The sequence below is a fragment of the Capra hircus genome, chromosome 4 (genome assembly GCF_001704415.2).
Source record: "Capra hircus breed San Clemente chromosome 4, ASM170441v1, whole genome shotgun sequence".
In the NCBI taxonomy this organism is placed as follows: domain Eukaryota; kingdom Metazoa; phylum Chordata; class Mammalia; order Artiodactyla; family Bovidae; genus Capra; species Capra hircus.
In genome coordinates this window covers 33,676,225-33,964,582 of record NC_030811.1, presented here as the reverse complement: position 1 = coordinate 33,964,582, position 288,358 = coordinate 33,676,225, and the positions used below count along the sequence as shown (strand labels likewise).

General features: G+C 38.7%; 1 protein-coding gene across 4 annotated transcripts; it reads left to right on the top strand.

The window, feature by feature from the left end:
* On the top strand, positions 83,723 to 284,931 carry PTPRZ1 (protein tyrosine phosphatase, receptor type Z1). 4 transcript variants are annotated; one of them, XM_005679396.3, is made up of 30 exons: positions 83,723 to 84,081; positions 142,776 to 142,841; positions 192,654 to 192,833; positions 195,019 to 195,170; positions 197,674 to 197,769; positions 198,557 to 198,623; positions 204,360 to 204,517; positions 204,662 to 204,812; positions 216,032 to 216,216; positions 218,251 to 218,377; positions 228,755 to 228,801; positions 233,477 to 234,473; positions 241,868 to 242,012; positions 249,651 to 249,742; positions 252,422 to 252,507; positions 258,667 to 258,687; positions 258,855 to 258,951; positions 262,369 to 262,451; positions 264,010 to 264,144; positions 264,962 to 265,096; positions 266,129 to 266,292; positions 267,839 to 267,974; positions 269,988 to 270,134; positions 274,756 to 274,849; positions 275,156 to 275,229; positions 277,942 to 278,070; positions 278,506 to 278,652; positions 281,355 to 281,497; positions 282,277 to 282,412; positions 283,961 to 284,931. In XM_005679396.3, the coding sequence occupies exons 1-30, from the start codon at positions 84,024 to 84,026 to the stop codon at positions 284,099 to 284,101; spliced, it is 4,389 nt and encodes a 1,462-aa protein (XP_005679453.2). In that variant the 5' UTR covers positions 83,723 to 84,023; the 3' UTR covers positions 284,102 to 284,931. The 4 variants fall into 4 exon arrangements, with proteins under 4 accessions (XP_005679453.2, XP_005679454.2, XP_013818869.2 ...); XM_005679395.3 differs by having other exon boundaries at positions 83,724 to 84,081; positions 233,477 to 237,056; positions 283,961 to 284,929; XM_005679397.3 differs by lacking the exon at positions 258,667 to 258,687.

The window sequence follows — 288,358 nt, the reverse complement described above, 5'->3', positions numbered from 1 at the left end:
TCTTGAATTCTCAGTGAGCTAAAAGTGGCAATTCTAGGCTACCATTGGGGATTATCTCCTAAGGATAATGAAAATAAATTTTCCTTTGATATTTTTATATCAGGCTTTAGGAATACTAACTGGGGCAAAGCTTCAGACAGGAAGTTTGGCCTCTGTGGGTTTGTTTCTAGTTCCTGGAAGTATCTTTGGCATTTCATTTTGGACAACTCTATTGAAGCTCATTAAGAAACTACTGGGTGTTTTTGTCATGGTTTATTCATATACATTTTCTTTTAAGAAAAATTTAGTTTGCCTCAATTTTAATAATTTTAAAGAGAATTTAAAACAATATCCAGCTGTCTTTGTTAGAAGTCAAGCTTTAGAACCTGCAGCTCTGTTAAGGAAATTGTTTAATGAATTAAAAAAAATTCTCTTATGCAAATATATTGCTAATTATTTAGCAGCTAAATGTGTTAGGAAAACTAGCCTCCCAAGAGAATAATGCTCACTTTGGCAGGTACATTCTGGTATATTTCCGAATGGATCAATCCCCTAATATCTGTTAGATAGTGAAAATCTATACATAATAACTGATAATACATTTGTCATTATTGTTTTCTTTGCACCACTTTTTGAATAAACCTCCTAAATATAAATCTGCCTGCAATGTGGGAAACCTGGATTCAGTCTCAGGGTTGGGAAGATACCCTGGAGGAGGGCATAACAACCCACTCCAATATTCTTGCCTGGACAATCCCCGTGGACAGAGGAGTCTGGCTGGCTGCAGTCCATGGTGTCACAGAGTTGGACATGACTGAATGACTAAACACAGCACAAATATAAAACCATGTCATTCTTAGTAGTACATATAGGATACAAATAACTAATACCTTCTAAACATATATCGTTATTAGACAACCTAGGACTTTTTTTTCCAAAGTGAGCATTTTGGAATTCTACTATATTAATCTATATATATGGAAATCATATTAATAAATCTGTTCTTTGAGAAAATATCACAGTGATTTTCCTTTTGGAAACCAATGCTTAGATCAGTGATATTCAAAGTGTGATCCAAGGACTACTGTGAAGGTCCTCTTCACTAAATAGAAACCTATTAAGTGAGCTATAAAGGTTCATTATTTGCCATTTATAAACCAAAGTTACTGTTAGAAGAATTTTCTAAGGGCTTTAAAGTAGCATTCTGTTATGAAGTCTGGCTGGCATGCTATGCTTTACAATGTTGTAAAGTTCTTTCTGCTGGGCACATCTCTTCAGATAGCTGAAATTCCTAAAGTTTTCTAGTAGAATTGCATACTATTATTGTGTACTTCATTATAGCTTTTTGTAAATTACAGGACTCACTTGCTATTATTTTTTTGCTTTTAATTCTATATTATTGTTGATTTTAATCACCGTTAAACTATTTGTTATAAATTGTTTAGACATTTATAATTGTATTGATTCAGGTTTTAATAAGTACATAAAAAGGATCTTAATATCAATAGTCATCAGAAAAGTGCAAATTAAAATCAAAATGGGATAACATTTAGCCCACTAATATGGTTAAGAAAAAAAATGTATAGATATAAATATAGATTTCCTATGGACACCATAAAGTTGACTGCATTCTTACCACAGTAAAGAAGAACACAATCTCAAGGGATTTTAATAACATCTCAGAAAGAAATGGCAAAATCATGGTATTTGTGAAGACTGGGAGTTTGATTCAAGGTGTATATTCAGTGCAGAGCTTAAGATTGGTAAGGGTCGTTACAATTTAGGACTGACAGACACAGCATGATGAAGATTTTAAACTGTGAGTTTCAGAGAGTTCAGGGAAGTAAACAGTTGTCATAAGCTCTGTATTGAACAGTTGAACAGTTTGGTGTTTATTTAATGGGTTTTTAAACATTTTTTAGATGTTTAAAAACTTTTTTAACTTTGGCCACACCATCTGGCATTTGGGATCTTAGTTCCCTGACCAGAGATCAAATTTGCATCTCCTGCATTGGAACCATGAAATCTTAACCACTGGACTACCAAGGAAATCCTGTCAGTTTTTTTTTTTAGGAAGTCCTGGGAATAAACAAAATTATTTTCATCTTCTCTTTTTCTAGACAAGAGTTTCCTGGAATATTAAACTCATGTTGATAAAGAGCAATAAAGTCATATTAATGAAGCTAGCCAAATAATAAAAGTCATCATTATAGAGACCATAAGCAGAATGCATGTGGAAGGTTTCAGTGCTCACTGTCTTGTCATGTAGTCATTCTTTAGCATGGGCTATAAGAAAGCATCCATTAACATGGTGATGTGGTCAATTCTGACTGTCATCCGATGACTTGTCATGATCATGTATCATGTATCCAGAAATGGTTGTTTAAACCTCCACAAGTGTCATGTTTTCCTATTCTTTTTGTTGGATGGTCATTTGTTGAATCATTCAGTGGCACAGTGGCTACACAGCAATGTTCAAATAATCTGGGGATCACATATCTGAACACTGCAACCAGACATACTAAGAGAAGAGTTATGACTAGAGTTTGTAATTCACTTGTCAATCAGGAATCAAGGCATCCAAACTAGAATAGATCACAGCCTCAACCCAAAGGGTTTCATACCAGTTTGGTTTATTAGCCATACTGATGGATTTTTACCTCTCAAATCTTTTTGGTGATGTTAAAGATACTAAAGAAGTCTGCAAGAAGGAAATCACAATTCTTCTCCTGAAACAACACATACTCCTCTTAAGTGGTCAGTATTATATCTAAAGAAGTTCTGCTCTGAACCAGCGCCTGTCCAATTTCATGAGTTTCTCAAGTGACACTTCTCTAGGTGGCACTTTCCAGCTTTTTTGTTACTTTGTAAACCGCGGCATGTAGGATTCTTCCTACTCCCCAAGCCTATTCTAAAGTACCAGGTGGACTTTTTCTAAAAGGAAAATTAGATGGGCCAAAATGGTCCCTGGGATGCAGACTACCCTGAAGATAGGAATCAGATTACCAATATAACAAGTTCCTGTCCAGTTGGCAAGTAGAAATCAGTGGTCCTTTGTACACAAATCCAATACCAGTCATTGGAATCCAGTAAGTAATGTTTTGGACAATCTACCCTTGTGGGTTGTTAAATAGCATTGTAAATTTTGACATCACTTGTCAAGAATGGTTCAGCACCAGGCAATGAAGTTTACAGTATCAAAATCCATAAGCAGATTTAAGTCAGAAGAAAAACAGCATTTCTTTCTCAAATCTTTCAAAGTTAGTTGGCCTTCAAATATATACCACTTGAACCATAATCCTCTTCTCAGTTCTATTTTTTGTATAAGCTCCATTTCAAAAGTGAGACTCAACAAAAGATCACTGAATGTTGTTTCAGTGGAGACAGGAACCTCCTTTTCTAAGTACAATATGATATGGGGTTTCAGATTTCTCACTGTCTGGTCTGCTGTAGGCTTTTTCAATCTACAGTGTTAGTTAACAGTCAAATACAGTTAGTTACCCAGGCAACCAATGGATTTATTATAAGTCATTGGTACCAAGAAAAGCTCAATGGCTCCCAAAGGAAGCTACGTTTTCTGCTTTATTTATATGCTTTAGTGTACTAATAAATTGTAGTCATGCATGGGAGCTATACAATGGAGTGACTAAGAAAGCAAACATTAAAATTATGAATAGGATTCTTAAAAAAAACATAGTTAAAGTCTTGGTATTTCTCCGGTAGCCCAGTGGTTAAGACTTTGCCTTCTAATGTGTGGGGAGGGTGCAGGTTCGATCCTTGGAAACTAAGATCCTACATGCCTTGTGGCCAAAAATCAAAAACATAGCACAGAAACAATATTGAATTCAATAAATAATTCAATAAATGAATTCAATAAATGAATTTAAAAGGGGTCCACATTAAAAAAAACTTTTAAAAAGATAGTCTTAATTCAGTAAAAGAAGAAATAAAATATCTAGAAAAATAAACAACAAAATTATGAGATTAAAGCATTACAATCCACAATCTTTTACTGTGGATCTTGGGTAGAAGCTATCTATAGATACAGAGATAGATGTATATATATCACCTAGTCATCTGCTCAGTCTGATGATTCTGAGATGAAACAATGTCCTTCAGAAGACTCTGTGTCTGGGCAGATCCAGAGAATCTTAATCTTGAGGTCTCAGCTAAAGACCATCTTCCAGAGATTCAAGGATATTTTGTATGTCAATGCTGCTCTCTCAATTCATCTCACCCTCTTCTTCCCCCACTGTGTCCACAAGTCTGTTATCTACATCCACATCCCTATTCTTGCCTTGCAAATAAGTTCATTGGTTCCATTTTTCTAGTTTCCATGTATATGGGTGAATATACATTATTTGTTTTTTTTTCTTTCTGACTTACTTCATTCTGTATAACAGGCTCTAGGTTGATCCACCTCTCTTCAGTTGACTCAAATTTGTTCCTTTTGTAGCTAAATGATATTCCACTGTATATAAGCACCACGTCTTCTTCATCCATTCATCTGTCAATTACATCTAATACAACAGCCTCGTAACTGGGCTCCCCCCTTTCACTCTTGTTCTATTCTAGGGTAGTCTCCATGCAAGTAGTCAAGGTGAGAATGAAAACGCAAATCAAAACACTTCCATGTCTTCCCATTTTTGTTCATTAGGAGCCAAATCTTTACCAAGATCTACAAAGCCTGCTGGTACTACTCTTAGAAGTCAGGCTGGAGCAAGTGCTTTTCAGGACCCAGTTTTCACCTCTCCCCAACTGCACTACACACCTGCCACCAGATTAGCAGTCTACAAGTAAGTCACTGGAATATGCACAACAGGAGTCGACAGCCTACTTATAGAACATGCCCTGGTTCTCCAGTATTCCCTGCCCAGATGTCTGCAGCCTGTTTCCAGGGCTGCAATCTATTCCATACAATCCGATTCTCTAAGGACAGGCCTTACTGCAGCTGTGCACACTCTAGACCCAAGAGGTAACCAATAGGCAGCTGCTGGAAGGGCTGAATCCACTTGGATCTTGGATAAAATGATCTGGGATATCCATATATACGTATAATCACTAACACTACAGAATGGGACTGAAGGTGGAAAGCGAAGGGGGCAGACCAGGGGGCAGACCAGGGATCAGGAACAATTTCCTATTCACCAGCCTAGAATCATGAGTCCGAGAATTTTACATTTACATCTGGCCCCCTGGGTGTTATAAAGGTTAAAGAAGGGAATGAGAACATATTTTATTTAAGAGTATATTGGCTCGATTTGTAACTTTTAATTATTTAAACATTGAGTCACAGAGGTCTCCATTGGCCTTTGCCCTTGGTCCCATGTATGTTAGGTGTGAGCTGCCTCCTAGCTCAGTTAATACATCTACCACTCCCTTTGTCCTCCCTCTACTCCTGTGGGCTGTATTTTGTATACTCAACCACAATTGGTGTGCTTTTGCCTCAGAGCCCTTACAGGTCCTTCTTTCTGGGATGCTCTTTCCCAAAGAGCTGAAATCTCTGGGGAAATCTTGGCTCCAGACTTAATTGAAGTCTGTTCTCAGTGTGGCCTCATCAGAGAGGCCATCTTTCTTCAGCACAGCAAACACTTTTTGTCCATGGTCCTCTCTGCCCTTACACTCCTTCGGTTTTCGTCACAGCACATTTCTGAAACAGCACAACCTAGCCTTTTATCACAGCTTTCCTTCCATTAGAATTAAATTCCACAAAGTCAGGCACCTCTGTCTGTTTCATTTACTGCTGTACACCCAGCTGGTAGCGCACATCTTGACAAGTACTAAATTCTCTCTCTCACACACACGTACAAACATATCACGCACATAAAATAGAAGGGAATGAATGAATGAATCTGCAGTTTACTCAAGATGTCAATTTTAGTTAAGCAGAATGAGTTGCTGCAATATTCAACATTTTAACAGCCTTTCCTCTTTCAGTAATTAAATGGTGTATTATTTGTTTGATTTCAAAGAATGTTTGTTGGCAATGATATAAAGATTTCATATTTTTATAGTCATGTTTATTTTTGATCCATTTAAAATCCTTCAAACAATTGACAGTATAGCTTGTGCAGAAATGTAAGGAGATTGGAAAGTAAGGGGGAAAAGTCATTTGTGCGGCATAAGTAATTGTTAACACTTGGTATACAGTAAGTGGGTGGAATAAAGTTGTAAAAGTTAAAGAAATAGTCTCTACTTGATATAATAATAATATAAAGTATACATCATTTTGATATATATATAGATAATGATTTTTCTTGTTATATATAAAAACAATTTTTTTAAAGTAACATATAAGAGTATTCTTTTTTTTGTTTTGTTTTTACAGATTTTTTTTTCAGTGTGGTAGAGTTTTATTTTATTTTTTTTTAATTTTATTTATTTTTTTTATTTTTTAAATTTTAAAATCTTTAATTCTTACATGCATTCCCAAACATGAACCCCCCTCCCACCTCCCTCCCCATAACATCTCTCGGGTCATCCCCATGCACCAGCTCCAAGCATGCTGTTTAAACATTTATCTTCAGTGCTAAGTAAGTGTGTTCAGTCACTCAGTCATGTCTGACTCTTTGTGACCCCATGAACTGGAGCCTGCCAGACTCCTTTGTCCATGGGATTTCCCAGGCAAAAATACTGGAAGCTGGTTGCCATTTCCTCCTCCAGGGAATCTTCCCAACCCAGGGATCAAATCCACATCTCTTGTTTCTTTTGCACTGTCAGGATTCTTTACCACTAGCCCCATGTGGGAAGCCCAAAAGGCAGCAGAGACAAACCTTAAAAGTTACAGTAGACATTATACAAATGACTAATTTATTACAATAGAAAAAGATGAAGCAACATACATTAAAGTACATTCACTCGGGAGTTACACTCTAAGACAATATATATTCAAGTTACATTCCGAATTGATTAATATAATTTCCTTGGCTCAAAGTTTATACTACTCAATTCAGTAATTTTTTCCCTATGTGGTGGCTACATTTAATTCATGTACATTATGACTTTTGTGGGGCTTCCCCAGTGGTTCAGCAGTAAAGAATCCGCCTGCAATGCAGGAGATGCAGGAGACCCGGCTTCAGTCCCTGAGTCAGGAAAATCCCCTGGAAAAGGACATGGCAACCCACTCCAGTATTCTCGCCTGGAGAGTCCCATGGGCAGAGGAGCCTGGCAGACGACAGTCCATAGGGTGGCAAAGTCACACATGACTAAAGCAACTTAGCATGCACTCATGACTTTTGCAAGTTTTATGACTTCTTAAAACCATTTTATCACAGCTTCTCTATCATGGTCTTGTTCCAGAATTCAGCCATTATCTTTCCCTTTTTCAAAACAAAAACACCATTTAACCAGGTCCCAACTTGCTTCAAGAGTGCAGAAAGATCCTTTATGAACTATAGTTTATCAAGCTCTAAGATATGTCCCTTGAGGACTTATTTTCCAACTTGAGATAAGTTTAGACTTGTTTCAGGGATTCCAAGGTAGAATTCAGCTTCATTTTTTTACAGTTGACACACTGATTATATTCTCCTCTGACTGTGACTCATGAGTCACAGAAAAACAGTAACAGTTGTTCAGGAGTGCTGGGCAGGTAATTCAGAAGGCCCATCCCCTCCATCTTGAACTTCTAACCCTAAATAGAGTCATGCTAAAAGCAAAGTGTTTGCAACAACACAGTGTAGGTCTGATGCCCATGAGATGACCCCTCTAAGTCAGGCAAGCTTCAGGATGAATCCACCAGGAGGCTTCCCTAGTGGGTTAGATGGCAAAGAATCTGTCTGCAATGCAGGAGACCTGGGTTCAATTCCTGGGTTGGGAAGAACCCCTGGAGAAGGGAATGGTAACCCACTCAAGTATTCTTCCTGGGAGAAGTCCATGGACAGAGGAGCCTATGGGCTACAGTCCGTGGAGTGGCAGCGTTGGACATGACTGAGAGACTAACCACGTTCTTTCAAAATATCAGTAATTTTTGCCCTACCCACATAGTTTTAAATGCACAGAAATCCTTTCTGGAAAATGAACAAAGCAAATCATCACATGACTAAAATTATAAAAAGTGGCATTTCTTTTTTTTAGCCAGTGTGCTCCAGAAAAACAAGGATTGTGTTTAATTTATCCTGTACCTGCTACAATAAGTAAGTATATAAGTACTGTACACTGTACCTATATAGTAAGCACTCCATAAATATTCCTCATTTGAAATAATTAAAAAGAAGAATTTAAAGTCTTTGTTAGCCATTCTCATATAATGACAAAAAAAATACAGCATGCTTTCATATGGTGATAATATGTTTTCTAGAATCTTTAATGGTAGCCATGACTTGAGAAGGAACAACATGGGACTTGCAAGGTTTCCATGTACTTACACAGCCCCAGCTTCTCTACTGCATTTCATTAAAGCTCTTTCTCTACAACCTAGAGCCAAGGAAGTCATACAACCAGTATATCTATAAACCAATAGACATCTCCTAAGACTCTGCCTGTGAAAAGATAGCATCTGGAAGGAAAAAAGGTCCAGTGCTCTCTTATTTCACACTGTAATTGATTTCTGAATAGCTAGTTTCAGATAACATCTGACTATAAATATTTGATATACTCAAATTAAAACAAATGCCTCAAACTCCTCTTGCAGACTTCATTGGGATAGACTAACCTTTGGAAACCTTTGGTTGTCAGTCATCCCATTGGATTTGGTCAGCGTTTATTCCCACCAAAGTGGGATCTTTGGCATATGTGCGTCTTTGCTCAGTCACTGAGTCACGTCTGACTCTTTGCGATCCCATGGTCTATAGCCTAGCAGGTTCCTCTGACCATGGGATTTCCCAGGCCATTTCCTCCTCCAGAGGATCTTCCCCACCTAGGGATCAAAGCCCAGTCTCCTGTGTCTCCTGCATTGGCAAGTGGATTCTTTACCAATGGACCATCTGGGAAGCCCTGAGATCTTTGGAGTACTATTATAAGCAGATATTCCCATGGGGATGAGGGTAGAGGAAAGGCGTTTTTCTTAGAAATGACAGTGTGTGTTAGTATATTTAATATGCTAAGACATCAGTAAAAAGTTTCATTTTGTTAAGACCAGCATTTCCCAAATTTTTTAAATCTGGAAATGTTCTTTGAAATCCAAATATGTATAAATTCATCCTTAGAACACTTTTAAGGAAGCAGCACTAACACAATTCCATATCTGCAAACTCTGTTAAACCTCATGACAAGTAGGATTATGTTGATGGTTTTGCAAAACCTTGATTCAGGAGTCTGAGACTATTATGTTTATTCTGAATTTTACCATATTCCTCGTGGGCCAACTGGAGATTTTAACAGTGCTCTAATTCTGCATGTGTCCTAAGTCACTTCAGCCATATCTGACTCTTTGCAACCCCATGAACTGCAGCCCACTGAGATCCTCTGTCCATGGGGTTCCCAGACAAGAATACTGGAGTGGGTTGCCATTTCCTTTTCCAGGGAATCTTCCCGACACAGGGATCTACGGTGTCTCTTGCACTGGCAGGCGGGTTCTTTACCACTGGTGCCACCTGGGAAGCCCAGCTCTAGCTCCAGGGGTAAACGAAAGTTCAATACCTGGAGACACACTGTGAGATTATAATCTAATGTGATGCCAAACACAAGAAAACACCATCGAAGGAAGGGCAAGAATTCCTGGGAATTCCCTGGGAAACCCAGGGAAATGCAAATGAGCTTCACTTCCTCCTCAAGACAAATGACCTGAATATCCCATCAAAGCATGTGTGGAGATAAAGGAAAATGTGGAGGAGGCCTTGGCCTGTACATGGGAATGCAACTAGTAAGCTGCCTTTATTTCGTGTCTCCCAGTGAATGCATCTGTATTTCAGGCTCCTTAGGAAAATCACTCTATAAACCAGTTTATGATTTTCTTTCTCCCATCCTTGCAGCTGGTCATTACGGAAAACGATGATCTCAGAGGCGGCGGTTCCTGCCAGAGCGCTTGCACACAGAGAGATGCCTTTGTGAAGTCAGCCATAGAAACCTGCAGAAAATTGGCCTTCTTTCCTTAATAGAACCACGCGAACAAAGATGAGTTTGTTGCTGACTCAGAGCTGAAAGCTTTGTTTTGTAAAGCTCTCTGAATATATTGCACTCTGCCAAAGCAGAAGGGCTCCTTCTTAAAAAAAAAAAAAAAAACGAGGAAGAACTGTCAGCGGAAACCAGACAACAAATCAAAGTGCACACCCTTGGGGTGGATATTTGTGAGCAAAGTGGTCTGAAACTTTTTTTTTTTTTTTGGTGAATACTGGTCACATTTCACAAGCTGAATAAAAATGAAAGGGAAAGGAACTTTAATTGATGGGTTGCCTTTTGATTTGCAGAGCAAAACTGCCAGAGCAGATGTACCAGCAAAGAGGATTAGATTGTCCCTGCTATGATGCACTGAAATTTTCTTTTTTTCCCCTGTAGTAACCCCATTGAAGAGAGGCTGTCTTTAGTGTCTAAGATTCAGCACTGCAAAGAAACTGTTGTCCTTGAGTACAATGGGCCACTCTCCCAAGGCCAGACAGAATATGTGAGGAGAAAGCTAATATCTCTTTAAATCCAAGCAAGACAGTTTCAGTTTTACTGTTTTCAAAAGGCAAAAATAAAACAGAAATTCGTGGATGCATTCCGAGTTATTAAAATATGCATTTGTGTGAAGCTTAAAACATTCATGACTACCGTTCATTATTTTCAAAACTCAAATTGAATCAAGAAGGGCTCACAGCTTGTTTTCTTGTTTAATTTCATCTGTCCAGGATGTTTAGTGTTTGTTTGTTTTGATTTGTTTTTCTGTTCTTGTTGAGATTCTCATCAGAAAAAGATAGTGCTCACTCTCATTAAAAGGGAATAATTACCAGAATGTTCATTTGAATTGCCATCTGAGAAACCAAAATGATCTGCAAATCACACTGATGGTAAATGGTATGCTTCAGTGAGTCTCAAGTGAAGGAAGGAGGAGCGGGTTGTTCTTGTTATCACCCTTGGTATGCTTGGGGGAGGAAATAAAGAATTAGAGAAGAGCATTTGTTCCTAGGGTCTAGTGCCAGATCGTTTTGTATTTTTCAGTTCTGGGAAAAAAAGTAAAAGGGCAGAATGCTACTCAGCTGGGGTCTGAGTCCACTGAAAATAGCTGTGGTTCTCTGTACAGCTTAGGTTGTGGAAAAGCATGAATGCTGGCAATACCACAGACTCACTTATTCAAGGGAAAAGTGAGGTCAACCTACTGCAGAAGTGAAAGAAATAGTCCTCTCTCCCTCTCCTCATCCTCCCCACTACAGCTCCGTAGTGATGAGCTGCAGGTCTGCCCCAGGGGAGAGAAAACTATTTATGCAAATGATTTTCTTCTGCACTGGCTAGCCCTAGGGTCAGGCCATCTCTTTTCAGCTGTGAAGCTTTGCCTGCAGACAATAACAAGTAAACCCACAGTTCACACACAAATAAGCAACTGCACAAATAAGCTTGCATCCTCCTCTGTTTTGATAACAGTTATCACTTCTTAAAATATAATTAATTCTCACATGAAAAATAACTTTCACCTTATGGTCTCAGTGATTCTTCAAGGAATGTCCAGTTCTGTGGGTACCAGTGTAGGCTGCTGAAAGAGCTAACCATAGATGATGGCCCCACCTGCTTCCCCACTCTTCTGAGGGAAAATCATCAGCCTTCTCATTCTGAAAACCGGAGAAAGCTCTCACGTTTCTTTTATCACATCCTGGATAACTGTGCAGTACTCCATGAGATTTCCCTTTTCCTCATTTAAACCAGTGCCAACATAAAGTGTCATCAGGATAGAGTGCCTCCACCCTGGGGCCCAGTCTCCTCATGGCCATTAGACATGTCTACACATGCAACACACATCCATGAAGGATTGGTGGGGTCCTGCGTGCACACTCTGGGAGACCTTTGACAAAGTGGAATCAACGCATCAGTTCAGTTTAGTTCAGTTCAGTCACTCAGTCGTGTCCGACTCTTTGCAACCCCATGAATCGCAGCATGCCAGGCCTCCCTGTCCATCACCATCTCCCAGAGTTCACTCAAACTCACATCCACCGAGTTGGTGATGCCATCCAGCCATCTCATCCTCGGTCGTCCCCTTCTGCTCCTGCCCCCAATCCCTCCCAGCATCAGGGTCTTTTCCAATGAGTCAACTCTTCACATGAGGTGACCATACTATTGTTTAAATGAATTTCAGACAAACGGACAGAGGCCCACACACTGACCAACCTAGTATGTTCACATACAGCACAATAAAGTAATATTGCTTACTTTGTTTCTACAGAATTACACAGTAACATTGTGGACAAAGGAAAGACTCTGAGGTTAAGAAATATGTGGAAGAAAATTAGACAAATTATATTGTGTTCCTCTTGGTTTTTATCCTCAGCAGAGCCAAAAGACAGCTGGGAATCTTCCTTTGCTTAGCTATTTAATATATATAATTAAAGCCTCTGATTGCTCCCCTAAATTTTCTTATTTCCATGCTAATCCACCCTAGTTCCTCTGAACTTTTCTCAAAGATCCTATTTCTCCAGACCACTAATCTGCTTGTACCTGAGCACTAGACCTCTCCCAAATTCTTTACTCTTCCCAACTCTTGCCATCATTTACTTCTAGGGGCATATTCCGTAAATACAACTGTACTTCTTTTCCAGGCTATCAAGACCTCTCATTCATATCATCATTTCTTCAGGTGAGCAAGTAAGTACTTACTGCGAACGTACTGACTACATTGTAGAAGGTGCTGTTGGGGACAATAGAATCTTGAAAGTAAAGATTCAGTTCCAGGAAGTTCACAATTTCCTAACAGTGACAGATACCCATGCAACAGACCCTGGCTCAAAGCAGGATGAAGTAAGCTCTCTGCTGCTGCTGCTGCTGCTAAGTCGCTTCAGTCGTGTCCAACCCTGTGCAACCCCATAGACAGCAACTCTCTAACAGAGGTTTAAGAAGCATGCATGGAGGGCAAAGGGATGAGTAATGTTATCAGACTAAGAGGCAGTGGGACAGTGTTCAGGAAACACTGTCCACGAATAGGTGGCATTTGAGTAGATACTAGAAAAGGAGTAAGATTTGCATTAGGTAATGAGTGATCCCTAAAGGAAGGTTTAGTGGGTAAAGGTCAACCTCCTAATGTTACAAGGTGTTTTGGAACACCTTCTTTTGGGAACCCACTCCAGTACTCTCGTCTGGAGAATCCCATGGAGGGAGGAGCCTTGTAGGCTACAGTCCATGGGGTCACAAAGAGTCGGACACGACTAAGCAACTTCACTTCTTTGTAATCACAATTACTCAGCGGGGGGAACTGGTGGAAGCTTGCACTTTCCCTGGGTACAAATGAGTCTTTGATCCTCTCAGTCCACCAGTGATGAAGTCTCCCTGGGGGTCCTACAGGCCAGGACAGTGCCCATATTAATGTTCTTCTTGACCTCCCTTCTTTCCCATCAACAGGAGGATGTTTAGTGGATGAACTTGTTCAGAAACTTTAGCAAGGTTACATGAAAAGGACCTGAATGTTCAGAGAGCTTAGATGTTCCAGGATGAATATTGTGAACTCATTGAAAAATTGAACATAGCAATTAAAATCATATCTTTCTGTTCACTTCGTTTCTGGTACCCCATTCTTTGGCTGCATTTCCCAAATGGGCACTAGAAAAATGTGGCTGAACATATTTCCATGGTTTTTCCCTCTCTGGTTTCCACAAGCTCTTTCCTCACTGTGAAAGCCCTCCTGCCTTTTGTCAACTCCTCAACTGAGTTTTTTCTTTAATCTGTTGGACTCATTTAAGATCTGGATGCAAATAACATGTTCTCTGTGATGTCCATCTCAGATGAAATCCAAGCAGAGGTAGCTCTTCTCTGCTCTCCTAGCACTTTGCACTGATACATAGGCTAAAGGCGTTTTAACCAATCTTCACTGAACAAACGCCACAGGTACTGAATTCATGAACACCCTTTCCACTCCCCGTAAAAGCACATAGACTGTTGGCCACACCTGCTCCTGACAGGCAGTCTATCTCCAGGGCAGTGCATCATTTTCCGCTGCCCTGTGAGTTCTATGCTCACCAAGGGACAGTTGCCATTTGTATTTAATACTTTCATTATTTTTTTAATACGTAAGCCAACACAATATAAATGAAATGAAAACCAAGATACGTGTGGGCAAACTTCTAAGGAAAATTCTATTGAGCGAGATATTGGTTAGATGATAATAAAAGACTAGGGGAAAAATCATTAAAAATATAAACAGGATTCTATAAATGTCTTTACTAGTTTGTTTTCCAAGTGACTTCAAGCTCTCATCCTGCTTTAAGCAAATTATAATTAACTGGGTATTATACAGAATGTCTTACAGGTATGGTTTCTGGAAGAAAGGGAAATTAGAACTTCAATCAGTAAACCCATATTCAAAAGAATTATGTGGAATATTAAAAGATTGACCAATAAATTTATATTTATATGGGCACATTAAAGTTCTATGTGTATCACTCATATCATGCTTGGTTCCTTCAGTCATGTCCAACTCTTTGCGACTCTGTGGACTGTAGCTGGCCAGGCTCTTCAGTTGATGGGATTTTCCAGATAGTCCATTTAAATTCTTTTTTTTTTTTTTTTTGTTTTGACAACGAGTCTTCTATCAATTTGAACTTCATGGGTAAACGGGTTTCTGTTGTATCTTCATATCATACTTATTATGATGAGCATTCATTATTCATTTGTTTGACCCCCAGCTGACGGAGGGGACTATGCTATTATATACGTACTGTTATACTTGCAGGGTCCCAGAGATTATCTGCCACACCTTGCTCCATGACGTTTCCTGAATGAAAATTCATATATTGTCTTAGTTGATTTTCTTAACAATGGTAAAGCAACTAATGTAGACAGAATGTTCATTTTACTGAGGGAACCAAGTGTCAGAGGTTGAGTGATTGGCCAGGGGCAAGAGCTTGAGATGAAAAGAACCTAGCTTCCTAACTCCCTGTAAGAACTCTAAAGAGCATGTGGCATCAGTAGATTTGATGGAGGAAGTTTGCTTTGGTGATTTTCCAGAGGAAACTAGATCTTGCCTTTCATAGGAAATGAGACTATTTTTCCTTCTCTAATTAGAGTCTTATGAATAGCATACATTTGTTAACCCTTTTGATCACAAAGTCTACATAAGGGGAGCCCGCTGGGCATCAACATCATAGTTCCAGAAAGGCTAGAACCTGTGGATCAATGTTGTTACCCCAAGTCTGCAAAAGCCAAAAGAACAATCAAATCCCCTATTGATACCCATGAAATCATTTGTTCAAGCATTTGGTTTACTTATTCTACTGTGTCTTCACTTAAGAAAATAGGTAGCCTGGGGAGAAATGATCATAGTAATGAAGAAACTGAGGCATCTTCTGAACATAAGAAGTAAGCTGGAGTCTTCAGGTGGCCAGCATCTGAAAAAATGTTAGCATTCAGGAAATTCAGAGTTTACCAAGACAGTGTGCAGGGCCCCCAGTGACTGAAAAACATGAGGCTGAGTTGAAAAGAGAATAAGGGTCGTCTGAGACTAAAGTAAGAAGAAATCAGTACTGTACTTATCGATGCACACCTGTCTCTTGTAAGTTACCTGACATTTTGATGTTCTCTTTTCCATATTGAGGATTAATTTGATATTAATCATTTATATTGCAGTGTGAATAGCTCAGAAGTGGAAACGATCAAGAGAAAACAAGCTGGGCTTCTTTGTCAGAGATGTTGGGTCTGCAGGAGCACATGTGGAAGCAATGTTTCTAATTCTCCTGACAATTACATAGAATCTGAGGAACAATATCATAGAGATGTTATTAGTAGGTTTATAGGAATCATTTATGCAACCTGTTTTTCCTCTGTAATGAGAGCTATTATTTTTTCAGCACCGTCTAAGTGTTGAGTGTCTTACATACAATATCTTAATTCTCATAATCAACTGCCACACTTCATTTGCCTGTCAGGTGCTTGAGCCCCCTGACTGAAGAAAGATATGATGAAATATTGATCAGGTGACTAACCCCTGCTGATGCGTCAAGTAGTTCATTTGTAACTCTAGAGGAAAAAAAAAAATCTTCATTTATTTAGGAGATGGGTATCTCTAGAAGATGACTACGCTAGGAATTTCAGATCAAGTAAATATGCATAAAATTTGTATTCAGGCTAGCCTTTTGAGGGCCCTCAAATTAAAAAAAGAGAAAAATGACTGCCTTGTCTGTTTCTTTGTAGAACCAGCCCTGTTGAAAATGTGTTCGGAGAGTAGAGCGCTGCAGTTACCTTGGTAATGACATGGAGCATCCTGCCCGTAGACTCTATGACTCATCAGAAAGTGCCACTTGGGCAATTTTAGTTGAAGAAGGCGGCCAGCTCCCAGCCCAACACTCATACACCCTTTTCTCTGTCAACAGCTCTAGAAGTGGATTTAGAAGACACGTGCTTCCAAATATTATGTAACTGGATAGAACAGGTTTTTATAAAAGGTGGTAGGAAACTGAATCACTAGTAGTTGTGGTGCTTGACCCAGAAACTCACGCAGTCTCCTTTCCAAGCCTCCTCTGACCTTATTTATAGTAAGACATCTGTTACAAGAAGGTAGTAGAGGAAGTCATAGACACATATCTGAGGAAGGGACACAGTTCACAGAAGAAACACATTTAAAGAAAAAACAGGAGATTTAAAAGCCCTGGATCTTGAAGTCATAAACCTTTATGTTGTAGAATTGGTACTTTTTAAGAGCTGACTTGAGTTGTTTGGATAGACAAGAAATAACATAGGATACTGACATTTTAGGATGAAACAGAAAGTTGGAAAAGGATTTAGAGTGAGCAAGAAGGTAGGGTGTCATTAAAGAGGGTGGCCAGAGAGGTTCTCAACAATGTGACATGCAGGCAGAGTCTAGAATAAAACGAGAGAGTGAATTTCCTGAGAGTACACTCTCTCAAAGCAATGCCTTTAATATAAAAATTTATTTGGTTGCGCTGGGTATTTGTTGCAGCACACAGGATCTCTGTTACGGCACATGAGGTCTAGTTCCCTGACCAGGGATTGAACTCCGGCCCCCTGAATTAGGAACATAGAGTCCAGTTTCAACTACTGGACCACTAGGGAAGTCCCAAAGTGGTGCCTTTTTAACAACATAGCAAGACCACAGTGAAACGTTATCAGAGTTAGCGGTATAAAATACATAATTGAAGGCATGATGGTTACAAGGTAAGTCACAATGAAAAGGTAGTGAGGAAGAGATGGTGTTATGTGATGATACCCTCTCCCATTGATAGCAGCCTGCCCCTCCCAGTAGCACATGGCTAGGTTTTGCATCCTAAGTGAGATATCTGTATCATTCTGATGCTGCTGACACTTTGTACTTTCCCCAAGAGCTGACCTCTTTGAGCACTACCCCTTCACCAGAGCCAGACTTGGGAGCCCCCGAATGGTGGGAAGAAGCACCATATTTCTCTTTGTGGTTGTAGGTGTGGCAGTCTAGACCTTAGTGCACCTGTGAATCTGCCTAAGGCTGGTTCCAATTAGAATCCTCCCAAAAGAACCAAGCAAAAGCTCATGTTGCTGGTATTTTCCTCTTTGCTGTTCAGCAATTATTCATTGCATGCTAAGCCCTTGAATGAGTATTCTTCCAGAGCACCAGGAATGGCTCTGATGTCATGGGATTTATGTTTAAGGATACTTTTTCCCTGGTACAACCTCTTGACTTGAATGACATTATATACTCTTTGTCTCTTTCAGTGAGTGCTGTTTTACTAGCATCTAAAGTAAGAGTCTCCTCCAATACAGTAGAAATTATTGTGAATATATAGACTGTTTTCCTGAAAGTTTCATCTTTAGAAAAGCATCCAGGTGTGGATTTGGTTGAATGTCCTGTAAGTGATTTTTACCAGGTGACTCCTGCACAGTCAAGTAGAAAATTTCAAAGGAAGACCTAATATATGTTTCTGGAAATCTTCAGGATTCACTGAGTCTGAAACATATTGGTTTGCAACTCTGCTGTTTGCAGCTGACCAAAGCTATGTACAGAATTTTATCACCTTTAATAAATGTATATCCTCTCGTGATATAACCTTTGAAACTTGGTGTGATCCTTTCCCCCACAACATACATTTTCTTCCTACCTATTTAATAACACTTCATAATATCTATGATTTATTTTAGTGTTTGGTCAAATACTATATAAGGTACTTTAGTTTGATACAACAATTATAAGAGCTAACACGTATTGAGCATGGTATATGCTGAGTCCTCTATGTAAATATTTTATTTAATCCTCACTTCAACTCTATAGGGGTCTTCCCTGGTGGCTCAATGGTAAAGAATCCACATGTCAAAGCAGGAGACATGGGTTCAATTTCTGGCTCAAGAAGATTCCCTGGAGAAGGAAATAGCAACTCATTCCAGTATTCATGCCTGGAAAATCCAATGAACGAGGAGCCTGGCAGGCTGCAGTCCATGGGGTCACAAAAGAGTCAGACAAGACTTCGCACCTAAAACAACTCTGTGGGGTAGGTATGATTACCATTGCTCCTGTTTTATATATAATGAAACTGAAGCTTAGTGAGGTTATCTTACTCTTGTGAATGTTCACAGCTGGGAAATGTGGTCACTAGCTTTCTAACCTAGGCAGGGCAGCAATATACTCACACACATAACTGTCATACCATGCAGTCTCCCTTTCCATAGCCCCCTAATTACATTCGGAATCTCTAAGACTTTAATACAGATACAGTGTGCGTGCTCCAGCACTTTAACCTCTTCAGGTCATCACACTTTCTCCTATGCTAGAAGGTACCTGACAGTTAAGTATGCTCTGATTCATACCAGGCATGGTTCTACCCATTATACATTACCTCTACCATTGTAACCTGATCTTTTTTCTAACGCGTCTACCTTCATAGCATTGATGGAGAAGAAACTCCTCCCTCTTCAATACTGCTGATAAGGTCATTGTTAAAGTCTTAATATCCAGATTTGTGCATACCATGCAGAGTCAAGAGTCAGAGATAATTTCCCATAGAATTTTTCACACGAATGCTCCTCAAAGTGCAGTAGATCAGTTTTTTGTCTGTGAACTGTTTTGTTAGCTGTATGTAATGCAATAAGCAACTTGTGTCATAATGTAAACCATTGATGTCACTGTTTTAGTCTGTTTGGGGACTAAGGGGAGGAAAAGTTTGCCACCCCAAAATGTCTGTTTGACCTGCAAATTATTCTGCGCTGAAAACAATCAAGGCCCAAAAGATTCAGGAAGAAACTTTGATTTTCCTCTTAACTGCCTGATGAACACAGAGGCCCTGTTCCAGGATGGGAGCGATTAATGATTTTAGCCTTATGTAAGGTCCTAGGTTGAGTTTTAAGCACTTTGTAAGACATGGCCATAAGTAACTTCTATCACAATTCCGGATTGCCACGTTGGGTTAATACCCATTGGGTTTATTCCTTTACTTCACACAATCTCAGTAACTGTGGTGGTATTTAGAGGTAAAATGGGCAAGAGAAATGAATACCTCTATTGTGAACATTTTAGGAAAAGAAATGTAACTAAAAGCAAATTACAATGTTGAGTATGGGTATCAGCTTTATTCTACACTTTGATTCTTAACATTTAGTCAGCTTCCACATTATGAAAATTGACCACAGTCAACTTCCTGTGTAGACTAGATGAAGCCTAGCAAAGCCTCTTTGTTAAAATTTCTTTCTGTATCTCCTTGTCTTTGCATAGCCTAGCATACATCTGCTTATCAAACATTTGCTTTTCTTTCTCCATTTGACTCCCTCCCTTTGAGGTCCCAAACCATTATCTTCAACATATTTTGTCTATTGCAGAAGACAGTATTTCAAGATGATTTCAGCCATTTTGGTGAGTTACTCAGTTTTTCTGGGTCCCTCTCACATATATATGTTATTAAACATTTGTTTGATTTTCCCCCTATAAATCTGTTTCATGCCAATTTAATTTTTAGGCCATCTAGAAGGGTAGAAGAAAATTTCTTCCTCCCTGACAGCTGTTATAGCAAAATATCATAGACTGGGTAGATTATGAACAATATAAATTTATTTCTCACAATTTTAGAGGCTGGAAATCCAAGAACAAGATTTGGGAGACTTTGTGTCTGGTGAAAGTTCACTTATAGAGTTGTCTTTTTGCTACAACCTCACATAAACTAAAGGGACAAAGGAGTTTTCTCTTTTGTAAGGGCACCAATTCTGTTTATGAGGGCTCTTCCCTTGTAATTTCATCACCCCAAAGACCCCACTTCCTAATAGCATCACCTTCGGGGTTAGGATTTCAATATATCAATTTGGGGGAAAATAAGCATTCAGTCTGTTGCCATTACTAAGCACACTCTCTAGCTCCATTGACTGTTTTTTTCCATATTAAGGCTTTCTCAGGACTTCTCTGATGGCTCAGTTGTTAAGACTTCACCTTCCATAGCAAGGGGTGCAGGTTCAATCCCCAGTCAGGGAGCCAATATCCCACATGCCTCCTGGCCAAGAAACCAAAACATAAAACAGAAGCAAATTTGCAACAAATTCAATAAAGGCTTAAAAAAACTTTCCCAATAAAGGATCTAGTGAGTTTATTTGCATTCCCATGCAAGGTTTTTATCATGAACTGGCACTTATAAGGAATATGGCCCTATACTATGGTCTATGATTGTATAACTCTGCTTTGCACCTATCTCATTTTAACAGACCTCAAATGAGATTATATCAGGCATATGGCATTTTCTTTAGATTTAATCTCTTTCCTTTTGTCATCAATATATTCCCAAACACAATCTGGTGCTTCAAGTAGGCCAGAAATGTTCAAGCTGTTCCTACAACTTTTTATATGAGCAACTGGAAAATGACCAAATCTAAAACTCAATACAATGATCTTTGCTTTAACAATCAATACTAATAAAAAAAGCTACCCAGAAGAAGCTGGGAGTGAAGAGAAAATAAACTTGTAAGAAAATAGTATAAAATGACCAAAACCTTTAGGATAATCCATGCTGGACTTTCTCCTAAATAGTTGAAAAATGATACAAGCATCCTCTTTAGGTGAGAGTTACCATATGCATAATATGAGTTATTTATTGGAATGCAAGATAATTTGGAACTGTAAAGCTTTGCTAAAATAGCCTAACATGTTTTTGATATCTCAAAAGATATTTCAGCTTATTTTAAGTATCAAAAGTTCTCATTATAAACAATTCTTATTGCTCAAAACAGTGAAAGTTATCTTAGCTTCCTCATTTTTTTCTAATTCTGAAAGAACTGATTATATAGCCAATACCTAACTTAAAAACAGTTGATGCTTCCAAATTTATCCCTATTCAGTTGTTCTAAATTGTTGATATATTTTCCCTTTATAAAAAAGTTACAGACATCAGCCCACACCCAAATGGAGAAACAGGAACAAGTTCCATCCTTCCACTCAAAGCAACAAAAAAGTGAAAACATATGAAACCATGACTTGCAAGGCACTGACATCAGGTAACAAAAGACAATGATCCCTGAGAGATGGGAAATAATGAGATGAGCCCTATGACATTCTTGAGAGTTTCCAAACCATAGTGCAGGAAGGAAGAAAGCAGGTGGAGACTGGAAACTCCTTGAGTTGAGGAGATGAAACTGACCATCTGGAAAGAACAAAGCATCTGGAGTTCTCAGGAAAGAGCAGCAAAGGGAGAAACTTCAAACAGAGCGAGGATCATAAGTGATATGTAAGCTCTCCCCTGTAAGTATTCACCTGTGTGCTGAACTGTGATTTCAATGAGGAAATTACATGAGTCACAAAAGAACCACCCAAAATAACTAACAGTAACAATGCCCTATGGGGCTTTCCTGGTGGCTCAGTTCTAAAGAATATGCCAGCCAAACAAGAAACACAGGCTCGTTCCCTAGGTTAGGAAGATCCCCTGGAGAAGGAAATGGCAGCCCACTCCAGTATTCTTGCCTGGGAAATCCCATGGACAGAGAAGCCTGGCGGGCTACAGTCCATGGAGTCTCAAGAGTTGAACATAACTTAGTGACTAAACAAGAACGAAACAATGTCCAGTGCTCACACAAGGCAGGGCATAGGGCCTGTTGCCACCTCCCAAACTGAATAACTGTAAAAAATAGAGGGACAGTAAGTAGAGTACACACAAGATTTTTACCTTGAAGATGGAAAATGATCAGTCTAAAAATGAGTGCTGCTCTGGTCCATAAAAAAATCCTAAAAGTGACACCTGAAATAATCAATTTCTCAAGACATGTAACTACATCACAGAAAAATCTCAACAGTAGTTATACAAATACAAACATAAACTACATCCAACAATGTAAAGTTCACAATGCCCAGTGAAATTCCCAATGCCAATCAAAAATTCTCAGACATCCAAAGAAGCAAGAAGATATGACTCATAAAGAGGAAATCATTCCATTGGGTAGGACCAACCCAGAATTGACATCTATGTTAGAATTATCAAAGAGGAACACTAAAACAATTAAACTGTATTCCATGTATTCAAAAGGTATGTAGACATGGAAGATATTTAAAAATTTTAAAGACCCTCATAAATTTATAGAGATTAAAATTAAAAAGCTAGATAGAATAAATTGCAAAAAAATAATATACTGAGGACATGGCAATAGAAGCTATCAGAAATGAAGTATCTAGAGCAAAGGGACCCAGAAAAGAAGTGAAAAAGCATCAGTGAGCTGCGGAGCAATTTTAAGCAGCCTCAGTTCAGTTCAGTTCAGTTCAGTCGCTCAGTCATGTCCGACTCTTTGCGACCCCATGAATCGCAGCACACCAGGCCTCCCTGTCCATCACCAACTCCTGGAGTTCACTCAGACTCACGGCCATCGAGTCAGTGATGCCATCCAGCCATCTCATCCTCGGTCGTCCCCCTCTTCTCCTGCCCCCAATCCCTTCCAGCATCAAAGTCTTTTCCAATGAGTCAACTCTTCGCATGAGGTGCCCAAAAGTACTAGAGTTTCAGCTTTAGCATCATTCCTTCCAAAGAAATCCCAGGGTTGATCTCCTTCAGAATGGACTGGTTGGATCTCCTTGCAGTCCAAGGGACTCTCAAGAGTCTTCTCCAACACCACAATTCAAAAGCATTAATTCTTCGGCGCTCAGCCTTAAGCAGCCTAATATACACTTAATTGGAATCACAGAAGAAGAGGAGCTGGAGGGTGGAACTGATTAATTTTTCAAGAAATAATGCCTAAAAATAGTCAAAATTCGATGAAAATTATAACTGTATAAATTGAAGAATTCATAAGTCTGAGGTATGATATGCATGAAGAAAACTACCTCAGTCCATATTATAATTAAACTGCTTAAAACCTGTGAGAAACAAACAAAAAACAAAAAAAACTTAAAAGCAGTCAGGGAAAAAGATGACACTATGTAAGTGGAATAAAGATAAGGATTATAGCAAATTTGTCACCAGAAACAATGTAAGTGAAAAAGACAGTAGAGAAATATCTTTATTAGGCTGAAAGAAAAAAATGCAGGACATATCTTTAAAGAACAAAGGCTAAATAAAGACTTTCAATTATACAAAGGTTGAGAGAATTTATCACAAACACACATGCATAATAAGACATGTTAAGAAAGACCTTCAGGCAGAAAAGAATGATGCCAGAAGGAAATCTGATCTACACAAGGAATGAAGAGCACCAGAAAATACATAACCTCATATGTATTTGGGTAAAAGATGAGGAAGCTTTGTGTGATTATGTAAAGCTCTTTAGAAGATATTGTTTAAACAAAAGTAGAAACCAGGTATCATGGACTTTATAACAAATATAAAAGTAAAATGTAGGTCAGTGTTAGTTCAAAGGCTGGTGCAGAAGAAATGGAAGTACATTATAAGATTCGTATAGGTGTACGCCTGCTCAGTCATGTCCAGCTCTGCGACCCCATGGCCTGTAGCCCATCAGGCTCCTCTCTATGAAAATTTCCCAGGCAAGAATACTGGAGTGGGTTGCCATTCTACTCCAGAGGATCTTCCTGACCCAGGGATTGAACCCCCATCTCTTGAGTCTCCTGTATTGGCAGATGGATTCTTCACCACGGTACCACCTGGAAATCCCATAAGGTTCTTATACTATTGATTAAGTGCTATAGTATCATTTGAAGGTAGACCGTAATGAGCTAAACTTGTATACTATAACCTTTAAAGCTGCCACTAAAATTAACAAAGATTTACAGCCATTCAGCCAAGGGAATAATTAAAATTAAATCATGAAAAGTATTCAGTTAATCCCTAAGAAGGCAGAAAATGTTGGAAAAGGGAATAAAAAACTGGTGGAAGAAACAGAAATCAAGTAGCAAAATGATAAATGTAAACAAAAGCATATGAACAAACACAAAATATGTAAATGGTCTAAACACCCAATTAACAGGCAGAGATTTTTCCAACAGGATAAATAAACAAGACATAATACTATGCTGCTTATAAGAAATGCACTTCAAATAAAAAAAAAAACACAAATTACAGGTATAAGGATGTTAAAAGATTTACTGTGTTAACACTAATCAAAAGAAAGCTGAAATCAATATATTTATATCAGAAAAAGTAAATTTCAGAACAAAGAATACTACCAGATACAGAAAAAGGTCATTTCCTATTGGTAAATAGGTCAATTCATGAAGCAGATATAATAATCCCAGACATTTATACAAATAGTAAGAGAACTTCAAACTGCATGGAATGAAAAACAAAACTTCAATGAGAAATACACAAAGACACAACAGTAGATTTCCATTTAAAAATTAAGTTTTTTGTTACAAACCTTTCCACAGAGAAAACTCTGGGCACAGATAGTTTCACTGGTGAATTTTCCCAAACATTGAAGGAAGAGTTAACATTATACACAAACTCTTCCAGAAAATTGATAATGAGTGAATACTTCCCAATTATTCAAAATAAGGCCAGTATTACTCTGATACCAAAACCAGACATAAATATAACAGAAATCACAGAAGGTAGCCCTCATGAGCATAGCTGAAAAAATCCTCAGCAAAATAATAATAATTAAAAAAAGATACCACAAAAATAAGGATAATACTTGTTAATCAAGTAGAGTTTATTCCAGAAATACAAGGTTGATTTAACATTCAAAAATCCATCAGTGTTATTGCCCATATCACCAAACAAAAGAGAAAATAACAGGATAATCTCAGTAAGACTCAGGAAAAGTATTTGAAAAAAGGCACCATCCATTCCTGATTTTTTTAAATTTATTTATTTTAATTGCAGGCTAACTACTTTACAATATTCTAGTGATTTTTGCTATACATTTTTAAAATTTAAATTTATTTATTTTAATTAGAGGCTAATTACTTTACAATATTGTATTGGTTCTGCCACATATCAACATGAATCTGCCACGGGCGTACACATGTACCCCATCCTGAACCCCCCTCCCACATCCCTCCCCATACCATCCCTCCGGGTCATCCCAGTGCACCAGCCCCAAGGATCCTGTATCGAACCTGGACTGGCGATTCATTTCTCATATGATATTATACATATTTCCATGACATTCCCCCAAATCATCCCACTCTCTCCCTCTCCCACGGAGTCCAAAAGACTGTTCTATACATCTGTGTCTCTTTTGCTGTCTCACATACAGGGTTATCGTTTGCCATACATTGACATGAATCAGCCATGGGTGTACATGTGTTCCCCATCCTGAACCCCCTCCCACCTCCCTCCCCATCCCATCCCTCAGGGTCATCCCAGTGCACCAGCCCTGAGTGCCCTGTCTCATGCATTGAACCTGGACTGGAGATTATTTCACATATGGCAATATACATCTTTCAATGCTATTCTCTCAAATCATCCCACCCTCACTTTCTCCTACAGAGTCCAAAAGTCTGTTCTTTACATCTGTGTCTCTTTTGCTCTCTCTCATACAGGGTCATCGTTACCATCTTTCTAAATTCTATATATATGCGTTAATATACTGCATTGGTGTTTTTCTTTCTGATTTACTTCACTCTGTATAATAGGCTCCAGTTTCATCCACTTCATTAGAACTGATTCAAATGCATTCTTTTTAATAGCTGAGTAATATTCCATTGGTATACGTACCACAGCTTTCTTATCCATTCGTCTGCTGATGGACATCTAGGTTGTTTCCATGTCCTGGCTATTATAAACAGTGCTGCAATGAACATTGGGGTACACGTGTCTCTTTCAATTCTGGTTTCCTCGGTGTGTATGCCCAGCAGTGGGATTGCTGGGTCATATGGCAGTTCTATTTCCAGTTTTTTAAGGAATCTCCACACTGTTCTCCATAGTGGCTGTACTAGTTTGCATTCCCACCAACAGTGTAAGAGGGTTCCCTTTTCTCCACACCCTCTCCAGCATTTATTGTTTGTAGACTTTTTGATAGCCATTCTGACTGGCGTGAGATAGTTACTAATTTTTAAAGAAATCTCTTAGCAAAGAAGGAATAGAAGGAAACTTCTATAACATGTTACACATGGCAGTTAAGTTTCCAGGGTAACCCATAAATCTATTTCATTCTTGTATAAATTGTTATATCTATGTAACTGTAAAGAATTGGAAGCAACACTTTTGAAATCTATAGCCTGGGATTTTAGTTACACACACTCCATGGAACCAGGATGCCTTGGGAGTAAGCTGGCTGCTAGCCCAGCAAGCCTGGGCTTGGGTATAGAACTCAATCACACTAAAATGTAAATAATCAGTCTTGACTCTGTTAAGGGGCTGATGAAAGAAGACCATGAAGCATTTTAAAAAGATGGAAGAGGCAGTTGGAATTACCTACCTTTTTTAATCCTGTAGGGCTTTTATTGTCCATCTGTGTCCGAGAATAAAGGCATGATGTTAACAGCGTTGATAAACCCATGGGAGAAGAGAACATAGCGGAGGAGTTTTCCAGGCTATGCCTGAACTTGAATGGACTAACAGAGACATCTCGATCTGAATGAGGGGAGAGGGTTCTATCACAGGATTTTCAGACCATTAACCAAACCAATTTATGTACTCACTGTAGCCCGAGGCCAAAGCTGATTGTTCAAGGCCTGTGCTTTCCTGCAGAATCAATCTTGTCTCAAAGTTCAGAAACCTAAATAGAAGGAATCATACTATTTAGCTCTCAATAAAGGCAATCCAGATCCTTCAGACTCCACAGATTTAGCCCAAAATGACAGCAGAAGAAACTACGAAAGTATATTTTCTGTTCCTTTCTCTCGAGTAGTACCTATATGGGAGTATGTCATCCACACCCTTACCCCACACACATGTAAGACCATTTCTGCTTCAGCCCTGGAATCTCATGCTGTCTAACCTTATCACTCCTCCCCAGGAATCCCCTCTCCACTCCTCCTCTCTCCCCTGCTGGCCTGGGTGGTGAGAAATTGCGGGTACATCCTCCATGTACAACAGACAGGTAGATTTCTGGATTCTACAGAGGAGATCGGGGAAAGGAAGGACAAGGCAAGTGCAAGATGATAGCTTGCTTGTAAAAGAGGAAGAAAGTCATCTGCTTCATCTCCTGATGGAGCCAGTCCTGTTGACAGGCTTCAGTTCTGAACAGATCATTAAACACTGTCCACAGAACTACTTAAGAAATTTCATTGCTAGAGAAGCAAAGAGCTCTCAGGGGATGGATGCTAGGTGCCATCCCACACCTCCCTCCTTTCCTTCCTTCCCTAATTACCGAGTATCTTCTCTATGTCAAGTGCTGTGACACGTTCTAGGGATGCAATGACAAGTGCAACATACTTTGAAGAACTTGAAGTCGAAATAGAGGCAAATAGATATGCTCGCATGTACAGGCAATGAACAGTTTGTAATATGACAACTGAATATGTTATAAGAAGCAATTATGTCAAGAGAAAGAGATTGGACCAAAAACAAGCAAATTCATACTAAAATGATTCTTAAGATATAAATAATTCTTAAAAGAATGAACGAATTTTTAATAGCCAAAAGTGGTTCAGTGACTGCTTGGGGATGGAGTCAAACGGGAGAGGGAAAGCAGTAAAGAAAGAGACCAAGCTAAAAAATAAATAAATACACAAGAAAAGTTTCAGGTGTGATGAATGTACTCATTACCCTGATTCTGATGTTGATTTCATGGGTACACATATATATCAAAGCTCATTGAAATGTTTACTTTAAACATGTGCAATTTAGTGTATGCCAAACTTCAATAAAGCTGTGAAAAACATATTACAGGGTACAGTGTGGACATAAAGGAAAGAATGGTCATTTTTTTCTCCTGCAGAGGATGAGACCTTCTGCAGAAGCCTCTTAAAAAGATATTGCTACAAGCACAATCTCGTTCTCTGTATTAGACAGGGTCCCTACCTCATGTGTTTCTCACAAGGAACAGGGCGCAATCAAATTTTGTAACATAGGAAGAGAGCAATAAAAGGACTGGATACAAAGGTACAAGAAAGATATGGAGAAAAACCTTAGAGATAGTGCAGCTCCCCCTGGGTAGTAGCGCAGGAGACAAGAACTCCTCCTAGACTGGAAGTAGAGAGGAGGAGAGTGGTTTCTAGAACCTGGGGAGAAGGTGTACCACAAAGAGAGATGCTTGAAACGGAGCTGAGACCTTAGAGCCAACATCCAAACTGCATGGACTGTTAGGGAGGGAGTAGATGAATGAAGATCCTAACGACTCTCCTCCTTCCCTTTCATTCCCTACCAGGGCTTCCTGTTGGCCAACACTAAGCAAAAGCCAGAGAATAAGGAGGCATCCATACAGACAAGACTCCTCCATCTCAGAGCAGTGGGGAGAAAGGAATCTGAAAAGCAAATAGATGACAGCCAACATAGTCTCCATTACAGTCTGCTTTTTCTTTTTTTGATCCAGGCTCAAAAGATGGCAAATGATACAGAACTAACAAAATCATGTTTTTCCTCCAAAAAAACCCAATGATTATTTCAGAAAGTTACTTATCACTATTAACCTTAGTTTTTGCTCTGATTGGATAATCTCAGATCCTGCGTTTGGAAGAATGATGTGGAGAGCATGCATCTGATAGCCAGAGCCTTATGTCAGGAGCTGATAAGCCCACGGACCAAATATGGCCCACCATCTGGGTTTGTACCACCCACAAGGTTAAGATGGTTTCAACATTTTTAAATGGTTGAAAAAACATGAAGAGAAGAAAAATATTTTGTTATATATGGAAATTACATGAATACTTCCTTTCTGACATTTTTAGTCTCTTTCCTGGACTCTTTACTTCTATCAATATCCTTTACTTTAAAAAAAAAAAAAATAGAGCATCTATTGTCCTAACAGCCTTTCTGGCTACCTTTTCATCTCCCTTATTTTTTAACATCAAAATCACCACTTGCACAGTTATGTAATATATCTAGAGCTATTTGGGGAACTTGTGTTATTTCTATATCTGTAAATTCCTATAAATTTCAGTATCCACAAATAAAGCTTTTCTTAAACCAGGTATGCCCACAATTTACTTTATTATCTGCAGCAGGTTTTGCAGTCAGTACCAGTGTTGAGTAACTGTCTACAAAACATAAAACCTTTACTCCCTGGCCTTTTACAGAAAATGTCTGATGACCCTTACCTTATACTAAAGAAGTTGGAGATTTGGAGACAGATTTGCCTGATTTACTTGAAACCAGACCCCAATTCTACTAGTACTTGAACGTGTCATCCTGACATATTTCTCAATTTCTGTGAATCTTAGTTTCTTTTCAAGACAAAGGAGAAAATAATGTCAACTCCATAGAGACAGTTGAGTATTAAGGCATAGAACAGACGTACCAAGCTAGAGAAGGAAATGGCATCCCACCGCAGTATTCTTGAATGGAGAATCCCATTGAGAGAGAAGCCTGGTGGACTACTGTCCATGGGGTTGCAAAGAATCAAACATGACTGAGTGCCTAACACAAAGTGGTACACAAAGTACCAAGCACAGAGACTAATGGACTGTCTCAGGTGGCTCACTGGGTAAAGAACCTGCCTGCCAATGCAGGATTCACAGGAGATGCTAGTCTGAGCCCTGGGTGGGGAAGATCCCCTGGAGGAGGAAATGGCAACCCAACCCAATATTCTTGCCTAGAGAATTCCATGGACAGACAAGCCTGGAGGGCTACAGTCCATAGGGTTACAAAGAGTTGACACGACTGAGAACATATGCACAAGGACTAATACACAGAGGAAATTATTCCTCTCCGTAAAAGAATAATAAAAGCAAAAAACCATGCAACATTAAGTAACACAGGTCTTCTTGTACCTTTTTGTATATATATATATTTTTTTACTTCACCATATACTAAACGTATTTCTATCTTGTCATCATTCCATCTAGAGTCAGAGGGTTCAGTTCAGTTCAGTTCAGTCGCTCAGTCATGTCCGACTCTTTGCGACCCCATGAATCGCAGCACGCCAGGCTTTCCTGTCCATCACCAACTCCCGGAGTTCACTCAGACTCAAGTCCATCGAGTCCGTGATGCCATCCAGCCATCTCATCCTCTGTCGTCCCCTTCTCCTCCTGCCCCCAATCCCTCCCAGCATCAGAGTCTTTTCCAATGAGTCAACTCTTCTCATGAGGTGGCCAAAGTACTGGAGTTTCAGCTTCACCATCATTCCTTCCAAAGAAATCCCAGGGCTGATCTCCTTCAGAATGGACGGGTTGGATCTCCTTGCAGTCCAAGGGACTCTCAAGAGTCTTCTCCAACATCACAGTTCAAAAGCATCAATTCTTCAGTGCTCAGCTTTCTTCACAGTCCAACTCTCACATCCATACATGACCACAGGAAAAACCATAGCCTTGACTAGACGGACCTTAGTCAGCAAATGTCTCTGCTTTTGAATACACTGTCTAGGTTGGTCATAACTTTTCTCCCAAGGAGTAAGCGTCTTTTAATTTCATGGCTGCAGTCACCATCTGCAGTGATTTTGGAGCCCCCCAAAATTAAGCCTGACACTATTTCCACTGTTTCCCCATCTATTTCCCATGAAGTGATGGGACCGGATGCCATGATCTTCGTTTTCTGAATGTTGAGCTTTAAGCCAACTTTTTCACTCTCCTCTTTTACTTTCATCAAGAGGCTTTTTAGTTCCTCTTCACTTTCTGCCATAAGGGTGGTATCATCTGCATATCTGAGGTTATTGATATTTCTCCTGGCAATCTTGATTCCAGCTTGTGCTTCTTCCAGTTCAGCGTTTCTCATGATGTACTCTGCATAGAAGTTAAATAAGCAGGGTGACAATATACAGCCTTGACGTACTCCTTTTCCTATTTGGAACCAGTCTGTTGTTCCATGTCCAGTTCTAACTGTTGCTTCCTGACCTGCATACAGATTTTTCAAGAGGCAGGTCAGGTGGTCTGGTATTCCCATCTCTTTCAGAATTTTCCAGTTTATTGTGATCCACACAGTCAAAGGCTTTGGCATAGACAATAAAGCAGAAATAGATGTTTTTCTGGAACTCTCCTGCTTTTTCCATGATCCAGCGGATGTTGGCAATTTGATCTCTGGTTCCTCTGCCTTTTCTAAAACCAGCTTGATCATCTGGAAGTTCACGGTTCACGTATTGCTGAAGCCTGGCTTAGAGAATTTTGAGGGCCTTTACTTCTTATCTAAAGCTAATCTCTTGCCAGTAAACCAAAATTACATCCCATTCCAAGACACTTATATGATAGTTACTAATCTCTAGTGTGTTTAGCAGGTATTAAGATACAGATCCCTGAGCTTTTTGAAGAATCTGAATTTTAAAATTACCTTAAGAAACATTGATGTAAGATTCTATCCTTTCTCTCTCTCCCTCCCTCTCCCTCCCCCTCATACAACAAGATACACACAAATACTTCCTTTCTAGCATTTTCAGTCTTTTTCATGGACTCTTTCCTTCTATCAATATCCTTTATTTATCTTAAAAAAGAAAAAAAAGATTAGAGCATCTATTGTCCTAATAGCCTTTCTGGCTACCTTTTCATCTTTCTTATTTTTTTACCATCAAAATCACCACATGTGATTACGATATATAACACATCTGAAGCTATTTGGAGAAACTGCATGCTTTGTGTATCTGTAAATTCCTGTGCCATCGCTCACTTTCCATCTATTCCTTCCTTTCCTGCTTCCTTTGCTAGCTCCTTTTCGTCTTCTCTCCATCAGCAGAGCTTTCCTCATTTCACGCCCACACAGCCCCTCAGAGCAATCTTTAAGGAACATGAAAGCAGCAGGCTAACAAGCTTTCACCAGAGGCATTGGAGTTGTATTCAGTGTTTCAGGACATGGTTCTTAGGTGTTGGGTTTGATGGAACTCAAGTGTTAATGTCCATTGTCCCCTGGCTGAGCTAACAGAGAGAAGAGCTAGACAGAGAACACAAATAGAAAAGGAAAAGATATAAAGATATACCATCTTTATTACCAATAAAGCTGATTGTGGAGAATGTGGGTTATGTCAGCATCCAAGGGGAAGGTTTGCAGTACTGAACTGTACACTTAGACAGATTTACACACCCCGTCACAGGCATTGCTGGGAAACATCAGAAATGGGAAAGAACCCTCCAGACAGGGGTAATTGATTAACAATGTTCTGTTAGTTTCAGGTGTACAGCAAAGTGATCCAGTTATAGACATACATGGATCTATTGTTTTTCAAATTCTTTTCCCATTTAGGTTATTACACAATCCTGAGCAGCATTCCCGGTGCTATACAGTAGGTCCCTGTTGGTTATCTGTATTAAATACAGCAGTGTGCACACGTCAGTCCCCAAATCCCAATCTATCATCACCTCTACCTAATTTTAGTCATCACTGAAGAACAAATTGACAATGTGGAAATGGCAACATTGGGGAGAGGCTACAGTGCTACACAAGACTTGGTAACAACAATTATTACCAAGTAACAGTAAGGTGTGGGAAGGGAAAGTTCTACTTTTATTTTAGAAAATATATTTTAAAAATTTAGGGCAAAAACAGGCTGTTATAAAAAGATTGGCTCTGTGATAACAGGAATAATCTGGAATGGGCTGGAGGGAAAGAATTTTAACAAAGTAATCACTTTAAAATGCCCTACAATCGTCAGGAGGGAAGCAAGTAAAGACACCTTCTAAAAGGAACTAGAACAAGCCATGGAATGTGGGCAAATGACCAAGACTAATCCAAAGATTAGTGTGAACTTGTATGAATAGTATCAGGAAGACTGAAGCCCTCACTGAACAGGATGAGGCTCATGGCTTGTTCCAAGTAAAAAGAAAGAGGAATAGTCTCAGGGCTTAAGATGTAATGTTAGCAAATAAGAAAGAAAAGGCAATTGACTCAATATCACTCTTGGGCAAGCCATTTTATTTCTCGGTGACACAATTTTCTGCTTCCTCAAGTGAAAAGGTGCTGGACACCGAGATCCCATCAAATTAATTTTGTTTCTAGTTGTTCATAACAGAGAATGATCTTCAAGCTAGGAAGGGGAGTGTACATACTTTCCTTAGGACAGTGAGAAAATGCAGGCTGAATTAATAAATGGCACACTAAAGTAAGGCATGCCATTTTGACTTCATTTCTGCTGATATGTTGAGAGGAAAATGTCATTGACATAAAGTTTCTTTTTCTCACTTTTTAATTATTTTAAACTTTTAATTTTGTATTGGAGTACAGCAGATTAACAAACAATGCTGTGACTGTCTCAAGTGAACAGAGAAAAGACTCAGCCATACAGACACATATATGAATTCTTCCCCAAACTCCCCTCCCATCCAGGTTGCCACACAACATTGAGCAGAGTTCATTTGCTATACAGTAGACCCTTGTTCGTTACCCATTTTAAGTATGGCAGTGTGTACACGTCCGTCCCAAACTCCCTAACTATCCCTCCAGCAATCATAAATTTGTTCTCTAAGTCTTTGAGTCTCTTTTTGTTTTCTAAGTTTCAGTAAGTTCATTTCAGTCATACCTGACTGTTTGCGACCCCATGGACTGCAGCACACCAGGCTTCCCTGTCTATCACCAACTGCCAGAACTTGCTCAAACTCATGTCCATTGAGTTGGTGATGCCATCCAACCACCTCATCCTCTGTTATCCCTTTCTCTTTCTGCCTTCAATCTTTTCCCAGCATCAGGGTCTTTCCAATGAGTTAGTTCTTTGCAACAGGTGGCCAAAGTATTGGAGTTTCAGCTTCAGCATCACTCCTTCCAGTGAATATTCAGGACTAATTTCCTTTAGGATGGACTGGTTTGATCTCCTTGCAGTTCAAGGGACTTTCAAGAGTCTTCTCCAACACCACAGTTCAAAAGCATCAATTCTTTGGTGCTCAGTTTTCTTTATAGTCCAACTCTCACATCCATATAAGACCACTGGAAAAACCATAGCTTTGACTAGATGGACTTTTGTCAGCAAAGTAATGTCTCTTTGTAAGTTTATTTGCATTTCTTTTTGGATTCCAACAAAAGGGATGTCATATGATATTTCTCATTCTCTGACTTACTTCACTCAATATGACAATCTCTTGGTCCATTCACGTTGTTGCAAATGGCATTATATCATCCTTTTTAAAGGCTGAGTAATATTCTATTGTATATATAATGGACACATCTTCTTTTTCCATTCCTCTGTTTATGGACATTTAGGTTGCTTCCATGTGTTAGCTATCATAAACAGTGTTGCAATGAACATTGGGGTGCATGTATTTTTTCAGATTGTGGTTTTTTTCCTGGATATCTGCCCAGGAGTGGGATTGCAGGGTCATATGGTAGTTCTACTTTTAGTTTTTTAAGGAAACTCATAGTGACTGTACCAATTTACATTCCAACCAATAGTGTAAGGAGGGTTTCCTTATCTCCACAGTCTCTCCAGCATTTACTGCTTGTGGATTTTTGATGATAGCCATTCTTGTTGGTGTGAAGAGATATCTCATTATGATTTTGATTTGCATTTCTGTGATCACTCACCTAGAGCCAGACATCCTGGAATGTGAAGCCAAGTGGGCCTTACAAAGCATCACTACGAACAAAGCTAGTGGAGGTGATGGAATTCCAGTGGAGCTATTTCAAATCCTGAAAGAGGATGCTGTGAAAGTGCTGCACTCAATATGTCAGAAAATTTGAAAAACTCAGCAGTGGCCACAGGACTGGAAAGGTCAGTTTTCATTCCAATCCCAAAGAAAGGCAATGCCAAAGAATGCTCAAACTACCACACAATTGCACTAATCTCACACACTAGTAAAGTAATGCTCAAAATTCTCCAAGCCAGGCTTCAGCAATACATGAACAGTGAACTTCCAGATGTTCAAGCTGGTTTTAGAAAAGGCAGAGGAACCAGAGATCAAATTGCCAACATCCGCTGGATCATGGAAAAAGCAAGAGAGTTCCAGAAAAACATCTATTTCTGCTTTATTGACTATGCCAAAGCCTTTGACTGTGTGGATCACAATAAACTGGGGAAAATTCTGAAAGAGATGGGAATACCAGACCACCTGACCTGCCTCTTGAGAAACCTATATGCAGGTCAGGAAGCAACAGTTAGAACTGAACATGGAACAAGAGACTGGTTCCAGACAGGAAAAGGAGTATGTCAAGGCTGTATATTGTTACCCTGCTTATCTAACCTCTATGCAGAGTACATAATGAGAAACACTGGGCTGGAAGAAGCACAAGCTGGAATCAAGATTAACTGGGAGAAATGTCAATAACCTCAGATATGCAGATGACACCACCCTTATGGCAGAAAGTGAAGAGGAACTAAAAAGCCTCTTGATCAAAGTAAAAGAGGAGAGTGAAAAAGTTGGCTTAAAGCTCAACATTCAGAAAATGAAGATCATGGCATCTGGTCCCATCACTTCATGGGAAATAGATGGGGAAACAGTGGAAACAGTGTCAGACTTTATTTTTGGGGGCTCCAAAATCACTGCAGATGGTGACTGCAGCCATGAAATTAAAAGATGCTTACTCCTTGGAAGAAAAGTTATGACCAACCTAGATAGCATGTTGAAAAGCAGAGACACTACTTTGCCAACAAAGGTCCGTCTAGTCAAGGCTATGGTTTTTCCAGTGGTCATGTATGGATGAGAGAGTTGGACTGTGAAGGAAGCTGAGTGCCGAAGAATTGGTGCTTTTGAACTGTGGTGTTGGAGAAGACTCTTGAGAGTCCCTTGGACTGCAAGGAGATCCAACCAGTCCATTCTGAAGGAGATCAGCCCTGGGATTTCTTTAGAAGGAATGATGCTAAAGCTGAAACTGCAGTAGTTTGGCCACCTCATGCGAAGAGTTGACTCATTGGAAAAGACTCTGGTGCTGGGAGGGATTGGGGACAGGAGGAGAAGGGGACGACAGAAGATGAGATGGTTGGATGGCCTCACTGACTCAACAGACGTGAGTCTGAGTGAACTCCAGGAGTTGGTAATGGACAGGGAGGCCTGGCGTGCTGTGATTCATGGGGTCGCAAAGAGTCGGACACGACTGAGCGACTGAACTGAACTGAGTAATTAGCTGATATAAAGTTCTTGATTTCAATGATGTGTGTAGTGAATCTTCCAATGATATGATTTTGGATAAAAACAATTTGCAGGTAGAGAGGAAAATAAGAATGAAATTAAATATGTAGAACAGCAACAGTGTGTATCTTTACCATCCTAACTATGTGACCTTGAAAACATTAGTAAATTTCTTTGGGTCTGTTTCTTAATTGGTTAAAAAATTAAGCACAGGAGATGATTTATTCTGAGCTGATTGCCTACTCTAAAATTCAAAGATTCTAAAGTTCAACTAATTTGATGTCTGTATATAAGGAGACTAGCAAACTACAAGAAGACCTGGGTTTTGCACAGTTCAGAATTTTTACCATAGACAGATGAAGATATTGAAGGTTTGCTTACGTAATTTACAGATGACAGTAACCTGGATTGGATGTAGTGCAGAAACAGGATTCAAAATAGAGTCTTAAGAGATTGAGTCTTATAGATTGCTTTTGTATTCAAATGAGAAAATCTAATTTAGTAGCAGTTTATATGTGTGAAAAAGAAAGGCTGTTTATTCGCTTAGTCATGTCTGACATTTTTGGGACTCTATGGACTGTAGCCCACCAGGCTCCTCTGACAATGGGATTCTGCAGGGAAGAATACCAGAGGAGTTGCCACTTTCTTCTCCAGGGATCTTCTCAACCCCAGAGATCGAACCTATGTCTCCTGCATTGACAGGTACATTCTTTACCTCTGAGCCACCAGGAAGAAATAGTACCTAGTGCCTCAAATTTAGTATGAACCAACCGTGTAACATGAATATGTATATGCATGTGTGGGGGGTGGTGAGAGAGAGACAATAGCACCATATTGTCAATATATAGCAAGAGCCTTTAAAAATCGCATTGCTGTTGTTGTTCAGTCATTCAGTCATTCTGATTCTTTGCAACCCCATGGACTACAGTACACCAGGCTTCCCTGTCTCACTGTCTCCCTGAGTTTGCTCAAATTCATGTCCGTTGAGTCGATGATGCCATCCAACCATCTCATCCTCTGTCATCCCCTTCTCCTCCTGGCTTCAATCTTTTCCCAGTATCAGGGTCTTTTCCAGTGAGTCAGTTCTTTGCATCATGTGGCCAAAGTATTGGAGCTTCAGCTTCAGCATCAGTCCTTCCAATGAATATTCAGGGTTGATTTTTCCTTGCTGTCCAAGGGACTCTCAAGAGTCTTTGGTGCATCAGTTCTTCGGTGCTCAGCCTTCTTTATGGTCCAACTCTCACAGGTGTACATGACTACTGGAAAAACCATAGCCTTGACTATACAGACCTTTGTCAGCAAAGTGGTATCTCTGCTTTTTAATATGCTGTCAAGGTTTGTCATAGCTTTTCTTCCAAGGAGCAAGCATCTTTTAATTTCATGCCTTCAGTCACTGTCTGCAGTGATTCTGGAGCCCAAGAAAGTAAAGTCTGTCATAGTTCATTCTAAGGAGGCAATAAGGAACATATTCTTCATTGCCTCCTTAGAAGTAAATCATCTCTTCCCATTCATCCTTTACCCCTAGATTACTCAGCACTAATGAACCTCACCCTCTTAGCTCTGATAACCCAAAGACCTTCATCTCCAATCCACTTAATCCATCAACTGCTCCTCATGTTGGTGTTTCCCACTATCCTGCACTGCTCTACCATGAAGCTTTTAAACTCTGAAATTCCAATTGCATTGTCAAATTTCTAAACATGGTCTATCAGTGCCTCTAATCTAACATGATTAGTACGAAAGTCCTCTTATCCAAACTTGTTCGTTGCTTGGTTTTTCATATTTCTGTTAACAGTACCATGACTGGCTTATTAGCTGATGTTGATAAGCTTTAAGTCATCACTCTCCAAAGTTTAAATGCTCCTTCTTCACCATACTTCATTATCCACTTTCTGAACAATAACGATAGCACTTTAATTCAATTCTTTCTTTCTTCTTCACATTGTAACAAATCGTTCCCAGTGCTCTCAGATTAGTCTTCCCAATGCCTCCCTCTGATCCTGAAAAGCCTTGACTTACTGAAAAGCCTTGCTGACTCTTTTTCTGACTAAGTAGAAACTAAATCTTACAGTTTGTTACACAAAACTTTTGGTAAAGTGCCCCTCATCTGTCTTTTCCAGCATGATTTCCAACAACTTCATAAATCAGCCCTTTGCTTCAATCTGTTCTACCCAAATAATTTGATGCTTCTCAGTTCAGTTCAGTTCAGTTCAGTCGCTCAGTCGTGTCCAACTCTTTGCGACCCCGTGAATCGCAGCACGCCAGGTCTTCCTGTCCATCACCAACTCCTGGAGTTCACTCAGACTCACGTCCATTGAGTCAGTGATGCCATCCAGCCATCTCATCCTGTGTCAACCCCTTCTCCTCCTGCCCCCAATCCCACCCAGCATCAGAGTCTTTTCCAATGAGTCAACTCTTTGCATGAGGTGGCCAAAGTACTGGAGTTTCAGCTTCAGCATCATTCCCTCCAAAGAAATCCCAGGGCTGGTCTCCTTCAGAATGGACTGGTTGGATCTCCTTGCAGTCCAAGGGACTCTCAAGAGTCTTCTCCAACACCACAGTTCAAAAGCATCAATTCTTCAGCGCTCAGCTTTGCCCCTCAATTTTTCTATTGCTCTTCTGTTTTCAAGCCCTGCTTCACTGTTCCTGCCTTGTAACCTGCTCTAATCTTTCCTCCTGGGTTAAAAAAGTAAATGTATCCTCCCCCAAACTTCTATATCACTCCCTATCTTGTTACTTTTACCTCTCGCTCATATTTTCATATAAATGCATACAATTGGCTGATTTTTATAACAAAGTGCATAATATAGTGAGACCTTATGTTATACATCCTTGTATTAGTCTTTCATCCAATGATTTGAAATGTGTATCAAGCATCTCAGATGTGCTAGGTAATGCGGATAAGCAATGACCAAGAGGAATTTGTCTCCACTCTTTTGGGGCTTAGTTTACAAATGCTAAACTTATTGGTAAATAAGTGATGAATGAATAATTGATAAATTGGATTATGATAAATACTAAAAATAAAAAATGTACAATGCAGTATCAAGATATAGAAAGTGAACATATGATACTGTTTTTATAATCCAAAACACCCTTTCAATGGAGGCATATTCAGTCTAGCCTAAAAGTATGTGCTAGTCTGTGTGTGTGTGTGTGTGTGAAGTTGCTCAGTCATATCCGACTCTTTGCGACCCCATGGACTGCAGCCTACCAGGCTCCTCCATCCATGGGATTTTCCAGGCAAGAGTACTGGAGTGGGGTGCCATTTCCTTCTCCATGTGCTAGTCTAGAAGACATTATTTTTCTTGATTTACAGCATGATCCAGTTATGAGTAAAGACCATAAAATCTGAGCGACAAAATAAGAAACTAAATTCCCATTCTTGGGCAAGCATAGAGGCTAGTTTAGTAAAAGGTAGGCATACAGTATGGCCTTTTTCTTCCTGTTGTTTTATGCTAGAGCAGCTATTTTCTGCTTTTACTAATTGCATGGAGCCATCAATTATGGCCAGTATTCTTCAAAAAATACGAACAGCAAAAGTATAAAGAAGCAAGTGATTCATCACTAAGCCTGAGGCCAGCTGTAAGGGGAAAAGCCCTTTCTGGCTTGGAGCTAGCAGGCACAATAGCACATTATTCCTGAAGGAGCTATGGTTTGAAATTTCTGAATGGGCTTACCACCAGTCTCAGCTGGCAGCCTACTCAGCATGCACAGGCAGGTAAACTCTTCAAATACACTTTTTTTTTCTTTTTTTTCAGTATGGAGACTGTTCCTGGTATTTCTATATTCATCAAAAAACAAGGTAAGGCTTTATTTTTGTTTTCGTCCACTGAATTCACGCATCTAACTGTGAGAGTATAAAATTCCCTCCAACTCTCTTAAGCAAGAGCTTTCTCTTTTTCAGACATAAGGTGTCTTATCTCTTTTGGCACCTCTGATTGTCAGTACATGAGTTCTGAGAATAACAAATTACAGGCTGATAGACATCTAAATGGAAGCAAGAAGACCACCGTCACAGCTACTTTCATAATGTGGCATGTCGGTGAAAGAAGGAACACTAGGACAGAAGGCCACATTCTAGGTAGAGACTGACCTATTGGGAATGAGATGGACTGAAAGAATTAACCATACAGAAGGTTACCAGGGAGGACTAGTTATTGTACGGCCCTGAATTGAAATGAAACTGCAGCGAACTAATGAAAGCCATTGTTGTTGTGTTCTCTAACTAACTGACTTTCAAACATCCTTAAGGACAATGAAGGACACACAAGGCATAGAGGAATTTTTTCACGATGAATCCTGAACGTTGCCTCTGTAGCAAGAGGTGAGTGAGGATAGAAGAATGAAATATGCTTCTTCATGAATTTCCTCCTTTTTGTTCATGAAAAAAATTTTTGTGGCAAGCAAATTGGAGACATTGTCGAAGAACAGTTCCTTTTCACATAAAAGTTACCTTTATAAAGCTGGCAGTCAGTGCGCTCGTGGTTCATCTGCCAAGTAAGTGCCAGGCGTGGAATCTATACTGTGGCAGGCGTGGAGGCAGGCAGGCCTGGCTCTCCCACCCTCCTTATGAATCACCGTTCTTTGCTCCTTTGTACCCGAGTTGCCACTTTTCCCACTCTCTGCCTCCCTTCTCATTGGAGGGGTCTCTTCCCTCGCACATGAGCTGAATGTTCCGTTGTTGCCAGGAAGCCAGGCTTACTGAATGCTGATTTCATGGAAGTCGCACAAGAGAAGCGAACAGTAACCTTCCGAGTAATCTGCATGAAAAGTGACTTTACAAGACATAAAGTGTCCAGTTTGGCTGATGATGCCTCATTTGTGCTACTTTGAAGGAGAGGAGGTATATACATATATATAATATATATGCTATATATACAAGATTTTCCCTTTAATATATACACATGTACACATAAGGTTTTGTTTCTATTTTGGGTTGAGTGTTTTAAATGGATCTGTCTTTTTTATCCAATGACTTTTCTTTTTTTTAAAAGATCTCCAGAAAAGTGCAACTTTAAATTAGTTGTTGTATTTTTAAAATTCCTAGTATATTCTAGAGGGTGTTGCATATGTTGTATACATATATATGACACTTAATATTCAATTTCTGGGGTCTGATATGGTAGAAAGGTATACTTAATTTCCTTTAACATCCAAGATGAGAGGGGCTATTCAAAAGAAGCAAATAAGTGCTCAATAAAAGATATTCTAATATAAAAGATATCTCCATAATCATTACTTTCTGTAGTTCTCAAAAATAAAAATTTTTACAATACGTCATCTCAAATTATGCCCCATTGCCATTTACTCAAGCTACTTTTATGCCTAGACTTTACAGGAATTAAAAAGAGATTAGGTAATCACTTATAGTCAACTGTATCTTTATTTACTCTAAACAGCTTTATATGGTGAACTATCACTTACCTTGTGAATTGATAAACTCACAGGGAAAACACTGCTTGACAGTATGATTTGTTTTTATAAAGCAGAGGGGAGGATTTCAGGTTATATTCTGAATAGTAAATGGTCATAAATATAATTCTTCAAAGGCCTGGAAAACACAGAGATTGCTTATAATAAAAACCATCCCCTATTTATCTTAAATAGCAATTATTTATCTATATTGTGCTGACACACACTTTACATTCAATTTTTTCTCCCTGGTGTCATACATCTTCATAATGATGAAGAAATAAAATTACCAAATGTTTTATGCTTCCCGATTTATGACAATTACAAAAAAGAAGAAGCAGAGTAAGCTAATTTTGCAAAAGAGAGAAATCTATTTATTGAAAAATTCAGTACCTAGCTGACAGTGATCTGCAAACTGTGACCAGGAGAGCTCCTAAGAAATGAAATATCCATGTTAGTAACGTGATTCCACTGAAGATATTTTTCATATGCTATTTTCCATTTTTCCATTGTTTTCACTAGTAAAACCAATAGAAATCATCGAAATTAAATCTAATAGGAAATCTGATCACTCAGAATCAGTAATGGTAAATAGAGATTCACTGTAAATTCTCCTGCTCAGTTCAGCCCAGATCTACAAGCATCTAAGAGCTGTTTGGCCCTCTGTTAGCAATCTTGGCAGAAATTCAGAAGATTGAATGGAGATGAATTCTTAATGACTTCCTAACATATAGGTGGGGGGCTCTTTCCAGAAGGAGATTGAGACACAAGATCTGTAATTACAGAATGAGGGAATTGGGTACATTGAGGCTTCTCCTCAGGATGGAAATATAGGAACTCAGTTCTCAGCAGAAATGCAATTCTGCCATTAGATACAAATAGCAACAGAGGAGTTCTCAATATGCATTTAAAATATTAGTTTCCTTTGAACAAAAAGCATTTATTCATGTTGGTTGTCTACTGAGACTCTTTCAGATATTGAAAGGCAGCTATGCAGCTTTCTCGAGTCTTCTCAGGTCTAGGATATGAATTTTCTTTTGCGATCAGTTTCATATTTGACATTTGGTCCTAATGCTATGGATCTCTAGGTGGTCATACTTTGCATCTTGAAGATGTGAAATATTGTGTGCTAGATTACTCACTCCTTGCCTAGTTTGTGTATCTTGAAAAGTTGTTTCAAATAACCAAATTGCCTTGCTGTACATCTGAAACATTCTAAATCAATGATATTTCAATAAAAAATAAAATATAATAATAAATTCTAGAATGAGAGTATCTTTCCTTGTGTTACCATGTTTTTCCTCAAGTCGGATTAAACATATGCCTCTTTACTGTCCAATATGGAAGGCACAAGCCACAAGAGACCAGTCAGTACCCAAACTCGGGCTGTTCTGATTGACTTGCAATATGAATATAATGTACACACCAGATTTTGAAGCTGTCATATGAAAAAAGAATGAAAATATCTCAATAAGGTATTTGTATCAGCTACATGATGAAATGATATTTTAGATATGCTGTATTAAATAAAATACACTATTAAAATGAATTTTGCTTGTTAAGATATGTAGCTACTAGAAAATTTGAAATTCTACATGTGCCTTATATTGTGTATCTATTGAATAGTTCTGGTATGCATAGCTATATAGTCAATATATTATAGCTGTAAATTCTGAGCAAATCACTTTAATTTCTTTCCCCTGTCCCAGTTTGTATGTTTTATGCAGCCTACAAGACATTTGTTGTAGGAGAATACACGAGGATTATATGAGGCAGAGTCATCGGTCACCCAGAAGATGACCCTCAACAGCAGCAGTACTGCTGTGATCAGCAGGAAAGAAGGGTCCTTAATAACTGAGGTGATGGACATAATCACTGACTTTCCCAGACCTCCAAATCTGGGATTTGGGAGCCTGCAATCACAAGCACATCTCAAAGCAGGGATAGAATTCACTGTATGGAAACACTTCCTTTAACCACATGGTTATTATAAAGACAATCTAAGCTGAAGAAATACTTGAGATTCAACAGATGCAGGGGAAAATACTTCTTGGAACTCCCTTTATCTGAGGTGCACGCATGCTCAGTCGTGATAGACTCACCGCGGTCCCATGGACTACAGTCCGCCAGTCTCCTCTGTCAATCGGATTTTCCAGGCAAGAATACTAGAGTGGATTGCCTTTTCCTTCTCCAGAGGATCTCCTCGACCCAGGGATCAAACCCACATCTACTGTGTCTCCCGCATTAGTAGGTAGATTCTTTACCCCTGAGCCACCTGGAAGCCCCTCGTTTATCTGAATAAAGGCAGAGACTTCTGAAAAATGATCACAGCTATCAATTCCCTCTTCAGGGTGGCTTTTATTCTCAGGAAACTAACCCTATCAGGGAGTTCCCTGGCAGTCCAGTGGTTAGGACTTAAGGCTTTCACTGCCAGTCCAGGTTTGACCCCTGGTTAGGGAACCCCACAAAATGCAAGGCCAAAAAAAATCACAACACACAAAACTATGAAATTATCTGAACATTGAACTCATGCTTTCTTAATCTCATTAGAGAGCTTTTTGGATTCTACAGTTTAAATGGAAGAGAGGTAGAGATGGTGGTGGATGAGGGCTGACAGGATTTTGCGAATTCCAAGAGACTACATGGAACCTCGAGGACTGGGAGAACTCTAACTTGAGCCCCAAAGCCGGAGCAGGGCTGAAAATTTTAGACAGATAGATAGACAAAATGGAGGATCACACAAACTTTGTATTGATTTGGTGTCCATACCCTGATAGCTCAGTTGGTAAAGAATCCGCCTGCAGTGCAGGAGACCCTGGTATGATTCCTGATTCAGGAAGATCTCCTGAAGAAGGGATAGGCTACCCACTCCAGTATTCCGGCCTGGAGAATTCCATGGACTGTATAGTCATGAGGTCTCAAAGAGTCAGACAGAACTGAGAAACTTTCACTTTTCACCATCAAACATTTGGTATATTAAATAAATTTTTCAAATTATTTTTCTTTTTTTAGTTGAAACATCTTTATGTTTCCTTAGGCCTCTTATTGTCTCCAAAATCAAATTGATACCCCCTTCTTCATGTCCTGCAACACTTGCTTCTCTGATCATCATTGTAGGAACTGTCACCAGTTCATAAAAGATATTAGACTAGGTTGAATGGTTACATTTTCTTTATACTTAGGTAAAAATTAATAGTCAACTACTAGTGAATGTTCTGGAGAAGGAAATGGCAACCCACTCCAGTGTTCTTGCCTGGAGAATCCCAGGGACGGTGGAGCCTGGTGGGCTGCCGTCTATGGGGTCGCACAGAGTTGGACACGACTGAAGCGACTTAGCAGCAGTGAATGTTCAGTTCTAAAAGACATGTGCTGTGTTTCTAAACCAACACCTTTCTGTACTTAAATCACTTCATCTATATCACAACTCCATAGGTAAGTATGTTGTCCTCAATTTACAGATAAGGAAACTGCAGACCAGAGGTAGTAAATAATTAATTCATATTCATACAGCCTATGACAAAGGAAGATAGGTCTCCCTAGATTCAAATCCGTTCCTTTTAGTCATGTAACTAAACTACACTGTCTTTGACTGTGTGAATTATGTACCAAAGCCAGATGGTGCATAAGCTATAAATTTGCAAAACATTTCATCTGACTAGTGAAAAGTGTGAACAAGAGAAGGAGGGCATAATTAGTCATCCTTTAATACAAAAGTGTTAGATCGCACTAGGGGGGACCTTTTCCTCAAACATAGAATAAGAATCTTGAGAAAAATATGTTGCTCACCAACTATGTTTTTTTTTAACAGAATATCAAACCTAAGAACAAAAAGGATATGATATAGTTAAAAAGCATGGAACTATAGGTAAGGTATAAATTTAAAAACTGTCTTTCCCTACTATTATCAAATGGATAGTATTCACAAGTGTTCTCCATTTTTCATAAGTTCATTTTACCCCACTTCATGTTCATGAAGGACCTACATTAGTGCTTTTTTTAACTAACAAAAAGAAATCTCAGGAGAATTTTCATTTTTATGGAAAAAGGAGAAAATTAAAATATCGTTCAGCTATTTGTTTTGCAGCAAGCTGTTACAGAGGCAGTGCACCCCGTGCAGTAAGAGTGGTCTCGCCAAGCTTCTTCCCCAGGACCTACCTCAGCAGCATCTCAACATCAAGGTACCTAAGCTTTGAACTGTGTCTGTAAGCATTGGTGCTTTCACCTCCATTTGTTCTGTGCTTCCATTAGCAAGGAGTGTCCTAAGGTAATTGCTTCTTCCCTTTATACTTTTTTGGCTTATGAAAGCTTTCATAGGAAAGCTCTACTTCCAGATAGCAAGGGAAACTTGTATTTCTACCTGTACACTTTAAAAGCAATTATGTCTGGCCCATAATCACATAAATGTCGTATGATTTTGTCTTCCCCATGCCCCCCTTTTTTTTTCCTTTGAGAATTGCTACTAAAATTTCCTTTGGAATGCATGAATTTTTCCTTTCAGCCATGGAGTCCATCTGTTGTCCTATACAAAGCCAGGGGCAATTAACAGTGCTCGGATGGAATTTTATTGGAAGGAGTAGGACATATTTCTGATCGTTTTAAAAAATAATTTGCTCTATTTATCCATACCTGGCTTAATATAAATTAACAGTTGGTCAGTGCATAATACGACAAAAGAACAACAAGTTCCGCCCACAGACTAACAGATTGCATTTTAGGTGCTGAAAAAAGGCAGTTAAATTTACTAATTAACTTTTCAATCTTAAAAAATTTTAGCCTATTTTATAAAGATTATTTTTAATGTGCTTTAAAAGTAAATAAACATGACTCAAACTCTAATGCATGTACATATTAATCTAAATGGAAGCATAAGTTCCTTCTGGATTCTAAACTGTCAAAAATTTCATGTTTCTCTAACTATCCCATCCTTTGTCATTAATTTATATGTCCTTTAATATACAAGGCATACCTTCTTTTATGTTTTTTTAACCATTTGTGATATAGTAAGAAATATGTATTTGATCTCTGCCCCTTGTTTCTGGACCAGAACTCCCTAAAGCCCTTGGAATTTCCTTAGTGATAAAGGTGAGAGAGGCATCTTTTGTTATTCATAACAAACCTCTCTTGATCTAACCCCAATTTATATGAATGTGGTGACTCCTGGAGAAGGGAGACTGGTTGCCAGAGGAACCCACCACGTGATTAGAGAATTAGAACTTTCAGCCCCAACTCCTTGTTGGTGATTTAGTTGCTAAGTCGTGTCTGATTCCTGTGACCCCATGGGCTGTAACCTGCCAGGCTCCACTGTCCATGGGATTCTCCAGGCAAGAATACTGGAGTGGGTTGCCATTCCCTTCTCCAGGGGATCTTCCCAACCCAGGGTCTCCTGCATTGCAGACAGATTCTTTACCAACTGAGCTACAAGGGAAGAACCCCTCAACTCCTTACCTCTAGGGAAAGAAAAGGGTCTGGAGATTGACTTAATCACCCATGGCCAATGTTTTCAACAAATCATTCTTTCATCATGGAAATTTCATTTAAAAATCCTAAATATGAAGGGGTGCCCAGAGCTTCTGGACTGGTGAACACATGAACCCAGAAGCTCCTGCTCCTTCCCCATACCTTGTGCTATGCTCACCTTCCACGTCTTGCTCCTGAGTTGCACCCTTTTATAAATGGGTAATAAGCGCAGCACTTTCCAGAGTTCTGTGAACTCTTCCAGCAAAGTATCGAACCCAAAGAGGGGGTTGTGGGAACCCCTTGTTTATAGCCAGAAGATTTAGAAGTACTGGAGGCATGGACTTTTCATTGTCATCTTAAGCGGGGGCCAATTTGTGAGATTGAGCCCTTAGCCTGTGTGTGTGCTAGTTGCTTAGTCGTGACTGACTTTTTGCAGTCCCATGGACTGTACCCTGCCAGGCCCCTCTGTCCATAGAATTTCCCAGGCAATAATACTGGAGTGGATTGCCATTTCCTTCTCCAGGGGATCTTCCCAACCCAGAGATCAAACCTGAGTCTCCTGCATTGCAGGTAGATGCTTCACCATATGAGCCACCAGGGAATCCCTGTGTGTCTACACTAACTCCAGGTAGTCAGTTTTTTAAGTGTTGTGAGGAGAGAAATAGTTTTTTTGTTTTCCTTTACTATCCCTTTTCTACAAAGGAGGCAAGAATATACAAAGGAGAAAAGACAATCTCTTTAACAAGTGGTGCTGGGAAAACTGGTCAACCACTTATAAAAGAATGAAACTAAAACACTTTCTAACACCATACACAAAAATAAACTCAAAATGGATTAACAATCTAAATTTAAGACCAGAAACTATAAAACTCCTAGAAGAGAACATAGGCAAAATACTCTCTGACATAAATCACAGCTGGATCCTCTATGACTCACCTCTCAGAATACTGGAAATAAAAGCAAAAATAAACAAATAGGACCTTTTTTTCTTTATGTAAGAATCGAATCGCCAGTCTATGTCCGACGCAGGATACAGCATGCTTGGGGCTGGTGCACGGTGATGACCCAGAGAGATGTTATGGGGAGGGAGGTGGGAGGGGGGGTTCATGTTTGGGAAGGCATGTACACCCGTGGCGGATTCATGTCAATGTATGGCAAAACCAATACAGTATTGTAAAGTAAAATAAAGTAAAAATAAAAATTAAAAAAAAAAAACAAATAGGACCTAATTAAAATTAAAAGCTTCTGCACAACAAAGGAAACTATAAGCAAAGTGAAAAGACAGCCTTCTGAATGGGAGAAAATAATAGCAAATGAAGCAACTGACAAACAACTAATCTCAAAAATATACAAGCAATTCCTGTAGCTCAATTCCAGAAAAATAAATGACCCAATCAAAAAATGGGCCAAAGAACTAAATAGACATTTCTCCAAAGAAGACATACAGATGGCTAACAAACACATGAAAAGATGCTCAATATCACTCATTATCAGAGAAATGCAAATCAAAACCACAATGAGGTACCATTTCACGCCAGTCAGAATGGCTGCGATCCAAAAGTCTGAAAGCAATAAATGCTGGAGAGGGTGTGGAGAAAAGGGAACCCTCCTACACTGTTGGTGGGAATGCAAACTAGTACAGCCACTATGGAGAACAGTGTGAAGATTTCTTAAAAAACTGGAAATAGAACTGCCATATGACCCAGCAATCCCACTGCTGGGCATACACACCGAGGAAATCAGAACTGAAAGAGACACATGTACCCCAATGTTCATCGCAGCACTGTTTATAATAGCCAGGACATGGAAACAACCTAGATGTCCATCAGCAGACGAATGGATAGGAAAGCTGTGGTGCATATACACAATGGAGTATTACTCCGCCGTTAAAAAGAATTCATTTGAATCGGTTCTAATGAGGTGGATGAAACTGGAGCTGATTATACAGAGTGAAGTAAGCCAGAAAGAAAAACACCAATACAGTATACTAATGCATATATATGGAATTTAGAAAGATGGCAATGATGACCCTGTATGCGAGAGAGCAAAAGAGACACAGATTTAAAGAACAGTCTTTTAGAATCTGTGGGAGAGGAAGAGTGTGGGATGATTTGGGAGAATGGCATTGAAACATGTATAATATCATATAAGAAATGAATTGCCAGGCCAGGTTTGATGCAGGATACAGGATGCTTGGGGCTGGTGCACTGGGATGACCCAGAGGGAGGGTACGGGGAGAGAGGTGGGAGTGGGGTTCAGGATGGGGAACACGTATACACCCGTGGCGGATTCATGTTGATGTACGGCAAAACCAATACAATATTGTAAAGTAATTAGCTTCCAATTAAAATAAATAAATTTAAATTTAAAAATAAATCAATAAAAGAATACAAATACTCCCTGCAAATGTTCAAATAAATGTATACACAAATAAATGTCTAAAATAGACATCATAATACAGAAAAACCAGTGTAAACCCAACAGATAAAAAAAATTAAAACTATGCTTAACATTTTTGGATAAAAATCAACCCAAAGAATACAGTATATAAAATTAAACATTACAATCATTTTCTTTAATTTTTTTCCTTCAGTCCTTCGATAGAGAAGTCTATTGATTCATAAAGCCTCACACAAATATAATTTTTATCTTCTAGCACATAAAATAATATTTAGCTATTAATACACTAAATGTTTACCTACTTTTAAAAATTATGAATTATCTTAGTAATTTTACTTATTTTTTAGAAACCTGACCCAACTTCAGTAAAAGTAGCATAAAATATCCTAGCCTTCTTACTCTATGAGCTGGAGGTAAACAACCAAACTCTCTCTATATACATATACCTACACACATACACATGCGTATATAATAGAACTGGGACTTTCTATGTGATCAAAAGAACAATTATTTTTACTTTAATAGGTGAATTAAAACAATTCACATTTACATTATGACAGATGTGGATGTCATAGTCATTAAATTGTTTCATATCTTCTAAAGATATCTTAAAAAGTTATTTTCTCTGTTTTGTTTGTTTTTGATGTATGCATCTCCTGAAAATAGAGAAATACTATATTCTGTACTACTGGCTCCCCTTATAATTATAACTCATATGTTAAATTTGTCTTTTTCATTTTTGGTCAATATATTTCTAAATTTCCTTAAAAAAAGAAGAAATCTATTTTATCTCAGCTCATTTCTTCCTCTATCTAATCTTAGTTAACTCTAATATCTTTCTTAGTTTTTCCATTTGTGCTGAAAAATGTAATTATACTTCTATTCATTGCTTTTACAGGCTTATATTTATCTTCAGCTAGTAAAAAAGGCAATGGCACCCCACTCCAGTACTCTTCCCTGGAAAAACCCATGGAAGGAGGAGCCTGGTAGGCTGCAGTCCATAGGGTTACTAAGAGTCGGACATGACTGAGCAACTTCACTTTCACTTTTCACTTTGATGCATTGGAGAAGGAAATGGCAACCCACTCCAGTGTTCTTGCCTGGAGAATCCCAGGGACCGGGGAGCCTGGTGGGCTGCCGTCTATGGGGTTGCACAGAGTCGGACACGACTGAAGTGACTTAGCTGTAGCAGTAGCAGTAAAAATAAGGAAATTCGTGCACCATCTCCCATCCTGCTAATTTTTTTGTTAAATTATCTCCCTACCTTCTAATTTTTCCTTTGGTTGTGTGGAGTTATTAATGCTGGCTGCCCATTAGTCATCTGTGGGCTTCCCAGGTGGCACTAGTAGTAAAGAATCTGCCTGTCAATTCAGGAGACACAAGAGACGTGGATTCAGTCCCTGGGTTGGGAAGATGCCCTGGAGAAGGGAAAAGCAACTCACTCCAATATTCTCGCCTGGAGAATCTCATGGACAAAGGAGCCTGGAGGGCTACAGTCCATCGGCTGCAAAGAGTCGGACACAACTGACGCAGCTTAGCAGGCACATACATGGAGATGCTGAAACATACCAGTGTGCAGGCTCCAGCCCAGAACTATTAAAGAAAAATCTACGCGCCCAGATTTGGGGCACTGACATGACTTAAGAGTTCCATAGGTGGTTCTGATATGCAGCCAGGCTTGAGAACCGCTGGTTCACACTATGTTTTACTGTTTTCAGGCATTCAGCCAATTCAGTTCTCATCATCTGATGTCTCATTTCTTTCAGTACTCTTCCACAAAGAGGAACATGCTTCATTAAGTTCTCTCTCTCCCCCACCCGCTTTTTTTTTCCATGTTTTCTTTTTTTCATGGTTAAAATTTGACAGTTTCTCAGCATTTCATGGCAACATTTTCTGGTGAAGCTTTTGCTTTTATGAATTTGTTTTCCTCTTCCCTTGCTTCCATTTTCTTGTAGTATCTCCAATTAAACCCTCTTCTGGTTCTTCCTTATTTCATATTTTAAGGAGGTAAGTTTTTTTTTTTTTTTTTTTTTTTTTCTGGGAAAGAGAATTCCTTTGAAAAAAACTTTGTGGACACACAGCCTGTGCAGTTGCAGAAGGTTCTTTGCACAGAGGACTCTGTGCTCTTCTGTCACCATCTTAAAATTTTTAATAATTTCTAAACAAAAGATCTCACATTTTCGAGGGAAGGGAGGGGAAGTGCTTCAGGTTAGCAAGACCTTTCTTTATGACCCCCAGTGGAAATGGACAATATTTTATAATACCCGACTTCCTACTGCAGCTAGAGAGGCCACCCTGCTTGCTAGAGAAGAGGCTTCTTTGTTGTGTGGTTGCTGGTTTAAACGAGACTCCTTCAACTTGGAAGAAAAACAAATCGAAGAAAGGTCATAAAAGATTTCATGTAGCATCTTTCAATTGCTGAAGATGAGGGATTTAGGACAGGATGTGTTCTTTACCACTCTCTGAGCTTGGATGACGTGAGGTCCTCCTTCCTACTCTTGTTCTGGCTACTGGTTTCCCAGCTCTCTCACCACTTGAGGGTTTAAGGTTTTCTTTACTGCCTCATTTTACCAGAAAAGTTCAGCCTTTGTATTTTTAGCTTTTATTCCCTTTATTGCTTTTAAATGATTTATAGGAGAAAAGAAAAAGGAAAATATCTGAATTTACTTGGTAATCCTGAAAAGTATATTCAACGCTCTGTGTCTTTATGCTTTATAGATATCTTCTGAACGCAACCTATAACCCAACAGTCTCTATCTTTCAGCTGTGTGTAGGAGTGAGAAGGTTAATCCATTTACATGTATTTGTACTGATATATTTAACCCTCATTTCTTTTGTTTTCTTGCTTTTTAGTGGCATTTTAAAATTGTATATATATATATTACATACACTACTAATTTGAATGTTATATACTCTACTTTTATTGCGAATTGGTATCCTAAAAAAATAACATGCACGTTTAATTTATAAAATAAAAAACAATCAATGCCTACCTTCTTCTTCAGGCTTCCCAGGTGGCTCAGTGGTGATGAATAGCTTATGCGGGAGACACAGGTTTGTTCCCCGGGGTTGAAAAGTTCCCCTGCAAAAGGAAATGACAAGACACTTCAATATTCTTGTCTGGGAAATCCCAGGGACAGAGGAGCCTGGTAGGCTACAGTTCATGGCGTCACAAAAGAGTCAGATACAACTCAGTGACTAAACAATAATCTTCTTCTTCACATACACTTAACATATACATCTTCAACACCTATATACAACTCCTATCTAAATGTAAAACTTTGTCCAGACATAAGTTTTATCTAGTTTACTAACCCTACAAGGCAGATATTTATGGTTCATGCTGCTGCTGCTGCTGCTGCTCAGTCACTTCAGTCATGCCCGACTCTGTGTGACCCCACAGATGGCAGCCTACCAGGCTCCCCCATCCCTGGGATTCTGCAGGGAAGAACACTGGAGTGGGTTGCCATTTCCTTCTCCAATGCATGAAAGTGAAAAGGGAAAGTGAAGTCGCTCAGTCATGTCTGACTCTTAGCGATCCTATGGACTGCAGCCTACCAGGCTCCTCCATCAATGGGATTTTCCAGGCAAGAGTACTGGAGTGGGGTGCCATCGCCTTCTCCATTTACAGTTCATAACTTGTGATTAACCCACATGCTTTTAAATTTCTAATTTTTCAATTCCTATTTGTATGTCTGAATTAGTTTGAGATAGATTTCCTTTTTGCCTTCTTTCTGTAACATTTCCTTTTAAGTATGTGTACTTGCATAAAATCTGTTTTTGTTTGAAGTTATCTTTCTCAATCGTGAGAGATAATTTGCCAATATACAATTCTAAGTTGATAGTTCTTTCTCCAAGACTTGCTAAGATTTTAATTTATTTTCTTCTGGTTTTTATTGTTGCTTCTGAGAGACCTGTGGTAAATCTAACTGGCGTTACATTATAGGTAAGTTACCTTTACTCTCCAGTTTTTTTTAATGTCTCTATCTTTGGAGTTTCAAAGTCAGTTAAATATGTCTTGAATTGGAATTTTTATTGGATTTATTTTTATTCACTGTTCTGGGATCTGGAATGCTTTCTGAATCTGAGAATTCATGTCTCTCCTCAACTAGGGGAATTCTCAACCACTACCTCATCAAATATTACTTCTTCCCATTCTTGCCTTTTTATCCTTTCAGAACTCTGATAAGGCGTATGCTACTCTTTCTCATTCTAGCCTTCCTATGTCCTAATTTGTCTTTTATTTTTTCCTTCTCTTAGCTGAATTCTCAATAATCTCTTAGATCTATTTTATAGTTTCAGTGATTTTTGTTTTGAATTTCTGGTTTGTTCTTCAGATTTACCTTGTTATTTAGATCTTACGGTTTGCTTATTTTGGTGGCTTTATGTTTTAATTTCCTTAAACTTTTATTCATGTTATTACAATCTATTTCTAATAATTACTATGCCTGTAACTCTGAGGGTCTAGTGCTGTTGTTTGTTTTCTTTCCTGATCCTTGTTCATAGCAGCTTATGCCCTCTTCTGTTTATTTTCCAGTTTTATTGAGATATAATTGACACACATCACTGAATGAGTTTCAGGTATACAACATGAAGATTTGACTCATTGTAAAATGATTGCACCAGTAAATTAACTTCTTGTTTTAAAATTTTGCTTCATTTCATTTTTCTTCTGATCTGCATCTGAAAAATTGTGTTATACTCTAGATGAGGATGCATTATTTCCAAGAAAATCTATAATCTATCTTTATCTTAACCTATTAAGAAAAGCTATGACAAACCTAGGGAGAAGGCAATGGCAACCCACTCCAGTACTCTTGCTTGGGAAATCCCATGGGCAGAGGAGCCTGGTAGGCTACAGTCCATGGGGTCGCGAAAAGTTGGACATGACTTCACTTTCACTTTTTACTTTCGTGCACTGGAGAAGGAAATGGCAACCCACTCCAGTATTCTTGCCTGGAGAATCCCAGAGACGGGAGCCTGGTGGGCTGCTATCTGTGGGCTCACACAGAGTCGGACATGACTGATGTGACTTAGCAGCAGCAGCAGCAGCATGACAAACCTAGACAGCATATTACAAATCAGAAGCATTAGTTTGCCACAAAGGTACATCTAGTCAAAGCTATGTTTTTTTCAGTAGTCATGTATGGATGTGAGAGTTGGACCATAAAGAAAGCTGAGTGCCAAAGAATTGATGTTTTTGAACTGTGGTGTTGGAGAAGACTCCTGAGAGTCACTTGGACTGACAGGAAGTCAAACCCGTCAATCCTAAAACAAATCAATTCTGAATATTCACTGGAAGGGCTGATGCTGAAGCTGAAGCTTCAGTACTTTGCCACCTGATGTGAAGAACTGACTCTTTAGAAAAGACCCTGATGCTGGGAAAGATTGAAGGCAGGAGGAGAATAAGCTGGACAACGGAGGACAACGGAGGATGAGCTGGTTGGATGGTATTACTGACTCCATGGACATGAGTTTTAGCAAGCTCCAGGAGCTGGTGATGGACAAGGAAGCCTGGTGTGCTGCAGACCATGGGGTTGCAAAGAGTCGGACACTACTGAGCAACTGAACTGAACTGATCGTTCATATTTTCCCATCCTTTTATGTCTGTGTTAATTTCTCAGAAATTTCCTCAAATATATTTTTCCAGTAGAAATTCATTGCTAGGTTTCAAATATTTCTGTTCTATTTTCACACTGCTTAGGTCCTTCTCTTTGTTTCTATTATTGTTTTTCCCTCTATTTCACTTTTATAAAAATATTATTATATATTTATTTTACATATAAATCTATACATTACAACATACTCCTGAAATGTTGCTGTCTTTGTTGGTGTGGTGAATTCTATCCTTTAATTATTTAAGAAATCCTGGGGAAGAAGAGTTAAATAATAACTAAGGAAATGCCTCTTCTATGCTTATACTTCTATCATTTAGCATTTTGACAGGAGTTATAGCAGAAAACTGAATTACTTTATTATAATGCCTCATTCTTTCACCAGCCAGATTACATCCAAATTTTTTCATCTGGATTTCTTGGCCAGTTTCTACTTGTAGGATAGTGGGATATTTTCTCAAAACTGACTGGGCAGGATAGTGAAGGAATATAGCAATCATGCATGGATACAGCTTTATGAGTACTCCAGAGTCTTCAGTGTCAATTACTGCATTAGTGTAAACTTCTTCAGATAACTGTAGTCCCTAATTATCTTTAAAGATGTTAGGAATGAAGCCTCTTAATTCATCCAAATAAAGAAAACATTTCTGCATTAAACTGATGAATTATACTCCTTTATTTTTACTGGAGGTTTTAAAAATTACATTTTTTTTTCCAGTCCAAGGAAGTAAGATCATTTTTTATAATGGAATCTGGACAGTTTCTACAACAGGTCTGTTTTATTTTCTAGACGCTCAAGGGCTTAAATTTGTTTTTTCATTATCTTCTATATCTGCTTTACTACTGAGGTTGGTGAATGACTTCCTTTAAAATTTTACTGCTGTCCCCGGAAATTTAATACCGGATGCATTACAGCTATACCTTTATTGAAATCAGTAAAGTCATTTTTGTTGCTCAGTCACTAAGTCGTGTCCAGCTCTTTGCGACGCCATGGACTGCAGCACGCCAGGCTTCCCTGCCCTTTACTATCTCCTGGACTTTGCTCAGACTCATGTCCATTGAGTCCGTGATACTATCCAACCATCTCATGCCCTGTTGCCTGCTTCTCCTTCTGCCCTCAATCTTTTCTAGCATCAGGGTCTTTTAAAATGAGTCACTCCTTCACATCTGAGCGACTAACTTTTGGGGGCTTTCCTGGTGGCTCAGATGGTAAAGAATCTGCCTGCAATGAAGGAAACTTGGGTTTGATCCCTTGGTCAGGAAGATCCCTTGGAGAAGGGAATGGCTACCTGCTCCGGTATTATTGCCTAGTGAATTTTATGAACAGAGGAGTCTGGCGGGCTACAAAGAGTTGGACACGACTAAGTGACTAACTTAAAATTCATATAATCATTTTAATATTCAACTCTCATTAATTATATCAACAAACGATAATCTCCTGTTTTACCCTCTTCAACATTGTTTCATGATTAATTAATCACACCGTCATACCTGCAAGCGCGGATGAGGTCGGAACTCCTGCATTCACTTTCATGTCCAATACAGGTCAATGCCGTGGACTTGCACTGTTCTAAAAATGTAACCGTCAGTCACATGTGGCTATTGAAATTCAGACTTAAACAAAGATAAATTAAAGTCAGTTTCTCGGATATGCTAGCCACATTCAAGAGCTCAGGAACCACATATGGCTGGTAGCTACCATATTGGACAATGCAGATATAGAACATTTTAATCATCACAGAGTTCTATTAGAGAGTGCTTCTATAGAGAATAACCCATTTGATTCAGGAACTCAAACGTGATTCTTATTGAAAACAGTATCTCTGTGAGTAACCGTATGAAGTTTTATCTATCAGAGCATCGCATCCAAGTTCTCCTCTATTTATATGAATGATTTAGTCAATTTCATTAGTTGTGTTAGAACCTCATAGTGCAACATAATACTTGTACATTTTAATCACCATTTATAACTACTGTAATAAAATCAGACTTCACAGAGAATTCTAATGAATCAAATGTGACCATCCAAGTGCCAGAAACTGTCATCTTAAAATAGAACTGATCTGTGAACACTTTTAAACATATCAACCTTACAATTTATATACCTACATGCAGTCATATCTCAACCATCATGTCTTTAGTAGTCATTCAAGATAATACACTGAAAACTTCCTGTTATATGGTATTGAAGGATTCTATTCATATGGAATGACATCTAGAAATTTTTCTTTTCATTATCTTCAGTAGCTAATATTATCTTACCAATAGCTTTATCTCTGGAAATTTTAAAGTATTCAAAATTGAAATGAAGTTATCTTTCCCAGGAGATTGTATGACTGTATTTCACTTCCCTGGTGGCTCAGATGGTAAAAGCATCCGCCTACCATGCGGGAGACCTGGGTTCGATCCCTGGGTCAGGAAGATCCTTTGGAGAAGGAAATGGCAACCCACTGCAGTACTCTTTGCCTGGAAAATCCATGGATGTAGGAGCCTGATGGGCTACAGTCCACGGGGTTGCAAAGAGTCGGACACGACTCTGCAACTTCACTTTCACTTTCATTTCACAATCAGAAAGCAGTAAACTACGTCTGGCTTATCTGACACGATTTCCTTTACTCATTGTATGGCCTGGACTATTCGTTGGGTGGACTTCATTACCACTTTGATGTGATAGAAGGAATTCTGATGTACTACATTGTTTCCAGACACTTCCAACTTAGCAGTCAACTTTTTGGTGCTTCAGCAAATTTAAAGTATGAGACAATATCTGGGAGGTATAGATATTATATTAATGCATTCTCCATCAATTTCTAATTATATCATTTCAAACCATACTCATTCCAAGAAACATCACATAACAAGCTCCGCTGTTGGCTACAACACTGGGTTGCTACATCATATACTGCAAAATAATACAAAGGAATTGGGTTTTGCAAACTAGTCAGCTAGAAACAGGTGTTTAATTGACCAATCTATTATTGACTTGTCACCGTTTCTTTTTTCCTTGTAGTAGTGTTCTTGCCTGGAGAATCCCAGGGATGGGGGAGCCTGGTGGGCTGCCGTCTGTGGGGTCTCACAGAGTCGGACACAACTGAAGTGACATAGCAGCAGCAGCAGCAGCAGCAGGATATTATTGTACATATCAATAATACAGTGATACAATAATATAATCAGCATAATATCCATATCATTGTACTGATCTTTATGGTTTATTTGCTAATTGTTACAAGTTTGTGCCCTTAAACACCATCCCTCTTGACCCTCTATCTCCTTTCTCTAGTCACCATCATTTTACTCTGCTTTTTACAGCTGTCACTTCTTTCAGGTTCCACATATAAGTGATATGATACAGTACTTGTCTTTATCTAACTTATCTCACTCAGCATAATGCATTCAGAGTCCATCCTTCTTGTCACAAATGGAAAAGCCTCTTCTCTTCTCATTGCTAAATAATATCCCAGTGTGTATATGTAGCACACTTCTTATCTATTCATCCATACATGAGCATTTGTGTAGCTTACATATCTTGTCCATTATGAATCATGCTCCCATAAACATAACCATGTATATATTTCATTGAAATCCCGTTTTTATTTCCCTAAGGTATTAATATATACTCAGAGTGGAAATTCTGGATCATAAGGTAGATCAGTTTTTAGTGTTTTGAGGCCCTTCCCTATTATGTTCTATCATGGCTGAACTAATTTACATTCCCACCAACAGTGTATAAATATTGCCTTTTCAGGAAAAAAAGCTTTTATAAGAATTAGTGTTTAAGGGACTAAATCTTAGAATGCTTTCCTCTGGAGAAAAGTAAAAATTAGATAATTTTAAAAATAAAATTTAAGAAAAAGAAGATTCTCTTTTGACTACATCCTCGCCAGCAGCTATTGCCTCTTGTCTTCCGGACGGTAGCTGTTCTAACAGATGTGAGGTGATATATCCTGGTTTTGTTTTGAATTTCCCTGATGATAAGTGTGCAACCATTTCTTTATCAGAGAAACCAGCATCTTTTCTAAGAGAGTATGTGAGAATTTCACCTGCTGCGGCAGTTGTTTGTCCACTGTCAGCCACCAAAGGCATGAACAGAGAGTGTGAAGATCTTCACTGATCACTGTGACCATTACTGCAGAGTCATCTGACTGTACCACAACAGAACCAACCACAGAGCTAGCCAATCTTCCAGAAAATACTCCTGCTTTTCTCCAGCCTTTGTTTATAGCTATATTTCTAGTCCTTCCCCCTATCAACCCCACCCGTCCACTCTGCAGCATTTAAGCCTCATAAGCAGGTATATGGGATCCTACTCTGCCAGGCAGACGGAGGGGTTTCTTACTCAGTGGAGTCACAGAAACCTCCCTATAATTTATAGCACTATAATCTATAACAGTTTTCTTCTGTTATGTGTAGTTTTAAACTGTGAGAATAACAAATGTGTTTGTGTATGAGAGACACAGAGACAGAGAGACAGAGAATCTCATAGAACTTTAGTTGCAGAAATGTCAGTATAGCAGGGTTTTTATAAGTGCATTTTCAGGCTTTCCACTTTTTTTTTCATTATTTCTCATTTCTTTACCATGTTGCCTTTTGTTAGCCTCTTATGACTATAAATTCACTTTTAAGTGAACCTAATAGTTCTTATTCAGACCTCTCAGTCGGCTCAGTGGTAAAGAATCCAACTGTCAAGCAGGAGACGCAGGTTTGATCCCTGGGTCGGGAAGATCCCCTGGAGAAGGAAATGGCAACTCACTTCAGTATTCTTGCCTGGAGAATTCCGTGAACAGAGGAGCCTGGCAGGCTACAGTCCTGGGGTCACAAAGAGTCAGACGTGACTTAGTGACCAAAGAACAGCAATAGTAGTTTTTATAATGGTACCTTTGCTAATTCTATATTTTCACATTGATCAACTGTCTTACATCAAAAATTCAGAAAGCAAAGGGATAGTGTAAGACATGTGGCAGCAAAAGATAATCAAACCTGTCCTCTGGATGCATACACACACCCACGTGTGCGTACATGTACACCCACTGACAAATAGCATAACACAAGAGGCCTGCTCAGCTCAACTCCAATTCTCCATCCATTTCATTCCAAGACAAGGAAAAAAACAATAAAATCAATAAAAAGTTCAAATAAATTTGCCACCACAAGTAACTGTCATGAAGAATTCACCTCTCATGTATCTCTTGGGCTTATTTTTTCATCAGAAAAATAAGCTATACAACTGCAGTATTAATGGGAGGCGTAAGATTTCTTTAAACTGATTTCAGAGTTATGAAATCACATCTGGAGAGCTGTAGCAATTATCTTTATAAGACTTCTGCTGAAGAAGGGGAGGAAACCTCTCACTGGGATAGAGGGGAATGGGTTTAATAATTTGGAAAATGTTTCCTGAGGCACCAAACATTTGAATTCAATAGCTTTCTGCAGTTGAAGGCTTTATCATCAGTAATTGTTAATACACTGTTCAACTTATTTCCTTGTTTTCTCACTTACTAATATTTCTCCCTTATTTAACTGTTAGGTTATAGGGAGGAGGAGTGATGGGATTGTCTTTTAGAATTTTTTTTTTTATCTTACATACTTTCTATTTTCCCTGTCATTTTGGTTGACTCCTCCCAGATCCTTTGAAATTTTGTGTTATTTATAAAACTTGGTCTGAGCTGGCAAACTCGAAGCACTTGAGCCATGCTGAAGAGTCTCATCCATTTCTCAAACATCAGGCCCTCCTCTGAATAGGTGACGCAGGGAAGGGAAGGGGTAGCTGGGGAGACAGGCTTGTAAACAGTTACAGAGATAAAGGAGAAAGAGGAGAATCCATGGGGAGGGGATTCTGTGGGAACACAGCAGGAGCACTTATTTAGTTATATCTCTTCAGGTTAAAGCATGCATTTGCTAGACTTATTTAAAATAGGAGCTTTAAAGTTAAAGCACCTTAATCTTTATCAAAAATTCAGAAGGTTTTTCTATTCTTCTCCTCCAGATTCTTGCTTCATTAATTATCCATTCTTTTAGAAATTTCTCTAGGGATTCCTTTTGTTCAATCTGCAAAAATGCTTAATTTAATTATTCCTGTCCTTAAAAAGGTGGGGAGGGGGGGCTTCCCTTGTGGCTCAGCTGGTAAAGAATCTGCCTGCAATGCAGGAGACCTGGGTTCCATCCCTGGGTTGGAAAGATCCCCTGGAGAAGGGAACGGCTATCCATGCCAGTATTCTGGCCTGGAGAATTCCATGGACTCTATAGTCCATGGGGTTGCAAACAGTGAGACACGACTGAGAGACTTTCACTTTAAAAAAAAAAAAAAAAAAAAAAGGCTTCTTTTTGGTCAAAGGTCAACAATAACATCCTAAAGGAATGCCCAGGGGCCTCACCTCAAGCCTCCCTAGGATCTCTCTCAGGCAGAATGTGATTCTTCCCTGGGCTTCTGGCTCACAACTTCAGTCTACTGGGAGCCACTTGGGCTTTAGAGCTTGGATTAAACCTGTTTATATCCTTTGCCCAATACTCTATCAAGTTCTTAGTGTTTTTCTTATTGATTTGAATAAGGTCTGTATAGATTTTTAAAACAACTCTTAAAATCTTACATGAGCTGTATTTCTCCTATCTTGTTTCTCCTGATACTTATTAATCATAACAATTAGCTAACAGTATTAATATTACTTAGCTTCATTGGGTAGATTCTGGGTTTTGGGATCTTCATTCTAAAGATAATTATCATTATCATTAATAATTATACAACCATTTATAATAGGATGATAATTATAGTATCATTTCCTCTAATACTTTAATGATGTAATTTTTTGCTTGTAAACATTAGTTGACCAAAAACTAAATTTCTTCATTTGTTGGTTGGTTGGTTATAAAGAAACTGTTTATCTCCTGTCAACCTTACTTCAATTTTGTGTTTGAGTCTGTGAGAGAACAGCTTAAGACCACTCTGTGGTTATTCCTACCCATTCAGTGGCCAGCGCAGTGGGGACTGCAGACCAGTCCTTCACAGCTGGGCTAAGGCTCCTTCTTCGGAAGGGAACTGCGCCTTCTCAGGTGACCTTGGGAGGAGCAGCAGTACATTTGGGAGCTGGAGCACTCCATTCACCCAAAATTCCTCTCTGGTCTCAGACTTTCCAGTAATGGCTGCTCTTCTTTTTCTGCCTCTTCTGCGTCGCAGCAGAAGTAGAGATCATGCTGATCTCAAGCTAGGGATGCTGCTGCACATGCGCAGAACTTCTGCAGCCAGCATCCACTACTGCAGACTTGGAAGTGGTCTCCTGTGTTGTTCCCGCGATGATGGCGATGTCCCCATGGTTCAGAGGAGAGTGTGTGTCACACAGAGCAGTGGTGGGTGGGTTCATATTAAGACGCATCTGTGAGAGGCTACTGATCAGTTCTGGGATCGGGAGGCTCCGGCAGCGGTGTCTCTGGGAAGCCTGCCTGGATCTGGTCACTGAAGTTTCCAGGAGTAAAGCAGCCAGCGATAGGAGTGGCCCCAGTGGTAGCAGCAAACTTCAGCACAACTCGCTGGCAAGTATTCCTGGAAGATAGGAGGCTGGCATCACCCACGTGGTACAAGTAGCAAAACTCTCCTCTGTTCTCTTTAGATTTATGACATACATGCCATCACTTTTCCTTTTGTAGACGATTGTTCCAGTTGGAAATCAAGGTTGGTGCCATCTAAGGCAGTTCCCACTGTTAGAAATTTGAGAACACCTTGCTCCTTGCAGGAAATCAAAGACTCTTACATTGTGAAAGAAACCAAAAAGATATCAGAGAAATGATGTGTGTAATCTTTGATGTGGCTGCCTCTAGACTGAAGCAGAGAAGGCAATGGCAACCCCTTCCAGTACTCTTGCCTGGAAAATCCCATGAAAGGAGGAGCCTGGTAGGCTGCAGTCCATAGGGTTGCAAGAGTCAGACACGACTGAGCGACTTCACCTTCACTTTACACTTGCATGCATTGGAGAAGGAAATGGCAACCCACTCCAGTGTTCTTGCCTGGAGAATCCCAGGGACGGGGGAGCCTGATGGCTGCCATCTGTAGGGTCGCACAAAGTCAGACACGACTGAAGCAACTTAGCAGCAGCAGCTAGACTGAAGGTGTGATCCATGTGCACCCAGAACGGATGGGAACAGAGCAGTGCATTTCCTTCAGTAAGTGAAAAGAGATGGAAGACAAAACAGATGCAAAATTATGTTTGGAAATACAGTGAAAGGAGATTGGGGAAATTCCAGATGGTGATTTCTATTTCCTCTTTGGAAGTTTTCTGTTGAGAGTTGAAGGCATTAAAGTGGAGATGGGTCAGGTACTTAAGGAGAGTGAAAAAGAAATGGAATCACTGTGGTGTATAGTGGAAAACAAGCTGATTTGGAAAATGAGATCAGGTTTCTGGCATTCTTGGGATACCTATGCATTTGACAATTATAAATTTATAGTGAAACATATTCACCTTGTTTTAAATTTTCTTGCAGTGCTCTAGCTGTCACTTAAAGGCATTAAAAAAATCAGATAATTGGGTTCTTCCTAGTTTGAAGTTTTGTAAAATAAGGGGAAGTGAAATTGGAATATTGGAAGAGGAAACTAAAAATGATGGATTGTAGAGACTAAGAGGATAAAAAGCAGAGAGGAGACAGGAGAAAGCTAACAGATGTGAATAAAGTATGGATAAGTGAACTAGAAATCATAAGAGTGTTGAAGCACAATCCTACTACAATTAGTTTTATAAGGAAGTTGGGACTATCAATTGTGCTCAACAGATTATTTATGTATTTATGTATTTGTGGCTGCACTGGGTCTTCATTTGCTCTGTGCGGGCTTTTTCTAACTGTGATGAGTGGGGGCCACTCTTTGTTGTAGCATGCAGCTTTCTCACTGCAGTGTCTTCTTTTGTTGCAGAGCACAGACTCCAGGCACACAGGTTTCAGCAGTTGCAGCTTGCAGGCTCAGTAGGTATGATGCATGGGCTCAATTGCTCTGTGGAATGTGGGATCTTCTCGGAGCAGGGATTGAACCCATGTGCTCGGGGTTGGCAGGCAGATTCTTATCCACTATAACACGAGGGAAGTCCTGGATTATTTAAATAAGTGTTTTTGGAGGTGAAAGGCTTTAGATGAAGAAAAGTTCCATGGTCTGCATAGAGTGTGTAGTAAGGTGGAATGGAAATGAAGATTATCTGAGAAGAAGTGTATCATTTGTTGGTGTGGGAATGTTCCCTTTATCCATGGAGTCAAACAAGCACCAGAAATATGCTAAAGAAATACACAATATTATGAGAGCCTGTGAGACAGCCTATGGAATTGTTTAATATGACTGCTGATACTGTTGTCCTTTCAGTCATGCTTGACTCTTTGCGACCCTGTGGACTGTAGCCCACCAGGCTCCTTTGTCCGTGAGGATTCTCCAGGCAAGAATACTGGAGCGGATTTCCATGCCCTCTTCCAGGAGATCTTCCTGACCCTGGGATCAAATCCACATCTCTAAAGTATCCTGCATTGGCAGGCATGTTCTTTATCACTAGTGCCCCCTAGGAAGCCCAATATAGCTTTAACCGCTGTAAACGTCTGATACTTTGTCTCCATGAGTAGAAACTGTGTCTATTTTGGTTATTTTATCTCTAGGATCTAACACAGTTTCTGGCACATAAAGGGGACTTGGTGGATGTTTACAAATGAATGAATGCGTAAACAACTGAATGAAGGATGGTGTGGTAACCACTTTCCAAAGCTCATGACTCCCACTGAGCTTTGACTCCTAGTACTCACATCCGTGTATAGTCAGCCCACATTACATCACAGCTGGTCTATGTGACCAGTAGACCACAGTGGAGGTCAAGGTGTGCTGCTCTGAAGGTAGTTTATAAAAGCCTGCAGCCTGCATTCTGGATCACTTGCGCTGGAGGAAGCCATGTCATGAGCAGCACATGGTGAAAAACTGAAGGAGTACATGTGTGAATGATTTTGGAAACAGACCCTCAGGCCACATGCAAGGCATCAAAGACTGAAATGCCAAGCAACAGCTCAACTGCAGTCTCTTGAGAGACCCTGAGCCAGAACCATCCAGTAAAGCTGTACCTGGATTCTTCTTTAAAAATATATTTATTTATTTATTTATTTATTTTTGACTGCTCTGGGTCTTCATTGCTGCAAGTGGACTTTCTCTAGTTGCACGAGTGGGGCAAACTATGGTGTGCAAGCTTCAGTAGTTTTGGTTGGAGGCTCTAGAGTGTGGGTTCAGTAATTGCAGCACATGGATCTAATTGTCCTGAGGTATGTGGAATCTTCCCAGATCAGGGATCGAACTCATGTCCCCTGCATTGGCAGGTGGATTCTTGACCACTAGACCACCAGGGAAGTCCTAAGCCTGGATCATTAATCCTTAAAAATGATGTGAGAGAATGTTATTTGCCTTAAGCTGTTAAGCTTTGGGGTGGTTTGTTATGCAGCAATAGATAACTAATACAGATAGTAAGCTATTTTTAAAGTACATTTCAAAGCTTATCTTTTTTTTTTTAACAAATAATTTCAGAAAATTTTCTCTACTTTGACTCCATTCAGAAGGAGGGTTCCCCAAACTTCTACCATTCTTCCTGCCCCTAATTTCAATTATCATTTCATGAAGAGGAATTTTCAGCCTGTAGGTCTATGAAGAAACCAGGACAAAACAATTGCTTCCTGGTCTCAGGAGATAATTTATATTTCCTTTGATCTGTTCATAAAATCATAAACAATGTCTCCACTCTTTACATTATAGTAATTTTAAGAGTTCCATATTTCTACATTAATAATAAAAATACCATAAAACTTCAGTGTTTAAAGGCATAAAATACCACTAGATTATGGCATAGGAACTTATTTTCTCATTTCATGAGATATTGTGCAGGCTGATATAGAAAGTATAAAGACTTTTGAAATTGCAATGATTGGCCAATCCACACTGATTTATTGCCGTATTTGTCATGTTCTTCAGTTTTTCTCAAAAGTGAAAACAAGCCAGTATAATAAATCATAACTGACACAAGCCACAAAATGCAGTTTCAGCACAGGATAATTCCACCAACACTTAGTTTTGTTCATTTCATTCTAAATGATTAAAACCTCAATAATAAAAATACAGAAATAAATTGGAAACTTTAAGGATAATTAATTTTGGATGCACTGCAATTTCTGTTCAAGTTAACTATTGTTTTTAATTCATCTCATTGCTGAAAAAATGAATCATTACATGGTAAAACTATTGTATGAGGATAGTTTAAAAGCTCTTTATATTTGTCAGAAAAAAAGCAGTTCAATGAATTAAAAGGAATACTGAATGTTATTTACCAGATGGGCCTATTTTCAGAAAATATTTTAAACAATTCTAAAATTAATTTTAACAAATAGCAAATCAACACAGTTAATTGATAGTTTCCCATATAAATTTTGTTTAAAAAAGTAAATTATTTTATAAAAATATAATCTTAGCATATGAGGTTTGTTGCCTTATGTGTAAAAATTATTTGATATATATAACAGCCAAATTTTAAGGAATGTCAATTTCCTCTGCATAATGATGAAAGCGCATAACATTTTATATCTTGCTTTAGGATAATATATTTTAAAAACATGGACTTATCTTCACATATGAGATTAAATGAATACTGCAATATTATTATATATTTTGCCCAATTTCTCATATTTATGAAAAAAGAAAGAAAAAGAAAGAAAGAAAGTGAAGTTACTCAGTCATGTCCAACTCTTTGGGACCCCATGGACTGTAGCCTACCAGGCACCTCCGTCCATGGGATTTTCAAAGCAAGAATACTGGAGTGGGTTGCCATTTCCTTCTCCAGTAGATTTTCCTGACCCAAGGACTGAACCTGGGTCTCCGCATTGTAGGCAGACACTTTACTGTCTGAGCTACCAGGGAAGTCTATATTTATGAAAGATATGATAAATATAATCACTTATGCTTTATATAACATAGTTTAACATATATATATATATATTATATTACATAGTCTAATTTATCCAAAAGATGTGTTTACTTATTTTATGTAGTATTGCCCTATGTTAGAGTACTATACTGGGATCTAGTTTACATTTGTTTTATATAATAACTGGATGACATTTAATTCTTTGGTTAGATTTGACTCAAAAGAGAGATTGCTTTGAAGTGCAATTAGCTTTGTGAAATTTGCCCTAAAATCATTTCAACACATTTAAGCTTGTTCTTGCTCACCCACAGTGAATTGCTTCATTGTACTTTGCAACTCACCCGTCCTGAATGCCAGCTTGAGAAATCAACACATCAGACAGGACAGTAGAGGTTCTATAGTTCTTAATCAAAAAATCCATTTCCATGATAAAATTAGAGTACATTCTTAGGTATATCCAACAATCAGTTCTAAAAATACACTAAACATGAGCATTATAAGAATGGTAGCCTAAGAGGAGACTCACAGGCTCACATACATATGCTTGTATGTGTGCGTGTTTGTACTGAAGACTTCATTTTTATACTCTATTTACAAAGAACGAAATGTAACATATGTATGCATGTACATGTCTCACCTCACCTAATGTCCAACTGTCGAGCTATCTAGGATTGATCAGTTTTCATTAAATTAAAGCCTAATAGTTCCTCAAGGACAGGAAAAGATATTTCTCATGCTTCTTGGTAACTTCCTACTATCCCCATCCCCATGGCATCTAGTACAATGTCCAAAGCAGGTGGTAAATAAATATTTTAATTGAGTTGACAATGGAATCATTTTTTTTTCTCAGTCTGGTAGGTTTTTATCCATTGATTTGCTAGGCCTTCTTATGTGTTAACTGGGTTAGAGATATACATTATGATTGCATTTATTTACATACTAAATATTATTACAGACAGTTTTGTTCTGCCAAGAACAAAATGAAGACAGACATAAAATAACTGTTAAGAGCACTAGTGTGAACAAAGAAAGAAAATATTGCTGGCTGATTTTGGTCCTATCAAATATACCACTTAGACACCATTGTGGTCTTTGGCTATTTGTATAAGAGCACTTTCCACCTCCAGGCACATTTTGACTGAGGCACTAGAACCAGGCTCATGCATGGGAGGGGACCAGCCAGCTCGCCTCACAGAGCAGCCCACAATACATAGTGCTACTCCAGTGGGATTCCAAAGAATAATATAGTCCCTTGCTTCCTTCCTCTCTTGGTGCTCCCAATCATAAGCACATCCTTATTCATTTTAATTATTTCACTGAAAATTACCAAGCAAATGACAGTTTAAAACAAGAGGAAGTTTCTAATTCTCTACAGTTCTATAAAGATTGTGCCATCTATAAATTGTTGGAAAGTAACTATGTCTAATTTTATAAAGGTTATCCAGTAAATATTTTTGTAGATTCTAGCTTCCTTCCTGGGGGCTGAGTAGAAGCCAGACTGAAGTTCTATTTTTCACTTTTACTCCATCCAAAGAGTGGGTTCTCCAAACTTCCACCATCCTTCCTGCGCCTTCTTTGATTGGCATCATTCCATCAAGAGGAATCTTCCTAGCTGTGGTCTGCAGAGGAAGTCAAGACAAAACAGTCACTCGCTAGTCTCAGTGACTGAGGCTAGTCTAAATGCCTTGCAATTTTGCAATTTGTACGTATATCCATTTCTCTTCCCTCTGTCCAGAAAAAGCCCCTTTTCGGGCATATCTTCATAATAAGATCCTATAAAAGTGAGTATGCCTTTCAGCTCACAACCTCAATTCTGTTTATCCTCAGGAGAAAAAAAAAAAATGAAGGCTATAACGTATGCATTCAGACTATAATATAATTTATAATAGTACAAATTGAAAGCCATCAATAAAAAAAAATCCATAATAGAAAAACATTCAATAAAAGTATGATTTGGTCATTAAGTAGAATAGCATGCAAACACTATATGATAATTATGGCAACTAGATTGTGAAGTACAGAAAGCTGCTACCTCTCATTCAATACAAAATCTGTACATTGAGGAATTTCCAAAATTCTGACAGTCCCAGAATTAGGCCTCCACCACCACTATTTGAACCAGTGGGAAAAGGGGCCCCTATGACTGACCACAGTTACTTCCAAATGGGTCTTCCCTATGTCATCTGATGGGTGAAATTCTTTTGCTTTGACTGCATCTGAGAAACGTAGTGTTTTTAGCTTTCCAGCCTCTGTATCACAAAAGAGGATTGGAATACATGTTGAGGGAGATAATCCATAGGGATTATTACTACTTTTAAGAAATTAATAGTTTATTTTATCTACATAATTTTAACAATTGGATAGGTGGGGAGAAGCCAAGGAGACACGGTATACAATCAGTGAATATTTTTAGGAAGCATAATTTCTAGAAAAGGCATGTTCGGGAGAAAACATTTATTGTTTTTTTAATAAGAGAATGTTTAATAATCGAATATTTGCCAATGACCACTATATTCTAAAATCCTATCAAAGAAACAAAAGTGTAAATGATATTGGATTGGCAGCCTGGTGTTGTAGAAAGAGGACTACATGAAGGCTAAATATATTTGTATTTTAGTTCTGGTTTTCTTACTAATTAGATAGATTATTTAGTAACTTAGTCATTTACGTAAATAACTATTGTACTTCAACTAGATCTCTGAGTAATCTTGTTTCATTGAAATGTAAAAGAGAGGATTTCTAATTTCTTTTCTAGTCCGAAAAAAGTGTTTAACTTCACCATTATTATTATCATGATCACCTAAGCTGTTGATTTGTCATGTAAATTTTAACTTATTTAGTCTCATTTTTGGGAAAAGGAGAAACCACTTGTGCTATATATATATATATCCCCTGTAAGTATAGTTGCTGCTCTTTCTACAACACTGATAATCTTCAAAAAATTAGATTATATGGATTTTAGAACAGTCCATGTCATTATCCTTCCCCCCAAAAATGTTAATGTAACACTCAAATCTCTAGGCTGTCTTATAATTGTTTATTACCGAGAGGGCATTTATTTTTCTTCCTTGGATTAAGGAAGATGCTCTTTATGGAGCATCTGCTACATCAGGCAGTGCCCTGCAACGCAGTCCTCCTACAGCTATAGGACGCATTAAACAATCATACCAGTTGGATCTTCGTGGCATTTTAAAATTTACAAAGGGCACTCACAAACTTTATCTCATTTAATCCTCAGAAGAATCCTGTCCTTGCTTTACCAAGGAGACAACTGAGGTTTAGAGACCAGAGACAAGGCATGTTCCCTGTGCTTCAAAACTCACATTGAGCTTTACCTGTAACGTCTCAGCTACTGCATGTGAAAAAAACCAACCCTTCATGAATTGACACCCCTCTGCTAGACTTGATTCTTCCCTTTTGCTCTAGGCAAACTGGTTCAATTCTAGGCAAAGCCAGCACTTACTCTTGTTTTATTACTTTCCTGCTTGGCTGCCTACAAAATGTAGTCCTCATCACTGCAAAGACTGAAGCTTCACTTTGCTAAGTAAGCACCCTAATATGAATGATTGATTCATGACAGCACAATTTTCCTGTTGTTTTTTTTTTCACTGTGGTTGAATTAGCTACCAGAAATTACAGCTCTAACCTATTGAAGTTTTTGTAGAAAGTGATATCATAAAATATCATATTATTTCAAAGTGGTATCATAAAATGAGTATATGCAGGATATATAGGATGAGGGAAACTCTTCTCTCGACATCATACCTATAGTAAGTTCATTAGATGAACATGATGATGAAAATGAACTCTGGACACTAGGCGTGGAACCCATGGAGTTGTCTTGTGGATAAGCTAACTGTTGAGGAAAATCTAGCAGTGTCATACTGCCAGAAGAAGTGAGAAAACTGAAAAAAATTAGGAGACTTTGATGTGTAAACATATATAGAGCCATAATTCTATTTTTTGTCATATAGAAAAACAAACTCATATTTGAATTTGCAGAAGCTAGGGTCCTAGATCCTCTCACTTACTTCACACCCTCAGATACTTTCCCCTCCTGGTGGAGACTGGGGGTTTTAGTCTCTGAAGAGAGTAAAATAGATGGTAAAATTCAACATTCACGGAACAAAAACAATATACTACTCTTAAAGGACATTTAGAGACCAAAAGAGCTTTTAAAAATTAAAACTGTGATAAGAGAAACAATAAACTTGACAGATGTGTTGGAAAAGACTTAAGAAAAATTTTCTGGCAAGGAAAAAAAAAACAAAAACAGAAAGGTAGGAGAGAAAATAAAAATTAGAAAGTGTTTAGTCTGTTCAAATGGCTATAGGAGAAATACCATAGACTAGGTGGCTTATGACCAACGAAATTTATCTCACTCAATTCTGCAAGCTGACTGTATGTGTGTGTGCGTGTGCACTCAAGCATGTCCAACTCTTTGTGGCCCCACAGACTGTAGCCCACCAGTCTCCTCTGTCCATAGGATTTCACAGGCAAGAATACTGGGTGGGTTACCATTTCCTACTCCAGGGGATCTTTCCCAACCAGGGATCAAACTTGAATCTCTCTGTCTCCTTCACTGACGGACGGATTCCAGCCTGACCTGGGAAACCTAGAGGCTGAATAGCAAACTTCATTTTATCTGTAGTCTTAATTCCCCTTTGCCATGTAACATGGCATATTCCAGGACAAAATCATGCACATCAGAAAAATTCGTAGTGGAGAAGCTCCACGACATCCATACATTTGCCCAACAATCAAGAGTTCCACTTTGAATCCTCTCTCAAGGGCATCGAGAGTCAATCAATGACAGTCAGAGAAGTGGCAAAAAAAAAAAAAGTAATAAGAGAATTGTGTCTTCATACCAGTAAGTGAGCAGATACTTTCACTTTTCTGAGTCAGAACCCTTAGAAATTTGGGGGTAAAAATCCTTTAAGAAGAATGCACCATCACCAAATTGCTTAAATCTGTCTACCCCTGAAGACAAGGAAGAATATTTGAATCCATACAGTATTCATGGTGTAGACTTGAGTGTAGTTTTAATAAACAAAAGTGCCTGAAAAATGAATAGACTCTAACCAAGATGCAACAAGGGATAGGAAAAGCAGTTTATAGCATACTAACTCATAAGGACAGTTAATGAAAAATATGTAAACTCATATTTTTACCTCTATGAGTCTACATTCTTCAATCACCTGTTGCAAGTAAGTGAAAATCTGGAAAGCCCATTCAATTTGTATGTAACAGATTATAAGAGCCAAAGATGGAGAAGCTCTATATAGTCAGCAAAAACAAGACCAGGAGCTGACTGTGGCTCAGCTCATGAACTCCTTATTGCCAAATTCAGACTTAAATTGAAGAAAGTGGGGGAAACCACTAGACCATTCAGGTATGACCTAAATTAAATCCCTGGCTTAAAGCTCAACATTCAGAAAACTAAGATCATGGCATCCGGTCCCACCACTTCATGGGAAATAGATGAGGAAACAGTGGAAACAGTGTCAGACTTTATTTGTGGGGGCTCCAAGATCACTGCGGATGGTAACTGCAGCCATGAAATTAAAAGACGCTTACTCCTTGGAAGGAAAGTTATGACCAACCTAGATAGCATATTCAAAAGCAGACAAATTGCTTTGCCAACAAAGGTCCATCTAGTCAAGGCTATGGTTTTTCCAGTGGTCATGTATGGATGTGAGAGTTGGACTGTGAAGAAAGCTGAGCACCGAAGAATTGATGCTTTTGAACTGTGGTGTTGGAGAAGACTTTTGAAAGTCCCTTGGACTGCAAGGAGATCCAACCAGTCCATCCTAAAGGAGATCAGTCCTGTGTGTTCATTGGAAGGACTGATGTTGAAGCTGAAACTCCAGTAGTTTGGCCACCTTATGCGAAGAGCTGACTCATTTGGAAAAACCCTGATGCTGGGAAAGATTGAGGGCAGGAGGAGAAAGGGGTGACAGAGTATGAGATGGTTCGATGGCATCACTGACTTAATGGACATGAGTTTGGGTAAATTCCAGGAGTTGGTGATGGACAGGGAGGCCTTGTGTGCTGTGATTCATGGAGTCACAAAGAGTTGGACATGACTGAGCAACTGAACTGAACTGAACTGAACTGAACTGATTACACGAGCTTTGAAGAGATGACAGAGAGAGGCACAATGTCCATCATTTGAGCTGAAGGGCCATGTTCTTTCCTCAGGCTCTTTACTTATTTCCAGCAGTAGGGTTTTGGTTTTTGCTTTTTTTTTTTTTTTTTCCAAACCATTTTCTTACTGTAAACCGAAGGAAATACAGCTCAAGTCAAAGTGGTAAAATCATTTTTCATTTTCTAAGCAGTGATAGAATGACTAGTGTTATTATAAACGAAAGAAATGAGTTCATGCTTTCTTGATCTTAAAGTATATAAATGTAATCAACGTTTTTCTTTTTAAAGGTGAAGAAAGTAGGAAAGATTCAGAGAAGTGATTTGCTTTTGTCATACAAAGCTATTTGTCTTACTGTCATAGTCAGCCCCTTCATTCCTATACATCCATCCTCTTCAGCCTCCTACAGGAGACTTCAGGGGATGAAGCAACATGTCAAAGATTGATGGAGGGTATGGGTTAACTGTTGCTGAAGCTTCAATATTTTGGCCACTTGATACAAAGAGCTGACTCATTGGAAAACATCCTGATGCTAGGGAAGATTGAAGGCAAAAGGAGAATGGGATAGCAGAGGATGAGATGGTTAGATAGCCTCACTGACTCAATGCACATGAATCTGAACAAACTCCAGGAGGTAGTGGAGGACAGAGGAACCTGGTGTGCTGCAATCTATGGGGTTTCAAAGAGGTAGGCATGGCTTAGCAACTGAACAACAATGGGTGAACATTTTGTGAGCTGTTCTAACTCTGACAATGGAGATTTCCATAGACCTTTTTCTCTGAAAGTCTTTAAGATAATTTTTAATATTCAGAATCAAAGAAAAAATAGCAAAACAATTATCAGACTATTATGAAATCATGAAACAGTGATTCTGAGTTTCTTTATATCCTTTTATTTCATACTTTCCTCCCTCTGTTTCTCTCTCTCTTGTTTTCACTGCGTAGAAGACATATCTATTATTTACCTATATTCATTTCTCCTTTCCTTCTAGGCACTTTGGAAAAGTAATGGGCTGGAAGGGAAGTGATAGATGTCATAGCTGTGTGGAAATATCTCAGCTGACATGAAACACCCACCAATACTTTCTTACCCTGAAATTGTGAAAATGCATGTTGAGAAGGAAATACAAAAAGCTCAAAGCAGCCTAGATTCCCCAACAGCCCTATTCAAGGCAGCTAAACTGGCTTCTGGTGATTGAGAAATTAACTTTTTTTATCCAGTCAAGTCCCAAATATTTTAATTTTCTTTGCCAACTTCACTTTTCATTATGTATTTTCCCCATGTAGGCTTTTATTATTTTATCAATTTATCCATATCCTTAGACATTTCTTCACTAAATATGCTTGATTGGGCTTCAAATTTTAATTTTCCAAATTTACATATACAAAGATAGACAGGCATAAATGCTATGAAGAACTAGTTTCATTGGAATATAAAGCACACAGGAATCTTGTCAATTCAGTTTGAACTATGGTGCTCACTAGGGGATTTGGTATGTATTGAGCTACTGCTGTTTCAGAAAAATGCCTTCCACTGGGTGACTAAATTTAAGGTTTGTTTATGGGAAAGGCATACACATTGGAATCTCTTGAAACTTGGTTTTTAATTCCAATTCTATCATCACAAGTTCTTTGACTCTGATTTACTCTAAGCTCTTTCAGCCTTGGAAAATGTCTAAGAAATGGAGAAATGATATATCCAATTTTAAGTTTTGGAATAATTAAAGATCACAGATGCAAAAATATTTGGCATAGCGTTGGTAGCAATAAGAACAGAGTGAAAAAGTTGGCTTAAAGCTCAACATTCAGAAAATGAACATCATGGCATCCGGTCCCATCACTTCATGGGAAATAGATGGGGAAACAGTGGACGCAGTGTCAAACTTTATTTTGGGGGGCTCCAAAATCACTGCAGATGGTGACTTCAGCCATGAAATTAAAAGATGCTTACTCCTTGGAAGAAAAGTTATGACCAACCTAGAGAGCATATTCAAAAGCAGAGACATTACTTTGCTGACTAAGGTCCATCTAGTTAAGGCTATGATTTTTCCTGTGGTCATGTATGGATGTGAGAGTTGGACTGTGAAGAAAGCTGAGCACCGAAGAATTGATGCTTTTGAACTGTGGTGTTGGAGAAGACTCTTGAGAGTCCCTTGGACTGCAAGGAGATCCAGTCAGTCCATTCTAAAGGAGATCAGCCCTGGGATTTCTTTGGAAGGAATGATGCTAAAGCTGAAACTCCAGTACTTTGGCCACCTCATGTGAAGAGTTGACTCATTGGAAAAGACTCTGATTCTGGGAGGGATTGGGGGCAGGAGAAGAAGGGGACGATAGAGGATGAGATGGCTGGATGGTATCACTGACTCAATGGACGTGAGTCTGAGTGAACTCCGGGAGTTGGTGATGGACAGGGAGGCCTGGTGTGCTGCGATTCATGGGGTTGCAAAGAGTCAGACATGACTGAGCAACTGAACTGAACTGAAAAGTTAAGAGTTATGTTTTATGCAGTGGGAATTTTCAGTAATTCCAGCCTGGGAGACAGCATCTCAAGTAACCCTGAGAGGACTGCTCTGAGGAGGCCAGTGGAAGACGCAGATTATACACAAGTTTTGTATTCAAGGCAGGTAGTCTGAACATCAAAAGATTATTGTTAATTAAAGAAAACCAGATAGCCCAAGCTAAGCAATGTAGTGCTTTTCTTTGTATGGGAAGATGCAAGAATCTGGGCTCACTGAAATTCCTTCCATATACATCTCAGCTACCCTATCCAGCCCAGTATCTTGTGTTTTTTCACATCCTGAGCTTCCTTGGGTCTCACCATAGACAGTAGCTGCAGTCTGATGGCTGCCTGATCGCAGGCATTCTTCTCTTTCCTGAGTGCCTTTAGAGCTCAGGGGCTTACATTAGAGGGCTGGAATCACTATGCTTGTGACATCTTTGCTTTACTAATATGGCAGGAAATAATTTATTTCATATACATATGTGTCTATTGCGTATACATATATATATATATAAATATATAAAGTATCAATAGAAAAAAAATTGTACATTAACTGAAGGCCAAACACTTCTGCTGGAAGCAATAGGGAAAGATTGAAGTTTTCAGATCCAGCCTGTTCTCTGCTTCTACATAATCAGCAGAGGAGAAGTTAATTGTGCAGGAAGAGGACAGAAGATCACAGTAGGCTGGGAGTACACTGGAGATGTTCTAGGCCCGCCTGCCGTGCCATCACCTGATGAACAGCAACCACCAGGTAAGTTCTAAGTCAAGGCAAATATGTCATGAGCTATCTAAGTCTGTTACCGAAAAGCCAACAGGTAAGACAAGGGACAGGGGCTACCTCCTGAGTCTGGGGATCTGAATTAGTCTCTAGGAACTGACAGGGAAATGTCACAGAGCTCCCTGAAACCTCATTAGAAGCAGGCAAGAGAAGGAGCCAGTGGTACTGTTGTGATAGTGCCTCTTTTCCAATAAATTAGTTCATGTTCTCAAACATTAATTAAGTACAGAATATGTGTCAGGCCCATTGATACGTACAGAAATAATGATACAGACAGAAAGGAATTTAAGAGTAATTTGTAGGACTTGGTGACTGATTAGATGGGGGTGTTGAGGAAGAGGGGATCAATAAAACTTCTGAGGTTTTGAGGACTCTAGAAAGTGCTCGTTTAGGAAGAATGGTGAGTTTTTAGTTTCAGGTGCTATGCACTTGCAAGATCATTAGGATATGACTTTATACTCTTTGAAGAACTCTATAAATGGAATAAGGAAGGCAGAAACTTAGTGGTTTGAGACAAATGGAGGTAAGGAAGTAGAGAAAATGACTACAGTCTATTCTTAACAAGAAAAATATGAAGGAAGACACACCTAATGCTATAATTATAATGAGCCATGTGGTCAAGAAGAGATTTTTAACAGAAAAATATTTTAATAGTTTAGTGAGAAGAATGTATCAGGAAGGAGAGGTTCAAGGAAATGATGAACCATTGGCTCCAGAAAAGTCAGAGGGTTCAGACCAAGCTTGGAAGGATGAGCATTTAGCCAGGGAAGGGAAACCTCATTATCTGAGATTGGAGGAAAGCAATCTAGAAGTATCTCTTTTCTAGAAGTAAAGGGAAGAGATTTGTTCTGGTCCTAAAATCTGATGGATGGCAGTTATAGAGAGATAATATTTTGGCTAAGAAGAAAAAATGAACATAATGATTTTTAACATTGTCAAAAGTATAATGAATCATCTAGAGTGGCTATATGTTATTTTTGATGAAAGACAGGCAATAAACAGAATAGCTCATTCCAATGACCCAGTCCAACGCTGATTCTCTGGTCTTCAGAATTTGTTTTACATACTTGCTTTCTAATCTAATACTATTGTAGACATTTTTCAAAGGCTTAGAGAACAGGCAAATATTGATTTTAAATTAAGCTTGTAAGAAGGCGTTATATCCTATGCTTGTCTCTGACAGAACAAGGAAAAGTGCGTTTTCACATTTAAATGGCAAGGAAATGAAAGTAGCAATAAACCTAGATTTTCTCTTTAAGGCCATAGAATTTTGAGAATACACCCTTGGGAACTTACTTGAACCGTTCAGATCACGGTTGTTAGGGGAAAAGAAAAAAATAGTTATTTTACTATGTTTTATAATCTTGATGGTGGTGGGTAGAGATAACGGAGGGGCACATGTAGATGTTGAAATATCAGTCATTAGCTTATAACCAGCAAAGGTAGAAGAGGAATCGCTCTCCCATTCTACGGAATAGATTTGTCTTAGTACAACTAACAATTATCTTAATCTACTAAGAAGTGTCTTACTTACAAAAAATTATTTTTTCAGAGGGTGAACATTTAATCGATCCAACCTGATGACTTCTGCTCAAATATATTTGTCTGTGACAATAGATAAAAATAAGTAATAATGTATGTGAGCTATGGGACTTCCTTTGTGGCACAGTGGGATAACCCAGAGGGATGGAATGGGGAGGGAGGTGGGAGGGGGGTTCAGGAGTGGGAACTTATGTACACCCGTGGTGGATTCATGTTGATGTATGGCAAAACCAATACAGTATTGTAAAGTAAAAAATAAAAAATAAATAAATAAATAAAATTAAAAAAAAAAAAAAAGAATTCACCTGCCAATGCAGGAGATACAAGAGATTCAGGTTTGATATCTGGGTCAGGAAGATCCCCTGGAGTAGGAAATGGCAACCCACTCCAGTATTCTTGCCTAGAAATTCCATGGACAGAGGAGCTTGGTGGGCTACAGTCCATGGGAATCACAAGAGCTGGATTCCACTGAGTAACTGAGCACATACCCATATGAGCTATATGGGACCAATGTATTACTGTCAACTATAAAAAGTACAGATACTTTACTTCCCCTTTAATTCCATATTTTATTCACTGACTCTACAGTATTCTTCAGTTTCTTAGCACTTCCACTGAATTTACGAGTCAAACAGATTCTGCAGATAAAACACCCCCCTTCTACCATCTGCCTCTATCTTTATTTATGTTAGGAACACTTTGGAAATAATTTGCCGAGTAAGGATGCTTATGGGAAACCATGGACATTTCACAACCACAAATGACTAACCCTGACATCAGACAATTCCCAGATATATAAATGTGAGATGGTAAGATTTAGCAAATAAAAATATACGCCATCTGGTTAAATTTGAGTTTTAAATAAACAATAAACTTTTAAAAATAGAAATATGTCCAAATATTGCATGGGGTACATTAAAAATTACTTTGCACTAAAAAATTTATTTACTGTATTTGAAATTACTCTTTAAATTTATCCATTAAATTTAGTGCATTATAATGTACTAAATTATCCTGTACTAAACAATTATTCACTGTTTATCTGAAACTCAAATTTAATTTGGCATTCTGTATTTTATCTGGAAATCTTGTGCAACGATACTTTGTAGTAACTATGTCTTCCTCTTCTGTCTGAGTTCCTTTATGGTAGAGCTGGAGTAATCCACACTTGAATGGTTAGCACCTAAAGCAATGCATGATACATAGTGGATGCACAATAGAAATGTGTTGAATGAATGAGTGACTGTAAAGGATGGATTTTAAACCAATAGAAATAGAGACAGAGAGATGGTGGTATATATATAGATGTAGATATTTATTCTCTATCTTATTTTGTTGGCATAGCTCAACAAAGTAATTATTATTGGTACCAGCTAATGAGAGAAATTTTCACATATTCAAGTATGGGGAAGTCATTCTGGCTCACATATGATTTGGCTTGAACTTTATGCTATGTAGAAAAGTCTCTTATGGATTGTACATCTGTTTTAGAGACGCAGATGTATAGAACAGACTTTTGGACTCTGTGGGAGAGGGAGAGGGTGGGATGATTTAGGAGAATGGCATTGAAACATGTATACTGTCATGTAAGAAACGAATCGCTAGTCTAGGTTCGATACAGGATACAGGATGCTTGGGGCTGGTGCACGGGGATGACCCAGAGAGATGATATGGGAAGGGTGGTGGGAGGGGGTTCAGGATTGGGAACTCATGTACACCCATGGCGGATTCATGTCAATGTATTGCAAAACCAATACAGTATTGTAAAATTTAAAAAAAAAATTTTTTTAAAGATTAAAAAAAATTTTTTTAATTGCATTAAAGAATGCATTTAAAAATCAAAATGAAGTAATTGTGGTTCAGGTATTCAAAACAGAGCCATGTGGCTATCGTGGATATGGTTTCAGACAGGTTCCTGCATCACTGAGAACTTGAATATTCTGGACTCTGTCAAACTCAGGACACCACCAACCATATTCAAAACAATATCTGCTAGCAGCTAGCAGTTGCCAGATGTAAGCCTGTGGTTTCAGGTCTCCCCTGTAACTATGCAATCATCTCAGTCCCCAATCAATCCTTGCTTAACAAGCACCTTGACTTCTTGCCAGCCTCAATCCCAATTCTGGACCAATAACTTTTATACTATTGCAGGTCTTAGCAATAAATGCTTCCCCCATTTTGTAATCCAGTGGAACACAATTCAAGTGCTTCTTGAACTTGTGTCTTCCGGGCTCTAGTCCTCATTGTAGCTCAAATAAAACTCTCTTCTATTTCTTGATATAAGTTGTTAATTGATTGCACTGACCTTAAAAAGAAAGAAGCCAGAGTTCCAGTCCCACCAGAGTCACCCTTTGGCAATTCATACGCGCAACAACCCAGCTGTTACTCTCTTTCTGGGTATAGCTGTGGCTATGCAATGGATGGAAATGAACACAGCATTCTTCTGCCCAAGAAAACTCTGGATGCCTGCCTGAAATTTTGGTTATATTTGAGGAAACCACAGCTCTGGGGCTTCCCTGGTGACCAAGATGGTAAAGAATCTGCCTGCAATGTAGGAGTCCTGAGTTTGATCTCTGGGTTGGGAAGATCCTGTGGAGGAGGGCATGGCAACCCACTCCAGTATTCTTGCCTGGAAAACTCCTATGGACAAAGGAGCCTGGCGGGCTACAGTTCATGGGGTGGTAAATAGTTGGACATGACTGAGACTAAGCACACACCACAGCTCCGGCCGAGAACTAAAATGAAGACCCACTAGAAGATCCAAATCTTCATCTGAACGCTGAGAAATTAAACAAAGAGTTTATGGTGAAAAGTGAAGAAATCTATGACTCTCATGAGTGGCTACTGGCAGCCTCTGGCTAGAGTTCACCATAAAATCCCAGGTAAGATCCTCCAAGAAGCAAGAGGTTCATTAAGTTACCCAACTATCATATGAATTGTATCCTGTTTTTTTTTTTTTTTTTTTGAGAAAAAGTATTCTTCCAGGAATGTACTGAACTCTGTATGTAAATAAATACAAACTTCCAGGACCTAAATGTGATTGACATGAAACAGCATACTGCAACTAAACTTTACCAGAACATGTACATACACAAACTATACCTTGATTATATATTAAAGAAAATAAATATAAAATATGTAAGTATATTTATATAGAAAGAGAATATATATTTATATGTGAATAAGTAAGTAGATTGGTAGATAGATAAACGGATGATAGATTGAGCCTGTGAACAGAGGCTCCTGATTTTAAGGCTTTCTAACTTTAACCCACAATGGCTAATGCACACTGTTCAGGTAACACATCTCAGAAATGGCTGTGACTGCTATAAAATTGTGAAATGTGAGTTACACTGTGTTTGATGTTCCCGCCCTTCTGATGGCTTCTCTTCCACACCTGAGCTGTTGAAATGACTGCAAAGACCTATTTTCCAGGGACTGGAACCTCTGAAGCCTGTCATTCCATTGCCCTCCCTGGGATGATCAGATCCGTGGTGGCTGGTCCTGTAAATCAGTAACATAAAATTGGTTTCCATCCTGTTACCCATACAAACCGCAACAGCAACTTGACTACTCTCAAAGTGGTTTTTGTACTTCTTGGGTAAATGACAATTCTTTTAACTGTGAGAATAAAACTAGCAGAGACCACAAGATTCACCTATCCTTTTTTACAGGATAATTTTGATTTCAACAGTGCTTAGTGATCTAACTCAAAAAAGTGACTAGTGATGCGACTTTGTGGCCACATAAGAGGAGAGTTAAGAGTAAATTTTGCTACTCTTGGGTTATTCTGGCAGTCTAGTCTAGATTTGATAATTGAGATCACATAGAACACCATACAGGCCCCTGAGCAAGCCTTGTTTCAAAACAGATGTTCTCAGAACTTTCTTCTGTAGTTAACTCTTGTTTAGTATTTCAGGTATAAGCTCCTCCACTAGGCAATCAACATTCCCTGTGATCACACCCCACTCAATCTGCTCAAATTTTATTCATGTTGTTTTTATAGCACATAACATCTGCTTCTTTCATTCTTGTCTCCACCCTCTTTGACATCAGTTTTTTTCCAGCCAGTCATTCTGGATTAACTACACATCTCTAGGAAACCTTCTCTACTTACTCTAGTCCATGTCGAAACACTTTCTCTGAACTTTCCTTGTATTTCTAGTTTATATACACACTTCTTGCTACTCAAGCCAAAGTTTTCTTCTTAAGTGCAAACTCACCTGAGCAATCATCCATCTCCATCACAATTCTTACAAAAATTGCAGCATTGCTATTTTTATTCAGGCAAAAAACAAGATCAAGGGTCTCTTTCTTACCATTTATATGTGTTCCTGAATAAACACATATAATAAACACAGAGATCTGAAATGTACTACATGACTGTAATCAATCTCAGAAGCAACAGTAAATTTCATTATATTAACTCTGTGTATTTAACTTACTGTTTAAAGACTGTGGATATTAGTAAGAAGCAGCAGTGACAGCCAAAATACATTCAGAACCCAATTTTGTGTGTGGCAAGCTTTCTTGAAAAATTTAAAGGTGAAATGCTATTTTTGAGACAAGAACAAGACACGGGAGTACACACTGCACAGATAACCTACATCAAATGATTACTAAGAATACAAGTATAATTCCAGAACTTGACTTTCTGTGCCTTAGACCGGACTCCTGAAAGGCTACAAATGGAGTCTTATATAAGCAGAAACATAGAAGGTACATACAATGTGACATTCCAGTTCAAGGCATGTGTTACTTTTTTTTTTTTTTTTGGTATATCCTGCAATAGAGCAATTAAAAAAGTAAAAAATCCTCCCTTTCGACTCTGCAAGGAGACACTTGGGGAGTTCCGTGCGCCCGGGAGGACCATGGCTGAGCTTAAAGTTACTCCAGGCAGCTGTGCACAGCAGGAGAGTTCGACTGGAGTCCGGGGCAGAGGCAGGGGCAGGGGCAGGGGCAGGGGCAGCGGCAGGGTCTAACAGTTTACAGTCACGGCCGGAGATTATTTGCAGCCAACCGCCCCGGAGGAAATGTGGTCTGGAACTACTTTGGAGATTTGAAAAATGAAAAGAAATGGGAACCCAAGTAACCCAGCCCGCCTCCCCCACCTCTTTCTGAGTGTACCAACTTAGCATACGCTGAGAGGACAACAATCAAATGAAAAACATTTGCAGGGGTGAACCCCAAAGGTCAGTCTCTGGCTGCGCCGGACAATGGGGGTTGGGCTTCCTCTTCTCCTCCAAACGGATGAAGGAGTCTTAATGAAGAGGCGTTTTCTCCGGCGAAGATTCTAAACCCCAGCGGGTTCCACAAACTCCGGGGCAGCGAAGCTTCTGGCGCGGGGCGGAGGGAGGGGGGTCGCTCTGCGAATCGCCACTCTGGGACCGGGCCCCAGAGCCGCAGCCACGCCCCTCCGCCCCCTGCGCGCGACCCCGCTCGACCGCACGCTCCCAGCGGCGCGGCGCCCCCGCCCGTGCCCGCGCCCCCGCCCCCGCCGCGCGCACAGCCCGGCCGGAGCGCGCACCCGGCACACAGGCGCCGCCGCGCTCCGAGCGCTCAGACCGCGGCCGCCGCCGGCCAGCGAGACCGAGTCTTGCAAGCCCGACAAGCGCCTCGGCTAGCGACTCCCCCGCCCGCGAGCACCGTGCGTCCTCCCCTCGGTTATTTCTCTCCTTCTCTCTCTCTTACACACGCGCGCGCGCTCACACGCACAACCTCGCACCAGTCCATCCCCCGGAGGAGAAAACATTTCCTTGGCGCCCCCTCCCTCTCCATTCAGACCCGCAGAGGAGCCGCGCGGTGGGAACCCCCAGATCGTCTGGAAATGCTAATCCTAAAGCGCTTCCTCGCCTGCATTCAGCTCCTCTGTGTTTGCCGCCTGGGTGAGTGATAACATTTACATTTCCCCTCCGGGGACACGGGTCGGGGGTTTTCAGAGCCTTCGTTACTTGCTGCCGCGCCGCCATCTAGCAGGGAGGACAGAGGGACGGCGGACTGGGGCGCCCGCCGCGGTGGTCGCGGAGGCACGGCGGGTGTCAGTGGCGCGGGAGGATGCGCCCGCTCTCCACCTCGCACCTCCGCCGCGGTCCACCTGCGGGCAGGAATGATGTTCCTGTCGCCGAGAGAGGGGGCTTGCCCATCGCGCCCCCTGTCCTCGCAGCTCGTTTCTCTCCTCTTTGCAAAGTATGAAAAGAGTCTCTTCGATACACATTTTAAAAAAAAAGATAAATACAGTCGTGCGGCGGGGCTACGTACTGTATGGCATTCTTGCTAAGTTCACGCTATGGATATTTGGGGCTTGAATGAGAAACACACGTGTCTGTTGCGAATTAAACACACGCACGCACGCACACACACCCGAAAGGTAGTAATAGGAGCAGGCACCAACCTGACTTTTCCGTGGTTTTCTGTACTTTTAATTTAGTCACATTCAAGTCTGGGCATTACTTAAAAAAAAAAAGTTTTAATCAAAATTTCCATCAACGTTCTGCCACTGCTGCCAGCGTCAGAGGAAAGGTGCAGGTTGATAGTTATTGGGATTCAACGTACACCCACCACTTTCCAGGTTACACTTTTAATATTGAAACTGCCTTCTGAAAAAGCCAGGTAGAATATTTACCTGGGATGCAGATCCAAGTGTTCCTAGCATTTTCTGGAAGAATTATAAAACTAGATTTTTGTATTCTGTTAATGAAATGTCTTTTTTCCTTCGTGAAGATGGTCTATTATGATGGAAGGTAATAGGTTTGGAGGCATTAATCTGAAAGGTAGAAGATGTACCTCTGTGAGTACTCATACTTGACTTTTTTTTCAGTTAGAGAATCCTAATTTGTTTTCTAGATTGTTCACAATAAAATAGATATTAACCTATATTTTTCATCCAAGAGATGGTGCTGCTCTTGGCATGGTAATCTTTACAAAAAGAAATAATTTCCATGTTCTAACTAATGGGAATTGCATTGTAAATATGGTGAGAGTTGCCAATAGCATGCCAGATACATGGACATGATTTAAATTCTAAAAGATTTAGGAAAGTACTCAGGGATGATGTGATGCACATGGTTGACATTTCAAGACCTGCAGGGAATCTGGTCCTGGTTTTCTCTAAAACCATACAATTGATTCTGGTGAGAGGAAGACATTTTTTGAAAGCGCTGCGGTCATCGAATACACACCTGTTGAATTTACGTTTCTGTTATAGATCTGTGTTAACAATAAAGCCAGATTCTCTTGGTACTTAAAATCTCAGTGTAATATAAAAATAAACCAGAGAATATTTATTTGTATGCCACCTAAACCACATGACCTGAGTATATTGTGAAGTTTTAAAATTGAGATATAATTTGCATGGCATAATTCATCTTTTTAAATTGTTGAGTTCAATGGGTATTAGCATATTCACAAAGTTGTGCAGCCTTCCTCATTTACTTATAGAACATTGTAATCAGCCCCCAAAGAAACTTCCATGAACAGTCATTCCTCATTCTCTCTGACCCTAGCCCTGCCAATCACTAATCTACTTTCTTTTTCTATGGATGTTTTTATTCTGAGCATTTATATAAATAGGACCATATGATATGTGGCCTCTGGTGCCTGGCTTCATTCACATAGCATAGTGTTTTCAAGATTCATTCATGTTGTAGCATGTATCAGTACTTCATTCCCTTTTGTGGCTGAATCCTATTCCATTTCAATACACCATGTTTTGCAAAGGCTTTTCTCAGTAAAGCATTGTTAGTAGCCTGCTGATTGGTGTTTACAGATTTCAGCTTATTGTACATTTTCTTTAATGCTTTGATGATATAAAATTTAACTGGAAAGAATTAAATGAATTATTTAAGAATATCACAAATTTATGTGATGGCATTGAATGTGAGCTTGCATTAGAACTCAGAATGAGTTTTTTGAGAGTGGCAGATAAATACTTTCATATCCCTTCCCACTTTAACAAAGTTGGCCTTTTACATTGTTGCTTACATGGCCTTGGGGCCATGGCTACCTCAGGTGGAATGAATATTTGATCTCAGGATAGCACATTTTGAAAAATGAGAGCACATTATCTACAAATAAGTTTGGTCTCCACTTCAATTATTTTCCTCTCAGCATCCACTGGCGAATTTGTGGATGTGTTTACTACTCATCTTCAGGGGCTTTGGAACCAATGAGAGGACTGGCATGTGTAATATATGCTCAGGAAAGGTCCACCCACTGAGACTTGCTGTGCAGGTTGACGGCTCCAATCCTTACCATTATCCAGAACAAGATGTAGAATTCATAAGGCGTTCATTGTTAGCAATTTAGAATGTCATAATGACCTTATCACTTTTTGTCTCCAAAATGTCCTGATATTTTGAATTGGACATATGGACCAATTGCTTATTTTAAATAACTCTCCAAACAGAAAAATCTTCATCAGATTATTTGGAATAAAACGAATTCTTTCTTTCGAAATTACTACTAGAGATCATTTTAAGTTCAGATGGTAAAGAATCTGCCTGCAATGTAGGAGACCCAGGTTCAATCCCTGGGTCGAGAAGATCCGCTGGAGAAGGGAATGGCTACCATCTCCACTATTCTTGCCTGGAGAATCCTACGGACAGAGGAACCTGGCGGGCTACAGTCAGTCCATGGGATTGCAGAGTTGGACACGACGGAGCAACACTTTCACTTTTCATAGGTTTCTGGGGAGGGGGAGTAAGTGAGGGGTTTAAACTATCTGTGAGTTCATCTATTTGTATAATCATATCAAGATTGGCCTGAGGCCTCAAATGTTTTTGCCAAAACTAGTTAGATCACAGTTCTTAAACTTTAGGGTACATCAGAGTCACCAGGAGAGCTTGTTAGATCACACATTGTGGGGGCCCGCCCCGAAGAGTTTCTGATTCAGTAGGTCTGGAGTGGGGCCGAGTATCGCAATGTCTAACAAATCCCCATGATATACAGATACTACTGGTCCAGGTCCACACTTTGACAACTGCAGAGCTAGTTTGACATTTAAATGTCCATAAAGTTTCTGGACTATTAATAGTTTTTCACTGTGGACTTGATTTCTGATACCTGACAATATTATTTTTTTAAAAATCACATGAGGAACACAATATGTAGTGTTATTCAACTGAAGATGATTCTTTATCCAAGAGGCAGAAAATAAAGATGACTCCAAGTTAATTCCCTAAGTGAATTTGGACCTTCTCTAAAATAACTGAGAGGTTTTCTATGAGGTGGAGAACTAATATAGTGATTGTATAACTCTATTATTTAATTGTGACCCAACAAACAGGTAGTGGGAAAATCTACAGTGGCTTCCTGTAAGGAGGCTTAACTGTGAGTCATGGAGGAGAAGTAGGTATGTAAGAAGCGTTTTAAGGAGGAATAGTTTCTTTCAACTAATGAGAATTCAGGATCTTTGAATTAAATGAGTTATAGTCATGCAAGGTACACTGAACTAAAATGTTTAAATAGTACTGTTAAATTTGAATCAAATTCTGAACTTTTACGTCATGTATTACTGCTTTAAGGGCCACATTAACTACAAATTATACCCAGTTCCTCTGCAAGAATTAATTGCTTAATTTATCTTGAGTGTGGAATCAGTACAGTCCAGTATGTTGTGGCTCTCAGCTTGGTCTATTTATCTTTGGAAGACAAATTGTAACCAGGGACAGAAAATATTCATGCCTTTTCTCTCCCAATAATAACTAGTCTCCATTCAAAAAATTAATTACTTTTGATTTGCAGAGTAGCAATTTTCTTCATGTCATTTCTCTCTCCTTTTTATGTAGACGATAGCTGCTTCCACTCGAAAGTTTGCCAGAATAAATCATTTCATTGATGAATTCACTTATGTTCACATGTCTGCACTAGACATTTGGGAACTTGCTGATAATTTTATGTTGTGGGAATTTTGCTTCTGGCAAAAATTCAGATTTTTCGGGAAGCATGAACTGCATTTCTTCATTCTGCTGACTGAGGAGATTTGAGTTTTGTCTTACCTGGTAGCATTGCTTGACCACTGACTTGCCAACTGTTTAGACTGTTGTATGGAAATGAACCTCCCTCCTTCAGGACCAGAGGACCTTAGAGGAAGAGTTTGATTGAGAAGATGAGCTTGTGTTTTAGTTCTGTTTACCATGTAGTCAGAGCTTGCCAGGTGCAAACCCAGTGCTGAACAAGTTACATATATTTGCTCATTTCATTCTTCCCCAAACTTTTTCAGATAGGTTTTTCATTCTACATATCTTTCAACTGAGGGAACTGAAGCACAGAGAAGTCAGATGACTTACCAAATGTCACATAGCCTGTCTCAGTCTGTGTGTTCTGACTCTCAAATGTGAGACCCCTTTCATTCCTGGGAGATCAGTTTGCTGTTTGGAATTTACTAATTCATTCCATATAAGAGGTGATGCTACATTTCACGTTCCCGTTTGCTTTCTTTCAGATCTCCATTCATGACTTTTTCCATGTGCTCCCATATTACTTTCTCTCTCTCTTTTTTTTTTTTAAAGAAGGCATAATTTATCATTTCTAATGTACCATTGGAAAGTTTTGACAAATGTATGTAGTCAGATAACAACCACCATGATCCAAATATGGAAATTCCCATCCATACTGTTTTATTATTTTAATATTTATTTATTTTTGCTTGCTTCGGGTCTTAGTTACAGCAAGTGGCTTCTCCCTAGCTGCAGTCACTTAGTTGCCCTGCAGCATGTGGTATCTTAGTTCCCTAACCAGGGGCTGAACCTGCGTCCCTTGCATTGGACAGTGGATTCTTAATCACTGGACCACCAGGGAACTCCCCATACTATTTTAACTACTCCTCCATTGCAAGTTTCCTAAGTGCCTGGCATCTGATGCTGCTGCTGCTGCTAAGTCACTTCAGCCGTGTCCGACTCTGTGCGACCCCATAGACGGCAGCCCACCAGGCTCCGCCGTCCTGGGATTCTCCAGGCAAGAACACTGGAGTGGGTTGCCACCGGCATCTGATAGGCACTGATAATTAAGCAGTACATCAGCGTCCAGAGTCCTAATACTCATTACCTTCAGTCCAGCTAATCTGAATCAGTCCTCACATTGAACACCTCCTTTAAGTCTCACTTTGAAGATATTTTCTTCTTATAGAACTAGTTGAGAATAAGTCTTCCAAAAATCTCTCTTAATGTGTTAAATATCTTAACTTTAAAATGTTTTTAAAAGTTGTCCACTTCACGACGTGAGAATGATAAAAGTCAGAACCAGTTTTAACGAGACATAGGTACTTCCAATTGTGCTTTAACTTTTAATGTCTTGTTGGGAGTAATTCCTGGCAGCAGCCACAAGTTACAAAAGGAAATCAGTTTTTATCTGAGTTTGTAATTCTTTGAAGGCGTGTATAACATCCATACAGGCATTAAGGGAAAAATTATTTGATCGTATGGCACAATCCTAAAACACTTCTGTTTTAGAACTGTGCTGTGCAGTGCTGTGGCCACTAGGCATATGTGGCTATTTAATTAGAAATTTATTGAAATGCATTGATTCAGTCCTTCATTCACGCCAGCCCCATTTCAAGTGCTTAGTCGGCATATGTAACTAGCGACTGCTGCATGGGGCAGTGCACACAGACGGTATTTCTATCTCTGCAGAAAGTCTATTAAACAGTGCTGCTTTAGAATCAAAAGTTGATAAAGTATTTGCTGCTTTAGAATCAAAAGTTGATAAAATATTGATTGATAGTACTGATGAAAAGTCAACTCAGCTAAAAGGACTCCTAGAGTCATTAAAATTATTTGAAATGTAGACATGTTGGTTATTTTTGTCCTGTGCTGTGTCAGCCATGCAGAAATCACAGAGACATTCTGGTGGCTGGAAATAGAGCAGCCAAAGATGAAGAAAGTTAAAGGGCCACTATGTGGCTTTTATGGACTGGGGTTACTGGGAGAGAAAGAGATGAGCTGATGGCCCAGGAATGAGAGCTCCCACAACTCCTTTTCTAAAATTTGTTCTAACATTCACTGTGTTGCTTTGCATGCCTCTGCCTGTCTCCCCTAGACAAGCTAGACAAGCTTCTTGAGAGTAAAGACTGTATTTCATTTGCCCTTTGACTTAGCTTTCTTGGACTTAGCACCTGTAATAGGTGCTTAATAAATCTTTAATGCATAAGGTCATAGAGAGACAGTACTGTGAGGCTTCTTAGTAGTAGCTTTTTGCTGTTGAGATCAGCCAGTTTCCTCTGGCATTTCCTTCTTTTTGATTCTGATTTCAATTTGAAGTGAGGTCAGCTTTGATCTTTAGCCATCCATCTTTAACGCCACTCCTAGCACCAGACCTTCCCTTTCTTTGATTCGCCCAGAAATGCACCTAAGCATCACCTAGATCCTGACACTATCTGTGAATGAGAAATAGAGCCCCCATGATAGATGCTTCAGGTGTAGTGGCAGAAGCAATTTTGAGTGAGCATTTAATTCTAGGTGAGTTGGCAGCAATGACGCTTGGATATGTCCTGGGAGCAGGGCATCAAGCCAGTGTGTGTGTGTGTGTGTGTGTGTGTGTGTGTGTGTGTGCGTGTGTGCATGCGCACACATGCTTACCTGTTAGGGAGACGGGGCAGTGGGGGTGAGGGATGGTCAGTAGTCAGCAATGGAAAATGCAGTATCTTGATCCCGTGAAGGCAGTATTCTTAGTTAATCAGAAACCATCATGTTGGATGAAGTCCTCTGGTCAAGCTGGCCCCAGTCAGTGGCCTAGGTAGTGGCCCAAGTCAGTTCTGGAATGCAGATCAGTGACAGGAAGTGCAGTTACCTTGTGTTGCTATTCGTGCTTTAACAATCTGTTTTGTCGTTAATCCCAGAGGTGATGTATTGCACATAGTTCAGCCCTGCACAGAGCCGATATTCCACGAATATTTGAATTTAAATTTTCACAAGAGTCAAACACAGAAAAAGAGATTTGCTCTTTGATTAGGATCTTTGCTGTATTTTCTTCTCACTCACCTTTTTTTTTTTTTATTGGCTTCTATTTCCTTTATACCCTACTTCCTTATAGCAAGAATTTAAGGTGAAAAGAAATTCAACATGGTTCAGCACTGTGATAAAGAGTTTGATAGGAAGGAAATTGATACTATTTGATATCCTTATTTAAAAATATTTTTGATGTGTTAATATAATTTGGGGAATTTGGTAGTTAACATAATTTTTAAATTATGTATTAATATTTCTTTCTGCCAAAAAATTCTAATATGGTTAACATGGGAAGAGTGTCTTTTCTTTTTTATTGTTTCTGATACTTCCACACAGATATTAGAATAAATATGATTAATCAGAGTCCTGGTTAATGTGAACTTTCTGGTTTCATTCAGTAAGCAAGTATTAATTTATGTACACATTGACAAAAGTAAATTTTTTACAAGTTTCCTTGGAAATATTGTCTTTACATATTTGAAAAAAATGATTTATTAATTAGCAAGAAAGAAGGATTTTCTGTTAAAATATTCATAAACAGTGTCCGCTAGTACCTTTCCATTCTTGGAGAATTGTTCTAGCCTTCTCTTTCTCTGCCTTCCCCACTTAAGTTCACAGTTTTTCTGTTCTTTCACTGTCACTGACCAAACTGCTTGTTTTTGATGCTGAGAGCACTAAACATATTTATTTAAAGATGGGTCTTCATACTAGACCTTTTGTTTGAGCTGATTAACTTAGTACCTTGAGTAGGAATAAAAGAAAATGTTGCTGTTTAGAATGCCTTCTTTTTGCAGAGATCCTGGTTACCACTGGAGTCCCAGTTATGTGTTTGGAATAGCAAAATGCTGGCCAGATGTAAGGAACTTTCTGGATTATCTCATGGTTTTCAGTCACCTGGTCAGCAAATTAAAAATCCTTTCTGTAATAACATTTTTACCTTTGCTTTCTGACACTGCATCTTCTTGAACAGGATTCCTAAGTGTGGCAGCTCACCTGAAACACAGAATTGTGCAGGATCTTGGTCTGCCCATTGGAGTGTACTGCACACATGATCTCTCATCCTGATTGTTTTGGTGTGATAGAAGGTTGATAACCCGTGGTCTAGGTCAGTGGCTCTCAGTCATGGCTGCACTTTGAAATTTTCTGGTGTTAACGGGTCAAATGTTTATTTTCCCCCAACATTCTTCTTATGTTGAAGATCTAACCCCTCAGTATGATGGGATTTGGAGGTGGGACCTTGGAGAGATCATTTGTTTTAGATAACATCATGAAAGTGGAATCCCCTTGATGAGATTAAGGCCCTCATGAGAAAAGAGAGGCCAGAATGCTTGCTTTCTACCTAGGGAGAACACGGAGAGAAGGCAGCTGTCTGTAAGCCAGGAAAAGCACTTTCTCCAGGAAACAAATCTTCTAGCCCCTGGCTCTTGGATTGCTCAGTCTCCAAAACTGTGAGAAATAAATGTTTAAACCATCCAGTCTGTGGTATTTTTATAGCAGCCTGAACTGACTGTATACCAGGGGAACTTTGAAAACATACTGATGTCTGGGCCCTACCCTGGATCAAGTACATATGTGAGTGTGGGCCCAGACATGAGTATTTTCTTAAAACTCCCAAGGTAGATTACAGAGTACGGCCAGTGTTTAAAATGCCAGATCTGGGTTAACCTCGTGATGCTACTAAATCTTAGTTCATTTTTCTTAAGGTAGATATGTGGGCAAGTTTCATGCCATCCTAGAGCAAAGCTAGTGCCACAGGACAAAGGCCCTGGAAACCTTCCCATCCTTACCCCCTCTTCTTAAGGCAGTTTCAGTTTCAGAGTAACCCTAGGAGGAGGAGTATAGACTATAGTGGTTAACCTCATAGTCTTTGAAGTCCAGAGGAACTTCAGGAGGCCAGACAGTCTTGGAGTTGGTCCAGAGATTCAAGTCTGTTAGCAGATGGGAGGATTACTGAACCACTCGGAGATGGGCGACTCGGGTGCATGTATCAGGACATGGACACATAATATTGTTTGTTTTGTCAGTAATACGTATTCTTACTGTTTAATTGAGTTGTTTATTTTCTTTCTCCATGCATAATTTGTTAGAGTTATTGTTTTCTCTTATCTAGTAGATACAAGGTCTAGCTGTATCTTTTCGTTTCAGCAATTTATTTTATGGGTGTGTTTTTTATATTACATTTTCATTATTGGTCAGGTCTGGGCTGTTTGTTTTTACCATATTTGAAAAGCATTAATAATCCCATTTAAAAGTTTACAAAGAACATTTTTAGATGGTCCAAATAACTGTTTTAGTATTTTTAATCATTAAATGACTAAATGGTGAGAACACAAGCACATATCAATTCATTGAATCTTTATTGAGCACCCTGTTTGTGATAAATATTCTCCTAGAGAGAATATTCCTCTAGCGTCTGTTAAACCTTTGGAAGAGAGAAAAATCCGTACATAAGTAGCTCTCATACTTGGCAGAGTTTGCAGAATATGAAAGTGTAAGCTGTGTGGGAGTGTAGGCTAAACTCACCTCTGGGAACATTTCTAAGAGGAGATGGGGTCGGATGGAGATCCTGAAGGGTGAAAGGACAGGTCTTCAAGGGTCACTGTTTGGGAGGGTATTAGTGGTAAAAAGATGGCATGCACAGAAGCATGGAATGAAAATGATAATGTGGTGTTTTGAGGGAGGAACAAATTGGGACGGGCGTGTATTAGTGGAATAGTTTCAAATAGTAGGTAGGATTTTGGAATTTATCCCGTAGATGAAGGGGAGCTCTTGAAGCGTTTTGAGCAGTGGAATGACTTGCACAGATCTCTTTTCTCTAAGAAGATGACTTCAGTATATCGGCGTAGGGTGGATTGATGCAGAGTGAGACTGGGAATCAGGAAGCTCAGGTAAAAGACTGGTACCCTGCGTAATAGTGGAAATGTGATAGATCATTTAGAGGTAGAATAATACCCTCCTCTTTGTATAGTAATTAAATGTTGAAAAGTATTTCAAATACATTGCCTCCTATGATATGTGTCATTGGTGTGATGGCTCGGACTTGATGTCATTCTTACTTACTCTGGAGAGCAAATCCTTGGTGGTCCTCGGTGGAATGTCCTCCCTGGAAAGGTAAAGATGTAGCTAGGACCGTTTAAAGTCAGAGAAATATCAGGGAAGGAAAAATGGAGGCAGCAAATACATACAGTTCTACAGAGTTTAATAATTAGAAGAAAGAGACATAGGGGAAGATAGTGTGAAGACTGCTTATTTATTGACCAGTAGAACAACAAATTTGTTACCTCAAGTCGGAGGAATTGATGGTAAATGTTTCCTCAGAACTGATTAACTCGGTGCCTTGAGAAGTAATAATAAGAAGTAGTGCTGCTAAAAATGATCTATTTTTATTGATTTTAGTCACAACTCTTAAAAAAGCTTCTTTTTTTTTTTTTTAAGGATAGGAGGGACTTGAGTATATTCATAGTGTCAGGTTAACTTTAGTGTCTTATCAAAACTCTCTACTTCATTCACCTTTAAAATCCTTGTGTTTGTCCTTTTTAAAATGAGCTGTACAGGTACATTGTGACATTTCAATCAGCTGTCTGCCAGTAAGTAGGCTTTCTTAATATCCATGATTTCAGATTACTTGAAGGCTATCATATTCCTATCACATAAGCTAATACCTTTGTATATTGCTGGCAGGTTGTGTTTTACATAAAAACAGTGCAGTGGAAAAATGATCCAGAAAATAGCGTTCCTAGAATTTGTTTTAAAGTTGATTTTAGCAATTTTTTTCTTTCAAATCGTGAAAGATGCAATAGGATTTTATCTATTGTATATCTCTTAAGATGTATTAAGAATGCATGAAGTGGTAAATTAATGAATCATGAAGTTTCAGAAAAGGATAAAATGGCAGCTATCAAGGGTAGAAATGTAAGCATATTTTCCTTGGGTAATGAAAAAACGCAGCTATATTATGTTGTATGAGTTGAATGCAAGCCTTTTGTATTTAAGATGTATGGCTAAATGAATTCATGAGTAATATTTGGGTATGGTCAAGTTTCCTTGGCTTTCAGAGTGGGGAAATGCCATTTAGTATATATATTTATATAAGTAAGTATATATGCATATATTATGTATTGTGTGTGTGTGCACGCTCGGTTGCTCAGTCATGCCTGACTCTTTGTGATTCATGGACTGTAGCCCACCAGGCTCCTCTGTCCATGGAGTTTGCTGGGCAGGAATGCTGGAGTAAGTCGCCGCTTCCTACTCCAGGGGATCTTCCCTACCCAGGGGTCAAACCCAGGTCTCTTGTGTCTCTGGCATTGGCAGGTGGATTCTTTGCCACTGCACCACCTGGGAAGCCATATATTGTGTAGATATGCATATATACATGATAAATAAATATGGATATATACTATACACACACACACACATGCATGCTTTCTTGCTTCTCAAAACTGATACTGACTTATTAAGCATTCAAAGATAACATCTTTGGGAAAAATCATTAAGTACAATGAAAGGAATTATCCAGGATATTTTAAGCCTGACTTTTCCTTCCTCCTGTGTAAAGAAAGGAGAGGAAGAAGGTCTGTCTTTTCCTGTGGCCTGAATACAGTGCTGTTCTCCAAAGGGGTTGAGTCCGGTTTGATCAGTGGAACTCATTTCACCAACCTCGCTGAACAACCACTGTGTGCTTGTCGCTATGCTTGACTTAGTAGTTTTTCTCTTTGGGGAGTTAATCTGATTACAGATATAAAACGTAACCTAGTGGGAGCATATTAGAATAGAGAATAATGAAATACATGTTAGATTGTATGAATCAGATTTTAAGTCTGTGAAAGTCATTTCAAAATACAAAATAAAGATGTGAATTCATTTTAAAAAAGTCTCTGTGAGCATATAAGCAGCAGTTCCTCTTTTTTGAACATGGAGCATTTACTGTTTCATTCAGTAATTTTAAGCTTTTTTTGTGTCCCCTTCAATATTCTACCCTAGCACATTTGAAATAAGTAGCAAAATATATAGGCAAAATGTGCGGGTTAAAACACTCTTGTATGTTCTCTTCAATATTACTTACTGTTAAGAAAATGTCACATAATTTACATAGTTAAGTCTGTCCCGATATGAGGTTAACTTTTTGGTGGTGGCAGCTGCTATTCTGTGACAAAGGTAAACACTTGGTGCTACAATTCAAAGAATGAATTGATATGCATATGATTCTTAGTTAAAAGTCTATCAGAATGGGACAAGAATTTTGGATATAGCAGTGCTGTCTGCTAAATGAATTTCTGGAAAAAAGCACAAAGAATGAAGTCATTTTTAATTAGCCAGTATGGCTAGTGCATGTTGTCCTGAAATCCTTTATGAAACAGTACAACCTGGGCATCATCCATCCTGCAAGAGAATATCCCATAATGCTTCTCTCTTGCCTGTGATTCCAACTTATTTTCTTCCTAACTTTTCATTACATTTTAGTCATTTAGTATTCTTGGAGGAAGAGATCAAGAACACACAAGATGCTTCTTTGTTCCTCAATAGTTTATTCAGAATTTAACGCCAACCCCCTCCATCCCCCTCCAAAACGACTAAACATCCGTATGAAAGTACTCCGGTTCTATACTTCGCGGGAACTTTTCAAGGTGGCTGTTTTCTCCTCTTCTCCCCCTTTCCTCCCCCTTCTCCTCCACATTTTAAAATTAGAATTTTACAACATCTATTTGAAAAAATAAAACAACTGTTAGTTTTTACAAACATAATGAGAGATTAAGTTATATTCAACACAGTGGCTTTCAAGCAGTGAAGATAAGAAAATGTTTAGCCAAATAATCTCACTACTAATGATAATGGCATATAAACCCTTTTACTGGGAGAGGGGTTGGGTCTTTTCTGAATACTGGCAGAGAATGTGTACTTCCACATAGTGAGTTTTCCCTTTTCAATACATGGGGAGTGCTGACTTTTTAAAACATGAGGCTTTGAGACTGTCATACACAGTCTACTGGAGATTTGATTTGTTTGGGTGATTGCATTGCTGGAGAAAACTCAGTGAAAGTAGGTCATCAAGAAAAGATTGATATAGACTTTTTGTGTGAAAGTAATTATGCTTGTTTATTGCATTCTGCTACATTCTAGTATACCAGACTATGCAGTGCCAGTGAGAAAATATGTTCTCATCATCCCACTTAGGATTTGTAGTCTGCCGTTTAAGTTGCCGCTGATTGAACTTCTTAAGATTCTTATACCATACTCAATAACAAAGAATGAAAAGTTTTTGCATATTGCCTATGTTCTTGCAGCACCACCTATAAATTCCAGACACACATATTGGTTGATCAAAACATATCTGGAAAGTTGCACCATATTAAATCTCTCTCTCTCTCAGGCATGCATGCTTACACACACATAAACGCACACATACATGGGCCATGAAAATAGCAACAAACACATCTCTTATTAATTTAGTAAATCCTCACCAAAATGCATACAGTTCAATAAACACACTATAGTCATTACTTACATGACATAAATCATTGCTTGTCGAAGGCCAGTGTTAACAAGGCCTTTTGCAAGTTAGAAACTTGCATCACAGGAGAAAGAGTTCCTCTTACTACTGTGTTTCTGTAATTCTCAGGAAGAAATTCTCCTGCATCTAACCTCAGTAATGAAACACAATATAGGAATGAGGGTTTCCATCCCTGGAAACCATTGAGAAAATAATAGAACAGATTTTGTGTTGTTTGTATTGTTCCTACTCATTTTGGGGAAATGAGGTAGGTTCATGTAACTCTTGATGTCGTATGGTGTCCTTAGGAAGACAAGCTGCTTCAAGACCTGAACTCAGGCTACCTGTCCAGATTGTCCTGAACTTTCTCACCTGTAAGCCTTCGTTTTGGCTCAGGGTTAATCAGTACTACTACACATTACTCCCATTGTATTTCAGTTGTTTTTAAAGCTCTCTCACTTGAAGGAGCCTTATATCAAGACTCTAGAGACCCCTGGCCCATACAGTAGGTGCTCAGTTAATACTTGTGGCATAAGTCAGTGAGTGAAATTCTTTCCAAAGCAGTCACTCTAAAAACAGAAAATGTAACCGAATCTCTCTAGTCAAATGAAAGTATCGCCACCACCTCAATTCATTCAGCGCACTCCTCGGCAGGGTAAGAAACTTGGGATTACATTCCTAGCATTAGGAATTAGAATTCAGTTCACCCTCAAATTCACTCAGTCCCTCTTATTTAAAAACAAAAACAAACCAAAAATAGGTCAATCGAATCACATTCTCACTTTAATAGGTCCAAGAGTCTATATAGATTTTGGACTGAATTGGCAAACCATCGTGGACGACTTCCTAAGGGCCTTTTCCTCTTGGCATTCAGACTTTTAAGAAGGGAAATTAAGTGATTGGGATAAAGTGCAATAGTGAATGCAGAAGAAGGGAAGAGAGGTGACTGGCCAGAAACAGGAGAGAAAGAGAACTGTAAGTTTCTTTATTCTAAGCAGCGGTGGGAGAATCTACTTTTTGGCCTGTACAGCGGATGCACCATTTCTGTGGCTAAGTTTTCCCTGTATTTCCTGTCAAGCCAGGGTTTTCACGAAACAAAAAGATACCGGATCCCTCTTGTTAACACCTCCTCGTCCCTCCAACACCCCAGCCAGTGCCAACCAAAAGCATTCCTCTCAGTTCTTTTTATCCTTTTTTTTTTTTTTTTTTTTTAAACCAAGAGTAAGATCTGAGATATGTGAGATCCTGTTTGATTCAGCCATGGAGAAAACACTGTATTTTACAGTCCCTGGTTACGTGTTGCTATCAATAGCTGTATTGTCAGCCTTTTATCTTGGACCCAAAGCTTTAAAATATCTTTTGAGCAGCCTAAGTTTTTGATTTGTAGACTTAAAGCTGTTTTTCTTGGAAAAGAAAAAGCCGGTGTTCTTCATACCTGAAAGTCTCTAAAAATTTGAAAATAGCAGAATTATGCCTTGCCACGCCTGAGGGACGTTGTAAAACTATGTTTTGTGACAAGAATCAGAGTATCTTTTCGTTGGGCTCCTGACCTTGTTTGCAACATAGCTGGAGAAGAAGACATGCAAAACACAAAAGAGATTATGGAAACAAATAGATTGCTGTCTATTGAGATGGGGTAGTTTAGTGAAATACTATAGAAGTTAGTGTTCTGTTCAATAAAAATGGTTTAAGCACTTATGAGACCAACAGACACGTAGAAACTATTCGCGCATAGAAATTCTTTAACTTCCCAATTCTGCAAACAACAAGGATAAAATCTAATTCAGGAAAACTTGGCCTGGTTAGAGTAAGACAGAGGATCCACTGAAATATATAATCACTTATACTGAAAAATAGTCATTAGTTTTAACTTAGGGTGAATTGAATATTGAATTGAATAACAGGTAATTTAAGAAGTTATTTTAAAGTTTATGTTGTACTATGTCCAGGACAAAATGTAATCATTAAAAATGAAGAAATATAAAATAAGAGAAAACAGAATGTCTGAGGAAAATAATTACAATATTCAGATGTTTAATTAAAAGACATTAAAAAGAGTGCTTATTTAAATAAATAGTGATGCTTGATAGAATATCAACTAGGTTATTAAAAGTTTTAAAAGGTATTATTATATAATAGCTGGAAAGAGCAATATTTGATCTGATGAAGAACTGACAAATAGCTATAAGTAATGACTAAGGCTCCTGTGAGATTCCTTTGGGAAAGGTTTTAAAGCACAATTACATAAGGAGTGAATTAATTTATTAAAGTTTTAAAATTCTGAGCACAGAGAGGAATTGTGGATTTAACATGAATTTTGATATTTCCATCCTGTTGTTTAAAGATGTTTTAATTATTTTGGTTATTTAAAATGAGGCCTGAGTTAAAAGTTCTGTATGAGAATTCTCACACAAAATTCAGCCAATAATGCTATGGTTCACTGGAGGTAATGCTAGTCTTAAGGTTATGAGTGGTCTATGTTTTTGGAAAAGCTTACTGTGACTTTGGAAGCTTTTGATGAGAAATTATCTTCTGTGCAAAAGCAGAAGGGGCAACATGATATTATAAAATGTAGATGAGAGTTCTCTGAGTGTTCTGCAAGAACTTCCATCCGGATATAAGTCTCTGTACAAATGCTTACAGCTAACGGTCACATTTTTAGCAGCAGAATTTGTGGGGGGTGGGGGGCATTATATACATTCATAATTAAATCATTTATTTTTTCTTTCACATTGTTAGCTTAACATATGATAATACAAATTAATCGGTAAATGTGTTTAAAATAATGGGTGTTTCTTAGCATGCTATTAGCTCTAACATCAAAAAAAGACCAGTGCTCCATTTCTTCCTCCAGTTAAACTTTGTAAAGTATTTCCTTCTCCCTTTGTTCCCCTCCCATTTACTGCTGAACCATTCTAAACAGGATTCCTTATCCATGACTCAGAAAACTGTCCTCGTCAATTACATCAGTGTCCTCAACATGGCTACCCCCAGTAGTCAAGGTCCCTGGTCTTCGTTTTGTTGATCTTCAGGCATCTATTGACAGGTATCACTTTGTTTTTCTGGGGACGCTTTGGTCACTTGACTTCTAGAGCCCCACACCTCGATAGCTCATTGATTACCTACTTCTCTGGCAACCTCAAACACTTTTGATGGTTTCTTTTCCTGTTTCGAACCTTTAAGTATTGGAGTCTTCAAGACTCATTTCTTTGGATGCTCCTTTTTTCTGGCTGCACTATTTGCCTAGTGTGTGCAGCCGTATCCAGCTCTTTGCGACCCCATGGCCTGTAGCCCACCGGGCTCCTCTGTCCATGGGATTTTCCAGCAAGAACACTGGAGTGAGTCTCCATTTCGTACTCCAGGGAATCTTCCCAACCCAGGGATCAAACCCAAGTCTCTTGCATCTCCTGCACTGGCAGGCGGCTTCTTTACCTTTGCATGTCCCTGCCTGTGTCCTCAGTTGCTTCCATCATGTCTGACTCTTTGCTATGGATTGTAGCCGGCCAGGTCCTTTGTCCATGGGATTCTCCAGGCAAGAATACTGGAGTGGGTTGCCATGCCCTCCTCAAGGGGATCTTCCTCCCTCAGGGATCGAACCCACATTGCCTGTGTCTCCTGCATTGCAGGCAGATTCTTTACCCACTGAGCCACCTGGGAAGCATATTCTCTACCTGGGTGACTCCCAGATTTTACCTGTTGAGACATCTGTGGTACCAAACACTTTGTGTTCTCATGTAACCATTATAGTGCTATGATAGACATTACTGTTGTGCCCCTTCTTATTCATCTTTTATTTTCCTTGAAGTCACACCTGGAAAGTGGCAGAGTGAAGATCGAAACCCAGGTCTGTTGCTTCCAAAACCTCTGCTTTTAACCCCTGTGCCATTCAGTGAAAATAGCTTTATTTGTAATCGTGGTTGGAGTTAAGGTTTAACGTAATTTCATCTTAGCACATACATTTCAAAGAACTGATCTCTTTAGGGAAAAAATTAACATGATTTGGCAACCTGAATCTTGAGATTTTTACTTGATACTGTTGGTTCCAGGCTTACTACCACCAATGGTGCTTTCCGAAGCATGGATACTTGTCACTGTTCTATCCGCCTTTGTGCCTGCCTCTCTCCCCAGAGCTGGGGCACAGGGCTGTCTGTCTGCCCCCTCTGCCACCTGTCTTAATGCCCATATTTCACCAAGATCCCTCCTTTTCACCAGCTGGAAAGTCATCTTCACTTTCCCTACTAAGAAGGAAACCTGGGCAAATGATCTTTCTGAGCAGAGCAACTTTCTCTGCCTCTTTCCCAAAGCAGCTTGCAGTGGATACATTTACTCTTCATGGGCAAAAAGTGCAAGTGATCAAGAGACCCTCAGGGACTGTGGTAGCCAGAAATAGCAAGGAGTGTGATGGTGTATGATGCCATTATCCACTTTCTGAATTCATTCTCATTCAGTCTTTTAACTCAGGTTTTTGAGCAATGGTTATTTTCCCTAAAAAATTGCGATATCATAGTAGTCTATTGGTTGTCCTAGTTAAGTAAAGAGGATGACAAAGAGGAGGAATAAGTGGAGGTGGAAGGAGATGAAGAATTTTTTTCCAGTGAAGAAGGGATGTCACTTCCATTGGTGGTATAGTTCAGTCTGTCATAGCAGAAAGTGATAACCTGAAAATGTATAGAGAGAAGTATGACCCATTCTGGTGTTGAAACAATTAAACATACAAGCATTTGAAGACATCCAAGAATATGTGCAGACTTCATAAATCTCACCACACTCACTGAATTCTCTTCAGAGAAGATCTCTTCTAATCATGCAAGGATTGGATGGTCTTTCTCATGTTCTAGGTAAGGTGTAAGTATAAAAACATCCAAAAGAAGTAGGAAATAGATGTTTCCCCAGTCCAAAAATACTGTCATAGCATGCAGTTCAGGAGGTGTCTCTGTATTAAAGGAATTTCTTGGAAGTCTTTCATCTGCTGTTTTGGGTTGCTATAGTGTAAATGTAATAGGTTTTCATACTAAATTGCTTCAGTCATGTCTGACTCTTTGGTGTCATCTCTGTTATATTCAAACAGTGTTTTGTAAAGGATGAGACACTGGAGTTTGTTGTCAACCCATACTGATTTAGAAAAAGCAGTGTTATTTTTTTTTTCCTGCAAAGATAGTGGCAAATTCATTTGTATTCCTACACTTCCTTTGAGTAGATGAAGAAATAATCGTGAGTGTGTTTGAGTAAGCTGAGAATTCTGCCTGAAAAGTGCTGCTGACTGCATTGCTGATTTAGACATCAGACCAGGGTGGATGCTGCTCCAACAATAAGTACATCTTGCTGCATGGCGAGGTTTTTCATACATTTATAGTCTACCGAAGTGCAGAGTGAATTACTTAACATTGTAGTAATTCAGATTGATTAGCTTGAAGGGAAAAATGAATGCAGAGTGTATTTGTGAGAAGTAGAAGAAGGCATAAAACAGAATAGTTAATGATGGGCGAGCATGAGGAACTAATATAAGGTGACACTGCTAGAGAACCCAGAAAATTCTAATGCTCCTGTGTATCACCATAAAGTCTCAAATTATTGCTGTGTGTAAAACTTTCCTAAATTAAAAACCTACCATTGTTTTTCTTCCCTCTTTCTCACTCTTGCTCTAAGTTTTTCTTAACATTGAAGTCCCAGGACATTAAAATTTTCTTAGCTCCAAAAGTACTGACAGCTCTCATTGGATTGAAACAAAACTTATGGGGTCCTGACTCTGTTTTCTTTCTCTTCTTTGCCAGTACTATGTGGCATTGCCATTCATGACCCAATTCAAATCAATTAATTTATTTTCAGCCATGACTCAAAATATCTCCAACTTCTAATCCTTGGAGATAATATTCATACAGGATTTCCAGATCTCTCAAATTCATTTTCTGCATCTTTCTTCCTTCATTTTATTCTTAATATTTTTATGTGTAACACTGAATATATGAAAGATAATTCTACCATCTGTGCAAGTTCATATCATGATTTTTGTGTCATTGGAAGACACAAAAAGATTTTTAAAATCTTTTAAGTTTTTTAGTTTAAATCTTTTAAAGCTTTTTAATGTTTTAAAGTTACTGAAAGCTCAGGTTTCATATGAACAGAATGAGCATTTAGGAACTTTTTCTATTTCTTTCAGACTGTCTCTCCCTCCTGGAGCTCTTGGGAGTCAGAGCTGAAGCTCCGTGGAGGGGTGGCAGGGGGTGGTTGGGTGGCTGGACTGAGGCCGCAGGAGACCAGACCTCAGGCCTGTTCCAGAATCAGATCTGACTGGAAGGTTCTACATCCTGTGCAGGCCAGGTTGGCACTTTAAGGCGCTTTCTTTTTCTTTTTTTAGGTATAACATCTCTGTTTTTTAAAATTACTTCTTACTGGAGTAGGGTTGCTTTACAATGTTGTGTTAGTTTCTGCTGTGCAGCAAAATGAATCAGCCATACATACATATATGTCCCCTCCCTTTTGGACTTCCTTGCCACTCAGGTCACCGCAACGCATTAAGTAGAGTTCCCTGTGTTATAGAGTATATTCTCATTGTTTAACAGTTTTATGTGTGTGAAGTTGCTTCAGTCGCGTCCGAGTTTTTTGTGACCCTATGGACAGTAACCCACCAGGCTCCATTATGGTATCAATAGTGTATACATGTCAATCCCAAACCACCCATTGTAGAATCTAGAAAAATTATGTAGATGGAGGAGCTTTCAGCTGGAGCTTCACAGATCCCTGGAGGCAGTGTTACATAGAGTCTATGGGTTGAGGGTACTTTATGGATTGTTAAAGACCAAGCTTGGAGGCTCCGACAAGAGAGGTTTTAAATTCCAGGCAAATTCTGGGATTATCATTTGTGGCTCTGGAGTTAGCTGTGTAGTAGCAGTGATAACTGTGTTCTCAGTAAGTGTTGGGGCTTGCCTTGCTTTCCCTGGAAGAGACCCAAATCCATTTCCTGAAGAATATTCTGACCTAGTCAGCAGATACTCTCATGATCAAAATCTGAGCAGAGGTGAGTCAGCCTTTGACTGAGGCAGAACAGGACACAAGAGCAGATGTTGAAACCTGAGATACAGGTGTCAAGAATCATATTTAGTTTTCAGGGTGGAGAGGTCAAGTTTGGGAGCTGAAAAGAAGAAACATGACCGGAGAGAGGCTAAATAGAAAGGATCAACTGAAACTAGATGCCAGGGACACAGACATCAACTATGAGTCAAGGTCAAAGCCCTGGCAACTCAGGAAACCAGTCAACCCAGTGGAGGCCTCCCCAGGCCCCTCCAGGACCGAAGACAAGCATCACCTTATCTGTGATACCTTTCTTACTGCTCAGGAGGTCACTCTCTCTTCTGTGAGGCTGTGTTGTTCTGAGGTCTCTGTCATTGCTTGCATCCATTGTATGGTAATTGTTTATACATTTCTCATCCCATTCTAGTCTGTGACCTCTTGGATGCCAAAGGCTAACTCACCTAGAGCATATAAGTGTTGTTGAGTTGGTAAAAACATCTTGGGGGCCTGTATATGTTTTTTAAAAACCCAACAAATAGCCTTGCTATATTGGTTCATTCTGGGATAGAATTTAAGGTAAGTCTCGTTGCCCGTATTCAGTCAGATGCTTCTCCCTGCTTGCTTTAAATCTTTACATTTGTCAAAGGACTTAGGAATATACAGACATACCTGAAACCCCCAGGTAGTGCAGTAGTAAAGAATCCACCTGCCAGTGTAGGAGACACGGGTTCGATCCCTGGAATGGAAGATCCCCTAGAGTAGAAAATGGCAACCCACTCCAGTATTGCTGCCTGGAGAATTTCCTTGACAGAGGAGCTTGTTGGGCTACAATTCATGGGGTCCCAAAGAGTCGAACCCAACTGAGCATACACACACACCCACACCTGAAACCAGAAGTTATTTTATATGTATTTTGATAGGCACCATGATCAGTGCTTAGATATAAAATGAAGATGAAATTCCTACCTGTGAAGTTTTATGAAGCATGAAGATCACTGTTTTTTATACACAATCTGTGTATCAAGCAATGATGTTTCCTTTTTTTCACTCAGTTGAGCTGTAACAACAACCCCAAGAGGTTTGTTGCATCCACTTTAAAAATGAAATGGAGTATAGAGAGGTCAAAAAAATGTGCTCAATGTCATGTAGTTGGTAAGCAGGAGAACTTACATTGAAGTGTTTCAGCCCAAAGAAAAGAGAGGCTCTTGGTAGTATTTGTCCCTGTGTGTGTACCTCAATCTGTTAGTATTTATCATTGTGAATGCCCTTAGATTCTGAGTAATAGTGGCTCTTTCTTTAGAATGGAAGTAGTAACAGAGAGTAATATTTTCAGAAGTCCCCTCCATAATTCAGCCAAAGTCATGTGTGCTAGTAATTTCATTCTCATATACACAGCCTACTCAAAGTGAGAAAACAAAACTAAAACTAGGAACAAGGAAATGTAAAGTTCTCGAGCAATGTTATAAAAGCTAAATTTAGGTAAATATTATTGCAAGAAAGATGTATTTTGTTAAAATGGTTATTTGGGGAAACAGAACAATGAGATATTTAAAATTTTTTCTGTGTATTTGTTCCAGGATATAAAACATAGATCACTTAAAAATGATTTAGTGAGTATTTTGGAATTATGTAGTTACTAAAATGATTTTATTGGTTAGTATATTCTAAAATTTGATGAAACTTGATGGAATATTTCACAAGTCAAAGCAGAATTTATTTTTATTAGCCTTTGACTTTTTTTTTTCAGGAGAGTATATTTAGAAAATTTTGATTACTTAGCTTTTATTTACTGAAGTGATTTTATGAGTTATTTCATAAATGCATATCAGAACACAAAACATTCTTTAGTTCCAATAATTTGTTATCCAGAATTTTCTTTCACCTATTGCAATCCAGTGTCATAAAAAAGTTAATTTCTTTATCTTATTCATTTCTGAAGGTGTATTTGTTATATCTTTCATGCCCATAGTGAAGCAAAAATCTTAAAATATTGCTTTCTGTATTTCCTCAGGATTCTGTTGCTATTTAGGAAAATGTAGAAAATGAGTAGATTTGCTTATTAATGTAGGAGAAAGAAGAACCAGAGGTGACAGCTGCCTACCACAGATTCCGTTTTGAATGCTCTAACGTTCATTCATGTGTGTGTTCTAAGTCTGTTCAGTCGTGTTCAACTCTTTGTGACCCTGTGGACTGTAGCCCGCCAGGCTTGCTGTCCGTGGATTTCTCCAGGCAAGAATACTGCAGTGGGTTGCCATGTTCCCAACCCAGGGATCAAACCTGCATCTCTTTATGTTTCTTGCGTTAGCAGGTGGGTTCTTTACCACTAGCACCACCTGGGAAGCCCATTCAATACACAGCAATTATTATGTATCAGGCACTGGCTGAGGACTTCCCTGTAGCTCAACTGGCAAAGAATCTGCCTATGATGCAGGAGACCAGGGTTCGATTCCTGGGTCAGGAAGATCCTCTGGAAAAAGAAATGGCAGTCCACTCCAGTATTCTTGCCTGGAGAAGTCCATGGACAGAGAAGTCTGGCGGGCTACAGTTCATGGGTCACAAAGAGTGGGACACGACTGAGCGACTAACACACACACACACACACACACACACGCGCGCGCGCGCACATGCACACACACACACGTCTGCGTGGTGGGAATCCAGAGGAGAACAAGCCTGCCCAGTCCCTTGCTTTCATAGGATACTACTGTTGTACAGACCTGGTGCTAATACACTGCTAATGACTATAGCATCACTCAATGCTGGAGAAGACTTCTGAGAGTCCCTTGGACTGCAGGGAGATCCAGCCAGTCCATTCTGAAGGAGATCAGCCCTGGGTGTTCTTTGGAAGGAATGATGCTAAAGCTGAAGCTCCAGTACTTTGGCCACCTCATGCGAAGAGTTGACTCATTGGAAAAGACTTTGATGCTGGGAGGGATTGGGGGCAGGAGGAGAAGGGGATGACAGAGGATGAGATGTCTGGATGGCAACACTGACTCGATGCCCGTGAGTCTGAGTGAACTCCGGGAGTTGGTGATGGACAGGGAGGCCTGGCGTGCTGCAATTCATGGGGTAGCAAAGAGTCGGACATGACTGAGCGACTGAACTGAACTGAACTGAATGTTGAGCAACTGCTTTTTTTGGCTAAGATGATTGCAAAAAAAAAATGCCTATTTTCCTGCTAGATATGCTGCTGCTGCTAAGTCGCTTCAGTCATGTCTGACTCTGTGCGACCCGATAGATGGCTGCCCACCAGGCTCCCCCATCCCTGGGATTCTCCAGGCAAGAACACTGGGGTAGGTTGCCATTTAGGTTAAAGTATCTGCCTGCAATGCAGGAGACCTGGGTTTGATCCCTGGTTTGGAAAGATCCCCTGGAGAAGGAAATGGCAACCTACTCCAGTGTTCTTGCCTGGAGAATCCCATGGACAGTGGAGCCTGGTGGACTATAGCCCATGGGGTCCCAAAGAGTTAGACACAGCTGAAGTGACCTAGCACGCAAGCACAGAGGAATCCTCAAGGCACAGATCCCTGCCACAGGAGACCTGGCTCCAGACTGTCCTCCTCCTATCTCAGACCTCACCACCAGTGATCCACCCCACACTCCCTTCCTCCTGGGGTGCTCTCAGCTGGCAGCCATCCTCTTGAGTGGAATACTGGAAAAACAGCTTGGTGCCTTTAATCGCCTTGTCCTCTACTGTCGAAGGAAGTGGAAGATCAGTATATACTCTTGTTAAAGAGCTGCCCAACATAATGGGAAATTCTTTGGAGATCTGTTAGTGAAAGCTCCAAGACATACTCATTTATCAGAATAATATAGAAAAAAATAATTTATATTCAGAGGAGGTGAATTTCACTTGATTTTTTTTTCTTGCAAACTCTTAAGGTCTAAACACCTACTATTTCTTGTAATTTAGACACAGTCCTATATATATTTGGATTGTGTGCATTCACGTTCAGTTGCCTCAGTTATGTCTGACTATTTGCAACGCTATGGTCTATAGCCCGCCAGGCTCCTCTGTCCATGGGATTCTCCAGGCAAGAATACTGGAGTGGGTTGCTATGCCCTCCTCCAAGGGATCTTCCCTACCCAGGAATCGAATCCAAGCCTCCTGCATACAGGCAGATTCTTTACTGTCTGAGCCATCAGGATTAACTTTTTAGCAAATTCTTGACTTTAATTTCTTATGCTTATTTCACTTATTCAAATATTCATTCATTTTTTTCAACTGCTATTTAGAGAACATTTACTCTGTATTGTATTTTTCTTCATGTGCTAACTTTGATCTCTGGGTCGAGAAGATACCCTGGAGGAAGAAATGGCAACTCATCCCAGTATTCTTGCCTGGTGAATCCCCTGTACAGAGGAACTTGGTGGGCTACAGTCCATAGGGTCCAAAAGAGTCAGACATGACTGAAGTGACTTAGCATACACCTAGAAAAATAACTATATATTGATACATAATCTATCATAGTTAGGTTTTTACATGAACCTAATTATTATTTTTAAATTAAAAAGATCTTTAAATCTTTTTAAATTGTGTGCTTCCCTGATGGCTCAGTGGTAAAGCATCTGTCTGCCAAATCAAGGCATGCAGATTTGACCCCTGGGTTGGGAAGATCTTCTGGAGAAGATAATGGCAACCCACTCCAGTATTCTTGCTTGGGAAAACCCATAGACAGAGGAGCCTGGCGGGCTACAGTCCATGGCATTGCAAGGAGTCAGATACAACTTAGCAAGTAAACAACAGCAACAAATATTTATGTAGGTCTATCTCAACCTTTAAAACTCTTAATGTTCTTTTACTGATTTGAACTTCAAGATATGCTTTTCAAGTTAATTTAATGAAACAAACTATAGATAATGTAATCCTGCAGTGTGATGCTGAGAACTTTTCCTCTTGCCTTGGAATTGCTGATAGTTGTCCTGGGATGAAAATCAAGGAACCTGAGTTCCACGTTCAGTGGAAACCACCGGCAATTGGAGGCAGTATTCTCCCCAGGACTTACGAAGAGAACAAATCCTACCATAGTCAGCCATCACCCCGGCATCCCTGTCAGCTCTTCCTAATCTTTGTGGGAGGAATCCTGGACAAGCGAGACGTAGGGTGACTTATCAAGGGCAGCTGCCCTACACAGTGCTTCTGGTGAGGGTACTTCTCCTCACTTCCTGACTTCAGCCTACAGCAAAGCCACGCAAATGTGGAATTAGGGCATGAGAATCATTCAGGACTATCTGGGCTTTCTGCAAGAAGTGGAAATTGACAACCATAAGATTGAAATCTAAGATTTTGCTAAGATTTACAAGTATATGCAATGTGTGCAACAATTTCTTTGTTCTAGTCTTTATAGTCGCGCACACACACACACACACACACACAGTGGGAAGAAAAACAAGGATCGGTGATATGAATTCACATTAAGACCTGCTTTGAAAATATATTACCTTTTCTATGTGCTCTTGCTCCATGTCAGGTTGCAATATTATTCTGATCAGTTCAGTTCAGTTCAGTTGCTCAGTAGTGTCCGACTCTGCAACCCCATGGACTGCAGTATTGAAATCATATCAAATGTGTCTCCAACCACTATGGAATCAGTAATACAAGTCAAAGAAGCCTGAAGTGAAATTAAAAAACATGTTGAAACACAGCTTATTGAAATTTGTGAGACATACCTTAACTGTGGTATATCTATAGAGGACTACTCAGAAATAAGATAGGAGCAAATTATTAATCAGTTCAGTCACTCAGTTGTGCCTGACTCTGCGACCCCATGTCTGCCTGTGACATGAGGCTTCCCTGTCCATACCAATTCTCAGAGCTTACTCAGACTCCAGTCCATTGAGTTGGTGATGCCATCCAACCATGTCATCCCCATTTCCTCGGTCTTTCCCAGCATCAGGGTCTTTTCTAATGAGTCAGTTCTTTGCATCAGGTGGCCAAAGTATTGGAGTTTCAGCTTCAACATCAGTCCTTCCAATGAATATTCAGGGCTGATTTCTTCTAGGATTGACTGGTTGGATCTCCTTGCAGTCCAAGGGACTCTCAAGGGTCTTCTCCAACACCACAGTTCAAAAAAGCATCAATTCTTTGATGCTCAGCTTTTATATGGTCCATACATGACTACTGGAAAAACCATAGCTTTGACTAGATGACCCTTTTTTGGCAAAGTAATGTCTCTGCTTTTGAATATGCTGTCTAAGTTGGTCATAACTTTCCTTCCAATGAGCAAGCATCTTTTAATTTCATGGCTGCAGTCACCATCTGCAGTGATTTTGGAGCCCAAGAAAAGAAAGTCTGACACTGTCCCCATTGTTTCCCCCATCTATTTGCCATGAAGTGATGGGACCAGGTGCCATGATCTTAGTTTTCTGAATGTTGAGTTTTAAGCCAACTTTTTCACTCTCCTTTCACTTTCATCAAGAGGCTCTTTAGTTCCTCTTTGCTTTCTACCTCTCCCATTTATTGTTTTCATCACCCTGATATATCTCTCTCCTAGATTTTTAGCCAGATTTATAAGAGATACTGATGATAGTACAAGTAATTTTCTTATTGCCTCCACTCTTCAATTGCCTTCATTACACAAAGGGCACAAGAACCTTGATTACTAAGACGCTGCTTTTCAAATAAAAAATTTTGGTTCTCTGTCTGTGTGATAATACTCTTACTCTCACTGTAATATTTCAGTGGTACTTTATTCTAGGAAACTTCTGTTGATGAATTTCTAGTCTTAGATGTTAACCTGGTCATAGTTTTAAAAGGGTTCATCCTGTATTTAAAGGAAGCAGTTATTCTAAAACCACAGGGTCTGTGATTGACTAAATACTATTTCAAAACTTGAAAGGTTATGTCTGGAATGTTTTCTGTCTTGTGAACCTTTGGATTTAAAACACAAATTTTGGATTTCAGAAAGCATATGAATGAGTATTAATCACTCCCTGATATGAAACATGTTTATTTATTTTTATATTTAATAGCAGTGAATTTATAAAATTATGTGGATTGTCTTCTGACTAATGCACTGGAAGTTAAATAAAAGGAATTTTATTTTTTATTAAAATTCTGTCCATTTTGTTCAACCCAGTCTCTACCCAGCAGTCTGAAATTCAGTTTAGTATTTTAGATAGAGTGTCACAAGAGGGGCTTCCATAGTTCAAATTAAGCTTTTTGGCTTATAAAGAATTATGCTTGAGTTGAGGATTGTTATTGTTTATTGGATACTTTACCTAGTCGAGTTTTCAAAAGGTTTGAAGGTGTTTTAGGTGGTTGAATTTTCCCCTCCATTTCAAGAGGAGATCCTGGGTGAAATAGCATGGGAAATAGCAGAGGGTCTTAACTACACATTTTAAAGCATATCAGAGACATTCACTGGCTGGACATCATTGAGAGAGCTTGCCTGTTCTTCATTTCCCGATATTAATAAAAGTAGTGAATTTGCAGATTTTACTCACTGTTAAAATATGAAGTATATGATCCATATTTTTAGAAGTTAAATTTGGGCTGTATTCAGTATTCCCATTAAGACCTGCTTTGAAATTTTATTACCATTTCTATGTGGTCCTACCACAAGAAAATCTATAGTATTTTGCGAGTATTTCTCCTAATTATTTTGTTTTCACATTTGTAAGGTGACAATTTGATGTAATGTCATGAAGTGTTAGTCACTCAGTCATGTCTGACTCTTTTCAACCCGTGGACAGTAGCTCACCAGGTTCCTCTGTCCATGGAATTCTCCAGGAAAGAATACTGAAGCGGTTGCCATTTCCTCCTCCAGGGGATCTTGTCAACCCAGGGACTGAACCTGGGTCTCCTGCACTGCAGTCAGTTTCTTTACCATCTGCGCCACCAGGGAAGCCTGAGCCCAAAATAAGCTCCCAATTTTATTTTATTTATTTAAATAACTTTTATTGGAGTGTAGTTAATTCACAGTGTTGGGTTAGTTCTGCTGTACACAAAAGCGAATCAATTATACATATACATATATCCTCTCTTTTTAAGATTCTTTTCCATATAGATTATTAAAGAGTATTGAGTAGAGTTTTTTGGGCTATGTGATAGGTTCTTATTAATTGCCTATTTTGTGTGTGTGTATATATATATATTAGTGTATGTATGTCAATCCCAATTTCCCAATTTATCCCTCCCCACACTTCCCTCTTGGTAACCATAAGTTTGTTTTTACATCTGTGACTCAATTTTTGTTCATGATTTTCCAGTTTAAACTCTTCACTGCAGGTATTAGAATTTAAAGCTTAAATAAGTCTCTTATTTGTGAATATTTTATGTAAATATCTCATTACCTTAATAAACACTATTCACAGGGGTTCAGTTTCACTGAATAATAATGGGACTATGCAATAAAAGATAAAAACAAGAATGAGGTTTTATATAATTTTAGTTATAACTATCACATAAATAAATATTGGAATATTATTTTGCCATTATTGGGTATACAGTAGCAAATCTAAAAGTGATTTTTAAGCAGAATGACATGTTTGTTAAAAATCTTGTTAGTTTTACTAAAAACTACACATCATAAAAAATGACTTAAATTGAAGAAAGTAGGGAAAACCACTAGACCATTCAAGTATGACCTAAATCAAATCCATTACGATTATACAGTGGAAGTGATAAATAGATTCAAGGGATTAGATCTGATAGACAGAGGGCCTGAAGAACTACGGACGGAGGTTCGTGACGTTGTACAGGAGGCAGTAATCAAGGTCATCCCCAAGGAAAAGAAATGCAAAAAGGCAAAATGGTTGTCTGAGGAAGCCTTACACATAGCTAAGAAAAGAAGGGAAGCAAAAGGCAAAAGAGGAAAGAGAAGGTATATCTATTTGAATGCAAAGTTCCAAAGAATATCAAGGAGAGATAAGAAAGCCTTCCTCAGTGATCAATGCAAAGAAATAGAGGAAAATAATAGAATGGAAAAGACTAGAGAGCTCTTCAAGAAAAATAGAGATACCAAGGGAACATTTCATGCAAAGATGGGCACAATGAAGGACAGAAATGGTATGAGCCTAACAGAAGCAGAAGATACTAAGAAGAGATGGCAGGAATACACAGAAGAACTATACAAAAAAGATCTTCATGACCCAGACAATCCAATGGTGTGATCACTCATCCAGAGCCAGACATCCTGGAATGTGAAATCAAGTGGGCCTTCGGAAGCATCACTATGAACCAAGTTAATGGAGGTGATGGAATTCCAGTTGAGCTATTTCAAATCCTAAAAGATGATGTTGTGAAAGTGCTGCACTCAATATGCGAGCAAATTTGGAAAACTCAGCAGTGGCCACAGGACTGGAAAAGGTCAGTTTTCACTTCAGTCACTAAGAAAGGCAATTTCAAAGAATGCTCAAACTACCACACAGTCGGACTTATCTCACACACTAACAAAGACTGACGTGCCTTAGCAGCAGCAAAGTAATGTTCAAAATTCTCCAAGCCAGCATTCAACAGTATGTGAAATGTGAAGTTCCAGGTATTCAAGCTGGATTTAGAAAAGGCAGAGGAGCGAGAGATCAGATTGCTTTGGATCATTGAAAAAGCAAGAGAGTTCAGAAAAACATCTGCTTTATTGACTATGCCAAAGCCTTTGACTGTGTGGATCACAACAAACTGTGGAAAATTCTGAAAGAAGTGGGAATACCAGACCACCTGACCTGCCTCCTGAGAAATCTGTATGCAGGTCAGGAAGCAACAGTTAGAACTGGACATGGAACAACAGACTGGTTCCAAGTAGGAAAAGGAGTACGTCAAGGCTGTATCTTGTCACCCTGCTTATTTAACTTATATGCAGAGTACATCATGAGAAGTGCTGGGCTAGATGAATCACAAGCTGGAACCAAGATTGCCAGGTGAAATATCTATAACCTCAGGTATGCAGATGACACCACCTTTATGGCAGAAAGTGAAAAAAGCCTCTTGATGAAAGTGAAAGTGGAGAGTGAAACAGTTGGCCTGAAGCTCGACATTCAGAAAACTAAGATGATGGCATTCGGTCCCATCACTTCATGGCAAATAGATGGGGAAACAATGAAAACTGTGTCAGACTTTATATTTTGGGGCTCCAAAATCACTGCAGATGGTGACTGCAGCCATGAAATTAAAAGACGCTTGTTCGTTGGAGAAAAGTTATGACCAACTTAGCATATTCAAAAGCAGAGATATTACTTTGCCGACAAAGCTCTGTCTAGTCAAGGCTACGTGTTTTCCAGTAGTCATGTATGGATGTGAGAGTTGGACCATAAAGAAAGCTGAGCGCTGAAGAATTGATGCTTTTGAACTGTGGTGTTGGAGAAGACTCTTGAGAGTCCCTTGGACTGCAAGGAGATCCAACCAGTCCATTCTAAAGGAGATCAGTCCTGGGTGTTCATTGGAAGGACTGATACTGATGCTGAAACTCCAATTCTTTGGCCACCTGATGCGAAGAACTGACTCATTGGAAAAGACCCTGATGCTGGGAAAGATTGAATACAGGAGGCAAAGGGGATAACAGAGGATGAGATGGTTGGATGGCATCACCAACTCGATGGACATGAGTTTGAGTAAGCTCTGGGAGTTGGTAATGGACAGGGAAGCCTGGCGTGCTACAGTCCATGGCGTTCCAAAGAGTTGGATATGACTGAGCGACTGAACTGAGCTGAACAAACAGCTCTCATGTATTCAAAATGAATTAAATGTGGAAGATAACTCCAAGGCATTCATTTTCCATTATTGTGTCTACCAGAACAACTAACAACAGATACTCTATGAATGGAAGCCTGAGGTATCCTATTATTTTATTAGGAGGCATGTAGATGCTGAATGTTTTTACATTTTGCTGATGTTGAACCAGGCTCCTACATTAAAGAGTGATCTCAGCATGTATCTAACTTTTCACCGTTTATTTTTTTTACTGGTAAATTTAGGAGAATATTTTAAGTGATAAGAAAATAGCCTCATTTCTCTCATGATTTTGAGTGCTTTTACATTAAAAGCAGTAGAAAGGCCTGAGGTCAAGGTGTTTTAAAAAAATATGTAAATTAGCATATTGTCACAGTCTAATTTATCTGATATATATTAACTTTTCCACCTATAAACTTCACAAGATTAAATGTCATACACTTTTCAAATATGTAATGAAATAAAACTGAGTCATTATTTGAAGGTTATATGCTCTTCATATAACCTACTAAATGGATTTATCTATTCATGTGTCTGCCCAATCACGAAATGATAACCAAATTTAGCTATTCAATATTCAAGTACAAAACAAGGAGACATTAATGGCTGATGTGAGAATTAAACCAATGACTTTGGTCTTGGTCATGTCAAACTCTAATCAAATGTGTCAACTGTTGTCAAGTAAGAGTAGAAGAAGAAGACAAGCACCGTGTTTTAAATTAGGGATGGTTAATCGTTTGCCGGTAGAACAGTTATGAGTAATTTCTCTTCAACGTTTCAGCGAAATGTGTTGGTGATGGCAGTTAGTTGTGGCCCACATAATCACAACCTTATATGTTTGGCCGCCAGGTATTAAACTGCATGTCAATCTAGGTCAACTAACTTCTTTAGCAGCTGAGTTTATGCATCTGAAATAGCTGATTTTATCAAATATATGGTTCAGTTGTGTTAGAAAAGAATGTGAACTGCACAGCATCTGTATTTCTTAGTTTGTGTTCTATTTTTTCTCTTCCTTTTAAGAATGCTGATGCATCCAACATTTATGTTCCTTTTTGTCTGTGTTATATTTTAGTTTCTGCATCAGATTTTTATTTTATCCAGCCTTCCTCTGGGGCTTCAGATGTTATATGCTTCAGTCTTACAGTTGCTGTGTTCTGGAATGGATCTTATATTTCTGTAATGATTTGTTCTGTATTTCTGCTGCTGCTGCTGCTGCTAAGTCACTTCACTCATGTCCGACTCTGTGCGACCCCATAGACAGCAGCCCACCAGGCTCCCTCTTTAATCATAAGCAACCACACTTTAGGTATGCACCTCTTAAACATTAGAAACTTGAATGAGCTGAGGTTTTAAAATAGGTCAGTAAATAACCATTTAGATCCTAAAAATGTTCCCAGTAAGCTAGAATGTTCAGGCTGGAATAACATTGTGTATGACACCCTAGTGATAGTGCTACTGATCTTTTTGAAATAAATGGCAGATATCTTGGGTAAGAATTGGCAAACTGCAAATATAGAGCGAATTGTTTTTGTACATGGAAAAAATCTGTAGTCTTAAATTTTTCATAGAATGCTGAGGATTTTGTAGAAATTTATTTAGGATGTGCTGGATATCTGCACACCTGTTTAGGCTTCAGTGTTGTTGTGACAGGTCTGGTTGTCCTATGTATGTATCATGTATATGTGCTAAGGTTATCTTTAAATCAGTTTGCTTGCTCTTCTGTTTTCAAATTAAACTTTCATCTTACCCTTTACATCTTGCCTTGGAGACCCAGACATAGCAGAGATAAGAAGTATGAAGCATAGGAGGTAAAAATAAGGGAATTAACTGAAAGTCCGAGGGACAGGCTGTGCTGTGCTGAGTCGCTCAGTCATGTCCGAATCTTTGTGACCCTGTGGGCCGTATGTAGCCCACCAGGCTCCTCTATCCATGGGGATTCTCCAGGCAAGAATATTGGAGTGAGTTGTCATGAGCTCCTCCAAGGGATCTTCCCAACTCAGGGACCGAACCCAGGTCTCCTGCGCTGCAGATGGATTCTTTACCATCTGAGCCACCAGGGAAGAGGGACATATGTGAAGCCTTCAAGTGCATTTCTGTATCCTGGTCCCAGAATGCCAAAAGCATGTATAAATGGATCTGAGTATTTGGAACTCTACAATGAAAAAGTTATCTTATTATCAACTTGTAGTGAAACACGTCATTTGATAAACTCCTCTCAGATACCTCTCCTGTATATTTTTGTGTGTTTCTCATAAATAAGAAGGGTTAGTTGAGGATAACCAGATATTACAGCAAAGCCTCCAGCATGAAAGTGGTCAAAACAAACAAATAAATGAACATAAAAGAAGAAACTCAGAAGAAAGTGAGAGAAAGCAGAAAATTGAATTAAATTTTATAAAATATAGAATTAATATATTTGGAGAAATAATAGAAGATTTTTAACTCATAACATGAAAACAAGATTCCTCTAGAAATTGAAAAAAAAAGGGTGGGGGAAGAGATATTTATAAAGAAAATAGCAGGAAAATATCCTATCACTGAAGAACATAGATCTCTAAGTTGAAAGAGCCAAAATAGACCCAGTTATACTCAATGATAAAAGGTTCAAACCAAAGGCATATCATTATGAAAGTTCAAAATACTAGATATTGAAAAGATTCTGAAGTTTAAAGAAAAAACGGAAAAACAGACTCAATCTACAAAAGACTAAAAAAGACAACAAGTTCCTCAGCATCAGTACTGGAAATTAGAAGAGCATTACATACCTTGAGGAATTAGGGGACACAGTTATTTCAATCTCAAATGATAAAGAGAACAAGATGGTCTCAGACTTAGACGGTCTGAAGACTTTCATCTCATATACTTTTGCTTAGAAGAGGTTAGAGAATTGGTTTCACTGCTCCACCATTAGCAAGGGAATAAACCCATAAGGGAGTTTCATGGAATTCAGGAAACCAGAGTTGCAACCAATGAAACAGCAACCAGAATGAAGAAGAACTTGAGGGTACCAGGTAGGCAGCAGGCTGTGCTTCTGATTAAAACAGAAGGATTTGGGGGGGCAAAAATAGAATTGCTGTTTGATGTAACTCATTTACCACAGCAAACAATTTTGTAATCTGTATGTGTTTTAAAGATCCAGAGAGGTTTTACAGATTTGGGGAAAATTAGCCCTTGGTACTAAAATGAGTCACATTAAAAAATAAAGCCATTATTAACTGTCACAAAGAAGGCTGAGCACTGAAGAACTGATGCTTTCGCACCATGGTGCTGGAGAAGACTCTTGAGAGTCCCTGTGACAGCAAGGAGATCAAACCAGTCAATCCTAAAGGAAATCAATCCTGAATATTCATTGGAAGGACTGATGCTGAAGCTGACGCTCCAATACTTTGATCACCTGATGGGAAAAGCCGACTCATTGGAAAAGACCCTGATGCTGGGAAAGATTGAGGGCAGGAGGAGAAGGGGGCAACAGAGGGAGAGATGGTTGAGTTGATGTTGATGATTATGGCATCATCAACTCAAAGAACAAGAGTTTGGGCAAACTCTGGCAGCTAGTGCAGGACAGAGGAGCCTGGTGTGCTGCAGTCCATGGGGTCACAAAGAGTCAGATGTGACTTAGAGACTGAACAACAACAACAAAGCCCTTGTACTGAGAAGATTCAAATTAAAAACTAAAAGCATTAAGTAACTGCAGGAAGAGACAATATTGATTAGAAGGGACATAATCGTAGTGGGCTTCTCTTGTGGCTCAGCTGGTAAAGAATCTGCCTGTAATGCGGGAGACCTGGGTTCGATCCCTGGGTTGGAAAGATCCCCTGGAGAAGGGAACAGCTACGCACTCCAGTATTCTGGCCTGGAGAGTTCCTTGGACTGTATAGTACACGGGGTCACAAAGAGTCACACACGACTGAGTGAATTTCACTTTGAGGCTTCCCTCATAGCTCAGTCAGTAAAGAATATGCCTGCAGTGCAGGAGACCCGGGTTCGATTCCTGAGGTGGGAAGATCCCCTGGAGAAGGAAATGGCAACCCACTCCAGTATTCTTGTCTGGACAGTCCCATGGATAGAGGAGCCTGGCAGGCTACAGTCCATGGGGTCGCAAGAGTTGAATACCATTTAGCAACTGAACCGCTACCCATCATAGTGTAGGTCTTCCCTGGTGGCTCAATAGTAAATGCAGGAGACATGGGTTCGATTCCTGGGTCAGCAAGATCCCCTGGAGAAGGAAATGGCAACCCATTCCAGTATTCTTGCCTGGGAAATCCCATGGACAGAAGGAGCCTGGCGGGCTACAGTCCATGGGGGTCACAAAGAGTCGGACACGACTTAGCGACTAAACAACAACAATCATAGTGTACTGCTTTACTTGGCAGTCAGTACTGACCTCATTATAACTTTGAATATTTCTAAAACTTGATCTTCATGTTGTAAGTTTGGAGAGGAGAGAAGGAGGCTGTTTAACTTGGAGGATAACACATTCATTAAAATAACAAGGCTATATATATATAAAAATATATATAATGTCTAAAATTCCTAAGTCAGAAAAGGATAGTAAAACTATGCTACCTAAAATTCTGAGGCTAAATTACATAAGAGATAGCTAAAGAGTTGAAGATTGTGCCCTGTGGGAAACCAGGATAGAAAAGTGGAGTAAGATGTGACTGGTATGGCTATTTCCTATTCTCAGTCTTGTAGTAGTACTTGAAGTATTAAACTGTATATATGCATTATTTGATCAAAATAATTATTTTTGAAAGGAAAAAATACTCGGATGGCTGTTGGAGATGGAAGCGGCCATCTTTGTCTTTTCCACCTCGTTTCTCATCAGTCTCCCCCGTCTCTGTGCCTCAGCCATGCTGGCCTCCGTGCTGCTCCTTAAAGCCGTGCCTCTGTCCTGAGGGCTGCAGGAGCGCCACCACTGCTCTCCCCTCAGATGTCTGCAGGCATACGCACTCATCTTTAAGTCTTTGCTGAAATGGCACCCTCTCAGCCAGGTTGTCCTTGCCCACCCCATGTAGAATTGCACCTGCTTACTCATCTGCCCTATCCTGTCCTAATGCATTTCCCCAGAGCATTTATCACCTTCTTACCTGCATATGATCGACTTGTTATCTCCCTTGTTTACTTTCAGTTTTCTCTTAGTAAAATAAGAGCCTCAGGGACAGACTGCTGGTTGCTTTTTCATGGTATATCTGGGTGCTTTTGATTGATTTTTTTTTTTTTTTTGGTTGAATCAATCAATTAACTGAATGAAGGGAGGAGGCTTAAAGGAAGAAAGGGCAGACAGTGGAGGGATGGATGAAACAAGGAGCACCAGCTAGGAGGCAGTTGCATTATTTTATAGACAAGATGGTGATGGTTTGAGTCTGGGTGGAGGTCAGTTAAGTAGAGAGAAGTGATTTGAGGTAGGTTTTGAACATCGAGTTGATAAAATGGGAGGAATATATGATTCTAAAACCAACATTGCATCAATTTTGTGAGCAGAAAATACCTGAAAATAGAGAAACCTGAGATTCCAATACATATTATTAGAGCTTAACAGCATTCATAGTCTTGCAAAAATGAAATTTAAGAACTGTTGCATAAAAACCCATAGATGTTCTTAATATGGAATGAAAAAAAAAAGAATGGTACAATAACTTAGCTAACTGCCACAGGAAAACTTTTATAGAAACTTTTCCAAAACATTTTGTAATCTTTTCAGCCTGTGTGTAGGTTACAAAGATGTTTTTGTTCTTCTGGGTATAAAGACTCATATCTAAGATTAACCAAAGATTCAATATTGTACTTATTAATAGTCTTTCTTCTATTAAAAAAAAATTGCATTCAATTCTTAATGATAACATACAGAACCCAATTTCCCTAACATCTAAAAAGCTTGACTTAGAAAAGAAAGTAGGTACTTTTCTTAATAATTATGCACAGTTATAACCTACATAGGTTTAAGCTGTGGGATAATTGGGAAAAGATTCTGTGTTCTCATTTTCACTATTTATTTGAAAACATCAATTATGGATTAATCTGATTACAGTAGTCAGCCAGTTTAATAAGATCAATTTTATTTTTTCTTGGCCCAGGCATGGTAATAGCTAGTAAGTATATATTGCAGTTTTCTTCCATAAAGGACAAATGTTTCTATATTGAATACATTTAAAGAAATCTGATGTACACCGGAGTGATCTGTACAGTGGTTCTCTGACTATCTATGACTCTTTTTAAACTTTTTTTCTTGTTCTTCCACAGCCTCTTGCTTTTTTTGGAACCTAAATGGGTGGCACCGCATGGTAGGAAATTGTGATTGTCAGATGCTTTCTCTGTCCCTTTTTATACTTTAATAAAACTCTGATGCACACACACACATACACACAAAGACTGTAGACTTTTAAAGCCCTTTCCCCTGCTGGGGGTGTTGAGAGAAAGTTTCAAAACTAAGAGAAGTTATGGAGAAAGCGGTTGCATTCTCAAGCAGTTTGCAGTGGCAATCCAATCACAGGCACACCTCTTTTTATTGCGATTCATTTTGTTGTGCTCTGCAGATACTGTGTTTTATAAATTGTAGGTTTGTAGCAAACCTGTGTTGTCAGAGGATGGCTAGCAATTTTTAATAAGAAATTATTTAATTAAAGTTTATATATATATTTTTAGACATCATGCCATTGTACTCTTATTAGACTACAAGGTAGTATAAACATAGCTTTTAAATGCACTGGGAAACTAAAATATTTGGGTCTCAATTTATTCAATATTGTTTTCTTTACTGTGATGGTCCAGAACCAAACCCACTTTATCACCAAGATAATGTCTGTATTTTCCCAAGCAGTTGACTGTAGCCTCATTCAGCAGTGCACATTTCAGAGGATAAGACCTATCTTATCATATGCTATATAATATAGAAGAAAAAGCATCATGTATTAGGAGTCTTCAATTTTGTACACACACAGAGATGCAATATTTTTCATTTTAATGAACTATTCAACATTTCAATAAGCTACTCAACATTTTAAACACCTAGACAAGCAGAGAAGGTGATGGCACCCCACTCCAGTACTCTTGCCTGGAAAATCGCATGGATGGAGGAGCCTGGTGGGCTGCAGTCCATGGGGTCTCGAAGAGTCGGACACAACTGAGCGACTTCACTTTCACTTTTCACTTTCATGCATTGGAGAAGGAAATGGCAACCCACTCCAGTGTTCTTGCCTGGAGAATCCCAGGGACAGAGGATCCTGGTGGGCTGGCATCTATGGGGTCACACAGAGTCAGACACAACTGAAACGACTTAGCAACAGCAGCAGCAGCAGCAGCAGTAACAGACAAGTAGATGGTCTGTCTTATATTTATCTCAAAGTTAAATTTACATGGAAAGAATTTAACACGGGAAAATTCTTAAAGTTCTATTCAAGAACTTAAAGATCTGTTTCATAACATGACCTGTTATGGAAAGGGAACCATCACCTTCCATGTATTTGTATTTGAAATAGAAAATTATGATGTAGTATTTTCCAGCAGTATGAAAACTTAAATTCTTTTACCTGGAAAGGGCTAATGTATAATTAAAGATTCCAATAATCTTAGATTTTAAGTATTAGTATTAGAAGAATTAGATTAAAAATCAATTCAAGAGAGAGTTTGAAATAAATTTCATAGATTTATTGTTAGCTGTAACCATCTAATATGAAAATAATGACAAAGCAAAGTGTGCATTTCATTATCAATTTTGTTTTCTTATCCACTGTTATTTGAGAGCAGTCCAGTGTGGAAAATCAAAATAAGAGATTTTAATAAAGTTGATAATATGTTTAGCACTGTTTCACATCATCCTATATTCATTGACCCTTTTTATTCATTTTTGTGTTAAGTATGTATGAGCACTTATTCTGTGCCTGGTACTAGAGAGTATACAAGGATTCAGCAGTTTCTGCTCTTAAAATGAACCTGGACAGAAGAGAGACAAATGAGCCTCTATTCACTGAAGGAGAATGCCAGCCACCATACATAGAAGAAGGTATGGATGCACAGATGCCTAGTGTATTTAGTAGAGGGGTCATGGGAAGGGGCATTTTTAGGGTATTGGGCTTGAGTGAGTTACAAGAGGCTAAGAACACAATTCAGGGAAGAGAGAGAGACTGAAACCCAAGAAACCCTGGAGGAGGTCAGGGGAGGGGAAACTATGGAGACACTTTCCATATGAGATACAAGGTGGAAGAGGTCTATGAGAGAAGATAAAAGGCGGTTAACAGGTAGAGAGGAAGGGGCTTGCAGATCTTCCTGCCCAGTGGCTTCTGTTTTCCTGGCCGTGGCAGAATACTGAGTCAGCTCCTAATATAAATGAGGAGATTTAGCACAATCACTGGTCTGGAAAATGTTGATGGCCAGAGAAGGGTAAATAAATTAAATGTGGCAGGAACCGTCCCCTGAGATTTTAAATCCTAAATGTGTAGTTGATTCATTTAGTGAATATGTATTGAATACCTACTGTGTGCCTAGGTTAGGTGCTGAGTATACAACAGAACAACATAGACACATTTGCAGTTCTCAAGGAGTTCAGAGTCTTGCATGGTAAACAAATATCAAACAATTATTACATTACTTAATACTCATTGTAATTTTGAGAAAGACTCTTGCATACGGGAGTCACAATAGAAAGGACTTCTCTGAAGTGGTGGTGTTAGGATACCACACGAAGGATGAGAAGGATTGGGCGTGGGTAGGGAGGCAGAGAAAGGAATGGGTGGAGATACCCAGGCAGGGGAATGCTGAGCAGAGGCCATGGGGAAGGAGCTGCTGGCAGGTGGTGGGCAGGGCTTCCCACCCATCAGTGGTGTGGTGCCTGTAGGTGTGTCGCAGAGTCGTCTGTTCAGCTCTTATGTTGTTACCTCAAATTTGGCACATCTCCAGATGATTTTCTTTTGTATTTTTCTTTTCTTTTTAGGTGGGGGATAATTGTTTTACAGTGTTGTGTTGGTTTCTGCCATATAACAGTATGAATCAGCCCAAATTATACATATATCCCCTCCCTTTTGAATCTCCTTCCCACCACCCACCCCACCCCATCGCTCTAGGCTGTCTCAAAGCACCAGGCTGAGCTCCCTGTGTTATGCAGCAGCTTCCCACTGGCTATTTTGCATATGGTGATATGTAGGTTTCATTGCTACTCTCTCAATTTATCCCACACTCTTCTCCAGATGTTTTTACATTTTGTGTGTTTACAGTCACTGAATTTATTTATTTAGCAAATATGTATTTGATAAAATGATGCTACATTTGACCTGTGCTCGTCTTATTATAAACCAACCCACTGATAGTGTGTGAAATGAAAGTTTATCTTGGGGTTGCTTACCAAAAAATTGGGACAATTCTCTTATTTTAGGCAGCTGGTATGGAGGAAAGTTTTCTCTCATTTCTTTTATTTGTATTGAGTACTGTCAGTACGATAGAATCAGACGGAGAGTAATTTCAAATTATTTAATATTGAAGCAAAAGAATTCCCAGTGTAATATTCAGACAGACAGATTAGATAAACAATTTAGAAAATCATTCATAAAGTTCAGGCAAAAATAAACCAAATTAGTTTCTGGAGAAAACCAAAACTGTTGCCTGGAATTACCCAGCTCTACTGACTATATTTACTTTTTAAATTGCATGCTTATCTACTTTCCCTCTGTAAATGACACTTATTTAGAGAGAAGCAAAAACCTGGCATTGCTTTTGTCATCTGTGGCTTGTTAACACTTCTGTGAAAGCATATGTGTTTACCACTGTCTTAAATTGTTGGTTTATGGTTACTTGATTTTATTGGAATTTTTAAAGCATACTTTATTTGTGTAGAAAAAATTTTTTTTAACATTCTATAAATTTCTGATGGTGATTTGTATCATCGCTTACAAAAGTACGTATTGTTTCAGGTCCTAAGTAAGCTTCATGCATAGAAAAGACCCCACTGCTCTTTCTTCTTGTACCCAAATGCAAACTTCTGGAGGCCGGAGAGTGTGAAAAGCGAGTGTGTGTGTGTCCATGGTAATCTGCTGGCTGTGTGCAGGAAGTTACAGCAGCATTAAGCCATGAAAAGGATCAATTGTTTTTGTGAAAAACCCTCAAGATGTGCCTTGAATTCAAAGAATCAGGTTCATTATAATCGTAAACTATTTATTAATCTTTTTTTATCTGAAATGTCCTCAGTGGTCAGTGGTATTTTAAAGAGCAAAATGAAAAATATGATTAAAACCAGAACACAAAAGGTTGTTGAAGACTGTGGGATGAAATTAATGTTTTTCTCTTCCTGAAGAGTTTTTAGTGGACACTTGCTATACTTCTGAGCATGGAACGGAATGTAATGTGAGACTGATATCTTTCATTCATTGATTTGCTTATGTACCAGGCTGGTTTTACAGATGAGAACATCCCAGGGTTTTCTGCTAGGTTTCCCATAGATAATTTGGTGGACAGGGAATTAAGGGCAACGTGGTATGAGGGGCTGATTAAACTACACTCATTTTTGTTGGATGTTCCAGGGAAATGGGGGTGGGCTTTTCCCCTCTGGGGAGAGACAGCAAGGCCTGCTATGGCATCCCATTACACTGTATACCTGCTCCTGCTGACTGACGGGGCTCTGTGTGAAATGGGAAGCCGAGTCAAGGCATGGCATTACCACCCACTCCCCTGGCCTGGAACACTACCTCAGATCAGCACGTGCTCCCTGCTCGGTGGTGCGGGGACAGTGCATCCTCCAGACATTGTACCACCTTGAGTTTTCAGGCAGAAAGTGAGTGCTTAGCCTGAGGCTACTAGCTCAGATCTTCTTGGGAAAAGCCAAGCAGTGCTCCTTGCTCTCACTCCAGAGAGGCTTCTGGAAATTCTGCCCTTATAAGAAACATTTAAATATTATATGAAGCAAAACATTTCAGTTAGTTGGAAGTACGTAGAGGTCAGTTAAAAGGGTTGTCAATTTCTGTAAGGTATTTTTTCTGGGGTTAAAAATGGTAGTTTAAAATATGTATATTCCACATCCGCATCTCTATTCCTGCCCTGAAAATAGGGCCATCTGTACCACTTTTCTAGATTCTGTATATATGTGTTAATATACGACACAGAGGGGAGGGGAGGGTGGGACTAACTGGGGATTGGGATTGACATATATACACTACCTTGTGTAAAGTAAATAGTAAGAAACTGCTGTTTAGCACAGGGAGCTCAGGTTGGTGCTCTGTGATGATCTAGAGGGGTGGGATGGGGATGGGGGGTTAGGATGGGAGGGAGGTTCAAAAGGGAGGGGACATACATAAATATAGCTGTATACATTTGTTATACATAAAAAAACTACCACAACATTGAAGGGCAGTTATACTCCAATTAAAAAATTAAAGTAAAATAATAATAATAAAGTAACATAATGTATACTTCAGTAGTTACTGTTTTCTTAGCTTGGCAGTGACCTTGAGTGACATGTTCAAGCACTTGAGGCATCATGCTGCCAGTCTGTGACCTCTTTGAAGAGCCCCTGTTTTAAGCTGTGCATCCCTAGTGTGTGGGGTTTAATGTGAAGCCACTGACTAGTAAATGAATCGTGCATGCACATTCCATTTGACACCACTGTGATGCAATGGGGCGTTCTACAGAACTGGATTTTTTAAGTAATTAAAATATATCCTTTGAAGCACAAATGATTTTAAAATCTCCCCGGTATTTTGATGAAAATCTTTAAAAATATAAATAGATTTTTTTACCTTTTCAAAAAGATTTTTCACATAATTTAACTTTTTAAATGATCTATCAGTATTCTTATCTGTAGTAACTTTTTAAAATGCTGTTGAAGAATGAGAGCCAGGTTTCCCATCATTAAGTAATTCATTTCTACTTTTGAGCTTGTCTTTCTGATTTTTAATGGTGGTATGGTCAACATCCTCAACTATCTGCTGTTACTTTTTGATGATATTTGAATTTCTTGCCCCAAATTTTCTTCTTTATATTAGACACAGTTGCATATATTAGATCCATTACTGTGGGATAGTTTTTGCAACTTACTTTCATCTGGATTCATGATAGTTACATGTATGTTGAAGATGCCAAAATATAAACTTCGGGTATTGATATAATAAAAAAAATTATATGTCCTCATTGGCTTTGAAGCTATTTCTGTAACCATTCAGCTTTTTCTTTCTTTGGCTGTACCACGCAGCACACGAGATCCTAGTTCCATGGGCAAGGATCAAATCTGTGCCCCCCGCAGTGGAAGCACGGAACCTTAACCACTTGACCATGAGGAGATTACACTATTCTGCTTTTAAAGTGAATCAATGTCTGTTAGATTAAATTTTGTTTATTATTGACAGCTTAGTTCTCCTTTGGATCTTTTTCAGTTATATTAAGTATGTTATTGAGTAAATCTGATTATATTGGTAGAAAATGTGTTCTTTTCCCTGTTTTGAAATTCAGTGGACATATTTCTGAAAATATCTTCATGTAAAATGACTTGCCATTCCCCATTTGTTGGCAAATTAAGTTTGCTGTTTTGAAAAAATGTGTGTGGGTGTGTGTGTATAATTTGATTGATAGGACTGATGCTGAAGTTCAAGCTCCAATATTTTGGCCACCTGATGTGAAGCACCAACTCACTGGAAAAGACTCTGATTCTGGGAAACATTGAGGGCAGGAGGAGAATTGGCTGACAGAGGTTGGATGGCATCACCAACTCAGTGCACATGGGTTTGAGTAAAATTCGGGGGACAGTGAAGGACAGGGAAGTCTGGTGTGCTGCAGTTCATGGGGTCACAAAGAGTCAGACGGGACTTAGTAACTGAACAACAAAATGCTGATACTGATTATTATACCCACTTTGTAGATATGGGAGTTGAGACTTAGAAACATCGACTTGCCCAAAGAGCTAATAAACAATCCAACAGTCATTTTCAGCAATATTAATTGACTAATGTCTCTCACGTGGAACATGAGAGAATGGACAGAGAAAATTCTTGCCCTCCACAGTTCATTAAATAAACACTGTTCATTCTATAAAATAATGTGTCAGTCAGCTTCAGTTTACTTCCCAGATGAAAACATAATTGCTTATGTTTATAAATACATTCAAATGAATTCATTCCTTGGACTCCCAACCCCCATTACCAGTATGCTGCTAAGTCGCTTCAGTCGTGTCCGACTCTGTGTGACCCCATAGATGGCAGCCCATCAGGCTCCCCCGTCCCTGGGATTCTCCAGGCAAGAACACTGGAGTGGGTTGCCATTTGCTTCTCCAATGCATGAAAGTGAAAAGTGAAAGTGAAGTTGCTCAGTCGTGTCCAACTCTTAGCAACCCCGTGGACTGCAGCCTACCAGGCTCCTCCGCCCATGGGATTTTCCAGGCAAGAGTACTGGAGTGGGGTGCCATTGCCTTCTCCGCCCATTACCAGTATAGGAGGGAATTATTTTTCAGGTAGAGGAACTGAGGCACTGAGGGGGCAAATGACTCTTCTAAAGGCCCACAGCTGGGAAGTTTAATAGCCAGGATTTAAATTCCTGGCTCTTTTGTCTCCATCTCTAGTTCTGATCTCTTCTATTATGATACACAGTCTTTCAAAGTATATCACAAATGAAAACCAGCTCTTCATTTTTTGTGAGCAGCACCCTTTACTGGAGAAGCTGAGATGTAGGAGGCAAGTAGCTGTAAACTATATACGCGAACGTGAACGTGAAGTTGCTCAGTCGTGTCCAACTCTTTGCGACCCCATGGACTGTAGCCTACCAGGCTCCTCTGTCCATGGGATTTTCCAGGCAACAGTACTGGAGTGGATTGCCATTTCCTTCTCCAAGGGATCTTCCTGACCCAGGGATAGAACCCGGTCTCCCACATCGTAGACAGATGCTTTACCGTCTGAGCCACCAGGGAAGTCCAATATAAAACCTTTTAGTGAAATATTGGTGCTAAGTATAAAGGCCTAAGGTCTCTAAACATTTAGCCTTTGCCTTTTCATCTTATAATTTCTGTTCAATCAGTATGACCATTTAAAGAGTAAATATGGGAGAAAAGAAGAGCATTATTTTTAATCAAAAGTTCATTGTTTTTATATATAAGAGTAGACTTGGAATGATTGTAGCATTTCTTTTCCATGGATCTGTTCAGTCACTCCTTTGTTCTCCTGTTGTAAAACTCAAGACATCAATACAATAGCATTTACTTGAGCACCAAATGGGTAGGGTATTATGATATTTTATTTCCAAGGTTAAATCACTGTTTTGGCTAGATATATGGTAGGTTATCAGTTAAACATTTTCCACCAAAAATATTAGCCATTAATGAAATCAGTGGCAAAAAGCATGAACTTCAGGAAAGTGTGAAATCAGCTGGATGTTTAAAAATGCACTGAAGAAAATGTAAGTTCTATCTCAGTATCTGTGTCTTCATGATATACATATATGAATCCCAAGGCCTAAATGTTTTTATGAAAAACACCTTTTGTTTTCACATTGCAAAGATGCCACCCCTTTATATGTTATAAGGTGGTTTTTTAAATTTAACGATCACTGTTGTCATATTAGACACCACAGGAAGGTGTTAATTATCTTGAGGTGGCCCAGTGGCCCAGTAACTCTAAGGCAAAATGCCAGCTGAGTCCTGGTTGCAGTCCAGGTTGAAAACACTGCATTAACTTGTTCAGTCTCTTAACGTCCTTACAAACAGAATGATAAGCCTGGAGAGAAAACATGCTTGTTCCAACTGAGTTAACTATTCCAAAATAAATATATCCAACCCCTGGCTAACCATTTGTGGTTGTGTGTAAAAAGTAACTAATGAGTGGTATTCTCCAAGGTTGTTAATTTTCTTCTGAACGGGAATGCTTTTTAGATATTGTTCCTCTGAGTGCAGTAAACCTGGGTTATCTAGGCAACCTAATGAGCATCTTTGAGCATCTGCTGCTGCAGAGAGCTTTCAAGTTTCAGGCAGAAGTTAGCAAAAGCTTTTGCAACAGCGGGCCAGTAAGACCCAGTGCTGTCGTTGGTGTGGAGCTGTCACCAACGCAAGATTTGAAGATAAATGTGTTGTGATTGACGACTGATGTTGGTGGTTCCATGAAGAATGTGTACATCTACAGGATAAAGATAAGAGAGTACAAGTGGTATGTTCTACAAAAAGTAGAGGCCTTGTAGGGGGAATAGGGTTGGGGGTGGTGTTCATGAAAATATCAGGCAGAGGAAATCAAATAAAACTTATCTGCTAGCCAGATGGAGCATCCCTGTACTGTACCAACTGATTGAGCCTGTAGAATTTGAGGAGTTTCACTAATTTAAAATACATTTTATACAGTGAATAAGCTTTGTATATAAAAAAAAAGTTTTCCTTTTTTCTAAACCAATGAAGTCAAAATGAAAAACGAAAATGAATTTTCAGTCAGTACTCTGGAAAGAAGTCAAGAAAATCTTTGTGTCTTGCCCAGATGTAGCTACATAGTCAATCAGTCAACACACTGGCAGCAGTTGTAACAGATGAACCACGCCTATTTCAGAGGAGGTTGCCAGCTCCAAGTTGCCAGATTTTCCCACTTAATGGATAGAGTCTTACGTTTGGGCTTGATTTTATCTAAGCAAAAGGTGCTATTAGAAGACACAAATTTAAGGCTGCTTCAAGGTCTACCCAAAAGTAAACGATCCAGTCAGTCTGATAATTTTGGCCAATAAGATGGTCTGTGAGCTACTGTACTGCCTATTTTGCTATGGCTCTTGTTTTTAGTTTCCTTGGTAGCTGAAATGCTCAGATTGCCTACCATGTGTAGACTTGGCTATGCTTAACCTCAATATGTGGTTAACACTAGCATTAACACTAGCTAATGCATGCAGGCTCTTGTGAATAAGGAGAAGATTTTTATTGTAAAATCCAAGATTAAGCAATGAAAAAATGGGTTTCAAGCTTTTCCTTACCCCATCTTCAAAATATAGTTATATATTTGTCTTTAAGCAATTTGGCTGTAGAATTAGGAATATTATTTCAGAAGCGCATATATACTTTTAAGTTTTTAAAATACTAATGTACAAACTCATAAAATGTATGCAAAGCATAAGAACTTATAAAAAAGTAAAAATCACTCCAAGTGTCACCGCATGAGAAGATTTACATTTTTGAATATATGAGATAGATTCAAAATGGCATCATAACTTGATAATGTTTTATATCATGTGCAATTTCTTCCCATCAGTAAGGATTTGGGAAACTTAATTGTGATGGAATCACATAATTTCATATTATTAACATTATGTAATTTATTTAGATTTCTTCCACTTTTTGAACATTAACATAACTTTCCTATTGTTCACTGTTACTTTCAGTGCTTTGAACATCTTGGTACATGCATGGCACTTTGTTCTCATCTCTGCTCATCATTTAAAATATATTCCTTGGAAAAGAATTACTGTCTCAAAGGCTATGAAGTATTTTAAGAATCTTGTGAACTTTTGCCAGCTTACTTTCTGTAGAGTTTATACTGGTTCATACTTCCACCTGTATGTAAAAGAACATCTCAAGTTATTTTGAGCATCATTGAATATTTTAAAAATTAAAATAATAAACCTTTGACTATTTGATAACTGGAGAATGATGTCTCAGTGGTATTTTAAATTATGTTTTTTTGATAGTCTAATAGTTCTGTATAACTTTAATAATTATTTTTGCATTTTAAAAATTTCTCCGCTCATATATTTGCCTTCAGCGATTTGTAAGAATTCTATATGTTTGAAATATATTACTATATTTGTTGAATGTGTTTTAATGGGGTTTCCCAGGTAGCACTAGTGGTAAAGAACCGTCCTGCCAATTTAGGAGACAGTAAGAGACACAAGTTTGATACCGGGATCAGGAAGATCCCCTGGAGGAGGGCATGGCAACCCACTCCAGTATTCTTGCCTGGAGAATCCCATGGACAGAGGAGCCTGGTGGGCTGCAGTCCATAGGATTGCAAAGAGTCGGACATGACTGAAGTGACTTAGGATGCACACATGCAACCTATACTTGTTGACAAACGTGGAATATTTTGGGCTTCCCTGGTGGCTCAGAAAGTAAAGAATCTGCCTGCAATATAGAAGACCCAGGTTCGATCCCTGGGTCAGGAAGATCCTTTGGAGAAGAGAATGGCAACCCATTGCAGTATTCTTGCCTGGAGAATTCCATGGACAGAAGAGCCTGGTGGGCTACAGTCCATGGGGTCTCAAAAGAGTTGATCATGACTTAGCTACTAAACAATAATGAACATTAGCATCATTTTGCCTATTAAAAATACCCCACTGAGACCTGAACTGTTCATTAATATGGAGAGAACTGATAACTTTCCCCAAGTTCAGTGTTCCCATTTAAGGATGTGGTAGACCTCTTTATTTATTCATATTTTTATATTAATAATAGTTCATCTCTTTATGCAGTTTTTGGTGTTTTACGCTTTTCATGGTAGATGTGAATGGAATCCCATTTTATTCTCTGTTTGGCTATTTTAGGATGTCAATTGTCCAGAATTTCCCACCAATCCTAATCCTTGAGCAACATAGCAGACATTCTTGCCCTACACCCAATTTTAGTAAGAGCACATGGGCATAAGACTTCACGAGAGAACCATTATTTAGATTGTTGAATAATAACACACTGCTATTATACAGATAATATTATGAAAGTATGCTGTACTGTGCTTAGTTGCTCAGTCATGTCCAGCTCTTTGCAACCCCATGGACTCTAGCCCACCAGGCTCCTCTTATCCATGGGGATTCTCCAGGCAAGAATATTGGAGTGGGTTGCCATACCCTCCAGGGGATCTTCCCAACCCAGGGATTGAACTCAGGTCTCCCACATTTCAGGCAGATTGTTCACCATCTGAGCCACCAGGGAAGCCCATGAATACTGGACTGGGTAGCCTATCCCTTCTCCAGAGGAGCTTCCTGACCCAGAATCAAACCAGAATCTCCTGCACTCCAGGAGGATTCTTTACCAGCTGAGCTACCAGGGAAGTCCTTATAATAGTATACAATGGCATAATAATATAATAATACATAACATAAATATAATAACATATTTTGTAATGTGATGAATTCATTTTTCATATACATTTTGCATACAGATTTTTGCATGCTTTTAATATTGATATTATTTTTTGGAGTAGGAAATGGCAACCCACTCCAGAATTCTTACCCAGAGAATCCCCACGGACAGAGGAGCTTGGCGGGCTACAGTCCATGGGGATCACAAAGAGTCGGAGACGACTGAGCAACTAAGCACAATAGTTATCTTTCAGTTCAGTTCAGTTCAGTCGCTCAGTCGTGTCCGACTCTTTGTGACCCCATGAACCACAGCACACCAGGCCTCCCTGTCCATCACCAACTCCTGGAGCCCACCCAAACCCATGTCCATCAAGTCAGTGATGCCATCCAACCATCTCATCCTCTGTCATCCCCTTCTGCTCCTGCCCTCAGTCTCTCCCAGCATCAGGGTCTTTTCAAATGAGTCAGCTCTTCGCGTGAGGTGGCCAAAGTACTGGAGTTTCAGCTTCAGCATCAGTCCTTCCAATGGACACCCAGGACTGATACACATGTCATTTCTATCTCTGCTCTTGTTATCACTGTTTCATCAACAACTGAGTTTTTCTCTTATACTAGAATAAATTCACTGTTAGTTATGGAGTTAAAACAAAGTAACTGTATTTATGGTAGTACTGTACAATAATAATGAGCCTGTTCCATTTTAGTGTTTTCTTGGTGTTCTAGAAGAAGATTGACAGGAAAAAAGTGGCACTTAATTTCCTGCTCAACACCCTTCCTCTATCTGAAATATTTCAGTCCCTCTCCCCAAGTCTTTCCTCTTCAAAATCTATACTCAAAAGCTTTAAGTTCAAACTAGCTTAATGGAAAATTTCATCACTCATATCATTTAATCCTAAGGAATAAATTTTCCACATCTAAATCAGCCTTTTATTTTAATATCAAAAAAGTAGTGAATGCTCCAAGTGAACTATTATGGTGCTATAAAACCATATTTATTAACTTGAGACATGAATGATTATTATGTAGAAAAAGCAAGTAACCAAATAATGAAATAATGTAATTCAGTTAATTTGAAGTTATTATATTGCATAGCATAACATTTAAAAATCATGTATAATTTACAAGATTGTAAATACTAGTTTATGTTGGAGATGGGATTATAGGTGATCTTTTAAATTAGTTTTGCTTAACTTTATTTTTTAAATTTATCTGAAATAGGTATTACTATATGATCAAGATAAAATTATTAGCATGTTTTCAACAGAAAATGCTTCAACTTTATGAATATAGGTAAATCACATTAGGTAAAACATATCTAAGAAAATATCCTGGTGACTTTCCAAGACAAGCCTATGAATATTTTGAGTTTTCACTGAATAGGTTTGGTAGACATATTGCCAACGTACACAGTCCTCAGTGTCTTAGGAGCACTAAGATATAATTGCTCACCTCCAAACCCTTCCCTAGTCCTGTGAAAAATGTGTATTTAATTGGACATCTGACTACCAAAACAAACATATGGAGGAAATGGCTCCCTCTGTTTTTCACGTTGTCCATTAGGCTCAATCTTTCCATTTCTTTTTACAATTTACCAGTGCCTCAAGGATCTGCTTTTTCATCTCTTTAACCTTATCATTAAATAAAGAAGTCTCTGTACTCTAATAACTCATATTTTTCCAGAATTCTTATCTTTAATAATATGAATTCATGTGCCCTTCTATTTGGAGATAAGCTGCAATTTAAGTTTTGAAACAGTAAAAAGTACTTATATTTTTAAACCTCTACAGAGGGGAGAAAACTAAGGATATTCCTTTTTCTAACCTTGGAAAACAGTTGGAATTGGAAGACAGGTGGTTTGGGGGAGGTGATTGCAGCCATGAAATTAAAAGACACTTACTCCTTGGAAGAAAAGTTATGACCAGCCTACACAGCATATTTAAAAGCAGAGACATTACTTAGCCAACAAAGTTCCATCTAGTCAAGGCTATGGTTTTTCCAGTGGTCCTGTATGGATGTGAGAGTTGGACTGTAAAGAAAGCTGAGTGCCGAAGAATTGATGCTTTTGAACTGTAGTGTTGGAGAAGACTCTTGAGAGTCCCTTGGACTGCAAGGAGATCCAGCCAGTCCATTCTAAAGGAGATCAGTCCTGGGTGTTCATTGGAAGGACTAATGCTAAAGCTGAAAATCCAGTACTTTGGCCACCTGATGTGAAGAGCTGACTCATTTGAAAATACCCTAATGCTGGGAAAGATTGAGGGCAGGAGGAGAAGGGGATGAGAGAGGATGAGATGGTTGGATGGCATCACTGACTCAATGGACATGGGTTTGGGTGAGTTCCAGGAGTTGCTGATGTACAGGGAGGCCTGGCATGCTGCAGTTCATAGGGTTGCAAAGAGTCAAACACTACTGAGCAACTGAACTGAACTGAATATATGTGTATTTTTAAAAGTTACATCTGTAGTAATTAACAGTAAGTGCCATGTTTGAACTATAAATATGCACTAAACAAGTTACCTGAGTTACCATAATTAATTAAATTATGTTTCACAAATGTCTTTGCATATATACTGGATACAAGTATATATTCCAGATAGGTAAAAATGGGATATGTGACAGTCGTTCGGTTGTGTCAGACTCTTTGAGACCCCATGTACTATGGAATTCTCCAGGTCAGAATACTGGAGTGGGTAGCCTTTCCCTTCTTCAGGGGATCTTCCCAACCCAGGGATCAAACCCAGGTCTCCTGCATTGCAGATGGATTCTTTACTAGCTGAGCCACAGGGAAGCCCTAAAAAAATGTGCTAACACAGTTCAAAAGCAAACTAATACTCAACATTGAATGACAGGAAAATACATGGGTCAAGCCTGCCATGTATGGTATTATGATTTTATGGACTCTCTGGTGTACTCACAATATAGCAGATTTAATTTTGCTTGGAAACTTTGCCTTGGTTGACTCATCAAGGTTTTGGTTTAGATCCCTTGAATCATAAACTCAGCTTCCTTTACAAACAAAGATATTGACAATAGAATATCTAAAGGAATAAAAGACTTTTGTAGCCAGATGATGTGTTCACAGCTGATTTTCTCCTTAAAGAAACTAATTTCTGATTTTACTTTTTTTCTTCTCTGAGAAGGGACTGTTCTTTTGTTTTCAGTAATTGATGGTTATGACTCCTGTAACCATCAATCTTTATTATCACTGGCACGTCAGCCTTATCCGTATCTGTCAATCACTCTGATAATCCTAGTCTGTTTACGGGCTTTTCCAGGTTCTTCTTCAAGTGGTCAGTAGCCACTGACCTATTTTCTTCTACTGCCCTCTACCTCTTTCACGTCAGTTAGAAATATTTGTTCGTTTCTGTGCTTGTTTAATATTTTTTTAAAAGTATACTCAATATACAAAATATATTTAACACTTTCCAGTATGTTTTTCTTGTTTTGAAAGGAATTCTAGACAAGAGGAGAGGATAAGATGAAACCAAAAAGTGAAAATTGATGTGACCTTTGTATCATGGTGAGCCATCACCAAAAATAAGTCCCTAGGGACCTATACCGGAGAAGGCAATGGTACCCCACTCCAGTACTCTTGCCTGGAAAATCCCATGGGCGGAGGAGCCTGGTGGGCTGTAGTCCATGGGGTTGCTAAGAGTCGGACACGACTGAGCGACTTCACTTTCACTTTTTACTTTCATGCATTAGAGAGGGAAATGGCAACCCACTCCAGTGTTCTTGCCTGGAGAATCCCAGGGACGGGGGAACCTGGTGGCTGCCATCTATGGGGTCACACAGAGTCGGACACGACTGAAGTGCCTTAGCAGCAGCAGCAGCAGGGACCTATACAGCCTCCATAGGAGAGCCCAGCTGGCTGCCCAAATCCCTGGTTTGCCACTTCTTGGTGTCAATGCCCTTCCTCTATATGAAACATTTTGGTCCCTCTCCCAAGTCTTTCCTCATCAAAGTCTATACTCAAAAGCTTTAAAGATTCATCTCTAATTCTATTCCTTCTTCTCTACCTTTCCAAATTTCTCCCATTAACTGACTTCCTTTTCCCCCTCCTCTGAAGTTCCTTAGTGATATTTTTAAAGGCTGTGACATATACAAGTATCGTTTACCTTGGAAAAGTCTACTTTGAGAAATCCAGTTTCAGAATCCCAGTCTTCAGATTTTTATCTGTGGCTGTTTTCTACCTGAAGTTTCTTTTTCTGCTTATGTATTACTAAGTCACTTCAGTCATGTTCAACTCTTTGAGACCGTATGGACTGTAGCCTGCCAGGCTTCTGCTTCCATGGGAATCTCCAGGGGAGAATACTGGAGTGGGTTTCCATGCCCTCCTCCAGGGGACCTTCTCAACCCAGGGATTGAACCCGGGTCTCTGACGTCCCCTGCATTGGCAGGAGGGTTCTTTACCACTAGTGCCACCTGGAGAAGTCTTTTTCTGTGGACCACTCTATTTCTTTTCTGACATACATTTGGCCTCATAATAACATTGTGTGTGTGTGTGTGTGTGTGTGTGTTTTGTCAGAGCATGGCTGCTAGATTATATGGTAGAATGCAGGTGATGAATTGTTAATCAGCATAAAGCAGAGACTTTCTTTAGCCATTCAGGGAAAAATCAGAGGCATTTATATAGTTCAGAATATTTGTAGTGATATTTTAGTACAAAATGAGCACCTTGAGTTTTTCTTTGTTTAAAAAAATAAGCAAAAAATGCTGAATTTATATACATCTTCCTGTAGTTGTTATCAGAACTTTGATTTCCATTATGTGGATCTAAAGAAAAGTAAAAGCATATGTGGCATATAAATGTTTACAAAATAAGTGAATGATCACAATAAGTATAAGCTTGAATAGATTGAAGCAGTGACATTTAAAGTTACCTAAAATAGTATAAGCCAAATTTCTCTCAATTTTGGTAGCCCCTTCATGAAGAATAATTTTTCAGGACCAATTTTAGAGTTACCTTTTAAAAAGGTTTACGAATGTTTATGTTCTTACTCTGCTTCATGTGTACCAATCATTCTTGAAATTTATTTCTTAGTTTTATCCCTACAAAACACTCACACTGAAACAGATGGAGCAAATACTTTTAAACAGAAAGAAACAAAATATATAAGCTAAGGAAGCTCAAACCCACAGAAACAAAAAAAAATTCTATATTTCATTATTTTAATTGACTTTAACATATGTAAGCACTTTGATAGACTCGATATAGGATTTACTGGTTTTCAAAGTATACAATGCAACAAAAAAAAAGTGAACCTAGGTTCTTTTTTTCTTGTTCATTGGAGCTATCACATCTCATCTATCAGACCTCTAAGTAGAATTTTAAAAGTGGGGTACTCTCTCACGCCCAAGGACCATGTAATTAGCATATGAATGTGTAACGGATTGTTTGAAGTAACAATTAAGGGAACAATACATAAAGGAACTGAAGAGAGCTACCAACACCTGGGAATCTTGTATTGAAAAAAGCTTTCTTAACGTAAGTAATTAAAAACCCAAGGACAAATGCTGATTGTGTAGCAATAAAGCCCTACAAGTAAAGCTAAAATCTGCTGATATTCTGCTGTTGTCCTTTAGCCTGAACCATTAAAACAAGAGCTTACTGTTTTATTTTTTTCAGTGGAATACTTGTTAATTATAGGTTCTACATGGCATTTGGTCTTCTGAAATCACCAAAATGCATTTATATGTCAAAAATGTCTTTACATTTTAAAAATTATTTTTATTCAAAACATAAAGGATGAGAATAAATATTTTCCCTATGGGCAGGGCAGAGTTTCAGAGGAAAATTCCAAGTGATGGCCAGGTCAGATCAGATATATATAAGATCAGTTCTCTTTAATTTATTTGCCCAAATAATTCCTGCTGGGAAATTCAACCCCAGTAAATTTTTTTGTTTGTTTTGTTTTGTTTCTCTTGAAGAGGTTCCTACTCAGGCAGAGAACTTAAGAGAATAACCAGTAACTCCAGATTGTTAGGAACCCTTGATATTGAGGAAGACTTAGTGAGTAGGAGGCAGGAATCATGGATTATTGTTTCCATTTTTGTCACTTTTTGCCTGTACAAACCACTTAAATTTCCATTGAAAAAATTTGTCTTATCTCTAAAATAGGAATTTTTGTAGGCTGTTAAATTCTGAATCAAATGACCTTTGAGGTCCTCACATCTAGTTATATGTATTCCTTGATCATGAAAAAACACTTGTCCCCAGAATTTAACCTTAAATGACTACCCTTTTATGGACAATGCTAAAAAATGGGTGATGAGCCTAATGTTTAATTTTTAAGTAGAAAATCAAATTCAAAGCAGTATTTTTCACGATAGCCCCAAAGAGGATACAACCCAAGTGACCAACAGTTGATGAATGGATAAATAGAAAGTGGCATAGCCAACATCAAAACAAAAATTGCAGCATACAACATGAAAGAGGCAAAGAAAACTTTATTCAAGGCAATTGCAGTAGGGCAAGAAGGCAGACCCGAATCTGAACTCAACTCTGATAAGGCCGAGAAGGTAAGGTGTTTTGAGAGCTGGGTTGATCCCAGTGTAAATGTAATTCAGGACATCAGAGAAAGTCATCCGCCATCTGCATTTGCTAGTTGGCTCCACTCAAAAGAAAAATAAGCCTTTATCATTATGACAGAAGTAGTTTTTACAACTTGGAGCAAGACACCTCAATGGAAGTTAGGCTCCTACCCTCCTACAGAACATGGGAGATAAGGGTGCTTATTTCCTTTGGTAGTTGCTTTTCAGAGAGATGTTTTCCTTAGTCTTGATAAGTACAGTCCTAGTTGTAGAATGGCATATGGGCTATTTAAAAAGATTTACTTCTCAAAGTAACAAAGAAAGAATGGATAAGTTTTCTAAATGAAATGCTGGAAGAAATAGGAGGTCAGAAACATAGAGCTAGGAAGTAGCCTGTCCAAAGTTTAGTCAAGCTGAGGGGAGCTTTAAGGCCATCTTGGTCACTGAACAATGGGATCCTATTAGACAATAAGAAGGAATGAAGTATTACACTGCAGTATTTAAAAGGGATAACCAATAATGGCCCGCTGTATAGCACATGCAGTGTTATATGGCAGCCTGGATGGGAGGGAAGTGTGGGGAGAATGGATACGTGTATGTGGCTGCATACGTGCTCAGTCGTGTCTGACTTTTTGCACCCCATGGACTGGGACCCGCCAGGCTCCTCTGTCCATGGAGTTTTCCAGGCACGAAATACTGGAGTGGGCTGCCATTTCCTACTCCAGGGGATCTTTCTGACCCAGGGATTGAACCCAAGTCTCTTGTGTCTTCTGCATTGGCAGTTGGATTTCTTTATCAGCTGAGCCACCAGAGAAACCCAGATACATGAATGAAAAGTGAAAGTGTTAGTTGCTCAATCATGTCCAGCTCTTTGCGACTCCATGGACTGTCACCCACCAGGCTCTTCTGTTCGTGGAATTCTCCAGGCAAAAATACTGGAGTGGGTTGCCATTTCCTTCTCCAGGGGATATTCACCTGAAACGTCACAACATTGTTAATTGACTATACTCCAATACAAAATAAAAAGTTTAAAAAAAAGGAATGAAGCACTCATATATTCTACAACATGTATAAACCCTGTAAACATTAATTATGCTAAGTTAAAGAAGCCAGCCATAAAAAGCGATGTATTGCATGATTATGTATTTAGAAATATCTGGAATATCCAAATCTATAAATTAATAGAGGTTGAGGTGGGGTTGGGGTGGCAGCTAAAGGTATGAGGTTTCTTTTGGGAGATAATAAAGATGTTTTAAAATTTTCTGTAGTGATGATTGCATAACTCTGTGAATATAGTAAGTGCCATTAAGTTGTACACTTTCCTGGGTGAATTGTAAGGTGTGTAAATCATATTTCAATAAAACCATTATCAAAACAAATGTTTGTTGAAATGTGCTACATAGCCAATAGAATATTTACCTATATTTATGGGTAGAGAAATTTTTAAAACAATTTTTTTGCTTTCTCCAAGGTAGGTTTTGGTTTTCAATAATCTATGGATTCAGAATGTGTATTTCTGTAAGATAGCTTGCTTTTAAGTTTTTGTAAAATTTTAGTATGTATTGACATATTCTGCTAATCAGATTGTGTATAACATGGAATAGAAGAAAAATAATTTCTGAAACGTCCTTGAGATATTTGCCTCCCTTAAATTGGGAACTGTCAAAAAAGGAAAAAACATCTGTGTAAAGAGAATAAGAGGAAATAAGTCTCTCTTCAAAATTGATGAGAAATATATATAATATGTATGTATATCTATAGTATGGTATAAATAAATCCTTGTATTCAAATGAAAACCATATGGACAGAACCCCAATTTATGAATATGTAATGTTCCACATGTTCATTTGTAAACTAGCTTTTTGTAGCCTTTTCTTTTTTTGGTCATGCCATGTGACTTTCAGGATCTCACTTCCCTAACCAGGGACTGAACTCACCACGGCAGTGAAAGCCTGGAATTCTAACCACCAGGCAACCAGGAAATGCCTGTCACCTTTTCTACAGAAACAGTTTTGTCAACACTGATCAGCTTCGAAGCCTTGCTCACAAAGATGTATTTTGCTCACAATGTAGCTGAAACGGCGTACTAGTGTTAAGACAGGCTGGAATAAAGGGACAGTAGCACGAGGAGGAGAATGGATCATAACGTCCCCTTTTCTTGGGTACAGGCAGGACTCCAGGCAAAACTCTGAACTATTCAGAGTGAGCCTTTGGCTTCCATCCATTTTCCCTTCTGCAGCCCTTGCCCCATGTTCAAGAACTAGAGCTTCTCTCTCTAAGTCATGAAGAGCCCATATTTTACGATGCCCCAAGCTTCCCACTGGATTATCACCCTCAGGCATCGCTGTTCCTCTAAGAGACAAATTCACTTACACCGTCTAACACAAGCTTTCTCCCAGCCAACACACACACACACACGCACACACACTGAAATTTCCATTTCTTCAAGACTATTAATTTTGTTGTGCCTTATAAGAGAAGTAAATTTTGAAAACATGGTAACCTCTGGATCTCCTAAAAGCATTTACAGATACAACGTGGGTTGTAACTTGAAAAGCATCACTAGTTAGTAGGATTTCAAGTATTCAATCGAGGGATTGGTAAGAAAAATCTAAAGAGAAAATGAGCTGTCCTTTCTGACCCTAGTCACTCTATGAGATGAAATCCTCTAGGTTGCTCATGCTTTTCACAGAATACCTTCTTTGTCTCTGCCTGAACTTTAGCAGTTTTAAAATGTGCCTTGCTAAAAGTTATACTAATTACCAGAACAGGGATGGTGGAGTCTATAGTGGTGGAAGTTGAAATTGTGAAGATGACATAGAAAAGACTAATCGAGGACCATTATTGTATGAATGGTGCTTTGGGCTTCTTATGTTTTTTAAGATTTGTACACATATATTTTTCTACACATTGATAAATTGGTTTTTTTTTTTTTTTTGGTTGTAGATTGGATTTATGGATACTACAGACAACAGAGAAAACTTGTTGAAGAGATTGGCTGGTCCTATACAGGTAAATATATTAGAATATAATGAAATTCAATGAAAATTATCATTGCTTTTTGTATCTGCTCTTTGGAAGGACTGATGCTAAAGCTGAAACTCCAATACTTTGGCCACCTCATGGGAAGAGTTGACTCATTGGAAAGGACTCTGATGCTGGGAGAGATTGGGGGCAGGAGGAGAAGGGGACGACAGAGGATGAGATGGCTGGATGGCATCACCGACTCGATGGACGTGAGTTTGAGTGAACTCCGGGAGTTGGTGATGGACAGGGAGGCCTGGCGTGTTGCAGTTCATGGGGTCTCAAAGAGTCGGACACGACTGAGTGACTGAACTGAACTGAACTGAACTTATATGTAAAAGAAAATTCTGTAGCTCAATACATCATTTTAACTTAGCTACATAGGAATGAAGTTAATCACTAAAAATATATGCAAAATGATTTCTAGTGAATTTCCATTAGCAAATTGGCAGAATAGAGTATATTGATCTCAGACAGAGCTAGATTTGAATCTCAGATCCACACTAGCTACATCTCCTTGGAAAAAGTATGTATCCTAATTGAGTCTCAGTTTTCTCATCTGTGAAAAGAGTTTTCTGAACATTAAATGGAGTTGACACAGTGCCTCCTTGTAAATAGAAAATTCTCAATAAACTTTATCAGCTATGCTTATTATGATCACAGTTGTTATGATTAATATTAACAAATAATGATGGTAGTCTTGCCTTCAAAAGGAGTTTCCTTCTGAATTAGTGTGCTGAGTTAATTGGAATCAGGGTTAAATGTGATTTTGTGTGATTACCAGACTTAACTTAGAGTATCATGAATAGCTGATGTTGGCTTAAGATAGTTCCATCAGAAATGATGATTGAAAAATCTTAGGAAAGAAGAGAAGCTCTAGGCCTGATTGGATGAGCTTGGGTGGACTCTGGAGGGAACATAATATGTCTGATGACCATCTGAGATAGAGTTCAGTGGTAGAGTTGGGTACTCATTAGAGATAAGATTGGGTTAATAAATTGGAATCAAATTAAAAGACCTTTAACATGAATCTAGCCAATCTGTTTTATAGATGAAAGATAGCAGCACCATGGAGAAAGCAATGGCACCCCACTCCAGTACTCTTGCCTGGAAAATCACATGGACGGAGGAGCCTGGTGGGCTGCAGTCCATGGGGTCGCTAGAGTCTGGCACGACCGAGCGACTTCACTTTCACTTTTCACTTTCATGCATTGGGGAAGGAAATGGCAACCCATTCCGGTGTTCTTGCCTGGAGAATCCCAGGGATGGGGGAGCCTGGTGGGCTGCCGTCTATGGGGTCGCACAGAGTCGGACACGACTGAAGCGACTTAGCAGCAGCAGCACCATGAATTTTGTAGTGAGGCATGCATTTTCTTTTTTTAATTCTTACTTTAAAAGTAGAAATTTAAAAAAAAATTCATTCAAATACAAAGAATATAAAACCACTCTTTACTCCCTCCAAGTATATCCACTAGAAAATTTGGTATATTCTTTTCAGGACAGTTTTTATTATATTATGTTTATATTATATTATTATATTATGTGTATATGCTTCTTACCTAGAGTTTTGCATCCAGTTTATTCTAGTAATTATTTTTGAGCATTTCCTTATTTCAGTGATAATCCTTGTTGATCCTGGTACTTAGTGTCTGCGTAACAGTCTATGGGATAAATGTTTCATTTTTAATATTTGAATATTCAGGCTGTTATTAACAGTGATAAATAGATGAATAGAAATGGCTTTATATTTTTATATTAAAGAATCCTTGATATACCATTACTGAATAGCAAAAAATAAATGCTTTCAGAGTTCTAGATACACATGACATAATTGGCCTCTAGAGAACATGTATGTGCTTACGTATAAGTAAGTGACCACCCCACTGAATAAACCAGGATTTAAAGACTGTCATTTTGAAAATCTTCACTAATCTGATATGCTTAAAAAATAACATTTTAATTTTAATTTGTTCTGTTTGATTACTCTTGAAGTCAGGATTTTAATTTTTATTAGCCATTTATATCACCTTTTTGATGAAATAAGTTAAATCAGCACATAGAATAATCAAGATATACATTAAAGCAGGAAAAATTGAACAAATTAAGGCATGTCTAGCTTGTGACTTCTGTGCAGATGGGTGTGTGGTAGTTCTACATGACATATATAGAAAGACTTGCCTTTAATCTACCCATTTATAATTATGACCTATATATAAGGACATTCTTATTATTATTAATTTTTTAATCTTTAGAAATACATAAAACAAAGATTCCCCATAACTTTGTGCCATTTTAAATTATTTAAATATATTATTTTGTAAAATTTTGTTTATGTTTTGCTATTGTATATCCAAGGTAATGAACATCCTCGAATTCTATTTCCTTGAGCAATTGTTTTTTCAGAAAAAGTAGACTTTAACAAAAAGAGAGTTGTTGGATCAAATTGCCAAGTGTTTTTAATATTGATATAATGGTCAAATTTTAGAAAATTGTTTTTCCCCACATTTTTATCCATTTCCTCACATTTTTACTCATAGTTGTTTTAAAAACCTGGTCAACTTGATTGACAAAAAGTAAAATCCTATTTTTAATTTGCTTTTTTCTAATTATTTAATTTCTTGTTGTTCAGAAACTAGCAACAAGAAATTAAAGTGTCTGACAAATTGCAACCCATGGACTAAAGCATACCAGGCTTCCTTGTCCTTCACTATCTCCATGAATTTGCTTAAACTTGTGTCCATTGAGTCAATGATGCCATCCAACCATCTCATCCTCTGTCAACCCCTTCTCTTGCCCTCAGTCTTTCCCAGCATCAGTGTCTTTTCCAGTGAGTTGGCTCATCACATCACTGGCCAAAGTATTGGAGCTTCAGCTTTAGCATCAGTCCTTCCAATGAATATTCAGAGTTGATTTCCTTTTGGATTAACTGGAATTGATGCTTTCAGATTGTGGTGCTAAGGAAGACTCTTGAGAGTCCCTTGGTCAACAAGGAGATCAAAGCAGTCAATTACTTAATTTCTTAAATTAACCCAAGTAACAGGGTTTAGGTTAGGGTTTTGGGAGGACGTATGGTAAATAAATACTGCCTGGGCTAATGGTTAATTGAATAAGAATGGTAGACTTGAGTAACTGGTGTTAAAAAAAAAAAAGGGCAATCCATTTATTTAACTTAGTTTCACTTTTGTTTTCAGTAAAAGGGTGTGTTATATTCTTTTTGAATAAATTTGTGTCTTAGTTTCTCTGGATTTGATTCCAGGTCCTGCTTACAGTTTCAGATGAGGACATTTTACAGCTGCTTAGCTAAAGCTGAGTGCAGATTGATTATTTTGTCTGAATTCATAGAATGTCAAAAAGAAAACAAATGAAAAAAAGCCTTTATCCAAATGAACACTTCTCTCCCAAGCAAATCACACCCAAGTCAAGAATTTCAAATATGGATTATTCAATATTAAGTATATTATCTCTTTTTATTTTTAATACAATAAAGGTTGGTAGTATTTTCAATTTCTATGCTTATTATCTCACCTGGAAAATGAAAAACTATGTGTGATAACTATAAAATTTCAGGATAAATTAGTTTTAAGAGTCTTAAATTTAATTGATGAACAGCTGAAGTAAATTGATTTTGACCACATTTAGTCCTAGGTTTGTTCATAATAGCTTATCTTGTTGAGCTGTTAGACCATCTTCAATCTTGGAAGAAAAGACTTGCCCTTGAATGTATATATAGAATTCTATTCATAAAAGTTACTAAGAGCATCATAACATCTGCCTGTAAAAGAGCTCATTGCTTTACCATAAGCTATTTCAAAATGTCACACGGCACATCAAACATGATTTAAATAGAATCTCTTAAGCTAAGGTTGTTTCAGAAATATACAACTGCAATATGTGGAGAAACAATAAAAATCCATGCTGGCTATCAGATGGATAGAGAAACAGAGTGGAAGAGGAGGAGAAGATAGTACTCTTTCAGTTGTGTTTTTTTTTAGCATAGACTATAAACAACCTTTCTATTCAGGATATATCCTATAATTATGCTGAGAAATGGCAGGGTTGGTAAATACAGTGAACAGTCCCATTTTTAAAGTTGTTACAAGGTGAGCAAAGTTTATCACTCTGCAATGAAGGAGTGAATAGTAAATCTGAAAACATCAGCACTAAAATCCAGTTCTTTCCTTAGTAACTTCATTTCATGTAAGGATTTCAGAAAATGAATTTCCTTCTTTCTATTAATGATAAATTTTCTATTAACAATGTCTATACAAAGACAATTCAATGAAGAAAAAAAAACTAAGTCATTTGGTCTTTTTTTAAATATATACCATGAACATGTAGCCCACAATGATCACAAGATTAAAGTCTTCCCTCTGAGTTGTTAGACCTTATCACCTTAAGCAATGAGAAGATCATCAGAAATGAATGAACTTCCACTGCTTATTTCTTAGAGGTGATCACTATTGAAATGATTGCCCGGATTTAAAAATACATATATTCAGATGTTTCTTTTCACCGTATTTTAAGACAGCTTGAAACTGGAAATTGTATATTGATATATTTTCAAGTGTTCTTAAACCCCGAGAACTTTAAAGTTTTAGTTAAGCGGTTGCATTGGCTGCACAAGATTGCATTAGACCACACAGGAGTCACTACTAGAAACGTGACTAAACACCTCAGAAGGAGGGAAGCTCTGAATGCCAAACTGATCCTGCTTCCTCAAATAGAATATCCTGTCTAAATAGTATTTCCAACAAATATATAGACTAGAAGATACTACTTATGGAAAACAAAGGAACCATAATATAAGGTTGTGTATTGTGTGGTTTGGTGTTTGGCATTTATTTTTGGACATAGTTGGGTTTAGTAATTTTACTTCTCTTAACCTAGGAGAAATAGGTAACTCAGAAAGAAAATTTAAATCTGTATTGAATAATGACTGATTTTTGACTCATTCGGTCATCTCTTTACATCTGGAATCTGAAAATTCTTTTAACATATGATGTTTTCCTCTGAATCATCGCTCCTTATCTTAGACTGTTCATTTCTCATTTCCAACTTAAGGATGAAAAGGCACGTTCTAGAACTGTGTATAGAGTTGCCTCATTTTTGTAGAATATTCTATATTTATATGGATGTAGAAGAGAAACCTGGAAGGTTATATACCACCCTGTTGGCAGTGGTTTACCCCTGAAGAATGGGACTGTGGAGGGCCGCTGGAGGCAGGAGACCTTCACCTCTTACTGTATGCTATTGTATCATGCTCATTTTTTAAACATGTATATTCTAGCAAAAGGTTTTCAACACGCTTCTGTTAGTTTTAGCTAAGAAGGGCAAGGTAGTTGGATAATGACCCCAGCTTTGCATTTTCACCAGTCAGGACGTAGGGACTGTACTGAGCTGAGGTGTGAGGCTGCCGCAGATACCTAATCAGAGCATGAGGACTTACTTCCTGGTCATCCCTAACATTCAGACTGACCAGATTGTTTGCTCTGTATTTCAACTTTCTTTCAGTAAATAATTTTTAATAACACTCTGCCTAATTGTGCATGAATTAAATCAGTGTTTCACTTTGTGAAATCTCTTTGAACAGTTACACTACAGATTGAATAGATCCAATCACTTGAACAGATCCAAGTGATCATTAGTTGGCAGTATCTTAACTGGAGCCTAAACAGATTAAACAAATTAAATTTGGGTGTATCTGATAATCTCACAAGAGGGTTAGAGGGAGTTGACTTGCTTACTTGTATATTATAGACAGATATTTCCTATCATCTATACATCTTTAAAAAGTTTAGCTAAGATGTATGTTTCTTATGCTAAAAGGGATGAGTAGAGAATGCTTCATGAGAGGCTGAATAGGGTTCATTAAATAATCTAAAACTCAGAATTTATTTACCTGAAAATTATCACTTTAGGATTGAAAAAATAAAGGTGTGGCTACAGAATAACATTACAATTAAATAATCATGTTATAAATATATCTAAGAATAAAACAATATGTCAGCACTATTGCCCTATGAGTAAGATGAAAATTGCATAGATTCTCTATGCCAGCCTCATAACTACCCCTGCTGACTGTATTTGGTAGTCTTGAATGGATTGGGCAAGTTCCTTAGTAGCTCAAGATGAGAACATCTGGCTATTTCTCCTGTTTGCTCTCAAATGTGTCGGTACTACTCTCTAGTTGCAGAGCCTGGCATCATCATTCTCTACTCATCCCTTCTAGTTGTGGCGGCTTCTCTTGTTGCGGGGCACAGCCTATAGGCGCGCAAGCTTAAGCAGATGTAACGCACAGAATCAGTAGTTGTGGCTTGCAGGCTCTAGAGTGAGGTTTCAGTAGTTGTGGTGCAGGGGCTTTAGGTGGTCCACTGCATGTGGAATCTTCCCTGACCAGGGGTCGAACTCATGTCACCTGTGTCGGCAGGCAGATTCTTATCCACTGTACCAACAAGGAAGTCGTGACTCATTTTTTACATTCAGAAAGATTTCTTATTAAGTGAAGCAGAGAAATATAAAAACTATTTTGAATATATTCAGATATGTTTAGGACTGACTTTTTTCCCCTTTATCCAGTGAATGTATATATATATATCTATGTGGCTACCTCTCTATCCTGCTGCCTCTTATTACCAGGTCTCTTTTTTTAACTATGTGGTATGTTTTGTTCAGCTAAGAGATGCCTTGACTGAGCCAGAGGTAGAACTTTTCTTGGCTGGAGTGCAGAGGATCTTAGAGGTTCTTTGTGGCCTCTGGCAAACCAGCTTCCAAACTGTGCAGGGAGCTTCTTAACTATCATAGAATATTCTGGGACACTTGAAAGCTGTCTAGATTCCTTCCTCAAACAGTATGTGCCCAGGTTCCATGGAGAGGAAAGCGAACTTGAACGATTTTTACAGGTAGATTCAAAGTAGTAGCTGATAACCTAGGGAGGTGGACTTGTTGGAAGCCAGAACTGAGAGAAGCAGTCGGGGGCCCTGGGGGATAATTACCTTGACTGAGGGAGAAGCCTGGCAGCAGAGGCTGAGGGCAGAGTAGAGCCTGGCTTAAGCCGGTCCAGCTTCCTGTGATGCTCTCAGCTGTTTGCGGGGCTCCTTCCCACCTAAGAAGCCACTCCCTCTCAAATGCCTGCAGGCACTGTCCTGGAAACAGAGAGCCCAAGCAACTCCACGGTGGGCTCCTTCTCAAAGAGGCTGAAATGAGAAGACCACCCTGGGAGTCCCCGGGCAAACTCACATGAAGCCAGCTGAAGTGCAGGCATCCAGTCCAGTCCAGCCCCTGCCCATAGCCCACGAGGCAATTGACAGGCTCTTGTCTAGGAAGGAGCAGCAACCTTGGACTTAAAATCAGACTCTTGTCCACCTGGACTAAGCCTTTTCCCTTAGAAGATACTACCTAGTTCTCTAATTTAACAGAGTAAATTTTGATAACAAAATTTTGAGAAAGAGGAGACCATATCTGGCCTGAGGAAACTGAGTGTGATAAGATAATAGATACCTTTCTGATCATTTCTCTGCTCCAGTCATTTCTCCCAGTGATCAGATCAATGAAGTGTAGAGCTCTGAGCCATTACCTTGATTAGTATCAAGAGTAATGATCTGGTATATGTTTTCCCCCCAAAGTGAAAATCACTGCATTTATTTCTCATCGTAAAAATAATGTATATTCATTTAAGAAAAAAAAAATATATATATATATATGAGAAGGAAATGGCAACCCACTCCAGTACTCTTGCCTTGAAAATCCCATGGATGGAGGAGCTTGGGGCAGGCTACTATCCATGGGGTCACAAAGAGTCGGGTACCACTGAGCGACTTCACTTTCTTTCTATATATATGTATAGGTGTGGTAGGTGTGGGTTTCCCTTGTGGCTCAGCTGGTAAAGAATCTGCCTGCAATGCAGGAGACCTGGGTTGAATTTCTGGGTTGGAAAGATCCCCTGGAGAAGGGAAAGGCTACCTACTCCAGTATTCTGGCCTGGAGAACTCCATGGACTGTATAGTCCATGAAGTCGCAAAGAGTCGGACACAACTGAGTGACTTTCACTTCACTATTTGTAGCTGTAGACTTAGTTATGTGTAAATACATAAATGTATTTATGTTTTTGAATATATGTAGGTATTTATAAGCATAATATAAATGTATGTATGAATATTTACCTACAGATATATTTATGTAAATATATGAAACAAATTTTTGCACAATGTGTATGTATAATAGCTGAAATTTATAGAAAATGGCAATAAATCTTAATTGGAAAACAAGAAAAGCTGTATTTTAGAGCCCTTTGCCATTTGGCAATTAAAACAATAGCAGAACTACCCAAAATCAGCATCAAAGCACATTCAAAACTTGGCACATGCCAAACTGGATTATTTCTAAAAAACTAATGGCTAGTCTAGCTTTTTTACATAGGTATTTTCTTTCATATTTCATTAGCATTTCTAGTAAATAAGAACTCCTTGCAGCACTTTTTTCATTAAAAACATATAGTTTTTCTTTTCTAAAAATCCCAAACTTGCCCCCATACCTATGCTGCTTCTGCTAAGTCGCTTCAGTCATGTCTGACTCTGTGTGACCCCATAGGCGGCAGCCCACCAGGCTCCCCTGTCCCTGGGATTCTCCAGGCAAGAACACTGGAGTGGGTTGCCATTTCCTTCTCCAGTGCATGAAAATGAAAAGTGAAAGGGAAGTCGCTCAGTCATATCCGACTCTTCAAGACCCCATGGACTGCAGCCTACCAGGCTCCTCCGTCCATGGGATTTTCCAGGCAAGAGTACTGGAGTGGGGTGCCATTGCCTTCTCTGACCCATACCTATAGTGCCCCATATATCCTGAATGAGATTCTTAGGTTCAGTTAATCTGTATTAAAATGTGAAGGAGTTGACTTCTTATTGATTGCTTGACTTGCCTTCTACCTGGATGTTGTCATATATATTCCTTGACAAAGGGAAATTTAAAGTTTTGAGATTATTCATTTAATGAAATCATACTTACTGGGTACATAACATGAGCCAGACACTGTGTCATGTTCCAGGGATGTATTGAAAAATGGAAGCAGTCACAATCATGCCAATTACGGTGATTACCAAGGGTGACAAACACCCCAATGGTAGACTCCTACATACCTTAAGGGGTTCAGGGGAAGCTCCTTTACACTGAAATAAAACATAAGTAGGAGCTAACTAAACCAACACAAGTGAAAGATTATTGCATGCAAAGAGAGCGGCTGTGTTAACCTATGGGCAAGAGAAAAATTGCTATGCTTCTAGCCTCTTTAGTATGCTTCTTCCCTGAAAGAAAAATAGGAATGTGATGAGAACATTCTTCAGTTCAGTTCAGTGGCTTGGTTGTGTCCAATTCTTTGAGACCCCATGGACTTCACCATACCAGCCTTCCCTGTCCATCACCAACTCCCAAAGCTTGCTCAAACTCATGTCGGTCAAGTCTGTCTTGCCATCCCACCATCTCATCCTCTGTCATCCCCTTCTGCTTTCAGTCTTTCCCACCATCAGGGTCTTTTCAAATGAGTCAGCTTTTCGCATCAGATGGCCAAAATATTGGGAGTTTCAGCTTCAGCATCAGTCCTTCCAGTGAGTATTCAGGACTGATTTCCTTTAGGATTGACTGGTTGGATCTCATTGTAGTTCAAGGGACTCTCTGGAGTCTTCTCCAACACCACAGTTCAAAAGCATCAGTTCTTCGGTGCTCAGCTTTTTTTATAGTCCAACTCTCATATCCATACATGGCTACTGGAAAAACCATAGCTTTGACTAGACAGACCTTTGTTGGCAAAGTAATGTCTCTGCTTTTTAATATACTGTCTAAGTTGGTCATAGCTTTCCTTCCAAGGAGTAAGCGTCTTTTAATTGCATGGTGGCAGTGCCCATCTGCAGTGATCTTGGAGCCCAGAAAAATAAAGTCAGCCACTGTTTCCTCATCTATTTTCCATGAAGTGATGGGACCAGATGCCATGATCATAGTTTTCTGAATGCTGAATTTTAAGCCAACATTTTCACTCTCCTCTTTCACTTTCAAGAGGCTCTTTAGTTCTTCTTCACTTTCTGCCATGAGGGTGGTGTCATCTGCATATTGGAGGTTATTGATATTCCTCCCGGCAATCTTGATTCCACTTTGTGCTTCATACAGTCCAACATTTCTCATGATGCGATCTACATATAAGTTAAATAAGCAGGGTGACAATATACAGCCTTGACATCCTCCTTTTCCTATTTGGAACCAGTCTGTTGTTCCATGTCCAGTTCTAACTGTTGCTTCCTGACCTGCATACAGATTTCTCAAGAGGCAGATCAGGTGGTCTGGTATTCCCATCTCTTTCAGAATTTTCCACAGTTTATTGGGATCCACACAGTCAAAATCTTTGGTGTAGACAATAAAGCAGAAATAGATGTTTTTCTGGCACTCCCTTGCTTTTCTGATGATCCAGCAGATGTTGGCAATTTGATCTCTGGTTCCTCTGCCTTTTCTAAAACCAGCTTGAACATCTGGAAGTTCATGGTTCAAGTATTGTTGAAGCCTGGCTTGGAGAATTTTGAGCATTACTTTACTAGCGTGTGAGATTAGTGCAATTGTGTGGTAGTTTGAGCATTCTTTGGCATTGCCTTTCTTAGAGATTGTAATGAAAACTGACCTTTCCAGTCCTGTGGCCACTGCTGAGTTTTCCAAATTTGCTAACTTATTGACTGCCACACTTTCACAGCATCATCTTTCAAGATTTGAAATAGCTCCACTGGAATTCCATCACCTCCACTAGCTTTGTTCATAGTGATGCTTCCTAAGGCCCACTTGACTTCACATTCCAGGATATCTCACTCTAGGCAAGTGATCATACCACCGTGATTATCTGGGTTGTGAAGGTCTGTTTTGTATAGTTCTTCGGTGTATTCTTGCCATCTCTTCTTAATATCTTCTGCTTCTGTTAGAACCATACCGTTTCTGTCCTTATTGTGCCCATCTTTGCATGAAATAGTCCTTTGGTATCTCTAATTTTCTTGAAGAGATCTCTAGTCTTTCCCATTCTATTGTTTTTCCTCTATTTATTTACATTGATCACTGAGGAAGGCTTTCTTATCTCTCCTTGATATTTTTGGAACTCTGCATTCAAATGGATATATCTTTCCTTTTCTTCTTTGCTTTTGGCATCTCTTCTTTTCACAGCTATTTGTAAGGCCTCCTCAGACAGCCATTTTGTTTTTTTTGCATTTCTTCTTCTTGGGGATAGTCTTGATTCCTGTCTCCTGTACAATGTCATGAACCTCCATCCATAGTTCACCAGGCAATCTGTCTATCAGATCTAGTCCCTTAAATCTGTTTCTCACTTCCACTGTATAATTGTTCAGTTCAGTTCAGTTCAGTCGCTCAGTCGTGTCTGACTCTGTGACCCCATGAATCGCAGCACGCCAGGCCTCCCTGTCCATCACCAACTTCTGGAGTTCACTCAGACTCATGTCCATCGAGTCAGTGATGCAGGGATTTTATTTAGGTCATACTTGAATGGCTTAGTGGTTTTCCCTACTTTCTTCAATTTAAGTCTGAATTTGGCAATAAGGAGTTCATGATCTGAGCCACAGTCAGCTTCCAGTGTTGTTTTTGCTGACTGTATACAGCTTCTCCATCTTTGGCTGCAAAGAATATAATCAACCTGATTTCAGTGTTGACCATCTGGTGATGTCCATGTGTAGAGTCTTCTCTTGTGTTGTTGGAAGAGGGTGTTTGCTATGACCAGTGCATTCTCTTGGCAGAACTCTATTAGCCTTTGCCCTGCTTCATTCCATACTCCAAGGCCAAATTTGCCTGTTACTCCAGGTGTTTCTTGACTTCCTACTTTTGCATTCCAGGCCCCTATAATGAAAAGGACATCTTTTTGGGGGTGTTAATTCTAGAAGGCCTTATAAGTCTTCATAGAACTATTCAACTTCAGCTTCTTCAGCGTTACTGGTCGGGGCGTAGACTTGGATTACCATGGTATTGAATAGTTTGCCTTGGAGACAAACAGAGATCATTCTGTTGTTTATGAGATTGCATTCAGGTACTGCATTTTGGACTCTTGTTGACTATGATGGCTGCTCCATTTCTTCTATGGGATTCCTGCCCACAGTAATGGATATAATGGTCATCTGAGTTAAATTTACCCATTCCAGTCTATTTTAGTTCGCTGATTGCTAAAATGTCGACGTTCACCCTTGCCATCTCCTGTTTGATCACTCACAGTTTGCCTTGATTTGTGAACCTAACATTCTAGATTCCTATGCAATATTGCTCTTTACAGCATCGGACTTTGCTTCTATCACCAGTCACATCCACAACTGAGTGTTGTTTTTGCTTTGGCTCTTTCTCTTCCTTCTTTCTGGAGTTATTTCTCCACTGATCTCCACTAGCATATTGGGCACCTACTGACCTGGGGGTTTCATCTTTCAGTGTCCTATCTTTTTGCCTTTTCATACTGTTCATGTGGTTCTGAAGGCAGGAATACTGAAGTGGTTTGCCATTCCCTTCTCCAGTGACCACATTTTGTCAGAACTCTCCACCATGACCCACCCGTCATGGGTGGCCCTACATGGCATGGCTCATAGTTTCATTGAGTTAGACAAGACTGTGGCCCATGTGATTAGATTGGTTAGTTTTCTGTGATGGTGGTTTTCAGTCTGTCTGCCCTTGGATGGAGAAGGATAAGAGGCTTATGAAAGCTTTCTGATGAGATACACTGACTGAGGGGGAAACTGGGTCTTGTTCTGATGGGTGGGGCCATGCTCAGGAAATCTTTAATCCAATTTTCTGTTGATGGATGGAGCTGTTTTCCCTCCCTGCTGTTTACCTGGGGCCAAACTCTGGTGGAGGTAATGAAGATAATGGTGACCTGCCTCAAAAGATCTCAGGCACGTGCTGCTACAGTCTGTGCCCCCAACCCTGCAGCAGGCCCCCACTGACCCATGCCTCTGCCGGAGACTCCTGGACACCCACAGGCAAGTCTCCTGTGGGGTCACTGTTCCTTTCTCCTGGGTTCTTGTGCACAAGGTTCTGTTGTGTCCTCCAAGAGTCTCAGTCCTGTATAAGTTCTGGAAGCTCTATAGTGGGGTTAATGGTGACCTTCTCCAAGAGGACTTAATCCTTACCCATGAAGAACCTAAGCCACCCCATTTTGTTAAAAAAAGACTCCATTTTAGAGTTCTGAGGAAAGAGTCTTTGGAAATCCCCTGACCTCACCCCACCATCTGCGAGCCAATCAGATCCCAGATCAGGATCTCCTGACTTTACGTTCAGGACTTATGACCTGCCCGGGAAATTCGAATTAAGCCTGGGAAATGGGAACCAATCAGAACCCGTGGCCAGCCCGGGAAATGAAAACCAATCAGAACCCAACACCTAACCCTTCCACAGAAGGTAACCAATTAGACATCTCCCAGCCTGGAAACTCCCGTTTTTCCAATTTTTCGCGCTTGAGAATACCCTATATAAGCAATGTAACCCAGAGTTCAGGGCTCCCTCCTCTCCTTAGCCGCTGTGTCGGTAACGGTGGGAGCCCCAGCTAGAGCTTGGTAATAAAAACTCTCTTGCATTTGCAGCGGATACCGGCTCCCTGGTGGTCATTGGAAGATTTTGCGACTCGGGCATAACACCCACACCAAGCGCCCCTGTCCCTGCGGCAGACCACTGCCAACGCACACCTCCACAGGAGATGCTCAGTCACAGTTCTGTCTCAGTCTCTGTGGGGTCCCTGGCTCCTGGTGCACACAAGCTTTGTGTGAGCCCTGTGAGCTGCTCTGGCGGAAATCGGGTTTGATTCTAAATGCGAATTTGCCTCTCCTACAGTCTTGCTGGGGCTTCTCCTTTCTCCTCACAGCTGCTTCAGTGCCTACTGGGGTTTTTCTGACTTTGGCCGTTGGGTATCTCCACCTGGCGGGTCCAGCAAAGCTCAGCCTCTGCTGCTGGACATGGGGTAGTGGCACCTGGTATGTCCCTGCAATTTATTTCTGGCATGAGTGAATAAAGCTGGGATGTGATAGTGTTTTCATTTTACAAGATGAAGTCACCTGCTCAGATTTAAAAACTGAGCAGAAGACTGGAAACTTGACCCTGGGGCTTGACTCCCAGTGCTCTTCTTGAGACTCCTTATGGCCACATGTGTGTCTTGTGTTTCAGTGATGTGGGTAACAACACAGAGCTGTTAGATCTCTTAATTATCATGTAAATATTTTTTAAAATGCTGATTCCAAAGCCAGTGTGTTTGATATGGTCTTTTTTTTGCTTTATGCATGTATCTTTTAAAATAATATATCAAGAGCAGTCTCTTCTGAAAAGTGAAATTGTGGGGGCCTTTTATTTTCATCTCTGTTTGTCCATATCTTCCAGCCTGTCTACACTAAATATATATTTATTTTATAGCCGAGTTGGGGGAAGGGGGCTTGAAACATCTAATTAATATAGTATAAATTTATTTAAATTAATTTTTAAAAATTCTATGTGTGATGAATGAGTTGTTTTGCATCACAGAAAGTCTTCTGCTTCATTGTATGTCCTCATTTCATGTAATGATCTAATGGTTTATGTGTCTGAGGGCCTTGTATCTGGGTCTCTTCCTACTTGACTGAAGCAGAACTTCTTTACTGATCAGTAAAGTCAGAAATACTGTGTTAATCATTAATATCCTTAAAAAGCAGGTAATAAATTTAGTGTGGAAATGGATATGATGCTCTTAGAAGGATAGGCATATCACGGTCCACTTGCATTTTACCCAAACTCGATCTAACCAGGATTCCAGAGAGGGCACTTAAAATCTCACACAATTGGATTTTCTTCTCCGCTGTAGTGCAGTATATTCACTTTGCATTCGTTTCACAGTCAGGATCATTATCCTAGCTCAGTGAGAATCAATTTCTCATAGTTGATTGTCTGAATCACTGCCAACTCAGTCACATTTTCTACATCATTTACCAGAAAGTATAGTTTTTTAAAACGTCAGAACAATTTATGCAGGTAACCTGTAGCCTCACTCTGCCCTCAGAATGTGCTTTAGAGCAGTCACCCACTCCTGGAGCCCAAATGCTTCTGCAGATTGATTGACAGTGTTGCTGACCTGTAAATCAAAGGAGCCCCCATTCCACTTCCCCATTTTCTAAGTGAGCTTCTATAGACATGAAAGAGTTCATTCTCTGTTGCGAGGAGAACGGTTCTTTAGAGTGCAGTGTCTATTGTTTCCTTTAGAAGAATAATTACATCTTTAATTTCTGTGGATGTAGTGAGGAAGCCAGTATGGGACATGTGTATGGGGCTTTGGAGTAGATTTGAGGAGAAAATTCTGTGACTTTTTTTTTTTTTTTAATCTTTAATTCTTACATGCGTTCCCAAACATGAACCCCCCTCCCACCTCCCTCCCCATAACATCTCTCTGGAGATTTTATTCTCTCTGTGACTTTTAATTATTATCCTCTACCCCGCATGTGTGCATGTTTTGGTAAATTATAATAACTGTTCTACTGCTTTCATTTATGGTGATTGAGGTTGCTGTTTTTATGCTTCAACACAAGAAAGAAGATTTGATTTAAAGTCTAAGTCATATTGACATGTTTTTATCCCATCAACATTTTTAAAAAGTAAATTGAGTGGAAAATTAAGTTTGGGCATATGATGCAAATTCCTCTAATGTGTCTGACCTTTGTTTAATCATTTATGAGTTATCACTGCAAGATGTTTATATAGATTAGATACTGCAGAGATCTAAGGAACCATATTTATCTGATCCTAATTACTATTTGACATTAAATAGTCTCATCACCTTCCAGTTTCCTAATGCTAAGCAATTAAACAGCAAGCAGCTGTTGGTCAGATAAGTATTAAACTTTGCCAATTATATATATATACATACACACACACACACACATGTTTCTCACCATATTTGGTCTGTGTTAGAATAGAATAGCACCCCACTCCAGTACTCTTGCCTGGAAAATCCCATGGACGGAGGAGCCTGGTAGGCTACAGTCCATGGGGTCGCTAAGAGTCAGACACGACTGAACAACTTCACTTTCACTTTTCACTTTCATGCATTGGAAAAGGAACTGGCAACCTACTCCAGGGTTCTTGCCTAGGACAGGGGAGCCTGGTGGGCTGCGGTCTACGGGGTCGAATAGAGTCGTACACGACTGAAGCGACTTAGCAGCAGCAGCAGCAGCAGAATAGATTGCAAGACATGTTGAAATTCACACGTCTTAGGACTGTATGTTATAGGTTATTGCTAAAATTATCTGTTTAATAGTGTTAAGATTCTTGCTAAATTATCACAAATAGTTGTTTATCGTATAGTTGCTCACAGTATATGAAGATGCATCAACTAAAAATAACTCGGGGAATAAATGAATAATAGAGTAAAAAAGAGAAAGCACATATTTGAATACATTTATCCACGTGGAAGTGCTTTAGCTCTCTGGATGTGGTATATTGACTTGGAAGAATATTGTTATTGCTTCTGTTTAACATATGATAACATTCTAAATGTTATTTTCAAAACCTGCTGTCTACATCAGTAAAAAGAGATAAGCTTTTGAACAGCTGTTAACACAACTTCCATTGATTAGCTTATTTAGACAAGGCATCTTTACCTGCCTGCCTGAGTCCAGTGAGAACCACTTACTAGTGAGTCTGGCTGCACGCCATCTTTATCTTGAATTACTCTAGACACATTTATCTCTAGTAATTGCCAAGGAAAGTTCTTTTTCATAACCTTTTAAAAATCATTTTCTATTGACATTTCCAAAAGAGCCTGGGTTCTAATGCTATCCGAATGGTACTATTAGTTTCTGAATTCTTTTCTCTTTTCTTTTGACTTTTCCAAATTCCAGTCTTGTAGTTCTCTTAATACTAAAGTAGGTTGCCATTTCTTGCTCCAGGGCATCTTCCCAACCCAGGGATCAAACCCATGTCTCCTGTGTCTCCTGCATTTTCCGGCTGATTCTTTATCACTGAATCAAAAGTGGAAGTCGCTCAGTCGTGTCCAACTCTTTGCTTCCCCATGGACTGTAGCCTGCCAGGCTCGTCTGTCCATGGAATTCTCCAGACCAGAATACTGGAGTGTGTAGCTGTTCTCTTCTCTAGGGGATCTTCCCAACCCAGGGATCGAACCCAGGTCTCCCGCATTGCAGGCAAATTCTTTACTGTCTGAGCCACCAAGGAAGCCAAGTTCTTCTAAACTGTACTTCTAATAGCGATTTCCTCCTAAATATTTTGGCTGTTGGTAATGTACAAAAAAGATCTTCACGACCAAGATAATCACAATGGTATGATCACTCACCTAGAACCAGACATCCTGGAATGTGAAGTCAAGTGGGCCTTAGAAAGAAACACTACGAACAAAGCTAGTGGAAGTGATGGAGTTCCAGTTGAACTATTTCAAATCCTGAAAGATGATTCTGTGAAAGTGCTGCACTCAATATGCCAGCACATTTGGAAAACTCAGCAGTAGCCACAGGACTGGAAAAGGTCAGTTTTCATTCCAACCCCAAAGAAAGACAATGCCAAAGAATGCTCAAACTACCGCACAATTGTACTCACACGCTAGCAAAGTAATGCTCAAAATTCTCCAAGCCAGGCTTCAGCAATACATGAACCGTGAACTTCCAGATGTTCAAGCTGGTTTTAGAAAAGGCAGAGGAACCAGAGCTCAAATTGCCGACATCTGCTGGATCACTGAAAAAGCAAGAGAGTTTTGCTGGATCATTGAAAAAGCAAGAGATTTCCAGAAAAACATCTATTTCTGCTTTATTGACTATGCCAAAGCCTTTGACTGTGTGGATCACAATAAACTGTGGAAAATTCTTCAAGAGATGGGAATACCAAACCACCTGATCTGCCTCTTGAGAAATCTGTATGCAGGTCAGGAAGCAACAGTTAGAACTGAACATGGAACAACAGACTGGTTCCAAATAGGAAAAGGAGGATGTCAAGGCTGTATATTGTCACCCTGCTTATTTAACTTATATGCAGAGTACCTCATGAGAAATGCTTGGCTGGAAGAAGCACAAGCTGGAATCAAGATTGCCAGGAGAAATATCAATAACCTCAGATATGCAGATGACACCACCCTTATGGCAGAAAGTGAAGAGAAACTAAAAAGCCTCTTGATGAAAGTGAAAGAGGAGAGTGAAAAAGTTGGCTTAAAGCTCAACATTCAGAAAACAAAGATCATGGCATCTAGTCCCATCACTTCATGGGAAATAGATGGGGAAACAGTGGAAACAGTGTCAGACTTTATTTTGGGGGGCTCCAAAATCACTGCAGATGGTGATTGCAGCCATGAAATTAAAAGACGCTTACTCCTTGGAAGAAAAGTTATGACCAACCTAGATAGCACATTGAGAAACAGAGACGTTACTTTGCCAACAGAGGTCCGTCTAGTCAAGGCTATGGTTTTTCCTATGGTCATGCATGGATGCGAGAGTTGGATTGTGAAGGCTGAGTGCCAAAGAATTGATGCTTTTGGACTGTGGTGTAGGAGAAGACTCTTGAGAGTCCCTTGGACTGCAAGGAGATCCAACTAGTCCATTCTAAAGAAGATCAGCCCTGGGTGTTCTTTGGAAGGAATGATGCTGAAGCTGAAACTCCAGTACTTTGGCCACCTCATGCAAAGAGTTGACTCATTGGAAAAGACTCTGTTGCTGGGAGGGATTGGGGACAGGAGGAAAAGGGGACGACAGAGGATGAGATGGCTGGATGGCATCACCGACTCGATGGACGTGAGTCTAAGTGAACTCCGGGAGATGGTGATGGACAGGGAGCCCCTTGTGTGCTGCGATTCATGGGATCGCAAAGAGTCGGACACGACTGAGTGACTGAACTGAACTGAACTGAATGTAATTTAATGCCACCTTCACAACCTGACAAGTAAGATTGAAATTTTTCTGAATTTTTGTTTTTTAGTAAATGTTATCCTTTTCTTTCTTCAGTAGCTGTTTCAAAGTAAGTAACTCATATGTTTGTCACTTTTCAAGTCACTAATGGGAGCTCACCCTGTCAACAATCCACCTGCTATGTAGGAAACCGTGATTCGTTTCCTGGGTCTGGAAGATCAGTTGAAGAAGGGATAGGCTACATATCCCTTCTGATATTCTTGGGCTTCCCTGGTGGCTCAGACAGTAAAGAATCCGCTTACAATGCAGGAGACCTGGGTTTGATCCCTGGATTGAGAATATCCCGTGGAGAAGGGAACAGCTACCCACTCTAGTATTCTGGCCTGGAGAATTCCATGCACAGAGGAATCTGGCAGGCTACAGTCAGTCCATAGGATCACAAAGAGTCGGACACGACTGAGCAACTTTCACTTTCAATGTCAACCACACAGAATAAATTATTTTACTGCTATTTATACAAATTATATTTTCCATCACTGGGCTGCATTTTGTTTGGAATTTAGTCTCTCATTCTTGGGAGGGGGCTATATTTTTGAAAGTTTTAATGCTTGTCCATAGAAATTGAGGGGGGAAAAAAGCATCTATCAGATCTCATTATCCCAGCAGAAAACTTGTTTGAAACTCTGACAGTGGATATAGAGCCTTATCTTGCTAGATAATCCACTTCATTCATTTATTCATTCATTCACCAGATTTTAACTGAGCACTGCTTATTTGGCAGCAAAAAAACAAGCATCTCTAGGTAAAGGAAGTGACTCCTAGTGACTTCAACTTAATGTTGCATAAAGATGCCACCTCATTCATGAATATTGTGTACAGTCATTTTAGTCTATTATCCTTTGGACAGTCTCCAGAATTATACAGATTAACTTTATTCAAGTAAATGTGTGTGCGTGTTCAGTCATGTCCAACTATTTGCTACCCCATGGACTGTAGCCTGTCAGGCTCCTCTTCCATGAGATGTTCCAAGCAAGAATACTGGAGCAGGTTGCCATTTCCTCCTCCAGGGGATCTTCCCGACCCAGGGATCAAACCTGAGTATCCTATATTGCAGGCAGATTCTTTACCGCTGAACCACGTGCATTCAAGTAAATAAACAACAACAAAATTTGTAAGGACACGCCATTGTCTTAATTTAAATAAATGTTAGTTTTGATAAACTTTTTGAATGGAAAGTTTGGGGAAAATTTTTTTGAAATTTCCTTTTGACTCAGTTTTGCCCTTTGGTTTGGGAGGATGCACAATATTACCCCAGGTGATATAAAGTTTCAATTAAGCCTTGCTTGGACTTAGTCAACGTTGGCAATTCCTTAAAAACTACTGAACACAATCTAGTTTTCACTAAGATCTATAACTAGGCTATCTACTGTTGCTTTGCATTCTGAAGCTCCCTTCATTCACACCCTGGTGGCAGTGGGTCAAGTATAACATCTATATCCAAGTCCAGTGCAGAGAGACGATATTCCCTCTCTCTTGTTAGCCATGGGATATCCCTCCTGGGTTAAAGACAGCTGCTTCTCTAGAACCCTGAGAGGAATGCTAGACTTAGTGACAGGTCATTTTCTCAAAAGTTTGGAAGAAGCAGCTTATCGTTTTGGTCAAATTCCAAGTACTTGCAGAATAGAATTCAGTAGGGATCATGTCCTGATTATGAAGTCTCCTTTACTCATTTAACATTCATGCATGTACTATTAGACGTTGGTCAGGAATCTAGGGGATTAGTGACAGAGAAGCCAGAGGAACACTCAGACTCCAGTCTGATTATGAGTGGGAAATGCTTGTTAGAGGTCTTGAATTTGAAATGAGAATTTTCATCCTAGTCCGAGAAGTGGGGAAAGGACCTAGTGATTACCTATAAATACCTAAGGGACTATTCAGCAATATAGAGCCACTGTTCAGCAGTCTGAAGATCTCCATATTCCTGTACGTAGTGATGGCTTTGGGGCTTAAATGATGAAGGAGAACGTGAGTTTGGCAGGGAATTCAAAGCCTCCCTCCTAGGAGCCTGTGGAACGTTGGAGTTGTTTCTATCCTACGCTAACCCTAAAATCAGTTGCCATGGCTCTTAGTCATTTCTTGGAAAAGAGACTGAACATAACAAGAAGCAGAAAAGTTGCACAGAGCCTCCTTTAGAAATGGTGTCATCCTCAAGATTTAAAGATATTCTCTTGGTATGGTTGCACACTGAAAGACCACCTTAACCCAGCAGAGTAAAATGGGAAACAACCCTGAGTAGTGGTCCCTAGGAATCATGTTCTTCAAGATAGGAGTCCCCAGATCCTAGTAGATAACTCAGTGTTTCCCGAATAGAACCTTGAAACTTCCCTGGTGGTCCAGTGGTTAAGAGTCTGCCTTCCAATGCAGAGGACGTGGGTTTGATCCCTGGTCAGGGAACTAAGATCCCACATGCTACAGGGCAATTAAACCCCCGTGCAGCAACAAAAGATCCTGCGTGCAACAATGAAGACCCAACACAGCCAAAAATAAATAAATAAATAGATATTAAAAAGGAGAACCCCTAGGACCTCTGAGAAATGGAAGAATCAGGTTTATCTTTACCAGCCAAACCAACTGTGAGAGTTAAGGGGGGTCACTGAAAGGCTAAGGGAGCTTTGTGGGACAGATGATGTTATTCTTGAAGAGTTCCCAAAACTTCAGCTTGCAGTCTCAACCCTCAGCATTGGCACACCCAGTGAGCACACCTCCCTTACCAGCTCTCTGGATACACAGACTGGCTTGGCCCTTCCTGAGATAGTAGGATTGATAGGGTGGGGAAGCAGTTACTGAAAGGGGGTGGTTTGAGTTCCACTCCCTCGAGTGTTGCCAGCCTGCCAAGAAAATATGATTTCCTCACTTTGTGAAGAGTCTAGTCTAACCTGTTTCAGCTTCATTCAGTTTCATAGACGTTCATCCTGGCTAATCCTAGTCTTTTTGAATTCTTCCTCAATCCCTATAATCTGACGCACAGGTTGGCTTCTTCCTGGCCTCTTACCTGCCTGTGTCTTGCTAACTTTGTGACTTACTGATCCCCACACCCTACCGTCATGGAATTCAGAGTAGCTTATTTTTGTGCTACAAATGTGATACTCTGGTTGCCTTGGTTAATTTATTCTTGAAGGGTGTTGGATTTCGTAAGAGTGCATAATAACTGATTTTTTTTGTACACAGTTTTTCTTGTAAAAAGAAGAGATAAAATTTAAGTAAAATTATACTTCAAGAGTGGAGATGTCTCTATTTTTAAACATATTCAGTTACTTAACAAAATTGCCTTGGCAAGGGTGTAATTTAATCTAATTAAAAACCCTGTATTACTTTCACATCTCAAAAAAATGATATCACAACACTTGTAAATATTACTTAACACAACTGTTTATAGATTATATATGTGTAGTTGCTAAGTCGTGTCTGACTCTTTGCAACCCCATGGACTGTAGCCTGCCAGGCTCCCTTGTCCATGGGCTTCTCCAGGCAAGAATACTGGAGTGGGTTGCCATTTCCTCCTCCAATATAATATATATGATATGAGATATTCTTATAGTAACACCCTAGTGTTTCTAAAATGACTTAACGACTGCACTAAGAAACTGATGATATGAAGTTTTCATTCAGGTAACATTACTGAGGAATACAGCTTTATTATATTTTACCCATGGTTAATCAGCTATATTTGTTCTCTTTGATTTCATAATTTCTTATTTTTATATAACAAAACTGTTAAAATAGAAGAATTATCGTTTAACAAAATAAGCCAGTTTTGGCTAACCAATGAAAGCAAAGTGCAACTTTTGTGGTCATCTGAATTTTCAAATTTGTCATATTTCTCCATTCCCTCAGAGACTGTGAAGCATGCGTGCTTCGACTCAAAGCATGTCCCTGAAACTGCTCTTTGGGCACCATTTCTCCCAATAAACCACCTCAGACACCCCTCACACAACTCCAGCCACTACCCTGAGCACCATCTTTTTTTCTTCACAGGACCTGCCTTTCAGGCACACCCCGTTCTTAGGAATTTACCAGTAATCTGCTCTTCCATTTATCAACCTTTCACCTAAAGCCTCATACAGAGCTATCTGTCCTTGACAACTTCATCTCTAAGTACTTGTTCTCAAATATTGTTTTCCCGATCTAATGAGCTGCACTTGGAGACAGTAATAGGAACTAATGAGCTCACAGGAGCCCTCTCAGGGGAGATGTCACACTGTCTTCGTAGGATGAATCCTTCAAAGAGTAATTTCGTAAGAACTGCAGGCACAGTGTCAGTTTGTAAGGGAGATAATTTTGATCAGCAAGCCTTTTTATGCCTTTCAAATCATATCAGATAAAAGAATAGTTTCATTTTCATTAGAATAGAATATTTTGCTTGTTATCTCATGCTTTAGCAGCTTTCTAGAAGCCATAAATCAAGGAAGTTATGACTGCATTACAGTTTCTCTAAAATTTGTTGCTCTGTTTTAATATGATGAGATTTGTATGCTGAGATTAAAAACATGGGGGTACATATACATTATTTGAGGCTCTGGTTGTAATAAAGAAAATTGTAATCAACCTTACTGTCCAAAAGTAGGGGGGTAAATAAACTGGACGTGTCTGTGTGTGTGTAAAATAAGCTATCATATATCCATGCTATGGGATATTATCCAGTCACTTTTTTAAATGTGGCTTATTCTGAATGATCTCCAACACATTATTGTTTAGAGGCAACAAGCAGGTCATATCAACATATGTAACGTGATTCTCACTTATGTAGAAAATTAAGCAGATAAATGATTACAGATATGTGCTTATATATACAAATGTAAATGCATAAACAAAGAACTGGATGTCTTCCTCTGTTTTTCCTCTTCCCTTCATTTCCCTTTCGTTGCATTTTTTCCTATTTCAGTCTTAAAGCCATTAGGATATAGCATTGTGAACTTACTGCTATATCTAAAATGGATAACCAACGGGGATTATGTAGCAGCCTACATAACACTGAGGGGAAGGGGAAGGGAGGGGAGGGAGGGGAAGGGAGTTTGAGGGAAAATGGTTACATGTATATGTATGGCTGAGTCCCTTTGCTGTCCACAGGAAACTATCACAACATTGTTAATCAGCTATACTCCAATATAAAATAAAAGGTTTTTTTGTTTTCTGTTCTTTAAAAATCCACTGGGAGAGGTCAAGCAAAATAAAAGTTTGAGACAGTGGAATGATCAACCAAAGGTGGACTAACCAGGACAGTGTTAAGTGCAATGAGGAGGGCATCCACTCAAGATGATGGTTTGGCCCAGGGAATCGGAGACCTGTTGGTTCAAAAAGAATGTCATATAGGAATGTTGGATTCAACCAGCCATAGATTGAAAATATTCAGGAAAAAAAATCCAGAAAGTTCCAAAAAGCAAAGCTTGGATTTGCCCAGGTGCTGGTAACTATTTACATAGCATTTACATTGTATTTACAAATATTTGTGTGACATTTACATTGTTTTCAACATCTTGAGCCATCTAGATATGATTTTAAATGTATGGGAGGATGTATATAGGTTATATGCAAATATTACATCATTGTATGTAAAGGAGTTAAGTATCCATCAGCTGCAGTATCCGAGAGGGTCCTGGAATCAGTCCCCCATGGATACTGGGGGATAAGTTTATATCAACTAGTTAACAAGTCTTACTTTTAAAAAAAAAAAGGAATAGAAGCTGAAGAAGGTTATGGGGTTTTTTACAATTCATATGGGTTGCTCTTTACATTGAGAATATATGCAAATTTTATTTGTTTAATAGAAAAAAAAGGAAAGATACTATTACAGAGCCCACAAATATATGCCTATCAGAGCAGAAATGAGATTACTCTAGTTTCAAATACTGCATTACCTCTAGTTTTAACTGAAAACAAAGATAGTTGAATTGGTAGTTCTACATCGAATTTATAGAAACTTTTTCTATAGAAGTAATTTGGGTTAGAAAATAATGCGTGGAACCAATTTAATATTGTAAAGTAATTAGCCTTCAATTAAAATAAATAAATTTAAATAAAAAAACAAAACAAAAAACCAGAAATTCATGTATGGAGCCTCATAAATACATCATTTTATTTGAACTACCTTTTATTCAAGTATGCCAGAAATTCTAACTAAAATAAATGGAAGTAGGATGTTGAGGTGAAAAATCTATTTTGTAATTCTTTAAGATTCTGCTACTTAGCCTCTATTAAAATTTTTTTTGTGAGGCCAAATCCAGACAAAACTATAAATTGATCTGTTGTGGTAGCATTACCATTCTGGATTCTAAGTAAGTGTTTTCTTTTAATGCACATATTGAAATTTCTTACTATGACAAACTGGGGCACATGAAATGGAGTTTCATGCTCCACTGAACTGAATTCTCTGCAGCTGCTTAGAAATGTTTGGAGAGTTTTAGTGGATTTATTAATCTTAGTGACCCTGTTTCCCCTTACATTTGTGAAATATATATTGCTATACATTTTAGTTATGCAGAAATGTGAATTCATTGATCTATCTGCCTGCTTGAAAGAGCATTCATGAGAACTAAGAGAAATGATACATGCTAATAAATACAATAAAAAGAATAATTGTAGGTGATACTTACCAATTTGTGGTTCAGACGGTAAAGCATCTGCCTACAATGCAGGAGACCCGGGTTTGATCCCTGGGTCGGGAAGATCCACTGGAGAAGGAAATGGCAACCCACTCCAGTACTCTTGCCTGGAAAATCCCACAGATGGAGGAGCATAGTAGGCTACAGTCCATGGAGTCGTAAAGAGTTGGACACGACTGAGCAGCTTCACTTGGTCTAGTCTCTATAGATAGTCTGTATAGATATATAGTCTCTATAGATAGAACAGTTAACAGAACAGATAAGGTACTTGCTCTGATTAGGTTTCCTTGCCATTAGAGAGAGAAAAACAAATAACTAAACAAGATAACAACAGAGTGTGAGAAGTATTTTCAACAGAATAAGCAGTGATATGATAGGCACCAACCTAGCAGAAGTGGGAGGGCCTTTCTAAGAGGGGGACGTTTCAGCTGAGATATGAAGGAAGACAAGGAGACTGCCACTGAGGAGGAGAGAGGTCAGCTTTCCAAGCAGGAGCATGGTGAGTGCAAAGGAACTGGGCCAAAAAAAAAGAGTAGTGTGACTGAGAGAGAGTGAAGTGTGATCATAAAATGGAGCGTACATAACCCATTATTTTGTGTTAACTACTACGCTAATGGTTTTCCCTATACTAGCTCATAGTACTTAGTTCTAGGAGGCTCATGCTAATATGCTGCATATTTCCAACTAGTAATACTGAGGAATAGAGAGGAAAAGAGTCTTGCCTATAAAATTAGTCATCCAGTAGTGATGGGGACATGATTTTCACCAAGGAAATCTGGCTTCATAACCCACACTTCCAACATTATGCCATGTTATTTCCCAACCATACAATGTTAATTAGTATCACTATTAAATTATGATAAAGTTTTAGTTATCTCTTATAGGTTAGAAAACTCATCTATATTTCCATATTTCATTTCTTAAAGAACGTTGTGCCCTCTTGTAGATGCCAGCCTTTACAAAGAATGCAGGCAAAGTAGAGACTGGAAGAAAGCCCTCTAGTTGGTTAAGAATCTTGATAGATGTGAAACAAGTGTGATCCTATCATTTAAAAGTTAAGATTCAGGAGACTGCAGGGTCAGTATCTCTATATTTAGAGGGTCATCTTGTGGAAAAATAAACATTTTATATGGCCCCAAGTAGATGTAATTTGGAGAGAAATTACATTTGGAGAGGAACTAATTTTGATAGAAGAAATGACTTTCTAATATTGAAAAAATAAAAAATTGGAATAAGCTATGCTGGGGGAAATAAAGAGACCCTAACATCAGAGATATTTAAGCCTAGGCAGAAAAATCTATTAAGGGTGATGTGGCAGTCATCCCCAAACTTTTTGGTACCAGGAACTAGTTTCTTTGAAGACAGTATTTCCAGGGATGGTGGAGGACATGGTTTCGGGATGATTCAAGTGCATTGCATTACACTTTATTTATTTATTGTGCACTTTATTTTTATCTTTATCACATCAGCTCCACCTCAGATCGTCAGGCATTAGATCTCAGAGGCTGGGGATCCCTGGAGAGGATTCAAGCAATGGTGGGATAATTGAACCAGGGTGGGTTTTCCCCTTCCTTATATTGTATGATGGACAAGCCATAATCAGAAATCAGGATAGAAAACTTGACAGAGCATGGTGTAGAACCCAGATGCCAGATATAGGTGAAGGAGCAAAGTAAGATCCCAAATAGGAGGGTTGTAATTAAAAACCAAATCACCATTTCTTCTCTAGTTTCAGAGGGAACTGGTGATCTGGCTTGGGCTAGAAAGAGGAGTAATCCTGTCTTAGTGAACATGTGCTCAGCTTTCTACATTTCAGAACCAATCATATCACCCCAGGGGAGAATGAACACGTGTATATGTATGGCTGAGTCCCTTTGCTGTCCACCTGCAATTATCACAACTTTGTTAACTGGCTACACTCCAGTATAAAATGAAACATTAAAATATATATTATATATATATATATAATATATATTATATATGTATCACCCTAGGGAATTGACCATGTAAATATGTCTCTATTAAATTACCTTTAATTCTCATTCCACTGATTTGTTTATCCATATGTCTTCTCCTTCTAGACCTTAGACTGACTGAACAAAAACTTATGTTTGTGTTTTCAGCTCTAGAAGTATTGCCAAAAAAATAGTAACTGAGATAACCAGTAGTAGACCCCTATAAGTCCAGAGAATAGATCAGAAAAAGTCAGAGCTGAATGTAGAAACATAACATTTGTGGCCAGCAATCACTTTCCAATTACCCATCAAAGTCATAGACTTGTGTTTTTTAAACATGAAATCAGAAGACTAATTCATTAAATATATTTTTGATTTAGAAGATTAATGACTTAGTGATTTAATGAAAGTCATGATGCATTGTGATGGAATTAGATCTTTGATCTGGAAGATTTTCTCCATTTGGTGTTCTAGAGATCTACCAAATGGAGTCATGGTGAATTAGTTGAAAATAAATATTTTGTGCTAAACCAATTTGTCAATCGTTATAGAGATACTGTCTAGGGTCAGCCTCTTTGAAGCTCCCAACATTTTAAATAGATTACTTAAAGAATCACAGTGACTCTTTGGTATTGAGATGATTATAACCTCAGCAGTCTATCACTGAGGAAAACATTTGCAATACCATTTGGTATTATTAGCATAACTTTTTAAAGTCTTGTCTTGAGGGAGTGAAAAATAGGGACTTATTTGAAGAGTTTTCCTAATGTGACTGTCCTGAACACTTTTTAGAAATGTGGTGTTTATTATTTGTTAATGGTGTATGCAAAGTCATGGATACCACATTAAACCGGATCAAACAAAGACATTTGCTCTTCTGTACACGCATTGTTGCTTTTTACCTCTTTCTTGATTTTGGCATTCCTCGGTTTTAATTAGTTGGGAATATCGAAAACAGATGTCAGCTGGGGCCCCCCAACTTTTCAAAGATTTAGCTTCTATTGGCTTAAAGGCCAGCCCTGCTGCTTCATCCGCTCAGGTTCTGGCGCCTGTGTAAGTCCTGAGCCCTCTCCAGTTTTGTAACTTCTCAAGGGGCTTCTCTCTGCCTTCCTTTGCTCTCTCTCACTTCCTTTGCTGCAGCTTCCTGTCACACCATCTTTGTTTCATCCTGAAGTGGGGAGGGAACCTGCTCATTCGAAAAGAAAATCTACTTAAATCTACAGTAACTGAAAACACTGTTACACAATCTTTCACTGATCTGCACACGAGATATATTCGATTCCATGCAAATACATCCTTATTTTACATACAAGATAAAACCTTGAAGAATCAATTGATTAAAAATCAAATATAATTGACTTGCTTGACAGTTTAAATATTTTTTTCTTATTGGAGATTGATAATCCATTGGCAGAGACTCATCATTTTAGTTAAAGCCTTTAGCCTTCTATGTGTATGCTTAAAGAGCAGGGGCACTTGCAAGTTTAATGGGCTGCTGCAATAAATCTCTTTGTGGTATAACTTGATTACCACTTCATCTTATCTGAATTATAAATTGCCATGTGCTAGAATTAGTTATCTTCAAAAACTCTTATTTAAGCATCACTAAAAAATAAATTAGGAAAAGAAAAAAAAAAAGAAAGAATCAGTGCTCAGACTTCTCTGTTTTCAGAAGTTTCCTGACTCGAGACTAATTAAAAAAATAAGTGGAGATTCAGAAAACAGAAAGGCAGAAGAAACACAGCAGTAGACTATGTGTTTCTCACAAGCCGTTTATTACAACATTAAAACATTTATTGTAATTTACGAGTCAACTTTAAGATTTTTTTAAGCCAAGAATTAAATTTGCTATCTTTAAATAGAAATTTAGTTTTATTAGCACTTAACCACTTTCTTCTCATTTTATGTTTTTAACTGGGGTAATGATGTTTCATCATCTATTTCTTTTATATTTCATAAGTTCTGTTAGCTTTCATTGGACAATTTATTTCAAATTGTTAATGAAGAAAACAATTTTAGTTATCATTATTTTCTCCAAGTAAAACCCATATGTCTGTCTATATAGCCTTTACCTTGTTTGGAAGGGCCATGATATAATAACAAGACTGAGAAAGGTGGATTTATGCCCAAGGCAAACAGGCCTTCAACTCTTTGGGGGAATTTTTTTTTTTAATTCTTTCTGTTCTTTTCAGAAACATTTCTGGTTTTATTTTGTTTTAAGAGCAATCAAAATGATTACTGATGTCACACAGTTTATTATTATTCAGCAGTCTAATGTTTGAAAAGTCTGGTATCATTAAATTATTCTTTATGTTGCTTTTGGTGAAACCGATGTTTTTATTGGCATTTTCCATTTTCTCAAATATGGAATCATCAGGCTAAAATTTTTATATAATATTAGTTCCCTGAAACCGGCCCCCATGCTCTGCAAAGACCTGGAATCAATGGTGCCACTTTAGCCACAGTCACGGCAGAGCTTTGACTTGCAGAAGCATTCAGTTAAGCCTCCTTCATGCTATTCCCTGGGGTTATTGGGTCTGTGTGCATTTGTGCGTACATGCTAAGTCGCTTCAGTCGTGTCCGACTCTGTGCGACCCCATAGACGGCAGCCCACCAGGCTCTGCCGTCCCTGGATTTCTCCAGGCAAGAACACTGGAGTGGGTTGCCGTTTCCTTCTCCAGCTAAGTCGCTTCAGTCGTGTCCAACTCTTTGCAACCCTTTGGACTGTAACCTGTCAGGCTTCTCTGTCCATGGGATTCTCCAGGCGAGAATGCTGGAGTGGGTTGCCATGCCCGCCTCCCGGGGATCTTCCTGAGGCAGGGATTGAATCCATGTCTTTTATGTCTCCTGCATTGGCAGGCAGGTTCTTCACCACTGGCACCACGTGGGAAGCCCTATTGGGTCTATAGTGTGGACCATAGAAGATTGTGGTTCTCCCTCCCCTGAAACGAATGCCTAGTTGCATGGTGGCCATGGCGAAAGACATGGGGAGAATGACCTGGCAAGAGGTCCCTTGGGGGAATATAAACTGTTTCCTCTTGACTGGTGGCGTTGCGATCCTCAACCACCCAAGCCAGAGTCGTTAGTGACCATTCACCACGCTACTGCTAATCAGCTCCTCAGCCCTGAGTTTTTTCCTCTTCTCCTTTCTCTCTCCTCCAGTTTAGATCCTAACTATGCTTCACCTAAACAGTTGCTCAGACTTTTAATTGACCTGCCATCAGTTTTGTCTCTTCAACTCTGTAACCGTAGTTACCTCCATGAAACTTACACGTAACTTTGCCATCTACAACTGAAATCTCCTCAATAGCCTCCTGGAAAAGTTCAAACCCTTTATCGAGGCATTTAGATCTTCAGTGTCTCCTCACCATACTCAGTCCTCTCTCCTCTCTGCCTTGCCTTTTATGTGTCAGCATATAAAATTTCTGGGTTGTCTTCTCAGATAACCGTTCTTTCTCTCTCTCTTCTGAATTCATGTGATTCTATCTTCTTGGGTACCTTCAGCCCTGGATTCCTTCCCCACGTTTAATTTGATAATACTTGCCCATCATTTGGGCTTTCCTGGTGGTTCAGATTGTAAAGAGTCTGCCTACAATGTGGGAGACCTGGGTTCTGTCCCTGGATTGGGAGGATCTCCTCGAGAAGGGAATGGCTACCCACTTCAATACTCTTTCCTGGAGAATTCCATGGTCAGAGGAGCCAGGTGGGCTACAGTCATTGGGGTTGCAGAGAGTCAGACATGACTGAGTTGACCCATCATTTAAGACTTATCTCAGGCAACTTGTCATTCAGGAAGCCTTCTTTGTCCCTCATCCTATCTGGGTTAGCTACAATCCTTTTATGTTCCTGGAATATTCTATGTATATCTCTGCTATTATCCTTAGTAGACTGTATTATATTTAACAGTTGCTATGTCTTGGGTTCTCACTAGGAAATGAATTCTTTGATGAAGGATGCTGTTTTATTTGTCTTTGAATCTTTTGTACCAGACGTTTATTCTGTCTCACACGAGGCACTCCGTAAATATTTGATGAGTGAATAAATGAACAAGTAAAAGCTGTATGTAATGAAATTAAGTTTTGATGGGATCTGAAGATGATATAAAACAGAATTCTTAGCTGGAGCAATGTATTTGTGATATTCACCCACAGCTTTTGTAATAAACATATACAGAAAGGAGATGGTCTATATAGGAATTGAATCAGAAACTTTGGTCTAATAGACAGCACTTTCTGTAATCAAAACATTGAAACAATACTGTAGGAAAATTATCAGAAGTTCTATTACAAATAAAGTGTTTGCTTGCTCCTTGGAAGGAACGCTGTAACAAACCTTGTGCTTGCATGCTAAGTTGCTTCAGTCCTGTCCAACTCTGTGCGACCCTATAGACTGCAGCCTGCCAGGCTCCTCTGTTCTTGGGACTCTCCAGGCAAGAGTACTGGAGTGGGTTGCCTTGCCCTTCTCCAGGGTTTCCAACCTAGGGATCGAACCTGAGTCTCTTATGTCTTCTGCATTCTCAGGCAGGTTCTTTACCACTAGCACCACCTGGGAAGCCCTGGACAGTGTATTAAAAAGTAAAGACATCACTTTGGGAACAAAGATCTGTGTAGTTAAAGCTGTGGTTTTTCCAATAGTCATGTATGGATGTGAGAGTTGGACCATAAAGAAGGCTGAGTGCCAGATAATTGATGTTTTTGAATTGTGGTGCTGGAGAAGACTCTTGAGAGTCTTTTGGACTGCAGAGAGATCAAACCAGTCAATCCTAAAGGAAATCAACCCTGAATATTCATTGGAAGGACTGATGCTGAAGCTGAAGCTCCAATCCTTTGGCCACCGGATGCGAAGAACTGACTCAATGGAAAAGACCCTGATGCTGGGAAAGATTGAAGACTAAAGAAGAGAATGAAAGAGGATTAGATGGTTGGATGGCATCACTGACTCAGTGGACATGAATTTGAGCAAACTCCAGGAGATAGTGGAGGACAGGGTAGCCAGGCATGATGCAGTCCATGGGGTTGCAAAGAGTCGCACACTACTTAGCAACTGAATAGCAATTACAGATGGAAAGATCTCAGGTTATATCTGTGTCTGAGACTTCAACTCTGAATCTCTGATCCTCCTAGCAAAAGTAGGAAACAGAGCCTCCATCATGCAGCGTACCGATGAGTATGTGGGCGATCCGCGCTGAGCACACATATGACAGTGGTGTCACTGCCACCACTGCTACCACTCTTCTCCGTTGTGCTGCTATTTCCTTGCGGAAAGAGTTTGGCTCTTCATTTGTCAGAGAAGAGGAAGGCTTAATGACCACAGAGGAGTTTACAGTGACCCTAAAGCAACTTTCACAGCTAATCTACAAGAGTATTTTCTCAAGGAATAATTTCCAGGGATGTTTTGGAGTCTGTATTTGCCATCTCCCTGGTAATAGTCAGACTGCAACAACAATGAAATCTTGCCCCATAGCTCTCTCATCATTCCCTAGATAGTTTGCCTGCCTTTCATTGAGGTCAGATAGTTAAGAGCAGATGCTAAACTGAAGTCCTGCAGTTTATCAGTCGTCACTGCCTTCAGTCTCAGTCCTGAATATTGAACACAATGGACTCATTTGGAGAGAATCAGGCAGATATAAAGGTCATAACATTAATCACTCACTCACTCACTCACTTCAGTCGCTCAGTCGTGTCCAACTCTTTGCCACCCCACGAACCGCAGCACGCCAGGCCTACCTGTCCATCACCAACTCCTGGAGTCCACCCAAACCCATGTCCATCGACTCGGTGATGGCATCCAACCATCTTGTCCTCTGTCATCCCCTTCTCCTGTCCTCAATCTTTCAAAACATCAGGGTCTTTTCAAATGAGTCAGCTCTTCGCATTAGGTGGCCAAAGCATTGGAGTTTCAGCTTTGACTTCAGTCCTTCCAATGAACACCCAGGACTGATCTCCTTTAGGATGGACTGGTTGGATATCCTTGCAGTCCAAGGGACTCTCAAGAGGCTTCTCCAACACCACAGTTCAAAAGCATCAATTCTTCGGCGCTCAGCTTTTTTTATAGTCCAACTCTCACATCCATACATGACCATTGGAAAAACCATAGCCTTGACTAGATGGACCTTTGTTGGCAAATAATGTCTCTGCTTTTTAATATGCTGTCTAGGTTGGTCATAACTTTCCTTCCAAGGAATAAGCATCTTTTAATTTCATGGCTGCAGTTACCATCTGCAGTGATTTTGGAGCCCGGAAAAATAGTCAGCCACTGTTTCCACTGTTTCCCCATCTATTTGCCCTGAAGTGATAGGATCGGATGCCATGATCTTCGTTTTCTGAATGTTGAGCTTTAAGCCAACTTTTTCACTCTCCTCTTTCACTTTCATCAAGAGGCTCTTTAGTTCTTCTTTACTTTCTGCCATAAGGGTGGTGTCATCTGGATATCTGAGGTTATTGATATTTTTCCTGGCAATCTTGATTCCAGCTTGTGCTTCTTCCAGCCCCTCATGGTTTCTGGGGACTGCTGAATTTCAGCGGTATACTCTAATGTTCTACTCTGCATATAAGTTAAATAAGTAGGGTAACAATATACAGCCTTGATGTACTCCTTTTCCTATTTGAAACCAGTCTGTTGTTCCATGTCCAGTTCTAACTGTTGCTTCCTGACCTGCATACAGGTTTCTCAAGAGGCAGATTAGGTGTTCTGGTATTCCCATCTCTTTCAGAATTTTCCACAGTTTATTGGGATCCATACAGTCAAAATCTTTGGTGTAGACAATAAAGCAGAAATAGATGTTTTTCTGGAACTCTCTTGCTTTTTTCATGATCCAGCAGATGTTGGCAATTTAATCTCTGGTTCCACTGCCTTTTCTAAAACCAGCTTGAACATCTGGAAGTTCATGGTTCACGTATTGCTGAAGCCTGGCTTGGAGAATTTTGAGCATTACTTTACTAGCATGTGAGATAAGTGCATTACAGAGTTACCTAAAACCTGAACCTTTTCTTTCTTTTAGGGTGATGGCTTTTTGGCAGGTGATGGTAGAGCAACAAAACCCCCTCATGGTTTCTGGGGACTGTTGAATTTCAGTGATATTTTTCTGATTTTGGTTAAGTATTTGATACCAGGCTATAGCAATGGAAACACTGCAATACTGGGCTTCACTGTTTTATAGCAGTTCATTTTATAACAAAATGAAGGATGACAGATGACTCTGTGGTTGTATCTGTTTAATGGCCTTTAAAAAAAATTGTTTCTTTTCCTCCACCAGATTTGAGACTGGGAGTTGGGAGGGAGCTTCAGTACTTTTTATCCAGAGTCTCCAGTTCCCTGACCGTCTGTTATTCCATCACACACATGCTACTGATCTCCACAGTGGGACTGCAGCTCTCTACCTGCTGTACTTGTCCACCAGGAAGACTAAATTTCCAAAAACAAAAGCCCGCACGGACACACTTTACAGTGCTGCCTCGACAAACTCATGGTTGCCCACACCAGTGGAGCCCTCAGTGTTTCCATCAGTCTGGAATGTCCACAATTTCATTTTCCACCAGTTTCCTCAAGCCCATTCTCTTCCTTCCATCTCTCCCACAGCCAATGTATCTTGCTTCCAGTTTTCCTGAGAAAATGAAGGGAAGGGTTAAGGAAATTCATGCTATCTGCCAGTGTATTTACATGTATTATCTTATTTAATTTGCACAGTGTGAGAGATAGAGATTACCGTTCCTGTGACAGAGAAGGTAACCGAGGCTCAAGTGAATGGTGCCTGCAAATGATGGCCCTGGGATTGAACCGTAGTCGGCTCAACTACCAACCTCTTTTCCTTCCATGGGATGAGATTCTATTCCACACCTGAAGCTCTGTGGCTTGAACCATCAGATTTCTTATTCCTCCATCTCTAAATGTTTGCAAATCCATATTTCCTTGATTTGTTTAAATGTTTCTTTTCCTCTCACAGGCAATAATCCTCCCTCCATAGTTTACGTTGCTCCCTTAGGGAGGCCTCAATCACGGACCTCACATTATTCAAGCTCCTCCTTGTAATAACTCTTTGCCCCTTTTAATAGGCGTGCTTCAATTTCTGTCTTTAAAAAAAAGCACTCCTCCTGCTTGCATCAGTCTTTGTGTGCTGCCCTATTTTTACTTCATAACTAGCTTTAAAAAGCTCTTTTTTGATGCTACTCTGTCATCTCTACTTTAATCTTCTGCCTTCTGTAGTCTAAATTTCAGAGCCACCATTTCATTTAAATAGTTTTATTCTAGGAATACAGGATTTGGAGTTAAGAAATAACCCGCTCCCATAGTTGTTCTTCAGTTATGACCCTGTGGGCTTTCTAATGTGTGTGATATTTACTTTGAGATGATCTCTCATTGCTGCAACCATCCTTCTGTGGCTTTCAGGATAAGGTTTTCTTCTAAATTTGCAATTCTCCTTCAGGCCACTTATTCTTAATTTCTTTGTGTACTTCCTCCTTCCCTGGACTCCCTAAATGTTAATACTTTTCACTGTCTTATCATTAACCTTCTTGCTTGTTAACTTAAAGTATTTCATCCATGTTCATGGTTTTAAATTGTCCTCTCATGCTGTGTTCCCCAGTACCTGTCTGTAGTCCAGACTTCTGATTGGCTCTCAGACTCATATTTTTGATTGCCTAACCAACTTCCATGGAAATCTCAGTCTGCAGATCCAAATCCAGGTGCAGAGTCTTTCTTTCCATCCGTTCTCTCTGTCAGTGGCACAGGTACCATGATACACCCAGGTGTGCTCCAGTCAGGATCTTGGGAGTCATCTTTTGCTTCTCTCCCTTTTTCATTTCCCTGGTGGCTCAGATGGTAGGGAGTCTGCCTGCAGTGCCAGAGATCTGCATTTGATCCCTGGGTCACAAAGATCCCCTGGAGAAGGGAATGGCTACCCTCTCCAGTATTCTTCAGAGTCTGGAGAATTCCGTGGACAGAGGATCCTGGCAGGCTACAGTCCGTGGGGTCGCAAAGTGGGACACGACTGAGCAACTAACACTTGCACTTTGAGTTCTTTCTCACTTTCAAATAAAAATCATTTAAATGTTCCTAAATCCTTGAAACGGCATCCTCCTTTTAGTCTTCAGTTCTATTGTGTTGGTTTGTACCCCGCACGATTTCCTGCCCTAATGCAATTCTTCTTTCCTTCTCTATAGGCTTCATTTCATTTTCAGATTAAAGCACCAGTTAACTGTGACTCATTGTGAATACCATTCTACTTGTTCTGTGCATTGATTCCATTTATACCCACCACATATTAACAGGTTGAGATTACTTATCCTCAGAGTAATAATATTCCACTGTGTCATTGTCCTTCGATCTTCCTCACCTTGTGTCTTTATTTTTTTTCCTGTGGTCTGGAAAAACTTAAGTTGTTTATTACATTGTGCATGTGTGTGTGCTCAGTCATGTCCTGCTCATTGCAACCCTATGGACTATAGCCCGCCAGACTCCTCTGTCCATGGCATTTTCCAGGTAAGAATACCGGGGCGGGTTGCTGGTTGCAGTTTCCTCCTCCAGGGGGTCTTCCTGACCAAGGGATTGAACCTGCGATTCCTTTGTCTCCTGCACTGCAGGTAGATTCTTTACCACTGAGCCATTATTACATTTTAGAGCAGTAATTTTTATTGTTATTATTATCTCAAGTTTTTGTTTGTGTATCTAGGATTTTTCCAAGTTGGTAAAATTGACAGGTATACACTGCTATATTTAAAACGGATAACCAACAAGGTCCTACTATATAGCACAGGAAACTCTACTCAATATTATGTGACAGCCTGGATAGCAGGGGGGTTTGGGGGAGAATGGATACATATTTATATATGACTGAATCCCTTCACCGTTCAACTGAAATTATCACAACATTGTTATTTGGCTGTTCGGTTCAGTTCAGTTCAGTTCAGTCTCTCAGTTGTGTCCAACTCTTTGCGACCCCATGGACTGCAGTAAGTCAGGCCTCCCTGTCCATCACCAACTCCCAGAGTTTGCCCAAACTCATGTCCATTGAGTTGGTGATGACATCTAACCACCTTATCCTCTGTCGTTCCCTTCTCCTCCCGTCTTCTATCTTTCCCACCATCAGGGTCTTTTCCAATGAGTCAGTTCTTCACATCAGATGGCCAAAATATTAGAGTTTCAGGTTCAACATGAGTCTTCCCAATGAACACTCTGGACTGATCTCCTTTAGGATGGACTGGTTGGGTCTCCATGCAGTCCCAGGAAATCTCAAGTCTTCTCTAACACCACAGTTCAAAAGAATCAATTCTTCAGCACTCAGCTTTCTTTATAGTCCAACTTTCACATCCATACATGACTACTGGAAAAACCATAGCCTTAACTAGACAGACCTGTGTTGGCAAAGTAATGTCTCTGCTTTTAAATATGCTGTCTAGGTTGGTCATAACTTTCCTTCCAAGAAGTAAGTGTCTTTTAATTTCATGGCAACAGTCACCATCTGCAGTGATTTTGGAGCCCCCCAAAATAAAGTCTGACACTGTTTCCTCTCTTTCCTCATCTATTTCCCATGAAGTGATGGGACCAGATGCCATGATCTTCGTTTTCTGAATGCTGAGCTTTAGGCCAACTGTTTCACTCTTTTCTACTTTCATTAAGAGGCTCTTTAGTTCTTCTTCACTTTCTGCCATAAGTGTGGTATCATCTGCATATCTGAGGTTATTGATATTTCTCTTGGTAATCTTGATTCCAGCTTGTGCTTCTTCCAGCCCAGCATTTCTCAAGATGTACACTACATATAAGTTAAATAAGCAAGGTGACAATATACAGCCTTGACGTACTCTTTTTCCTATTTGGAACCAGTCTGTTGTTCCATGTCCAGTTCTAACTGTTGCTTCCTGACCTGCATACAGATTTCTTAAGAGGCAGGTCAAGTGATCTGTATTCCCATCTCTTTCAGAATTTTCCACAGTTTATTGTGATCCACACAGTCAAAGGCTTTGGCATAGTATAAATTGATGTTTTTTTGGAACTCTCTTGCTTTTTCAGTGAGCCAGCAGATGTTGGCAATTTAATCTCTGGTTCCTCTGCCTTTCCTAAAACCAGCTTGAACATCTGGAAGTTCACGGTTCACGTATTGCTGAAGCCTGGCTTGGAGAATTTTGAGCATTACTTTACTAGTGTGTGAGATGAGTGCAATTGTGTGGTAGTTTGAACATCCTTTGGTGTTGCCTTTCTTTGGGATTAGAATGAAAACTGACGTTTTCCAGTCCTGTGGCCACTGCTGAGATTTCCAAATTTGCTGACATATTGAGTGCAGCACTTTCACAGCATCATCTTTTAGGATTTGAAATAACTCAACTGGAATTCCATCACCTCCACTAGCTTTGTTCATAGTGATGCTTCCTAAGCCCACTTGACTTTGTATTCCAGGATGTCTGGCTCTAGGTGAGTGATCACACGTGATTATCTGGGTCATGAAGATCTGTTTTGTACAGTTCTTCTGTGTATTCTTGCCATATTTTTGCCACCTCTTAATATCTTCTGCTTCTGTTAGGTCCATACCATTTCTGTCCTTTATTGAGCCCATCTTTGCATGAAATGTTCCCTTGGTATCTCTACTTTTCTTGAAGAGATCTCTAGTCTTTCCCATTCTATTGTTTTCCTCTATTTCTTTGCACTGATCATTGAGGAAGGCTTTCTTATCTCTTCTTGCTATTCTTTGGAACTCTGCATTCAAATGGGTATATCTTTCCTTTTTTCCTTTGCTTTTCCCTTCTCTTCTAAAGAAGAAAAAGTCATAAAATTTTAGACAGTAACTTGGAAGTAAATTTCTAATCACTCCCTCTATTTATTTATACTGAACTTAAGCTAACAATCTTTGATATCATAGTCCTTAAGGAAATCTTGTGCTAGCCTTTTCCTGTATAAATTGATAACTACCTTCCCTGACATTTGTAACCCTCTGTCAGGTGGCTGTATCTGTCAGACTTGCAACGCTTCTCTGCTGCCCTAATGTCAGCATCCCATTAGGGCAGATAATAATGGAAAATGCCGTCTTGACTAAACAACATGTCATGCTGAAATTGTTTGTATTTTATCTGGTTTCAGCACATTTTTAATAGCAACCATAATTTATATTTGCCAACTGGTTTGATCTGTCTAGCTCTGAAAACCTCCCTTTAACCAAAACCATAAGCTGGCATGCCAATTTGTGCTTATAAAAATACATCCTCATTCTTTCTTAATGTGGAAACTTACCTCAGACATCTTTCTTCCTTTGCTTTCAAGTTATGTGAAGACATTTACTGGTGTGACATGAAATCACTCAATGACTGTTACTCAGTACTTTGGGAGTTTATTTTCATATCTTTGAGGAAACTCACTTTCTAAAGCAGCTGATTATGTCATCTGAAAAGTGTTTAAATACCTAAATATATTTATCCATTTTTCTGGAGTACAGTTATATGCTTTTATTGAAAGTAACACTGATTTACATTTCTGTATTTAAATAAACTGAAATTTGAATCCATGACATCTCACTGCTGATAGCTTTGTGCTATTATACATTTAGCTTTTGGTGTATTTGGTAATACCTATGAAGCAAGTCCAGTGTACTTTATAAAGCTTTGATTTATGGCATATGGAATCTTGAGAGGCGTTTATTCAAAGCAGTTACTTGCATTAATGTCACAATCATTACTGTAGCCTACATTCTAATATTACATTTATATTTGCCTCTTAATAATATTTTGTATGTAAGTATGTACAGACACAAATGTTTTCTTACATCAAAACCTGGACTAGATAAGAAATCCATTAAGATTAAAAGCAGTATATGTTTTTCTTAATATCTTGATTTTTAAAGAATCAGTTCCAAGTCCTCTGTTATTCAAATCTTGTTCAATATCAGTAATTTATGGTAACCTTGAAAAGAAATAATCATGTTTATATGAATTTCAGTGGATCTTTGCTGAATGCCTTATACTATATTTTAATTATTTTATTGATTTTTTTGATACTGGAAGGTTAGACTCAAGAATTGTGCAATTTCCTTTGATTTTCATTTTCATCATTTTCTCACTCTTCAAATATTAAAATCTGCATTGGTATTTTACTCACTCTTCTTTATTTTAAACTCTGGTTTTCCCCAGTTGATATTTTTATGTGGGAGACTGATGGAGTAATAAATACTTCCCTACACAGAATGTTTTTTAGAATGTGTTCCTATTTAGAAGGTATGTAGTACAAAGATATTGAAGTACAGGTAGCTGTAGATATTTTATTGAACTATTGTTCATTCAGAAAATATTTATTTAGGCCTTAAGTGCCAGGTTCTAAGAAAGGTGCTGTGAAATTACAGTATGAGCAAGAAACAGAAACATACTGTATTCCAAATAGATCCAGGCTATCTTAGCCATTCAGGCTTCTACAGCAAAATACCATAGATTCGTGGCTTATAAACAACAGAAGTTTATTTGTCACAGTTCTGAAGAACTAGAAGTCTAAGGTCAAGGCACCAGCAGACTTTGTATCTAGTGAGGGCTGCTTCTTAGATCACTGTTTCTTCACTGTAACCTCACATTTAGAAGGGGCGAGGGATCTCTCTGCAGTCTCTTTATTTATGACCTAATCACCTCCTAAAGGCCCCACCTCCAAATGCTATCACATGGCGATTAGGATTCTAACAAAACATTCAGTCCATTGCACTGGGATTGGGCTTCCCTGGTGGCTCTGACAAAAAAGAGTCTGCCTGCAATGCTGGAGACCTGGGTTCAGTCCCTAGATCGGGAAGATCCCTTGGAGAAGGAAATGGCAATCCATTCTGGTACTCTTGCCTGGAAAATTCCATGGACAGGGGAGCCTGGCAGGCTATAGTCCATGAGGTCGCAAAGAGTCGGATACAACTGAGCAACTAACTTTATCAAATCAGATGAAGACACATAGAAGTTGCCAGTGGAAGTGTCCACTCATTATGCAGCCTCCCTCTTCCTGCTCATCCTGCTTTCCTGCCAGTTCAGCCTGTCTGATTAGGCAGCAGTGAGCTTCTTAGCATTCCAAAGCCTCAGTGCCTCCCACTGGCCTCCCTAACTACATCTGATTACAGCCTGCCTTTCCATAGAAAGAGAGGCATTCACTCACTGCTCACTTCTCTCTGAGCATTACCTGCACTTTTCCCCCAGAGTGAGTTTGCCCAGGCTCATCACCCAAGCAGACATGCTCTTAGTTGCCCTCTGCCTTCTGAATTCTGTCCATCCCTCAAAACCTGCATTGCATGCGTTGATAACCATGATTACCTTCTTTCATCCCATCTACTCCTTTATGCACTTGTCTTACTTTTTATTGAACACATTCCCAACCTTCTGGAATGAAAGAATAAACAAGGATCAAACAAACTTGAACTCATGCATATTTCCTACAGAGCCTACGATTGCTTTCCATTCTGCTTGGAATCAAGAGTGCATAGGACGTAAATACTGGATATATTCGCTTAGTGTTCAAAGTTTATTGCCCCAGCACTTAATTTGTGTCTACCGTGTGCTAGACTCAGACTTTGGCAATAAGATATAGATATGATAGATAAGTTGACAAACAACATACAGTCTGTGAAGTGCTCCAGTAGAGGTGAGCGCAGGAGATCCATAGGGGTGGCACTAATTCAGGTGAGTCAATAAATGCATGAAAGAATGGATGACTGTGTGAATGAATTTATTTTAATTCTCCAGAGCTGTCATTTAGTAGTCTGCAGTCCTCCTGATGGGTAAATCATCTTGCTAATCTTCTGCTGCAATGACAATGCATGTCCTAATTTCTCCCATCACAGCATTTGTTAATACTCCTCAAGTGATACACTGTAGTTCTAATGAATTCTGCACACCTGCTTTCTTGGATACATCATCGTGGCTTTAATTACTACATGGACTGCGGTCTCCCAACTGCAAAATTAAAACCATTAATTTGGAAATTTTAAAAACAATATTTAAGCATAGGGTTAAATATTGCTTCATTATCAAAACAGCTACAGCTAGGGTATATTTAATGCTTCTTTGATTTATATTTCATCCTTGTGCACAATTTTAACACAACTTTCTTTCCCTGGATTTCTACTTATGAGTATCTGAAACGTACTTTTTTCAGAGTCCCTTGCAAAAATAACATCAAGGTCCTATATTTTTGGACTTTTTCCGTTTTACAGCCTTTTCACTGAACAATTTTCTTTTCCCTCTTCTAACTCTTTTGTGTTTTAATCACAGAAATTAAGGAGTCTTCCTGAACCTGTGCTGTAGTTGGCATGCTGAGCTAGTAGGTGATTTAAACTGAGTCCACACTCAGTGTAGTCATTTGGTGCACTTCAAACATAATCCAGTGACTCAGGATCGTATACTGTCAGACAATGCACTGTTTGGACACCAGCTCTTTCTTGAGATCCGTTAGCAGAAGTTTAGTGGGGACTACTCAACAAAATTGTCATATAACAGACAGGTAGATGTGGCCTGCAGTTGAATTTAGAAATGTTCTTTCGTTGGTCAGTTTTCTTTCTTTTTTTTTTTCCCCCTTATTTTCATCCTATGCTAGACCCCTGTGAGCTGAGACTAATAAAATGAAAGGCATTTTATTTAAAAAATATATTAAAATCTTTTTAATGTAACTTTTTTTTGTCTGATTCAGTCATTCAACAAACATTTATTGAATACCTACCATGTGCCAGGCTTTTCTCTAGATGCTAGAGTGTGGAAACAAATAAATAAACATAATTAGTATCTTGTGCTCTGCTGTGCTGGCGCTTCAGTGTTGTCCGACTCTTTGCGACTCCATGAACTATAGCCCACCAAGCTCCTCTGTCTATGGGGTTTTCCAGGCAAGAATACTGGAGTGGGTTGCCATGCCCTCCTCCAGACAATCTTCCCCACTCAGGGATCAAACCCACGTCTCTTATGTCTCCTACATTGGCAGGCACATTCTTTACCACTAGCGCTACCTCAGTTCATTTCAGTTCAGTCGCTCAGTCGTTTCCGACTCTCTGCGACCCCATGAATTGCAGCACGCCAGGCCTCCCTGTCCATCACCAACTCCCGGAGTTCACTCAGACTCACGTCCATCGAGTCGGTGATGCCATTCAGCCATCTCATCCTTGGTCGTCCCCTTCTCCTCTGTCCCCAATCCCTCCCAGCATCAGAGTCTTTTCCAATGAGTCAACTCTTCTCATGAGGTGGCCAAAGTACTGGAGTTTCAGCTTTAGCATCATTCCTTCCAAAGAAATCCCAGGGCTGATCTCCTTCAGAATGGACTGGTTGGATCTCCTTGCAGTCCAAGGGACTTTCAAGAGCCTTCTCCAGCACCACAGTTCAAAAGCATCAATTCTTCGGCACTCAGCCTTCTTCATAGTCCAACTCTCACATCCATACATGACCACTGGAAAAACCGGAGCCTTGACTAAACGGACCTTTGTTGGCAAAGTAATGTCTCTGCTTTTGAATATACTATCTAGGCTGGTCATAACTTTTCTTCCAAGGAGTAAGCGTCTTTTAATTTCATGGCTGCAATCACCATCTGCAGTGATTTTGGAGCCCCCCAAAATAAAGTCTGACACTGTTTCCACTGTTTTCCCATCTATTTCCCATGAGGTGATGGGACCAGATGCCATTATCTTTGTTTTCTGAATGTTGAACTTTAAGCCAACTTTTTCACTCTCCACTTTCAGTTTCATCAAGAGGCTTTTTAGCTCCTCTTCACTTTCTGCCATAAGGGTGGAGTCATCTGCATATCTGAGGTTATTGATATTTCTCCCGGCATTGTTGATTCCAGCTTGTGCTTCATCCAGTCCAGCGTTTCTCATGATGTACTCTGCATATAAGTTAAATAAATGCTACCTAGGAACCCCCAATTAGTAACTTAAGAGAAGAAAAATAAAATAAGGAGAAGTGATCGAGAATTGCTGAGGAAGGGAAGTGTATTTTATACAGATTGTTCATAGAAAGCCTCTCTCTAAAGAGATGCATTTGGGCAGAGACCTGATAAGAAGAAGCCTAGCAGACAAATGGGGCAGAAGATTCCAGAAAGTGAGTGGCAGCAAGTGGCAAGCCCCAAGGCTTCTCATGCTTAAGGAACAGAAAAGAAGTCAGTATGGCTGGAGTAGAGAGTCATCACCACAGAGTGGCAGAAAATGAGATCCAAGTGGATGTGACTGGTGACATCATACAGGGTCTGTTAGCCCTGGGAAAGAGTCTCTATATTTTATTCTAATATGAAAATGCATTGGAAGGACCTAAGTCAAGGAGTTATGTGTAATCTAACATGTTCTTTAAAAGATGACTAGCTACAGATTGCATTAGTTTTCTTATGCCACACAGCAAATTACTATAGCACACAGCAAATTTAGTAGCTTAACCTGTATTATCTCATGGTAGACATGGGTCACTTTATTTTTGTTTAGTTGCTAAGTCATGTCCGACTCTTTGCAACCCCATGGATTGCAGCATGCCAGGCTTCCTTGCCTTTCACTGTCTCCCAGAGTTTGCTCAAACTCATGGCCATTGAGTCTGTTATGCCATCCAACCATCTCATCCTCTGTTGCCCCCTTCTCTTCCTGCTCTCAATCTTTCCCAGCAACAGGGTCTTTTCCCAATGAGTTGGCTCTTCTCATCACGTGGCCAAAGTATTGGAGCTTCAGCTTCAGTATCAGTCCTTCCAATGAATGTTCAGGGTTGATTTCCTTTAAGAGTGACTGATTTGATCTCCTTGTTGTCCAAGGAGCTCTCAAGAGTATTCTTCACCACCACAGTTTGAAAACATCAATTCTTCAGTATTTAGCCTTCTTTATGGTCCAACTCTCACATCCATGACTACTGGATATGTCGAAGTCATTGTTTGTCAAAATTTAATGTGTATATGAATCTCCTGCAGATTGTGTTAAAATGTAGATTTTGACTTGGTGAGGCTGCAGTGGAGACCTGATTCTCCTAACGATCTCCTAGTTGATGGTGATGCTCCTTGTGGAACAGCAAGACTTCAAGCCAGGAATGAGGGTAGCTTGGACTAAGGTACTAACAGTGGAGATGAGAAATGACCTAATTAAGGAAATATTTTGAAGGTAGATCGCAAAGGGCTTGCTGAGGAGGAAACAGAGGCACGAGGATGACTTCTATGTTTAGGAATGACAGTGAACGTAAGAGGCATTTGTAGGGCAGAAATCAAGTGTTCAGTTATGGATGTGCTAAGTTAGAATCCACATAAAGATGAGCACAGAATATTATGAACAAAACAGGTTATAAATCATATTCAGTGTTACTAGAGACTTAAAATTTTGTGTTTCTATGCATTACAACTTTAAGACTCTTCCTAAGTGTGCTCAGAATTTATTGTACCGTTTTTTAAAATTTAAGCAATAGGAAGAGCTTTATTGATTCGTACCACAGTTTCTCTCTTGTTTCTCTTACAATGACATGAGTAAAGCAAGCAGTGCTTTCTTGTCTCCATGCCAATGTTCTTTACAGTGAAATTAACATAGTATTATTACTCAATTCTTTAAAGTCGTTCCTAGAAGCCCAAATGTGCATCACTGTGCATATTTAAAGCATATTGTATTCAAGCATTCTCTAAGCTTAGTGCTAAGATTTTAAAACCAAATAAGTTTTCAGTACCTATTATTGATTCTGGTGAATGCCTCACTAGGAGATGAATTGCCTAATTTTCCCAGTCTATGCAGGCAATTCCAAGGTGTGATTAATTATTATTTCTTTCCTGGGTTAAATTATGCAAAATGAGCTTCAGGACACTATGACAGCTTGCATGAAAGTCACCCTCACTGATTCCCTTATCCCAAAAAGATGGTATAGACTAGAGTTGTATGGACGGTATCTTTTCTTATAATTTCTCTGAACATCAATCATTTAAAATCCTGGCCTTGCCCATACTTATGTTGAAAAAGAAAAGCATTTGAAAGGAAGAAGCTGAAAATGGTGCTGCTACCTGCTCTTTCATGGAATGGCTGCAGAAATGCTAGAGTTTAGCCAGAGAAAAGGTTGAGACTTGGATCTGCAACGTTTCATGTATTTTAATAAATGAACATTAAATAAGACATACCCATTCTTACACTGCGTGGGTTCTTAGCTCAGTTAATATCCAGTGAGGTAAGGTTATGAGAGATGGTTTATGGCTTCAGGTAGTTGAAACAAAGGCATTACAGGGCAGTTTTGGTTGAGAGGACTGTTCATTCTGTGGAACAGATGAAAATTCACTTTACGGTAAACAAAATTCTGGAAAGCCCTGTTTTATTTTTCTTCTTGTTAAACAATAAAATCTAAGTTTTATGACCAGAAAGAAAGAAAAGAGAGAGGGAATAAAAAGAGATATTTCAAAGATAGCCTGGATGATTACGTTTCTAAAAGACCCTGAGCAGATGGAAATTTGGGCTTCCCTGGTGGCTCAGATGGTAAAGAATATGCCTGCAATGCAGGAGACTGGGGTTTGATCCCTGGGTCGGGAAGATCCCCTGGAGAAGGGGATGACTATCTATCTACTCCAGTATTCTTGCCTGGAGAATTTCATGGACAGAGGAGCCTGGTGGGCTACCATCCATGGGATTGCAGAGTCAGACATGACTGAGTGACTAACACACAACGCACACACAGATGGAAATTAAACCAAATTAGTCAATGGCTGGGATGACACACAGTCTACAGCCTCCCACCCTCGCTCTGTGGAGAGTGCTAAGGAAGTCAGATCAGAATCTGACTCCTATCAACTGGACATGTTTTAATCTGGAACCCTGGGTTAGGACTAACATCTGATAAGACAAATGAATTTTCTGTGGATTTGTAAGAGTGCGATGGCTAAACAAGGGTCTTGTTGACACCTTCTCTTATTCTCATGATGTACCATATTAAAACCCAGAATCTAAATCTAGGAATACAGTTGTTTCTCAATAACAGAGAGGGATTGTCCAGGATTCCTTCAGATACCAAAATTTGTGGATGTGCAAGTCCCTTATATAAAATGGTGTAGTATTTTCATATCACCTATATACATGCTTCCATAGTCTTAAAATCATCTCTAGATTATTTATAATAGCTAATACAATGTGGCTCACATCGTACAGGAGACAGGAATCAAGACCATCCTCAAGAAAAAGGCAAAAAAGCAAAATGGCTCTCTGAGGAGGCCTTACAAATAGCTGTGAAAAGAAAAGAAGCAAAAAACAAAGGAGAAAAGGATAGATATACCCATTTGAATGCAGAGTTCCAAAGAATAGCAAAGAGAGATAAGAAAGCCTTCCTCAATGATCAGTGCAAAGAAATACAGGAAAACAATAGAATGGGAAAGACTAGAAATCTCTTCAAGAAAATTAGAGATACCAAGGGGACATTTCATGCAAAGATGGGCTCAATAAAGGACAGAAATGGTATGGACCTAACAGAAGCAGAAGATATTAAGAAGAGGTGGCAAAAATACACAGAAGAACGGTACAAAAAAAATCTTCACAACCCAGATAATCACTATGGTATGATCACTCACCTAGAGCCAAACTTCCTGGAATGTGAAGTCAAGTGGGCCTTAGAAAGCATCACTACGAACAAAGCTAGTGGAAGTGATGGAATTCCAGTTGAGCTATTTCCAATCCTAAAAGATGATGCTGTGAAAGTGCGGCACTCTATATGTCAGCAAATTTGGAAATCTCAGCAGTGGCCACAGAACTGGAAAAAGTCAGTTTTCATTCCAATCCCAAAGAAAGGCAACACCAAAGGATGTTCAAATGACCACACAATTGCACTCGTCTCACACACTACTAAAGTAATGATCAAAATTCTCCAAGCCAGGCTTTAGCAATACATGAACTGTGAACTTCCAGATGTTCAAGCTGGCTTTAGAAAAGGCAGAGGAACCAGAGATCAAATTGCCAACATCTGCTGGATCACTGAAAAAGCCAGAGTTCCCCGCAAAAACCATCTATTTCTGCTTTGTTAACTATGCCAAAGCCTTTGACTGTGTAGATCACAGCAAACCATGGAAAATTCTGAAAGAGGTGGGAATACTAGACCACTTGACCTGCCTCTTGAGAAATCTGTATGCAGGTCAGGAAGCAACAGTTAGAACTGGACATGGAACAACAGACTGGTTTCAAATAGGAAAAGGAGTACATCAAGGCTGTATATTGTCACCCTGCTTATTTAACTTATATATAGAGTACATCATGAAAAACGCTGGGCTGGAAGAAGCACAACCTGGAATGAAGTTTGCCAGGAGAAATATCAATAAGCTCAGATATGCAGATGACACCACCCTTATGGCAGAAAGTGAAGAAGAACTAAAAAGCAGTTGATGAAAGTGAAAGAGGAGAGTGAAAAAGTTGGCTTAAAGCTCAACATTCAGAAAACCAAGATCATGGCCTCTGGTCCCATCACTTCATGGCCAATAGATGGGGAAACAATGGAAACAGTGGCAGACTTTATTTTGGGGGGCTCCAAAATCACTGCAGATGGTGATTGCAGCCATGAAATTAAAAGACGCTTACTCCTTGGAAGAAAAGTTATGACCAACTTTAATATGACAGCATATTAAAAAGCAGAGACATTACTTTGTCAACAAAGGTCTGTCTAGTCAAAGCTATGGTTTTTCCAGTAGTCATGTATGGATATGAGAATTGGAGTATAAAGAAAGCTGAGCCGAAGAATTGATGCTTTTGAACTGTGGTGTTGGAGAATACTCTTGAGAGTCCCTTGGACTGCAAGGAGATCCAACCAGTCCATCCTAAAGGAGGTCAGTCCTGGTTGTTCATTGGAAGGAATGATGTTGAAGCTGAAACTCCAATACTTTGGCCAGGTGATGCGAAAAACTGACTCGTTTGAAAAGACCCTGATGCTGGGAAAGATTGAAGGCAGGAGTAGAAGGGGATGACAGAGGATGAGATGACTGGATGGTATCACTGACTCAATGGACATGAGTTTGAGTAAACTCTGGGAGTTGGTGATAGACAAGGAGGCCTGGTGTGCTGCAGTCCATGGGGTGGCAAAGAGTCAGACACAACTGAGGGACTGAATTGAACTGAATACAATGTAAATGCTATGTAAACAGTTGAATATGTGATGTAAATGCTATGTAAATAGTTGTCAGCACTTAGCAAATTAAAGTGTCCTTGGAACATTTTAGAGTTTTTCCTAAATACTTTTGCTCTGAGGTTGGTTGAATTTGCAGTTGTGAAACCCGTGAATACAGAGGACCAGTTGTAATTCTTCTTAAGAATTGGTTTAAAGATGTCTCAGTTTTTCCCAATGTTGTTTCTATTTTTATGTAACATTAACTACTTTATAAACATAAAATTTAGCTTTTGCGTAGTTATTTAAAAACCAAACTTATTGCCATTTTTTCCTCTAGGAGCATTGAATCAAAAAAATTGGGGAAAGAAATATCCAACATGTAATAGCCCCAAACAGTCTCCTATCAATATTGATGAAGATCTTACACAAGTAAATGTGAATCTTAAGAAACTTAAATTTCAGGATTGGGATAAAACATCTTTGGAAAACACATTCATTCATAACACTGGGAAAACAGGTAAAATACTTGCATTTTATTTCTGTCTTTAATATGTTTATCAAACTTAGAGTATATTTAGATTATCTTCATTGTATTTTTCTTTGCATGATGTATGTATTATGAACTGGATAGAAACTATCGGTACAAGAAATCAAATAGAAAATTGGAAGTTTAGATCTTTTGAAATGTGTACAAAAAATTAAATAACCAAAGTCATAATATTCTCCAGTAATATAGCAATAAAGATGCCTCCACAGGAAGAACTGATAAAGATAATATATAGCTAATTAACTTAATAACTTTATCACTGGTTAATCACTTAGTCAATCGGGATTTCTTTCTCTTGTGTGTTTTATTTGATCTTTTCTACTCAGTTGTATGTTATGTTCAATATTTGGATGTGAAAAAAACAATCTACTATAATTGAATTTTAAGAAAGTATTGGTTCTTCTAGATAGAAAGTTTTAAATTATATACTATACTTAGGAAACACTCTCTAATAAAGCTGTTTTTCTTAGTATACAAATTATAATATCATAAAAATTCCAGTAAGCAACAAATAGAAGTTTACAAAAGCTAGCATTTTTTTCTGATGCTATGTTTTAAATGAAATTATATGTATATCAACAAGTTATGTAAAAGCAAATATACTCATGGGAAAAAGATTAAAAAAGAATATTCACTATAGTAGTAGCCATGTTGGGGTGATTTAATTGTAAGTGGTATTTTTCTCTATTTTCCATATTTTGCTAATATAATTGTGTGAATATGGTAATTTAAATCCTGTGAAGGTAGGAATGTTTCTGGATCAGTGCTTGACAAATAATAAGCACTCAATAAGTATTTCTTGAATGAATGATTTTATATGTTATAAGAGGCCTGGCGTGTTGCGGTTCATGGGGTCTCAAAGAGTTGGAAATGACTGAGCGACTGAACTGAACTGATAATGTATTATTAATTAAATATATAATAGTATATTCTCCTAAATGTTAGACATTTTAATTACCAGTTTTAGTGGGTGTTACAAAGAAGTAAAGCATGTAATCTCTCCTTCATTTTTCTTAGTGGAGTGTAGTCAAGCCCTTGATCTTTAGAGCCACACTTTCTAGGTTCAATTTTGGCCATTTAAAGCACAGTATGGAACCTTGAGAAAGTTCCTTAACTTTGCTGTGGCTAATTTCCTTACCTTGTAAAATAGGGATTGTAATGGTATCATCTTCCATTGTGTAGGATCAAATATTTAATATATGTAAAGTAATGTAATGCTTGTCATGTCATAAGTGATAAATGAATGTTGACCATTATTGTTGTTTGTTGCTACTGTTATTATTCATGAAAATGTATATCTCTGACTAGCTGGTGTCTGCTGGGAAAAAAAAAACAACACAGCCTAGAAATTAATTATATTTTACTCAGAAGTCTTTACACTGCACAGTATGTTGGATTCGGTTCCAAATGCCAAAAGTGGTCTCTGCCTAATGAAACAAAGACTGTTTAAATCTGATTGAGAGACATTGAAATCATGCATTAAACTCTGAAGGGAATCATTAATTCCCAGATGACTCCTAAAATACAGATAGTAGATGGTATCTGCTAGGGATCTCTAGAGTTTAAGATTCTGAGACTTGCCAGCGAGGGTTCAAACATGAGATGGCTAAAACCCCTTCAAAAGGAAAAGGCCTCCTGCCTTCCTTGCCACAGTCTAGGACAGAAATTCTGAAGCTTGATGAAGCCTGGGGTGATGCTTGGAAACATAAGGAGATAGGACAGAAGCAGCAGCAGCTTGATAAGGAATAGAAACAGGAACCTGAGAAGGTTGGAGAAAAGACCTTTCCTTTCCAGTCTTCTGTTCCTTCTCGCTTTAACTGTCCCCTCACCACCATGTGAGGCATTAGCGGAGCAGGGTTTTGGATGCCAAACAAACAAAACATAGGCTACCAAACAGATAGGGTAGGTGAACTACCTGTCTCTTGCTTTAAGTGTTGTGTGGCAGTTAAGATCTTGGATTTATTTTACACTTGTGGCAATAGGATACATTAAGTATATTATGCAGTTACAAAGTTCAGCTTTCAAAATTGTAGCTTACTTTTTAAATTTATCAAATACATTATGTTCTTAATGTACCTTAATAGAAGCAAATTTAAATTTGTAATTTTGATTTTCAAAAACTTAGATGTCAATTTATTGGTTTTTTTTTTTCAAGTGGAAATTAATCTCACTAATGACTACCGTCTCAGTGGAGGGGTTTCAGAAACAGTGTTCAAAGCAAGCAAGATAGCTTTTCACTGGGGAAAATGCAATATGTCATCTGATGGATCAGAACATAGTTTAGAAGGGCAAAAATTTCCACTAGAGGTAAGTCAGTAGTCCCACTAATTACTATTTCATTTTCTAAGTCACTGGGATTTCATTTAACATATAATTTGATTCCTTTGTAATGTACCTTTATGACTTTCACAGTTATATTTTGTTTACTTGGTTAATATCTGCATTTCTCTCTGGACTGAGCTGTATAAGATCTGTAGTTGATTTTCCACTTTCTAGTAATGCTGAGTGTCACGTTATGTTATAGCGATTAGTAAATATTGATGAGTGAATGAATGAATGAAATTCTTCCCATAGCCCATTAGGGAAAAAAGGGGGAAACTTCATCAACGTACTAGAAAATCAAGAAACTTCAAATTAAAGTGATAAAATGTTTCAAATTTAAAATCAGCAAATAAATATAATGCATAGTAATATACAATGAAAAATGTGAACACTTTCACACATGTCTGGAGAAGGTGTAAATTGGTAAGACTTTCTGGGAAGCATTTCACTTGTTCTTATCAATAACTTTAGATGTTTTATTCTCAATACTTACATTTCAGTTTATAGCAATTTAGTCTAAAGAATAATTAAGGACATACTCAAAAATTTGGAGCCAAAGACTTATTTACAATAATAAAAGTTGAAACAAAAGCAAATGATTATATTACAATGGATTATTATAGATCTTGTAAAAATCCTGTTTTAGAATGATTTATTTAACAGAAAAGGTTCATTATAAGATATGAATGCTTTTAAAAAGCAGAAGGTAAAACAGTATATACAGTGTTATTATTCTAAATTTTGTAAAGCAGGAAACTAATTACGGCAGAGAGAGAGTACAGTGTCTAAGTCACGCCGACAAGGCTTGAATATTGGCTTCACATTTAGTTATTGTTATATGACATGACATTGTATGAATTATTTAATTTCCCTAAGCTTCTGTTTCTCGTCTGTGAAATTGACGTAATAGTAGTAACACTTCTCTATAGAGTTATTAGGAGGAGTAAATGAAAGGTTGAATTATTACTATTGTAAAAATAATGGAAGGAAACCAAGAAAACATTAATTGTAATTTTCTCTGGGTGATGGCATTATTACCTTTTCTCCTTTAAAATTCTCATATTTTCTAGGTTGCCTGTGTTAAAGTTGTATTTTTACTTTTATAATTCAAAGCACTTATTGATAATGAAAATAAAATGAGTTAGTTATTTAATAAAGGATTTTAAAAAATAATGTGGTCCTAGTTGGACCCTCTGACTTGAACATACATTTTCCTCTTCTGCTTTCTCATTTGCCAGCTTTAAAATCATTCATGCTTCAGGGTGGCCGAAAGGTTTTGGTGACCATCCAAGACTGGAGACACTGCTTTCTTCTGCTTCACACCCACTATTTCTCTGATCACAGCCCTCACTGCACATTAATCATCTCTGAGGGTTCTGTTCTTACCTTAGTTACATCTCTAAACTACCTGAGTTATCTAATTTCCAAGCCCATGGCACAAGGAACATCAACCTATCAGAGAGTGAAGGCTATCCTAGATGTATGGACTGAAGTAGAAATTAACAAGGTGGCTCAGATAGTAAAGACTCTGCCTGCAGTGTGGGAGACCTGGGTTCAATCCTTGGGTCAGGAAGATCCCTAGAGAAGGAACAGGCTAACCACTCCAGTATTCTTGCCTGGGGAATTTCACAGACAGAGGAGCCTGCTGAATCCGTGGGAGCCCATGGGATCACAGGGTCAGACACGACTGAGCGACTAACACACACATAACCTCACAGCAGGAGGAGAGGCTTGAAATAAGGAATTTAGGACTCCTTTGGTATTTTTTAGGTAGAAGCAGAGATTCGTTGAGGGTTTCACTCTTAGTAGAGCTCAAGACAGTAATATCCAAAACTGGTAACTCAGACCATCAAGTAAGTCATGTCCATTCAAGGAAGGTTGAAACCATATTTGAAAGAATTCCATCAAAATATTTAAAATAGCATCTGATTATTTATTTTATTTGGAAATTCCCTGATAGTCCAGGGAGTAGGACTTTGTACTTTCACTACTAAGGATGAAGGTTCAGTCCTTGGTCGGAGAACTAAGATCCTTCAAACCGCTCAAAGTACAGCCAAAAAAATTAAAGTAAAATAAATTTATTACATTTGAAAATTGCTCAATCTCATAGTGGTAATTTCAGGTCTAGATTTGTCCAACTTCGTATTTTGTTCTTTGTTGAAGGGTAACTGATAGTAAATGTAGCTTTGTATACATGTAATTAATAAAATATTTTGAAATTTTGCAAAATATAGAATTACATCATTTATAAAATGTCTCAACTTGAATGTATTGAAGTGATAAATGATCTGATTATTTTATTGTCTCTTTGCTGAAGTTTTTGTGAAGGCTTTAATGTAATAAAGCCATCAATATTATGTTTTGTCTCTTTGCTGAAGTTTTTGTGAAGGCTTTGTATGTAATAAAGCCATCAATGTTATGTTTTGTCTTTTTGCTGAAGTTTTTGTGAAGTCTGTATGTAATAAAGCCATCAATATTATGTTTACAGATGCAGATTTACTGCTTTGATGCAGACCGATTTTCAAGTTTTGAAGAAGCAATTAAAGGAAAAGGGAAGTTAAGAGCTTTATCCATTTTATTTGAGGTAATCATATGTGTATATATATATATATTCACATAGGGATTTAGCACTAACTTTTCAATCATGGGGAATATCAAAGCACATTTTTTTTAACAAATAGAAGGGCTCACAAGTTTAATGATAACTGGTCATCATTTCAAAGAGAACAACCTCTTGCCTGGTATGTTTTAAAGAGGACTCTTACTCACAGAGTTAGAGAATGAACTTATGGTTACCAGTGGAGGGGTTGGGGGGAAGGGATAGTTAGGGATTTTGGAATGAACATGTACATTCTGTTGTGTTTAAAATGGATAACCAACAAGGACCTGCCGTGTTGCACATGGAACTCTGCTCTATGTAATGTGGCAGCCTGGGTGGGAGGGGAGTTTGGGGGAGAATGGATACATGTATGAGTATGGCTGAGTCCCTTCACTGTTTACCTGAAACTGTCACAACATTGTTAATAGGCTATACACCCATACAAAATAAAAAGGTTTTTGTAGAGGGGCTCTTGTATTCCTTAGTTAGGAATGTCACTTCTAATCTCTATACTTGTGCGCTATGAGATTTGCCCATTTGCAAAGCATCAGTGTGATACAGCACCAACTGTGAATAGTAACATTTTAAATTCTTTTCTTAATTGAAAATTGAAGATATCAGGTGTTTATTTTATTTATTCTTACTTTGCTGTGGAAAAAAGTGTGCCTTTAGAGGACGTTACTTTGGAATACTTAAAATGGAATTCACTGATCTATACATGAATACCTAGTCAAATATTTTATACCATTTTTAGAATGTCATTCTTTCACAGGTTGGAATAGAAGAAAATTTGGACTACAAAGCAATTATAGATGGAGTGGAGAGGGTTAGCCGTTTTGGTAAGCTATCTGGAGAAATCTCTCTTCCAGATTTACTTTGGATTTGTATGAATTTGTAATATTATTAAAATTGCTTGTACCAAGGAATAAGGGAAGATATTTGTAAAGAGGAGAAACCTCTCACATCTGACCCTTGACAATTTATACATTTCTCACTGAAGAACAATTTAATCAGAAATTTTTGTCACAGAAAATCATAAAATGTTAAAGTAGGAAGTTGAAGTTTTCTAATTATTGAAAATAATTTAATCACATTATGCATTTAAGTGTATTTTTTTTACTCTATCTCTGCATGGTTCATCTATAAAAGACTCTAATGTGTGATCTGAAACCAGTTAATTTTAATAAAAATTATATTCTAAAGTGAAAAGGGAATTGTTACTCAAGTTCAGATTATTCCATGGTGGTTTCCTTGGTAAGTCCTTTGCTTTACCAATATAAGATTTTTTGGAAGGCGGATGCTTACATAGAACAAGACACGCTGTGCTTTTATATTGTTCTGCTTCCTTTCTCTTAGATCTTGTCATTTGTCACAGCACATGCTTTTGACAACGTTGGCAGGAAACAGAAAACATTATTTTATTTTTATTAAGCACCCACAAACAGGGTATTAATGTTGTCCTGAGTTATCAATAAAAAGAGGATTATTCCTCTCGGGAAAGCTGCAAAATTTGAAATCAGAAACACAACTCACAACTGATCGTTTTCTTGAAAGCAGAAGTCTGGCCTAGGATTAATTCATCTTTGTCAATTTTATGTGGGAACCTGAATTAACCAATCTTTTCAGAAGTTGGGAATATGTGAGCTCCTACAGTACAGCTTTCATTTTTTTTCTTTGAAAGGTATAGTCAAACACAGCATCAAGCTGTTAGTTATCTCCTTTTATAATCTACCCAGATTATAAAATTTAACACTGAATACCATAAGCCACACTTAAGTTTTCCCCCATTTAGTCAGAAAGTGGAGTCTGTGCAGACGGCAAGAAGGCAACTAGTTTGAAATCCTACACTTAAAATGATGTAAAATGTGAACATGAATGTTCCCAGGCCTTGCACCAGGCTGTGGGGACCACAGAAGTGATGCTAATACTAGTTGTTAGTCCTGATTTGTGTAACTGTGACACTTGGACCACTTAATTGAGGCCTCTTCAGTGTTTCTGGGGGACTGTAGGAGGGTATAGTACGAGTTTAGGAAATCAGTTTGCTCATGTTCTTGGACTAAACTTTCCTTTCTAATATCTACTGTCTGTAAGCCATTAAGGGGGATACTTCATCAGAACCTGTCACATAACACCCTCCCTGGGAATTTGGGTTTCCTAATAGCATCCTGCCTCTGTCCTGGCTCTTAATTCAGAAGCAGAACAAATGGTCCCCTGGGCTGCCTGGGAACACATACTGGTCTGCCCTCTGTTCCCCTCTCTGTCTTCTGTCTCTCTACCAGTGCACCAACTTCTTCCCTCCTTTTTTTTTTAACAAAAAATAAAATGCTCCATGCCTATCAACTCATCTACTTAATATTTCCATATACTTAGCAAGAACAACTAAGCCCATACAATTGGTAAGTGGTAAAGCCAGGATTTAGAACCTGTCTGTCCAAAAAGATTGTTCCAATATATTATAGAGATTTATATTAGTTCTATATTTCCAAACACCTATAAAACACCTGTCAATTTGATTGAAATAGTTGTGAAATGTGATCCGTCCAAACTAAGTAAATTAAGTCCTCCCAGAGTTAAACGTTTCCATTTTGAGAGTTCTTGGATTAAACTTAGTCCTATTTCAGAGTCTAGAAAGTCCCCCAGTGCCCAATAAGCAGAAGGCTTCCCAATATTGGCTGCCCTCCATCGCTGCTGGGAATTTGAAGGTGATGCTGGTCTTTAGAAAGTGACTCAGAAACTGCAGCTAAACTCCCAAATCCTGCCACATATTCTTCATATAACGTGAGTTCCACAAAAACCAACATTTTCCAAACTTCCTTCTGATTATAAAATCTGTCTTATCACAGTGTGAGCTGGTGGCTCAGTTCCTGTATTTTTTCCTAAGAGACAAGCCCATCTTTTCCCTTCCCTCTTTCTTGTGTTCTTTTCTTTCCCTTTCTTCCATCACACCTACTTTATATTAGGCATTGCTCTCACATGGAGTGGTGAGAAATAGGGCATATAGCAATACAAAGATAACAATAGAAAGATAATGCATTAATCTTCCCCAAACAGAGCCCACGCACAGGCACACAATAATTGTTAATTGAAATCTTTCAAGTTGCAAGGAAGAGACACACCCAGGTAACATAGTCAGTGATTCTCAAATGGGAATTCTCATCAGATGACTTGTGTACAAAAGTCATCTGATTAGTCAAGTGATTAGAAAAGCATTCCTAATCACAAAGGGAGCCCAGGAATTTGTATATTGACAAATCCTCACCACCACCATCCTAAGTCTAATTATCCTGGGTGATGAATTGGTTTTAAGTATTAAATGGCTCTTTCCTTGCCCTGGACCTAGAAATGGTCTTTGTCTTTATCTCCCTCTCACTCTCCTCATCTTTCCCCCTCCTGCCATCAGTCTCCCGCAGAAGGAAGATCTGATTGGTTTGTTTATCACTGATTAAGAAAGAAGAGGATGACAGAGTGAATGACTGATCACAAATAGAGCAACACTGGCTCATGTGTGATTCTTGTTTAGCAATAGTGAGGTTATTCAGATGAAGTGCATGTTTTTGCAAGCCACAAGAAACCACTTTAGTCCAGTTTTCTTGTAAGGTGATGTTGCAATTAAAAAATACTACTGTGATTTCAAAGTCTTGTCATGTTGGAAAGAAACTTAGGACATGCAGGTATATAATAAAAAGGTAGAAAGTACTCAACATATTCATAACAGACTAGGTGAGTGGTGTGAGGTTCAGAGGCAGGAAGAATGGATTCCATAGAAATGAGGGAGGGAGGAATCACCGTTTTTTCTGGCTCTTTCGCTTCTTCCTAACTTTGCCTCCCTTTTCTTTCCCGATTTCACAAAAATTATGTACTTCACCATCCCTATTCAAATCTGATTTTCCTTTTCTGGCCTCTGGGTCTCCTGTTGTCAGTTTCATTTCCTACCTAAATTAGCAGGGAGTCAATTTCTGGCTCCTTACTTAATTAGTATTCTCCACCTCCACATTTCCACAGAACATTTGTAAAAGTTTTTCCTTCATCAAAGGAAGAATTGTAGTCCATTGATGATTAAAAAGGAGGCTATTTAATCACAAACGTTCCAGATATCAAAAACATAAATTTGAAAATGTTTTAATATTCACATGTTTGAAATAGTTTCCTTAGTTTCTGAGAACTTGAATCTGAGTCTGAATTCTAAATAATCTTGTCTTGACATTGCAGGAGAGGAAGACATACTTTTAGAAGTTACTAATTAATCCTTTAAACCTAACGTAACCTGAATTTCCTAGTGGATTAAAACTAGATTTAGGTTGTACATATACAGCACTATCAATTCAATCAACAGGTTTTTTACTTCTAAGATTTAGTCTTAACTTCAGGCTGGAAGAAGTTATCTATAATTTTATTAGCACTAGCCCTCTTCCTGAAAAAATTTCTGTATTACAGGAAAATTAATATTCAATAATTTAATTTTTGTGTGTGCTAGTGTGCTCAGTCGTGTCCAGCTCTTTGCAACCTCATGAACTGTAGCCCACCAGACTGCTCTGTCCCTGGAATTTTCCAGGCAAGAATACTAGAGCGGGTTGTCATCTTCATGCTCCAGAGGATCTTCCTGACCCAGGGATCAAACCCAGGTCTCTTGCATCTCCTGCATTAGCAGGCAGATTCTTTACCACTGAGTCACTTGGAAAGCCCAGTGGAAATAATTTTTTTTCCATGAGGTTGTGTCCAGTCTTCATATCGTATAGAACTGTAATATACTGTTAAGGTCATCTGATCCAATTATTTCATTTTAAAAGGAGGAATGTGGGATTCACTAAGACTAAAATCTTGCAAAGCCTTCACTCTACTTGAGCTTTTCAACCCTGGCTGCATGTTTGAATCACCTGGGGATTCTTTTTAAAATATGTAGGCACACCAAGCCTAAAAAAAGTAGATACCTAAGTCCCACTGCTGCAGATGGGGTCTGGGACACTGGTATTTTTTTTTTTAATGCTCCCCAGATAGTTCATATGGTACTACTCTGCACTGTGGCACCTCACTTAGACTAGATGAAATTAGCTTCGAGGACTATTTCTTAATGACCTAAATGTATGAGACAGAAAAGAAGACATGCACTTGGCTGGGAAAGTCAAGAGGATGGGAAAGTAAGTTAGAGACTAGTAAGCATGCGTGTGTGCCCAGCCACTTCGGTCATGTCCGACTCTTTGCGACCCTGGGGACTGCAGCCAGCCAGGCACCTCTATCCATGGTGCTCTCTAGGTAAGAATACTAGAATGGGTTGCCATGCCCTCTTCCAGGGGATCTTCCCCACCCAGGGATCAAACCCACTTCTCCTGCGTCTCTTGCATGGCAGGCAGATTCTTTACCCACTGAGTCACCTGGGAAGCTCCTGGGAAGCATATTGCTGCCCATATGAGTGAGAACTGGTACACAGAGGGCTAAATGGCCAAGGCATTACCTTTGGTAAGAGCCATTTGAAAGATGCAAGATCAAAAATGGGACTTTTCAAGGAGACAGCTATAATTGGGCTGTTTCAAGGTTCCCAGACTTAGGAAAGCTCTACCAATTTTTTGTAGGAATTCGCTATTCTTAATTCAACTTATAAATAAAAAAATAAATATTTTTTATTACATGTATAAAATTTGAAATACATTGCCTATTCTTTGTCTTGCCTTTTTACTCTCTAAATGGTGACTGTTGACAAATAGGCTTTGAGTATCAGGTAGATCATTTTTCCCTCTGTGAATAACACTTTTTGCAAGCTATTTCATAAATCTCAACCTATCCTACGATTATGAAGATAGTTTTCTATGTTTTATTCTAAAAGCTTTATTGTTTGGTCCACATTTAGATCCAGACTCTACTTAGAATTGATTTGTGATTATGGTGTGAAGGAGGGAATAAAGATTCATGGTTTGCATAAGTATATCTGATTGATACATCATGGTTTATTGAAAAGGCCATGTATTTCAACTACGTAATAATTTTTCCTGTTATGAGTCAAATAATCACATATGTGTGGGTCTGGACTCTTTATTCTCTTCCATTGTTCTCTTCGTTCATCTTTGCCTTTTTTTTCCTTTTTCTTACTTTATTGTAAGTAAAAAAAATGTCCTGGTCCTCCAGTTCAGTGTAAGAAATGGTGCTAGAAGATGTCCTTGTCTCATTCTTTATCACTAGGGTAAGACCTTTCAGTAAGTCATCCTAAAATATGATGTTCATTATAGATAATTTTCATCAGAATATGGTTTTGTTTTCCAGAAGTTGGTATTCAATCTTACTGAATGATTTCCCAATATCTATTCATACGGCCATATGATTTCTGAATCTTTCATATGTAAAAATAATCTTTCCAGCATCTTGCCTGTGTAAAGATAGAGCAACTAACACTATGTTGTGATATGTGCAAGAAAATTTAGAATATGTCAGTTTTATCTCCATTTTAGATATGTATCTAAAATGTTCTTAAAATTTAATTTCTGATTAAATACATACCAAAATATATGTCTCAGTTTCATAGTGGCTTTGAACAGCTAAGTTCCAGTGTTAGGATTTCAGCTGAGATGTATATGATTCCTTTGTAGGGAAACAGGCTGCATTGGATCCATTCACATTGCTGAACCTTCTGCCAAACTCAACTGACAAGTATTACACTTACAATGGCTCCCTGACATCTCCTCCCTGCACAGACACCGTTGACTGGATTATTTTTAAAGAGACAGTTAGCATTTCTGAAAGCCAGGTAATCTTGGAAGTTCAAACAAATGGAGTAATTTGAAGCAATTTTAAAAGAAATATTTTCTACGGAATATCTGTTTTAAAGCATTTGCTGATATGCCTTTGAAGCAAGTATGTTAAATTATAAGTTAAATTATCTTCTTTCCAGTTGGCTGTTTTCTGTGAAGTTCTTACAATGCAACAGTCTGGTTATGTCATGTTGATGGACTACTTACAAAATAATTTTCGAGAACAACAATACAAGTTCTCCAGGCAGGTGTTTTCCTCATATACTGGAAAGGAAGAGATTCATGAAGCAGGTGTGTATTGAAATATAATTTTTCTGTAAGTCCTATTAAATTCAGTGTTATAAGAGGTAATTGTGATATCATGGACAATATACGAGACTTTGATTTGGGGAAATATTTTTATTATAGAGTTGTAGCCTTTAGGTAAGCTATTTAGCTTCTCTGAATCTCAGTTGCCATATTTATAAAATGACAATTAAAAATATCTGTCCTCGGGACTTCCCTGGTGGTCCAGCGGTTAAGATTCTTCCCTGCAACATGCCAGGGAGCAGCTACACCCAGGCACAACTAAAGAGTCCATGCCACAAGGAAAGACCCCACATGATGCGACAAAGATCCAGCGTACCATAGTAAGACCCAACACAGCCAGATAAATAATACAGTTGTGAATTATGTGCACACACTATAAAGAAAATCTGCTCCTCCTTCCATGCATAACACCATTTTGCAAGTAAGCAACATTGAGATTCAGGAAGGAAAGTTTTTTCCTAAAACATATAGTAGTAGGTGGCAGCCACCTACACACCTCCAAATTCACTTTATGGCATTTGCTTGTGTTACCAGCTATAAGAAGGGAAAGAATAAGGGTGAGGTGTTCAGAGCTTGGGAAGATTGCTTCTTGTTGAGATAACTTGGGAATCCCCGTGGGAGAAGCACATTTGACCTGAGTCTTAACGTGTGTTGGGGTTTTAAAGAAGTACTCATCTGTGTGTTGGCAGCTCCCAGAGAGGCTAGTGCCTAGTAAGGACAGAAACCCAAGGCACTGAATTATTAATGAATAAAAAGTGAGTCCTTTCCCCAGTTTCCTTCTTTGAAAGAAAAGAAGTTTGTCCTTGTCAAGCCCAGGCGATGGAGAGGAGGCAGAGGGAAAGCCTGTGGAGTGTCCTCTGGGTCTTTTGAAGCTCACACAGCAGTCAGAAGCCTTTCAAAGTGTCCAGAGGACACAATCATTGCATCTACTGACTTGTTCTTTTCAGTTCACTGTGAGGGTGCGCTGGTTCATGAAAGAAAGAGTTGAAGTGGCCTCTGCTTTGGGGACTGAAAACCTTTCTAAGAACATGGTCTTCTTTGATCCCAGTCCCGTAATAAATTTTTGGCTGTGTATAATATTAATTCAATAATTGTCTGCTTTTGAAGATTAGGCATTAAAGCAGCATATTTCTGTTGTTTCAAAGTAATATTTGTGAAAATTGTTTATCCTTTAACCACAACATAAACAAAGTACTACAGTGATGAATTGCTGTGTTTACTGTGACATTGTTTCAAATTAATTGCTCCAAAGTGAGGAAATTTAATTATATTTCTACCAACAATACTAAATACTAAAACCTCCTGTGTGGTAAATAATCCCCAATTGATTAAAAAAAAATAAATAGATCTAACCATCTCCTTTTCTGAAATACAAATGACCAAATAACAAAATATATACAATGTTTTGGCCAGGTGTTAGTCATACTGTATTAGTTGAACTAGTTATTAGTTATATTGTATTAAAACTCTTCAGTGGCTCCCATGGGCTTTCCAGGTGGCTCATTGGTAAAGAATCTGCCTGCCCCAGTGCAGGAGAATCAAGAGACATGGGTTTGATCCCTGGGTCAGGAAGATCCCCTGAAGGAGGAAATGCAACCCACTCCAGTATTCTTGCTTAAAAATTTTCATGGACAGAGTAGCTTGGAGAGCTGCAGTCCATGGGGTCACAAAAAGTCAGACATGACTGAGTGAGCAAGCACAGCACACAAAAGCGGCTCCCACTGCCTTTAGAATAAAATCCAAATTGTTTCTCATTGCCTGGTAGGTCCTGTCTAGTACTTACTGGCCTCAGTGCTTACTCTTCCCCGGCCAGCTTCCTTCCTTTATCCTGAACTCAGTGAGGTCCCTGAAAAGGGCAGACCACACTCTCCCAGGTGGCACCCAGACACGCTTTTTCCTTCCCATGGCGTGTTCTTCCTTGCAGTCTTCCTTCGTTGCCTCCTCCTCATCCTCAAGACTCAAGTACATAAACAGTTGCCTCCACCAAGGAGCCGTGTCTGATCCTCCACCCAGCCCTACCAAGCCTGGCACTGGCCCAGGAAAGGACTGTGCGTTTGTGGAAGTGCTGAGCCCATTCAGTTCAGTTCAGTCGCTCAGTCATGTCCGACTCTTTGTGACCCCATGAATCGCAGCACGTCAGGCCTCGCTGTCCATCACCAACTCCCAGAGTTCACTCAGACTCACGTCCATTGAGTCAGTGACGCCATCCAGCCATCTCATCCTCTGTTGTCCATAGGGTACCAGATAAACGATGCTCTTCTGGAGGTGCACAGTGTGCCAGGAGCTCCTACACTCTGTGCATCCAGACTTCCCAGCAGGTGCTGCGGTATGATATTGTCTGTTTACTTATCTGTCCCCACCACCACCCTCTGAAAGAAGTAACTAAGTCTTTTATCACTTTGCCTCCATTGCTGGGCAAAAGTAAAGCTCTCATTCATCAGCTATTCACAAAATGAAGGAATTGATTTGTGTATAATAAAAATATGGCAGGATATAGCTTGATGGGTGCTTCTTGCATCATTTAATGTGTAAACCCATATGAATGGATTTAATGTAGAATATTGGTTTTTCTTTTTTTTTTTTTTTGAATTTTAAAAAAGTTTTGGCCATGTCACATAGCATGTGGGATCTCATTTCCCTGACCAGGTATCAAACTCGCATCCTCTTCCTTGGAAAACTCAGTGTCTTAACCACTGGACCACCAGGAAAGTCCCCATTTTCACAGTTAAGTGATTATGGCTAAAAGTAATCATAACAAAAGCAGTAATGGCTAACATATATCAAATGAACCAGTGTGTTCAACCAGGCATTAGGCTTGTTTTTCTCATTTTATAGTTTGGGAAGCTGATATTAACTGGTTCACCCAAGTTCACAGAACTGTAAAAGGTTGGAGTGAGTATTTGTACCCTGGTCTTCCCAATTCTGAAGACTTCCAAAGCTCTCTCCACTATGCTTTATATTTATAAGGGAACATAATTTATCCTTGCATAACTTTATAGTAAAAACTGATGACTTTAATAACAAAAGTTTTTTAAAAACTTAGTATTGGCTTTTTTCAAAAACTAAAACTATGATTGAATTCTTGCAATGAGTATTTGTATTCAACAAGCACTTAATTCCCATGTGCATATTCCTATGATTTTTTTTTTCCTTAATGATACAGTATTGCCCTTTTACTTTCTTGAACTGAATTTGAAAATAAGAATTGAGGGTTGCATTTATGTTCAGGATTTAATCTTTATTAAATTTAATCTGAAAGTATGTTTTTATTACATGAACATTGTAAAAAAGGAAAAAATAGATAAGCACACAGAAGAAAATAAAAATCCCCTATAATGTTATTACCCAGAGATAACAGCTATGAGAATTTTGGGGAATATCTTTCTAGCCTTTCTCTTAAGTTAAAAATATATTATTATGTCTCACAAAAATGAGGCTGTGTCATACTTCTCTGTTTTTTTATTTTGCATTACTGAATGATATAAATGTATCATTAATACCATTCTTAATTTTATGTATAGTATCATCATAGCAATTTATTAAATTTGTCACCCAGCTTGGGACTTTCAGATTATACGTATTTATTTTGCTATTTTAAATATATAATGTCCTCATTTTGAGCAAGAGAGAAGGAAAACGTGTCATGAAAATTGTTAAAATCCTACAATTGGTAAATGCATGGTAGAAAAATATATTTTGCAAAATACATCACAAGTAATTGCAAAAGCCATGTGAGGTCTGCATATCCATGTAAACTTCTTGAGGGGAGAGATCAAGCCTTATTTGTTTTTTTATTTCATTGGAAAACTCAGTAAACATTTGTGAATGAATGAGTATTTTACCTTTTGCATTTTTACATAGCATTGCTGTTTATTAAAAGGCATGCACTTTGGGTATCATGGAATGGGTGCTGGCTCTTCTAAGAATCACAGAATTTAGTAGAACCATTTGATCTTGAAGGAATTAGTAAAGATTGTCTTTTAGTTAATGAGAAATATATGTCAGTAACCACGCAAACAGGAGGTGATGTCCAGCTTTGTCCCCTGCCTTCCTGGAACCAATACCTGCCCGCTGCCCTCTCCTCCCACTAGCAAGACTCTCCCCCTAGAAGCCGGGGCATCCTGAAGTACAGTGGGAAGGAGCTGGGGCTTTAAAGCCCAGTCAACTTTTGGTTTCAAACCCCAGTGCAAATACTTAGTTACATAAATATGGTCTAGTTATTTAATTTTTTTAAGCCTCATTCTCTTCACTGATAAAATGAGTTTAAAATGCCCACCTTGGGATTCCCTGGCTGTGCTGTGATTAAGACTTCATGCTTCCACTGCAGGGGGCACGAGTGCAGTAGCTGGTCAAGGAGCTAAAATCCTGCAGGCCACAAGACATGGCCAAAATACATATATATTTTTTAATTTTTTAAAATGGCCACCTTGTAGGGTTGTTGTGAGGTTTAAATAAGTTAAAGTTTGCAAGGCAGTCCAGTCCCTTGAACATAATATATTCCAGATCTGTAGCTTCTGTTAATACAGTGTGTGTGTGTGTGTATGTGTGTGTGTGTATGTGTGTGTGTGTATACTATTGTATACGCCAGATGTGTAGCTTCTATTAATAGTGTTGTGTGTGTGTATACTATTGTATACTCCAGATTTATAGCTTCTATTAATACAGTGTGTGTGTGTTTGTGTATGTACTCTTGTATATGTGTGTGTGCGTGCAGCTGTATATTTGTATATAGAGGCGGAGGGCAAGCTATCACAAGTATAGGGTGCTACCCAAGTTTTCTATGTTTAAGGTTTTTATTTGTTAAGTAGAGTTATAAATGCACTTTAAATCTCATTTGCTAGCATTGTAATACACATAATGCAAACTGTAAAAAAACTATAAAATATGAAATGATTTTCAAGGAAGGGTAGCATGAAAAGTGTGTCTTCATAGCTTAATGTTGTATTTGAGCTATGAGAAATTTTCTGTAATTTCCTGAGAAAATGTCATGATGAATTATGCATCAGGAGACCCACCTTCCTGAGAAGGTCAGTAGTTGTAAATAGCATTCATTAAGGTCACATGTACATTAACTGTGCTCTAACTATATAGAGAAAAGTACAGGGAGATTATTTACTTCTTGGAAGATTGTATGTTATGAATTGAATGGTTGGCAAAGTTACTGTGTATTCCTAGAGAAGACTGACTGATTGAGGTACAATTTGAAAGATTTTTTTTTTTTTTGGTTGCTTATCTAAAGGGAATGGCATGTAATCATTGAAAAGTACAAAGCAATAACAGATCATTTTTAGTTATTATCTTTAGCATTTGTGGCAATCTTTACATTAGTTTTGTTAACATCTGCTACTCCCTGAGGGGAGATCACAACCTTAATATCGATTGTCTTCTGAGTCCGTCACTCTTCAGGTTCTTCTCACAGTAGTCATTACATTACCTGTCTCAATAATTTTTAAAATGAGGCTCATAAACCCCAAGCAAGAAGGTGGTGGATTTACTAGTGTGCATTCATGGAAGTACTTTGCCAGGGGCTGTGTCCACCTGTACCAAACCTCAAAGACAATGGGAAATAGTGGGTAAAAACCTAGTGACATTTTCTCTGCCACTCCCTCAAAATCATCACCCCATCTTTTCACCTCCCTCTTCATTTTTATTCATGATCCATGGAGCTAAGACTGCACCTTCTCCCCCAGGGCATGTGTCCCTTTCCCAAGGGGGCATGTAGAGCAGCAGGGACAGAAGGGACCGTCTGTCTCCCCTGGACCATCTGCACCAGCTTAATGATGAGCTCATCACGAGACTTGCCACAGTGAAAGTTGTCATGTTCTCCTCCTTTGTGCTTTTCTTCACTTACTTCCTTTTCTTTTCCTACCTTTTTTTCTTGTTTCCTCGTGACACTCCGTGCCTTGCCTATTAATCTTCTGGGACTTGCAAGACGTGGACATTCCTGTGTAGGAGGTGTTCACTCTTCATATCCATTCATTTAAGTAATGAGAAGGTGGAGGACTTTGTGAGCTATGTTTGTGAAGTTTTTACAATTTCTAGTGGGTAAAAACCTATACTTTTGAAAAGCACAACCTAATTTGGCTAAATGACAGACATTTTTTTTTACAGTTTATTTTGCATTCCTCTGTAAATGGCATCTAGGATTTGGAAACTAAAAGCACCCATTACATTTAATGGCTTACTAAATTTAAGGGTGAGACGCTCTCCTAGAAATGAGTTTCCTGAAGGCAAAGATGGTACCTCCTTTATTTGTATGTCCAAGAGTGCCTAGAGCCAAGCAGATGAGAAGTGAATGTTAAAAACAAGTTTTTAATTAAGAACCTCTCATTCTTTATATGTGAGGATCCTTTGCACTTGTGCTGACTGCTCAGTCATGTCCAGCTCTTTGAGGCCCCATGGACTGTAGCCCGCCAGCCTCCTCTGTCCACTGAGTTTTCCAGGCAAGAATATTGGAGTGGGTTGTCATGCCCTCCTCCAGGAGATGGTCTGGACCCTGGAATTGAACCCACATCTCTTGTGTCTCCTGTATGGGCAGGCAGATTCTTTATTGCTAGTGCCATCTGGGTTGCACTTATACTAAAGTATTGCTTGTATTCTGTGCAACTTGACAAGGACCCCAGCTTTGTCACAGCTTGGCTCATAGCCTTGAGCTTGCAGGAACCAGATTCTCCTTGGTCAGTGTTCCTTAAAGAATCAGTGACTATGATACAAGTCACATGTAGCTCGTAGAAAGGAATCAGGGCATGTGATTCTCTCCTAAAGAAGGAAATGGAACCTCAACATAGTTCTGGTAGTAGGTTTATTTGCTCAGTCATGTCTGACTTTTGTGACCCCACGGACTGTAGCCCACCAGGATCCTCTGTCCATGGGATTCTCCAGGCAATACTGGAGTAGGTTGCCATTTCCTTCTCCACAACATAGTACTGAGCTCCCTATAATCAATGAAATTATATTTTGTTACTATCTTATTATGTAGCTTGTAACTGGTGTCAGTACATGTTGATCTGGAAAGCCTTTCTTGATTTTTCAATCTAGAAATATGCTTTATAAAATGTATGCCCTTCTAATAAGATAAACTAATTTTAATATGAAGAACAAGGGAAGCTTGGAAAAATTAGTGATAATTAATAACTTACTCTGTAGTCAGTTTTATGTTTGAAACATTACCCAGTTTTATGTCTGAACAGCAAGTGGTGAATTAGCAAGATTGTTATTTAGGAGATAGGTAGGATGTCCTACCTTAGAAAAGTTACCCATTGGCAAGGTCATAGACTATATATAGAAGTACTAGTCTTTCTCTTGAATACATTCTAAAGTATATAGTTTTTTCTAGAAAATTCTGTATTTCAGCATCTAAAAGATAAGCTTCAGCTATAGCTTATAATGTGTTACTAAGCTATGATTATCAATAAACAAAAGGAGCGTTTAAAAATAAGCTTTTAATTGCAATATACATTTGAACTATTAAATTCAGTTCACTTCAGTTCAGTCGCTCAGTTGTGTTTGACTCTTTGCGACCCCATAAATTGCAGCACACCAACTCCCGAAGTTCACTCAAACTCATGTCCATTGAGTCGGTAATGCCATCCAGCCATCTCATCCTCTGTGGTCCCTTTCTCCTCCTGCCCCCAATCCCTCCCAGCATCAGAGTCTTTTCCAATGAGTCAACTCTTCGCATGAGGTGGCCAGAGTACTGGAGTTTCAGCTTCAGCATCAGTCCTTCCAAAGAAATCCCAGGGCTGATCTCCTTCAGAATGGACTGGTTGGATCTCGTTGCAGTCCAAGGGACTTTCAAGAGTCTTCTCCAACACCACAGTTCAAAAGCGTCAATTCTTCGGCACTCAGCCTTCTTCACAGTCCAACTCTCACATCCATACATGACCACAGGAAAAACCATAGCCTTGACTAGATGGACCTTTGTTAGCAAAGTAATGTCTCTGCTTTTGAATATGCTATTTAGGTTGGTCATAATTTTCCTCCCAAAGAAAGTTTTAATTTCATGGCTGCAATCACCATCTACAGTGATTTTGGAGGCCGCCAAAATAAAATCTGACACTGTTTCCACTATTTCCCCATCTATTTGCCATGAAGTGATGGGACCAGATGCCATGATCTTCGTTTTCTGAATGTTGAGCTTTAAGCCAACTTTTTCACTCTCCTCTTTCACTTTCAACAAGAGGCTTTTAAGTTCCTCTTCACTTTCTGCCATAAGGGTGGTGTCATCGGCATATCTGAGGTTATTGATATTTCTCCCGGCAATCTTGATTCCAGCTTGTGCTTCATCCAGTCCAGCGTTTCTCATGATGTACTCTGCATATAAGTTAAATAAGCAGTGTGACAATATACAGCCTTGACATACTGCTTTTCCTATTTGGAACCAGTCTGTTGTTACTAACAAGCTTTTACAGATATATAAAGAAGTAAGTAAATGAATTAAATCCTGGTGGCAAAGAAATGTGAATTTCTTTTTAAGAGTCCTATTTTATATTAATACTGATTCTTAGAATTTGAAATACCTGCTGATTTCTAATACTAAGGGGAGATAAACACAGACACCTGATCAAAATTCCTTGCACTATTGAGGAAGCAGTCCTTTGTGTATTTTGAAGTCAGTAATTTTGTATTTTTCTCCAACTTTTATGTTTTGTGTGCGTGCATAAAACTTCCATGCATTTTATGATAGTTTCATCTTTGAGGAAAAGAGAGTTCACTTTAAATCATTCTCACTCTATGCAAAGTGGAGTTGACTTTTGAACAAAATCCACAAATGATATTGTCCAAAATCACTTTCAGCCTTTTAAAAACAGACATGAGGTTCATCAGAAGCAGACCAAGACAATCTTTGTGTCTCTAATGGTAAGTTACGTGACCGCCTCACTTTTGAGATGATGTGATGCTCTTCTGCCATCTGGTGGACGTTTGTAGAAGTGTCACTAGATAGAGGAATGATGATGCAGTCTAGACCTAAATAGGAACACATTTTCTTATTCTGAATTCATGTTTTTTGATAATGAAAGAATTGTTCTCTTATTTCCAAAGGAACACTGCACCCTATATCCTTGATAAACAAATAACACTATAATTTTAACAGTGAAAAGTTCTGTCTCTAACTCATATAAAGTTATTCCTCTATTGATTTAAAGCATATATGTGTATATGTATTTATATTGCTCTGACTCACTGGTATACCACTGTTAGCGTAGCATACATATGCTAAAATGTCTGTTATTGAATACTGTATATAAAATGTTTCCATTTATAAGGTCAGTTGGTAGTTTTAGGTGTCCTCCTGTGTTCATGGGGAAAACTACAGCCCAGTAAAGACAAAAAAAGGCTTTTTGGTCACATTCTCAGGGTGCTGCTTGCATGAGTCCTAGAAATAGTTTTGGTAGTGGTGATGATTGGTTGATTTCAATGGACTGCGTGGTCTCATGTGGTGACTTTGTAACTTTAGGGATACCTTTAAAGCAAAGCCTGGATTCTGTGAGCATAGTGATTACTGTTTGACCTTGGAGACCTTTCCTCCCTCTCTTGCCCCACTCTCTCCAGCCTGGAAGATATTATATTTATTACTGTGCTTCATTAGCATGATATCATGCATTTTTAAATTTTTTTCTTCACAACTAGTTCAGAGGATCACATTATGAATGTATTTCAGAAAGTATCAGAGTGCTCTTTCTGATGGGACTGCATTTTTGCCCTGAGTTCCAGCACGGGCTTCAGTTCATTTTAAGAAGTCTCCAAACGAGTTTCAAAATATTTTTTCAGCTGAGACAGACATATCTTATAATTCTCTGAAATTAATTGCTTAATCCATTTATGAGGCCAAAGTGGGATTTTTTTTGTCAGCAAAATTATTGAAATAATAGTCTCAGTTGTTCTCCTATGGTTTTCTGTGATAGGGAATTTTTAATGATTTCAAAGATTTACAAACAAGACATCTTTTAGTTTTGAAATTCTCCTCATATGAGCTAAGCATATTTGTCAGGTGCCAAATAAGAATAATAAAAACACCATACACTTGAAGATATCCTTTGTTTATTTCTGAAAATGAATTTGTATTCCCCATACATTCAAGACAGTTTTCTATGCAATATAGAAATTAAAAAAAAAAAAAACCCTCTGGTTATTATGCTTATGATCTACTCGCAGAATAAAGATCAGCTTTCCAGGTGGTGCTAGTGGTAAAAAAAAAACCTGCCTGCCAATGCAGGAATCATAAGAGATGTGCGTTCAATACCTGGGTCGGGAAGATCCCCTGGAGAAGGGCATGGCGACCCACTCCAGTATTCTTGCCTGGAGAATCCCATGGACAGAGGAGCCTAGCAGGCTACAGTCATAGGGTCACAAGGAGTTGGACACAACTGAAGCAACTTAGCATGCACACACAGAGGAGCAAAGACTTGTTCAGAAAAGAAAAATATAAGAGAGCATACAATTAATGCAATAATTGTGGTAAAACAAGACAGACAATTGAAAATGACAGATACCAATCCGGCAGAGGTCAGAGTGTGCTTAACAGAAAATACTGCACTTGGTGAAGACATTCTTTGAAGGTCAGACTTGAACAGAGGTAGGAGATGTTGATTGAAAAAAAATGCACAAGCTGAAAGTCGAGAGTTATGGATTATTTGGTGAACATTCTGAGGACTTCAACCCTGGGAGACAGGACTCTCAGATCACATTGAGGGGCTGTTCTAAAGAAGCAAGGGGGGAATCAGGATATGTAGGAGTTTTTGCATCAAAGACTACATAGTAGGAACACCAAAAGATTACTGTTAATTAGAGAAAACCAGAACTCTCAAGGAAGTTAGCACTTTTCTGTGTATGTGAAAGTTCAAGAGTCTGGTCTCACTGAAATTGCTCCTTGGGTATAGGCCTCAGCTACCTGGGACCAGTTTCCTGTGTTTTCTCATCCTGAGTTTCCTCAGGGTACACCATTAGGGAGGCTCTAATGTGATGGCTTGATGGTTGTAACATCCTTTGTTTACTAGGAAGGCAATCTTTTTCATTCACAGTGGGGAATGGAGAAGTATTTCAGATACAGGAAATGGCGTGAACAAAAGAGCCACAGTGGGAAGTGTAACTTTTCAACCTCTATGAAAATACAACAAAAATGTTCATAGAATATGTTTCACTTGTTAAGATTCTAGAGGGTGACAGTTGTGTCAATAACTGTACTTTTTTTTCCTCTGAAGTTTGTAGTTCAGAACCAGAAAATGTTCAAGCTGACCCAGAGAATTATACTAGCCTTCTTGTTACGTGGGAGAGACCTCGAGTAGTTTATGATACCATGATCGAGAAGTTTGCCGTTCTGTACCAGCAGTTGGAGGGAGAAGACCAAACCAAGCATGAGTTTTTGACAGATGGCTATCAAGATTTGGTAACTATAAGATCAATTGTCTCATGTATTGATAGCATTGTAGTCATTGTGGTTTGATATCTAGGATAAGAACTTACAAATGATTGTATACTGTTGCCTTTGATGACTTTAGGCTTTGTATGAGCTCTCTAGCGGGGAGATAGGGATACAGAAGCTATATTTAATTATTCAAAATTTACAGTGATTAATACTAGTGACGTGAAAATGTAGTCGCTCAGTCATGTCTGACTTTTTGCGAATCCATGGACTATAGCCTGCCAGACTCCTCTGTCCATGGAATTCTCCAGGCAAGAATACTGGAGTGGGTAGCCATTCCCTTCTCCAGGGAATCTGCTCAACCCAAAGATCGAATGTACATCTCCTGCATTGCAGGCAGATTATTTACCATCCAAGCCACCAGGCAAGCCCTAGGTTCTTACTACTATTTTTAATTACATGGAGACTACAACTTCGCCAGTAATAACTTTCAGAAGACTTAGAGCTAGATATCATCCAGTATAGCCTTTCTTTACAAAGAAAAGGACTCAAAGAACAGTCAAATACTTTGTACTTTCACAGTTGAATGTGAGGGTTGGACCATAAAGAAGGCTGAGTGCCAAAGAATTAATGCTTCCAAATTGTGGTGCTGGAAAAGGCTCTTGAGAGCCTCTTGGACAGCAAGGAGATCAAACCAATCAATCATCAGGAAATCAATCTTGAATATTCATTGGAAGGACTGCTGCTGAAGCTGAAACTCCAATACTTTGGCCACCTGTTCTGAAGAGCCAACTCATTGGAAAAGACCCTGATGCTGGGAAAGATTGAGGGCAGGAGGAGAAGGGGACGACAGAGGATGAGATGGTTGGATAGTATCACTGACTCCATGGACATGAGTTTGAGCAAGCCCTAGGAGATAGTGAAGGATAGGGAAGCCTGCTGTGCTGCAGTCCATGGGGTCGCAGAGTTGGACACGACTTAGCGACAGAACGACAACTTCCAGTTAGGGAAGGAATTGGGTCTAGAATATTCAGTGCTGTGATACAGCTGTCTGTTGTTTCCTCATCATACTGTATCAGCACAAGGGAAATAGAGTAGAAAATAGTGTAGGTCTTGAAAGTCCTTTTCTTTGATTCAAATTCCCAAGTAACAAATGTGAAGTCAATTGAGACAGAACTTTTGGGACACGAGGCAGGTAATCCTTGGGAAATGATGCATGTCTTCTTCCTCTCCACCCATGACAAGAATTAAAGAAAATAAAGTACAGATTCTGAGCATCTCAGTATTAACTTTTCCTTGGCACTTGTGGTATAATTGAAAAAATCCCAACTGGGTGTGGCTTAGGGAAGCCCCCAGTGCAGGTGCAAGACACTAAACTCTGAATACAGACAGCAGGAGTCCCTTAAGCCCTAGGAACCTGCATCTAAACAAAAACTGGTGTGGAATATCATATAAACAAAATGAGGAGATTTGTAACAACTTTTTAATTTAGATGTCTAGAACAAACACTGTGAATTGAGGAATTTGTAAGTGGAATTTATGAGAATATACTATTTTTCATTTCAGCCATGGGGTCGCACAGAGTCAGACATGACTGAAGCGACTTAGTAGTAGTAGTAGTAGTAATGATGTGAAGAAGGTAATAATTCTATTATTGTCTGGTTTACATATTGTTAGGAAAAAGAAAGAAATTAGTTTTTCACATTTTGCTTCTTATAAATGCTACATGCTTGTCTAAAATAGTAATCTACACTTTTGGCTACTCATTTATGAATTTCATGAGTTTGAGTTAAAAAATGAAATTTTCAGAAACTAAATCTGATTTTTACAGAGCAAAAAATAAGTAAATAAATAAAGGCATAGTTTACCAGTATCTTCCTAACTCACAAATATCATAAGCTCAGCCTGATAACATTGTGTAAAATTTTTTCTTAGGTTAATAAAATACAAAATTTTTTATTGACAAATGAGAAAATGTTTTCTAAAAAGAGCTGTCTAGTATGTTAACACTCCTCTGAGAATGACAAATTTGTATAGTTATTGCCATCTTTCTTTTAGGGTGCTATTCTTAATAATTTACTACCCAATATGAGTTATGTTCTTCAAATAGTAGCCATATGCACTAATGGCTTATATGGAAAATACAGTGACCAGCTGATTGTGGACATGCCTTCCGATGACCCTGGTAAGTGCCCCCCTGATACACCTTATTAAATAAAGGAGGCTAGTTTAATTTCTGAATGCATTGGTGCTTTCTCTCTGACTTTATGTTCTTTGTCCAAAAGGCAAAGTGATTTCTTTTTTAGTCTGAATTATCAGGTAACTTTGTAAAGCACAGAGCTCCTTTTTCATTTTCATTCAGCAGATATGGTATAGCACAATAAGTGAATTTATTCTTAATACTGAAGTTTTCTGTTTGTGAAATAAGAACTGCCAGACCTATTGTAGTGTCTATAGTGGTCGTCAAATGAAAATAGCTAAGAAAATATAAAGACTTTGATTTTGAATAATGAAAAGTTTGTTTCATTTGTGTTTATTTCTTCCCTCTTTCAGCCCCCAAAGTATTTAGTAAGTATGTACATGATTCAAGGATCATGTGAGGTACTTTGAAATACCTATACAAAGCTTCTCAGAAGTTTATCTTAGATATTTTCATCTATCTTTTATAAATTGGTGGTGAGGGGGATCTTTCTTCTTAGGTTTGCCAGTTTTATTCTGTAAAAACAAGCAAAAAAGTTGTTTCTAATTGTATTTTATTTGCATGCATCTTCTCTAAGTGTTACAGGAAAATCTTTGATCTCAAACCATATGCAATAATTGAAGAAAGTGCTGCCTATCATAATTGGACAATTTACAAGTGTACATAACTAAAGTCTTTCTTTCGTTAGTATAAGCAATTTTAAAGTAATAAATGGAATTCTATAGTACATATACATGTATATGCATATATACATACATACATATCATGCATATGCATGCTCATAAATGTATACAAACACACACACGTACATTAATGTAAATAATCTTTGGTCATCCCTTTTATGAGGCTACTCTCTGAAATTTTCACAGGTTTTTAATAGCAGTGGTTACAAGTAATATTAAGTGGAGCATGTTTTATATTTATGTATAGAAGGAAAATTGATGTTTGTTGATTTTCCTTTGTGGTCTGTGTGCCATAGCAGGGTTTTAATCTATTATAAGCTCATTCATAACATTATAGTTCTTAACTAGTTGAGTATTTAAGTTAAAGAATTTAACAGAACATTAGATGTTCGATTCTGGATCCTTCCAAGCCACAGGCCATAAAACTTGCCAAAGTATTTCCCAACTTAGAACGTTTACAGCTAATGAATATTACTGCTCTCATGATGGGCTTCCCTGGTGGTTCAGATGGTAAAAAAATCCACCTGCAATGCAGAAGACCTGGGTTCAATCCCTGGGTTAGGAAGATCCGCTGGAGGAGGGCATGGTAACCCACTCTAGCATTCTTGCCTGGAGAGTCCCCGTGGACAGAACAGCCTGGTGGACTACCGTCCATGGGGTTGCAAAGAGTCAGACATGACTGAGCAACTAAGCACAGGACAACACTCTCATAATGGCAGTATCATTATTTAAAAATAATATTATGAGCTGCCTCATGTCCTAGGTATAACCATCTTTCCTACTCTTCTTATTTAGCATTATTTTGCAAAATCAGGTTATTTTTAAATGGAATGTGAGCTGTTATTGAAAGGTGAGTATCAAATTAACTGACCATGGTTTCAGCTATACCATATGATGCTTTTCCATTGAGTGTCATCCCTCACTGAAGTCCCACATATTGATCCATTCCAAAAATGATATCTTTAGCAGTGTACCATTGACTATGTTGGCCAATATCACATGTGAATTAACTACATATGGTATATAAAAATCCCCCCTAGTCCTATTGTCTATTTTAGGTGATGAATTATATTAAAACCATTCATTTAATTTTACTGTCTTGGTTTAATTATACCACTCTAATTTCTGAACATAGTACAATTTTCCAGTCAAAAAAATAATTTTAGCTATTTATGTTTTGCATTTTCTAACTCTCCCTGAAGAAAGGAATGGCAACCCACTCCAGTATTCTTGCCTGAAGAATTCCATGGACAGAAGAGCCTGGCGGGCTACAGTCCATGGGATTGCAAAGAGTCTGACATGACTGAACAACTAACACTTCTAACTCTAGCCACTACACTAAAAGTTTAGACTTTTTGAATTTTTTCTTTCTTATTTTTAAGAAAGAAGCTTATTGCATATGGAATAACAGATCAAATGTCTATTATCTATAGATATAATTTCTGAGTGATCCTTTTAGAATGAATCTATATTGACACAAAATACAAAGTTCTTCTATCATTTGTAGCACTTTCACATTTGTACAAAATCGAAAGTATTATAACTTAATTTCTATTTATTCAAAGGATTGGAACACCATTGAACTAATGAGATGCTAGCTTGGACACATCACTTAATCTCCATGGATGTCTTAGTGCCTTAGAACATTTTGTACATTAATATGTTTTAGTAAAAGGTGGTATTTGATTTGATATTCTGGTATGATATTACTCTTAAAAATCAAGGGTTAAAATTTAGTTTATCCCTTAATTATTCCAGAAAGTTCTTTGTTGAAGACCAATTTATGCAAAGTTTCAGCTCTTCCTATTTTTATAAGGAAAATATTGGTTCTCTCCAGAACTCATTCTTTCTGATCAGGAAGACTACAATGGCATTTCAGTCCATATATTTTTAGTCCATTATTGAAATTATGTTATCTTAAATATTGGTTCTGTAGTAAATACATAGCAGTAAAAGTCTTGACAGCAGTACTGTCTTGTGGTTCAGTGTGATGGTTCCTACAAGATTTCTAAATTTTACGATTTATGTGGCTAATATAGATGTAAGTGTCTTTTGAGTTTGCTGTTTATTTCATGGGTTTTACTAGTACCATTTCATCCTATTAATCATGTTGTTTTATTACCTAATATTGTAATGTACCTTATTGACTTATTCTATTATTATTTTGGATAAGCTGTTTTCTAAAGACTGTACTATTTGTTGCTTCTGTTAAAAAGGAATGACAGAGGTGATGTATAATTGCCCTCATCTTTTCAGTCACAGATTTTAAATATTCTAATCAATATCTGTGAAGTAAAACTCAATCTTCCAAATTGTGCATTTAAAGTTGGATAATTTGATTAATTTATTGCTTATGCATTTTAATTACATTTGTTGTGTACAATAGCATCACCATAGATATTATAAATTGCTGTTTTAAAATTAATTTATAAACTCATGTTCAGAAAAGAATTTAAACCTTTTCTAGGTTAAACTAAAGTGGATATTCTTTTTAAAAACTTTTTCATTTGGTTGTAGTTATAATTATGCTTATTTCTGTAATATACATCTAATTATTATATAGTTGTCAATTCAGGTCAGTCGCTCAGTCGTGTCCAACTCTTTGCAACCCCATGAATCGCAGCACACCAGGCCTCCCTGTCCATCACCAACTGCCGGAGTTTACCCAAACTCATCTCCATCGGTGATGCCATCCAGCCATCTCATCCTCTGTCGTCCCCTTCTCCTCCTGCCCCCAATCCCTCCCAGCATCAGGGTCTTTTCCAGTGAGTCAACTCTTTGCATGAGGTGGCCAAAGTACTGGAGTTTCAGCTTCAGCATCAGTCCTTCCAATGAACCCCCAGGACTGATCTCCTTTAGGATGGACTGGTTGGATCTCCTTGCAGTCCAAGGGACTCCCAAAAGTCTGCTCCAACACCACAGTTCAAAAGCATCAATTCCTCGGCACTCAGCTTTCTTCACAGTCCAACTCTCACATCCATACATGACCACTGGAAAAACCATAGCCTTGACTAGACGGACCTTTGTTGGCAAAGTAATGTCTCTGCTTTTAAATATGCTATCTAGGTTGGTCATAACTTTCCTTCCAAGGAATAAGCATCTTTTAATTTCATGGCTGCAGTCACCATCTACAGTGATTTTGGAGCCCCCCAAAATAAAATCTGACACTGTTTCCACTGTTTCCCCATCTATTTCCCATGAAATGATGGGAGCTAGATGCCATTATCTTAGTTTTCTGAGTGTTGAGCTTTAAGCCAACTTTTTCACTCTCTTCTTTCACTTTCAACAAGAGGCTTTTTAGTTCCTCTTCACTTTCTGCCATAAGGGTGGTGTCATCTGCATATCTGAGGTTATTGATATTTCTCCTGGCAATCTTGATTCCAGCTTGTGCTTCTTCCAGCCCAGCGTTTCTCATGATGTACTCTGCATAGAAGTTAAATAAGCAAGGCGACAATACACAGCCTTGACGTACTCCTTTTCCTATTTGAAACCAGTCTGTTGTTCCATGTCCAGTTCTAACTGTTGCTTCCTGACCTGCTATAGGTTTCTCAAGAGGCATGTCAGGTGGTCTGGTATTCCCATCTCTTTCAGAATTTTCCTCAGTTTATTGTGATCCACAGTCAAAGGCTTTGGCATAGTCAATAAAGCAGAAATAGATGTTTTTCTGCAACTCTCTTGCTTTTTCCATGATCCAGCGGATGTTGGCAGTTTGATCTCTGGTTCCTCTGCCTTTTCTAAAACCAGCTTGAACATCTGGAAGTTCACGGTTCACGAACTGCTGAAGCCTGGCTTGGAGAATTTTGAGCATTACTTTACTAGTGTGTGAGATGAGTGCAATTGTGTGGTAGTTTGAACATTCTTTGGCATTGCCTTTCTTTGGGATTGGAATGAAAACTGACCTTTTCCAGTCCTGTGGTCACTGCTGAGTTTTCTAAATGTGCTGTCCTATTGAGTGCAGCACTTTCATAGCATCATCTTTTAGGATTTGAAATAGCTCAGCTGGAATTCCATCACCTCCACTAGCTTTGTTCGTAGTGATGCTTTCCAAGGCCCACTTGACTTCATATTCCAGGATGTCTGACTCTAGGTGAGTGATCACACCATTGTGATTATCTGGGTCGTATTAAGACCAGATAAAAAAGATCTTACTATAAGATCTTTTTTGTACAGTTTTTCTGTGTATTCTTGCCACTTCTTCTTAATATCTTCTGCTTCTGTTGAGTCCATACAATTTCTGTCCTTCATCGATCCCATCTTTGCATGAAATGTTCCCTTGGTATCTCTAATTTTTTTTTTTAATGGATTAATTCACTTTATTTTTTTTTAATTTTTTTTTTATTTTTTATTTTTTTAATTTTAAAATCTTTAATTCTTACATGCGTTCCCAAACATGAACCCCCCTCCCACCTCCCTCCCCATTAACATCTCTCTGGGTCATCCCCATGCACCAGCCCCAAGCATGCTGTATCCTGCGTCAGACATAGACTGGCGATTCGATTCTTACATGATAGTATACATGTTAGAATGCCATTCTCCCAAATCATCCCACCCTCTCCCTCTCCCTCTGAGTCCAAAAGTCCGTTATACACATCTGTGTCTTTTTTGCTGTCTTGCATACAGGGTCGTCATTGCCATCTTTCTAAATTCCATATATATGTGTTAGTATACTATATTGGTGTTTTTCTTTCTGGCTTACTTCACTCTGTATGATCGGCTCCAGTTTCACCCATCTCATCAGAACTGATTCAAATGAATTCTTTTTAACAGCTGAGTAATACTCCATTGTGTATATGTACCACAGCTTTCTTATCCATTCATCTGCTGATGGACATCTAGGTTGTTTCCACGTCCTGGCTATTATAAACAGTGCTGCGATGAATATTGGGGTACATGTGTCTCTTTCAGTTCTGGTTTCCTCGGTGTGTATGCCCAGCAGTGGGATTGCTGGATCATAAGGTAGTTCTATTTGCAATTTTGTAAGGGATCTCCACACTGTTCTCCATAGTGGCTGTACTAGTTTGCATTCCCACCAACAGTGTAGGAGGGTTCCCTTTTCTCCACACCCTCTCCAGCATTTATTGCTTGCAGATTTTTGGATCGCAGCCATTCTGACTGGTGTGAAGTGGGTATCTTTAATTTTCTTGACAAGATCTCTAGTCTTTCCCATTCTGTTGTTTTCCTCTATTTCTTTGCATTGATCGCTAAAGAAGGCTTTCTTATCTCTCCTTTCTATTCTTTGGAACTCTGCATTCAGATGCTTATATCTTTCCTTTTCTCCTTTGCTTTTTGCTTCTTTTCTTCTCACAGCTATTTGTAAGGCCTCCTCAGACAGCCGTTTTGCTTTTTTGCATTCCCTGGTAGCTCAGACGGTAAAGCATCTGCCTACAATGTGGGTTACCCAGGTTCAGTCCCTGGGTCGGCAAGATCTCCTGGAGAAGGAAAGAGTAACCCACTCCAGTATTCTTGCCTGGAAAATCCTATGGACCGAGAAGCCTGGTAGGCTACAGGCCATGAGGTCACAAAGAGTCGGACGCAACTGAGCAACTTCACTTTCACTTTCACATAGTTATAGAAGACATTATTTGAGTACATGTCTTAGAGTCTTGATAATCATATGTATTAAATTTAAATACGTGGTGAATTAGATCAATGCATTTTCCTGTTTTGTGTCCTTTTTATTTGTATAACAACTGTCTTTGTTAAATCACTATACATTGTCCTTGTTCAGCCTGTACCATACTACACTACAGGTACTGTTACATAATGATATTTAAAAATCACCCTTTAAAAAGATTGCAGTTTACAATGCTTTTGCCTTTTCGCACTGTGAAACTTGGCTTAAAACCTTTGAAGAATTAAATGAGCCTTGCTTGCCTACCTACATCAGTGTTGCTATTTTGTTTTGTGGAATGTTGAGTAACATGTGTGAGTAACATGCTCTTTTAGAAAATCTAACAAAACCAGAATGACCCGTAGGTTTTATTCTGTTATCCCGTAAATGTGAATTTTAAGTGTTCAGTCAAAAAAATATATTGACAATCTTCACTACTGGACTGTTTTTGCAACCTTCTTGGAGTCTGTTTTGATGAAGTGAGAAGATTCTGTAAACCCCAGTAGTTCCTGAGTCAGACTGGTGACCACTAAAACATTAGTTATTATTTGCAAGGAAGCAGCAGACCAAAGGACTTCCCAGGTGGCTCAGTGGTAAAGAATCCACCTGCAATGGCAGGAGACAAGGATTCAATCTCTGTATCAGAAAGATCCTTTGGAGAAGGAAATGGAAACCCACTCTAGTATCTTGCCTGGAGAATTCCATGGATAGTGAAGCCTGGTGGGCTATAGTCCATGAGGTCGCAAATAGTCAGATACGACTTAGCAACTTAACAATAACAACAACAGCAGGCCAGTGGGGACCCATCCTGAGACCTTCATCAGTCAGCAGTTAGACCTTGAGTGCTATGAACTCTCAGACCCAGGAATATTCTCCCAGGCTCAGATTCTCCAGGGAGTTAGAAGCAATCTTTTAAAATTATTTTATTTCAAAATTGTGCTGAGGAGTCTCAGCAGAAGACTTCTGGGTTGTTTTGGGCAGGGCTCTTTAAGTATTCCTGGACAACGCCAGTATTTCAGTCAATTCAAATGATCTGAGTCTAGTAGGAAATCATAAGGAAGATCTTTCAAAGTGGGTTTTTACATACCAACATGAAGGCATCCAAACCTAATTCACCCATGTGTGTGCTATGAAATAAAAAGAGATCAAAGGGCTTCTTGGACCTGTAGATTCTGCTCCTAGGGCCTGAGGGGGCCTAAAGGAAACTTTTTACTTCTTATTGCAGTAAACAGCAAAGCCAGTTACAGTAGAACTCGCTGATCCCAGTACTCATAGACAGTATGATTAAGTAGAATTATGTATTTTAGCTTAATAGGGATTATAATCTATATAGTTAAGTTATGCTCTGATTAAAGGATAACAATTAATCAAATGTAGTACACACAGTACTGAAAGAAAAAATTTGTCCTTAATATGATAATTATATACATTCCACCCCAACCCTGACAATTAATAAGAGAATCAGCTTTGGTCATTACAATTGTGTTAAGTTAAATGAAGTTAGGCCATTTTTTAAAAACACCTCTGTAAGCATGTTGAAGAGAATGGACTCCATTGAGATGTTTTTCTGTAGCTTCTTAACAGAATAAAATCTAAAGTATAATATGTATGTGTATATATATATATGTATATATATATCTCAAAATAAGTATTTGACTATGATTTACCCTTATTAATAATAAAGTATTTTAAAAGTACATGAAAAGCTGTGACTCCATATAAAAATATTTTTAATAAAATTATGTATTGTCCCATATGCTGAAATTGGAGATTTTTACATGCATGAACTTCTCTAATTGTAGTTTTTAGAAAATCATATTAAAGGTTCTTTTTATTTCTCTCTCGCAGTTAAGTTGAATCGCATTTTTAAATTCACATTATATTGGTTTCCTTGAAGGTTATAGAGACAAAGTTGTATCAGACTATTGAAATCATTTTAATTTTAAAAAGTAAAGACTAAATAACATGAAAAACAGGGTGAGTAAAGGGTTTCACAGTGACAAAAATAGAAAAAGGAGAACACTAAAGATCCAAGTGAAAGCTGTCAGATTCTTTCATGGTTAGTTTTAACAAGAAAATAATAATAATTAAGAGTTAAAATTTAAGATATGCCTGTTTACAGTGACTATTTTCATTTTTATAGCACCAAAAATTGTACAGGGTAAGTAACTTAAAAATACTTAACTAGTCAGTATTAATTTTATCTAAAACCTCATGGGGGCTGGGCTTCTATATTTTACTTGAATTCTCTTCTAAATAAAATTCAAACATATTACTGTATTTTATAGTTTTACATTTCTTAGTACCTAGAATTTTTTCATGAAAATAAACCCAATACAGTTTATATGATAAAGCAGGCCTGGATTTGGTAAATACGTAATGTTAGTTCATTTATGCCTTTGAAAATTCTATAGAACATGCATTTCTTTTGAAGATCTACAGAGGCATAAAAAAAATAGAACATAAACAGCTTTAGGATAGTGAAAAGCATAAACTTTGGAGATGGGATAGATTCTCTAAAATAATAAGAATAAGAAGGGTATCTTTGTAATAATGCTCAAGCCCTAATAGTTACCCTGTCTTCTGTCTCCCTGATGCAGCTTGGATGAAGAGTGAGGACAAGTGGTCCTCAGGCCCATTGGTAACTTGGCAGAGGGCCTAGATTCCTTGTTGGAGAGAGAGAACTATTAGTAGCTCCTCATCTTTTCTAACATTTCCTGATGAGTCTTGTTTTAGGATTGAGCTATCCTTAGACTGGTCTTCCCTGGTAGTTCAGCTGGTGAAGAATCCGCCTGCAGTGCCGGAGACCCTGGTTCGATTCCTGGATCTGGAAGATCCCCTGGAGAAGGGATAGGCTACCCACTCCAGTATTCATGGGCTTCCCTGGTGGCTCAGATGATAAAGAATCCACCTATAGTGTGGGAGACCTGGGTTTGATCCCTGGGTTTGATCCCTGGCTTGAGAATATCCCCCTGGAGGAGGGCATGGCAACCCAGTCCAGTATTCTTGCCTGGAGAATCTCCATGGACAGGCTACAGTCCATGGGGTTGCAAAGAGTCAGACACAACTGAGCGACTAAGCACGGCACAGCAATATGAAATATGCTGATTGTGTCCACTTGGGAAAGTCAAACTTAAATGATCCTGGTCCTTACATTCCTTTCATAAGCAGTATTAGTTGAGTATCCCTAGGAAGAAGTCATGGGAATCACTCTGGTCTGTCCTTCCTGCTGCCAATCCAGGCTGGACCTGCTAGAAATTCTCGCTTTTACCTGGGGCAGCACCCTGTGTGCAAATATGTATGAGCCCAAATCTGAAGAGTAAAAAGCACTATTTGGGACTTCCCTGGTGGGGCAGTAGTTAAGAATTTTCCTGCCAATCCAGGGAATGTGGGTTTGATCTCTGGTCTGGGAAGATTCCACATGCTTCTGAGCAAAATCCATGTGTAATAACTACCAAGTCCATGTTCTAGAGCCCATGCTCTGCAACAAGAGACGTCCATGCAGCGCAACTATAGAGTAGCCTCTGCTCACCACAACTAGGGAAAGCCCCTCACGCAGCAACTGAAGACCCTGCACAGCCAAAAATTAATTAATTAAAAAAAAATAACTATTTGCCCTTCAATCAGAAGAAGACCTTAAGGAATAAGTAGTTGAATAAGAATATCTGTCACTTATCTCCTGGCATTTTCCCAGTTATGCTTTTATCAGCAGTAAGTCTGCACCAATAAAAAATTACCTGGGTTTCTTTGCACCCAGTAATATCAGTCTCACTGTCTTCTTTCCCCTTCTTAGTTTCAATCACAGTTGGGGTGAAAATAGGGAAAGGAATTGGTGTGGAGGATAGAGATCAATGTTTTGAGTGCACTTTCCCATACGTTTACATAGTGCTGTGTTATGTAATGTTCAGTAGTCTTGAAAACTGAAATTTGAAATTTTCTTTGAGCAATTCTGTATTTTCCAAGCTAACAGTATTATTTTTTCCTTTTCTCTCTTTCCATACAAAAGTAGACCAATAAGGCTGAAATAGTTGAATAAAAATGTTAATAATTTTGTTTTTAATTTTGTAGAACTTGACCTCTTTCCCGAATTAATTGGAACTGAAGAAATAATCAAGGTATCATAGCTATTTTTTATTCAAGTGCTTAAACATTAAAAAGTCTATTTTGAATTATTGGTTAGGTTTCAGATGTTGCATTAATAAAAAGTTCGTGTTGCATGCATGATTCATTGTTTGTAGGATTAGTTGCTGAACTTTGTAGATTAATGTATAATTAATAACATGAGTTTTATGAAGAAGTTGGAAGACACTTTAATTGGCATAGTTTTTAAAAAGAGATAGGAAAGGTTTGTTGATAATTAGAAAAATGACGAACTTTAAAAATAATGATAGCTATGAACTGTAGTTGCAAATTGGAACTTTTTCATTTTCTAAATGTTTCTAACGAACTAAAGTAATATTTAAGCAATTCATAATATTGCTACAGCTTATTTTTGACTAACTTAACCAGTGATAGATAGATTGATAATAAATATGAACCAGAATATAAAGTGTATATATTCTTTTGCCCATTTAATTTGATTATTTTTGTTTGGACTACGCATATTATAAAGTCTGTTGCCAGCACAAGATCCTTTAAGGATATTTATAAATTTATAAATTTTAACATTGTCTTAATTTTTGAAATAGAGAGAAAATGACTGTTTATATCTTATATTTCATCTTAAGCCCAAATATGCTATTCATCAGAACAGAGATAATATGTAAAATCCAGGTTTTCTATTGTTAATGGTGGTAAGAATGTGTCCATTAGTACATACATGTGTATGAGCTGATAACTTGTGAAAACAAATATTCTTATCTAGCAGTAAATAGTGGTTAGGTTGTGTTTTCACATGAACCATTACCTCAGTGATTTTTTATCTTATGGCCATTCTCTCTTACAAAGGACTATTTTAGCAAAATAAGCAGTCCACATTTCATCAAGAGCTCACAACAGAATTCAGCTAAGCATATCTCTGAGTGTGTGTGATGTGTGTCAAACACCCTTCCAATTGTAGACTGCAGACTTGTGTCCTCACATGGTGGAGAAGAGCAGAAGAAGCAACCCCTCATGACTCAATATAAAGGCACTAATCCCATTCATGAGGCTTCCACCTATGACCTCATTTAATACTAATGACTCCCAAAGGCCCCAATTCCTAAGACTGTCACTTTGAAAGGGTAGGGTTTCAGCATGTGAATTTAGAGGGGACACAAACAGTTCACAACACTATTCATGATCATCGATTCATGCAGGAATGAATGATAGAAGTTGGCAAACACCTGGATTGTACCGGTAATGGTTTTAAGCCTGAATATTGGTTTCCCTGGTGGCTCAGTGGTAAAGAATATGCCTTCCAATGCAAGGGATGCAGGTTCAATCCCTGAGTTGGGAAAATGCCCTGGAGAGGGAAATGGCAACCCACCCCAGTATTCTTGTCTGGGCAATCCCATGGACAGAGGAGCCTGACAGGTTACAGTCCATGGTGTCACAAGAGTCAGACATGACTGAGCAACTAGACAACAACAACAACGTGGAAATGAATAGTTTGGGGAATATTCTTCAAGTTTTCTTCCAATAGGAATGCCTGACTTTGAAAGACAAAGTATCTCCAGCACAATCAAGGCTTTTCAATAAAAAATTTTAATAGGTATCATAAAGGATAACAGGTGTGATCCATATCAAAACCATAGAGGAGGAAAGATTCAAGCAGTGTCCATTAAAATATCTGTATTTTCGTGTATGTATAAAGTAATCATAGAATATGGATCGTATGTTCTTGAAATGTTGACATGAGATAGTATGACCCCATAGAGATGTACAAGACTTAGTTGGGTGGATTAATGAAAGGTCCATCACCTTCATCAGATTCTAAGAATCTCACAGTGATGAAAGAGAAATTTGTGTTTCATGTGTGTATAGTTTTTATTCCCCAAAAATGTAACAGAATAAAGCGTGACTGGCATTATGTTTTAAGAACAATGTTATAGAAGTCTACATAGCTTATGGTAGGAGGATGATAAAGGAGGTTTGTGTGGGATAATAAGCAAAGAGGAAGAGAAGCAATGTTATGTGGAATTTGAAAGAAATTGTCAGATCAGGGACTTCTAGTCTCTGGTGGTCCACTGGTTGAGACTCCGCACTTCCAATGCAGGGGGCATGGATTCAATTCCTGGCCAAGGAACTAAGATCCCACATGCTACACAATGAAGCAAAAAGAAAAAAAAGAAAAAACTTAGCAAAAAATAAAAGTTCTAAAGAAAAGAAATTGTCAGAGGATATAGAGAAGATAGATGACATGTGTTTTGGGAACTTTACTGTGAAGACATGGAGAGAGGTAAAATGAATACTAGTCATTGAATTAGAGATTTTCCATTATGCTCCTTTTAAATAGGAGAGATCTGGGTTTGAGCTGGTAAGAATGATCCATTAAGAAAGCAAAGTTGAAAGTACAAAGTGGAGGGAAATAGTTGTGTTCAATTCTTGAGAGGATGATAGAGAATGGATTAGAACACAAATGCAGAAATTAGAGAGGAAGTAGAACAACAGCTCTGTTACAACAGGATGAGAAGAGCGGAGATGGATTTGGTTGGTCCTGGTGGGTTTTGATGTTTTAATGCTAGGAAGAGCTGAGTTTTTGTCTGGTGGCTTCTACTGCCTCTATAATCAGGAAAACCATCTGCTGAGAATGAGGAGAGAAGAAAATAGAGGTTTGAATAGAGCAGAGTGAAGTTTAAAAGTCTTGGTAGAGAGTAAGAGTGTGGCGTGATACCAGAAACTGGCAAGTATCCAGATTTACAAAAGTGAGAAAGAATTCAGAAACAGTTAACACTGATCCTCACCAAAACTGTGTATCAGATTATAAAGCAAATGTTTGTAAGCACGTCTAAGGAAAGAAGAGTGTTTTCCACCAAGAGTGAGTCAAGGCAAACTGTTCTTATTTCCTTGTGCGTGAAGATCTGGGGCTTGAAGATGAGAGGAATATTTATTCAGAAAATTATGTGGTAAAATCTCCTAGTTGTCCTTGTGAACATGGCATCAATCAGAATGCAAAATTTTATCAAGAAATACCACTAGGGAGGAAATGGATCTGGGGAATCTAAGAGAATATCCATTTTAGCATTAATACAATCCAGAGCATTAACGCTGACTCACTTCTAAGGGTTGTCTCATATGCCTTAAGATTAAAAAAAAAAAAAAAAACTTTAAACCAACTGAATAATTAAGCTCTAGATAACAATGCAGTCATTAAGCTTGAAATGTTGTGTTTCATACGTGTAGCTTTCCGTGTGTCTGAGACAAAAGCTCATGAGCACACATGGCTTAAGATTCAGATTCTTTCTACTGATATTGGTCAGGTTCTCACTGACCAATTTGTACTTGGTAATTTTTTTCTTTTTTCAAGGAGCGTGACCTTAAAAGATCTAATAGATGACAGTGCTACCAAACTGACAGATTCATGTCCCATGTGAACAAAAAATATCATATCTTAATATGTTTGGCAATTCAGTGTTTTAAACATATGATTAGACATATTATAATATATACAGTTTTTATAAAAAGAAACCTTGGGTTTTGGATAACCTCTAGCCAGATCACTCCTGGGCCATCATAGTAACTAAGTGCTCATGAGAGACTGGGTCACCTGAATGGTATTTCTAAAGGAAACACAAAATTAAATGACTAGAACTAGGACCATATTTTGACCAGTTGTTAAAAATATCTGCCTAGGTTTAAGATGAACTCCTAGGGAAAAGTATTTAAAACAAAAACAAACAAAACCAAAAACCTCTTCCAGTCTTAAACTTTCCTGTTAGAATAGCTTTAAAATTGTGATGTATTCTGAATACATACAAATAGTCTGAATATACAACTACTTTGATTTTGAAATAAGATGTTTTATTGCCATTTTACATTACTAGAAGCTAATTATTATTTAGCTTGTTGCCAGATGAACTGAACAGAGAAATATAAACACAAGAAAATAAAATGTTAAATAACACTCTTAGTAAGTAAATACCACTACATTGTGTCTTCAGAGCTGTGATATCTATTAATTACTTCCGTAAAGTAAATAAAAAGCAGCCATAAATAAGATATTTTCGTTGAGTTTAATTACTGTCCTTCATGGCACCCCACTCCAATACTCTTGCCTGGAAAGTCCCATGGATGGAGGAGCCTGGTGGGCTGCAGTTCATGGGGTCGCAAAGAGTCAGACAGGACTGAGCGACTTCACATTCACTTTTCACTTTCATGCATTGGAGAAGGAAATGGTAACCCACTCCCGTGTTCTTGCCTGGAGAATCCCAGGAATGGGGGGAGCCTGGTGGGCTGCCGTCTGTGGGGTCACACAGAATCGGGCAGGACTGAAGCGACTTAGCAAGGGTAGATAATATTGGTTACAAGATAGAGGCGTGTCTTCTGGGGCGGGGGGGGGGGGGGGGGGGTTGCTTTATGAGAAGTTTCCAAAATCCCACAAGTGAAGAATCACAGTATAATGCAGTTTAAGATATTATTAAGGTTTCATGGAAAAGGAAATGGCAACCCACTCCAATATTCTTGCCTGGAAAAGTCCATGGACAGAGGAGCCTGGAGGGCTGCAGTCCATGGGGTTACATAACTGAGCACGCATACATGAGAAGGGTGGAAGGAGATGGGTTGGTAGCAATAAACTGGTAGAACTAAAAAAAAAAAATCATTTTTCTCTAATTTTCTTATATCCCATTAAATCTTACTTGCTTTTCAAAGGAAGAAGAAGAGGGAAAGGACATGGAAGGAGACACTCTTGTGAATCCTGGTAGAGACGGTGCCACAAACCAGATTAGGAGAAAGGAACCCCAGATTCCTACCACAACAAATTACAACCGAGTGGGGACCAAATACAACGAGGCTAAGACTAACCGCTCCCCAGCAAGAGGAAGCGAGTTCTCTGGAAAGAGTGATATTCCCAACACACCTTCAGATTCCACTTCCCAGCCAGTCCCTGAATTAGACCCAGGAAAAGACGTTCCTTCGACTTCACAGACTGTGACCCAGCCTCCCCCTCTCACTCTGGCAGGCACTTCAGCCTCTTCAAGTGACGGCTCTAAAACCATTCTCCGATTTCCACAGATGAACTTGTCCGGGACGGTGGAATATTCAGATACAGTTTCTACGACGGAGTCGCAAGAGGTATCTACTGATATCAGTGAGGAAGAGAGTTTATTGACCAGTTTCAAGCTCGATCCCGGAGCCGATGATTCTTCCGGCTCCAGTCCCGCAACTTCCGCTGTGCCATTCGTCTCCGATAACACTCCCCATGGCGATGTATTTCCTTCAGAAAACCCAGAGGTCGTCACATACGATGTCTTTATCCCAGAATCTGCGAGAAATGCTTCAGAAGATTCAGCCTCCTCAGGTTCGGAAGAATCTCTCAAGGATCCTTCCGTTGATGGAAATGTGTGGTTTCCTAGTACGACAGACGTGACGACACTGCCCGAGGTCGGGTCAGGTAGAGAGAGCCTTCTCCAGACTAATTACACCGACGTGGATAGTGACGAATCTGAGAAGACAACAGAATCCTCTCCTCCAGGCCCACTGCTGTCACAGGGTCCCTCGGTCTCAGATGTGCGGATGCCGCAGTATTCTACCTTTGCGTACTTCCCCACTGAGGTGACACCTCACGCTTTTACTCCGTCCTCCGGACACCATTCGGTCCCCACCGTCAACGTGGTACACGCGCAGACAACTCAACCAGTGTACAATGGTGAGGCACCTCTCCAACCTTCCTACAGTAGTGAAGTCTTTCCTCTAGTCACCCCCTTGTTGCTTGACAACCAGACCCTCAACACTACCCCTGCTGCTTCAAGTAGTGATTGGGCCTTGCATGCTACACCTGTATTTCCCAGTGTCGGTGTGTCATTCGAATCCATCCTGTCTTCCTATGATGGCGCGCCTTTGCTCCCATTTTCCTCCGCTTCCTCCAGTAGTGAATTGCTTCACCGTGTGTATACGATCTCTCAGATCCTTCCGCAAGTTACTGCAGCTCTTGAGAGCGATCAGGGGTCCCTGCATGTTTCTCTGCCAGTGGCTGGGGGTGATTTGCTATTAGAGCCCAGCCTTGCTCCGTATTCTGATGCCATGCCGCATCAGATCACTACGCGTGCTGCTTCGGAGACCTTGGAATTTGGTGCTAGCAAGCCTGCTGTTCTTTATCAAACGCTTGTGTTTTCTCCAGCTGAAGCATCCAGCAGTGATGTCCTGATGCATGCACGTTCTTCAGGGCCTGAACCTTCTTATGCCTTAACTAATGAGGAGGGCTCCCAACACCTCTTCAGGGTTTCTGACAGTTCTGCGGTACCTGGGCGTGATTCTGTTCAGGGTTCCTTATCTAGCAGCCCTAGTCACCACCTACCGATGCCCGAGTCTCCCTTAGTAACCCCAAGCGCATCATTGCTGCAGCCCACTCAGGGCCTCTCTGGTGACGGGGAGTGGTCTGGAGCCTCCTCTGATAGTGAATTTTTTGTGCCTGACACAGACGGTCTGACAGCCCTTAACATGTCTTCACCCGTTTCTGTAGCTGAATTTACATATCCAACCTCTATGTCTGGTGATGATAACAAGCTACTTTCTAAAAGTGACAGAATATACGGAGAGGAGACAGAACGGCACATTTCTTCTTTCAGTGACTTGGTTTACCCCTCTGAAAGCACAGTCATGCCTGACCTGTATAATCGTGTAAATACACTGAATGCCTCTTTACAAGAATCCTCTGCCTCCACTTCTAGCCCAGAGGGCGTCCTCCCAGAGCTTCCTGCTTTTACTGCCACTAAGGTTTACGATCATGAGATTAGTCAAATTCCAGAAAATAACTTTCTGGTTCAGTCTTCACACGCTGTATCTCAAGCATTTGGTGACACTTCGCTTAAACCTGCGCTTAGTGCACACTCAGAGCCAGCATCCTCTGACCCTACTTCTAGTGAAACGTTATCTCCTTCAACTCAGCTCTTAGTTTATGAGCCCTCAGCTTCTTTTAATACTGAAGTATTGCTGCAACCTTCCTTTCAGGTTTCTGGTGTTGATTTGTTGCTTAAAACTGCTCTGCCAGCTGTGCCTAGTGACCCAATAGTGGTTGAAACCCCCAAGGTTGATCACATTAGATCTACAGTACCACATCTCATGGCATCAAATGCCGCTTCAAGGGAAAATACGCTGCACTCTCCATCTGTACCAATCTCTGATGTATCACCTACCCCTAATACGCATGCTGCTTCACTTCAAGTTTTAACCATTTCTTATGCAAGTGAGAAATATTCTGAACCACTTTTGCATAAAAGTGTAAGTTACCACCAAACGGTACCTTCGTTGTACAGTAATGATGAGTTGTTCCAAACTGCCAGTTTGGAGCTTAATCAGGCCTTTCCTCCAGAAGGAAGGCATGCATATGCTACTCCTGTTTTATCAGTTGCACCACCAGATACGCTTATAAATAAGCTTGTTTATTCTGATGAAGTCTTCACCTCCACCAAGGGCCCTGTCACCGATGAGGTATTGGCTGGTATTCCTACAGTTGTTTCTGATCCAGTTGTAACTGCTGATCCTTCTGTCCCTTTAGGAAATGTGTATGTTTCCATTTCAGCCATTTCTCCCAACAAGGACGGTTCTGTAACCACAACCAAGTTGCTGTTTCCTTCCAGAACAACTTCTGAGCCAATTCAAAGTGCCCGATCTGATGCCAGTTTGGTGGGTGGTGGTGATGATGGTGATATTGATGATTACGGTGATGATGATTATGATGACAGAGATAAAGATGGCTTATCCATCAACAGGTGTATGTCATGCTTCTCCTATAGAGAATCACAGGAAAAGGTGATGAATGACTCAGACACGCAGCAGAACAGTTCTGTGGATCAGAATAACGCAATCTCATATGCACTATCTCAGAATTCTGAAGAAGGAAATAAAATCACAGGTGTCATATCAGACGATCAGACTGATATGGAAAGAAGTCCTGATAAATCACCACCAACAGATGTGCCACCCCAGAAGCGCAATGATGGAAAACAGGAAAATGATGTTCAGACTCACAATGCCCTGCTTCCTTTCAGTCCAGAATCTAAAGCTTGGGCAGTTCTTACAAGTGATGAAGAGAGTGGATCAGGGCAAGGTGCCTCAGATAGCCTTAATGATAATGAGACTTCCACAGATTTCAGTTTTCCTGATATTAATGAAAAAGATGGTGATGGGGTACTGGAAACAGGTGACTCAGAAATAACTCCTGGATCCCCACAGTCCTCAACACCGACTATTACTAGCAGGCATTCAGAAGTGTTCAACATTTCAGAGGCAGGTTAGTTATGGATCCAAGGGATAGATTGAGGTGTGATGGCTTTCTGCCTCAAAATAAAAAGAAAGAAAAATCTTGGAAAGAGGTATTTGGTAAAATGGCCATCATTTTTAAAAGTCAGGATATTTATAAATCAATTTACAGGTTTTAAAATTTGATTTTTTTCATTATTTCAAAGAAATACTGAATGTGTTTTCATCCTTAGATTAACTCTCTCCAAAACAGATGATTTCAATTTTTTCATATTCCACAAGATGCCTGTTACATGTGAGAGCAATTATGTGTACATGATACATTTTTAGTGCACTGCTTTTTAAATAATAGATTGGAGTGTATTTGGGGTGATTTTAGTTTTAATATTTATGCATATTCTAAATTACATTGCCAACTAAATATATCGAATTACAAACTCTGATATAATGTGACATATGTGTCTCTCTCTGACCAACCCAGTGGAAAGAAAATAGATATTTTGGACATCCACATCAGATTGGGGGCTTTAGAAAAAAGTTCTATTGCTAAGTTTTGAAAGTTTAATGGTAAGATTTTTTTTTAAGATTTAATTTTTTAAGAACGTCTCTTTGATTACCTTAACATTGCCTAAAGAGGGCAGTGTGAACTAACAAAATGCCTTCTACTTTCTGCTTGTTACATACCTTTCTAAGAAGTTAGATAATGGCCATTAATATGCATAATATGTATAGGTATTGTATGACAAGGTGTACAACACAAGAACATTTTCTGTACAAATGCATTTCATTTGTTAATGTATTTTATGCAAACTAATTTATAGCCAGATGTTTCTTTCAGCAGATTGCTTGCAGCATATATAATACAGATGTTTGCTTTAGATGCCGGGCGGTGGAGGGTGGGGGGAAGTGCGGAAAGGGGAAATTCAATGCCATTAAGAATATGTAGGGGAGCCTGGTGGGCTGCCATCTATGGGGTCACACAGAGTCGGACATGACTGAAGTGACTTAGCAGCAGCAGCAGCAAGAATATGAAATACTAGATAATTTCATTGCCTTGATCTTAAGTTTTATAATTTGCTTTTACTACATTTTAAGGCATTTTTTAAAAATGAACAATGAAAGATATTTAAATCTCAACAGTGAGTCAAAAAATAAAGTAACATCTTGCACTCTTATTATTGTGTAAAAGTAGGTATTTAAAATCCAGAACATAGATACCAATCTTATTAGGATAGTTTTCCTCTTTGTTATTTCCTTTTCTTGAATGAGTTATGTACTTTTCCTTCAGTGCAGCAGCAATTAAAAGCATGTACATTTTGATAGAGAAGTTTTTCTACATTCTGATTTGATACCTACTCAACATTGCATTCCAGTTTTCAACACTTAAACTCTGTTATGTGAAAATAAGTTATGAATTCATGGGTCACCATATTCATTAGTATCTTCTTATATATGGATTGTTATCTGGCTTCAACGATAGTTTTCTTGGTTTTTTCGTTTTTATTAGATTGATTTAAAAAGAAAACATCAGGAATGCATCCATTTTTCTATCTTACTTTATAGTGACATCATCTATATGTTATTGCTAGATTATTCTGTTATGGAAAGACTATATACTGTAAAATGTCAAACCTGAAATTGCTAAAATTACTGCATTTTCTCTTCAATGCACTAGATTTATTTAATTTGAGGATGTTTTCCTACTGATGAGAAAACGATATGAACATAACATCTAACAGCATCAAGTAATGTAATTGATGACATAAGTAAGATCATATAGGGGAAAATTCTTGCCTGTTTTTCAAACATATCTAAAAAATCATCTGTAGTTTGTCTTATCCAATAATTGAAAATGCCTCTATATCAAATGCATATAGACTAATTCTGAAACTTAACCAATTTATAACCTGTTTTTTAGAATGTAGAATAACTTATAAGACATGCTCCTCAAAATAATATAGATAAGACAGATATTAGTACCTGCAACTTATGAATGCATAGATTGAGTCCTAAAGATACTAGATTGCTTGATCTAAATCACACAGGAAGTTAATAAAAAAAACTCAGACTTGAAACTTGTGTCATTGGTGTCTGTCTCTTAGAGACTGCATTGTCATGATTGAGAACAATAGAATATATATAAATATAAATAATGCTTAATTTGTAAACCAATATTATTATTTCTTTATTTCCTAAGCATTAGCACATTCTTGCCTTATCATTTAGGTAACTCATATATACTACGGAGCGATACCCAAACATATTTTAGTGTCAACTAATGAATATAAAAAGCAGTATAACTAGTTGCTCTTCATTATAGTATGCGAAGCAGCCAGTTGATTGTTTTTACTTTCATGTGGTAGCTCATATAAAATATTTAGGTTTCATTATATGTAATTATCTTGGCTTTATCATTCTAATTCCCTAATTAAAAGGTTTGTTTTAAAATCAGACATCCCAGAGAACTTATGAGTAAAATCTACATACAAGACTCTGTGTGTGTGCATGTGTGTGTATAGTGGATGTATATAGTATGCATGGCATATATATATATATTGCAATTTGCTACATATTTCATGTGTTATATATCTGACATATGTATTACATATTTGATCAACGTATATATATATGTATGTACATACATCTATATAAATGAGATGTGTACACATCTAAATACATATATATATATACACATACAGCTATGTGCCTACTACAATGAATATTTGTGGTCGTTGAAGACTAGTGAAATTATATAAACTCACTTTGTATGTAAGTTAATGTACATCATTAGTTCTTAAACTTTAATATGGATCAGAATCACCCAGAGGGCTTGTTAAAACATCGATTGCTGGGTTTTACCCACAGAGTTTCTTTGTCAGTAGATTTGGGATGGTTGAAGAAGGGCCCCAAATATACATTTCTAACAAGTTTCAGGGGATGCCGATGCCACTATTCTGGGGGACCTACTTCAAGAATGACTGAAATAGATAATAATACTAACCTTCATTTGTAATTTCTAGGTACCAGAGACTTTGCTAAGTGGATTAATTCCTTTATTAACCACAAACTTTCTATTGTAACAATAGAAAAAAAATGGGAAGACAATTGTGTATAAAACAAAATGCTTTCCTAAATTTCATAAAGCAATACCAGTTCATTCAAACTCAGATTATTTAGGCTTCTGAATGAGTATCCAGTAGGTAATGACCAGAGTGTAAGATTAATGTAATAGAAGGCTAAGTTTAGCCTTCTCTCATAAGAATATTAACTACAGCTCAAGGATCAATTGACTTACAATATTCCCACTTTTTATACAGTTTCATTATTTCCAATCACAACTTTGAATTCTATTTTTTTCTCACAAATGCTTCTGTAATTATAAAAATACACATCTTGGAATATTTGGTTGCCACTTATAATCCTTTGATGCATTTCCTATGTGTAGATTAAATTCTTGACCCTTTCTGCATCACCTCTCTTTACAGAAGGAATCTATCGTTTTAACTCTCAAGTTCTCTCCAGTTAAACATATTTCAGTGCTCTATTTATGAATCTGTGACTGTCAAATTTATCCTCAGATATTTTCCATTAAATTGATAGTATTTTCAATTAAATTAATGCCCATTGTCTATCACTAAGAACAAGGCACTTAGTATAGGTACTTTTATACCAAATGTACCATATATGTTGGAAGCAAGGTAGACTCTGATGAGGAATTTAAACTTAGTTACTCCAGAGATCCTACAGGTGGACAGGATGACTGTTAGTTTGTAGCAGTGTCAGCTTGTTGTAGCATCCTGTTAGGGTTCTGATGTACAATCACCTTGGTTTCCCGCTGCACACACCTCAAAGTAGAAGGGAGAAATTGTGACTGGTCACTGACACTCTGAAGTTCTGAAACTTTTTTTTAACAACTTAGAAAGATAGCTTTGTTTGCAGTGATTTTGAAGTTCTAGAACAAAAGATGTACCTGATTTGTCACAAAAAATAGTTATTTGCTACCTTCTGAAATAACCCAAGGACAGAATTTAGACTTTTTCATAATTTACACTTGCGTATTTAAAAAGAATGTCTTAGATCTGTTCATTCCTTCAGTTCACATGCAAAGGTATTTTTATTTTTGATAGAGAAAAACAGTTGGCAAGAAGGGAATTCAAAATGTCTAAATTTTAAATAGTTTGCTGGATTGAAGGGTTATCTTAATGTAAGAAGAGTTATCCTAAGAGTCTCTCTTTGTGAAATTAGTAATTGTTCCTAATTATTTACCTAACTGTGGGATGAAAAATATTTCCACTACATTTTGGGAAATCAAGATTATATATGGTGATTCAGTAAGTAGCATTGTTTTTCTGGATCATTTTTATTAAAAACTGAATAGTTTTATTTTAATACTTTTGTTTCCCTTTTCACAAGCTTTTCAAGGCAATATTATGCTTCCTGGTTACCAATCTTTGTTGGATATTATAGTTCCTCAGCTCTGATAGCCTGATTTACTTTTTTCTCTTTTTCTATGAGTTTGTTTCTTTTGGAAGTATAATTGATCTGTAACACCATGTTAGTCCTTATTGCACAACATAGTGATTCGATACTTCTGAACATTTCAAATTGATCACCACAGTAAGTTTATTCCCATAAAGATATTGCATGATTATTGACTAAATTCCCCACACTATATACTTCACACCTATGACTCATTTATTTTGCAATTGCCTTACTTTTCAAGCTTTGGGTCAGAGAAATTTTAAAGGTAAGCAACAGCAAGAAGATTGCAGTTATTCGGTTGAAAAATGTGCTTTTTCCTCAAGCTTAAATATCAACTTTCTCAATTTTCTCCGACTACAGAGGCCAGTAATAGTAGCCATGAGTCTCGTATTGGTCTAGCTGAGGGGCTGGAATCCGAGAAGAAGGCAGTTATACCCCTTGTGATCGTGTCGGCCCTGACTTTTATCTGTCTAGTGGTTCTTGTGGGTATTCTCATCTACTGGAGGTAAGTTGAATGTTTTGGATGTGTATTTCATAGAGCTCAAATTTTACCTTTGTTTTACCTGAATGTTCTGCAAAACATACTCAAAATTCACTTTACTTGAGAGCTACCGCTAATTTATCCAGGTAACTCTGAGTAAGAAGAATTTGTGAATCCAAAGACATAATAATAAAAGATCTGACTATTCTTCACACTTGTGTCAAACAATTAAAGGTAAAATGGAGGAACTTTGACTTCAGTTAATATTTAATACAGTATTTTGACAGTTTTACTTTCATGTTAATCTAATGAACATTCTGATGTTACCATAGCATCTAAGGTTCTCAATTAAATTCTTGAGCTTTTTGAACTTTGAAAGTTATTATTTTGGAAAACATGGTTTTTGATATAGTGAAAAATATTTTTTTCTTTTTTTTTTTACTTTACAATATTGTATTGGTTTTGCCATACATCAATATGAATTCGGCACAGGTGTACACGTGGTCCCCATCCTGAACCCCCCTCCCACCTCCCTCCCTGTACCATCCCTGTGGGTCATCCCAGTACACCAGCCCCAAGCATCCTGTATCCTGCATCAAACCTGGACTGGTGATCCATTTCTTATATGCTATTATACATGTTTCAATGCCATTCTCCCAAATCATCCCACCCTCTCCCTCTCCGACAGAGTCCAAAAGACTGTTCTATACATCTGTGTCTCTTTTTTTATAGCAGTGGATTTTGTACAAGAACAATATCAACTGCATACTAATACAAAAAAATGATAACATGCACAAAAGTACAAATCAAGCATTAAAATAGAATACAATTTGAAGATAAAGTAAATGACTATATTAAGAGGAATGGGATTTTAAAATTCATTATTGTTTGCCTTGAGGATGAGATATAGCTTCATTCTTATCAATAACCAATTGAAACTTTTAAAAGACAAGGAACATTGCATCTATCATAAGAGTCTGATCTTACGGCAAACAGAACACAGTACAAATTTATGTTTACTAGGGATGTAATATAAATCAGTATAAATGCTATAACCATGTCTGTTGGAAAGCAAGGACTTTATGATAATATAAGGAAACCTATCTAAACCAAGAAAGGGCATAACTTAGTACTTTATCCTTTTGTTTTAAAAGAGAGTTTTGTTCAGTTTAGCAACATCTGTCTATAAGTTTATCATCACCACTCTTTGTGTTATTCCAAAATATCTTTTCTCAGTTTATTAAAAAATATTTAGTATGTTTATTGACTGTTTCCCATGTGCTCAGTATTGTGTGAAATACTGTGGAAGCATATAAACAATAAATGAATGGAGAGTCACCACTGTCAAGATGTTTATGCTTATTGAAGAGAAAGAGTTTTCCGTGAAAAATGTGTAAAATATTACACAGAAGTGTATGCACGGCAGCTGAAATGTCTTAATGCTAAGAGTAGTCAGAGAGAAAAGGAGCTTGATGGGCCAGAATGGGCAGCATAAATGAGAAATGTCGAGCTTGAGCTAGATAGGATTCACAAAGAGGAACTAAAGGAGAAGGGTGTGCCAGGCAGGGTCCCGGCAGGTAGGAAGACTGGAAAGGAGCTGTGTGTGTCTGAGACTGTAGGGTTGGATCATGTAGCTGTGTGTGGTTGTATATTGGTTGACTAAGGTAGACTGTTTCCATGAGCAGCCGTATTTCACATCTGACTTCTTTTACAGAACAGAGTAGACTGCAGACTATAGAGAACAAATCATGCTTTTGTTGTCATGAATGGCTTAGGAGTCTGCTGTGTCCATAACATCATGCAAACAAAACTGCTTTCTTTAATGATTCCTGTAATCACCAATGCCTCTTTTGACAGAAGATTTCATGTTTAGCAGAGTACCGCCAGCACAGTACCTAATGCATAAACGTTTGCTCAGCAAGAATGCATATTGCTTTTCTTCTTACTCCCCACGGGACTTGTTGGCCAGACTTCTTACCAATACTGATATCATGTTTGTTCAGATTACTGTTTTATATCTAAGCTAATTTTCCCTGCCAAGTCAATTTTTGAAGTTAATGGGAATTGAAGTTAGACAAACATAAAATAGGGTGGGAAATGAGATCATATTCTATTCCATAGTAAATAGTGTTAGAATAAATTTCAGTTGAAGTGTTAGATAGTTTATAGTTAAAAGGTCGAAGTAATTAGAATGAGTTTTTTAATCTGTTACTTAATATTCCAAGTTTAGTTTCTACAAAATTGAAAATCAGTGCCTTATTTAATACGATTTGAGATTTCATGGTAAAGTCAAGTCTGGAGTGGTTTATATCTTTTGTTATTAGTAGGCCATTCCATCTGTACTTATGTGGATAAAAAAGATGAAATATAAGTTGGAAAATACTAATTTGACCTTCCTCCATGAAACATTTCTGTTTTCCTTACAAATAACACATATAATTTGAGTACAGAGTGTTAGTTTAAAATATGAACACTCTTAGAGTTTTATGTATATATTTTATATCTAACAGTCAAATGTCCTGATAAAATTTGTTACTCTTATCCATTTACAAATTTAACGTAACTGTCCATCTCACAGCCATTTGAAGTTAATTCACTCCCAAATGTAACTTTTAAAATCAGTGAGATGAATACACTAGGAGTAATTTGCTAAACTACAAAATGACAATGGTAGTGCATTCTTCACGGTTTGTATGAATTATTCACATTCTAGGGTAGGTGCATTTCTGAGCATGATTTCATTCACCAATATGGAAACATTTTAGACCTTTGTGCAAACTATAGCCTGTAGAAAGGTTTAAAAATCTAATGACATACCAACAAGAGTCTTAATAGTAACATTGTCCTTATAAGTTTTTCTAGTTTATATATTAAAACACTTTTCTAACCTAATTCTTTGGGAGAAAAAAATAATCACAAATGGTATGATAAATCCTCTCTTTTGCCTAATTTACCTAACTCAAAGTGGTCTCTTCTGTTTGGTATAGACCTTAAGAGAAAGCATGCCATAGCAGGAAGACAGAACAAATCAGAGGCGATAAAATCTGGGTCTCCTTTCCAGTTCTGCCCAACATTTATTATATGGCTTTGGGCACGTCACTCACCCATCTAGGAATTAGTGTCCTCTTTTTACTGTTTGGGGGAGAGATCATCTTTTAGATTGGAGTCAGACTTTCTTCAGGGTTTCTGTGTTGAATACAGCATAACGAATATTATTTCATATTTGTGTAAGGATCCAAAAACTGGAATAATTATTATACATTTCCAGCTTTTAATTCCAAATACTGTGATGAAAAGGTGTAAATTAAATAATCAGATTAACATTGATTGATAGGACCTATGTCTACAAGTTTAAAACAGTCATCACTTTTTTCTTCATGGCTGAGTGATAATTAGCAGGAGACGTAGTTATCAACACTTAGCACATAGACATGACGACACTCACTGCTGATACAGAACAGATGGACCATAAATACCGAATCTTGTCATACATTAAATAATATGCCTTGAAATTATTTTCCAGATGTTTTAAGGTATAATTTACATGAGCCAAATCATAAGTTTCCAAGACACAAAATTATTTCCATAAGAATAGCTTCAAAAAGTTCTTTTTAAAGATGACAAAGAGGAAATTTTGGAGAGCTTTTTTTAATAGTTAGATCTGAAAAATACCAAAAATATGTTCAAATAAACAGCACTCCATCAAAAGCAATATAGAACAGAGTTTTCCATAGGCACCCTTGTTCTGACTGGGGAGAGTGGGAAGAGAAGCAGTATAATTTTTCTCTTGATATTAAATTTAAATTTGTGGGTCATTGGTAGCTACCATCCAGAATGGAGGACTCCCAGTGCCATGCTACCTTTGATATAGAGTGTCACCTCCTAGGTAAGACTGTACCATAAAGAGTTCCTAAGCCACATGCAGATGCTCTTCATCCAGAATGAATCCTGTACTATTTTAATTGTTTCCTACTTTTAAGCTTATTGGTATGATTTATAAGATTCTTTTGTTACCTGTTAATACAAGTAACATTACTAGACCACTTATTTTCTAAAACCAACAAATATTTGATTACATAGCTGAAAAGAAGAGCTGGGATTTACTACAAGGAATATTAGCAACATCTTAAACCTTGGTACTGATATGTCTTAATTTGCCTTTTCCCATTGTAAGAGATGTTGCCTTCTTCCCATTTTCTCAGACATATCCTCTGTCTAGGCATTTATCCATCCATCCACCCATCCACCCATCAATCCATCCTTCTCTACCTGTATATTCTCTTCCTCTTCCTCCCAAATGTTTTGAAATTTTAAGTTAATCTCATTCGAGGCTCCAGTAGGCAAGAGAGTCTAGGATACAGCTGTATACAATACGGTTAGTGGAATTCTACTGGAAATTCTACTGGAAATCCATCTAACCATTCAACATTTAATACCTATTGCACTCCTGGCATTGTATTTAAAATTTGGTCTACATAAATCAAAAGACATGGCCCCATCTTTAAAATATATATATAATGAGGATAAAGGCCCAAAACAAATATACTACAAAATGATTACTTTTACCACCAATTAATTAAAATATTTAAAATAAATGTCATTCTTGGATTAATTAAGCATATTTTTCAAAGCAATCTTTTTAAACAAGAATGTGAATGGACGTTTGTGTTCATTATAATAGAAACAGAAACTGGAGTGCAAGAATATGCTTAAGAAATGAGAGGCTGTTTCACAGAGAAGATGCCGCTGAGCTGTCTTTTGAAAGGAAATATTTGCATGGCACGTTAGTGACCGAGGCATTTTGGTCAGAAGAAGAACCATGGTTAAAGCAGGGAGAAGAAATAACTGGGTTAGAGCAGGCAAGACATGTTCAGTGATCTACAACATGTTTGTTATTGGACATAAACTTCAAGGAGAAAAGTCAAAAAAGGTTTGGACCACAGATAGGTAGGGTTTAGGTATTTAAAGATTTGGATACTACAGTCTAAAAATCTGTAAGGTACAGAACTAAAGCCAATATGTCAAAGTAAAAGGGAGATAGGTTTGAGGCTCAGTATAAGAAAAATATCAATAGTAAGAGGTGTTACATTGGAACAGGAGGGTCTCCTCTTTGGGTACCATTTGGAGATACTTACAAGGGATTGATTTTCGGGTTAGTGTAAGAAATGTGTAGTAGCTAAAGATGATTCATAGAGAAGTAAGCTCCTTGTCACAGAAGGATTCAAACTGAATCCTTTTTATATGTCAGAGATGCTGGAGGAAGGACTCGTATTAGCTGTGATATTGTACTAGCTCCCTAAAGGTATTAAATATTTTACAACTTTAAGATTCATTGAAAAATAAAGAAAAGCCATATTTTAAAGGAATCAAAGAGATTTTTAATTCTGTGATCTTAAAAGATCTGATAGTGTCTGCCTATCAGTGTGGTTGCACAGATGACCCACACTTTCCTGAAGTTTCTGCTCTAGACTGGTGTCAGTTCTGCTCAGATATGGACTTTCAATAGGAAAGAATCTTTATCTTGAGACCTGTGGCCCTCCTCTTTCCCATTTCTTATTGCTCTGCCAGGCTTTTTCCACTCTTCAGGATATGAGCCTTGCTTGGGTCTTTTTGCCCCACATCATAGTTGATGGTGCAGGCACTTGTCTTCCTCCTACATCACCTCTTCTCTGTTGAAGACATTAGTGTGTTCTGTCGATTATCTATACTCTCCCAGGTTTGATTATGATTACACTATCACAGCAGATAGCTTTTTTTTTTTTTTTTTTGCTGTGCGCATCATTACCTTTGGATTTGTCTTTAAACTTGTGACATTAGAGTTATAAATAAACTTATAATTTTGTACTATTGATACGTATGGCAGTGAATTCATTGAACAAATATTCCAGGGCACCTATAACATGTGAGACATTATTATGAGGACTAACACTACTTTAAGACCAAGTGTCTTGCCTTTTGTTGGGCTCCACATGTTCTCAGTGGTAAAGAAACTGCCTGCTAGTGTTGGAGACACAGGAGATGTGGCTTCAATCCTTGGGTCAGTAAGATCCCTTGAAGAAGGAAATGGCAAACCACTCCAGTATTCTTGCCTGGAAAATTCCATGAACAGAGGAGCCTGGAGGGCCACAGGCCATAGTGCTGCAAAGAGTCAGACACGACTGAGCGCACACATGCATCTTTGCTTTTTGGGGACTTAAATTCTGGTGAGGGAGAACCAACTAAAATAATGAACGATGAATAAACAAATGTATAAATAAAGTATTTCAGAGAGTGATAAGTGCCATAAAGCAAACAAAAAAGGGGCAGAAAAGTGACTTAGCCAGAGGGGCTTATAGTTTTATTAATAGCTTAGGTGGTCAGAGAAGGACTCTCAGAGGAAGTGGCATTTGAGCCAATGTGTAAATGATGGGAAAGAGGCAAGTGGCCAGAGGGAACACCAAGAACCACGACCCTGGGATAATATTGCAGGACTTCTTGGAAGGAGAAAGGTATGGCCAGTGGGTTAGAGCCTAGTGGTTGCAGAAGTAATAAGAAATGAGACTACTGGTGGGGGTATGAAGGGGGAACCAGGTCACAGAGGGTCTAACCACCCTTGCTGAAATAATGGAATATCATTCTTATTCCAATGGGAAACCACTGAAGAGTTTTATGCAGGGAACTGATTATTGAAAGAAAATATCACAATTGAAGTGTGTCATAAGAACAAATGTTAAAGTTCATTAGGATAAATACCTTGTTGCTTGGATTTTTCAAATGAAAAACGAGATTGGCATTTTCACTCAAACAGATCTTTCCATTTAAACTTAACCACTCATGAGTAATGCTTCAAATAAATTAAATGACCCACATCAAAGAGTGTCATTAGCAGTTTTAATTATCTACATTTTTTAATTAACGATAGTTTGCATTAGTTTACAGCAGCAGTTGGTTCTTTGCTCTTCTCAATAGTTTGCACGAGCTCGTACCAGATGTTACTCTTATTATCTAAATGAAAATAGATTCAGGTGACCTTATAGGTCACAGTTGTGGTTGATTCCAAATATATTCATTCTCAAAACCCTCATCAAGGCTAGCATCTGTTGGAGAGAAAATCACCCCTGTTTTTGGTTACATGCTCATTATTTCTTCACTTCATTTTGTCATTATGACATTGTCACACTTGTAATATAAAGCTGTCTTTTTTCATCAAAATGTTACCATCGTGGAAATTAGCTTCTACCTGGTCATTCCTTGCTGCCTTCTGCTAGCAGCTGAATGGCCTCAGAATGGCATGGTCCTTTAAATATTGAGTGAAAAATAGCTTTGGATAGACTATCTTTTCCACTCTGATCCTGTCCAAAGTGGCAGGACATCCTGGTATACAGCAACAGTAGAAGAGTAAGTCGGGTATCCTACTCCTTGGCACCACCTGCAAGTTCAAGTGTTACCTTTGCTTATAGCATGTCTGATACCTGCTCGCTCTTCTGCATCTGGTACAGGTAAAACTGAGATAAATTTGGAGGCTGTAAAATTCTTTAATACCTGTGTTTTGTAAAAGTAGGTAATAGATTTCCACTTATGTTTTTTAATTCTGAAGATTTCTGTCATAATTTTTAAGCCTCTCAGAAGTTGTCTTCTTGTCCATTCCAGATAGTAGTATAAATTGCCTTCTTTTCTTTCCAGGAAATGTTTCCAGACTGCACATTTTTATTTAGAGGACAGTACGTCCCCTCGAGTAATATCCACACCTCCAACACCTATCTTTCCAATTTCAGGTAACAGCTTAAAGTGACCCTGAGTAGCTGGTAGATGTTAAATGAAAAGCATGATGTTGGAAGGTTTGTCCTTGTTGAAGTACTTTGCAAATGCTGTAATGTAGATTAGTAAATGTTGTGTTACCTAAAATATTATGTATCAGGCATTCAGGTTTTTAACTTGTTATTTTTGAACATTCTTAACCATACAGATGATGTGACAAAATAACTTATAGTTGTTCAGATGTTGTATGTTAAAGAACATAAATATTTATAGCAATAATATATAATTAAGGAATAATGTTGACTTTCAGTCATTTCAGTTACTTTAGTGGATATCTAAACACCAAAAGTCAGACTAAATCAATGCAATAAGGATGGACAGGACAAAAACCACCAAAATAAGAATAAACTTTGATTTCTTTCTGATTATCTGAGTGAATGTGAGAAAAGCTTTCTTAACTACATTAGGGGAAAATAAAGAAACTATATAATGGTGAGGGTAGAAGAGAAACATGAGCACAAAGAAAGTGTGGTTGCCTGAAATATTTTAAGTAAAAATGTCAGACCGTTGGATACCTGGAAAAGCATCAACTGCTTTATCAGAACTTACCTAATTAACAATATTCAAGAATTAACAGGAGTCACTTTAAGACTCTCACTGACTCTGGAAATCACATTGTCACTAAGGTTGCAGACACTTGTTTTGAATGAACATTTTATAACATTTCAGGATGAAAAGTAGTAACAACAAAAAGTTGTCTAGAAATGTGCGAATTAAGGAAGAAGAACAGGAGGACAGAGGATGATACAAGGACAAGGAGACCAGGGAAAGCAAAAGGAAACATTCCTACCCGTGTCTTTGTACAAAAGTCTCTTTTTAAATTATCTGAGATGCCACATGTTACTGCTTGAGGTGCACATTCTACAGGATGTTATCTTCTGAAGTCTCATGCGATTTAAAAAACAGAAAAATTAAACAGAAGCATTTTCATTGCAATTTTCAACAGACATAGGAGTTAGACCTGTTTTGCTCTTTCACCTCTTTTATCCGCTTTGTGTCTTTAACCACCACTGTTTTATTGGCTTTTCCAGTTTATATTAAAATTCTGTCATTTCTTTTAGTACAGCACCATTTCTTATTAACATACTTAGACGTTTTGAGACCGATTGCTCTCAGTTATCTGTTGGGTTTAGTTCCCTTCACTGTCAAACATACCTCTCCAACATACCCTGTCAGCATGGGTAAGCAAATTAACTCTAACATTATCTAAAGTCCAACACAGTTTATTATTAACAGTGAATAAAATAATCCAAAATTGGGTTGTCCAGGAAATCGAGAACCCCCTGTCCTGTTTCTCAGAAGAATGGTGATCAAGGGCGTCTCCTGCTTTCATCTGCTCAGCTCTCAAGGATGCACCCTTGAGCACCCCCAACATATGCATACGTTCGTGTGAAATCAGAAAATAAAAAGATAAGCTAGTCTCACCTACTTGCAGACCAATTCGTAAAAGAAATTACTGAAAGACATGCTAGCACATGAGAAGTAATCAATTTGCTCATGGAAAGAGGTTAGCTCTGCTGAGGAATATCCATGGGTTTGGCAGAGCTTAGGACTAATGATTTAGATGTGACAAGTTATTTCTGTTTTCTTATCTAATTATAAAAGCTACTTCCAGGCAAGTTGCTTCTGTAGGTGTGAAGGTGGAATTACACCTTTGTCTAGTGTTTCTTAAGCTTAACTCGCTAATTCAATTTTAGTATTCAGGTACACTTATCTGAAAGAGAACAGATGGATTCTGATTTTTTTTTAAATCAACAAATTCTTGGTAACTGAAGCTTAAAAATATTAAATGGCCTAGATGCTGAACATCTGTTGATGTAAATAACTGTTTCTAGTGAAATGTGTTTGATGTTTCCTTGTCAGAGATATCACTTGTGAAGTTGCACACTGTGAACTAGTAATATGTTTAATCTAAGAAAGCCTTTCCAGGGGGGAAAAAAGAGAAAAAACAGAAACAGGTAAAAAAAATTGGCCCCTTCACAATTAATTAACAGATCCAGTGACTTTGTTTACATAGCATTTTTTCAAGTTAGAATTCTTGAAATTTTACAGATTAAAAGTCCCAAAGGTTTTTGACAGTATACTTAATGAATAGTCTGCATATAAATGTTTTCTATTATTTATGGAGAAAAAGAAAAAATGTTTTCAAATGTAAATATCTGACAATTTATTGGAGACAATCTAAACTGTACAATTGTATAAAACTGAAATTGCACTATATATTATGTTAAATCCATAATGACATTGAAAATATATTATTTCTGCATTTTTTCCTCAGAATTGACAGGCAATTCCCACTCATGTTAAAAAAAATTATCCATAAAGTGATGCAGTCCATTGGGTGTTATTTATAACTTAACATTGAAAATTAATCATTTTCTCTTTAGTATATGAAAGGAAAAGATTCCTGATCAAAATCAGAATTCTAAAATGCAGGTTATGATTAATAGTAAATGTAGGGAAAATTGATAACTGTTGTTTATTGTTTCTCTGAACACAGATTCAGTCGAGATTATAGGACTAATTGAATTTTGAAGTTGTTTTAGAAGAAAGCTCTTTATAAATCCCCACAAATGAGAGGAACATTTATTTCTGTTGAGTTATCCTTTCCAACTTAATTTTTTTTATTCACTTAGATGATGTTGGAGCAATTCCAATAAAGCACTTTCCAAAGCATGTTGCAGACTTACATGCAAGTAGTGGGTTTACTGAAGAATTTGAGGTATGATTTTAATATGTCTCTTTTAAACAGTATGGAAATTAGTTTTTGTTTTTTTTTTTTTGTAATTCACCAATAGGCTATTTCTTGAATTGAAACCATTTCCATTCTAGTGAAATTATTATTTCCATAGTTTAGGATATGTGTGATAGTTATCATATAATTTAGCAAATTGGTTTTCTATTTTAAAATTCAGTTGTACTAGTGGAAAAAAACAAAACCATAGTTAATTCCCATAAAATCAGAACTATAGTATTCTTTTTTTAATCTGAATTGGTGACACTGATTCCTTTTAATTTTCTAAACTATATAGATTATAATAAACTAGTAAATTTCATAATTTTCAGCCAAAGTACATACAAACTCCTACCTGTAAGGATTACACCAGTGTAAATGCAAAAACACTTATTATACAAGGCATAATAAATATTATCCAAGGTAAAGTCCCGTCTTCTCAAGAAAATACACATTTCTAAAAAACATTGGAACTTCACAATCACTGAAAATTTTTCCAGTAGTATTCTGTAAAACACTCTTAGAGGGAAATTTACTGAAAATTTATCATGGCCCACTGAATTATCAATTAAGATTTTTCGAAATAGTGTGCCCTCAGCCAACAGTTAACAGTAAAAACCACAGCATAAAGTCACCTTTGTTGAGCACTCCCTACATGTCAGTCATTGTACTAGATGCATCTACAATCAACCTTCACCCAATCCTGGAAGTTGTTTTTATTTCTAATCATATTGATGAAAGCAACTTCAACAAAAGTTAATTAACAACTAATAAACAGCATGGGCTTCCCAAGTGGTGCTAGTAGTAAAGAACCAGTCTAAGAGACATTGCGAAGATCCTCTGGAGAAGGAAATGGCAACCCAGAGCAGCCTGGAGGGCTACAATCCATAGAGTTGCAAAGAGTTGGACACAACTGAATGGACTTAGCACCTACAAATTTGTAATCTCTATCTGCCTCACTCTTATGAGGATTTAGGATTGAAGGAATTTGGAGCTCACCTGGATAATACAGTATAACCTCCCTATCTCAAGTATCTTATCTTAATACATAGCAGGGTGGGGCTTCCCAGGTGGCTCAGTGGTAAAGAATCTGTCTGCCAAGCAGGAGATGCAGGAAGTTCAGTTCAGTCCTCAGTCCTGTCCAACTCTTTGCGACCCCATGAACTGCAGCATGCCAGGCCTCCCTGTCCATCACCAACTCCTGCAGTTCACTCAAACTCATGTCCATAGAGTCAGTAATGCCATCCAACCATCTCATCCTCTGTCGCCCGCTTCTCCTCCTGCCCTCAATCTTTCCCAGAATCAGGGTCTTTTCAGATAAGTTACCTCTTCATATCAGGTGGCCAAAGAATTGGAGTCTCAGCTTCAACAGCAGTCCTTCCAGTGAACAACCAGGACTGATCTCCTTTAGGACGGACTAGCTGATTCTCCTTGCAGTCCAAAGGACTCTCAAGAGTCTTCTCCAACACCACAGTTCAAAAGCATCAATTCTTCAGCGCTCAGCTTTCTTTAGAGTCCAACTCTCACATCCATACATGACCACTGGAAAAACCATAGCCTTGACTAGACGAACCTTTGTTGACAAAGTAATGTCTCTGCTTTTTAATATGCTGTCTAGGTTGGTCATAACTTTCCTCTCAAGGAGTAAGTGTCTTTTAATTTTTAATGGCTGCAGTCACCATCTGCAGTGATTTTGGAGCCCCCCAAAATAAAGTCAACCACTGTTTCCCCATCTTTTGCCATTAAATGATGGGAGCAGATGCCATAATCTTAGTCTTTTGAATGTTGAGCTGTAAGCCAACTTTTTCACTCTCCTCTTTCACTTTCATCAAGAGGCTGTTTAGTTCTTCTTCACTTTCTGTCATAAGGGTGGTGTCATCTGCATATCTGAGGTTATTGATATTTCTCCTGGTAATCTTGATTCCAGCTTGCGCTTCCTCCAGCCCAGCGTTTCTCATGATATACTCTGCATATAAGTTAAATAAGCAGGGTGACAATATACGGCCTTGATGTACTCCTTTTCCTATTTGGAACCAGTCTGTTGTTCCATGTCCAGTTCCAACTGTTGCTTCCTGACCTGCATACAGGTTTCTCAAGAGGCAGGTCAGGTGGTCTGGTATTCCCATCTCTTTCAGAATTTTCCACAGTTTATTGTGATCCACACAGTCAAAGGTTTTGGCATAGTCAATAAAGCAGAAATAGATGTTTTTCTGGAACTCTTTTGCTTTTTCGATGATCCAGCAGATGTTGGCAATTTGATCTCTGGTTCCTCTGCCTTTTCTAAAACCAGCTTGAACATGTTTAAGTTCATGATTCACATATTGCTGAAGCCTGGCTTGGAGAATTTTGAGCATTTCTTTACTAGTGTGTGCTGCTGCTAAGTCAAATCAGTTGTGTCCGAGTCTGTGTGACCCCATAGATGCAGCCTACCAGGCTCCTCTGTCCATGGGATTCTCCAGGCAAAAGTACTGGAGTGGGTTGCCATTGCCTTCTCCGTACTAGTGTGTGAGATGAGTGTAATTGTACAGTGGTTTGAACATTCTTTGGCATTGCCTTTCTTAGGGATTGGAATGAGAACTGACCTTTTCCAGTCCTGTGGCCACTGCTGAGTTTTCCAAATTTGCTGGCATATTGAGTGCAGCACTCTCACAGCATCATCTTTCAGGATTTGAAATAGCTCAACTGGAATTCCATCATCTCCACTAGCTTTGTTTGTAGTGATGCTTTCTAAGGCCTACTTGACTTCACATTCCAGGATGTCTGGCTCTAGGTGAATGATCACACCATTGTGATTATCTGGATCGTGAAGATCTTTTTTGGACAGTTTTTCTGTGTATTCTTGCCACCTCTTCTTAATATCTTCTGCTTCTGTTAGGTCCATACCATTTCTGTCCTTTATTGAGCCCATCTTTGTATGAAATGTTTCCTGGTATTTCTAATTTTCTTGAAGAGATCTCTAGTCTTTCCCATTCTATTGTTTTCCTCTATTTCTTTGCACTGATCACTGAGGAAGGCTTTCTTATCTCTCCTTGCTATTCTTGGGAACTCTACATTCAGATGCTTATACCTTTCCTTTTCTCCTTTGCTTTTCACTTCTCTTCTTTTCACAGCTATTTGTAAGGCCTCCTCAGACAGCCATTTTGCCTTTTTGCATTTCTTTTTCTTGGGAATGGTCTTGATCCCTGTCTCCGGTACAATGTCACAAACCTCTGTCCATAGTTTATCAGGCACTCTGTCTATCAGATCTAGTCCCTTAAATCTATTTCTCACTTCCACTGTATAATCATAAGGGATTTGATTTAGGTCATACCTGAATGGTCTAGTGGTTTTCCCCACTTTCTTCAATTTAAGTCTGAATTTGGCAATAAGGAGTTCATGATCTGAGCTACAGTCAGCTCCTGGTCTTGTTTTTGCTGACTATGTAGAGCTTCTCCATCTTTGGCTGCAAAGAATATAATCAATCTGATTTCGGTGTTGACCATCTGGTTATGTCCATGTGTAGAGTCTTCTCTTGTGTTCTTGGAAGAGGGTGTTTGCTGTGACCAGTGCGTTCTCTTGGCAAAATTCTATTCTCCTTTGCCCTGCTTCATTCTATACTCCAAGGCCAAATTTTCCTGTTACTCCAGATGTTTCTTGACTTCCTACTTTTTGCATTCCAGTCCCCTATAATGAAAAGGACATCTTTTTTGGGTGCTGGTTCTAAAAGGTCTTATAAGTCTTCATAGAACTGTTGTGCTTCTTCAGCATTACTGGTCGGGGCGTAGACTTGGATTACTGTGATATTGAATGGTTTGCCTTGGAAACAAACAGAGATCATTCTGTCGTTTTTCAAATTGCATCCAAGTACTGCATATCGGACTCTTTTGTTGACTATGATGGCTACTCCATTTCTTCTAAGTGAATCTTGCTCACAGTAGTAGATACAATGGTCATCTGATTTAAATTCACCCATTCCAGTCCATTTTAGTTCAGTGATTCGTAGAATGTTGACGTTCTCTCTTGCCATCTCCTGTTGGACCACTTCCAGTTTGCCTTGATTCATGGACCTAACATTCCAGGTTCCTATGCAGTATTGCTCTTTACAGAATCAGACCTTGCTTCCATCACCAGTCACATCCACAACTGGGTATTGTTTTTGCTTTGGCTCCATCCCTTCATTCTTTCTAGAGTTATTTCTCCACTCATCTTCAGTAGCATATTGGGCACCTATTGGGAAGTTCATCTTTCAGTGTCCTATCTTTTTGCCTTGAGAACCCCATGAACAGTATGAAAAGGCAAAAAAAAAAAAAAAAAAAAGGAGATGCAGGAAAATAGGTTTATCTGTGCATCAGGAGGATACTCTAGAGAAAGAAATGGCAATCCATTCCAGTATTCTTGGCTGGGAAATCCCATGGGCAAAGGAGACTAGCAGGCTGCAGTCCATGGGGTTGCAAGGAGTCACAAATGAGCATTCAAGCAAATAGCAGGGCTGGGATTGAAATCTAACACTCCTGTCCTTTCCATTCTAGAAACCAGGGGCTCCCAGCCCAACCACAGCCTCTCCAAGTATCAGTTGACCTCCTTCTTTGAAGCCCTTTGAGATCTGACCCTGATCAGAAGCTATACCACAGTTCCTAATATACTCCTCAACTTCTTCCCATGAATCAGATCCCCAAGAGCATAGTTATGGAAGGAAAATGCCGGAGATTAGAAAGCTTTAAAAAACCAAAGGAAAAATAAATGAAATATATGTTTTCACTGAATTAAAAACAGTAGAAGCCAGCTAATTTAATCTTAAAAGAAGTCTAAGTCATAGCTATATTGAATAAGAAAGTACTATGAGGTGACCACTAAATAAAATGGAATAATATGAAGAATTATATTTTTAAGACATCAAATTATTTTTTCCTACCATAACAGAGGTTACTAGGTGGTGCAGTATGAATTTACAGAAACTATCAGGCATCGATCAAACAAAATCCTAGTTGCAAAAAGGAGAATATGTTGTGTCTAACTTTCCAGATGTTAAAAACCATAAGGAAAAATAGAGAATTCATTGTAAAAGTTGCTGATAGCATATATACAAAAGTAGATACACAGTTTTCATAATTATAAAATCATAAATCATTTTAAATAGTATTAGGGAGTTCATGATGATTAAATTAATAAAATAACCTCACACTTTTACTCAAAAAGTGTATTCTTAATTCCATTGTTCTTAACTCACTGATTGAAGAAAGCTTTTTATTAACTTAATCATTAGCTTAATAATTAATAATTCTGTACCTTTTAAGTGGGTCATATATTAAATTGTTTTTAAATCGAGAGTCAGAATGACTTGCTGCAAAAGAGGCCTTGGAGTGCTTGTTTAGTAAAGGGCTGAGCCATTTTGTCAATGAATCAGATTTATATTTAGATTATATATTTTCTCAAAAATTATAAGGCTTTCATGTTATTATCTTAATATGTACTAAATAATTGAAAATTCCAAACTGATATATTTAGCTAGAAGACATCCCTGAGAAGGATTTTAATTCTGTTTAAAAGCAAAATGGCAGGAATAATTTTTCTCGACTCATTGAGGTTTTAATTAATGAGAAGTCTACTAATTAAGTATGTAGAAAGTTATACTATTTAAATTTTATTTCAAAAGACATAGTATATATGATAAAAAACTTTAGGAGATGTCTAATGTGTTGACAACTCTAAATCTGTTACAAACCACCTAATTAAGGACACTGTTTAGTCTTAAAATTACTGAAAATCAACCACAAAAAAAGTATCACTAATTCAGTTTCAATTAATTCTATCATGATCAAATACAATTATATTTGAATATTAGCAAATCTGACTCATATGTCAAAATGTGTCATCAAATATGTGGTTTCTCTCATCAACATTTTAAAAATTCATCATATTATTATACCACTGTCCCCTTTTGAAAGTGTTATTTTTTCCTTTTACATGATTTTAAGGTTCCGAACTGTTAGAAATTTTGATTTGCATGCAACTGTTTGAAACATTCTGTTGTGTTAGTATTTGACAAATGTATTTATTGCATGATCATGGTTTTCCATTGTAAACCTAATATGAACACTTTTTTTTCTCATTTGTCGTGTGCTGTGGAATTTGATTTCTTTACTTTTTTGGCATTCATTCCCTCATTAGACACTGAAAGAGTTTTACCAGGTAAGGCATTATTTCACTGCATTTTCTTATAGCCAAGAAATAGTTGATATAACATGTAAAAATTTTTTTTGATAGATTGTTTTGTTTGTTGCCTTCCTTAGTGTATTTTAAGGCACTTTGTTTGAAAGGATGTGTATTAAAATGTTACCCATGCAATTTCTTTACAGGAGGTGCAGAGCTGTACTGTTGATTTAGGTATCACAGCAGACAGCTCCAATCACCCCGACAATAAGCACAAGAACCGATACATAAATATTGTTGCCTGTAAGTATATCCTTCACGCAACTCTGACCTTATCGTTGCAGTGCTTTTAATTCAGTGTCCTGAAGTTCTCTGACAGCAACCCCCGGTGAAGCTGTTTCAGGCCGTTTGTATCAGGACATGCGACTTGTGTTAGACAATACATATTGTTTAACTACTCCAGCTTAAATACATTTTTCAATTAATGACGTCTGTTTCTTTTGAACAAAATAAACTCATGTTTTAATCCAGTCCTTTCTTCAGACTTCATAGCCTGTAAATTTGTTCTTAAGTTTTCTGTCATTATTTTTATTCCGTAGTTCTATTTTCACTTGAGATCCCCCTACTTTATGTGAATTTACTAACAAAAAGGGATTTTTTTAGACTCTTTTTTTTTTCCTAACATTTCTGTTCCTCTCTTGCCATTCTCCCTGGGGGCTGATAAAAGGTTAGTTGGATTCTTTCTTTTTATTTCTTCTCTCCTTTTATTGTCTTTTTCTCCTCCATGAATAGCTGTCTGGCTCTTTTCTTTAGGGCAAGTATACTTATTTATTTTCCTATGAAATTATCATGTTTCTTCCATCTTCTTACAGCATATCTTGTTTACATCGGTTCCCTTTTATTTTCCTTTATATCCCCCTCATCTCTTGAAATCCATCTTCATTCTTCCCCAAAACTTCAACTTCCTTCCTTTCTTATATATTCAGTAAGTCTTCCTAGCTTTGTGTGAACATGGTATTACAGCATGGTTGTTTAAATTGTGTTTCCATTCTAGTTTCTGGAAACTTTTATGATCACACTGCTAAGTAGTTTCCATTCTAGAAACTAGAATGCAAACTTTTATGATCACACTGCCAAGTAGTTTCCATAGATGTTGGTTGTAGGTGTAAACCTACAAGGTTTACACCAATTTTTCAATTTTGATAGAAGATTCTGCTTCATGTTTGGCCTCCTCAGTGGAAGCGACTGTCTTACTAGATGTAAAAGCTCAGTTGTATTCAATTGCTTCTTAGAGTGAAGTGGTTGTTAGACCATTCCCTCTACAAGCTAAATAGAAAATGCATGGGGGCATGCTAAGTTGCTTCAGTTGTGCCCAACGCTTTGCAACCCTATGGACTTTCGTCCACCAGGCTCCTCTGTCCATGGGATTCTCCAGGCAAGAATACTGGAGTGGGTTGCCATACCCTCCTCCAGGGGATCTTCTCAACCCAGGGATAGAACCCATGGCTTCTTCATTGCAGGCAGATTCTTTACCACTGAGCCCCAGGGAAGCCCAAATAGAAAATCCCTACCAGTAATTAAGAAGAGGATGGAGATTAACATTTGTTGAATACCTACTATATGCCTGGCACTGTAAATCTGTTATTTCAACTGACTCACTTTGCTATATAGCAGAAACTAACAAAACACGGTAAATCAACTCCAGTAAATCATACTCCAATAAAAATTAATTTAAAAAATATTTTAAGTGAGTTAAATAAATAAATCTGTTATTTCATTTCATCCCTGAAAGAACCTGGCAAGATAGGTAATAACATTTATACTTTACAGATGAAGGAAAAAACCAGAGTGTTTACCCAGTAAGACCCTTCAGCATCAAAATACAAAAATAGGTCAGCATGGCATTGAAGCCATCTTTCCATGGCCACACATCTATTTCTGTATACATTTCCTGCATCTTTGTGAGCTGCCAAAATCACCTAAGTATTACTATTCCAGAATATCTCATTTGGTCTGTATTCATTTCTTCATCCTTGAAAAAACTAGTCTGCCCAGGAAAACCATCAAGTGTCCTTCTAGTAATGCTTTGATTTCTTATTAAGCAGTTCCTCCAAATATAGTTTCTCTGTAGAACTGAAGTTATTCCAGAACTCCTCATTTCAACACATTTAATTATGACCATGCACTATGTATAACTATGAGAAATGCTGGGCTGGAGGAAGCACAAGCTGGAATCAAGATTGCTGGGAGAAATATCAATAACCTCAGATATGCAGATGACACCACCCTTATGGCAGAAAGTGAAGAGGAATTAAAGAGCCTCTTGATGAAAGTGAAAGAGGGCAGTGAAAAAGTTGGCTTAAAACTCAACATTCAGAAAACTAAGATCATGGCATCCAGTCCCATCACTTCGTGGCAAATAGATGGGGAAACAGTGGAAACAGTGGCTGACTTTATTTTGGGCGGCTCCAAAATCACAACAGATAGTGATTGCAGCCATGAAATTAAAAGACACTTACTCCTTGGAAGGAAAGCTATGACCAACCTAGATAGCTTATTGAAAAGCAGAGACATTTCTTTGCCAACAAAGGTCCATCTAGTCAAGGCTGTGGTTTTTCCAGTGGTCACGTGTGGATGTGAGAGTTGGACTATAAAGAAAGCTGAGCGCCGAACAATTGATGCTTTTGAACTGTGGTGTTGGAGAAGACTCTTAAGAGTCCTTGGACTGCAAGGAGATCCAACCAGTCCATCCTAAAGGAGGTCAGTGCTGGTTTTTCATTGGAAGGACTGATGTTGAAGCTGAAACTCCAATACTTTGGTCACCTCATGCGAAGAGCTGACTCATTGGAAAAGACCCTGATTCTGGGAAAGATTGAGGGCAGGAGGAGAAGGGGATGACAGAAGATGAGATGGTTGGATGGCATCACCGACTTAATGGGCATGAGTTTAGGTAATCTCTGGGAATTGGTGGTAGACAGGGAGGCCTGGCATGCTGCAGTTTATGGGGTCACAAAGAGTCGGACATGACTGAGTGACTGAACTGGACCGAACTGAACTATGTATAAATTACCATGGTCTTCATGTCCTCTTCACCGACAGTGCAGGATCCATGCCCTTCATTCTTGGCCTGTTGTTCTCCTGCCTCCCTTTGCAGTAGTTCCTCTTTGAGGTCTTCCCTTGAAAGAGCTGCCTGCTGTAACTATTCAGAGAGACTCCCTGGAGCCCTCCTGCTTCCTTCTCTACTTTGTTTTACTCTGTCAGCCTCCTTTTCAAAGCATGCATGCTACCATCCTGCCTTAGCTTGTTCTCTCCCCTTCACTGGCTCTGCAGTGTTCACAGCCCCAGTATCTACCTTTAGAGCCCATCTAAAATGCCAACTTTAGGAGTCAACCTCTATGAAAAGGTTTATTTTCATCCCAAACCAGTGTTCCCCTAGGACTCTGCACTTCTCTCTTGACACCCAAACATTCTTCTTTGTGTATATGTCCATTCCCACCTCTACATTGGAAACCTTCCTGAAAGAAATGGTTTTTATTGTCATCTATATGTATCTATATTTTTGTCATCTTTGTATCTTCTGTATCTTCCAAAAGCCAACTAAAGTAAAGGATGTTTGCACTGATTTTAATTGTATTTGATAAATGATCATGTAAATGTAAATGACCTTTCTGTTGAAAAACAGTTCATGATATAGTGAAATATTTTCTTTTTTTATTGCAGATGATCATAGTAGGGTTAAACTCGCACAACTTGCTGAGAAGGATGGCAAACTAACTGATTACATCAATGCCAATTATGTTGATGTAAGCATGTTTAAAATAAAATTTATGAAAATTGTACTAGATTGTGAATATATTATACCAGAGTATTATACATATAATAGTGCTTAACATATATTATGTGAAAGATAATAAAAAATACAAATCAGCAGTAAGAGATCCCATGGCTAAAGGTTTTCAGATTGAATGGCACTCAAGCTCTGGTTTATTTCCTAGGTGAGAGAGGGAATTTGGGTTGAGAATGTACATTCAAGGTAGGATGTATGTATTCTGATAAGTTTGTAACTCCTTAAATAAAATGTGTAGGATCAATGCTTGTTTGGCATTTCCATCCCATGGTTCATAGTGCAAAATTATGTAGATAGCAGATGATCAATAAATTTTGACTGCAAAGTTCCCACAGAAGAATTGGCTAAAAGGCAAACACGTGATTACTAAACCAGTAACCAGCATTTATAACCTTGGGCATGTATCAGGATACCCAGCTTTGTGAAACTTACTGGCAATCTCCAGGGGCTGTAGACCACTAACTCACTTCCTGCTGTTTCCCGGTGGTCAGTTGAATGCCAATGGAACTTGGTTATTTTCCTGACACTGACCTTACAGTCTAGCTGCCTTCAGGTTGATTCAAAGCAAGAAACAATTAATTCAAAGAAAGAACAGTTAGTACAAAGAAAGAAAGTGAAAGTGAAGTTGCTCAGTCAGTTCCAACTCTTTTTGACCCCATGAACTGTAGCCTATGAGGCTCCTCCATCCATGGAATTTTCCAGTCTAGAGTACTAGAGTGGGTTGCCATTTCCTTTTCCAGGAAATCTTCCCTACCTAGGGATCGAACCTGGGTCTTCCAAGTTGCAAGCAGACCCTTTTACCATCTGACCCACCAGGGAAGCTCCCTAATTCAAAGAAGTGAGCACCAAATATAAGTATCCAGTGGGTTTGTTTTAGGCAGTCAGTTCAGGCTTCTGTGTCTATGAATTTGTGCATCAGACTGAATATGGGCTTTGGAGTTGGAACTGGCTCTGAATTGCAGTTCTACCATTGGCTAACTGAAAGCTTGGAAAGCCACTTAACTCTTCTGAGCTTCAGTTTGCATATCCCCAAATCAAGAATGATTCTTCCATTTTGCATGTAAATTATGGATTAGGGTTAATGTTTGTAAACTTGGCCAACAGCAGGTAGTAAGTGAAGATAGCTGTAAATGATTAGCATTGTTCAGGTCTGCCATAAGGAGAAAACACCAAAGGTTTCCTGATTACAGACAACTGAGCCCTAATGCCTCAAACACATTTCAAAGCTGCACAGTTAAGGACCAGATAGTAAGCACAGTAAACAGACTTGGATTAAATACACTAAGACTGGAGGTGCAGAGAACAATGATTGCGTTGATGCAAAGACTATATATATATATATATATATATCAGTTAAAGAATTGTTGTCTTTGCTGTGCTTGTACATTTTTCTGGCTTTGAAGTATTTTTTTAATGGTTTTCTTTGAGCAAAACTGTGCTAATCTTAGAAACTGAACAGGTAAAAATGGCATACAAATGTGTTAGTGAGAAACATTTGTCATTTGTCTCTTCAGGGCTACAACAGACCAAAAGCTTACATTGCTGCCCAAGGCCCACTGAAGTCCACAGCCGAAGATTTCTGGAGAATGATATGGGAGCATAATGTGGAAGTTATTGTCATGATAACGAACCTTGTGGAGAAAGGAAGGGTATGTAGGTTATCTCTTATGCCCTCCCCAAGATAGCGATTGGAAGTGCTTTAAGTTGCTTGTGATAGAGTCAGCTTTAGGAAGCAGCAAAAGTTAGGAAAGCTTATCAGGGTTTCTTTCTAGTAGATAAAACAGCTAAAGAGAAATGGTAGCATTGAAACATATGCATTACCATATGTAAAATTGACAGCCAGTGGGAATTTGCTATATGATGCAGGGGGTTCAGCTGGGTGCTCTGTGATTACCTAGGAGGGTGGGATGGGGTGGGAGGTGGGAGGGAGGTTCAAAAGGGAGGGGACATGTGTATGCCTATGGCTGATTCACACTGATGCATGGCAGAAACCAACAAAAATATTTTAAAACAGTTATCCTCCAATGAGGAATAAATACATTTAAAATAAATAAATAAAGGGAAACAGAGGTCAAAATCTTCACTATATATTAAGCTATGGGTTATTTAAATGCATTCTTCATTCCGTGAGAAAAAGCAAATAAGGTTCATTGAAAAGCTATGCAGAGTGAAGCAGGTTTTAATTCACAGGAGCTGGATTCTAGTCCTGGCTTCACAATGACTCAGGACATCTGGCCTCACTTTTCTCATCCTAAAGAGGGAGGAGTTTGGATCCATCATCTCAGGTCTTTCAGCCCCATAGCTCTCTCCTTTCTCTTCTCTACAACTAACTCGCAGTCACTGAGAAAGGAAAGAAATTGTTTAGAAGAAGAAGGGTGTCATGGTATCAGATCTTTACTGATTTCAGGGGTGACTTACACTAAGCATTTGAAATATGAAAATAGCATTTTTACTTCTCTTTCACAGAGAAAGTGTGACCAGTACTGGCCTGTGGATGGAAGTGAAGAGTATGGGAACTTTCTGGTCACTCAAAAGAGTATTCAAGTGCTTGCTTATTATACTGTGAGGAATTTTACTCTAAGAAACACAAAGATCAAAAAGGTGAGTCCACACATGATGGATACCATCAGTTGAATTATACATCTCGGTCCTTTTTAAAGGGAACAGGTGATATAACCAAAACAGAGTAAAAATACATGTAAGTAAAGGCACTGAGAGTTCTTAATTGGGACTTGCCTGGTGGTCCAGTGGTTAAGAATCCATCTTCTAATACAACGGATGTGGGTAGGAATCCTGGCCAGGGAACTGAGATCCTACAGTGTCGTGGGGGCACTGCAGCCACAGAGCCCATGAGCATGGGGTGCGTGCTGCACAACAAGAAAAGCCACCACAATGAGAAGCCCGTGCACCACCAAGACCCAGCGCAGTCAAAAAAGAAAAGAAAACTGTTCTTATCACAGCTACAGCTCAGTCCCAAAGATGTCTTCCAAACCTCTTAATCCCAGATGTGGCTTTGGCACATTCTTTGTAGTGCCAATAGTTTCAGTGAAACACGAACAACAGTCCTTGTGCCATATGACAACTGCACATCCAACTAAAATAGTGGAAATTGAGAAGGAGGAGGAAAAGAAGAAGAGCAAGTTATAAGTCAGGGTTCCTTACAGAAACATATATGTATGCTTCTTTATATATATATATATATTTTTTTTAGAGACAGCAGTTTGTTTGTTTTTTTTAAGAATTGATTCCAAGCAAGAATTGATTCAGGCAAGATTTCTACATTGCAGTCTTGAGAATACCTTCTTTTTCAGGAAGCCTCGGTCTTTGCTCTTGAGTTCTTCAACTGATATTACCGAGCTTCATCCACTTTACTGGAAGTCTTACTGGTTTAGATGTCAATCATATGTTAAAAAACGCCTTGATGGTAACATTTGGTGTGACTGGTTTGACCAAGCTAGTGACTACCATTGTCTAACCAAGTTGATATATGAAATTAACCATCACAAATGACAATGTACTTTTTTAAGCTTTGTTATGAACCACCAGCATCAAGCTCTGAATCCTAAGTTGATGTTTAAGGACCCCATTTGTGTGTGTTCCTGTTTAGCTGATTAGCTGTCTGGTATCTTTTAGGGTTCCCAGAAAGGAAGACCCAGTGGGCGCGTGGTTACCCAGTACCACTACACTCAGTGGCCTGACATGGGAGTGCCTGAGTACTCGCTGCCAGTGCTAACCTTTGTGAGAAAGGCCTCGCATGCCAAGCGCCACGCAGTAGGCCCTGTTGTTGTCCACTGCAGGTGAGTTTCAGCACCGGGTTGTAAACCCATAGAATTGCTTATGCTGATAAAAAGGGAATCAGTGGAACAAAGGTTTTGCCAAAATGGAAATGATTTCACAAAGGGAGGGGCATGAAATATTGGTCCCTAGGAAGTGAATATGCCAGACTCAGAATTGGATTCATGAATATTTCAAAGCACCAGTTATTTCTATTATGTATATTAGTCTATTTGATTGTTTAATTGGATTTCAACTTATGAAAGGTGTGAAGCAGGCAGAACAATGTCTTGTAATTAAACAAACATTTACTACAATATAGTGTGAGATAAAAATCCTTGAGATGCAACCCATGTTTCTAGGAGTTAATGGTCTATTGTAGACTTCGTAAGCCAGGTTTATGTTAGAAAAATCAAAGCCCACAGAATGGGAGGAATTCAGCAAAATACTTTTAATTTTTTTTTGAACAGTTTGGGGTCAAAACTCATATTCCTGCATTCTTTCTAATACATCCTATTGAAAGCCCAGGTACTTCCAAGACAGGATGGATTAATAGAAATAATGATATTTCAAAGAAAGAGAAAAATGTGTTAGAGGGTTTAATTTAATATCTTTCAATTAAAACAAAAATAGCAGTTAATGTTTACTGAGTGCAAACCACAAAAATCTAATTTGCTTCTACATGGAGTACTTTTGTCAAAGCAGCATCTGTATTTTTACAGAAACAAGTGTTTTCCTTTGATATGCAGTGTATCTCACACATTCTAATTACCTGTCTCAGGAGTTAGGCTCAGACAAAATTTGAGAGACCTATCTTCAGGTTTTTTATCTGAGCCTGAAAGTTGAGGGAAACAGGAAGATGCAAGAAAAATAGCTCTGAAGGTCAGAGATTGTTTCCTGGTGAATGGAGGAGGCCCAGAGCATTTTGAGAGCAGCTGCTAATTCTTCACTCCAGTACTTCCTACTTGTCAGAGTGTTTGAAAGGAATCCGTGTCTCTGAATTCTATCCCTCTGCTAGAGGCTTTGAAGAAGTCGATAGATAATGGCCCTTTAGAAATGACTGAAGTTATGCTTTATTCCTCACCATCTCAGGGAAATGATATTTTCATCTGAAAGCCTTCACAAACGCTTTCTTCCCATTAATGCAGAAACCTTTACAAACCTGTTTACCTGACAGTACCGACCTGGAGACCTTGTCTTTTCAGAGTTTGGAGAAGCTGATGTTTTCATTTTTCTCAAATTAAATGTCTATTTGCTAGGCTCTGATACATACTATTTTCATTGTATCATATAAACTGAATAATAACTGTAATTATTGAACATAAAAAGTCTCCAACAGAAATGATCAGATTGCTTTGGAGTTTGACCTGTCGGCAAAAAAGAAAAGAGAAAACTTTGTTATTTGAAGCATTCTGCTTAACTCTTAAGCTGCTTACTTTGGGGACTGCTAAATTACCTACTGAGTGGCTTGGAAAAGGAAATTAATTTACAAGACAGCCAGTTGTGACCTATTGTCAAAGGTACTTTATACTTGACATTGAACTAGCTCTTTCTTTGTGTGCTCCTCAGTGCTGGAGTTGGAAGAACGGGCACATACATTGTGCTAGACAGTATGCTGCAGCAAATTCAACATGAAGGAACCGTCAATGTATTTGGCTTTTTAAAACACATTCGTTCACAAAGAAATTACTTGGTGCAAACTGAGGTATGATAAGAAGGATAATTTAATGTATCTAAGGATTGGAAATGTCCCTAAATGCTGGATAGACCAGAGTTTGTATTACCAGATTCGTTAGTCCCATGGGGCACCCCTTGATAAAGTACTATGAACTGGGTGGCTTAAAACAACAGAAATGTATCATCTCCTAGTTCTGGAGGATAGAAGGCCAAAATCAAGGTGTGGTCAGCAGGGCCATGCTCCCTTCACATCCTCCAGGGAAGACTCCTTCCATGTCTCTTCAAGTTTCTGATAGTCTCATATTTCCCTGGATTTAGCAGCCTAACTCCAGTCTCTGCCTGTATCTTCACACGGCTGTCTTCCCCCTGTGTCTGTGTCCAAATTTCGCCTTTCTTATAAGAATGTCAGCCCTATCTTAGTTAACTAATGACATCTACATCATCTCTGTTTACAGATAAGATCACATTCTGAGGTACTAGGAGGTTAGAGTTTCAGCATATCATTTTAGGGAGGGACACAATTCAACCTTTATCACCAGGTTACTGCATGTATGTCTTTGATGGACCAACTATATTCTGTCTATCTTATAATCAATGGGGACTATCTTTAAAACAACACTACTCACAAAAAAGATTCAGAAAAAGGGTAAGTGGATCAGTCAACACTCATCTCCTCCACCAGAATCCTCAAGCTTTTGCTGTGTGTAGTGAGCAAATAGATTCATTCTCCTATTTAAATAATATGAATTATGCTCAAATTGGGGCTTTAATGCAGGAGACATAAGAGAGTTGGGTTTAATCCCTGGGTCGGGAAGATCGCCTGGAGGAGGAAATAGCAACTCACTCTGGTATTCTTGCCTGGAGAATCCCATGGACAGAGGAGCCAGGTGGGGTATAGTCTGTAGGGTTGCAAAGAGTTGGATATGACTGAAGCAACTTAGCACACATGCACGCTCAGATTAAATTCTTTTTTAAGCCCATTTCAGTTGCCCGTATGTGACACAGGACAAAGTCTCCATACCTGTATTTTATTTTCACTATTTCTAAATAAAAATGGATTTAAATTGAAAACTATGGATGGTAGCTTGAAAACAATAAGAAGCCTATAACTGAATGGCTTTGAAACCAATCAGACTTCATCAAGGAGAAGACATTCTAGTTAGATAAAACCAGGGACAAGTCCCATCCATGAAATAGAAGATAACTATTAAAAACATATAAATAATTCTGCTGAATTACATTTGGCTAGCTAAAAGGAGAACTGGAATGGACAGAAGGGAGAGACCCATCAGAAGTAGAGAAGTCAGTGCAAAATGTGGAAGAGGGTCTCAGGAATGAAGGATGGCCAGAGAGGACACTGCTTTGCCTCCCCAAATCTTCCAGTGGTCTCCTTCTCTAAATGTCAGTGCACATGAAATAAAGAGATGAGAGTGGAAACAGTTGTGTTCTTTCTGTATTACTCCTTTTCCTCCATCTGACTTCCTGCCAGGACTGGTAAGCAGCCTCTGTGAGTTCTCCCTTCCATTTTGTAAAACTCTTTGTCTGTCAATGAAAGATACTACTTTCAAAAAAAATTTTTAATTTGTTTTGTGTGCCCTGGGTTTTAATTGTGGCATGGGAGAGCTTCAGTTATGGCGCTCAAACTCTTAGTTACCACATGTGGAATCTAGTTCCCTGATCAAGGATTGAACCCAGGCCCTCTGCATTGGGAGTGTAGACCCCAGTGGGTCTGGAACACCAGGGAAGTTCCTGGAAAATACTAGTTTTGTACCGAGACACTTGGTGGCTCAGATGGTAAAGAATCTGCCTGCAGTACAGGAGATTGGGCTCGATCCCTGGGTCAGGAAGATCTCTTGGAGAAGGGAATGGCTACCTACGCCATCATTCTTGCTTGGAGAATCCCATGGACAGCAAAGGCTGGTGGTCTATAGTCCATGGGGTTGCTAAGAGTCAAACACAACTAAACGACTAACACTTCCAAGAACTCATCACGTATAGGGAGAGCCTATAGTGATGGTCCTGTTTGTCATTGTTTTGCCAGGAACAGTATGTCTTCATTCATGATGCGCTGGTCGAGGCCATACTCAGTAAAGAAACGGAGGTCCCAGATAGCCACATCCATGCCTATGTTAACGGGCTCCTCATTCCTGGACCAACTGGCAAAACAAAGCTAGAGAAACAATTCAAGGTGAGTTCTCTTCAGAGTCCCTCTCTTGGGTGTCACCGTGGGTTGGCATGTTCCTGCGTCTCCTCATTTGAGTGGACAAGGCCATGTGGACAGGCTGGGTGCTCTGTTGGTCCAGTGGCTACACTGTGTTCTTTACAACTGGCCACAAAGCTACTTGTAAATTTCAAGGAGAACCTTAGAGTTGCAAGAGGGAAAGTTCCCAGAAACCCTAGAAATGCAGGCATGATCCAGGAAACGGAGGGCACAGAGCAGAGCAGGACGAACAGGCAGGCCTTCTAACACAGACGGGCTAAGTGCTCTTCTCACTTTGAGAAAACCAGACCACTTAACCACGAGTGCTGTGGCTCCGGCTGTCTGTGCTGCTCCCTGGAAGAAACTGTCTCACTTGAAGCCTTGGACTAGAATAGGCCACCCTGTAAGAATAGCTTCTTCAACCCCAGTTTCTGCCTCCCACCCTGTCACGAGGCAGTCAGCTACACAAGGGGTGCGTGCTTTGTTCGACATTCTACCTCCCACAACTTAACTTAGCTGTCTGGCTTCCAGAAACCAGTGAGCAAAGAATTCAGAAAGCAGTTGTTATCAGACCTGCTGGTGGACATAGGGAGATTTGAAGAGTTGCGGCTTTCCAGAAGAACGAAGGCTCTGTTGTTTCATTGTCTATTATTCCTATTTGTTGTTGTTCAGTCACTCAGTCATGACTCTTTGCGACCCCATGGACTGCAGCATGCCAGGCTTCCCTGTCCTTTACTGTCTCCCAAAGTTTGCTCAAACTCATGTCCATTGAGTCGGTGATGCTATCCAACCATCTCATCCTCTGTTGTCCCCTTCTCCTCTCGCCTTCAATCTTTCCCAGCATCAATGTCTTTTCAAATGAGTCAGCTCTTCGCATCAGGTGGCCAAAGTATTGGAGTTTCAGCTTCAGCATCAGTCCTTCCAGTGAATATTCAGGGTTGATTTCCTTTAGGGGTGACTGTTTTGATCTCCTTGCTGCTCAGTTCAGTTCAGTCGCTCAGTCGTGTCCGACTCTTTGCGACCCCATGAATTGCAGCACGCCAGGCCTCCCTGTCCATCACCAACTCCTGGTGTTCACTCGAAACTCACGTCCACCAAGTCGGTGATGCCATCCAGCCATCTCATCCTCTGTCGTCCCCTTCTCCTTCTGCCCCCAATCCCTCCCAGCATCAGAGTATTTTCCAATGAGTCAACTCTTCGCATGAGGTGGCCAAAGTATTGGAGTTTCAGCTTTAGCATCATTCCTTCCAAAGAAATTCCAGGGCTGATCTCCTTTAGAATGGACTGGTTGGATCTCCTTGCAGTCCAAGGGACTCTCAAGAGTCTTCTCTAACACCACAGTTCAAAAGCATCAGTTCTTCGGCACTCAGCTTTCTTCACAGTCCAACTCTCTCATCCATACATGACCACTGGAAAAACCATAGCCTTGACTAGACGGACCTTTGTTGGCAAAGTAATGTCTCTGCTTTTTAATATGCTATCTAGGTTGGTCATAACTTTTCTTCCAAGGAGTAAGCGTCTTTTAATTTAATGGCTGCAGTCACCAGCTGCAGTGATTTTGGAGCCCCAAAAAATAAACTCTGACACTGTTTCCACTGTTTCCCCGTCTCTTTCCCATGAAGTGATGGGACCAGATGCCATGATCTTCATTTTCTAAATGTTGAGCTTTCAGCCAACTTTTTCACTCTCCTCTTTACTTTCAACAAGAGGCTTTTTAGTTTCTCTTCACTTTCTGCCATAATGGTGGTGTCATCTGCTTATCTGAGGTTATTGATATTTCTCCTGGCAATCTTGATTCCAGCTTGTGCTTCTTCCAGCCCAGCACAAGGGACTCTCAAAAGTCTCCTCTACCACCACAGTTCGAAAGCATCACTTCTTTAACGCTCAGTCTTCTTTATGGTCCAACTCTCACATTCATACATGACTTCTGGAAAAACTATAGCTTTGACTAATCAAATCATTGTCGGCAAAGTGGTGCCTCTGCCTTTTAATATACTGTCTATATTTGTCATAGCTTTTCTTCCAAGGAGTAAGCATCTTTTAATTTCATGCCTTCAGTCACCATCTGCAGTGATATTGGAGCCCAGAAAATAAAGTCTGTTACTGTTTCCATTGTTTCCCCATCTATTTGCCATGAAGTAATGGGACCATGATCTTAGTTTTTATTCCTATACCAGCCTCTTACTTCCCTGGGTTGCTGGAGAAGCAGGGCCAATTTCTGAAGGAGTATCTCGGAAGAATTCAGAAAGCCCTGGAAAAGCCCAGGAGAGTTAACAAACCTTGAGATTGCAATTCTTTCTCTTTCTTTTCTCCAGCTTACAACATAGAAGATGTAGTCATTACAAATTCCCTGACTTTTTGCCTTCTCATTCAGCATCTTTTGGGCTTTGGGAGGAGTAAGGGACAGGTTAGGTTTAGAACCTGAACTTAAAACCTGAAGAGAGGGAGACATACATGTTTATTCAGCCAAATTTATCTGAGTAGTTAAGAAACAATTCAAGGAAGAAAAGTGCACAGTACAGCTTCCAGAAACAGATAAGAAAGAAATATAAAGCATTAAGAGGATGTTGCTAAGATGGCTTTTCTCTGTTAAAAAATAACATATGTATTAGCCATTTCCAACATAATTTTCACTTAAATATGATTTACCCCTTATACAATTACCTAAAAGAATTTATATCACTTATACTGGGTAATTCATGATCAGAATGAAAATATCAATTATGAAACAGAATCCATTTAAAAAGAGAGACATTTGACTGTTTCCTGTTAGCATCCTAACTAGGGGAATTTAGGGGTGTGTGCTTGTGTGCTTGTGTGTGTGTGTGTGTACACTGTCCTATAAAAACGTATTTATTCAGGTTTATCCAGTGAAAAATATTCTTAAAATGAAATTGCATGTCTGTGTATTCAACAATATCTATCACAGATGTACCTCATGCCAGGCTTTTGTGTTTGATACTGATTTTGAAATCTGCATTGAAAAGTAAAGAACCAAAAATATTCAAAGCAATACTGAACAGTAAGGAATAGAAATTTCTTGAACTATATGTGAAAGACCTTTTATGGAATGATAATGTTGAAAAACAGACAAATCAGCCAGAGATACCATGTGCATGTGGAAATTGTTATGTGATAGATATGACATTAAAAATTGGTGAAGAAAGATGGACTGTATCAGTAAATGATACTGGGACAATTTCCATGTGGAAACAAGTAAAATTACATATCTACCGTACCTCAAACACTGAAATTACTCAAGATGGATTAAATTCTTAAAATGGAAATAGTTTTATAACTACTGTAAGAAAACATTGGAAAATGTATTTTGAGGACATGAAGGTAGAGAAGAACTTCTTAAATAAAAATGTAATATACAAAAATCTTAAGGAAAAACAGTAATTCAGTTATAAATGTCTATTTGATTAAAGAGAACAAAGACATTTGCAACTTTCTTAGTAGACTGTAGATTTACATTTAAGGCATCAAACCCCCTGCAAATTAATGGAAATGAAATATGAATATGGAAAGGCAATCATCAAAGAAGAAATAATTAAAATTCACAATTGCACTATAATTAAGAAAATGCTAATCAAAACCACAGTATACTACTTTTTATCTGTTAGCCTGTCAAAAATTGAACACCAATGACTGCAAATGCTTTATAGAAACCCTCACATATGTGCATATTGAGAAATATACAAGGGCTATTCATTGCTACAAAGTTTGAAATAGCAACAATGAAAATAATGCAAATATTCACTAATTGCAGAATAGATAAATAGCAAGTGGATTATTTACGTGATGAAGTATTAAAATAATGAATGTGCTGTGCTTAGTTGCTCAGTCATGTCTGACTCTGCGACCCCATGGACTGTAGCCCACCAGACTCCTCTGTCCATGGGGATTCTCCAGGTGAGAATCCTGGAGTGGGTTGCCATTCTCTTTCACATTGCAGGCGGACTCTTTAGTCGAATACACTGCTGCTGCTGCTGCTAGGGAAGCCCAAAATAATGAATAAAGAACTATATGCATATATAAGGGCTTCCCTGGTGACTCAGTGGTAAAGAATCTGTCTGCCATGCAGGAGATGTGTTTTTATCCCTGGATTGGGAAGATCCCTTGGAGAAGGAAGTGGCAACCACTCTAGTATTCTTACCTGGAAAATTCCATGGACAGGAGGAACCTGGCAGGCTACAGTCCATGGGGTCACAAAGAGCCGAACACGACTTAGCAACTTAACAACAACATATGCAGTTTATCTCCAGCTGCAGTGTGAGATTTAGATAGAGAACATGGAGAGCACACACCATAGAGGAAGGGTCCCAATGCTCAAAGTCAAACTAGGTATCAAGCTTTCCCTGCTTCTTCCATCCCTCCTGGAATAGAATATAGAACATAAATGTATCGGGGAGTCCCCTAAACAACTTTAATTCAAGGAATTCTTGGAAAATAAGTCAAATATATTCATATTCAGTGTCTTATCTTTGTTGAGTCACATGTGTAAATATGAGTATGAGTGTGTGTGTGTGTGTGTGTGTGTGTGTGGTTGAATATTTGAGTGGCTTAAACAAAATGATTTATATTTTTCCTTGACATTCTTTCTCAGCTCTTGAGTCAGTCAAATATACAGCAGAGTGACTATTCTACAGCCCTAAAGCAATGCAACAGAGAAAAGAACAGAACGTCTTCCATCATCCCTGGTAAGCTATGTTGAACTTTGGAAGAAAAACGAAAACCGACTTTTTAAATAATATTAATAGAAGCCTTGTAGGTAATTTAACAATATTTTTCCATCTTGGAACAGAAGCAATATACTCATTTAATTATGTCAGATAATGGAACTTAACAAGTTCTCAAACTTTGAGTGCAAAATACATAGAAAAATTAGCTAAAAAGTCAAAGACACTGAACTTGCAAAATGCAGCTATATTTTGCCATTTGAGGAGGTGGGAAGGAGGTATAGTGCTAGAGCTTACCTGTTTATGATGAATGTTCTGTGTTCCCAGTGGAAAGATCCAGGGTTGGCATTTCATCCCTGAGTGGAGAAGGCGCAGACTACATCAATGCCTCCTACATCATGGTAAGTCAGAGAGCTACTGGGAAGACTGACTGCAAGCTTATGTTGCCAGAACCAAAACAGGGTGGTCTGTCTGAATCAGTGACTGGCAAATACCACGCGGGTGGACACGAGTCAAATCTGATGACGGCAGGTTCACAGCCACAGCAGCAGTGGAATCACAGCATTCCTTGGTGTTTTCACGTGTGCTGGGACTGGAGAACCCTCAGTCAGCACAACTGAGTAGATGCAGGAACCAAACTCACCATTCAGAACTGATGTTCAGTTCAGTTCAGTCGCTCAGTCATGTCCCACTCTTTGCAACCCCATGAACTGCAGCACGCCAGGCCTCCCTGTCCATCACCAACTCCCGGAGTCCACTCAAACTAATGTCCATCGAGTCGGTGATGCCATCCAACCATCTCATCCTCTGTTGTCCCCCTCCCCACCTGCCTTCAATCTTTCCCAGCATCAGGGTCTTTTCAGATGAGTCAGTTCTTCGCATCAGGTGGCCAAAGTATTGGAGTTTCAGCTTCAACATGATGAGTAGATACAAAACATCCACTTACCCATCTAAGTGGCTCCATTTCATTCACCAAAGCAAGTTTCCTGCAGAACCAGGACACACCAGCATTAGCAAGTCCAGTCTCACTGACATCACTCCAGGTCTGCAGCACAGTTCTCACCCTGCAAACTGGGCTCATTTGGTGACAGATTTCTAAAGATTCGATACTTTCTGTCTGCATTTAGCTCTACTATGAGAGCAGTCAGTGCTTTAGTAGCTGTTTTTTGACCTTCATTTCCATTTCAGGCCAGTCCATCACAGAGCTTGCCTTCAGATGAGTTTCCTAACTCCCATGCCCAAATCACTGTTCTATTTAACTAAAAAAGAAAATACTAAGGCATGTCTATACAGGAAACAAGATGTATGTTGGTGACATCTAAAAGGGCTTCTCTGGTGGCTCCGATGGTAAAGAGTCTGCTTGCAGTGCAGGAGACATGGGTTCAATTCCTGGAGCAGGAAGATCCCTTGGAGAATGGAATAGCTACATTTTTTAGGGCTTCCCAGGTGGCACAGTGCTAAAGAATCTGACTGCCAATACAAGAGGTGCAGGAGACATCTAAAAGCATGCCATACTTAAAGAGGGGCTTCTTAATACTACAGGAAGCAGATATTTTTACTCAAAAATCGAAAATGGGTTGAGAACAAATGTAAATATTGCACTGTGTGTTGGTTAGATAAAAGGCTGATCTTATCAAAAAAATAATAATAATAATAATTAAATGCTGGCTACCTACAAAGCTTGCCCCAGTACGTCTGAAGATTTACAAAATAGGATGAATTTTTATCTACTTGGAATGATGTGGGATATTGACTGAAGTTGCAGGATAGACTGGAAGTCCTTTCAGGGTCTTTTCCTGGGCTTCCCTGGTGACTCAGTGGTAAAGAATCCACCTGCTAATGCAGGAGGCACAGGTTCAATCCCTGATCTGGAAGATTCCATGTGCTGAGGGGCAGCTAAGCCCATGTGCCACAACTATTGAGCATGTGCTGTAGAGCCTGGGAGCCCCAAACAACTGAGCCCACGTGCCACAACTGCTGAAGCCCGCGAGCCCTAGAGCTCGTCTTCCACAAGAGAGGCCACTAAAATGAGAAGCCTGTGCACCATAACTAGAGAGGAGCCCCCACTCACTGCAGGTAGACAGAAGCCCTCAAAACAGCAAAGACCCAGCACAGCCAGAAATAAACAAAATTGTTTTTTAAAAAAGATCTTTTCCTATCCAAAGCATCTACAATTAATGAGAAAAACATTTAATTATGTACAACCTACTCATTCAAATCTGAATATATGAACTTAAAGTTTTCTGCTTATCAAATAAGATTGTAACCAAAAGAAAGTAAATTGAGTAGAATTTTACTTGATGAATAAATGAAGATAAAGCTTTAAAAAAGTAAAAAACATTCCATACTTCAAATGACTCTATGGGGGCCTAGGAATGGGATCTAAGAGATTCCATTGCAGAAGGAGCCATGGTTTTGGTAAGCAGCAGCATGGAAATCATGATTAATTCAATGGCACCAGCTTTCCAGTTTCTGCAGGAACATTTGCAAGGTGCCACCCCTAGTTCCTGGAGAATGAAATGGCAACCCACTCCAGTACCCTTGCCTGGAAAATCCCATGGATGGAGGAGCCTTGTATGCTACAGTCCATGGGGTCGCAAAGAGTCGGACACGACTGAGCGACTTCACTCCCTCACTCACACCCCTAGTTCCTCTCTGGTAGAGGCAGTCAAGATATAAGTATCCTATTGCCAGTAGGTGTGAAATTTGGCACTGCCATTGGGACTTATGAAGTTTAAGACATGCAGAATTTCTGGATTGTTCTATCTAGTGTGGGAGACATAGTCCACAACCCATTTTGTTAAGTCTCCTCCTAGAAGTGATAACTGTGTGATAACTTAAGGTGAAAACTTCTTCAGCTTGTTTAATTATGTATGAAGTGAAGCTCACATTCCTTTTCTCATAGTACTGCTCTGAGGAATAAAGGAGGAAAATGCTTAGCACTGAACCTGGCATATAGGATGGGTCCATAACATTGGCTATAATAATCACATTATTATTTACAGACACAATCTAAAAATATAAAGACTAACATGACCATTAACCTGTAACTGTTTCTTAAATGTTTACAGTCACATGCCAAGGCTCTTTCTATCCTCTCTTTGAATATGTAGGGTTATTATCAGAGCAATGAATTCATCATCACCCAGCATCCGCTTCTCCACACCATCAAGGATTTCTGGAGGATGATATGGGACCATAACGCCCAGCTGGTGGTCATGCTTCCAGATGGTCAAAACATGGTAAGTCCCTCAGGTCACTTTTGGCACTTTCTTTGTAGGGTAGGTATCAAGGCACAACTACCCAAAAGTCCAGTATTTTTTTCAACTAATGAACTAATATTGAAGTTGCACCTTGCCTATTATTGGGTCTAGTTAATGCAATATCTCAGGTCTGAAATTGTTGAGTGACAGTTTTAAATAAAAGTAGGTTGAAATTAACTTAAGTATTTATTATACTGCTTAGGGAATTAGAATTGCAATCATGAATGAAGTCAGTCCATATACTTCTGCTTGCATTTTTTAAACAAAACTTGTTAGGGTATTTTAAGAGTAAATTTTGAGATTCAAAGAAAAATTTGAGTTGAATTTTCTACGGCAACCTGTTAACTTTGTTTCACAGTCTGACTTAGACATTTTATTAAAATCTAGAATCATCTTTGTTTTTTAATCCTCCAGGCAGAAGATGAATTTGTTTACTGGCCAAATAAAGATGAGCCTATAAATTGTGAGAGTTTTAAGGTCACTCTTATGGCTGAAGAACACAAATGTCTGTCTAACGAGGAAAAACTTATAATGCAAGATTTTATCCTAGAAGCTACACAGGTATGGATATAGTTTAAATGATAAACATTTCATCTTTTTAAATATATGCCAGTTTAAAGATCTCTCCTAGAAATTTAAAGAAGGAATCTGATTTCTTATAAATTGAGGCAAATTACCCAAATAATAAATTTTACCTTACATGTTATTTTCATTTTTTAAAATCTTATAGAATCATTAAACAATTAGCCATCACTAAACTCCACCATCCTTGATTTCTACACACACAGGAAGTCAAAAATTTCTCCTTTACTCCAAAGCAGTTGCTGATAAAAGTTAAGTTGAAAATAAACAGAGTAAAAACAAATAATTTTATTAATCCTAATTCTCGTGTTTTTAGGCCAGTGTATACCTTGTCTTCTCCTGAGTAAAATGGGAAAAATATTACCTACCAGTAAAAACAAGTTTACTGTCCTCTACTGATGTACAGGGGGTTGTTCAGTGAAGAACTGCTTTGAAAACATGCAGTGCAATGAATTAGGGTTGTTTTTACTAAACTCTTGATTATCTACAGTTTGAATTCTTTGTCAATAATTATTCCTGTTATTACAGCATAGTTCATAAATTATTGTATGGCTCCTGTAAAAGACTAAAAGATGCTAATAATGATGAGTAAGGTATGTGAAATTCAGAGGACTTAATCAGAAAAAAATTAAATCATATTTTAGATGGTTTAAATGTTTCACTTTAATTCTGAAACTGGTAAAACATATAGCATATATAAGAAGATTCAGTATTCGCTAGACTATTTGGTTGACCAACACTTATAAAATTGATGATGCAAATACATTGTTTTCTAAATGTTTTCTAGTTCTGCCTGAAATTGATGTTTCATATTATATTTTGTGAGTCAAGAGTCCAGTTTTATTGTTTCATGTGAATTGCCATTGTTCCAGCATCATTTATAGACCAGCAATACTACTTCAGTCATAAATCAGATTCCTGTATATGTATAAGCCACTTTAGGAAACTGAGGATCAGAAGTTTAAGAATGTTAATGTCATGCAACTTGGTTTGGTCATTTAAGCAAGGATCCGAACTGGGGCTAGAGTGGAACCCATGTCTCCATCCTCCTTGCCAGCACTTCCCACACTGTGTCATGCAATCATATTCTTCCCTTAGTTGAACCTGAATAATGCTGCTATTTGAAGAAGTCAATGCTATCTTTCTCTTTTTTACCTCAAATACAGATGATTTACAATATTATATGTTACAGGTATACAATATAATGATTCATGGAGGTCAGGAAGCAACAGTTAGAACTGGACATGGAACAACAGACTGGTTCCAAATAGGAAAAGGAATATGTCAAGGCTGTTTACTGTCACCCTGCTTATTTAACTTATATGCAGAGTACATCATGAGAAACGCTGGGCTGGAAGAAGCACAAGCTGGAATCAAGATTGCTGGGAGAAATATCAATAACCTCAGATATGCCGATGACACCACCCTTATGGCAGAAAGTGAAGAGGAATACAAAAGCTTCTTGATGAAAGTGAAAGAGGAGAGTGAAAAAGTTGGCTTAAAGCTCAACATTCAGAAAACGAAGATCATGGCATCTGGTCCCATCACTTCATGGGAAAGAGATAGGGAAACAGTGGAAACAGTGTCAGACTTTATTTTTGGGGGCTCCAAAATCACTGCAGATGGTGACTGCAGCCATGAAATTAAAAGACGCTTACTCCTTGGGAGGAAAGTAATGACCAACCTAGATAGCATATTCAAAAGCAGAGACATTACTTTGCCAACAAAGGTCCGTCTAGTCAAGGCTATGGTTTTTCCAGTGGTCATGTATGGATGTGAGAGTTGGATTGTGAAGAAGGCTGAGCACTGAAGAATTGATGCATTTGAACTGTGGTATTGGAGAAGACTGTTGAGAGTCCCTTGGACTGCAAGGAGAGCCAACCAGTCCATTCTAAAGGAGATCTGTCCTGAGTGTTCTTCGGAAGGAATGATGCTAAAGCTGAAGCTCCAGTACTTTGGCCACCTCATGCGAAGAGTTGACTCATTGGAAAAGACTCTGATGCTGGGAGGGATTGGGGGCAGGAGGAAAAGGGGAAAACAGAGGATGAGATGGATGGATGGCATCACTGACTCGATGGACGTGAGTCTGAGTGAACTCCGGGAGTTGGTGATGGACAGGGAGGCCTGGCATGCTGCGATTCATGGGGTCGCAGAGTCGGACACGACTGAGCGACTGAACTGAACTGAATTGATGCAATTTTTACAGCAAATTTTGTAAGTTTAATTTTATGAACACAGCCACATCTCTGTTCATGATTTGACTGCCAATATAAAGTCCACCAACAAGGATTATTTTAGAATAAAAAAGAGGCCACGTCCATACACGGCAGATGTGGTGTCATGGCGATTTCTCCCTTCCATGATGACGGACGGGCTACGACGACTGCTACGCTCCGTGTGTGACTTGGTTTCATCGCCTTCCTGCAATTCCTGATTTTCATAGAAATAATTATTGACAAAGAATTCAAATTGGTGTCTTGTAGATAGTCAGGAGTTGAGTAAAAAAAAAAAACAAAACCTAGTTCGTCGCACTATGGTGCAATGAATGGGCTGTACCCACTCCTGCACTCAGCATGTGATTTGATTTTATTGCGTTCCTGTAGTCACTGATTTTCCTCAATTCATCTACTCACCACCCAGTATGACACTTTTTAAAACACTGATTTTACCTCTTCTTGTAGGATGATTATGTACTTGAAGTGCGGCACTTTCAGTGTCCCAAATGGCCAAATCCTGACAGCCCCATTAGTAAAACTTTTGAACTTATAAGTATTATCAAAGAAGAAGCTGCCACCAGGGATGGGCCCATGATTGTTCATGATGAGTAAGTGCCACACCTTAAATCTCTTCACACCTGACATGCTCTGGGTGTGTGTATATTTCTGTTATCTTTGTACTAACCTAATAATTTGGACCCATGGTGAATCATTCAGCCAGGGTAGATTATTGCTTCTCATGGACATGATTAACACAGAATAGTTTGGGTGTTTTTTTTCCACTTAGAGCTCCTGTTGAAGACAGAAGATGGGTGCAGGGTCACAGGCATTTGCTCTTGCATTCTACACTGAGAACACTTTGTGTGATGAGTCAGTGTTTTAGAACCTGGATTTTTGCAGGTTCTAACCAAGGAGACATTCCTCAGCCACTGACTTCATGGGATTGGAGTAAAATTGATATCATGATATCATTTTTATTTACCAGAAATAGAAATCTGTATACAATTGATCTTTCCAGGTTTCTGTTGTAAACCAAAATGCATGTGCATATTATATATGATACTTAGATACTCGTTTTATAATATATATTATTATATAACCTCAGTCAGATTATTTTGATTTATTGCCAACCCATTCCATAATATAACAAAATGAAATGTATAACCAAATACTTTATTTCTATAAAGTGTCTCATTACTAATATTGTGAACACGCCACAGTGTTTCAAATTAAACCATAGTTCCATGGACAATAAAGTGATGAGACAATATATTAAAAATTTCAGTGTTCTCACTGCCAAATTTTCAAGGCCACATGCTCTGTGAGTTCCAAATGTGAATGTTTGATGCATCTGAATGGAGTCTTTGTCCCTTCCATTTGCTTCCAGGCATGGAGGAGTGACAGCTGGAACTTTCTGTGCTCTGACGACCCTTATGCACCAACTTGAAAAAGAAAATTCCATGGATGTGTACCAGGTAGCCAAGATGATCAATTTGATGAGGCCAGGAGTCTTTGCCGACATTGTAAGTAACAAGACAGCAACTCAAGCTTTTCCTGTTAGAGCACCTGTTACTTTCTAGGGGCTACCAAAATCATTTTGTTGTGTATCAAAAAGAACACATTGATAACATTAACATGAAGTTTTCAAGCTGAATTATATTCCATTTGCAATCCATAGAAATGGAACTATAAACAATAAACATTTAAAGTTTATCTTCCAGAAAATTGATGGATCAAAACTTTTCAGTTTCATTGTGTGCCCTTTTGTGAGATTTAGTATAATTCTGAAAAAATATCTTTAGTAGAAGCACCAACTAATGTATCCAGCAAAATAAACATTTCATTCTAGCATTCAAGTTCTGCATACCCTCAAAGAGCAGTCAGAAGATAGAATTCAATTGTTCGCTTTTTTATCAAGCCAAATTCATTTTCTAAACTTAAGAAGTAGCTAGTTCTGAGGGTACTTTTTAAAAAAGAGAGAGACACTCATACAATCAAGAAAGAGCATAACACATCTGGAAAGATAAGTCTCAATGCTGAGAATAATTTGGAAGCTTTTATTATAGAAACAAGGGCTAGAAAGACAATAGGGAACTTTGTGCATGCCCTAGTGGGAGAAGCTTAGGTGAATGCAGAAATCATAGGCTCCCTTCTAACTTTCTGATCTGTATATGGAAGGGCCTTATAAAGGGTCCATCTTCAAAGCTCCAGCCTACAACAGCTGGTCAGAGAGCAGGGAAACCCTTGTGCACACACACTTCAGAGGAGCCCTTGTTAAAAGTCTCGTTCAGGCAAGGTGAGTTGTATGTACCAAGCCTGTCATTTGAAATTGCTTTCTGGAGACTAAACCTACATCCAAGTTTCACAAATGCATTTACTAAGACATGTGGTCCTAATGGTTTTCTACTGTGGTGCCAGCCATTAGCTCACAGTCTTTGCAACTGCCTTGCCCCACCTCACCATCCCCAAGTTGGCATCTGAAAAAGAGCAACTCTTTATTCTTCTGTGTGTCTCTGAAACCAGAGCAGGACACATGCTCTCCTTTGCACAAAGCAGGACATAGGACTGCCTGGACTGGTAGAGTGTGAAGAATACTGGGTAAACAATGGGTCCTGTGAAAGGCCTGCATTCCCCTTGAATTCTTGTGCTGACAGTGCAGTCCTGAGGTTTCGTAACAACTGGAGAATGGAGAATGAATAACTCAGTGGGATACAAGAGTCGAGTGCCAAAGGGCTTACACACAAGTTGATAAATCAGTATTAGAACCTTATCACATCACCTTCTGATTGATTCCATGACGTTTGGGTAGGAATGGAGTGCTTACCATTGGCAAATGTATATGGGCCAATGTTCTAGGTCTGTAAGGGTTGGCTAATTGTAGAGCTACTTTATAATTTAATCAGAAGGAGACGTTAATATGGATGGTGTACCTCCGCCAATTATAACAGAGCCCTTCACACAGTGAGCTTCGCTTCCTTGGACGGTGGCAAAGGATGACTGCAAACATGCCTTCTTTTTACAAATGTATGTCTTCACTGAGTTTCCTGTTTCTTACCACCTCTCTTCTCCAGGAGCAGTATCAGTTTCTCTACAAAGCAGTCCTCAGCCTTGTGAGCACAAGGCAGGAAGAGAACCCGTCCACCTCTCTGGACAGTAATGGCGCGGCATTGGCTGATGGAAACATAGCCGAGAGTTTAGAGTCTTTAGTTTGACATGGAAAGGGGTGAGAAGGGTCCACATGTGAGCACTGCTTTCCTCTTTCTAAAATTAGACTGGAAAATCAGTTCCCTTCTGTTATCTGTTTACTTCACATCACCTGACAGTTACTACCATGATGTAGGATTCTGCTGCCAAATTTACATCATTAACAATGTGTGCCTTTTTTGCAAAACTTCTTGTAATTCACTTATTGTGTTTAAACTAAAATGATTGAAATTTACAGTATTTCTAAGAATGGAATTGTGGTATCTTTTTTTCATATTGATTTTAACAGAAAATTTCAGTTTACAGATACTAGGAATTCCCAACTAGAATCCCAAACAGAAAACACGTTTGTTTTTAGTGTCAAATTTTTAGCTGTATTTGTAGCAATCATCAGGTTTGCTAGAAATATAACTTTTAATATAGTATACTGTAAATAAAACACCCTGTTCCCTATGATATTCAACAGTTTACAACTGCAGTAGTCACCTAATGTAGAAATAATCTAATACTTCCTGTAAATACTGCTCTAGTGTCTCCATGGACCAAATTTATATTTATAATTGTAGATTTTTATATTTTACTACTGAGTCAGTTTTCTAGTTCTGTGTAATTATTTAGTTTAATGATACAGCTCATTATCTGGTCTTACTCTGTGAGTCTTCTTGATATTGTTTTGTGTTGTGATTAACTGTGTTAGCATGTAATTTTAACTTTTATGGAAAATAAAAATACATTTGTTTTGAAGGAAGATGTTTTTATGAGAATAACACCTTACTTGACATTGTTTAAATGGTTTTTATCCAAGGCATTGCAAAAATAAATATAAGTATCACCATCAGTTTGTGTTTGCTTGTGGAGTACTGAGGCATGTGTAGAAGAAAATTATGGATATGTTCCCTCTGAAATGATGGACGTAAAAAAAAGGTTGATGGGATGGGACAGTGTATAGAGTTGATTCCCAAACTGTGCAGTAAGGCCCACAGGAAACAGAATTGAACATCTGAGGACCGCAGAGCAGTGTGTACTAACACAGCACAATTACCCCTATTAAATTATTTGGTTCTTGTTATTCAGTCACTCAGTCGTGTCTGACTCTTTGTGACCCTATAGACTGTAGCCCACCCAGCTCCTCTGTCCAAGAGATTCTCCAGGCAAGAATACTGCAGTGGGTACCCATTCACTTCTCCAGGGTATATTCCCGACCCAGGGATCTCCTGCATAGCAGGCAGATTCTTTACTGTTTGAGCCACCAGGAAGCTTCCAGTTAGGACTTAACTCTGTGTTTTGTATTTCTTGTTAATTAAGTAAAATTAAGAATGAGTGTTAGGACTAAAAGAAAATTGGAAATAGGAAGTTATTAGATTAGCTGCCAGTGACTAACATATATTTCTTCAGAACAGGCAGCTTTTCTCACTGGATCCTTTCCAGTAGAATTCAAGTCTGGTCAATATATTTCCAATACAATCACCAAATGTAAACCATTGTAAAGAAGACTAATCTATACAAAAGATAAGACTAGCTACCTGCATGGCTATGCAAATTGTGCATTGCATCTACTGGAGAGCTAATCAAAGCACAAACATTGAACATGTATTAGAATAGGTATTTAATACAATTAATATTTATGTTATGATTAATATTATGACTTTTTCCATTAGACGATAAGTGTATTGTTCTAATTTACATATTTGATGACAATTTTTTGACAGAAGTACCTATGAGTACTTTTCTCTAATTCTCAAAAAGGCCTCATTTGGGTTAGTGGTAACCCTAACAACCCATGGTAAGGGAGGTTTTATAAATCAGAGATCTTCCCAAATTTTATAAAGTATCCTGGGTTTTTGAATGCTGATCAAATTTCGGTAGTACATCTTGTCACTTTAGGCAAGTCATTTATCTTTGTGAGACATATTTTCTCTTCTGTAAAGTCAGAGCTGGCCTAATGATAATTTTGGTCTCTTCTCTATAACCACTTTACAACTCTCCTTATGGAGCAGATACATCTATGACTTGCCTGAGAGGCATGGATCCTTGAGGAGTCTTCCAAATGTATCCAAAACATTGAAAAATATCTCTAACGTAAATTTCAAGCAAATTATTATTGAAAAGAGTATTGCAAAAAGAAAAAAAGAAAAACTAGTGTTTTTTAACATCTACTAGACATCAGGCTCTTACATTCTCTTGGACCCTGTATAACCATGCTGTGGGTTATTGTCCTCAGTTTGTGGAAAAGGAAAGAGCTAGTATGTGGTAGAAGCAATCACACTGCTTCTCAGAAGAACTTCTAGTGTCTCATGGGTCTAGGACAAGGATAACTGGAAATACCAGTTTTGTCTGGAGGAGGCCAAAAATGGTAGAAAAATCTGGAAGATGTGAGCATTAAGCCTATCAAAAGATTTAGACCAGGGATTCACAAATGTAGCTCAAGGCTAAATGCTTGTAATTGTAATCTATCCATCCATACCCAGATCCTACCACCACCACCTTTACTACTGAAATCCTTGCTGGACAGCTTTAATTGGAGGATAATTGCTTTACAATGTTGTGTTGGTTTCTGCTGTACAACACAGATCAGTCATATATGTGTGTGTGTGTGTGTGTATATATATATATATATATATATATATCTATCTCCACTCCCTCTTGAACCTCCCCCCATCCCACCTGTTAGTCATCACAAAGCACTGAGCCGAGCTTCCCGTGCTATACAGTAACTTCCCACTAGCTGTCTATTTTACACACACATACATATATGTCAGTACTACTCTCTCAATTTGCCCCATCCTCTCCTTCCCCCGCTGTGTCCCCACGACTGTTCTCCACATTTGGTCTTGCAGATAGGTTCATCAGTACCGTTTTTCTAGATTCCACCGGTATGCTTTAGTATATGACTTGTTACTGAGAGCCAATGCAGTGTTTCTATCTACCTTTACTCAAACTTACTGACGTTTCCTTTTCTAGCACTAGATCCTCCTCTTCAATCCTACCGCTTTATCACTTAAAGCCCAAACCAGTTGCTATATTATCTTAGTGGGTTCCCCTCCCACCCTAGTTCCCTAGTTCCCATGTCATCTGAGTGCTCTTCCAGACTGCAAGTGGAATCAACGCAACACAACGTTGTTGATGTTCAGTTGCTCAGTCGTGTCTGACTCTCTGTGACCCCATGGACTGCAGCATGCCAGGCTTCCCTGTCCTTCACCATCTGCCAGAGCTTGCTCAAACTCATTGAGTTGGTGATGCCATCCAATCATCTCATCCTCTGCTGTCTCCTCTTCCTGTCTTCTGTCTTTCCCAGCATCACAGTCTTTTCCAGTGAGTCAGCTCTTCACATCAGGCGGCCAAAGTATTGAAGCTTCAGCTTCAGCATCAGTCCTTCCAATGAATATTCAACACAAGCATTATCTCCTAACTGATTATATTAAAATCAATGTTGTAATTTTAAAAAAAACTGCCATAACAGATATGTCTTTACTTACTTATAGATTATTGATCTCTCAGTTCAGTCGCTCAGTCGTGTTGGACTCTTTGCGACCCCATGAATCACAGCATGCCAGGCCTCCCTGTCCATCACCATCTCCCGGAGTTCACTCAGACTCACGTCCATCAAGTCCGTGATGCCATCCAGCCATCTCATCCTCGGTCGTCCCCTTCTCCTCCTGCCCCCAGTTCCTCCCAGCATCAGAGTCTTTTCCAGTGAGTCAACTCTTTGCATGAGGTGGCCAAAGTACTGGAGTTTCAGCTTTAGCATCATTCCTTCCAAAGAAATCCCAGGGCTGATCTCCTTCAGAATGGACTGGTTGGATCTCCTTGCAGTCCAAGGGACTCTCAAGAGTCTTCTCCAACACCACAGTTCAAAAGTATCAATTCTTCGGTGCTCAGCCTTCTTCACAGTCCAACTCTCACATCCATACATGACCACAGGAAAAACCATAGCCTTGGCTAGACGGACCTTAGTCGGCAAAGTAATGTCTCTGCTTTTGAATATGCTATCTAGGTTGGTCATCACTTTTCTTTCAAGGAGTAAGCAGTCTTTTAATTTCATGGCTGCAATCACCATCTGCAGTGATTTTGGAGCCCAGAAAAATAAAGTCAGCCACTGTTTTCATTGTTTCCCCATCTATTTCCCATGAAGTGATGGGACCAGATGCCATGATCTTCGTTTTCTGAATGTTGAGCTTTAAGCCAACTTTTTCACTCTCCTCTTTCACTTTCATCAAGAGGCTTTTTGGCTCCTCTTCACTTTCTGCCATAAGGGTGGTGTCATC

Coding starts and splice junctions, on each gene's coding strand:
- PTPRZ1 (XM_005679395.3), top strand. CDS start 84,024: ATGCTAATCCTAAAGCGCTTCCTCGCCTGCATTCAGCTCCTCTGTGTT. Junction 258,952..262,368: donor ATACATAAATATTGTTGCCT/GTAAGTATATCC, acceptor TTTTTATTGCAG/ATGATCATAGTAGGGTTAAA. Junction 278,653..281,354: donor TTATCCTAGAAGCTACACAG/GTATGGATATAG, acceptor CTCTTCTTGTAG/GATGATTATGTACTTGAAGT.